General features: G+C 32.2%; 9 protein-coding genes across 12 annotated transcripts; 4 read left to right on the top strand and 5 right to left on the bottom strand.

The window, feature by feature from the left end:
* Positions 1 to 64470: 64470 nt before the first annotated feature.
* On the bottom strand, positions 64471 to 114576 carry LOC148301542 (uncharacterized). Its single transcript, XM_088273095.1, has 3 exons — positions 114546 to 114576; positions 112699 to 113028; positions 64471 to 64623 (listed from the first exon to the last, which is right to left on the bottom strand). Exons 1-3 carry the CDS (start codon positions 114574 to 114576, stop codon positions 64607 to 64609), a joined length of 378 nt encoding a protein of 125 aa, XP_088129221.1. The 3' UTR covers positions 64471 to 64606.
* Positions 114577 to 117159: 2583 nt separating this feature from the next.
* LOC148301541 (uncharacterized) lies at positions 117160 to 129868 on the top strand. The gene is made up of 15 exons (XM_088273101.1): positions 117160 to 117218; positions 117907 to 117959; positions 118710 to 118878; positions 119417 to 119599; positions 119781 to 120033; positions 120805 to 120945; positions 121756 to 121967; positions 122490 to 122737; positions 123450 to 123630; positions 124336 to 124593; positions 125395 to 125602; positions 126171 to 126348; positions 126824 to 127073; positions 127690 to 127890; positions 128842 to 129868. The coding sequence occupies exons 1-15, from the start codon at positions 117186 to 117188 to the stop codon at positions 129046 to 129048; spliced, it is 2775 nt and encodes a 924-aa protein (XP_088129227.1). The 5' UTR covers positions 117160 to 117185; the 3' UTR covers positions 129049 to 129868.
* A 5820-nt stretch (positions 129869 to 135688) lies between these two features.
* LOC148301540 (uncharacterized) lies at positions 135689 to 144561 on the top strand. The gene is made up of 8 exons (XM_088273107.1): positions 135689 to 135785; positions 135865 to 136108; positions 136194 to 136272; positions 136367 to 136492; positions 137710 to 137938; positions 139420 to 139669; positions 140994 to 141202; positions 142278 to 144561. Exons 1-8 carry the CDS (start codon positions 135709 to 135711, stop codon positions 142384 to 142386), a joined length of 1323 nt encoding a protein of 440 aa, XP_088129233.1. The 5' UTR covers positions 135689 to 135708; the 3' UTR covers positions 142387 to 144561.
* Positions 144562 to 145366: 805 nt separating this feature from the next.
* Miro (mitochondrial Rho GTPase) lies at positions 145367 to 167597 on the top strand. Of its 4 annotated transcripts, none has more exons than XM_088273098.1 (13): positions 145367 to 145503; positions 145825 to 146026; positions 147756 to 147964; positions 154851 to 155003; positions 155195 to 155326; positions 156117 to 156313; positions 157241 to 157430; positions 158175 to 158310; positions 158467 to 158597; positions 160155 to 160376; positions 160908 to 161101; positions 163499 to 163570; positions 166279 to 166540. In XM_088273098.1, exons 1-13 carry the CDS (start codon positions 145501 to 145503, stop codon positions 166403 to 166405), a joined length of 1968 nt encoding a protein of 655 aa, XP_088129224.1. In that variant the 5' UTR covers positions 145367 to 145500; the 3' UTR covers positions 166406 to 166540. The 4 variants fall into 4 exon arrangements, with proteins under 4 accessions (XP_088129224.1, XP_088129223.1, XP_088129226.1 ...); XM_088273097.1 differs by having other exon boundaries at positions 145367 to 145714; XM_088273100.1 differs by lacking the exon at positions 163499 to 163570 and having other exon boundaries at positions 166279 to 167597.
* A 1303-nt stretch (positions 167598 to 168900) lies between these two features.
* Positions 168901 to 176541, bottom strand: Polr3B (RNA polymerase III subunit RpIII128). The gene is made up of 12 exons (XM_088273091.1): positions 176337 to 176541; positions 175837 to 176168; positions 174984 to 175096; positions 174721 to 174896; positions 174456 to 174643; positions 173389 to 173773; positions 172621 to 172984; positions 171690 to 172148; positions 170817 to 171611; positions 170597 to 170733; positions 170026 to 170189; positions 168901 to 169181 (listed from the first exon to the last, which is right to left on the bottom strand). The coding sequence occupies exons 1-12, from the start codon at positions 176421 to 176423 to the stop codon at positions 168962 to 168964; spliced, it is 3420 nt and encodes a 1139-aa protein (XP_088129217.1). The 5' UTR covers positions 176424 to 176541; the 3' UTR covers positions 168901 to 168961.
* An 827-nt stretch (positions 176542 to 177368) lies between these two features.
* LOC148301537 (sphingomyelin phosphodiesterase 4) lies at positions 177369 to 188249 on the bottom strand. Its single transcript, XM_088273109.1, has 13 exons — positions 188140 to 188249; positions 187774 to 188073; positions 187585 to 187687; positions 186103 to 186319; positions 185345 to 185549; positions 184379 to 184647; positions 182385 to 182574; positions 181330 to 181517; positions 180174 to 180403; positions 179155 to 179285; positions 178563 to 178697; positions 178282 to 178404; positions 177369 to 177969 (listed from the first exon to the last, which is right to left on the bottom strand). Exons 1-13 carry the CDS (start codon positions 188170 to 188172, stop codon positions 177544 to 177546), a joined length of 2550 nt encoding a protein of 849 aa, XP_088129235.1. The 5' UTR covers positions 188173 to 188249; the 3' UTR covers positions 177369 to 177543.
* Positions 188242 to 192415, top strand: LOC148301536 (uncharacterized). Its single transcript, XM_088273111.1, has 3 exons — positions 188242 to 188788; positions 188914 to 189247; positions 189499 to 192415. The coding sequence occupies exons 1-3, from the start codon at positions 188657 to 188659 to the stop codon at positions 190749 to 190751; spliced, it is 1719 nt and encodes a 572-aa protein (XP_088129237.1). The 5' UTR covers positions 188242 to 188656; the 3' UTR covers positions 190752 to 192415.
* A 1989-nt stretch (positions 192416 to 194404) lies between these two features.
* Positions 194405 to 201789, bottom strand: LOC148301535 (glyoxalase domain-containing protein 4). The gene is made up of 5 exons (XM_088273112.1): positions 201355 to 201789; positions 200267 to 200316; positions 197560 to 197825; positions 196440 to 196595; positions 194405 to 195261 (listed from the first exon to the last, which is right to left on the bottom strand). Exons 1-5 carry the CDS (start codon positions 201442 to 201444, stop codon positions 194969 to 194971), a joined length of 855 nt encoding a protein of 284 aa, XP_088129238.1. The 5' UTR covers positions 201445 to 201789; the 3' UTR covers positions 194405 to 194968.
* Positions 201790 to 204539: 2750 nt separating this feature from the next.
* IA-2 (tyrosine phosphatase IA-2) lies at positions 204540 to 261713 on the bottom strand. Its single transcript, XM_088273108.1, has 22 exons — positions 261562 to 261713; positions 252763 to 252867; positions 223490 to 223543; positions 222944 to 223004; positions 222727 to 222858; positions 222091 to 222281; positions 221204 to 222013; positions 219499 to 219675; positions 218166 to 218348; positions 216599 to 216734; positions 211549 to 211635; positions 210462 to 210541; positions 210042 to 210109; positions 209745 to 209960; positions 209126 to 209277; positions 208984 to 209038; positions 208325 to 208546; positions 207527 to 207724; positions 206515 to 206681; positions 206089 to 206142; positions 205352 to 205529; positions 204540 to 205004 (listed from the first exon to the last, which is right to left on the bottom strand). The coding sequence occupies exons 2-22, from the start codon at positions 252860 to 252862 to the stop codon at positions 204894 to 204896; spliced, it is 3432 nt and encodes a 1143-aa protein (XP_088129234.1). The 5' UTR covers positions 252863 to 252867; positions 261562 to 261713; the 3' UTR covers positions 204540 to 204893.
* Positions 261714 to 271547: the final 9834 nt, after the last annotated feature.

The following is a 271547-nucleotide window of genomic DNA, read 5'->3' as shown; positions in this document are numbered from 1 at the left end:
GTCTGCTTCTATTTCCAACTATATTCGCATTATAAATGTGTTTTACTGTTATTTCTTCATTCATTCGATTCACATGCCAAAACCACCTCAATTCACTTTCTTAATTTTATCGATAATGATTATCACAGCCTTGCATTCTTTTCTTATATCACCATTCGAACATCTATCATACATCGTTTTGACGCACTTTACTTTTACTTTCATACAAATAATTTAAGTATATTTTTATAACAGCTCGGATTTTCGATATCCCCATCTCAATAAATATCTTTGCCGATATATAATATTAGTCAAAATCTTGATACAGCCAATTTCTAAAAATGAAATATTGTTCACACATAAAAAATTAATGGTCGTATTTTGCGCTGAAAATAAAATAAAACATTATGATAATTCAAAATAATAAAATTTATGAAGTCAGATCAAAAAAAATAAAATAAAAATGTTATTTTCTTTTTTATGTATCCACTCAGCATTTTTAAGGGATCATAACACAAGAAATATTATACTTTATGTCTGAAAATGGTACTTCAAAGGATCGCGATAAAAAATAATCTCAATACGGTATATATTTGTAATATGGACATTGCGTCTTTAATTTTCAAAAACAGCCAAGTCCGCAAATAGGGTGGAGCAATCACCCTATCAGAAGACTTTTAAATTTTTGCAAATGATGTCGTACGTAAATCATATTTCACATTTCGCTCACTCCTTTCAACAACGTCATATATATAAAAAAAACTTGATTTTTCAGGAGATCGTTTTTTAATTTTAAAAATTGAATGTATTTAAAATATATATCAAGCCACTTATTGAACTTTTTACAATGCAACAGATCTTTTTAGGCAAAACCTGATGTTTTTTCTCCATATAAAAAATATTTAGTTTATTTAAAAAAATTATTGAACAATACCATTTTTTCAAAATACAACACTTTTTGCCCTATAGCGGGTAAATATTAAGTTAAAAACATGCCACTTTTGCTGGGATATAGTACATTTTCAGGGTATTCCGAAAACATGCACAACTGAAAATTGTCGATTTTTGACATATGACGTTGTTGAAAGGAGTGAGCGATTTGTGAACTAGACAGCTGAACCAAAACTCTTTTATTTTTCAATAAATCTTTTCTTTTTAAAACCATATAATTCTTTCGAAAAAAAAATTTTCAATGCAAAAATAGTGTTTTAAGAAAAAAAATTTATTACGTAAAATATCATCTGGATTTAGAGAAAATTAAGTTGCGACATAACGAGTGCTGGGCCTTAAGCCACCCAAATGACAGGTCGAAAGCTCTTAAGTGCTCAGACTTCCACCTTTCTTCGTATAAAAAGAGCGATAGATATTATTTTTTACATAAATGAAGAAGAATATGGAAGTCTGGGCATTTACGGGGCTTTCGAGCGTCATAGGCTGGTATAAGTGATCACTTTACACACGTGTAATATTCATAAATTCTACCCATGATTGACAACCACACCACTCAAATTCTTGGAAGTTCTATATATATATATTATATATATATATATATATATATATATATATATATATATATATATATATATATATATATATATATATATATATATATATATATATATGATCCCATTTCGAAACATTGTACTTGAATCACTAGAATTTTCACTAGAGACATCTATTGGTGAGATGAATAAGATTTTTGTTGGTGTTTTTTTTTGATGTTGTAAATAGAACGCTAGATGTTTCATATCAAGTTGGGATACCAATAATATCCAATAAAAAAGGTTTAAACGCGTTTCTGAAGTTAAAAAAGCGCAAATTAATTATTCACTTATTAGCCAAATGCGAGAGTAGAAAATGATCTTCCTTTCAAACTGAAGGTTTGATCATTGTTCCCGCCCTTTTGTGATAAAAGAATAATGGAAAGGCATTTCTTTGTTCGGTCGCACGGTTAATTAATGGGTATTTTCGTTTTTACTGCCGACAGAGAGAACGAGATAAGGCTATACACTTCCCAAAAGGTAGGAGAGAGAGCGCACTGTAGCAGTCGAAACATTTCAATGAAATACGTTGTTTATATTGACATCTCAACATGGATGAAGAAGAATGAGGAATTCTGGGTTATCACAGGGTTTACGACCTGTCTTAGGTTGGTTTGTGTAATCACTTTATACACGTTTAACATTCACCATTCTACCCATGCTTGATAACTACATTGCTCAATTTTTTAGAACCTGTGTATATATTTTACAATTGATATGTTTTTTTATATGTGAGTTTTCAGTAGTATCTACGATTGATTTGAGTAAGTTTTATTAAGCTGAAACCCTGTTTAAACGATCCGTCATAGACTGGTTTGAGTAATCACTTTATACACGTGTAACATTAACCATTCTACTCATGATGGACTACCACAGTATGTACAATTTTGAACTTAAACATATGTCGTAAAATGTTCATATCGCTTTATGTGTGAGTTTGCGGCAGTATCTATGGTTGATTTGAGTAAGCTTTATTTAGTAGAGACCCTTGTAAAATGTATTTTTTTTATACCAATGTTTGACAACCATATCAGTAATACTTTGGAACTCAATTTTGGAAATATTTATATTTATATCATATGATTGACACGTTCTTTCATGTGTAGGTTATTGGCACCACCTATGGTTGAATTGAGTAAGTTTTTCATCAAGCACCCTTTTGAAATGTATGGAAGATTCTTCCCGAATTATTTTACATTCTAGGATACGTCTGAAAGTATGATTTCAAAGTTTAATAAAACTTTCAATTTTATCAGTTATTATATTCACTAAAACCAGCCTATGACAGGAATTAAGCCCTTAAAATACCCAGATATTGATATTGTTCTTCATCTATGTTGAGATGTCAACAAAAAATAAATCCTAAGTGAAGAAACCCAGATGATTTTGACATACTCAAAATATTGTAAATACTAAAAATAAAATAAAACGTAATAAGAAAATAATAAATTATATCACTCACAAACATAAACCATAAATAAGTTAAAGTTCATCTCCAAGTACAAGAGCTTAATATCTTTATTGGAGAGAATAGCGTAATTAATTTTCTATAATTTTTAGACATCTCATCAAAGATGAAGAAGAATGAATGATCTGATGAGATGTCTAAAAATAATATGAAAATAACTCATGTAATTAGAGATAATCGAGATTTTGTGAACAAGTATTTGGACACACTCAAAATGTTATAATTAATTTTAAGACAATAAAATATAAATATCTAGAAAATTAATTAAATTATTGAAATTAAAAAACCTTTGCATCAATTGTTTCGGCAGTCACTTTGTAGTAATATCTATACATTGTCGAGGAAGGTTTTACGTGCTAAATACCACTATTTCAGTGATATTTACCAAGTAAAACACTGTGAAAAGGTTTTTTTTATCTGGTCTTGAAATTGAATGACAAATAAGGATATTAAAGTTTATCTTTTGTGACTCGTAAAACCTCGGCCAATAAAATACCTCTGGCGTAAAGCATGGTCTAAAAAATAACGAGGTGGGGGTTGGTGTCATATTTTATGTTAACGTCAGACTTAATGGCTGGTCCCAAATTGGTGATGTCAAGGGAGCAAACACGTTACATGTTCAACAAATTGCAACTATTACCATTATCGTATTTACAAGTGTGTAACGATGAATAAAGATTTTTTTAAATAACTCAACTCAACCGTAGATGGTGCCGGGAACTCACATGTGAAAGATGGTGTCTTCATCTTTTTCTTATTGGTGTAGGTCTTGTGGTAGGCCAGGTTTTTGAGAGGGATTAGCATCCTGCAATGTCGATTCCAGATGGTGTCAGTAAAAGGATATATGTGTTGCCTATTTTCAAAATTCGCCACATCCATGTAATTCGATTTTACAAAAAATGCTAAATTCTCCGGCAACATTTATGTTTAAAAGATATGTCTATCTTTAGATAAAATATTATGAAATACAGAATTTTAAATTTTTTTTAGAACTTTTTTGAGTATTTAAAAAAAACACGAGACACACAATGACGTCATTTTAATTTTTGACCTATCCTCGCTCTCTGATTGGCCGATATGGGTCAGAAGGCAAGTTCCATGAATAAAGCGGAATTTGAAATACAACGCTGTTTTTAAGTATTTTTTAGCAGGGTTTTCAAGTAAATAAATATTTTAAACAATAAAACCCATAATTGGCATTCCGATGGAGTATTTCTTTTAAAATCTTATAAAATTGGATCTGGCGGATTTTGAAAGTAAGCGACACATATACTTTTCTAACTAACTACCTAACCATCACACTGCTTCCGCGCAGGTGTACGCAAAAAGAATGGAACGCCACACCACTATGTCTTTACAAATAATCCTTGCCGCTTCCACGTAGGGGTAGTCAGATTTAATAGAACGCCACAACAAACGGTTTTTGCAAATAATCTTCGGCCCTACTCCTTATTCATATCCGTCAATTATTCTGACTCCTGACCTTACCGCCTTCAAGTATTTCACATACTCAATCAAAACTTACTAACTAACAAACCATCACGTCGCTTCCCCGCAGGGGTAGGCAGAGATAATAGAACGCCACAACACTCTGTCTTTGCAAACATTCTTCGCCTCATCCACGTTCATGCATCTCCTCATATGTTCATACCCGCCGATTGTTTCGACTCCTAACCTGACCGCTTTCAAGTATTTGGCATACCTGATCGTGCCTAGTTAAAAAAAAAAATTATTACAAATTGATTTTATTTAAAAAGTAAAATAAAATCAATTTGTGGCAAAACATTTTTTAATATTATACCACAACGTATGTGATACAAATACTTGAAAGTGGTCAGGTTAGGATTCGTAACAATCGGCGGGTGTGTATGAGGAGATGCATGAACGTGGAAGAGGCGAAGATATTTGCAAAGACAGAGTGATGTGGCGTTCTATTCTCTCTGCCTACCCTTGCGAGGAAGCGGCGTGTTGGTTAGTTAGTTTTTTAGTAAGTGATACAGATTGAAAAATCGAAAAAATATTTTCATTGATCAAATTAGATTGAAAATTACAAAAGAATCCGTTATCTGAAGATAAATCGTGTGAAGATGTGTAATTCAATCAGCGAGGCTCTGGTCTCGGGGTGGTTTAATGAGAATACGTCCCTTTCAAGGGTTGCTAGTCCCCAGAGGGCTGATGGCTTAGAGCGAAAAGTGATTTATCCGGCGAGGACCCTTTCGAACATCGTAAGAAAATCTCGGCGACCTGATGTCGACCAAGCCCCTTTGCGTAAACTGAGATTTGATATCGAAGTATAAAATCCATTACAAAAATCAATACCAAACCAGAATTACCCTTACAATGATTAAAGAAAACACTTCGTTTTTTACCACTTTTTTTTACAATAAATAAAATAGAATTACCCTTCATTGAAAAATAATTATATTTTAAAATTACTTTTCATTAGAACTAACTTACTAACCATAATTATGTACAGATTTGGCGATTAATTTGTAGAACTCCATTTTAATTTATATTGTATATTAAATGTTCGCCTCCGTAGTGTCAGTGGTCAGCACGCTCGGCTACCTTACTGGAGGTCCCGGGTTCGATTCCCAGGGGGGGGAGGTCAGTTAAATATAAGTGATTTTTTCACTCTTATATTTATTCAATATTACCTCGGACTGGTACCGGAAGCGGAGGGCTGATCACGTTTCCTTATTGTATTGACGATCAAGATAACACTGCGTTTATATGATGCAGTGCCCTATGCACCATTGGGGTGCGGATAAGGGTTTCAATGAAAATGTTAAAATCGAACACTGATTTTTTGAGTCAACTAAGTTGTGTTTTATCGATGTCATGGCATTCGTTTGAAAATGCCGTATTTAGGCGAAACAATTGTCACAAAATTTATTTTTTTACGTCTTTTTAACAATAAAATACATATTTTTAATATACCATATTTTCTGGCGTTTTTTATGTATGTGATTATAATCCAGGATTCGGACCTCACATACTAATAAAAGAGTTTCTGCTCAGTAAAAAAGCTTATTTTATCTTACCAATAGATGTCTCTAGTGAAGTTCTAGTGATTCAAGAACATTGTTTCAAAAATGAGTTCATATATATATATAGAAATTCCATTTTTTTTAGATTAACTCTTTCTTTTTGACATCTCATCAAAGATGAAGAAGAATATAGAAGTTTAAGCATTTACGGAGCTTACGACCGTCATAGGCTGGTTTAAGTGATCACTTTACACACGTGTAAAATTCACCAATTCTACCCGTGATTGACAACCGCACTATTCAAATTCTCGGAAGTTCTATATATATATGATTCAATTTTGAAACATTGTGCTTGAATCACTAGAATTTCACTAGAGACGTCTATTGGTGAGATAAAAGAAGAAATGAACTGTCAAAATGATGTAAATAAATAAATAAACACAAAAGTGTTTCATTTTGATATTTAAATCATCATGTGCCGATGATAGTCAATGCCAAATCAGTCAAATGATTCATTGTGTTGTCTTTTGTATTTTATAAAGCTCTGATGGTAGATCCATAGTACACGGAATTAACTCGAGGCCTCTACAATATTAAAGTTTCTTCAAAAGATATGTTTTGTTTTCATAACGGATTTATATTGTAATAATTAATACTACAAATAAGGACGTGGAAGACATTACTAAGTTTCTTAATCTCTGTGCGCTGAATTGTTTACTATAACAGAGAAAATGTTATTCTTAAAGCAAACGTGATAATAAAGTTATTGAGAAATTAACATAGAAATCTGGTTCAAAGGCCATTCTATAAGGTTTGAGTTAAGTATCAAATTTAGTAAATTTACGCAACTGGGCTACTAATATAAAATTCATAATCACGTTTGGCTAAGAAAATAATTCCAATTCTTTTTACATTTTGGGTAAATATTTTAAATTAAAAATGGGAAGAAAATTAAATTTTATCTAAGGAGTTATTTACTTTGAGATGAGAGGAAGAAGTACATAGAATAAATAAGGGTCGGACAGTAAGTCGTGAAATTAAGTCCTTTTTTTTAAAGTAGAAAACAGACGAATGCAATTCTAAGATAAGCAGTATCGATGAAATAAAGAAATAAAAGTGTGTTGAGATGGTTTAGACATGTTGAAAAAATGAGTGTGAAAATAACGTTAAAATCAAAATAAGGTGAATGTAGTTAAAACCAGAAATAAAGGAAGACCGAGGAAAACTTGGCATGATCAAGTACTTCGAATGTTAAAAAGTGGACGAGTTAAAAATCGAAATAATCAGCGGGTATACTAGTATATGAGGAAAGGAATGAATGTGGATGGGGCGAAGAATGTTTACGAAGATGATATGGCGTTTTATTGTGGAATATTCTTTGCCTACCCTTGCGGAGAAGCTGGGTGATGAAAAGTAAAATATTGAACGTAATTTTAAAATATATTATTAGATTAAAACCAATACTTTTAGCTTTTCCACTTTATTTTTATTTGACCAGCGACCGGGTTTCGTCGTTACCGACATCATCAGACCAGTCTGATGATGCATATATTAAAATGCAATTCCATCACGAAGTGTCAGTGGATAGTGTAATTTAAAAAGTTTACTGATTTCAAAAGAAAAAGAACAATAAATGATAATAAGAGTGTTATAACACATTCCTTATAATTCATCGTTAACTTTGTGCAATTACTTAATTTGTGTAATTTTAAGTGTTATTATACAAAGTTAACGATGAATGATAAGGAGTGTTAATATAATAAGTTCATTTGACCTGATTTGATATAAGATATTTTCAACTGGTTACGTTGCCAGCATCCGATATGAATCAGACGCAAAAATGTGCCCCGTTTCTCCGAAGTTTGCTCTCGGGAACAAAATGTGTCCAAAGTTTTTAGTTTTCTCAGTTTTGTCGCCGGAAACTTATCATTATTCCAAAGTTTCATTCTAAACCGGGTGAAATCTGCCGGCGAACATTTCAGGACATTACGTCGGGTACAAGGAGGAGTATTTTTCTCGGCGCAGTCGATTATTCCCAAACTCACGGATGCAAGTTTTCGAACTAGGGAGGAAGGCGGCGTTGAAATTCAAGAGACAGTTGAAATCTCTACAAAGGAAACTAAGTGAACATGTGAATATTTCAAAAACCTATTTTAACCTATAACAAGAAAAATATCATATTTACTCTTATTTTAAAATATACCTACTACTTTTTGTTGCGAAATTCAATACAATATGCCTAATGTTTTTATATTGTAATTTTTGTATGCATTATAAGTATACAGGAACATTATTTGTAAGTAAATACAATTGTATAGAATAAAATAATTGGTCAAATTATTCTTTTAACTCTTATTCGTACCCAATGGTGCATAGGAAACTGGATCATTTAAACGCAGTGTTATATTGATCGTTAACACATGACGGAAAGGTGACCACTTCAGGTCCAGGGTAATATTGAGTGAATATTACAGTGAAAAATCACACACAGGAATCGAACTCGGGACCTCCAGAACGGTAACCGAGCGTGCTGACCATTACATACGGAGGCGGACTGTATAATATATATATATATATATATATATATATATATATATATATATATATATATATATATATATATATATATATATATATATATATATATATATATATATATATATATATATATATATATATATATATATATATATATATATATATATATATATATATATATATATATATATATATATATATATATATATATATATATATATATATATATATATATATATATATATATATATATATATATATATATATATATATATATATATATATATTTATTTATTTTATATTTTTTTCCAGGGAACATAAAATAACTAGTATAATCATAAGCTGCATAACATTGAAATTCATGTTTTCAGGCGTTTCCTAGTATAAAAAAATATAAAATATAAAATTATAATATTACATATATATAAAATTATATATATAAAATTATAATGTTAGGATCTTCCATATATCCAAATATAAAGGTATATGCTAAATAAAAAATTTCTCAATCAAAATATAGATGGCTCTTGTAAACTCATTTGTACTCGTTACAGCATTATAAGATAAATGATATGTGTAGGAGTAGAAAAAATTAGAGTAGTGTGGTTGTCAATCATGGGTAGAATGATGAATGTGTAAAGTGATCACTTAACCAGCCAGATATGTTAAAAGCATATTCAGACTTCATATATTCTTTTTCACCTATGTTGATGTAAAAAAATGTTTATATACTCAAAATATTGTTACAAAATTTTCTTAATTTTTGTTAATATTTCAATAAAAAATGTATTTCACACGACTTTACTTTTCCAGTCGCTTTTTTATATCTGCCAAATCCCAGGAATTTAGGAATGAATAGTTCGGTACGTATACATACATAGTAGGCATATCTACGTTATTTTACGTGCACCAGAGAAATCCATTTTGAATCCATTTCATTGTTTTAAGGCGAACACTCGCCCCATTTTAGTAAATCCATAAAACTATCGATTCGCCATGAGTAATTGGCGCCGAGAGGGTTCTGTGGAGGGGTAAGGGTTGGAGCTGGTGAGGTGGAAGGGTGTTTGGGGGTCAGGGGGTTGGGAAGTTGGAAGGTTGGGAGTTGCATCTGAATAAATAACTCCTAGAGCGATACTTTATCCTTTATTCGGTGGTACCGGTTTGCGCTGCAGTGCTCCTGTATATCACAGTGCTATAGGTCAGGAAAATTCAACCGCTGTATATTTCTGAATCTTTAAATATATTGTTAGAACATATCATTAAAATTTCTCGCAAATAGACGAGTGTATGTAAGTTGGGAGTCGAATCCCTTTCAGGTCAAACATTTCTCATAACTATTTACTATACTAGTAATAGTAGTAGTAGGCTCGTGACTGGGTGCTATGACAAATGTTCTTTATGACATTTGGTTTGAAATTCCAGATGTCAAAAAATAATATGAAAAATAACTACTGTAATTGGAGATAATCCAGATTTGGACACACTCAAAAATTTGTAAATATAAATAAATTTCCTAAGAGTTCCTGTTGAATTAACCTTATTCAAAACAACCAAAGATACTGCCGAAAACTCATATATGAAAGAAGGTGTCAATTACAAAATATTTTTACACGTTCCAAAATCTTGAGTAGTGCGGTTATCAGTCATGGATAGAATAATGATCACTTAAACCAGGTTATAACAGGTCGTGAGCCCTGAAAATACCCAGACTTCAAAATTTTTTCTCATCTATGTTGAGACGTAAATTATAAGAAAAAGTTTAAAACTGAATCCATCGATTTGAAGTGCGCTTAAAATATTTTCAAAAAGTTTAAATTTCATTTTGAAATATGACACACTTCGCCATGTCGTATTTGATTGCATGGCACAATCAACTTTCATTCATATAATTTTATAAACAAATATTGTAAAATGTCCTCTGCACGAGAAAACTTAGTGAGGGCGCGTTATTCAAATTTGTAATTTGTAATTATGTATGATGAATTTAAACAGTTTCAAGCGGCCAAAAACATGACTACCCAACAAAAAAAAATCGTATTGTGTTTTGTAATTCATTTATTTTTTCATTCTTTTTCGCACCAAATGGTGTTTAATGCACTGTACTTTACAAATTGATTTTATTTAAAAAATTAAATAATATCGATTTGTGGCAAAACATTTTTTAGTATTATACCACAACGTAAATGATACAAATACTTGAAAGTGGTCAGGTTAGGAGTCGTAACAATCGGCGGGTATGTATGAGGAGATGCATGAACGTGGAAGAGGCGAAGAATGTTTGCAAAGACAGAGTGATGTGGGGTTCTATTATCTCTGCCTACCCTTGCGGGGAAGCGGCGTGTTGGTTAGTTAGTTTTTTAGCAAGTGATACAGATTGAAAAATCGAATCGAAAAATGGTGTTTAATGCACTGTACTCGATTGATGCATTGTGATCTTAACAGGTCAAAGCAAGATAATATTACACCACATATAATAAATACTGGCATATAATAGTTGGTTATACTGTTAAATCTAGTTAAATAGGTCAGCTTTCAGACCAACATTTCTTTCATTGCATGTGATTCGTTCAACTGTTGTAAACCAGTAATGGGGGTTTTAAATGCTTTTAAAACATTACTTGGTTTTAAATCACAAAGCTTGAAAACGTTTTAGATTGCCTTTACATCTATAATCGTTACCATTGAATCATTTGACTCCCCTCCATTGACCCTTGGAATCTGCAATAGGGGTTTTTGGAGTGCTTTTTTACATTTTGACATCTCAATATAGATGAAGAAAAATATGGAAGTCTGAGTATTTACAGGGCTTATGACTTATCATATACTGGTAAGTAAAAAAAGTATATTAAAAAACTGGAATACGCTGCTTAAAACAAAAAAAAATACCGAATAAAAATAAAAGGGTCTCTGTTAAATAAAAAAATTCTAAATCCAATCAAAGATGGCTATTGTGAACTCAATCATGGAACGTCATGATATTCATCATATGTATATATCTAGGAGTTTTTTTTAGTAATATGGTGTCGATTATGGGTAGAATGGTGAATGTTACACGTGTGGAAAGTGATCATTTAACTAACCGATTATAGGTCGTAAACCCTATATTTACCCAGACTTCCATATTTTCTATGTTGAGGTGTCAAAAATTGTAAAATTCTTAATTTTACAATTTTTGACACCTAAACATAGATCTTCTTAAAACTACACAATAAGTGAAGAAATCCAAATTTGTGAACAAGTATTTAGATAAGATAAAGAAAATTTTTATGGTAGAACGTCATAAACAGATTGATGATTTGCTTAAAAGAAAATCACCAACGATTTCTTCCATTTCAAAAATGAAGCTAATTTAAACTCTTTGAATGCATAATCGAAGTATTAAAATATTAAAGCAAATCCTTTCAATGTATCTTTACACACTGAGAGAATAATATATGTATGATTTGGAAGCAGTGGCGTACGAAAAAGTTTATAACGAATTTCGGTGTGCCTTGTGTACTTTGTACATTCATGAGAAAAGTTTGTTATTTCGTTCATTTCTACTTTTCTCTGTTGTTACCATACCGACAAAATTAACAATTTTAAAATTTAAAGCATCAGAATCAATCAAACGTAAAATTATTTTCGATTTTTCTCGTAATTGTTAGAGAAAAATCAAAAATAATTTTACCGTATTGACGTTATATACAGTTTAATTTTGTAACAACTTACTGAATAACTAACTTACTAACCATCACGCCGCTTCCCCGCAGGGGTAGGCAGAGAGAATAGAGCGCCACACCGTCGTTGCAAACATTCTTCGCCTCTTCCACGTTCATGCATCTCCTCATACATACCCGCCGATTGTTCCGACTCCTAACCTGACCACTTTCAAGTATTTAGCACACTTGATCGTGCTATGTTTTTCTCGGTCTTCCTTTGCTTCTTTTCCCAATAACATTCGCCTCATAAATTTGTTTTACCGTTCTTTTCTCACTCATTCGTTCTACATGTCCAAACCATCTCAACACACCTTTCTTAATTTTATCGATAATGCTAATCTCAGCTTTGCATTCCTTCCTTATTTCACTATTCGCACATCTATCATACATCGTTTTGTCGCACATTCTTCTGAGAGATCGCATTTTGACTGCATTCAGTCTACTTTCATTCTTCTTTTGCCAGCTCCATGTTTCACTTCCAAGTTTGTAACAAGTTTCCAATTTTGTAACAAGAAAACTATTTTTTTTAATTTTTTTATCTGGTGTACCTTGTACATTCAAAAGAAATGTTTGTTTTTTAATTCATTTGTACTTTTCTCTATTCCTTTGCGATTAAACGAATTTACGATTTTATAATGACGATTTGAAAATTTATAGTACACACTGTATACACAACGTTATACGAATGGTGAAAGCATTTTTTTGCAACAATAAAAATAAAACATCAACACAAGTATGTTTTTAAATACATTTTTTTTTCAATACCAGATGTACCCAACCACTCGTTGCTGTAGCACAGTCTGGCGGTATAGAAAATAAAGAAAATAGACAGCACATATTTCTATTATGTTAAATTTACAATGCTTGTGGGTTGACAATATTTTAGCACTCTTAAAAGTTAGCATGTTTTTACCAACACAAGTAATGCAATCGTAAAACATTCAAAGTGACAGCAGCTGTTTAGAAGCACGCTATCCGTCATATGCAAAAATTTAGCATTGCGTGTGTTACGTTCAAAAGGTGGCTCAGCCTTTTTAAAATAGCTGATTTGAAAAGTTTTTACTTGTTCCCGCGCAAATTTGAATGCAGCGAGTGATACAATTTCAAAGCGATCCATGAGTTACTTAAGGGAGATCGGAGATTTTGAACAAACGAACTTTCATATTTTATTAAATAGATTACATAAAATTACGCGCATATTCGAATTCAACGTTAAATGAATACTTAAAGCAATCAATAAATAACTTCAGGAGATTTTAGATTCTGAACAAACTTAATTTTCAATTTTATTAATATAAGGCTGTTTCGATTCTAAACAGAACACTATTCAACATCGAATAAGGGCAAGAAGAAGAAGAAGTTATAAAATAAGCAAGTTTTTTTAATAAGCAAAACGTTGATTTATTTTTTCAAACTTACGAGTACGGATTTCGCTAGATTTTCCACATCCAAACCATATTACATTGATTGAGTCGACGCTCATTGAGACCCTATGGTATTTTTTTGTCTTCCGATATAAAAAGTAGAATACGTGTTTATTTTTAACATAAAACATGGCGGCTACTGGATAGAGAGACAAAAACGGGAGGAAAAGAGGCTCCGGGTTTTACGGATGTTCTCGTAAAAAAAGTAACCGAAGAAAAAACATTTTCATCAGAAGGAAAACCCCGGTTGATTAAAGTGGGCATGTATCACGCAGAGAGTGGTATGTCAGAAGGGCCTATCGTAATATAAAATAGTAAATTTACAACATTTTGAGTGTATCCAAATACTTGTTCACAAATCTGGATTATCTAATGTTGTAAATAAATTATCTGGTCAAATTATAAACTAAAATAATAAAAATAAAAATAATATTTTCTGGCTTTTCTGATGATCCAGGATCCGGACCTCACATACAAATATAATATTTCTGCTCAATAAAAAAAGCTTCTTTTCATCTCACCAACAGTTGTCTCTAATGAAATTCTAGTGATTCAAGAACAAAGTTTCTGAATTGGTTCATATATTTAGAACTTCCAAGAATTTGAGTAGTGTGGTTGTCAATAATGGGTAGAATTGGTGAATGTTACAATGTGTAAAGTGATCACTAAAACCAGCCTATGACGGTCGTCAGCCCCAATGCCCAGACTTCCATGTCCTTCTTCATCTTTGATGAGATGTCAAAAAATATTTGAAAATAGTAATTGTATTTATACGTATAAAGGTTAAATTTTTAAGATGTTTTGTGATTAAATTTCTTCTTCTTACCCTCATTTGCTTTCAATGGTGCAAATGAGGGTAACATGAAGAATTTTAAGGCGCCGCATCAAATTGATGCAATTTTAATTATAATATAAACACAAAATTTCATCAAATAAAACTTAAGCAATGTTTTTAACCACTTTTATTTTTAGTATTTTTTCCAAAATGTTTCGACAAGCATCTTGTCATCTTCACGTATGAATACGTGCTTGTCAAAACTGGTTGGAAAAAGTATCAAAAATAATAGTGGCTATAAATAAAATTTGATTTTTATTTCATATGTTTATAAAATGTGCCACAAAACATCAGCAAATAACATTTAAGAAAATAAATGAAAAACACTATCTGACCACGTTATTCTTATAGCCAAATTAGAGTATTTCGTATTATAATACTAAAAACTTAACATTTTAAAGTCATGTCAATTTCCAGTTTTTAAATTTAATGGTAATTAGAATTTTTAAAACCCCAAATCGTTTAAGTCTTCTTCATTATCAGAAACACAATGGATATCGAGTTTACGTTATCGCATAGGGTCAATGTAATCTACCCCAAATTACTCAGCCCTAATAAGTCTCGAACTAAAGTACCCACAAATTTCAGATTAAATTAGGAATAATTACTGGAGTTTCCAATACCACCCGATTACCCGAATAAACACCAAGGCTCTAATTACTCATTTCGCCATAAAGATTTCACGATAACTGTATCGTAAAAGTGGTTTTACTCGCAACTGTGAAACCACTTTTTGCGTTTAAATTTGGCGAGAAAACTACGATTTGATAACTAATAAACGAGTAGGTACATATGTTTTGTGATACGTTTTTGGAATTCTGTACTAAGCATGAAATGCATGGCATATTTAATAATTAATGAAGTACATTATACATATAGTTTCGTCCATACTCAAAATTGATAATTATTGTAAAATTATTTTTATTCTTTTTATTTTATTTATTTATTATCCGCCTCCATAGTGTAATGGTCAGCATGCTCGCCTACCATTCTGGAGGTCCCGGGTTCGATTCCCAGGGGGGTTTAATAAATATGTAAGTGATTTTTTCACTCTAATATTTATTCAATATTACACTGGACTGGTACCTGAAGTGGAGGGCTGATCACCTTTCCTTCATGTGTAAACGATCGAGATAACACTGCGTTTATATGAAGCAGTGCCCTATGCACCATTGGGGTGCGGTAAGGGATTTATTATTATTATTTACAAAAATATAACATACAATAATCTCAAAAGTAAGCAGTAAATACGGAAGTAGAACACTTTAATACATAGTTCCTTCTATTTATAATTTGTAGCCGGCGGAGGGGAGTGGGGAAAAATATGTGCATAGTATATAAAATGTACGGCCAATTTACATCGTCAATATTCACCCCATCCTCGAAGTCTCTAAGGGAACAATATTCGATATGTCAATTTTCAATCTGAACTGAGATTACGTTATATTGAAGAAATTTCCCCACTGAGCTTGAATTTGAAATTTGTTATTACTTTTGGACGAAAAATTGTATTTTTCCTTCATCCACAAAGTATGCGGATTTATTGGGTACATTATTCCTCGGCTTCGAAGCATTACAGTATGAATTCCATCCCCCAGCTACCCTCCCGTTCCCTAATACGAATTACGCCTTAAAAAGTTTGATCGACAAGCAGTTATTAAGCTACTAAGCAGGCATATGCCTAAAACGATATTTTACTGAAGCAAATTTAAATTAAAACTAGCACATTTGATTATCATATTAGGTCTGTTTTAAATTTTGATAATCTTTTGTTCAAAATCTAACTTTGCATTAATCGTATTTTTACCCCATTTTTGCTGCATTTTTTTCTACACTCGATTGATGCGTTTAATGTTTTTATTTTTTGTTTTAATGGCACTAAAATAAAATGATTTTACTTTATGTTTATTTTTACCCTAGTAAGATATATGTTTAACTCAAATATGAGAGAGGATCAATCATTGGTAGAATAATGAATTTTACGAAGTAGTCTTATAGGTCAAATGCCTTATTTTTATTTTTAAATTAGATACCATGTTATTCCACGCAGTTAATGCCAAGTCATTAAAAAATAAAACTTAAATTTAAATGATATCATCATTATCATCATCATCCTTTTATTATTATTATTATCCATGTCCTTTATAAGCGCCCTTGAGGTAGTATTTTACGAAAATGGCGCTATACAAATTATCCAAATTATTATTATTATTATTAATTATGAGCATATCTGTAATCCAGATTGAGAATCCATAATAATTTTATATTCCAGACTTCACATTTCCAATTAATATATTATTCGTCTCTAGATATTTTTCCCACCATTATCCGCACCCAATTGTGCATAGGGCACTGCATAGAGACGTAAAATTATATTGATCATGAAGGAAAGATAATAACTCTTTCGCTTCAGTTAGCAATCCAACGTGATGGCAAAAAAATATTAGTGAAAAAAAAATTATAATTTTATCAATCGTCATAGTTACGATGTCAATAAAAATATTGTTAAAACTCCTTTCGGTGTTGAATATATTGTAGTATTTAAGTACAAAAAATTGAAAAATGATTAACATATTTATTTTTTAAATATCACGGCCAATTATTAAAATATTAAAAATGATATAACATATAAAGGTAATGGATTTGGGGTAAAAAAATTTCGCTTACGCAGCGACTCATTGTGCGAAACCAATGACTGTCATTTGAACAAAAATGATCCCTACCCTTTCGCAAAAATTGACAAAGATACATTTTGCACTTAATCCGTGACGCGTTGATCACATTTCTCCATATGGCATTAGCTCTGAAATATAATACATATATCCTGAAATTCTACGAAGCGAGGTTCGGAAAACTGCTCCATTTCCATTAGCACGGATGTCACATTCGGCTGAAATATGGCCAAAGGCGTTCTACATACTTCCAGATATATTTGCTAGTATCTCTATATTTTAATATCGTCTCGCAACTGACTTTATGCACCAGAGATTTCGAGGTGCTAAAGCATATAGATATCTACAAGGTGGCACAAAATTAATCACCCATAAAAATTATAACATCTTCTGATGGTTTATTTATTGTTTCGGCATTCACTTTGTGGCAAGACATGATGAAATTGTAAAAGAAAAACCCTTTTATTTACAACATGAGTTAATTTTATTGTTACGAATATTTACATCTTCAAGTGTAAATATAAACTCAGTTTAAATTTAGACCTGAAGATGGAAGCATAGCTTCCGAAATTAGTCGTCATAATAAAATAAACACAAGTGGTAAAAACAAGAGTTTTTCTTTACAATTTCATCATGTCATACCACAAAATGAATGCTGAAACCATAAATAAACTATCAAAAGATGTTATAATAAATTTTTGCAAATGGCGTCGTACGTCAATCATATTGTGTCGGGTTGTGGTACCGTGGTTGATGTCACGGACTCTTGAGTCGAAGTTTCTCGGTTCAAACCCACTCTACCACAATTTTAATATCTGTTTCAAAATTGGGCCGCTTAGGCTCACAGAAATAGTATGAAATAGAAGGATTTTCGTAAATAATAAAAACGTAAATATTTCACTTTTTAATTTAAAAAAATAATAAATATATCTAATTTTTTTAACAAGACGGCTGCATAATACAAAAAAATGATAAATCGGGCACAAATATGTATCAACACTGGCGGGAGCCACTTGACGGATATCATCTTTTCAACTTGACAGAAAAAATGTATAGGTCCAAATAAAGATTTCCATTCTCAAAATATTTTTTAATAAGTGAAAAAAATATTTATAAACAAAATTGAATGATTAATTTTGCACCACCCGGAATCTGTTTGTATGACGATGTAAAATATGATTGACGTACGACGCCATTCGCAAAAATTATAAATTAGATAGGGTGACTAATTTTCTGTCATCCTGTATACAAAATATATATATTATATGACCCGGGATTCGCAGAGAGTTGTGCACATGTGTACGCAATATACCGTTTTCACACACAGAGCTAGTTGAACCCTCGCAAATCAGCTATATGTGACACGGAGTCGTGTGCAAATCTGCCATGCCATATGAGACATGAATGGTGTGCATATTGAGCGCGAATCAACTTGTATCTATAATATTGTGCATGCACGTCGAAAATATGAAACCAGGATGTTATATAATCAACTTCAATTCATGTTCAAAGTTTAAAAGTATCAAATTAATGTTTTTTTAGATGGAAGCTCATTTTTTTTACTGTAATATGAATGATAAGCCTTTAATCATAATTATGGAAGGTCTGTTTCCTAATTGCAATTGTAACCGGTAAGATAATAACTTAATCAAAATTCATTAATGATATGATAAATATTAATAATGATAATAATAATAATTGATTTTAATAATTTGTATAGCGCCATTTTCGTAAAACATTTTCTCAAGGGCGCAATATTATATGCAATCATACACGGTAATGATTGTACTAAATTTATTTATTTATATGAAAGCTATTCTGCCTCGTAATGGTATTGTCAAACTGTCAAATTCTAAGCATCACGTTTGGCTATCCCGCTAAAGGTCCAGGGTTTGATACCCAGGAGGGTGTAAATGATTGTAAGTATTTTTTGTTATAACAATTATTTAATATGTATATAGAAGTTCAGGGCTGACCACCTTTCCGTCATGTATTTGATGAGCAAGATAACGATGCTTCTTTATGATGCAGTGCCCTATGCACCATTGAGTGCGAAAAAATGACTATAAATATATTAATTATTACTTCGTTTCTGTTGAGATATCTACAATACATTGATAAAGATACTAGAAGTTTATTTCGGTTTTCATTAAGAGTTTTTTAAATAGTTAAAAAATAAAAAGACCAATAATAAGTATTTAAATTTTAAAATATTTAGGCATCGTACAACATTCAGGAAAGAATGTTACCCACATTTGAGTTTTTTCCTACACTACTTCATAAAAATTTCAACAGATAGCGGTTGAAAGTAGCATAAGGTATTGATTGTCAGAAGTTTTTGAATAAAAACGAAGTATTAAAAAATTAATGGTGAATGATACACATTTATCACTTAAACCACCCAATAAAAGAGTCTAAAACCTTTAAATGCTTAGACTTACACATCAACTTCTCAAATATAAATATATCTATATTATCTGCAAAAATGAATCGTAGAGTTTTCTCCACCCTGAAGGAGCGACCTCTTGCTACCTGTATGCATCGCACCGTATGTACTGCACACTAACCTACCCCACCCAAATCTACCCCTAGTTTAGTATTCAGAGCCTTCGAGACTTGAATTTCTGAAAGTTCTCGCTAACACCTGTTTCAATACGAGAAATACTCACGAATAATGCATGTGTACTGGGTATACGTACTGGGTATATGTATAACGGTTCAAAATGTGTGTGAATTATTTATATTATTTTTTATTATACAGGTATATAAACACAATATATCGGCAAAACGGTGTTTGTGGCTAATTTGACGGGCCTAAATAGTATTATAAAAAAAATATTTTGGGATTTTTTAGAAGACAATATATATTGCTCACTCCTTTCAACGTCCTATATCGAAAAATTCGATTTTTCAGGAGATCGTTTTTAAAGTTTAAAAATATTATAAAATGTATTAAAAATAAATATCAAGCCACTTATTGAACTTTTTACCGTGCAACAGATCTTTTTAGGTAAAACCTGATGTTTTTTCTCCATATAAAAAATATTTAGTTTATTTAAAAAAATAATTAAACAATACCTTTTCTTCAAAATGCAACACTTTTTGCACTATAGCGGGTAAATATTAAGTTAAAAATATGCCACTTTTGCTGGGATATAGTACATTTTCAGGGCATTTCAAAAACATGAACAACTGAAAATCGACGATTTTTGACATATGACGTTGTTGAAAGGAGTGAGCGTTATATGAAATAAATGCAAGGCTGAGATGAGCATTATCGATGAAATAAAGAAAGGTGTGTTGAGATGCTTTGGATACATAAATCGAATTAGTGAAGAAAAAACAGTGGAACAAATTTATCAGGCAAATGTATTTGGAAATAGAAGCGGAGGAAGACTTTTTGTGATCAAGTATTTTAAAATATTGAAAGTGATCAGGTCAGGAGTCGGAATAATTGACGGGTGTGTATGAGGAGATCCATGAATGTGGAAGAGACGAAAATCATTTGCAAAGGCAGATTGGTGTGGCGTTCTATTCTCTCTTCCTACCCTTGCGGGGAATTGGTATTATATCATCAATTAAATAAATAAAATATAAAATCAGAAGACGTCTATATCCAAGCACAAGTGCTTAGACTCTGAGGTGTTATAAAAAATTGTAACAATATTAAAACATTAAAATAATATTGATAAATTTAAGGAATTGGATAGTAAAAGTATTATTATTTATTTAAAATTATAAATATTTTTAAACGTGTAAAGCAGTCAGATTTAACTCGACATTGGCAAAAGCAATATATTTTACATGCAACGCCATTATTTATTTTAAAAAAAACAGTTAGATAATATCAGCAACAAACCCACCCAAATGCATACAGGACATAAATTGGAAGATGTTTTCTCAGCTTGTGGTGAACTCGTGGCGATTTTCCAGGTAAAGGTGTTCTTCTCTCCCCGAGGATATCGATTTAAAGTGAGTAATGTATTGGAAAGGGAGTGCTAAGTTAATCTTAAATAAATTACGCCAGCTTTTTATGGGGAAATCTTAGAAAATGTAAATACAGGGTGGTTAAAAAAAAAAGTAATAAGCAAAACTTCATCAGAAATTTAAGTTGATGGTTTGATGCATGGGTCGGCAACTTTTTGTTGGCAGTGATACCTACAATATTAGTTTACAAATATTTTAGTACAAGCGTTTAAAATATATTTTTACGACATTTATTGTAATCTATAGAATCTATAAAATTTTTGCGGTTGCATTTCACTTGCAAGTATTATTATTAATTACAGTTTTACTTAGTAAATACTATTATTTCTTGAAATCTACTGTGACACGTGTTCTCACGCATTCCGCATCATTTTCAAACACCGTAATGATGCAGAATGCATCGAAAAATAGATATATTGTATCACAAAGTGACTACCGAATCAATAATGAAATGCAACTATTATATTAGCTTGTATTTTTGAAGTAGATACGCGTAGAATTGCGTCTTAATGTGGATCCGATAATTGCGAACACTGTTTGTTTTTTGTATAATCCAGAATTGAAAAAGTTTACTTACAAATATATGTACTATCAAATATAGTAATTACTTGCTGAGTAAACTTTTTTTACTCCTTATAGTTTTCAAAAGGCTAACTCCCATAGAAATCCACCAAGGCGAGAATCTTGCGGGCCCACCTAGACCAATTAAAAATAAATATTTCTTGAATTCATTTTGCAATCGGCGGGACTCAAACTCGCGATGCCTGGTTCGCAGTTGTGTGTACATGTATACATAAATACTACAAGGCCATTAAATTTTAATTTTGCAGCCGATTTTCATGTCAGGGTTTTTCCATATTGAAGTTTTCAAGTGTCTTGCGATAACTGCTTTTATTTTAAGATATTTAATTTATTATTTTATCTTTGTTTCATATTTATTATCTATATATTTTTCTGATTTAATAAAGAATAAGTACGATCGATAAACAAGAACGTGTAGTATTATTCGTATTCAGCATTCAGGTCATCAACCCCTACGGCTTATATTTAATATGAAGAGGGATTTCTTCTGTCAAGGAAGGGAATCTCCAGCCAACTTGAACATAAGAGGGTTGAAGCACTTTCGAAATATATATTCTGTCTTCGTAAATTATTTTCGACCTTTTTCAATTTCAATAATACAGGCCAAATTACGACCACGGGATATGTAATCGACAGGATATTTGATTATTTCCTACATATTGTTCAAACATACCCTTAAAAAAATCTGAAGCCTAAGGATTGATATCTGATACTTGATTTTTGGGGTAAAGGAAACGTTATCTTTATAAGAAGAGACATAAATATTCGTTTTTTCAAAAGCTTCAAACATTAATTCCTCTCCTTTCCTTCTCCTTCCTGCAAAATCTATTTTTTTTATACCATACCCTTTTTTATCTCTTAATGACATTAAAAGTTATTATAACATAAATGTGGAATTGTTTAATTGGCTTAATTTTTATTCATGTAACTTTTTTTGTTGTTAATGAATTGTAATGTTTATTTTTGTGAATGTTACTTTTGTTCATTATATACTTTTTAAAATGTAAAGCTGAACATTTCCCGAACAAATGAAAAAATACAAAAAAATCTCCTAAAGGTATTCAACGATTGCTTTGAAATAAACGACACATAAATGATACAACGTTGCGCCCAAGTGCGTGGATATTTTACTTTTATTTAAAATAAAATTGTTAATTTACATATTTTTAATTTTCCAAAAAAATATGAAATTATGTCACAATACTATCAAAAGAGTATTGAGGGGTTCTATTCTCTCTGCCTATACCTGCGGTGAAGCGGTAAAACATTTTGTTTAATTATTTTAACTACTTTCAAGTATGTGAATTACTTGATCGTGCCAAGTTTTCCTAAGTCTTCCTCTTCTTTTATTTCCAACTTCATTCGCCTCATGAATTTGTTTTACCGTTCTTTCTTCACTCGTTCGTTCTAAATATCTGAACCATCTCAACACACGTTTCTTCACCATTCGAACATCTATCATACATTGTTTCGTCGCACATTCATCTGGGACATCGCATTTTCACTGCATTCAGTCATCTTTTATGCTTCTTTTGCCAATTCTGCGCTTCACTTCCAAACATAAGGGTTGGTATTAGGACTCCGTTGTATACTGCCAATTTAGCTTACGCTTTTAGGATTTTATTTGCTATAACTAATTTTATTGCACCATTTATTTTGTTCATACTATTCACTATCCTTTCTATATCTTTGTAGATCTTTCTATCCCTAGAAAACAAACTTCCCAAATATACGAAATATGGCATGAAAAAATGGTGTATAGGTGGTACTTATTTAATGATTTTAGTATCGTATTTTAAAAATTACGCTTATTCAGTGTCTTTTTTTTACGATTTTTAAAAGATATTCATTATTTAATATTTGTATCACCGTAAATCGTCAATCACAGTGGTTTTTTCGAAAACGTACACGTATTTCTTTATTTTCCCGGGAAATAATGAAATGTCTTTCAGGCTTGAAATGTTTTCAGCAGACTTTCAGCGTACCCTCCTCCCCGGTTGACTCCGTGAATGAATTTTTGAAAGAAAACGCCAACTTCAAACGAGATTTGTGCCAGAAATATTAATAATAATATACGAAAATATTACATTCGCCGGGATAATTTTAATAACGCCGCTAAAATGTATTTATTTTCAAATTCCGCTCCCGGATCGTTGAACCCGGGAGGTATGAAAAATTCTACTTATTTGGATCTTGGTAATGAAATCGCTTTTCAATAGTACCTACTACCTAACTCAAATTATTATTTTCTTGGAGGTTTTTGATGATACTTTGGGGAACAATTTATAAAGTAATACCTAAACCTTGTTTTAAAGGCCCAGATCTCAAGCGTTCAAATCAAAATGCGCAGAGCCGCACTCAGGGCTCGACGTGTCCTTACGCTCGATTTAAAAAAAAGATTATATTGGATACTTTTTTTTTAAGAAAATATATACATATAGAAAAAAATATTTTTTAATATATTTTTAAATTCCTTACTTTTTCATTAATATTTTCTTTTCTAAACCATATAATTATTTCGTAAAAAACAATTTATGTAAAATGTTTTCTGGATTTAGAGAAAGTAAAGTACGTAACGAACGTAGTAAGTAACGAATACTTGGCATTAACCACTTTTATTTTTGGTACTTTTTGCCGACCGGTTTTGAGCTTGTCATCTTCAGGGATGGATATGTACTCCATTTCCAAAGATGAAAAGTGGCTTGTCTAAACCGGTTGAAAAAAAATTGCCAAAAATAAATGTGGTTAAAAATAATTGACTTTTATGTCAAAAATATATTGTAATGTATATAAACTTCGCATTTTTTCCAATACTGTCGCTGTATCAATTAATTAATAATCAATTGGCTTTGATTATTTAATGATGTGCGTATTTTGTTGCGGAATAAGGTGTATACATAGTAATTAATCAATATTTAATTGATTTCTAAAAAATATACATATTTTTCATCGAATTGCAATATTTTGAAATATGAATATCATATTAACATTAGTATATTATAACTAAGTCACAAATGATACTTTGCCTAAATCTTAATGTAATATTCAGACTTATACACTTACCATTACATTTAATTTCTTAGTGCAAAATTTTGAGGGTTTAAAGAAAGTAGACATATGTTACCTGAAACAAAGAAAAAGATATTCCTTAGGTACAAATATATATAACATCCATCTCTTTACTTTCTTCTTTCCTATTATCCTATATCTTTCCATCTTTCCTTTATCTCTCCCTCTCTGTCAACAAAAAGTGTGTATGTGTATATATGTATGTGTTTAATCCACTGAATATTTTTTTTATTTGTCTCTCTTCTTTATGAGTCTCATCATTTGGTGCAATACCACTGGTGATCTGAAAAAAGTCACGCACTGAGTGATTGCTGACATCTGATGCTTCCTGTGACCCGAAAAAATTGAACAAACCGCACAGAAATGCATAAAAAGTCATTCTAGAAAAAGCTCTTGAAGAATATTTCCAGTGCTTTTTTCGTTTGTGTGAGAAAAGAAAATGTGTGAAAAGAGAATATGCAAAATTTTAGTTTTGTACTGATATTTCTTGGTGGAACTGCATTTTATAGAATAAAATAACAAGTATGTAATTTTATTCTTTATTGATTCGGCATTAACTTTGTGGAATGAAATGTTGATTATTTTTAAAAAAAGGAAACACTTGAATATACCACATTAATAAGTTTTATTTATATATACGACTAGTTTCGGAAACTTACAGATGTTTTCGAAACCAGTCGTATATATAAATAAAACTCATTAAAGTGGTTAATTTTTTTAAATAACAATTTTTTTCCGCGTGAATTTTATTTGACCAGCAACCGGGTTTCATCGTAACGACATCATCAGAATAGTGTGAGGCTAGATAAAATTCTCATAAAGTTTAAATATGTTATATTCACAACAAGGCAGGAGTAGAAAACCATGATTTTTTTATTTTTTTTTGACAAAATGAATTAAAATTGAATGAGATTAAGTATTGTATTATAATTACATGTAAGTTTTGATAAAGGTTTTAGGCATGATTTATAATTATATGTTAGAATTGGATTTTGTATATAACAAAGAATTTTGTCTAGCCTCACACCAGTCTGATGATGTCGGTTACGACGAAACCCGGTTGCTGATGAAAAAAAATCATATGAAAAAAAATTGCATAGTTACTATTTTATTCCAGAATATGCAAAAGTTTAAGAAACGTACTTTTCCAAAACTTGTGTTTCCATTTTTCAAGGTTCGCAGCCGTGTTCATGAAATATGAATAAAATATAAGCTTTTTGTACCTGTTTTCAAATTCATGTTGTGTAGCATTTTCAGGGTAAACTCTCCTAAAGTTTATCATACTCTGCCAGCTTGATTTATTTAGTAAAACAAAGCTTCCGAGTTTGTTAATTTCAAGTACCTACCTGTTTATTTTACATTCATTTGGTAACTTGTAACTGACTGTGTTTTTTTATTCCGCTTAGTCTTAAAAATTTTATTAGAAGAAAAGCTTATATCGTGTTTATATTTGTATTAGTTATTTTTTTGTTGTTTTTTTTTGCATTTCACAGTAAATTATAATTACAAGTACATTATTATTATTTTGATACAAAAAACATTCCACAAAGGCATAACCTATGTGTGGGAAAACATTTTATTTTAGGTTATAATAAAGGGTTTCATTAATTGATTCGGCAGTCACTTTGTGGTAAAATCTACCCATTTTTAATTAATGTTTTACTTAGTAAAAACCACTATTTCTTAAAATCTACTGTGACACGTGTTTCGATGCATTCCGCAGTTTGAAAATGATGCGGAATGCATCGAAACACGTGTCACAGTAGAATTTAAGAAATAGTGGTATTTACTAAGTAAAACATTAATTAAAAATGTATTAAAGGGCACTGGAAAGAAAACAATAAATATAAGAAATATAAAAAGATTAAAAGTGGTAATGTAAATAAGAAAATTTGATTTTAACAGAAAACCGCAAATCAAAAAGATAAAAATGAAAAATGTTAACAAATAAGTATGTTCTATAAGAGTTACAAGTTTAAAAGAAGAAGCTACATAAATCAGTTTTTTTTTAAATAAATAATTTAACCAAAATTTTAAATCGAAACAAATTAAGATAATCAGTGTCTATGAAAAAGTATTTGTGGAATGAATTCAAAAATTGTATCATATTTTTTCTAGTTATAAAACGATATACATATGTACCCAACACATCATATATGAATATCGTTTTATTACCGGAAAAAACATTATACGAAAAAAAATTGTAAACAATTGTCTTTTTTGATTAAATAATGTAATAAAGTAAATCTTGATGTGCTTTTAGCTCTTATTGTCTATGAAATGTGTTTTATTTATTGATTTGGCATTCATTTTATGCAATAACATGATAATTAAAATATAAAAATTAAAAGATCATACAACATCAGTCTTTTGAGGTTATTAATTTCATTATAGAACACCGCTTTTTTGAGGTTATTGATTTAAATACGACTAGTTTTGAGTTATTTCATTTCACAATAACTTACACACAAAACAATGTGTCATTTATTTGACAATTACATTTTATTATACGAGAAATACGACACTCAAGGTGGACGAAATTTCAGTACCACAAATAAAGCGAGTTGAATTTTCTGGGTCCAATTTGAAAGGGTCAACCGCTGTATTGTTGTGGCACAGGTTATATATACATATATATATGTTTAAAGTATATGTAATATCAGAGGTTCTTATATCGTGTTCCGCAAGGCCTATGCTAGGGACTCGCAGTGACAAGCAGGAATCCTAAGATCAATAACTTTAAGGCTCCCAGCTGTCTTGGAAAGACAGTTAAGAGTCAACGTCCCAAGAGCTACAAGCGAAGCCACAAACAGATCCTTAGGATCTAGAAAAAGAACAAGAAGATGAAGAATAACTTTAAGCAACACAATTTACCTTGTGCGAGTAGGTAGGTTAGGAGTCAAAACAATCGGCGGATATGTATGAGGAGATGCATGAATGCGGAAGAGGCGAAGAATGTTTGCAAAGACATGGTGGTTTGGCATTCCATTCTCTCTGCGTAAAGTGGCGTGATGGTAATTTAGTTAGTAAGTTAGGTATTGTTTTATTGATGGTGTCGTCCTGCATACTGTAATTGACGTCGGTTGTTTATTCTGTACCTACCATTTTTTAATGATTTTCATGAAATAATAAACATAAAACAAGGTTTTGATTATTTTAGAGCTCCGTAAAATATTTAAAGTTTCAAAAGGTTCAATTGCCAAAACAAATTGAGAACTGCTGGTATTTTGAAACTCTGAGTGCGTAATTGTTATTAGAAATATACCTGCCTCGCTTCACACATTACCCAAAACCGACATATAGGGTTTCCATATTACTGGTTTGAGAAAAGTGCCCCAACAATTTTTATTTTCCAAGAAACATCCTTGTCAAACATAGTAATAATAACAGTACATTAAATACTATTGATTTTCGTATCTTGACTTTAATTTACGACGTAGATGGATTCCAAGAAACAGTGTTAATTTGATATGAAACATATAAAATTGTGTAAATGGTGCTATGGTGGTGAAGGGTAGTATTGTTTGCATGCTTTGTTAGTGATTGTCCTGACGAAGAGACGGGTACGTCTCGAAACCGGGAGACGTAAAAATCTCGGTGAGCGGTTACATACTAATTTTATTAACATTTTTGAAAAAAAAATAAGTAAAAATGACTAACCACAAATTAAATGCTTTAAATATTAATAATATTGAGAATAATATAAAATTCTGTTAAAAACCATTAATGCGTTACAAAATAATTACTTTGACATCTCAAATAAGATGAAAAGGAATATGGAAGTCTGGGTATCAACAGGGCTTGTGGCCTGTCATAGGTTAGTTACGTGATCACGTGCAACATTTACCATTCTACCCATGATACTCAAAATTTTGAAACCCACATTTATTATAAATCTCATGACGCTTTATGTATGTGTTCACTGGAGTCATCTGTGGTTGGTTGGAGAAAGCTATTTATTTAGCAGAAACCCCTTTATATAGATGTATGCAAAATCTTAACATGAATATTTTACATACCGAGAGACGCTTGAAAACATTATTAAAATTTTCATGCAGTTTATAATTTAAACTGATTATTTAATTCATAAACTTTTTGGGCTATATCAAAATTCTTATTTACATCTGGGTTTCTCCACCTAGGAGTTATTTTTAAATTTTGATATCTCAAATTCCATATTTTCTTCATCTTTGTTGAATACATGAGATGGCAATATGTAAAAATAAATCCCAAGAAGAGAAACCCAAATATGTGAGCAACGATTTGGACACACTCAAAAATAAATATAGTAAATAAAATAACCATCAAAATCAAAATACAAGTGAAAATAATAAGCGATATTTGAAAACAAGAAGTTCAGTGCTCCCTTGTTTATAAGCTATATATAGAAAAAATGCTTCTATAAATTAATAAGTTCCAACATATAACGGTCAACCTTTTGACTCCAAACGCGCATTTAAAAAATGACACTTTTACATATGTAATATGTATTTATATGACCTATATTGACTGCTTTTAATGAAAATTGATTTTAAATACTTCTTTGGATTTTTTATACAGTGTCATAAAGCACTCTCAAGGCAAAACAGCTTTTAAAAATTGATTTATTAATTTAGTACAATCAAAAATTGTGTTTTGATTATAACATGTGAAGTTCAACAAAGCAAATGCTAATTCAATATCAATCATTTCATTAATTGATTTGACAGTAACTTTGCGGTTATAATATCTTTCCATTTTTAATTAAGGTTTTACTCAGTAAATATAACTATTTCAGTTATAAATAGTGGTATTTACCATGGGAAAGTTTAGCAATATCAATCAGCAACAAACTATTTCTTCTCCCTCCTAACTAAATGTCTCAGATTTTTAATATCTCGTTAATTGGTGAATGTTACAATGAAATAAAAAATAAATTCCCAGTATTATTATCAAATTTTTAATTAATGTTTTACTTAGTAAATACCACTATTTCAATACAAATAGTGGCATTTACTAAGTAAAAAATTAATTAAAAATGGATAGATTTTACCACAAAGTGACTGCCGAATCAATTAATGAAATTATTATCTAATATTTAAAGCATTTACTTTGTGGTTAGTCATTTTCCCTTTTATATTTTTTTACATTTTTTTTCATTCAAGCTCCACTCCATTTCATTCACCGTTGAGCGGTTATATTAAAATATTACTCACATTTTTGTGAAATAATATAAAAGTAAAAATTAAGAATACTTTGAGTATCCGGTAAGAAAGTAGCAACCCTGCCAGAGTCGCGCGCCTATTCCCCAGAAGAAAACTTCAGAAAATCCTCACCAACTAAATGAGAATTTTTGCTAAACTTTGCATCCCGGATATAAAAGTTCCGAAAGCGAAAAAGGTATTAGGGAAAATGCTAAAATAATTCTGAAAGGCTTACTTTAAAAGTTCTCAGCGTTAATCATTTCTCGGCGAAATCTGCTTTATGTGATGTAAATCACAAAAAATATATTTCATATCATATTATGATTTAATTCTTTCACTTATGATAAACATGATTTAAAATCTTTTTTGAACAAAATATTTAAAAAATAAATAAATAAACTAACTTAATAACCATCACGTCGCTTCCGTAAAGGGGTAAGCAAAGAGAATAGAACGTCACATCACTCCGATTTTGCAAAAATTCTTGGCCTTTTAATTATTATTTCGATTATTTCGACTCCTTTACCATTCTGCACATACAGATTATTAATTGTTAATTTTTGAAAGATCAATACTTGGATTGTTAGTGGATTCCTTTCATATGCGAGAAATTGTTAGATTTTGAATGTATGTCTGATAGTGGTTCTAGTGGAAAAAATTCTGAAGTTTATAGCTTACTCCAATTAAAGTTTCGAGCTGACACAATGTATAAAATCGTGCGGTTAAGAGAACGCGCTTATTTTACGACTTAACCACGTGGATCACAGTCTAGGATACAATACTCTTAGCAGTATGAAAGAAGAAGATAAAGTAAGAATGTAAGGGGAAGAAATGATATTAACACGTTGGGGATGGCGTACGCGCCAGGCGCGTGAATCTGATATTTAATTTATTAATATTTCGTAAAACGCGCTTGACGCAAATGGCTAATAACAATGAGTCTGGATTTAAAACATCATTGCGTAATTGAAAGTATACACATATAGTCTTTACACAATGTTTTAAGACAATGTGTAATGAATAATAAAAAAAAGAATAAATAATTAAATTTGATTTCTAGAATGTTTTCCGGAGATAATTTGTGACACATTTTATAAACTTTATAAAATTAATTAACTTTGTTTTCACCACTTTTTTTATTAATACAATTTAACCTACCGGTTTCGACAAAAACCTTGTCATCATTAGGGTTTATTTTAATTGAAAAACATTAAAAAACTCTCACTAAAAAATTCCACACGCTCAGTAAAAATACCTACTTATAAAATTAAATTTGAGCTTTAGTCCCCACGAAAACTCATATTTATACTCGCTTGTCTCAAAGTGAGTATAAAAATTACCGCATGTGAATGCCACACACAATGATAACAGTGTGTACAAAAGTGAAGTAATCTACAAAAATAAATTTACGTTATTTTATATTTTTAATATAGTTTAAGCTTTTAAAAAGATGTTATTTTATCAGCATTTCGTTACATGTTGAACGCAGTGAACGTGTTAATCCACCAACTTAATTCTTGAAAGCTTAATTCTTGAAGAACCAAAGTCAAATACGTTGTAACTGTAAGTGATTTTATTATTGACAGGTTTTATTTTTTGCGATCGTCATTTTATACTTCTAATACGCTGAATTTATAAATCTTTTTTAACATTGAATAATGAATGCTATCAGAATGAGAACAATCTCAAAGCACCCAACCCTCCCCCCTCGCGTTTGTTTGAAGATAAAGTGATGAGGCTAATTGTTTTCTGGAAATGGTTGAAATTTAATGCTACATCATTTCATTGTTTCGAGAATGTTCGGAATTAACAAGTAAGAGGCTTAGAAATGGAAAACGAAATATCTTGTTTCTTTGAGTCTTTAAACACGTGGATTCAAGTGTGGATAATTAAAAATATTGTATTTAATTATAAATTATTTTGGAAAAACAGAAACTAACTAACCATCACGCCGCTTCTCTACAGGGTTAGGTAGAGAGAATAGAACGCCACACCACTCTGTCTTTGCAAACATTCTTCGCCTCTTCCACGTTCATGCATACCCGCCGATTGTTTCGACTCCTAACCTGACCGCTTTCAAGTATTTGGCATCCTGATCATGCCAAGTTTTTATCGGTCTTCCTCTGATTCTTTTTCCAATTACATTCACCTCATAAATTTGTTTTACCGGTCTTTCCTCACTCATTCGTTATACATACCCAAACCATCTCAACACACCTTTTTTAATTTGATCGATAATGCTTATCTCAGCTTTGCATTCCTTCCTTATTTTACTATTCAAACATCTACTCTACATCGTTTTGTCGCACATTCTTCCGAGAGATCGCATTTCGACTGCATTCAGTATACTTTCATCCTTCTTTTGCCAACTTCGCATTTCTTTTCCATACGTAATTTTCGCTGTTAGGCCTTATAACATACATACACACACATATAAAAATATATAGATTAAAAAATATTTTTAAAAAATCATTATTTTTTCATTAAAGATATTATGCGTTTAAAAGAAAAACTTATTATTTAAAATTAGGTGAGAGTGAATGAACTTTGTAAAATATTTTCTTTGTCTGTTTAATGCGTCTTATATTTCTTTATCCCTCACATCCTTTGGAATAATCCAGAAGCTGGAAATATTCGAATAAAATACTCGGTTAATTTCCAAACTTCAAAGGTTAACATGAGTTGTATGCTAAAATTGTATTTAATTCCTCTAAGACTCCAGATAACACAATTAACTAAGAATGTTTCATTACGAAATGAACACATCCTTTGAATGAATATTGTTTCAAAAATGTAAAATAATTCATAAGTTGTTATGACTGAATTACGGAATAATATGGTACCTCGGTATACGTCCTTAATCCGTTTCAGATCATGAGACTTATACCAAATAGGACGTATACCAAACGTATTTTTCCCATAATAAATAAAGGGAAAATTATAAATCCGTTCCATTATACATTGTGGTTGAATAAAATAATTTAAACACTGCTTAGTACTAAAAAAGATAAATATGGAATTTAGATTAAAACGTAATGCCAGAATGAGATGTTATTCTTTGGAAGGAGAGTTTGCTTCCAGTAAAACTTTAGGAATTTGACATTCTGTTGTTTTTTCTCTTTTCTGTCTCTTTTCCCTAGATGACTCTGGTTGAAGCTCACCAAGTTTGACTTTTACTAAAAATCTTTCGAAAGAACTTAGCTTTTTCCTTCTTCTCAGGATGTTTAAAAAATGTGACAATGTCTGGTCTACCCATACAATGATATTACTACATGTTAGGACCTTGTTATAGTGGTACTTCTCTGCAAAGTTTTTGACATCCATCCATTTAGCAATGATTTCCTTGATTAATGAAGTTGGAGCTTCCTCTATCTCCTCCCCCTCAGAGCCTGAAGAAAATGTATCGTTCCTGGTCTTGCAATACTGACGCACATGAAAAATCACAAGAGTATCGCGCGGTGCTGTGACTCATTTTTAACTAAAAAGTTCTTGTACGCAAGCAAGTCGGATTCCAAACGAAGGTCGTAAACCAAGCAAAATGTTTCGCGTCCAAACATGACGTATACTAAGCTGAACTTATTCCAAAGTAGACGTATACCGAGGTTCCACTGTATTTACAAAATAATGTATGTAATTTAAAATAATTTCATCATTTTATAACAGGAAAAGTACATTAAAATGCTATTAAAATAGCGTTTAACTTCTTAAAGCAATATAATATTTGAATTAAATTGACAACAGAAGTTTGTTCGTGTGTGTGTGTGTATCTTTGTTTTTTTTACGTATGTATACGTCCTTCAAAAATTAATATGTAAACGTTAAATAATGGTGAGAATATTAAACGTTACATAAGTGCATAAAATGATCAATTAAGTCAGTCAAATTTCAGGTTTTAACCCCTGGAATGCTTAGATATCTACCTTCTTTTATATAAAAACGATTAGTGTTTCGTATCAGTTGAGATACTTATAAAATATAAAGATGTATTAGCCGTAGAGGGAATAATCCAGTGATACATAATAATAAAGGTTGGAAATTCAAGCTTTTAATAACTAACGTTCAGTCGAAAAGTTTCATCCCTTTTGCACATAAGATTGTTAAAAGTACCGATAATTTTTTTATCACTTAGATATAATAAATACCCATACGTGTAATTTTAGAAAATTTTAAACCAAAGTTTTATCCGTTTAAAAATACACTTCATGTTACACGTCTATATTTTCGGCGGACCCGAATTCTTATATTCCTTGATGCAACACAACAATAACAAAACGCAAGCTGCGAGTTAAAAAAGAGAAAACCTGATAAACAATATAATCAAACGCTTAAAATTGTAAGACATCCAATACTAACATTGTGTTTAAAGTCGATAAATATTTCAGATGCATTTTCCATTGGTGTGGTTATTGAACCAAATCAAAATATATTATACAAGTCATTAAATTTGAGTCAGACATAATATATATTGAAACACTTTATTAAATGGTGTGTAATGAAGAGGAGATTAATTTTAATTAATTTCCAAAAAGCAATTAGGCGAAGTTTGTGATATAGCGAATTCCTACTAAAATTTAATCAATTTGAACGTTTTCAAATAATCTGTCAGCATGTTAATATTCAGCGTTTAATGAGTTTAAAAGCAGTTGCTTTTTTTATTCGCATACTTTGAACGTTGATCAATGTAATGCCGTATTTAAGTGATAAAATAATTAAGTTAAAATATCATAAATTGACTAAAAATATGTAAAAAAACTAATTTCAAATATATGCAGATTTTTTTTATTTATTTAAATATTTTCGATTTATCTATACAACGAATGTTAAGTGGACATATGAACAAATACTAAGAGAATAATATACGAGCATAATTGAAGTATGATTCGATTATTTTTAGTTTGATTGAAAACATCTTAATTGTTAATTACTGTTCCATCTATTGTCCTATTAAGTGTTCGCTCTGAATTTGTGATTATTCGCTGGATATTTTTATTTATTTATTCAGATTTTCTAAGGGAGAACTACAAGTTCTGAAAATTGATTGTAGCTCGTGTTTTGATGGGTTCTGCATCATTATTAAAAATTGAATGATGCCAAATGCATCGAAGCGTGTGTTTTAAAATGTGTATGTTTTTAAATAATGATATATACCGAGCAAAGTTTAAAATATGAATTATTAGATATTACCACATGCATTACCTGACAATTTGAACTTATTTTTAGGTTAATTGCGTTTCAGGCAACCAACGTACTCATATAATAATAACGAAACTGTATCTTCCTGTTAAACATGTATACAGGTTTACCAATTTGATTGTGGCTTGTTTAACTTTCCAATGTATTCAAATACAGATTAAACGATGTTAAATTTAGATACTGAACAATTAATTTGATAATAAAGCACTTCCAAAGTGACCAATGGTGGCAAATGGGGCTGTTGAATGCCTAGCGAGCGCAAAATTAATTACATAAAGTTGAGAGAAGTTGGTAGACGGAAAATATGTTGTATGAAATAAAATCAATAACACACCCTATATATTTTATTTGAAAAAAAAAATATATCGAAATAAAACTGTTGAGATAAACATGTGATTATACTGTGATAAACCCGTGATCAAACACTCTCGCTAGTGGTTCACTCGTACTCCAAGCCGTGATTAGAATTACAAACCTACGACCGAATTATTAAGTGAGCGTGATTAGACCATGATATACCTGTGATCGTATGATCGTATGTTTCCAATCGAACCCAAAATAATAATAATAATAATAAAACAAAGAAATCACCTTAATTCAAGAATACATTGTATTTAAACTTTCCAACCACAAGAGCTCAGTCTCTGTTTTGGAGAGAACTGTGTTTTTAATTTTAAGATTGTTAGAAATGTTTGGAAAATAAATTGAAATTGTAAAAGAAACATTGTAACCTTATTAAATAAATAAAAAGTAAAAAACCAATTTGTATAAAAAAAAATATATTTTTGAATACTGGCGCTGTTCACGATTTTAAAATAAATTGTATTTAAAATATACGCAAAAAATATATTAAACGAGACACACTCCGGTTTAAAGAAAAAATATTTTACTTTTTTTTTGGAAATAATTTAAAGTCCTAGTTAAAAAAAATAGTTTACTAGCACAATCCTATTTTATAAATAATTACATAATATATATTTAGTTTCTTTTTCGCATATTTGTAATGTATTAAAAGCGGATTCGATGGCCATGCGACCCTTATGGTTCTAATCTGAAGCTGTATCTAAAGGAAAGTAAATCTATGACTCAATCTTTATTATTGTATTTTTCATGAATTATATATAATATTGAATAATTTCGCAGCAAAGTGGTATTTTACGAAAATGGCGCTCTTTAAATATCCAAAAGTTATCAGTTTTATAAGATTTTAAATGAGGAATTCTAATAACAGTGGTGTATAATATTATTTAATTAAAAGTAGGACATTCTGAAAAGATCGATTTGGGCCGGGCATTAAAAATAGTATTTTTTTTACATACTTATACGAAGAAATATTAGGTATATCAAATTTCTAAAACTGTTATTTCAAATCACTCGTAAACGAGTGGAGGCTCAGTAAATAAATGTTCCTATAAAAACACTGTGTTACTATAAAACACTTCCTAAAAATATAGACACTTTGGACAAGAAGTGTAGTTTGTTGAGTTTATCCGTGTAAAAGTACCTACGTGTACGGCGCGCGACGTACGAGTTAATATGTTAGTAAAATACTGCTCTTGACTTTATACTGTGCTGAACTACGTGTAGCTACTAACTTTTGCTACAGTATGTAAAATTTATTAATATGTTCAGTGTTTGTATGAACTGAAGTACTCTTGGCATGAACAATGCGATTTCGTAAATAATAATATAAGTCAATTTAATTCTAATGTAACAATACATATGCGTTGGTCCTAATTGTATAAGTATATATTTAAAAAAATGTTTTTTTGTCCGAGTTTCTTAATGTAAGATACTGTTTTATTAATTGATCCGGCAGTCACTGCGTAGTAACATCTATTCCACTTTATTTTATTTTTCAAAACATATTACATACATAAGTCATATATATAATATTCCCGATAAGTAATTTCTTTTTCTCATTTTGGGACATGGGATTGAGGTTAACGAGACTGGAACACAAATAATAAAATTACAAAAAAGATTTTTTTTCAATAACCAAAACTAATACATGGCAAAATATAAAAACAATAAACAGGTATAATAAATAGGCATAAGAAGCATATTTAAAATAAAATGAGAAAATATAAGAAAAGAGAAAATATAAGAAATATATCATTTAAATATATATAAGATATTGTACAACAAGAAATGCAGAGAATTTCAAATGCACACTGCGATACACGGAAAAATCCATTCTTAGTATAAGCCAAAGAGACAAAATAAAAACAGAGAAAAGAGAGTAGAACCAGAATAGCGGATATCATGGATCATATAGCAAGATTAAAGTGCCAATGAGCAGAACATGTTGTGAGATAAAACACCAAAAGATGGATCTCTATCATTTTAAGATGAAGACTTTGGGTGAATAAAAGAGGCATCGGACCACAAAAAGATGGTTCGACGACATAGCTGCTGTGGGGGGTAAAAACTGTCTGCAAGCGGCAACCTACTGAAAAAATGAAGGATGACGGAAGAGGCTTATATCCAGCAGTGGAGGACAGAAAGCTTAAGAAGAAGAGAAGCTATATTAAATACTTAAAATATAGTAACGTTTATTAATATTTTTTAAATGGAGTTACCACCCTCTTGATAAGGGCAGTAGACCAACAGTAGCCCCTAGAAGGGTCGGGGATAAGGTTGCGGAATTCGCTCGTTTTTATTCCCAGATAAGCAATAAAACGGGGCACTAAACGGTTTAACTGCAAAATAGCCTTTACTGTTAACGAGATTAGGACGAAAATGCTTTACGCATGTTGATTTTCTGGATTTGGAATCCGACTTGCGTGCGTTTGCGTGCGACTTAACCAAGTTCGATGGTTAAGATTTTACGGTATTTCATTATTTATCAGGGTCAATTTGTACGGTTTTTTATATCGATTTTGTACGATGGAATAAACTTTATTTTGATTGTGAAAAAAGTAGATTCTTTGTTCAGTGAAAAAACGGCCGGGAAGTAATTAATTTGATAGCTAGGGATATGAAAAAGTTTTTTTAAGGTCAAATAAAAAGTAAACGAGAGTTTTATTAAATTAAATAGATAATACTGCAATCTTAACTTGGTTCAATACAGACTGGTACAATACAGTCTAAATAAAACTAAACTATTATTTTTTGTATTATTTTCTCATGAAAGATGAAGAAGAATATGGAATTCATGGAACTTGCCTTCTGACCCATATCGGCCAATCAGAGAGCGGAGATAGGTCAAAAATTAAGATGACGTCATTATCGGTTTGTGTCTCGTGTTTTTTTTGTAAATACTGAAAAAAAATCTTTGAAAATGATGAAATTCTCTATTTCATAATATTTTATCTAAAGATAGACAAATCTTTTAAACATAAATGTTACTTGGAAAATTTTACATTTTTTTTTTGAAAATCGACTTATATGGATCTGGCGGATTTTGAAAGTAACACATATGTTCATTTGCATATTCTGAAAAAAGTCGAATTCTAATAAATATTATTTTTTAAATTGTGCGCCAAAATACGTCCAATCTCTAGCGAGGTCGTCAGCGTTATGAATTTCAATGTTTGAGATCTAAGCTTAAATGTAAAACCCTGTCTTCAAGGACAGTATTTTAAAAATAATTTTACGAAAACTAGGAAGGCATTCATAAACATCTGGAAATGGTGCTTGCTCCTTGAACTAATTGTGTTTCCCTGTCGCGATAATTGTGACAAATGAAAATGATGAAGAAAGTGGAGCATTCCCCTGAATTATTGCAGCACATTAGCGTTTATAATTTGGACATATCGCTCACTCCTTTCAACAACGTAATATATTTTAAAAACTTGATTTTACATGAGAGTTTTTAAAGTTGAACAATAAAATAAAATGTATTAAAAATAAATATCAAGCAACTTATTGAACTTTTTACTTTGTAACAGATCTTTTCAGGAAAAAACTGCATGTTTTTTTCTACATTTGAAAAGTATTAAGTATGTTTAAAAAAAAATTAAACAGTAAAAAAATGTATTAAAAATAATATCAAGCTACTTGAACTTTTTACCGTACAACAGATCTTTTTATGTTAAACCAGAAGGTTTTTTCTACATTTGAAAAATATTTAGTATATTTAAAAAAAAAAAATTAAACAATACCCTTTCTTCCAAATGCAAAAACAACACTTTCTGTCCTGTAGTGGGTAAATATGAACTTAAAAATATGCCACTTTTGCTGGGATATAGTACATTTTCTGGGCATTCCGAAAACATGCAAAACTGAAAATTGAAGATTTTTTATATATGATGCCGTTGAAGAGAGTGAGCGATATATAGCCCGACTGGGTTACAATTAAACGAATAAAAGGTGCCGTGCATATTGCCGCATATTCGCGGGAAACGGAGTCACGTGACACCGGCTGTGCAGCCATTACGGACGGGTGACATTCATTTTCCCACCAGCTGACAAGTTTTAATTAGTGGAGTGAAAAGTGCTTTAAGCTGTCGCAATAAATATTTAGTTCAGTGCTCGATAAATAATCCTCTAAGTGGAGAGTCCTCAAGTCAAATCGTATGGCTTCGACTTATATATTTTGAACTATTTATCAATATAAATTTTTCTAAATCTCAACATAGATGAAGAGAAACACGAATGTCTGGGTATTTACAGTGCTTATGACCTGTCATGGGCTGGTTAACTAGACCATGACAGGTCATAACCCCTGTAAATTCTAAAATAAATTCTTATATAAAAATAACACCTAAATGGAGAATTCAAGATTTGTAAACATTATAAGTGTGTCCAAATACTGGTTCATAAATATGGATTATCTCCACTAAGGGGTAATTCTAATATTTTTGACATCATAACATATCGCTCACTCCTTTCAACAACGTCATTTATCAAAAAAACTTGATTTTTCGGGAGATCGTTTTCAAAGTTAAAAAATATAATTAAATGTATTAAAAATAAATATCAAGCCACTTATTGAACGTTTTATTGTGCAACAGATCTTTTTAGGTAAAACCTGAATGTTTTTTCTCCATTTGTAAAATATTTAGTTAATTTTAAAAAAAATCCTTTTCTTCAAAATGCAAAAACAACACCTTCTGCCCTGTAGCAGGTAAATATAAAGTTTAAAAAATGCCACTTTTACTGGGATATACTACATTTTCTGGGTATTCCGAAAACACACACAACTGAAATTTGTCGATTTTAGATATATGACGTTGTTGAAAGGAGTAAACGATATATGAAATAGACAATATTGTAAATAAAATTACTGCTTAAATAATAAGGTCAACAAAAAAATGTTTTCAGGCGTTTTTCCGTGTTTAAAAATAATCCGGGATTCAGATCTTGCAAACGCATAAAAGGGTCTCTGCGAAATAAAAGCTTTCCTCAGTCCAACATACATGGCTGTTGTGAACTCATATGTATTCTGTTATGACCAATATATCTAGGAATTCCAATTTTTTTAGAAGTATGGGTGTCAATTATGGGTAGAATGGTGAATGCTGTACATTTATAAAGTGATCACTTAACCAGCTTATGAAAGGTCATAAACCCTGTTACCGAGAATTCCATATTTTACTTCATCTATACTTTTTAAACTTTCATTTCTGGCATTTTCAGCCCCGTAAATGCCCAGACATCCATATTCTTCTTCATCTTTGATGAGATGTCAAAAAATAATATGATAATAACTCCTGTAATTGGAGATAATCCAGATTTTGTGAACAAGTATTTGGACACACTCAAAATGTTGATTTAAGATTTGTGAAATTTTGTAATTGGAATGTTACAATTACCTGTTTTATTTATTATTCACTATTGTAAATGTATTTAGGTTAATGTTCTGTTAAATTTCTAAATAAATAAAAATAAATAAATCTATGTTGAGATGTTAAAATGCAAAAAGAAATATTATTTCTGTGTTGGAAAATAATTGTTATAAAATCAAGCACGTGCGAGAATAACAATCATTTGAATTGTATATTTGGGACATTTTTAACTTTTGAATACTACAATATAAAATGATTGAATGAAGTATTCTTCAACGCCTTTAAAATTCGTAAATCAATTATTCGTCTTTAAAGAGCATTTCTGAACAATTTTCTTGTGATTGAATCGCCAGAGGAAGGAATATCAATTAGTTTTTATTTATAGGACGATGACGTCAATCGCTTTTGCCTCTCTCCTTTGACAATTACAAAACTGCCGTATCTACTGATCGAATCTTAAGATTCAAGGCCAATTTTCCCACAAAAACTTCCGAGTAGATCGCTCATGGCTTACAGCGTGTTTCTTGACAGCTGCTAAAAATCAACGAGCATTGTGAAAAACATGTTTGAAATAAGTGCTTCCTTTATTTTCTTTTCCGTTTATCTAGACAGAGAAAAGCTAGTTTATAATACCTTTTTTTAAATCTCTGAATGTTTTTAAATAGTTATTGTAACATAAATGTGGAATTGTTTAATAGGCTTTATTTTTATAATTGTTACTATTTTTTGTAAATGTAATGTAATGTTTACTTCTGTTAATGTAACTATTGATTATTATATATTTTTTTTATTTTTAAAGCATTGTACAATTCCCGAACAAATAAAATAAAATAAAATAAATAAATAATAAGACAGGTACTGTGCCGTAATTGGGAAGACGTTCATCTGCAAAACTGGCGTCGCGAGTTCAATTCTGGTCAATTGCAAAATTGATTTGAAAAATTTACGTGCAGGAAGCTAGGAGTGTATGTCAAGACAGATGAGTGTGGCGTTCCATCTTCTCTGTCTACCCCTACAGGAAAATAAAAGGGTCTCTGCTAAATAAAAGCTGTCAATTCAACAAAGATGGATGTGAACTCATGTGTACCTACCTACCTACGAATTTTTTTACCTGTGTGATTGTCAATCATGGGTAGAATGGTAAATGTTACACGTGTGTAAAATAAACACTTAAACAGCCAATGGAAGGTTATTGGCCCTGTAAATACCAAAACTTCCTTATTATTTTTCATCTACGTTGACATGTCCAAAAAAATCATGTACATTTTCAATTGATCTGGGTGTTTGTGATATATTTTTAACATCTATGATATCTGCGCTACCCTTGCCTGCCTACTTCTACCCACGGACAAGCGTCTAAAAATAGAGACTTTGAGGATTATTACTTTAAATAAAAAAGTACCATAAATTTATAAAAAAAACATCTTCTACCTTGTTTGTTTAAAAGTTTAACCAAGTTTTATTCAAGAGGAACAGCAGGATGTTTTTAAATTCCCATCCTGATGTTGTGAGTTTAAGGACCCTTCCTTTAAATGGCAAACAGCGAAGAAAAGGCGGGGGATGAAGACTTACTTTTTAATGGAGAAAAACATTTCTCGACTGTATCAGGGGAATATTAAGAAGTAAACCTATAAATGGAAGTGTTTGCTCAGCCAGGTGTTCAGCATTTCGCTCGAGTGGCTTCAGCTTTATAGCCCAAGTTCTCAGCCCAACATTCAGGCCGGACGAATATTTCTAACGAGACAATCAAAAATGTTTGGAGTGTATCCAAATACTTATTCACAAATCTAAATTATCTCCAATTATATGAGTTGTTAAAAACTAGGAGTTATTAATAACTCCCATAATTGGAGATAATCCGGATTTGTGAACAAGTCTTTGGACACACTCAATGTTGTAAATAAATTAACTGGTTGAAACATTTCAATTTAAAAGCTATAACACCTTTTCCTGATGATGACAAGGTTCTTGTCGAAACCGGTTGGATAAAGTTTTATTATATAAAGTTTATAAAATGTGCCACAAAGTATCTACGAAAAACATTCAAGAAATATAAGTTCTTTGTTTTTGCATAGATTTAGTATTCAACTGCGCAGATTTTTTAAATGATCCATCCCATGTGCATTAAAAATGGTTTTATTTATGTCATTTATCATTCTTCAGTTATTAAATATACTTTTTATAAACATGATTAAATTAACCAAATTGGATTGGGGGTTAAGAGTCGGGTTGTGGTCCCGTGGTTAGTGTCACGGACTCTTAAGTCAGAGTTATTACCTATTTCTGATAATGAGCCGCTTAGGCATAGAAATAGTAGGAAATTGAAATATTTGGGTAAATAATAAAAACACAATTATTTCTTTAAAAAAAAAAACTACGGAACTAACAACTTTAAAAGGCGAATGAAGTTGGAAACAGGAGCAGAAGAAGGTCGAGGAAAATATGATGATCATGTTTGTCAAATACTTGAAGCAATCAGGTCAGATTAAAAAAAAAATAATAACAAACAAGGATAGATGTTCGAATGGTAATTTAAGTAAAGAATCTTCTTTATTTTCACCGGATCCGAGAGGTACCCGTCTCTTCATCAGGACAGTCACTACACCATCATGCAAACAATACTTACTATACGTCGTTGTTCCGCAAAGTGTGTGCCGCGGCACACTGGTGTACCGTGGTGATTAGTTGGCGTGCCGCGGAAAAAAGTCTAATTTTGTGAAAATAACCCAATTGCTTCAAATTTTGATTGCCCGTGCTCAGTTAAGTAGGCTCACATTTCGCATTAAATATAATATGTTAGGCATGTTACCATAATATGGTATATATGCACCTCTGAAATTTCTTAATTTGGTAGGTGTACCTTGAGCAGAAAAGTTTGCGGAACACTGCTTTTCGTCACTACCAAAGTATACTCATACTTCCTGAAAACCGGCAGCGAAATATCTTAAAAATCGCTTTTGTATCCCTCCTGAATACTTGGCGTTTTTTATTTACCTCGTACCTATTAATATATTCTCTAACCTCTATAAATCTTCATCAATTTAAAAGACTTATCACAGGTTATAAAATAAAGTAAAGATGTCATACAAAGTTCAATGAAAGCGGTAATTTATTTTGAATGTAAATCAATTTAATATAATACTCTTAGATCTTCATAATATATCATAAAAAGAAAAGTTCTGAATTGGTGGGTACACAGATTAATCATTTTATTATTTCTTAATATATTATCAAAGTCGTTGATATCCGTATAATGTCGTAGATCTTCTCACCCTCGTAATAAAAGGGCGGGATAATCTGTGTCACACGACGGGGTAGGTGATTCCTATAATAAATCAGACATTACGCAACAAACTTTTCCCGTCGTTCTTTATTGTGATTTTGCCAACATTCTCCATTGGAAATTTTTACATTTTCGCCGCGTTCCGTTCCGGAAGAGCCTGAATATAAACAGTAGATAATGTTGATATTAATATGAATCCACGGGGTGGAAAGGGGTTGGCTTTGAATTATTTCACATCCGTTTTTTCCCGGTTCCAAACCGAAAATAACTTCAACGGAGAATACTCCAATAAAACACAACCTAAATTTTATTATAAATTTGGATACGAGAGACGTTCGAACGATTTTGGATATTTGGTAACTTGCAATAAGCATGAATATCGGTTTGTGATATAAATTTTCAGCAGTTTTTTTTGTTACACGAATACGCAGATTTTTAATTTCTGCGTAATAAGTGAACGTTGTCAACACGAATTATAAACTTGAAAAAATATATTTTTTGAATTAAAACAACAACAAAAAAATACTTTTATTTCTTCTTCTGGTTAAGATAATTACCTGTTAAGATAAATACTGTTCATCCTGCAATATCCGAAATCAAGTATCAATCCATTCCTGAAGAAGAAAAGGTATTTGTCAGAACCAGTTAACAAGGACAAAGTTTGCAGTTTATTTATTTTTATGAAGTCAATAAAATACGACACATAGTGATAGTTTTTTTAGCTTGAAATGTTAATTAAAATTAAATATTTAAATTTATACTTTTATATTGTATTAAACTAAGTATTAAAAAAATCCTAATGTGAATAGGCACGTGTTGAAATATAAGAAAAATGATGCGAAAGAAAATGTAGACACTTTACCGTATGTTATAATATCATTTAATGGAGATTTATACAAGGATTAAAATAAAAAATGGGTATAAATTTCATTTTTGAAATACATCGCAGGCATTAAGTACACCATAAACTCTCCTGCAAAATGGAAACGTTCTGCTGTTGATTTATTTCAGAGTTTAAACCTGCCCAAGTTTCTCCTCCATATACTCGGCTTAAAATGAAATTTAGTGTAAATAATCATCGTATAAGTACGTAGATAGGTGTATATTGAACATCAGCATACACCTTACGAGATAATAATAATAATAATTAAACCCTTATCCGCACCCCAATGGTGCATAGGGCACTGCGTCATATAAACGCAGTGTTATCTTGATCGTTTTACACATGACGGAAAGGTGATCAGCCCTCCGCTTCAGGTACCAGTCCAGGGTAATATTGAATAAATATTACAGTAAAAAATCACTCATATTTATTTTACCCCCCTTGGGAATCGAACCCGGGACCTCTAGAACGGTAGCCGAGCGTGCTGACCATTACACTACGGAGGTGGACATACACCTACGAGATACTTTAATTTAAAACTTAAATAAGAATTTTTAATATCTAAATGCATTAAATACATGTATTTGATATGATCCACATTTAATAGTTACAATTAAGGTAACAATATTTTTTATTGGCCACATTTTAATATGATTTAATAAATGTATTTATTCTAACCCTTATCCGCACCCAATGGTGGTGCATAGGGCACTGCATCGTTATTGACGCAGTTTTATCTCGATAGTTACTTACACGACGGCAAGGTGATCACTTCTGCGCATCAGGGACCAGTTCAGAATGATATTAAATAAATATTACAATGTGAAATCACTGATGTTTATTTTCACCATCTGGAAATCGAGTGAAGGACCTCCGTAACTGTAGTTAAACGCGCTAACCGTTACACCACGGAGGCGGACTTTGATTAATGCAGATCGAAAAATTTGCAACACATTTTCTTAAATTTTAGTTAATGTTTGTATTTGATTTTTTATTTTCTAAATCTCCTCTTGCATCTTTTTACTAACTAACTAACTAACCATCACGCCGCTTCCCGCTGGGGTAGGCAGAGAGAATAGAGCGCCACACCACTCTGTCCTTGCAAACATTCTTCGCCTCTTCCACGTTCATGCATCTCCTCATACATACCCGCCGATTGTTACGACTCCTAACCTGACCACTTTCAAGTATTTGGCGTACCTGATCGTGCCATGTTTTTCTCGGTCTTCCTCTGCTTCTTTTCCCACTAACATTCGCCTCATAAATTTGTTTTACCGTTCTTTCGTCACTCATTCGTTCCACATGTCCAAACCATCTCAACACACCTTTCTTAATTTTATCGATAATGCTTATCTCAGCTTTGCATTCCTTCCTTATTTCACTATTCGCACATCTATCATACATCGTTATTATCGCACATTCTTCTGAGAGATCGCATTTCGACTGCATTCAGTCTACTTTCATCCTTCTTTTGCCAACTCCATGTTTCACTTCCATACATTAGAGTTGGAACCAGGACTCCGTTGTGCTTTTATTTATTTTTATAATGAAATTTGTTTGTAAGAGCCAAAATCACTCGTAAACAAGTGAGGACTTATAAAAAAATGCCATTTGAGTAATGTGGTTATCAACCATAGGTAGAATAGTAAATGCTCCACAGTGAACAAAGTTATCATTTAATCAAAAACAATGACGAGTTGTAAGCTTTGTGAATACCCATACTCCCATATATTTCAGATAATTAATCTACTCAATGACTATGTGGTCAGACTTGAAGTCATATTGTATTCTCCAACTACTAGCAATATCAACAATAGCGCCATAAAATAAAAATCTTTTGAACCTTGTGTAAAATTCTGGTAGAAGTGTTAAAATTTACCTAGCTTTAATTTATAAGAATATTGCTTTACGTTTTTGTCGGTAGATAGCAGACGTGTTACAATTGGCAGTCAAGGATTACGATAAACCTCGTCTTATCTGAAGAAACCCCCTTTGATATAACACGGAGTTTCAGTAATGAGGTTTTTTGATGCGTCGTCTCACCACGATTGACGTGACGCCATTGGGAGGAAATGACGTCACGTTTCGCGGTGTTAACTAGAGAGGTGATCATTTAAAGGAAGGAGAACATATTCGCTAGTGAGTCTAGCGAGGCCGCCTGGCTTGAATATAAATTATACGAACACTCTCACCCCTTTTAGAAATTATTATTTCAATAATAAAAATTCAAGTTTTTTTGATGGAATTTAAACTCCACTTTCTGTGATCGTATCAACCCTTTCAAAATATATGTGTACTATAACTAATTAGAGAAAAATCTCTGAAACATTGGATAAAACGATAAGGATGAAAATTGGGTGAAAGATTTTTAAAAGATTTTGAAGTTTTTAACATATTAAGTATTTTGTTCCAAAAAATTACTTCATATTAAAATTCACCAGATCGTGAATTTCACCTACCACCTACCTACGTAAACAAACGTTCTAATTTTTTGAGCAAGAATGATACATTTTTTCCTTTTTTGAGTTTATTATTGTAAACATGACAAGTTACGAATACTATTGATGTTTTTATCGATAGGTGAAAACACAAAACAGCTTTGTAATATGACCCGCTGATGAGAACATATACACGTAACGACTAGTCGTGTTACATAAATAAACTAAAAAAAGTGGTCTTATACAAGTGTTTAATTTTTATATTCAAATCATCGTGTTATTTCACAAACCCAATGCCGCCGAATCAATAAAAGATAAATTTATACAAAACCATATTTTGCTATTAATAAAGCTTTTCATCAATTTTTTATGGAATTTTTGATTGCGGGAAATTAATTACGTATGAAAGAAAATCTCACTGCAGTTAATACCTCTGAATACAAAATGGTTCCTTTTGGATGAAGTTGATCGTGAATGAAATTAATGGGAATGAACACCCACACTAAGCGATTACCAATATGTCTGTTAAACACAAACTATTTTAAGAGGGGAAGAACAAAAAGATTATGGGTGTGAGGTTTCCATTCAAATTTCCTGATTTCTCCCATCGAACACTTAACCGATCCACATAATGCTTAAATAGACTCCTACCAGGGTTTTATTAAGCAGAACCCTTTTAAAAGCTTTCTCAAATCAACCATAGATGGTGCCGCGAACTCAAACATGAAACAACATGCGATTCTTAACCCCCCCTCTATTTATTACCTCACCTAACTCTACATTCACCTAAATAATTTATTGCTCGTTAGTCCTTATAATCATCTGTAGATGAAAACATCTGTATTTTTCGAAACATCTTCATTCAAACTTAAATCGAATTTCAATGGTTTATAGGGCACTTTATCATATAAATGCAGTGTTATTTTGATCGTTAACACATGAAAGAAAGGTGAGCAGCCCTCCGCTTCGAAACTAGTCGTATGTAATGAAATAAAACTCATATTAGTTTTCTCATCTCATCAAAGATGAGGAAGAATTTGGAAATCTGGGTTATCTCCAGTCACAGGAGTTATTTTCATATTATATTTATAGGTATAGGTATAGGTGTGTAAAGTGATCATTTAAACCAGCCTATGACGGTCGTCAGCCCTGTAAATGCCCAGACTTCCATATTCTTCTTCATCTCTGATGAGATGTCAAAAAATTATATAAAAATAACTACTGTAATTGGAGATAATTCAGATTTTGTGAACAAGTATTTAGACACACTCAAAATGTTGTAAATAAAACTCAATTAGTGGTAAATATTATAAATGTACAAGCGTTAATTTTTAAAATCTGGATGTGAATACGTTAATTACGTAGAAAAGATGATGTCGATTTGTTTTTTTTTAAGGAAGAAAAAGTAACAATAAAAAAAATGAATGCTTGATTCTTTCATCGAATAAAGTCAAGTCAAAGTTATCTACACTGCGTAGTTAATGCGTTATCTTTCGATCGTGATTCCAATCCCAGTCTGTACGGAATAAAGTTAGAGTTAATTTAGGACACCCCCTTATATCTTAGATTGCGATCTGCCAAAGTTTGCGAATCCGGAATATTTTCTTTTGTGAACTCACCAAAATATCCAGACGTATGTACACCCCCGGTAACATAAATAGCCGAACTCGTAAAGAATAGAACAAAGATATTTATTTTTCATTTAAAAAAAAATAATAAAAAAATAAATAAAAAAAATAAAAATAATAATAATAATAATAATAATAATAATAAAATGAAAATGGTATTTTCTGGCGTCTCTCATGTGTGTGATTATAATCCAGGATTCGGACCTCACATACTAATATAAGAGTTTCTGTTTGGTAAAAAGCTTCTTTACATCTCACCAATAGATGTCTCCAGTGAGGTTCTAGTGATTCAAGAACAAGGTTTCTAAATTGGTTCATAATAATAGAACTTCCAAAAATTTGAGTAGTATGGTTGTCAATAATGGGTAGAATTGGTGAATGTGTAAACACGTGTGTAAAGTGATCACTTAAACCAGCCTATGACGGTCGTCAGCCCCGTAAATGCCCAGACATCCAAATTCTTTTTCATCTTTGATGATATGTCAAAAAATAACATTTTTTATGTTCATTCTAACAGATTTTACAGTTTAATGCTTTATACATAAAGCTATATGTATTATACTTTACATCAATAAATCGTACGTTGATATTTAAGAAGCAATGAGGGTTTTTCTATTCTTAGTGACTTGTTCACAAAATCTGGATTATCTCCAATTACTGAGTTATTTTCATATTATTTTTTAACATCTCATCAAAGATGAAGAAGAACATGGAAGTCTGAGCATTTACGGGGCTGACGACCGTCAAAGGCTGGTTTAAGTGATCACTTTACACACGTGTAACATTCACCAATTCTACCCATTATTGATAACCACACTACTCAAATTCTTGGAAGTTCTATATATATGAACCAATTTAGAAACCTTGTTCTTGAATCACTAGAACTTCACTAGAGACATCTATTGGTGAATGCCAATAAATGCCCAGACTTCCATATTCTTCTTCATCTTTTCAATCCTGTGCCTACTTTTTTATTTGGTGCTCCACTTTCTTTAATTCTTTTTCAGAAATCTCATCAAAGTTGATTCATTGCAATGTATTTGCCTTGCTTTATCATAATTAGAAAAGTTTTTTTGGATTCCGCAACGATAACTAAAAAAAATTCTAACGAATGTTGAAGTCTCGTAGACATTTTGCTTGAATAAAATACGGACATTCCAATAAAACGACTCATCACTACCAAAATAGGTATTTATCTGATTTAATTTTGGACTTTTCAGGTTCATAAGTATTTATTTATTTTATTATTTTTTGACATCTCATCAAAGATAAAGAAGAATATGAAAGTCTGGGACGACCGTCATAGGCTGGTTTAAGTGATCACTTTACACACGTGTAACATTCACCGATTCTACCCAATATTGTCAACCACGCTTCTCAAAGTCTTGGAAGTTCTATATATTTGAACCAATTTAAATTTTAAATCATTATTCTTGGATCACTAGAATTTGACTAGAGACATCTATTGGTGAGATGAAAAGAAGCTTTTTATTGAGCAGAAACTCTTTTTATTAGTATGAACAAGTATTTCGACGCACTCAAAATGTTGTAAAGTTATTTATTGTTCTTAGAAGTGATAAAACCATGACTCAAACTTAGGTTTTATTATTTTAAGCACGAATCGGGAATTTTCGTATTAATTAGTCGTTCAGCTATTTATGTTGCCGGGGGTGTATGTATATATTATTGTAAACGAATCAGATTTATATTAGAAAAAGGTAAATCGATTTCGATATCATGATTTCACTGTTTGCCGTTACTTTTCGTACTCCTGCTGAATCATTATACATCAGGGGCATGACGAGAATTTATTTTAACCTATTTTATTATTATTCTTCTTCTTTTTCCTGGCGTTAAGCGGTGATCATACGGGATATTTACCACATGCTCCCTTTTTTAAAAAAAAGGCATTCTTATGTACAATACTGTACGCTATTTTTCTAATTAAAAAATATATATTTTTGCGTTATTTTTTTCTCTGATTTATTAAATCAGTGAATTAAGAAATATGATAAATTTTAATAATTATTTTTTGACATCTCATCAAAGATGAAGAAGAATATGGAAGTCTGGGCATTTACGGGGCTTACGACCGTCATAGGCTGGTTTGAGTGATCACTTTACACACGTGTAACATTCACCATTTCTACCCATTATTGACAACCACACTACTCAAATTCTTGGAAGTTCTATATATATGAACCAATTTACAATAGAAACCTTGTTCATGAATCACTAAAACTTCACTAGAGACATCTATTGGTGAGATGTAAAGAATACATATATTTACATCTCACCAATAGATGTCTCTAGTGAAGTTTTAGTGATTCATGAACAAGGTTTCTAAATTGGTTCATATATATAGAACTTCCAAGAATTTGAGTAGTGTGGTTGTCAATAATGGGTAAAATTGGTGAATGTTACACGTGTGTAAAGTGATCACTCAAACCAGCCTATGACGGTCGTAAGCCCCGTAAATGCCCAGACTTCCATATTCTTCTTCATCTTTGATGAGATGTCAAAAAATAATATGAAAATAACTCCTGTAATTGGAGATAATCCAGATTTTGTGAACAAGTATTTGGACACACTCAAAATGTTGTAAATTTTAATAAGTTTTGTATATTGATTTGTTTAATGCTTTAAATAAAAAAATAAAACACTTGTATCAAATCATATTCGAATTTATTATTGTAAACACGAATAGTTTCGAGAACTTTAGATATTCTCATCAACAATGTTGATTGGAGTAAGCAGAGACTCTTTTAAATATATGCCAGATCCTTACCGAATTATTTAACATACTGGGAGATGCCTGAAAATATGATCTTAATTTTTAATGACGCTCATAATTTGTCAAGTGATTTGGGTATTACTAGTTATTTTTGATATAACTAATCATTAAAAAAAGATAAAAGGTGTGTCCAAATCCTTGTATACAAATCTGGGTTTCTTCACTAAGAAGTTATTATTACAACTTGACATAAAAACATCGATGAATCATTAATATATTATTAGATTAAAACCAATATTTTTAGCTTTTCCACTTTATTTTTATTTGACCAGCGACCGGGTTTCGTCGTTACCGACATCATCAGACTGGTGGTGACATTGTTACCGACATCATCAGACAGAATAGATGAATCATATATAACTCATATATAAATATGTAAATGTGTTCCACAAATTTGATTAGTGTGATTATCAAAGATGGGTTGAACGGCGAACGTATCTCCAGTATAAAGTGATCACTTAAACTAGCCTATGATATGTGTAAGCACTATAAATAACCAGACTCCGTGTTCTTCTTCATCGTATCCCAGATTTATTAAATTCACCGGTCATCCTCATTTAAGAATTATGAGTACATTGGAAGGAACTTTTAATTTGATTTATTTCACGAAAATCCCTTAACTTTTGCCCAACAAGGTGGAAGCCATTTTTCATTCACGGATATATTTATTTATAGAACGTGGAGTCTGTATTCCGGTCTCCGGCCGTAAAGCGTGGGCACACAAATGCGCGCATTTAATCCTTAAAGTTGGAAAAGCCGGTGACGTCAGAATAATGGTCCAAATTGTTTTGAATCGGTGATGCCAACCCTAAAGCACAAAGCGAAAAAGTAATACTTGGGAAGAATGAGATTCACATTGGGGTGAATCTCAGAAAATGAATAATTGAGGTTATCGAACATCTCAAAAGATAATCGGTGGATTCAGAAGTTCTATTTTGATATAAAATTCTTCTTCTTCTAACCCTTATCCGCACCCCAATGGTGCATAGGGCACTGCATCGTATAGAAGCAATGATATCTTGATCGTTAAATACACGAAGGAAAGGTGATTTTTCCGCTTTCCGCTTCAGGTACCAGTCCAGGGTCATATTAAATAAATATTAGACTGAAAAATCACTAATATTTATTTTGACTCTATTGAATCGAACCCGGGACCTCCAGCATGGTGGACAAGGCGGATAATATAAAAAAAAAACAAACTAACTAAGCATCATGCTGCTTATGCGCAGGGGTGGGTAGAGAGAATAGAACGCCACACCAATCTGTCTTTGGTTCTCATACATAGTCCGTCTGTTTCGATTATTCCGACTCCTGATCTTGACCTGACCACGCCCAAGTATTTGATATATTTGATCTTGCTTAGTTTTCCTCGATCATCTTCTGCTCCTATTTCCAATTATATTCGCCTTATAAATTTGTTTTAATTTTCCTTCTTTATTAATTTATTCCACACGCCCAAGCCATCTCAGACATATTTTAGTTTTATCGATAATACTTATCTCATTGCCTTGGATTATTTTCTTGCATCACTTATATTAGAACATTTATCGTAGTTAGTCTTTGCCTTACATTCGTCTGAGAAAACGTATTTCTACTCCATTCAGTCTACTCTTATCCTTAAAATAATAATAATAATTATAAACTTCCATGTTTTTGTAAATATTTTTATTTATTTTAATTTTACTTTACATACCACTATTTCATAAAATCTATTGTGACTCGTGTTTCGATGCATTCCGCATCATTTTCAAACACGGATGCGGAATACGTTGAGACACGTATTATAATAGATTTTAAGAAATTCTTCAAACCCTTATCCGCACCTCAATGGTGCATAGGGCACTGTATCATATAAATACAGTGTTATCTTGATCGTTAACATGAAGGAAAGGTGATCAGCCCTCCGCTTCAGGTACCAGTCCAGGGTAATATTGAAAAAATATTACCGTGAAAAAAATCACTTGTATGTATTTGACCCCCCTGGGAATCGAACCCGGGACCTCCAGTACGGTAGGCGAGCTTGCTGACCATTACACTATGGAGGCGGACAGATTTTAAGAAATAGTGGTATTTATCAAATAAAACTTAAATTGAAAATATTACCGCAATGTGAATGCCGAATCAATAAATGAAATTATTTTTCTTTCTTTATCTTTAATTACAAATAACGTGTGATGACTTATATTATCGACATAACATCACGCAGTTGAATAATATGGTATACTAGTACTCGTACCACACAAAAGATTAAGACACCACGTACTGGAATAGCTTTGGCTGGAGATATTGAATTCCTCGCAGGCTATACTTCTATAAAGGCGGTATATAAGGGTTAAGCGGAAGCCGAATGGCGGACCAATCCAGGGGTAACTAATTTTAGTTTCGTCCAACCCTTATCGCTTGGTGAATGCACCCAAAATAGACGACAAATTCACTCAAAGGACTGAATTCGGAATATATTTTGACTAAAATTTAAATCGACATTGAGGTGGAAAAATGTACATATTATATTCGATATTCTATAACAGTTTTATTGTAACTGCAGACAGTTGGTGGAATTCCATATTGAATTGTTGGGAAATATATCCAAAATAAAACAAGGTTTTTTTATTGAATTCTACATTTATTTATGTATAACTTAATACGTGACGCGTTTCGTCAGTGTTTGATTGTTTGATAATGTCCTTAGACGAAACGCGTCACGTATTAAGATATACATAAATAAATGTAGACAACAAAAACCTTGGATATATTACCCAACAATTCTATAACAGTGTTCCGCAAACTTTTTCTGTTCCAAGTACACCTGACAAATAAAAGAAATTTTAGAGGAAAAAAAATAAAAGTAATTTAATATTTATTTATTACTAAAAATGTGAACCTGCTTAACCGTTTTACTACGGACCGTCGATATATCGACCCTTTATTACTGCGCGAAAACTGCGTACCGTCGAAATATCGACTATTGCTCAGTTTGATTTTAGATATCAAACTGTATAGATAAGTTCATTTGAATTAGTCAATAATAATATTAAATAAACTTTTAAAAAGTACATATTTGGCGGTGAAAATAATATTAATATTGTATGTATAATAATTCAAAGTCGTCAGATAAAAACGAAGAGATTAATACATATATTATTATAATTCACATACAAAATCCGTTTCTAACACATAATTATATCAAATCATGGCTAAAACCTTTACCATAACTTACATGTAGTTATTATTATAACACATATAAGTTATGTAAATTATTATTTGTCAGAAAAAGTATATAAAATGATGGTTTTCAACTTCTGCCTTGTTGTGTATAGAACATTCAAATTAATTTAATTAAAATAAAATTCATGTGGGAAAAATAAAATATTGTTATTTTATTCTACATATTGAAGCGGTCTCAAATCAGGTTCAGTTTTCTCCATTTTCCATCCAATTTTATAGTGAATTGAACCGCAGTTCAAATAGCCCAGATGTGTATCCAGAGCAGAGTAAACTGGGGTGCATGATGCGGTGTCGTCCGCTGTCTCCCTCTGTCCTGTGGAGGCTGTGGGGGAGTTTTGTATTCACTTTGATGTGAATTTCATGTTTGCACTCGAGCAAGGGAAGGGTTGCGGACTGACCGATGTGGGCAAGCTTACTAGCTTATTTTCAAAGCTTAAAGCCGAGAATCCACCACGTCAGCGGAACAAGTACCAAAAAGTACTTACTTAAGTTGATATGTAGTTGGCAATTATATATGTACATTTTTTTGACATATCAACAAAGATGAAGAAGATTTTATTATATATATATTGGAATTGCATTTATTATTTACCTTGCTTATTATGTACAAGGTTTATAGATCATTTAGTGGATTTTTGTTTCTTCTAGCTAATGAAATATGTTTTTATTTGAATCTGTGTTGGGAACAGGAGGGATAATCTAGTGTGGGCCAAACAGGAACTTCTCAGCATTTGCTCATTGCTGGGAGGAAACCACGTAAAACTCCTCAGGAGAAAACGGACTGTTGACTGTCATCAGCAGACCTTCCGTTCCACTAGAAGAGGGTTCAGCACGTTATGTCCTACTTTGGAAGAAGAAGAATAGAGACATCTATTGGTGAGATGAAGAAGCTTTTTTTATCGAGCAGAAACTCTTTCATTTGCATGCGAGGTCCAAATCCTGGATTATAATCACATACATGAGAAACGCCAGAAAATATCATTTTCATTTTATTATTTCAGCTTATCATTTGACCGGCTAATTTGGGAAATATAGTCCGTGGGAAATACTGGTATCACCAAAATTGAAAGTCCAATTTATTCCAATACAAAGGGAAATGATTTTGAAAGTCCAGAGTTGACATGTTTCTCATTATATTATAGCACATTAAATAGTATTTCATTGTTTTCCATTAATCTCAAAGTATTATATACATTAGCAAAAAAAAACTACGGTTATTGGTACATTTTTACGCGGGTTTAATGTAGAATCCAGCGCGCGCATCATTTAGTACAGACGGTAGTTTTAACAGTTTCTTTGCTTTTACCGGGTAAAGAAAAGCCACAATGCTTTCCCACAAAGTCTATTGACTACCCACCAATAAAATATGTAAGGTAGATAATGGACAGAGTAAAAGCTAGCAAAGGAAATACAAACATCATCGTTATGAAAGCTTGTGTGTAATACATAGTTCAGCGGGTAACCCTAATATATTTTATTCATATTATTATTCATGAAATATCTAAAACGGTGGTTCCCGATTAATTTTTCATGCGTACCGTTTCAAAACAGACCTTAAACTCGCGTACACCTTATTGCAAGAATAATAAATAAAAACTAAATCAGTATTTTTTTTCGAAAATGAATTCACCAAATTGGCAATACAGAGCTTACGATCTATCAATATCATTTTGTGTAATATTTACTTAGAACCACATCCTAAACAATTCGATTCAACCCTTGTTTTTTTTGGTAAACTTTATAGAAGAATTTTATAAATGACACTTCCTTTTTTCGTGAAAGGAAAACATAATTGAAATCAACAAAATTTTTAGTATTATGAGATTACACATGTATATCATCGTTAAGAAATGAGCTGGCAGCGTGCACTTTTGCTTATGGGAGAGCGTGATGAAGAGCTCCAACATTGCATCGATTTGATGCAGTACCCTGTGCACCATTAGATACGTATTAGGGTCAGTAGTAGTATTAGGGATGCCTGAAAGATTTTTTGTATTTTGTAAAAAGTGCAGAACGAGCCATTTGAAATTAACTCGTTGAGAAACGTCCTTTGTGATTTACTCTAGTTTCACAGCGTTGAGAAGTTGGTAAACATTATTTGCCTTCATAAAACAAACCATCAATTTGATACAATGCCCTATGATAAGGGTGAGTATGATTAATATTACTTTTAGGTTATTTATGTTGAACAAAAATGTCATTAAATCTGAAATTCATCCACACTTCATGTACAAAAAAAACATGTAACGTCCAATTTCTTGTCATGTTTGCCTTGCTGTATTAGTGATAATGTGTCACTTTAATACAAAAATATTGTCGATTATTTTCTGTCTTCGTTCTTCTGCAATCTAATATCGCCAGCTTCAAATTACATTTCTTTAACAAACTTCACCTTAACCGATGTATTATTACCTTAGTTACAATAATTTTGCACGAATCCGGCCAAATCCAAACCCAGTACAAGATTATCTACAAACCATTCCACGTATCCCTCGTTTGTTGGTACATGGCAGATGAGATTAGTGGTGTTTCCGCAATTGTTTGTGACAATACATCTGGTGGCGACATGTCATTAGACATGTCTGCAAACGCAGCCGACCCCACTCGCCTGCAGTCGGATAAGCTCAAAATGATCTAATGACGTCAGGGAAACCGGAGGCTCTGCTACTGGCTGTTCGATCCCTTTTTATGCAGGATGATATTTGCAACAGACCGTATAAAATATCGTGGAACCTTATTTTCGCTATGGTTCTCGAGCTTTTTGGTTTCGAGACAATATTTTTTTCATAAAAGATTTGAATTTTATTTACAACATTTTGAGTGTATCCAAATACTTGTTCACAAATCTGGATTATCTTCAATTAAAGGAGCTTTTTTTAAAAAATATATTTATAAGTTAATTTTGCCAAAAATAAGACTTTACACAACCTATCGATTTATGTTTCATATTATTTTTTGACATTTTAATATAGATGAAGAAAAATATGGTAGTCTGGGCATTTACGGTGGTAAGCCCCGTAAATGCCCGTAACTTCCATATTCTTCTTCATCTATGTTAAGATGTGAAAATAATATGAATCTCTTTCATCAGTTTAGCATTTCAGGTATGTTAAATACTTGACAGCGGTCAGATCAGGGGGTATGTATGACGTGATGCATGAATGTGGATAAGGCGAAAATTATTTGCAAAGATATATCTTTTCACCGTAATTATGATACCATAAATGATGACTTTGCACATATACGAGTATTTACACGTTTTAAGGTCGAGAATTTTAATATAATATATATTATTATATATATATATACACCCCTGGACAAAAAAATTTACGAGTCCTCAAAAAAACTAAAATTGACACATAATGAATTATTCTTGATATTTAATTAGTTTTTTTTGTATTGTTTGACATATGTGATGACTACTCGTTACTTCAAGGTTAAAATAAAAGATCCTACTCATGAATTGTACTTGGAAATTGCCATTATATACCAGGTATCAGATTACCCGAACCTTAGAGACCCATAACGGTTCATTTATGGTCGAGTGTTTGTGATGAAATAATAAGAGACATGTTTTTTTTCAATTCATATTTAAGAAGTAGGTTCTAATCGCTTTATTTTAAATTAAGGTATTTTACATTAAAACATATTTATAACATTTAAAAATATTTAATACTTAGTGAATTCACCTTTATTTTTTTTAACATGTAAAATTCTATTATTTAACGAAGCGTAAAGCGAATTTAAAATTTCTGAAGTTATTTCTTCTTCCCAAACTTGAATCAAGTTTTTTTTTAATTCCTCAATGTTTTTTTATTTTTTTTCCGACTTTTTTCTTCATAATAGCCCATAAATTTTCTATCGGGTTCAAATCAGGACTATTCCCGGGCCACGTCATCGATTTTAAGCCAATTTTATCCTTGAATTCATTGATCTGTAAAAAAAAACAATAAATTATTTATCAAGTGGTCACAAAATGCATTAAAAAAATAAATATTTGTACTCACAGTGCGGGCTCTATGGCACGGCGCAGAATCGTCCTGAAAAATCGGGTCCGCGGTATACTGCGTAATGTCCTCGATTGTTGGAATAAGATGGTTTTTCAACACTTTTTCGTACTGGATGGCATTCATCGTACCTTGTACAAAATTTAGAGGTCCCAAACCGTACGCTGTCATGCACCCCCAAATCATGACGTAGGGTGAATGTTTAACGGTTCGAGTGACGCACGACGGATGATATCTTTCCCCAGGTTTTCGTCGAACTATCTTTATGCCGTCTGGACCAAAAAGGTTGAATTTTGATTCATCGGAGAAAATAACATTTTGCCAATCCTCCAAGGTCCAATTCTGGTGCTCCTTCGCCCAATCCAGTCTAGCCTTCAGCATTTTGTTCGTCAGTAATGGTTTCTTTGCGGGTCTTCGTGCTTGGAAACCATGCTCCAACAGCCGCTTGGACACTGTTTTTACTGAAAATGTTGATGTGCTGGTAGAATGCACCTCTGCGTGTATTTCAAATGCCGTTAAAAATCGATCGCGCATAACAATTTTTTTTTTAAGCGATCATCTCGGGCAGATGTCACGCGCCCCCGTCCGCTTCCTTTTTTCCGTTCTATGGATCCAGTTTCTTGGAATTTTTTTAATAAAAAACCTCACTGCACCTTCTGAATACCCAACTTGACGAGATATTTCACAATTAGATATGTTTTGTTGCGACAATGTGATTATTTTGGATTTTATCGCAATCGACATTTTCTTTGCACTTTTCATGATTGTTGTGTTATGTTCACTCAAACGCGGGTAAAACAAGACTGTTTGAGACATTTTTAAATATTAATATTGTAGAAAGGTGACACATAGTGTCCTTAATTTATCGAACAAAAGAAAGAGGTATCGAAAAAGGATTTCTTAGAAAAAGAGTTAAGTAAAGTCAAGGCGTGCGGTAGCAGGTAAACTCGTAATTTTTTTTGTCCTGCGGTGTATATATATATATATATTATATATATATATATATATATATATATATATATATATATATATATATATATATATATATATATTATTATATATATATATATATAAATATATATATATATATATATATATATATATATATATATATATATATATATATATATATTTATTTATATATATATATATATATTTTATTTTTTTTGTCCGCCTCCGTAGTGTAATGGTCAGCACATTCGGCTACCGTTCTGGAGGTCCCGGGTTCAATTCCCAAGGGGGGTAAAATAAATATAAGTGATTTTTTCACTCTAATATTTATTCAATATTACCCTGGACTGGTACCTGAAGCGGAGGGCTGATCACCTTTCCTTCATGTGTAAACGATCAAGATAACACTGCGTTAATATGACACAGTGCCCTATGCACCATTGAGGTGCGGATAAGGGTTTTATTATTATTATATTTTCAATTTCACAAATTCGTAAGAACAACCAAATATTTTCTCGATGTGTATGAGGGTGATTATTTGCAATACAACTTTCTCGCCGAGGGGTAAGATAAAACCCTCAAATCAACCCCCTGCTGTTACAGTTAATGACTTGGAGATATTACTTCATTTGAATAAACGTACATGTTACGAAATGCAATGACCAAAGATACAGCCACAAATATTTATTCATTATGGAACTCAAGACGCGAAATTTAAGTTAAGATTAAAAAAAGTGATATATACGATATAGGTGAGTCAGATAATCATGCACACCTTTCTCTCTAAACTGTGACGTAAAGTAAAACTTAAAAAATCATTTTTACGAGATGCTACATGAATAATTTTTTGGTGATCTTATTCAATATAAACCGAAACAATATATATCGTAGTCGTACAGGAGAAAGTGACCAACAAACAAAACGTAAAATGTTCAGGAGGGCCATTTAAGTCACTTTTTCTTAGCAAAAAAATAAATATCAATGCAGTTAGACATTTTTAACAAGTCAAAATATTAAACTCTAAGTTTTAAATCGCTTTGGGATATGTTTCAGGGCAATATTAAGCCAGTAAGATATCAAATAGTCAATAATCACGTTTTTGTAAAAAATGCACTTGGTCACTTTCTCTTGTATGACTACGATATGACTGGAGCTGTCCTAATCGGTGTCGTGTTTTTATTGCTCCAAAAAAAGAGAAGCTCTGAAGCTATTTATAAATATTTTTATTAGTAACTTTAACCTCAGTTTAAATGAAAAAATCCTTAGTCTTGCTTGTAAAATCCTGCGTTATTAATAATAACGTAGAATATTAACTTACTACGTTAATATTTTTTTTTTATGTGTTGACAGTGCGTTCGATGCCTTTGTTATCCTTGCGGACCCGAGCAAGATGTGCCAAATTTGACTAGGCAATCTGACGCTATACCCAAAAGAAAGTAAACTTCGACTTAACGCAAAGCAGGAAAAAATACATAAAAAAACAGTTTTTCCACTAACTAACTAACTTACCATCACGCCGCTTCTCCATAAAGGTAGGTAGAAAGAATAGAACGCCACACGCGACACCACTCTGTCCTTCCAAACATTCTTCGCCTCTTCCACGTTCATGCATCTTCTCATACATACCCGCCGATTGTTTTGACTCCTAACCAGACCACATTCAAGTATTTGGCATACTTGATCGTTCCAAGTTTTTCTCGGTCTTCCTCTGCTCTTTTTTCCAATTACATTCGCCTCATAAATTTGTTTTACCGTTCTTTTCTCACTCATTCGTTCTACATGTCCAAACCATCTCAATACACCTTTCTTAATTTCATCGATAATGCTTGTCTCAGATTTGCATTCCTTCCTTATTTCACTATTCGAACATCTAACGTACATCGTTTTGTCAAACATTCTTCTGAGAATTCTTCTGAAATTACATTTCGACTGCATTCAGTCTAATTGTTTTTTACCACTCGAGTATTAGATATTACCACAAAATATGGTAACTGTCGAATCAATTAATGAAACTTGCAAACCCTTACGTTCTTAGTCTACATCGTTCAGCCGTCTGAAATAATACCGGTAATAATTTGCGTTAGACATTTTCGGCGTTAAAATAATTTGATATCATTGTTGCCGAGATACTCGGAGCATAGTTCCCGCATTTGGTGTCCCGATTGCCCTTTACGAGTCGTCCCGGGCGAGCATTCTCCTTTAAACTGTTCCCCTCGCAGCACACTGTAATATTCCAGATATCCCCCAGGAATTCCCATTCGGGGAATCTATTTACAATTTACATATTCACATCAACCAAATATTGTAATGTTATTGTGATATGGAAACACAGCGTGAATGAACGGTAATGCGATATTCCAGTGTATCTTTTGATGCGTAATGCAATATACTCCCGTTACAAACACAAATGTGGTGTTTTTATTATAATAAAATAAGAGAATAATACTAGTAATTTCATATTTTTATTATTTTCGCTTTCAATGTTTCAAATATCATCTAAATATTAAGATTTTTATTGACATCTCAATATTTTCAATTCGAACCCTTATCCGCTCCCCAATGGTGCATAGGGCACTGCATTATATAAATACAGTGTTATCTTGATCGTTAACACACGAAGGAAAGGTGATCAGCCCTCCGCTTTAGGTACCAGTCCAGGGTAATATTGAGTAAATATTAGAGTGAAAAAATCACTTATATTTATTTTACCCCCCCTGGGAATCGAACCCGGGACCTCCAGAATGGTAGCCGACCGTCCTGACCATTACACTACGGATTTCAATATAGATATCTATTTACTACTACTACTACTACTATCACGCCGTTTCCCCGCAGGGGTAGGTAGAGAGGATGAAACGCCACACTCTTCTGTCCTGACATACACTCCTCGACTCCTTCACATCCATACATCTAGACACACATGCCCTCTGATTACGCAGACTTTTGACACCGCCAGATTTTAGGTTCTGATTGATAGATATCTATTTAAGGTAGGAATATGGAATTCTGGGCGATTACTAGTATCAAGCCTCAAGTATGGAAGTGAAGTATGGAGTTGGTAAAAGAAGGATAAAAGTATACTTAATGCGATCGAAATGCAATCTCTCGTACGAATGTGCGGGATAGATGTTTGAATAGTAAACTAAGAAAATAATATAAGTCTGAGATAAGCATTACTGATAAAGTTGAAAGGTATGTTGAGATAATTGGGACGGGAGCGAGTGAGGACAGAACAGTAAAACGGTGGTAATTGTAAATAGAAGGAGAGGAAGACGTAGGAAAACTTGTCATTATTAAGTATTTCATTGAGCGTGGCCAGGTCAAGAGTCGAAATAATCAGCGGTTATATATGAGAAATTGCATAAATGCGGAATGGCGAAGAATATATATATATATATATATATATATATATATATATATATATATATATATTTATATATATATATATATATATATATATATATATATATATATATATATATATATATATATATATATATATATATATATGTGTGTGTATATATATATACATATGTATATAGTCACATTATCTATTCCAAACAGCTTACTAAAGTAGAGCGCCGTGACAAAATTCTAAACTTGTAAGTACGCCGCGGGCTGAAAAAGATTGGGAATCCCCGTCCTATACGACTACGATATTCAATTCAATTCTATTTATTCAATAATAAATATATATATTACAAACTAACATTTAAGGCGTATACATTAAAAAAAAAAAACAAGTTAAAAAGTAACCAAGAAGACTCTTGTTAAATGTGTAGAAGAATCTCGCTTCGGAAAACTCCTTCTGACACATGGAACAGATCAATATTTAATGTGATATTGTTCAACATGGTAGCTCTTCCTACAGGCATAACCATCGGCAGGTTGGTCCTGTGTATAGGAATGTGAAACAATCTATGCCGACGCTGTCTTAGGTAACTATCGGGAACATACAGACCAATGCTCCGGATAATTTCAGGATTATCGATCATACCGCGCAACAATCGAAAAAAATGCGTAATCAAATACGCATTCTTTCTAGTCTCTAAACTATTGTAGCCAAGCATACCCTGGAGAAACTCGGTCGGGTAGAGCCAAGGGTAATAGCCGTACTCTCTCATGTAGAAATACCTCAAAAACTTATTTTGGACTTTCTCTACCATAAGAGAGTACTTAAGCTTGTGTGGCCCCCAAATCATCGAACCACTCTCGAGTCTACTTCGTACTAAGGGGTTATAAAGAGTTCTCAGCACGCGGGTACTTTCGAAAACCCTGTCAGTACGCAGAACAAATATATAAGTTTATAACAATATGTAAGATATATAAGTTTTAGGGGTAGATGGGTTGGCTTGGCTTACCTTGCCGAAAGCGAGCGGCCTGTGGCGTACTACATCGTGGACGTCCATGGCTGCGCGCGGGGAGCGGGAGGGGCGGCGGGGGCGCGGCGCCTCTAGCCCAGCTCGCGCGGGCTCCGCCCGGGCCGCCCCATGCTGCCCGCTCTCACCCCCGCATGGAACCTGCCGACAGAAGCCGTCCCGTTTATTCAAAAATCTATATAGCGTCGTTTTCCTGAAAAATCACAACATACTTATAATATAATGACAAAACATATCGCTCACTCCTTTCAACAACGTCATATATCAAAAATCGTCAATTTTACCATAAATTGACTAAAAAACCATTAAAAAACCAATGTCAAATATATGCAGTTTTTTTTATTTATTTTAATATTTACGATTTATTTATGCGACGAGTGTTAAGTGGACATATCGCTCACTCCTTTCAACAACGCCATATATCAAAAATCGTCAATTTTACCATAAATTGACTAAAAAACAATTAAATAACCAATGTCAAATATATGCAGATTTTTTATTTTTATTTTAATATTTTCGATTTATTTATGCAACGAAATTTAAGTGGACATATCGCTCACTCTTTTCAACAACGTCATTTATGAAAAATCCTAAATTTTCAGCTGTGCATGTTTTCGGAATGCCCTGAAAATGTAATATATCCCTGAAAAAGCGGCATATTTTAAACTTAATATTTACCCGCTACAGGGCAGATAGTATTGTTTTTGCATTTTGAAGAAAAGATATTGTTTAATTATTTTTTAAAATATCCTAAATATTTTTCAAATGGAATAAAAAACATTCAGGTTAAAAAGATCTGTTGCACAGTAGAAAGTTCAAAAAGTGGCTTGATATTTATTTGTAATACATTTCATTATATTTTTAAACTTTAAAAACGATCACCTGAAAAATGAAGTTTTTTTTATATATGACGTTGTTGATAGGAGTGAGCGTTATGTGGAACATATAAACTAAACTAGTCTTGTTTATTCATACACAAATATATTTATACACATAGGATAGATAGACTGAAAAATTGCTTGACTGGAGGCCTAGAACAAGATGCAGAAGCGTAGGTAGGCCCCAGACAAGATGGGTCGATGACATTAAAAAAGGCGGGTCTGCACTGGAAAAGAGTCGCGTCTAATAGGCAAAAGAATGAGACTGAAGTTAGTGTATATATATATATATATATATATATATATATATATATATATATATATATATATATATATATATATATATATATATATATATATATATATATATATATATATATATATATATATATATATATATATATATATATATATATATATATATATATATATATCTATATATATATATATATATATATATATATGTATATAATATATTTCATTTATTTATTCGCCCGTCACTGAGGTAAAATCAATCCATTTTGAATTAAAGTACCACTATTATAGTGTTAATGATATTGGTAATAAATAGTGGTATTTACTATATATGTGTGTGTGTATCGTAAACAAGCTAAGTTTTAATTTGGTGGAAAGGATAGAGATGTTCAAATTATTTTGATTCATAAAAAATGTTTACATTTTTGTTACAAGGCGCACTTTAGTATGTCTTTTAACAGTGTCCACAGTTCGATGACATGAGAGAAACATATTGCCTACACAAGTGTTTACACATTTTTATAGATATCGCTCACTACTTTCAAGAACGTCATAAATCAAAAAACTTGATTCTTCAGGAGAACGTTTTTAAAGTATGAAAATATAACACAATGTATTAAAAATAAATATTATCCACTTATTGAACATTTTACTGTGCAACAGATTTTTTAGGTAAAACCTGAAGGTTTTTTCTCCATTTGAAAAATATTAAGTTTATTTAAGAAAATAATTAAACAATACATTTTCTTAAAAATGCAAAAACAACATTTTTTGCCCTGTACCCGGTAAATATTAAGTTAAAAATATGCCTGTTTTGCTGGGATATAGTATATTTTCTAGGCATTCCGAAAACATGCACAACTGAAAATTGACGAATTTCGATTTATGACGTTCTTGAAAGGAGTGAGCGATATGTCGTCTCATTTTTGGAAATGTGTAATAATTTCTATTAAACGTATGATATGTCAAACACAAAACATGTTCTTACCTGTCACATACATAAAAACACGCGTTTCCAAATGCAACGTTGTGTAAAAATTTCAAAGCAATCACGGTTAATAAATGCATCACCCAATTTCAGGTGCTTTGCCAAAAAAACGGTGAATAACTTAAGAAATTTGGGATTTTTAATAAACGAATATTTTTATTTTTATTTTTATATAATTTTAATTATTTTTACTTAATTTTTAATATTTCCTGTGATTTTATTAAATTTAACGATAAATACTTATGAAACGTGTAAAAAATCGGAATATCTCCATGGTGAATAAATTGGATTCGATCCGCAGGATTCGAAATCCCGGATATCATCTTCCAAACGAATATCGGCAAAACACTTTCGTTTTATTCAAGTTGTTTTTCGTCTAATCGCGATCAGCACGTGTTTCCACTTTCCACAGCGAAATCCTTTCACAGATATAATAGGCAGTACAAAATAAATAAACCAAGACGGAAGATACAAGACGGCATTACTCGAAATTGAAAACATGTTGACAAGATGGCGGAGGGTAGAATTCTATTGACCTAAATAGCGAATTAACATAATGGCCCCTTATTATTTTGAGAGGTACTTTTTGTACCGGCTTGCTAAATTATAACGAAATAACACTAATGACACGATAATAAAATGGGGAGAAAATATTTATAATTCTTCCCCTTCTTTTTCTGGCCCTTATGCGCACACAATGGTGCAAAGGGCACTGCATAAGATCGTTGCAATGTTAAGTTGATCGTTAATTACCATGTATTAACGCAAGGCGATGAGTCCTGCGGTCCGGAGCAATATTTTTTTAAACACGTGTCACAATAGATTTAAGAAATAGTGGTATTTACCAAGTAAAACTTAAATTAAAAATGGATGGACAGGTAATACACAAATATACCGCAATGTGATTGCCGAATCAATTTATATTTTTAAAAAAATCATACATTTATTTTGGCTTCCAAGGGGTTTGGATCTTGTACCTCTAGCATGGTGCCCAAACGTAATAACCACCTATGGACATTTGTAATAAGACTAATAAATTCCAGTGATTTTTTCAGCATTTTGGGTAAAATTATCATTATTATTATTATTATCAAATTTGTAGCCATATTCATGATTCATACGACAGATTAAATTGTTTTCTACGTATAGGGGAAAAAAGCAATACATTATTAAATATGATCTGACAGTTATCGACAAGTAGTTGTTGAGTAGGGGTTCTTTAAGGTTTATGAATTTGCCTGAATATTTGATATTTGTTCATTTATTCTGTATAAGGAGACTTTTGATATATACTGGCGTTTTTTTGATATACATAATCCATACACGAGTTTAGTTGGGAAATGATTTAAACATTGTAAGTTGATTTTTTTAAATATAAATGAAATAAAGTTTTATTAAAAATAATTTTAAAGGAATCGTCCTTAGTTTAATTATCTAGAAATATATTTTTTTAAATAATCGAGTATTTATTTTTATTATAAATGTATTATCCCCTTTGTTTTATCATAATATGACAAAATCGTATATTTTTCATACTAATGAGTTAATTAAGGATAGAAATATTGCGAAATAATGTGTAATTGTACGTTTTTCTACATACTATATACTCCATACTAAACGAAATACGACTTGAAAATTCGTAATTAAAAATTTTATATCAATTTTTTTTTACGTTATATTCTAAGAACAGTATTATTCAATTGATTCTATAAACACGTGTATCGAGTGTGCAATTTATGTTTTGCTCGGTAAAATCCATTACAATAGTGATATTTACCAAGTAAAACTTAAATAAAAATGGATAGATACAACCACAAAGTGACTGCCGAATCAATTAATAAAAGGTGTATCGAGATTTGTAAGACTATATATATAGTTATAGTTTGTCCGCCTCTGTAGTGTAATGGTCAGCACGCTCGGCTACCGTTCTGGAGGTCCCGGGTTCGATTCCCAGGGGGGTCAAATAAATATAAGTGATTTTTTCACTGCAATATTTATTCAATATTACCCTGGACTGGTACCTGAAGCGGAGGGCTGATCACCTTTCCTTCGTGTGTAAACGATCAAGATAACACTTTGTTCATATGAAGCAGTGCCCTATGCACCATTGGGGTGCGAATAAGGGTTTTATTATTATTTATTATTATATATATATAGTACATTTGAAAAAAGAGTATCTATCAGTACTCAGTACATTTTTATTGTCAAACACTTCATACTCGTACAGCAACAAAAAATAATAATTTTTAATGTAAATTACATGTGGTGAATACCAATTTTGTTGTTATTTATTGCGTGTATTTGCATCATTTTCAAATACCATTTAAGAAGCTAAGTGTAAATTTTAAAGTTGTGTCCTTGGAAAGTCGAAGGATGAAAAGGGGGAGCAGTTGTTATTTTATACTCTAATTAGAAAAAGAATGGATAAATTTTACCACAAAGTGACTGTCGAATCAATTATTAGAATTATAATTCTTTTCTTAGAGATAAGAGGTAGTCTGTAGGAACCAAGGGTAGGGATTTTTTCGGCTTCCGGGCCACATTATAGATAAAATATTTATGTTTTAAAGTGTGTCAATTAAGTATTTTAGAGTGTACAATGAATATTTTTATCAAATATCAATCACAAATCGAAAAAAAACAGTTATTTAGAAAAATATTTATCAAACTGAAGTTACATGAACGATTGAAATCGTAGAGAAAATAAAAGATGCTCATTTATTCCATGACTTGCCGTCTTTTAACTTGTAACGTGACTTTTGCAAAAATACTAAAATATTCTTGATTAAACGCAATTTTATTATATTTTGAACAGAATAATATTGAATACCCTTCATTATTGGTTATATCATGTAGGTATTGAATCTGTTCTAGGGGATGTTTCACTGCACAATTTCATGTCCGGATGCCAGGCGAGCAACAGGCCGAATCAGCATTCAGGTCGGGGTCTGCGTATTAGTCTCCTATTTACAACCCTTCCAGCATTTTATTTAAGGCGAACATTCAGAGACAATAAGTTAACAGTATGCGTCAGGCGTGAGGGAAATACAGAAGGATTTTCACCAAAAATAGGACACGCTCGAGGCAGGGTAAACAAATAAATTCAACCACAAAGCATACAGGGCTTTAAAAATACGAAATATTATAAAATAATTCAGGAATCCTTCGACATGTATTATTTATTGATTTGGAAACTTTCTGGAATAACTTGATGAATTAAATAAAATAATAGAACGCTTGTACAAGACCACTTTTTGAGTTACTTAATATTATATTTATTAACAGTGCGCTCGGCTGCCGTACTGGAGGTCCCGGGTTCGATTCCCAGGGATGGCTCAAATATATATATAAGTGATTTTTTCACTCCAATATTGATTCAATATTACCCTGGAATGGTCCCTGAAGTGGAGGGCACCACCTTTCCTTCATGTGTTAACAAAGATCAAGATAACACTGCGTTTATATGGTGCAGTGCCCTATGCGCCATCGGGTGCTGATGAGGGTTTAAAGATGAAGATGGCATCAATAAATAAAAACTGATGATGAGAACATCTATAGTTCTCGAAACTAGTCGTGTTTACATTTATAAACTCAAAAAGTGGTCTTGTACAAGCGTTTTATTTTTATAATATATTTCAATCCTTCGATATTAGCAAATAAAGAAACCATTTTATCTTCAAATACCTTATTTCAAATTATTCATTCGTCTTGAGATAAAAAAAGTGTTTGCTTTAGAACTAGTCGACATTATAATGAAGTTTTAATAAAATATATTTTGATTTTTAATAGAGCGATTTTAGACTTTATAACGTGGAAAATCGCAAAGTTAGTGCTCAAATATTGAAACACGAGAACAAACGTGTTTGCAAATATTTGTCTTTGGAGTATAACACGTTTAAATATTGTATTCGGAATTCCCCCGAACAAAGGGCCTAATAAGAGTCTGCGGTCACATAAAAAAGAACAATGTCAAGACGTCTAATGGCTTTGTTCAAAAGTAGGTACTTGGTCCATAGATAATGTTGTATAAGGTTCATTTCACAAAAAAGGCAGGAAAGGACGTCATAATTTGGGTCCAAGAACCATAGATAAAACAACAGATTTGTGAAGTCCTTTGTCTATGATGATTATAAAATCATTAGCATCTTCCCATAAAATGACGACCTTTTGAATTTTACCATAAATTAATAAATAATATTTCATAATAAATACAAAAAAATTAACATAATGCAATATTAACAAATAAAAAATTCGTGAGCAGTCACTTTTGACCTTTATGTCGCTCTCTAAGGATTTAATATTTTTTTAGTAAAAAAAAACTAAATAAATAATCAACTGGACATTTTTTTTTAATTAAAAAAATATAAAATATTGCATTTAAGGGTTAAAATAAGAGTGGTCGAAAACAAAGTTCTAGTTTTATTTTACAAAGTTTTGTTGAGACAGGTTCGGGAAATAGAATAACGATGAGTACATTTTTTTCCTTTATTATAAATTCTTTTGCATTTCACAACATAATATAAATACAATTACAAAAAATAATATAAGTACAAAAAAAGATCCCACAAAGGCATGGCCTGTGTGTGAGTATACATAATATTTGAGGTCATAGTAAAGGGCACTGGCAAGAACACAATAGATATTATAAGAAGTAAAATTAGATTGAAAGTGTTAATATAAACTAAAAACACTTGACTTTAACAGAAAACAAAAAAAATATAAAATATGAAAATAAAAAATGTTTGCAAACATGCACTACACGAGTGAAACGTCTAAAAGTAAAAAGAACTTAGATCTGTTTTTTCAATAAATAAATTAAGCAAATTTAAGCAACCATCTCTATTATATAATACAATATGGATCTAATATACTCGGTCTATTCAGCTAAAAGGATACAGGCCAAAGCGCCTAACGTTCTCTCAACTTGAATTAACGAGCTGTAGTGCTTTTTGCCTAGTCGCGGAATTTCAGACGCTTAAAGTAAGCGGTCGTTTTCCAACGAAAAGGTTGCGTGCTTACTTTGAGACTTACTCTAAATATAAAATGATCCAAGTCAAATACGGAGCGACTCTTTTATTATTTTAATACTGTCAACCATATGGCTTCCACGATTTTTTTCAGAAATTGAGCAATAACTCAATTCGCATTTATTCAAATCAATCTATGTATGTTTTTATATTTATACAGAGACGAAGAAGTTATGAACAGTGCCAGATTAAAACTGGTGATTCTAGTGTTTCTCATGTATTTTTTTTGACATCTCATCAAAGATAAGAAGAATATGGAAGACTGGGCATTTACGGGGCCGACAACCGTCATAGGCTGGTTTAAGTGATCACTTTAGACACGCGTAACATTCACCAATTCTACCTTTATTGACAACCACACTACTCAAATGCTTGGAAGTTCTATATACATGAAACAATTCGGAAACATTGTTCTTGAATCACTAGAAATTTACTAGAGACATCTATTGGTGAGATGAAAAGCAGCTTTTTATTGAGCAGAAACTCCTACATCAGTATGTGAGGTCCGAATCCTGGATTATTTCTCATGTATGTGAATAAAATCTAGGATTCGGACCTCACATTTACAAATGAAAGATTTTCTGCGCAATAAAAAGATTCTCTCGTCCTACCATAGATATCTCTCGTGAAATTCTAGTGACTTCAAACACAACGTTCCTATTTTATGTATTAAATGTTAAATTGATCAAACACTGATTTTATATATGTCGTTTCCTCACATTCATTCGAAAATGCCATAACTATACGAAATAATTGTCACAAAATTGATTTTTATGGGTTTATTTAACAATAAAATACAACTCAGTAGACCCGAAAATTCAGTGTTTGATTTGACATTTAAAGCATAAATTATTATGGAGTTCTTAAAATTAAACATCAAATCTATAAATAAATAAATAAAATACAATGTTTTGAGTTTAATCAATATAACTAGAAATTACAAGAGTTTGAGTAGTGTGGTTGTCAATCATGGGTGAATGTTACACGTGTGCAAAGTGATTACTTAAACCAGCATATGACGGTTGTAAATGCCCAGACTTCTATATTCTTCTTCACATATGTTGAGATGTGAAAAAATAATGTGAAAGATGAATGTTAATGTCGAAACCTTGTGGATGTTAGAAGGGCTGGATTAAACCCTCACGCTAGAAAGGATTAGCTTACCCTCCGTATAAGATAAAGGCGAAGGCCACTTCATATTTATGATGTAGAGTTTGATGGATTTTTCAGGTTACTTCTTATAAAATATTATTTTTTATTATAAAGTGACCCTTATCATAAAAACAAGGATTGCGGTAGAAAAGTTTTTTTAGGCGTGCGGTGGTTTAACTTCACGAAGTACAAGGAAATACGGCTTAGGATGCAGCAACCCATGGTCACAACTGTTTTCAAGAAAAAGGCATTCAGCGTTGAACAACAAACTAGACAAAAATATCGAAATCTTCTAGTACACAACCATGATACCCGGTTTACACACAACGAAGGTCTGAAAGTCCCAAGAATTAACAATAAATATGGGAATCGAACACTGCAATATATCGTTCCGAACAGTTTTAATTTGTTCCCGACGGATGTTAGAGGTTAAAATAAAATATGGAACAAAGCAAAATAAAGGAATGTGTAAATAAATAGTTATTTTTATGAAAATTGTAAAATAGTTTATATTCTTCATTTTTCTCTCTTTTTTATGTGTATATTGGGTTAAAATGTTTAAAAACAATAAAAAATGTATGCAAAAAGAACTCCACCGACAAGACACACAAGGTTGCTTGGTTTAAAATTGTTCTTTAACCTTTCCAGGAGTATGGTCCTATATATACGGCGAATACAAAACATGATTTATGACGTGATTTATATCAAAACATGCTTATAGCATCGACTACGATATAAATTATAAAGAGTAAAAAAATATTCATTAAAAAACTCACTCCTGGACAGGTTAAATAAATGTATACAATTTGATTTTATTTTAATGACCTGATGATGGAGAGATTTTTCGAAACCGGTAGTCACGAATAAGTGTTTATAAAAGTGGTATTACACAAAGTGAACAATGGGTGATAAGGAAAGTGTTTTACTTTTTTCTTATCATATATGTATGTATTTTCTAAAACCGGTGCAAGCTTAGCAAAGAGTATATTTATAGAAATTCCACTTTATCAAAAGCTGGTTGGGTCCGTAATAAATTCCCAATCAGTGAATACCGACACTTCAGACCATGAATATTAATGGTAAAGGGATCCTCCATCCCCCGGCCCCTGGGTGGGGGGTGGAAGTAGACCCCACCTGAGAGGGGGTCGGGCTGGAGACTCATGAAACATGCACAGCCTTAATAGTTGAGGCAATAAGTTGATACGTAAGAAGACTTGAATTCACGGAAGTATATACCCTTTACAGTAAGTAAATTAATATGATTTTCATTTGCTTGGAACAAATGCGTTTTATTTGTAAACGTACGTGGAAATTTAATACATATTTTTTTTTTAAATATGGTACGTATGATCCACCCAAAGAAGCGTCACATAGAAAATCATTTTTTATAAAATGTTTATTATTTACTTCAGAATCTAAACCTACCGATTTTCCAAGGACAAGAACATTTTTTTCATATATTAATTTATTTCATTATACACATAATAACAAATTGCAATACCGCGCCCTCACTGAGTTTTTCCGTGCCGAGGGCACATTTTACAGTATTTATTTAATGAATTTTTGTCCGCCTCCGTAGAGCTACCGTTCTGGAGGTCCTGGGTTCAATTCCCAGGGGGGGTAAAATAAATATAAGTGATTTTTTCGCTGTGATATTTATTTAATACTACCCTCGACTGGTACCTGAAGCGGAGGGCTGATCACCTTTCCTTCATGTGTAAACGATCAAGATAACACTGCGTTTATATGAAGCAGTGCCCTATGCACCATTTGGTGCGGATAAGGGTTTTTATTATTATTATATATTTAATGAAAAAAATTGTTTACACAATCAAATACGACATGGCTGAATGATACGATTTATTTCAGATCTACCAACTGAAATGTATAAAGTATTAAACAAGAAGAAACGTACAAATGTAAGTGGTATTTTAGTCTCGCGAAAAATTTTATAGTTATTTTCAGATTAATTTTACTTTAGAAACTTTATTTTTAACCACTTTTATTTTTTATTTTATTTTCCAACTTGTTTAGTAGAATGTAGGTAGAAGAGGCGAAGATTATTTGCAAAGACAGATTTGTGTGGCATTATATTCTCTCTGCCTACCCCTATGGTGAAGCAGCGTGATGGTTTAATAGTTAGTTACAATTTAGAATGTGCCCCAACTGGGAGTTGAGCGCACATTTTACAAAACTTAACTATAGAATTAAATGAAAAGTAAATTATTTATGACAAGTATTCAAATTAGACATAACCGAATAATACGATCTAATTCATTTCAGATCTACGCTCCTCCATTTTCTATTTATAACATAACAATGGCTGTAGAAAGATAGCCCGAAGGGTTTTCTTTTCAAAAATCATTATTTTTTATGTTTCTATAACTTTTCAATGTTCAAAATAGAAGTTGATGATTATTATTCCCGTATAATAAAAATAAATATCCATCGAAAAAAACTATATATTGTGATCGTTGATTACATATCTAAGTAACACACATATACGACAAAAAAGGTTAGATCAGCTTTTTTAATAAACTCTGAAATACATCATATTTCAAGTTATAAATAATTAATTTATTAATTCTAATAATTAATTAATTCTGTCCGCCTCCGTAGTGTAATGGTCAGCACGCTCGGCTACCGTTCTGGAGGTCCTGGGTTCGATTCCCAGGGGGGGGTAAAATAAATATAAGTGATTTTTTCACTGTAATATTTATTTAATATTACCCTGGACTGGTACCTGAAGCGGAGGGCTGATCACCTTTCCTTCATGTGTATACGATCAAGATAACACTGCGTTTATATGAAGCAGTGCCCTATGCACCATTTGGTGCGGATAAGGGTTTTTATTATTATTATTATTAAATAATTAATTTAAATTTAATATAAACTGCTAAAAATATTTTTTCAAATTATATATTATTGCCCATTTGACTCTTCTTTTCCGAAGCCAGTAATTTCCCACCAACATTCTTTCATCGCCCGCAAGTGGGCAATATTGCCCAGTTTGGGAACTTATACTGTAAACTAATGCCATCTATCTCATAGTTGGCAGTAATGTGGAATAGGTTAGTTTGCCGAGGGTAGAACATCCCCTTCAGAATGGCTCGCTCAGATAAACGCAAGTACATTTGAGTCTCACAATGATCGAATAATTGCTTACCCGAAGGTTTGTTTACCGCGTATCAATATTTAAACACACCCCAAACACTACTCGCGCTAAGAAACGGACCCAGTTTCCATTAATTCAGCGTTATAATGTGATCTTACAATTGTGTTAAATTTATGTACATACGAGTACATGTGGATGTACGAAATCGTACCCTTTTAGACAACAATCACTTATAAACTGAATAATACCCATACATCTAACATAACTCTTAAGCGGAAAAACCCAAATTTGGACATTCTCAAAATATTTTGAACAATCATTCAATTAAAAAATTAATCAACATAATTTTTTGGGATACTTTTATCTGAAGAAGTATCCACCTAGATGAATTCTACGAAAACAAGCTTCATTGATTTTCGGTTGATAACAAAATATACATGTCGCTCACTCCTTTCAAAAACGTCACATATCGAAAATCGTCAATTTTCTATATGTGACGTTTTTGTAGTACATCCCAAAGAAAATGTACTTTATCCCAGCAAAAGTGGCATAATTTTAACTTAATATTCACCCGCTACAGGGCAGAAAGTGTTGTTTTTGCATTTTGAAGAAAAGGTATTGTTTAATTTTTTTTAAATATAAGTACCAAATATTTTTCAAATGGAGAAAAAACCTTCAGGTTTTACCGTAAAAGATCTGTTGCACAGTAAAAAGTTCAATAAGTGGCTTGACATTTATTTTTAATACATTGTATTATATTTTTAAACTTTAAAAACGATCTCCTGACTGGAGACTTGACGTTGTTGAAAGGAGTGAGCGATTTGTATATCACACTTTACTGTATAAAGTTAAGATTTTTTTGTTAAAGTTGTCTCTAAAGGTACAAAAGTACTAACATAATTGTTTAAAGTTCTCTTCCAAAAGATAGCACAAAACTTGCTTTTTGTACTAAAAAAAATACAAGATAAGTATTTATTACGGATGATAAAATTTTTCAGTCGGTTAAAGACCATTTTTTACTTTATTTCGTATTTTCAGTATAAAAGGGCATTATGACCTCTTTGGTTCAGATTTCGAATGTTTATGAAAATTACACCCCATAACATGCAATGATTTTTTACTACATAGGATGTGGAGTCTATGGTCTACTTATTTTATATTATCCACGAATATTTCTTTTATCCACGATTATTGAACAATTGAATAACATTTTTTAAGTATGAATTTTACGTCTCGAATGTTACGTTTTCGTATTGTTGAATTTCAACAAACGACAAAAAATAATAATCGTAAATTATCTTGTAAAATATCGAACTGAATATTATTTAGTACTGGGGTGGGTTTGCGCCTCAAGGGTGGATTATTAACTGAAGTATGACTGAAGCTCCATTCTCAGATAAGATTGCATGTTTTCAATAGATTTTTTAAGCAAAAATGTTAATCAGTGAAAATCCATCTTAATCTGGATGAAAAGATTATTTTGATGATAATAATAATAATCATAACAAAAATCTTAGTAAATAAAAATGTTTTGTCCAAAATCTTAAATCTCCTCAAGTAATTCAACTGTCGCATCTAAATTTAAACACAACGTTGCGTTTAAATATGCCATCTGTTGAACGAATCAGCAACACACTAGCTATTCTAAATATTGTTCATGGCGGATAGCGAGCTTATTGGCAGCTGCTGACACTTGGCATTTTCAATGTTTTCTTTTGCATATTTTTTTTTAAGTTTTATTGCGTACATGCTACTTTTGTGGTATTTTCTAAGTAAAACATAATTTAAAAAAATGGATAAATTTTACAACAAAATGACTGCCTACTCAATTAATGAAAAAAATGCATTTATAAAATCTTATTTTTTGTTATGAATTACCCTTTTTCTTAAAATCAAATAAAACAAATGGGTCACAGTTACTTTTTTAGGCTACTCGATTTCGATGGTATTCGTTAATTTTGCTTTTTATTTTTTTAAGGCTTTTTTGAGGTTTATATCAAAATGTCAAATTCATTAGTAGTAAATTTATTAAAAATACTTAAAACAAACCATCTTTGGGACCAGAAATCAAATTCAGAAACGATTTCCTGTAAAAGTCGTTATTTAATACATATTGTTTCAATTGGGCCACCCCTGTATTATCCAAATCAAATTAAAAGGTTCATTAAAATTGTTGATCAATCCAATTAGCGCTTTAACTCCTTAATGAGGATCTTCCAACTGGCTTATTAATAAAAAATAAGAGAAAAGTAATACGTACTTATAACGTAAAAATATTTATGAAAGCAGATACGACAAAATAAAATTCATAATTTTATACAATGTTTTGACATCAAAGATGAAGAAGAATATCAAAGTCTGATCATTTACGGGGCTAACGACCGTCAAAGGCTGGTTTAAGTAATCACTTTACACACGTGTAACATTCACCAATTCTACCCATTATTTACAACTCAAATTCTTGGAAGTTCTATAAATAGTATATGAACCTATTTAGAAACTTGTTCTTGAATCACTTGAACTTCCAAACGCAAACCGTTTACTGTAATTCTCAGTTTCATGTGAAATTATATGGGATATGTATAATGCAGGCAAACCATTAAAATTTTGAAAGAAAACCATACAATAAATAATAAAATATAACGTAATATTGATATCCTAAACCCCAAGGTAGAACAAATCCATTATTTAAAAACAAAAATTTATATTGTGAATGAAAGAATAAAAATTAATAAGAACGCGGTTAAAAAGTGTATTTTAAAAGATAAAAATCCATCATTTTAATACAAATTTTATATTTTCTTTCATATACTAATCGAACGTAGTGATATAACATATAAAAATTGTGGCGTCCACACTGTACGGCGCGTCTTTGTATACCACTCACAACTAAAAATTGATAAATACAATTTTATAAAAATATTACGCATTAAAATATAAAAAGTGTGTGGGTTTCTTGCTAAAATGATTATACTTAAAAATTAAATAACTGTTATTAAGTCAAAAAAAGTAAAAAAGTTTTTTCTATGAAGCCTGGGCTTAAATATAAAATTATATCTCCATCACATAGCGGACACATTTCCTGAAATATTCAGCAGAACTGCTGAAAATAGTCAATCCCGCGCTCAGACAGTCATTAAAATATCATCAAAGTTGTTTTAATGTCAGTTTTATTACAGGCTCAGGATTCTGTATGAAGTTTTAAGTTACCTACCATTGGTTTGATGTGATATCATTATACTGAAGAAGATTTATTATATGCCATTTTCCTGAGATTCGGTCCCTAAATTTGTTATAGAGTTCTTATTAGATATAGAGGATTACAGAGTAATTTAACTAAATTAATTTCATATAAACGGATTACGTTTCTTTGAGATTTAAAATTTTATACAAGTGATGTCGTAATACAACGAGAGTACCTCGCAATCGAGGTATTACCTTTTTTATATCAATATTTATTTATTTATTTTATTTTATTTATTCAAACTTCATGTAGAGAAAATAAATAAGTACATTGGCGGGCTTATTGCTAAAAAGCAATATCTTCCAACCAACCAAAAACAGACTAGTGATATTGATCCAATTTGATTATTATATGTAAGTATAAAGGGAGCTGGCGGTCGAAAAGCCTGGAAGCAGTTTGCGGAATCTATATGCTCCACATAGGGTAAGAATATGAAAAAAAATAAAAGCAAGCAGCATTTTAAAAATAAAATTAAGATACAATGAGCAAATGAATTGAAAAAAATTGATATCATGAATTGATTTTTATTAAGATTTTTTTTACTTAATATATTTTTTACACGGTAGTGCATGAAACGCATCTACAATATTAATAAGGAGTTCAGCGTATTATGTTCTCCTTCTTCTTCTTCTTTTTCTTACATTAGATCTGAAGATCTGTTTTTAAGTCACGAAAGTGACTCTTGTGATGTTGACGCCCAGCTATCCTTCAATATCTTTGGTAGTCTTCCGGAATGGCCGGTGGTATCTCACTAGCCGCAATGTGGGATCTTTGATTCATCCATCCTGTTGCCATGGTCTCTCTAGAATCTTCTTCTTTCCATCTCCATCGTACGACATCTTCGGTTTCACAATTCTGCCTTACAACATTTCTTGATTCCGAATTCTGTATTATGTTCGTGTGACACAAATATTTAATGGTGATTAAAAGAATATTCGAGTTTAGTAGAATGCGGATCGATCCTAAAGCCTCGAAGAGTCGGCAACACTAACCACGAGCCCACAACCCGACTCTAAATATATTCCGTTGTACATAAATTAAATCAGTTATAGCCTCAAACATTTCAGGGTAATAAAAATCATTCCTTTCAGGATTTCACTAGTTTCGGCAAATGCCAGAAATTCTCTACCGACTGAAAATTATATTATTCCGACAGACGCAAACAGATTTAAAGTGAAAATTTTCCTCTTCACGCAATTTATAACGGGAGTACTTTAATTATAAAGCCTTTTACTGGTTGTTGTTTTCTTATAATATAGTCATGGCGTAATTATAAAATAAAATCAGAGGCAAAAGTGAGAGAAGAGTGGGGGTGGAACGTACAAAGATGTTTAGCCCTCGCTAAAAGTTCATTTATGAAATGGGAAATGCGACCGGTTTTATTGGAAATACTCGCGCACAATACACGTTATGCTTTAAAACTTTTAATCGAAAAAATATGTTATTTTCGCCTTTAGAGCACAATACAAGTATGGCGACGTTAAAATGTACCCTAATGTAGCATTGCGCCTTCTTTTGTTCGATTATTTGTAAAGAAAAAAAACCTACGACACATTATGCCGTTTTTCTCATTAATTTTGGTTACTAAAAAATATCTCTTCTTTTTATGTATCTATTATACTTTGCATCATTATTTTGTCAGATACTGGGTTATCCACCCTAAGGATGACAAATTAATATTTTTGAAGTAAGCTTCATAACTGGTTAAATTGTAAGCTGTGTAAAAATTTAAAACATGTTTTCATGCTTTCTTTCAGTATGTAAAATAATCCGGGTTCAGATCTTGCATACATCTAAATAAAAGGGTCTGGACTAAATAAAAGCTTTCTTAATCCAATCGTAGATGGCATAATTATAAGGCAATTGTAAAATACTGAGAAGCTACTAATAAATCATATATATATATATATATATATATATATATATATATATATATATATATATATATATATATATATATATATATATATATATATATATATATATATATATATATATATATATATATATATATATATATATATATATATATATATATATATATATTTATATATACATGATTTTTATAATTATTAGATCTCCTTCTTCATCTTCTTCTTGGTGTATGCTTAGTGGCTTGTTTTAAAGAGGGATTAGCCTCCTACGAGGTCGATTCCTAGCTGTCATATTTAGAATTATTAGGTGATTTTCTTTTCTTAACTTAATTAGAACGCTATTATGAATACATTTTATTGAGTAAGCTTGCATTTGACATTATTTATGTTGCAGTATCCTCTCCTTTTAAGAACTTAGAACAAGTTCGTGTTAAATTAAAACATTAAAAACGCTAACGCAACCTAGATTTATAGATTCCACGATTTTCCGATATCAGAGATATAAACTCGTCGATTAATTTGTGAGTATAATATCCGTTCCGAGATTCTCCGGTTGCGAGAGCCAGCTCCGGTCGAGAAATCAGTATTTTATTGTATTTATTATCCACCTGAATGCGGCTACCCTTACCGTAAGTCGAAAGATCAAAGATGAAAAAATAACAATATTCCGTCTTTGAAGGAAAATGACCTTTGGTGTTTGAGATTACACGGCACATTGCACAGATATGTTCAAAGCATAAACTCGATAACTGCTTCACATTTTGAAACTACTTCACATTTGAACATACGAGTACGTAACTAGGTACTGTTTTAACTACAACAGTTAAGAGCACGTATTTAGAATATTCGTAAATAAGTGGGTTTTTTTCGTTTATAACTAAATAGCATAAGAATTGTATGATTGAAGATATTATTAACTTTGTGGTAAAGTAATATCTTCTTTTTTTTCTTTGTCAGCTGTCACTCCACTGCTGGATGTAGGCCTCTAATATTTTCAACACTTCTTCTCGTTCTCTCCCACGACGGGGACAATGACATGGGCCCATATTTTTTGGGGACGGCCTATTCCTCTCTTCGTGTACCATGGTCTCTACCGCTGAACTCTTGATGGCCCATCTGACCATTATATACACATATCATTCATCGTTCACTTTGTATAATACCACGAGTAAGACGACGGATAAGAAAAGTATTGTAGCATACATATTTAAATAAAAAGTAGATGTAGGCATATATATATATATATATATATATATATATATATATATATATATATATATATATATATATATATATATATATATATATATATATATAAGTATATATATTTATATATATATATATATATATATATATATATATATATATATATATATATATATATATATATATATATATATATATATATATATATGTATATATAGTTTCATTTTCTCAAAATTTACTGAAAAACAAGTTTTTATTCTAAATACAGGCTATAAACGGTTACAAAAAACTCAAAACTACGACAAAAACTACATATATTTCAAGTATTAATAACGATCAGCGTTGTTTTTCTTTTTTTTTCAAATATCTCTGAAAATAACACTTACACAGTTATTAAGTTTTTCGTTGAAATTCTTTGATCAATATCGATTTACTAAATCACTAACGGTAATCAGTGATTATACCCGGGAATCTCATTATACCGGTGTGCCTAATTCATCTCAAGTACCTATTCATCTCAAGCAACACGACAGTCAAAGTTCATAACACAGTAACCGACATCTAAAAAAATTATATGGCTAGTCATTTTTCATGTGAATAACATTTTTTGTCTGCGATGAGATTTAAAATAAAATTTGTTTCATCTTCTTAATTCGTTTTTTTTATTTAAGTATTGATATTTCAGCATAGATGAAGAATAAAATGGAAGACTGGGTATTCACAGCCCTTACGAATTGTTTTAAACTGATTTGAGAGATCACTTTATACACTTGTATCATTCACCATTCTATTCACGATCGGAAACCACACTTCTCAGATTTTGACAATTTATGCTTTAATTGACATATTTTTTCACATGCAAGTTTTTTTCAATCAGCAGAGACCTTTATGAATTGTATGAAGGAAAGATTGTTTCCAGATTATTTTGCATACTAACAGACGCCTGAACATGTGATTTTAATTTTTCATTATATCTTATATTTTGATCGGTAATTTATCATAATAATAGTTTTATGTGTCTAAATCTTTGTTTCCGTATTTTGGGTTTATGGCCACTTTTAACTTATTCTTATTGATAAACCTTCATGACTTGCAAACAAGGATTTTGACATATTGCTCACTCCTTTCAACAACGTCAAATATAAAAAAACTTGATTTTCCAAGAGATCGTTTTTAAAGTTTAAAAATATAATAAAATGTATTAAAAATAAATATCAAGCCACTTATTGAACTTTTTACTGTGCAACAGATCTTTTTATGTGAAACCTGAATGTTTTTTCTCCATTTGAAACATATTTAGTTTATTTAAAAAAATATTTAAACAAAACCATTTCATCAAAATGCAAAAACAACACTTTCTGCCCTGTAGCGGGTAAATAATAATTTAAAATATGCCGCTTTTGCTGGGATATAGTACATTTTCTGGGCATTCCGAAAACATGCACAACTAAAAATTGACGATTTTTGATATTTGACGTTGTTGAAAGGAGTGAGCGATATTAAAAATATTGTTATTTTTGAAATATTTTTTTTATGAATTTATTTGTTTTTTACTATATTTTGTGTGTAAACGACCGAGTCCCAAGGCAACCCTTATGTAATACAGGGAATTACGAAGGCTGTATTCTCCACAGGGTTGCTACTTCACGTCAATAGTGTAATGAAGATGAAGACACTTAATTGATGATTTTCTCTGTTGGTGCTTAGTACCGAACGCTATGTAAATTATTCAATCTATCCTTTATACATCGCTGACTCCTTTCAACAACGTCATATTTAAAAAATCGTTAATTTTCAACTGTGCATGTTTTTGAGAATGCCTAGAAAATTTACAATATCCCAGCAAAAACAACATATTTTTAATTTAATATTTATCCGCTACAGGACAGAAAGTGCTGTTTTTGCATTTTGAAGAAAAGGTATTGTTTAATTTTTTTTTATACAATAAATATTTTTCAAACGAAGACAGAACCTTCAGGTTTTACCTTAAAGGATCGGTTGCACAGTAAAAAAATCAATAAGTGGCTTGATATTTATTTTTGATACATTTTATTATATTCTTAAACTTTAAAAACGATCTCCTGAAAAATAAAGTTTTTTGATATATGACGTTGTTGAAAGGAGTGAGGGACATGTATATTTTCATTTGAATTTGGCAAGGCAGAAAAATCTTTATTTCATCTCGGATGTTTTTCATTAAATCTCAAGCACCTCGTTAGAATTTGAATCTTTCAATATTATGCGCAATTTTATATAAAGAATGCTTCAAATAAAGGAAAATTCCCAGATTTTTTTCCTACAATTTAATTCAATTCGATTTCTTACTTTAAATAATAAAAATGTCTAATATTATTTTGTGTGTTTGTATATAAATGCTGAAAGTTATTTTTTTCTCGTTTATCTATATTTATAAAAATGTTCGCTTGGTGTTAAATTTTGACACAACGTAGCATTGAAATACGCGCGTGTTTTAATATACACTTGTGACGGGTGTTCTTACCTACGACAGGTGAAAAATATTTTTTTTTCTTGATTGTTTTATGAATGCATCGAAATATGCGCCACAATAGATTTTTTTAATGTGGTATTTATCCGAGTGAAATTTAATTTAAAAAATTGTATTTGTTGACCATAATTTATGACATTTTCCACTTATTTTTATAAAACCTGCTTTCATTTCTCTCGGCACCTTATTTAATTTATAGTAATTGTACAACCTAACCGAACGAAAGCTATCCAGTTTATTTGTTTGTTAGATATGTGATAAATTGTTTTAATGTAATATATCTCTTTTAATCTGTATGTAATGTATAAATATTACATACAGAATATAAGAGATATACTTCTAGTATTATACACAATGCTCGGACGATGTAATATTTTTTACATGATTTATCATTACATCATATCTCTTGGTACACTTCGATTTGTCTAGGTATTATAAATGTTTCATAATGATTTGCGTTGCCCGTAACATATATTTAAATTTTGCCCCTTTTTTTGAAAAAAACATATAATTACAGAAATAAAGAACAATGATTCATTCATATCGTTCAAAAGATAGGATCAAAGTGTTAATCTTTTTCTAACTAATCGAAAACGCTTAAAACACACATGAAAATTTGATATTCGGTTATGACTACTGATCGCCACCGATTACGAACACGAAAGGGTAGAATAATATTTACCCCTTGTTCATATAAAATATTTTTTAATTAAAACTAACTTGCAAAAATAACAGTTTTGAGTTATGAGTTGTACGAATTATGTCTTCTTCTTTTTCCTGGCTCGACCTCAACTTTTGGTCTAAGTAGTGTCTTCCAACGACGAGACGACTTGTTGTCTTGGACGAACTTGTTTCCTCTGCTTTTCTTTGCTTTTTCCTGTATATATAAATATATATGTATATATATATATATATATATATATATATATATATATATATATATATATATATATATATATATATATATATATATATATATATATATATATATATATATATGTATATATATATATATATATATATATATATATATATATATATATATATATATATATATATATATATATATAAAAAAATTCTGTTTTTACACTTAGCGGCTTTTGCCTAGATGTAGTCAAACGTTTCATACGCTTTCGGTTTGCGTAACAATTTAGTGAACTTATCCCAACTAAGTATTTTCCGCGTAAAATAACACGCTCACCCTTTTTACTTTACGACTGATATTCAACTCCCCCCGCCAGAAGGGGGCCCGGCCATCAAACTTGAGGGGCTGTGAGTGAAAAGGAGAGGCCCAGTTACTCACCCTAGCTTAGATCGATCACCCGCCCCGCGGCCCGCCACTGCCAGCGAGGCCCGCGGCGATACGACATGATCACGAGTGCAATAAAACGTAAAAACTGGGTCAACATTTCTGGTTTAACCATTAATTGGAGGCGCAAAACGAACTTACCTGCTGATTATCGAAATTACTAAAAAAAATAACCGATATATCTTGCCGACTATTATTATATATTCCGCTGTTGAATATACTTTCAATTGATTCATAAATACCATAATCATAATAAAATATAATTTGTTATTATTTTTTCCCTTTCTCGGATTTAATTTCATTTGACAACATTTACGTGTAGCTTAAATGCAACATAATCGTCAATCCACTTGAAATAAATTAAATCATAATCTAAAATGAGCCGAGATTATTCGAAGTAGGATGTATCAAAGGTATAGAAAAGTTATAGAAAGGTGTGTTTAAAGTAAAGTGTGGTGTACATAATATAAAGTAAGACGTATACAAGATGTAGTGTGATGTATATAAGGTGTAGTAGCATGATTTATATAAGGTATAGTATGAGGTGTACGATGTAAACAAGGTACAGTATGATGTATTTTGGATGAATTATGATGTATAAAAGGTATAGTATGATGTATTTAAGGTAAAGTGTGATTTTATATATATGTATATGGTTTAAAATACATACATACAAAAGGAAATTACTTGCAATTGCCTATAAAAATACAATACATACAGATTTTTGTTATGGAAAATATATTTTACAACAAAGTCGAATTGCGTCTATACATTTAATTTGACAGAATGAAAAATTAGTTCATTACGCCCATAGACTTAAACTCCAGCTTAGTGGTTTAATGGCTTCTTGTATAAAGTGTATGAATTAAATAAATTAAGTTTCTAACGAGAAAATTCTCAATAATTCCACAGCATAAAAATACTTGATAATATTTAGCAGCGCTAAATTTTCCAAATAAATATTCATGTGCAAAATAATATGAACACTTTACCAAATATTTCTTAGAAATATTTCGATCCAGTAATTTTTAGTTAAGCTTAAATTAGAGCATTTTAAGCGTTTACTGCTTAAGTATCCACACTATAGAATAACCCTTTAATTTGATCGTGTTTTTTAGTAATGTTATGTTTGTGTCATTTTATTTAGTATAAGGTTTAAGTATAATATACTTTGTATGGATCATGAATCGATGATGCCTTTTTATATGTAAATATATATTTTTTTAGGATATGAAAAAGTTTATTAAAAAATGTCCTAACAGATTATATTTACACAATTATTAAAAACGTTATAAAGATTTAAGTTTTGCATTGACATTAGTGATACTGCACTTTATATATAACCTGGTTTCGTCGTTACTGATATCATCAACTGGTGGGAGGTTAGGCAAAATTATATTTTAGAAATGCTACTTTAAATCTTTACCATATCTTAAATGTAATCCATTTAAATTCCAATGATTTAAATTTATTTTATAAGAAAAATTATAAAAAGTCATTGTTTTCAACCCCTGACTTATTGTGTAAATAACATTTGTAATACAATTTTGTTTAGCCTCTCACCAGTCTGATGATATCTTTAACGTTGCAACCCAATCACTGGTCAAATAAAATAAATGAGGAAGAACAATAATTTTTAAACGTAAATGATGGATTTAAAGAAGTCCATTAGTTTTTCTTGTTCAGATTATAGCGGGTTAAACTTAAACAGCCTTCATCTGAAGGCCTCATCACCCTCGGGTCAGGATCCGAGAAAGATATGGGACGTTTATTGAGAGAAGTGGATTACATTATAAGTGCTCTATTGTAGGATGTACGAGGGCTGTTTCTCAAAGATGAAAATCTTAAACTAAGCAAAAGATACTTCAGTTTGAAATATGAGATTTTACTAATATTTTCTTACAGATTCCTGATTCTATAAACTATATTCCTGAATCTATAAACATTCGTGTGATGATTGTTCCGCTTTCCATGAAGATAGCGCGTAATTTAAACATATGAATAACAGAAAGAACATATCGCTCACTCTTTTCAGCAACGTCATTTATCAAAAATCGTCAATTTTCAGTTGTGCGTGTTTTCAGAATGCCCGGAAAAAAATTTATATCCCAGCAAAAGCAGCATATTTTTAGTGTTGTTTTTTCATTTTGAACAAAAATTAAATATATTTTTTTTTAATAAACTAAATATTTTTCAAATTGAGAAAAAACATTCAAGTTTTACCTAAAGAGATCTGTTGCACGGTAAAAAGTTCAAAAAGTGGCTTGATATTAATTTTTAAAACATTTTATTATATTCTTAAACATTAAAAACGATCTCCTGAAAAGTCAAGTTTTTTTTTATAAATGATGTTGTTGAAATGTTTGAGCGATATGAGATATCTCAAACCAATATTATTTCCCAAATTAGCCGAACACATTTTAAACGATAATCATTCGTTTAATATTAAATTGGTATTAAAATATTATCCTTATATAAAAAAAGGTGAATTAATTATGGCATTAAAACAAAATTAAGACATTAATAACCAAGTAAATTTAAGTACATATTAGTGCTATTTTAAATATTTTCATTATTCCCATAAATAATAATAATAATAACTCCACATCTCCATCCTCCCTCACTTACTTGCCCATTCATTATCCCACCTACGCACTAAACTACGAATATTTCTCAATTTTAAGTTTAGTACATATCTATCCCTGATGATGACAAGGTGCTTGCAAAAATACAATAAAGCATAATTTTCTCCTTCTGTCTTATGAACGATAAAAAAATAGTTTCCTTAAATTTTATTTCAACGTTAAAATTACATTTATCTAAGTGAAAGGCAGTTTAAAGTAGAACGGCTTATGTATCTATAGTAATGACGCTTGCGCTCGCCGCGCGGTAATAAATTGGCGTCGCGACGCCTGCTCATAAAATTAAATTTATGCAACCGTAAGATGTATGAAGGCGCCTGACAACGGACACCATACTTCGCCTATGATGGCCTTCTGGGACACATTAAAGCAAAAAACCGAGGGAACTATCCTTTATACAGCTAATAAAACTTATAAATTAATAGTTCGCTTGAAAAATGGCCCCATTTTATTACAGATAAAGCTTAATTCAACATACTTTAGCCTCCTTTAAAAGCAATAAATAATTTTGAAAAGAATTTTAGGCAGAAGGTTAAGCTTACGTATCGTGTATATGTATCGCACCGACACTTGTTTTAATATAAAACTAACGAACTAACTAACCATTAAGCCACTTCTCCGCAGGAGTAGACAGAGAGAATAGAACGCCACAAAAATCTGTCTTTGCACACACTCTTCGCCTCTTCCACATTCATACATATTTTCATATATACACGTCGATTGTTCGGAATCCTGACCTGACCGCATTTAAGTATTTGGAATACTTAATAACGCCAAGTCTTTATCGGTCGTTGTTTTAATATAGTTGCAAAAATTAATATACTTTACTCTACTTTAACTAGATATTTTTACTATTTAATATATCATATCTTATTCTTGCTACGCTGCGCCTCTCAAAAAAATTAACCAACATATTGTACTAGGAGAAGGAACGCAAAAAAATCTTAATTATTTGATTGCACGTCATATTCAATTTACTTTTCATAAAATTTCAGGAGTAAGTATTGGAAAATGTGCCCTCGGCACGGAAATTCCCAATGAGTCCATTTTATTGTAAATTGTAATTATGTTACTAACTGACCATCACGTCGTACTCCGCAGGGTTAAGTAGAGAAAAAAGAGCGTCATAGAACTCTGTGTTTGCAAACATTCAAACGTTCAATTCTTAGAAAACATTATTTTCCGTGATAAAAATGTGATGAAAATTGTAATTGTGTATGATGAATGTGTGTGACGTGTATGATGAAAATAAGTAGTAAATAATATTAATAATAATAAATAAGTTACAAACTTTATTTATTGATTCGGCAGTCTATGGTAAAATCTATCATTTAATTTTTAATTTCATTAATTGATTTGGCAGTCACTTTGTGGTAAAATCTATCCATTTTTAATTAATGTTTTACTTAGTAAATACCACTTTTTCTTAAAATCTACTGTGACACGTGTTTCGATGCATTCCGCATCATTTTCAAACACCGTATTTGAAAATGTGTTTGTTTGAAGGTTGTTGAAATGTGTTTGTTTGAAGGTGGTTGTTGAAGGTTGTTGAAAGGTATTTGAAAATGATGCGGAATGCATCGAAACACGTGTCACAGTAGATTTTAAGAAATAGTGGTATTTACTAAGTAAAACATTAATTAAAAATGTAATTTTTACTTGGTGAACACCACCATTTCATAAAATCTATTGTGATACGTGTTTAGTTGCATTCCACATCATTTTCAAACACTGTATCACAATACATTTTAAGAAATAGTGGCAAAACGCTTTAAACTTATTTTAAATTCACATTGTACCCGTCACACGTCACAATCTTTATTCAGAGTACCTGTCCTTCGAACTAATTATGTGCGGAGTTCACCTATATTTCGTATGGCTAGTGATTACAACTCATATTTTAGCCAAGTTGACATTTTCAATTGCGGAAAATCTGCGCTATAAAGTCGAATGGTGAGCATATTGTCCTCTCAGGATCTTTAAAAACTATGCTTCTCTGCACTGTATGTATGTTCTTACTGAATCAACATCACACACATACACACACACCCTCTTACACACATTTTCTCACAAAAATACGTGTTTATTTGCTAGATCTACACTAAATATTTTGTACTAATTATTTTTCTGTGGTTAGCCATAATTGGCTTCTTTAATGTACAATATATCTTTTAATGTTTTGTTTTACATATGTTGCTGTTGTTAACAACAACAGAAACATTAATTTAAAATAAGTTTAGGTAAAACGTTGATGTTATCAGTCGAAAATCTGAATACAGAAAATGACTTGTTTACTTTTATATTTATCAATTTTGTACTGAAAGTGGCTCTAGCGACTAATTTTATTACGATTTTTTTTAAATTCTGCGACAAAAACTCAAATGGTAAACTGTTAAAATTTGGCAAATTGTTCGCTGCATAAACGAAGCGCACAGCTGCGTTTTTTTCAAATAAACAGCATTCACTTCATTTGTTTTAATCCTCTCAGAATTATATCAACTTTTGCGCAACATTTTCCAGAAAATAAATATTTTTCAACGGAAATATTTCACTCTTATTTTTGTCGTTACCTCGGCTTATTTTATATTGTTTCATTCCTTTTGTGATGCTGTAAATGGACGATGTGAATGTCACAAACAATAAAAAAAATATTTCGGTCGCCTAAAAATATTTCCTGGTACCCATTGTTCACATCGTATTAATCTTTAAATCTTGTAAAATTTCATTATTTCCTTTGTTTAATAGAACTGTTTTTTCTCCGTTGTCTGCCGAAGAAATACCACACACCTTAAAGCCAGAGAACATGATTTTTTTAATGTTTTGTATTTCATAATGTAAAAATAATATCATAAAGTCTATATTTGTCATATTGTCGTCGTACAGGAGAAAGTGACCAACTAATAAAACGTAAAATGTTCAGGAGGGCCATTTAAGTCACTTTTGCTTGGCAAGAAAATAAACATCAATGCAGTTAGTCATTTTTAACAAGTCAATATATGTATTATACTTCCAAGTTTAAAATCCTTTGGGACTTTTTTCAGGGCAATATTAAGCTAGTAAGATATCAAATAGTCAATGATCACGTTTTTGTAAAAAATGCACCTAGTCACTTTCTTCTGTATGATTACGATATAATTTATTCTCAATATGTTGAGTGTACACATCATTGTTTATTAGTCGTTTATCTAATTAGGAGTTAATTTATATAGACATCTCAACAAGGATGAAGAAAACAATGAAATTCTGTGTTTTTAAAGGCTTGGGATCTGCCATAGGCTAGTAAGTGATCGCTGTAAAATCACTATTTTCACTAAACTCAACCGTAGATACAAGAAGTAGCATACGAAAGATAGTGTCAATTGAAGTCTAAATACAACTGCTGAAATTTGAGTAGTGTAATTGACATCATGGGTAGAATGGTGAATAATACACTTGTAAAAAGTGATCGCATAAACTAGCCTATGACAGGTCGTTGACTATGTAAATACCCAGACTTCCATAGTCCTTTTTTCGATTTTGAGATATAAATATAATTTATGTACATTGCAATGCAATATCCAAATAAACTGTCTTGTGAACATTCTAGTCTTGCTACGCAATTCATGATATCCGCTATTCAGGTTCTGTTCCTTATTTCTTCAGAGGAAATTTTTATTTTACCAGAAAATTATTCCGATATTTTTTTAGTATTGTCACAAGAATAAATTTCTTTGGAAAAATATCTCTAGTTTACCGATGACGTCATACTGGAAACTTAACGTCACATTTTGTTACGAGGGTAAAAGTAGGCCCATATTTTTTGTTATCTTTGACTATTAGCTATCGGTAAAAAAAAAACTAAAAGTTTCGCGTGCTCTCTTAACTGTGCTGTAGGTTCATCCAAATCAACCCTATCAAATAAAGCAATCATTTATGTATTTTTTCTTTATCAGGGCGTACCATTCCCCGCTTTTGACCCAGAAATATTCCACATTTATGTGTGTAATTTACTGAATAAATTTCAGGGCGGATTCCTATGACATCTATATGTCTTTTTATTCGAGAGATTCATGAATAAAACATAGAAAAGGTTAACACGCATTATATCATGGATTTTTCAACATAAGTATAACTGAAATTGTTTTGTCTTTTTGAATATATTACTTAAATTGCAAATCATTTTCCTGTTTTATATTTTTGAAATGATATTATTTATTCTGACCCTTATTCGCGCAAAATGGTTCATAGGGCACTGCATGAAATTGATGCAATGTCCACGTGTTTATATGGCTCGGTTTGGCTAAATTAAAATAAATCAAATTAAAAGCACACATATCTAATAACACATATAAAATACAAAAAAAATCTATGAAAGAACAATGCAATAAAAAACATTGAAAATGAAAAGAGACTGCAGCTATCAAGAAGCACACTATCCGCCGTGAGCCGTGTTATAAGCCAAAGCGTATTGTTGACACTATCAACAGATGGCGCTGCCATTGGGGGTAGAAAAAAAAATATTGAAAAAACGCACATTTTGAAGTACAAATTTAATTTAATTTAAGAGCAAAGCATATTTTATTTCGGCAACAGTACAAACAAAATTACTTTTAATTTTGCTGAAGGTACCTACTTGGTTATGCGTTTAAATTATTTAAAATGTTTGTTTTCACGATATGTTTGTTCTTAGAAGAAATTGAACAAAAATTAAACAACAAAAAAACAGAAATAAAATTATATAGTTTTACTAAGAGAGGTATTTATTAAGCTTATAAGTTTACTACAGATCATAAGATCAGAAAGATCCATTTTCGTGTGAATTTATTCTTCATCCGACTTTCAAAGCACATGAAAGGAATTCAAGAATAGAACGAAAAAGATTTTTCCAAACAAAAGAAATCGTTTGCTTCACAAGTTCATATTATTTTTTTTTATTAAACTTCTAGCCGGTTTAATGAAAAGCGCTAATTTTCCTTACTAAATCTCCCAGTGCGAACTGAGGAGCGATAAAGCCAGTCGTTTAGCTGTATTCCATATCCCATATAACCGACTAACCTCAGTATAAGCAGTGGCGTGGAAAAAGTTTTTAATTAAGGTAGACAATAGGGAAACAGCGTATTAATTAAATTAAAACTAGGAACTGGTATTTTTCTTATGATACCGATATATTACAGTATGTCACATATAATAATAAATAATAAAACCCTTATCCGCACCCCAATGGTGCATAGGGCACTGTTTCATATAAACGCAGTGTTATCTCGATCGTTTACACATGAAGGAAAGGTGATCAGCCCTCCACTTCAGGTACCAGTCCAGGGTGATATTGAATAAATATTAGAGTGAAAAAATCACTTATATTTATTTGACCCCCCCTGGGAATCGAACCCGGGACCTCCAGAACGGTAGCCGAGCATGCTGACCATTACACTACTGAGGCGGTATGTCACATACTAAAGATAATAAATCTTAACTAACCATCACGCTGCTTCTCCGCAGGGATAGGATATAATGCCTCACTAATATGTTTTTTTTTTTTGCACACAATCTTCGCCTCTTCCACATTCATACGTCTTCTCTTACTTTGACTCCTGAATAAGATACTAAAATAAATACTCTATCGGAATGCCAATTGTGGGCTTTGTTGTTTAAAATATTTATTTACTTGAAAACTTTGCTAAAAAAATTCTTAAAAACAGCGTTGTGTTTCAAATTCCGCTATATACATTATACATGGAACTTGCCTTCTGACCCATATCGGCCAATCAGAGAGCGGGGATAGGTACAAAATTATGATTACGTCATTATCGGTTTGTGTGTCATGTTTTTTTAAAGTACTGAATAATTTTCTAAAAAATATAATGGGAAAATCACCTATTTTATATTATTCATAAGACAGACAAATCTTTTGAACATAAATGTTACCCGGAGAATTCTTAATTTTTTGTAAAATCGACTTAAATGTATCGATTATATATATATATATATATATATATATATATATATATATATATATATATATATATATATATATATATATATATATATATATATATATATATATATTATATATATATATATATATGTATATGTATATATATATATATATATATATATATATATATATATGTATATGTATATATATATATATATGTATATATATATATGTATATATATATATATATATATATATATATATATATATATATATATGTAATTTTATACTATGTAATTTTTCATAATGTAACTATCTTTTAATATTATTCTACATGATTTTTAATTACTAACAATCACATGTCAGAAATAAGGACTCTAAGGAGCATACCCGGCAAAAGTCTACGAGATAGAACAAGGAACAGTAGGATAAGATAAATATGCGAGATCAAAGATGTCATTAGATGGGAAGGCAACGAATAAGACAATGGTATGCACATGTGAGGAGAATGGAACCATCCATACTCCCCCACATTGCACTGCACGGGTTACCCCAAGGCAGACCACCAAAGAGATGGATTCGGAGGTGAAGCATATATTATTTTAAACGAAATAATATGAAATTCTGAGATATTTTAAAACGATAGACGTTTTGTCTTAAGTAGAAACACCTAAAATATACAAAATATTTCCATTTCGATCAATAATTTGTTGATTAATCGATCAAGAGGATGAATTTGCTATGTTGAAATTTTTTTTGACATCTCAGCATAGACTAAGAAGAATATGAAAGTCTGGGCATTTTTACGGGGCTTACGGCCGTCATATGCTGGTTTAAGTGATCACTTTACACACATGTAACATTCACCAATTCTACCCATGATTGACAACCACACAACTCCAATTCTCGGAAGTTCTAAATATATACCATATTTATGATTCAATTTTGAATCATAGTGCTTGAATACCTTGAATTTCACTAGAGACTTCTATTGGTGAGATGAAAGAAACTTTTTATTGAGCAGAAACTCTTATGTAGTATGTGAGGTTCTGGATTATAATCTCATACACGGGAAACGCTAGAAAATATCGTTTCATTTTAATAATTTAGCTTATAATTTGACCAGTTAATTTATTTACAACATTTTAAGTGTGTCCAAATACTTGTTTACAAATATGGGTTATCTCCAATAATAGGAGTTAGTTTTTAATATCATTTTTTGACATCTCAACAAAGATGAAGAAGTATATGGAAATATGTACATTATTTTTCCATATTCTTCTTATATATAAGTACTTGGACACTCTCGAAATGTTGCAAATGTTGATATTTTACCATTTTAGGATATTCTGCCACGTGTACGCTTGTAAGTAGAATATTCACTCCCTTTGTGGGCTTTAAAGGATTATGGATGGGAGCTTACAAATTGATACGGTTATAACCGAATTGATGCAATAATCCCTGGAGATTTGTTTCCATTGGAAATGGATCGTTCAGTACATTCACTACCAATATTAAATATACTTGCAGATATTATCTACTTACGAGTACATAATTGGTATGTACGTTAGTACGTTGGCGTCTGTTCAGCCCTATTTTACCCCAAGCCGATTTAGGGGAGCTCTAAATTAATCCTTCAGTACATATTTTTTTACCATAAGCAATAATTTACTTGCGAAAACTGTGTATAAATTTTTACTAACGTTGTACTTCTAAAAGTCCATTATTTTTACTCTTACGTTTATTTCAATAAATTTACAATACGACTAATTTTTAAAGAAATCCTAATGAAATTTGATTCACGATGATAATTTTTACATATTTTCTGATTTTATAAATATGTCGTTCGTAAGTAAAAGGCTCGATGCCCTCAATTAAAATAACAAATATGTGTCATGTTGCAATTATAAGTAGATTTGTTTTATTAAATTAAAAAGAGGTTTATTTTTGTAATTTTTTGTGTAAACCTTATCACCATGCAATGGTGCATAGGGCACTGCATCATATCGAGGAAGTGTTATCTTGATCCTTAATTGCATGAAGCAATGTGATTAGTCCTGCACTTCGTGTGCCATTCCAGGTTGATGTTAAAACAGTAAAATCATTCAAATTTATTTTGGCCCCCCTGGAAATCGAACCCAGGACCTTCAGCATGGTAGACAAATGTTCTAGTCTATGTGGGCTGACAATCTACAAATATAACCAAGGGTGGGGTTTGAATTTAAAATGAAATTTCGTAAAATAAATGCCATCCCGATCAATAATTTGCTCCATTTCACAAACAAATTAATCGGTATCGATGAATCTCGCTTGTACACGATAAAATAATGCACATTTTAAAAATACAATATGTAAATTCCTGTTAAGTTTAGTATTTACAACAGTTTGCAAATTTAATTTTTTGTTTGTGTCACACAGCTAATTGCTGCTCACTTTTTAACAAAGCTCAGCAAAAACGTATGAATTTATATTCAAATAGCATGTTCGCAATAGTTAAAAAGCAAACACATTTAAAAGTGAAAATAAATAAACCATTTTCTCATATTAGGCGGACATTTATTGAATGAAAAACGCTCGGGTTACACAATAATTAATCTGTAATTTATAGAATTACTAAGTTGGTATTTATTTTATTGGAGATTTATTAACGAGCGTGATAATTAAAAAGAGTGAAATTTTTATGTTGGATTTATTATGTGTAAATATGCCTTATCAAGTTTGCCATTTCAACAAGGCATTTTTGGCCTCTGTAACGTAGTGATCAGCGCGTTTGGCTACCGTGGTGGAGGTCCCGGGTTCGATTCCAAAAGAGTTAAAAATATATAAAATCTACATAATACTTAGTGTTGCATCAATTTGGTACTATGCCCTGTGCACTATTAGCTGCATATATCGTATATATATATATATATATATATATATATATATATATATATATATATATATATATATATATATATATATATATATATATATATATATATATATATATATATATATATATATATATATATATATATATATATATATATATATATATATATATATATATATATATATATATATATTTATTGAGGTAAAAAATTATTATTTACGGATATCGCTAAAATTACTAAAAATTGTAAAGTGCATAAAAAAAGAAGAACAACATTCACTTATCCATATTCGCTCCCTATGCAGAGCATATGGAGTCCAATAAGTATTAAAAAATGATAATACGTAAACATGAAATTAAGTTTTAAACAAAATATAATACGTTAAGTGGGCAAACAAAAGATCAGCGATTTTTTCAATTAGATTATGGAATTCTATAAAGTAAATGCCAGTTTGATAAAGAAAATACTGTATTTATGAATTGATTCGGTAGACACTTTGTGGTAATATGTATTTATTTTTAATTTAATTTTCACATGGTAAATACAATTTTTTCTCAAAATCTATTGTGATACCCAAGTATTTCGATGCATCCCGCATCATTCCAACCCATACAGTGTTTGAAAATGATGCGGAATGCATGGAGACACGTGACAATTTTTTTCACTTGGTAAAAACGATATTGAGAAAAAGTGGTATTTACCAAGTGAAATTTAACTTTTCTTACAAAAAACAAATAAGAAAATTGTGTCCACCTCCGCAGTGTAATGGACAGCATGCTCGGCTACCGTACGAGAGGTCCCGGGTTCAATTTTTAGAAGGGGGGTCATTTATTTAATATTATCCTGCACTGGTACCTGAAGTGGAGGGCTGATCACCTTTCCTTCATGTATTAAATTATCAAAGCAGGGTTATCTGCTTGTATATGATGCAGTGCCCTATGCACCATTGAGTGCGAATAAAGGTTAAAAGAAGAAAGAAAATTACACCAACAGTCCAGCCGCTTTACTAGTTGTTTTTAGTTGCCACAATACAGTTGCCAAATACCTTTCCTTCATGTGTTAACGATCAAGATAACTACGTTTATATGATGCAGTACCCTATGCACCATCGAGTGTGGATAAGGCTTTGAAGAATTATATTTGTAATGGAACTTTGTTGTGACTACCCTGTAGCGGCGCGGGGTAGGAAGGTTCCTCGACGTCATAATAATTATGGTTTTACTCCGCAGAACAAACTTGTTGTGACAGTATGGCCACGTGATTTACATAGAAAATAGATGCAGATTTGTGTATTTGCATACGTCAGAGCGCGCTGATGAGTCTTAAGTGAGGACGTGAGAATACATAAATAAATATATGAATAATAAATTTGAGAACAGAAAATGAGCGAAAACACCACGGGTACCTTTTGTTTTTGTCGAGTACAGCGTGAACACAAAGCGAATGGAAAGCACTCTTCAATGTATTTAGAAATATTGACATAGTACAGAAGACCTGTAGGCGCTGGTATCAAAGGTGTGTGACGTGTGCAAAGAAATTAATTTGCTGATGAATGTTGGCTAATCCAAAGTCATGGTTTTTGAAAGAGCAAATGAAGATCTTTTTTTTTTTTAAATATACTTTGTAATTTTTTATATGTAAATTGTATACATTTATTTGAAGTACAATTTTGGACATATTTAACAGCCCTACACATACGAACGTACGTGATACGCGCGGTTTTTCTTCACCGTTCCACGCTAATCCGTATGACCTAAAATATATATGTTTCAAAAATATTTAATGCGTACCGGATACACTGACAAATCTTTTGTCAGGTTTCATACCTGACTATATTTTGTGACAACAAACGTAGTGATTTTTTGCTTGTTTATAAAAAATATGTCTGAAAATAACCCGAAGGTAGGTGGTTAAAATATTTTTTGCAGAGACCCACCAAGCCACCTTGTCGGTGGAGTTTTTTTTACATTTTTTATTGTTTTTATCCATTTGAACGTAGTATACATACAAAGAGAAAAAAAGAATATAAACTATTTTATATTTTTTTTTAATTAACTCTTAATCATACCCATTCCGTCTCATCTGAGTGTAAAATAGCAGAAAATAGGGAAATTTTAGGACAAGTAGATGATTTCGTATATTTTAGACGTATGTTTTCTAGAATATGATAAAGTAAGGAGGGTGAATGCTGGGAACAGGGGTGAACGATGCACTGAATTCAGTTATAGCCAATAAAAACCCATCAGCGAAAGCTTAACAAACAGTACACAACGGAGTCCTGGTTCCACCCCTTATTTATGAATATGAAGCATGAAGTTGGCAAAAGAAGGATGAAAGTAGACTGAATGCGGTCGAAATGCCATCTCTTAGATATATATGCGGTAAAATGTTTGAAAATTTTTACGATGCTTATAATTTGACCAGTTATTTTATTCACATTTTTTGTTGTTGTTTTTTTGTAATTAATTTTCCCGATCTATTTTTTATGATGCCAATGTATAATTTATAGCTAAGGAGTTTACGGTGATTTCGATGAAAGTACCACGTTACGATTCCCTTTAAAGGCAGAGGTAAGGGTGATTTTAATTTTTAGCCAATAAATATTAATGAAGTATGAATATTCAACGCTGGTAGGAAGATTACTCTCGTCCTAATTACAGGAAATTCAGATGAAAACATCTAAAGATAGAGTCTGTATTTAATTTAATACAAGTTAATTTAATTTATTGGAAATTCAGAGTTTTACTAAAAAAATAGACAAAAGAGATTTGATTATTAAATTCGGCAGTCACTTTGTGGTAATATATCTATTTAAAATTCAAGTTTTACCTGGTAAATGCGACAATTTCTTAAAAGCTATTGTGTCACTAGTTTCCATGCATTTCGCATCATTTTCAAACACCGCATGTAAAAATTATTAATACGAAAAGTCATAAACCACGAAATTTTGAAACAAAAATTATACAAATATGAAAAATCATAAAGCCATAATTAACAATAAGACAATGATTAAAGCCTCTCCCTAATGTTCCCTCTGACAAAAAGGAATAAATAAAATAAAAATAAGAAATAGCTCCCACATCCTACTTATCCTTCAATGTTCCAAGGACACGACTCTAAATTTTAGACTTAACTTCACATACGGTGTTTAAAAATGAAGCGGAATGCATCGAATCACGTGTCACGATAGATTTTAAGTAAAACTTAAAAGAAAATATTGAATGAGTATAATTCTAACAAAATGGCCTTTAGGAGAATTTTGCACGAAGAAATTTCATCAAAACTAACACTTGTTTTCAAGAAACTCCTTTAAAGAGCCGTAAGTTTATCCGGAGCCAGCGTAAAATTTTTATGTTCCTGAATTTCTAACATTACTTGGAATGAAGTTTCGCTGCCTGAAAACTGAAAACTCGCCCGGCGCTGTATACTCTACACGATGGACACAATAATACTTTTAAACAACCTCGTTGTTGATTTCCCAAATGCCATATTACACATTTTTCAGTAAAACTGAAAAGTTTAAAAAATAAACGATAAAATAATCATGAACCATAAATCACTCCGTTGACAAAAATATAAAAAAAATAAACCTTAAGAGGTGAGACGTATTTTATGGTGAGAATATTTAAAGGTATAATAACAACGTTTTATTTATTTACATATCCAATGAGCATTTTATTTCCACTCGGGAGTAAAATCATATTTAATATCCATACTATGTATTTTTTTAAACTATTCTATTTGTGGCGTTTGTAATAATTTGAGTACGTCCAAATCCTTGTACTTATTTACTAGATGTAATTCCTGAGAGATTATTATTTTGGCGTTCATAAATTTGCTTTTAATTATGAAACGCATTGCGCATTTTTATAATCTTGGTTAGTTGCAACCAATGCCATATCTATCAACTAGTGCTGAAAAGATTATACTCCCGTCAGCTCCCGCTCCCGGCATTCAATACTTGGAACAAGGTCCGCTAACTCCGTGGTTACAGTATAGTACATAGAATGTAGACTACAAGTCAACCAGTAAATCAGTCGCACAGCATCGTTTCGATTTTGGTGTAAAGCCGAGAACGAAAATGACAAAAATTAAAAAAATATATATCTTTCATATTTCACTACAGATTTTTATTAGAATAGTGCTTTTTCCTGTTTTTTAATTTGTTTATTTATTTTCTAATAAAAATGTATACCCTACAATCAATAACAAACTCCAACATATTGACAAGCAGAAGGTCTGTCAAAATTATATGCATATAATACATTGTTTCATATTTAATATTTACGAGTATCTATAACGACAACCGTTTGAATAACCAAACAGACGTAGGTACTTTTATCTATAGTTCCAAAGTTTTCTTTATGGTCACCCTTGGGAGCATTTTAAATGCGGCCTGGGTCGGTTTTCTTCGGCATCTTACAAAAATAGAACAATGAAACCTGCTAAAGTCCGGTTAAAAATTTAAATCGGATATTTTCCTTTCCTTTTTTATTTTCTATGCCGAATACTATACAAGGTGTTGTAAATTGATCTTGCATTGTCATGTTTGTAAAATATGTATTTTAGTTTGTGACTTTTGCGTGGATTAGTTTTTTGTTATCAACAAGGGTTTACAACGCTACATTTAAAAATGAACTCATCAAAAATTCTACTGATTTTGACTTACACTACAAAATATAGTAATGCGAATTTGTCCCAAAATAATTAAAATTCAAACCAATCAAAATTCCAAGAATTATATCAAGGGACGAATAACCATGTTCTACATGGAGACATCTGTCTTTCTGTCATCTATACATCTATAGTGTAGTAGTTGGCACATTGGTTCACCGTGCTGGCAGTTTCGGGTTCGATTCCCAGGGGGATCAAAATATAAATAAATGTTTTTTCACTGTAATATTTATTTAATATTATCCTGAAATGGTACCTGAAGCGCAGGGCCGATCACCTTGCATTTACACAATAAACGATCAAATTAACATTGCACCAATTTGATGCAATGCCCTTTGCACTATTGAGTGCGGTTAAGGGACACCTGACTTCACTTAATATAAAGACGTCAATAAAATGTTTTCTCATCCTAGTTTCATATCAAGTTTTTGTTACCATTACACAAAATAAACAATAATAATAAAATGCTCTAATTTCAGTATCTAGTACATCAATTAAGCACCTACCATTACAAAGTACTTTTTCTCAAGTACAATTTCACTCTGGCAATAATTTTCCCTCTAAAATAAAAGAACAAAATGGTTTCCGTTTTCCGCCAATTTCTTATCTCGTCTGTGGATTTAGCACACACGATATAAGCAACGTGTATTCCCTGTAAGTCCATCTTGATTTGTTGTTCGTAATTTGAATCCTCACATCGCTGTGTTCCATTTGTCTATGGAAGTTGGAAAGCCGTAAAAGGGGAAATGGCCTTTAGTAAGTTGGGCGTAAGATCCAATATTCAACATTCCCAAACTTGGCCCCCAGGCGCCTGGAACGTAATGTGTGTCAAGGAACGGAAGAGGCGATTTGGAATACGACACTGAAATAACCTTTATTCGTGGCACACATGCGGCGAAAACATAATAAATAATCTTACAACTAACAAACAAAAAACACCGGATATTTGTCACTAACATCATCAATACATGTCATCACTAATATCGTAACGATAATAATACCCAGTTATTTTAAATTTCAACTTTATTAATTAATACTATACGTATCTTAAGTTGAGAAGAAGTAGTCCAAATATTTAAAATACATAATCATGACAAGTTTTATTGGGTATTCTCCTGCTCTTATTTCCAACTACATTCGCCTCATTAATTTGTTTTTTGGTTGTTTCTTCACCCAATCGTCAGTCCTCATTCACATCTATCTTAATTTTATCGATAATGTTTTTCTCAGCCTTGTATTTTTTCCTTATATCACCATTTGAACATCTATCATACGTCGTTTTGCCGCATATTTGCGTCTGAGAGATTGCATTTCGATTGCAATCAGTCTACTTTTATACTTCTTTCGACAACTTCATACTTTAGTTCCATACGTTAGGGTTGGTACAGGGACTCCAGTGTGTACTGCCAGTTTAGCTTTCGCCGTAAGACTTTTATTTGATGACTGTTTTCAGTACACCGTTCACTTTGTCCCTAGCATTCTCTCTCCTTTCAATCAATCTTGATTAGTCTTTCCATCCTTAGAAAAAGCATTTTCCAAATATATGAAATCTTCTACCTGTTCTAAAATTTTCAAATTTACTAATATTTTGCACCCAGATCTACGTAGTTCATTGATCTCTTTCAAAAATCATAAGTTAAGATTTGTCAACATTTATCAGCAAATCACTTTCCTTGCACACATTATACACTTTTGTCACCAGCGCCTGCAGACTTCTCTACTATCGGCAAGAAGAACAGCATCCTCAGCATACAAAAGACAAGATACTGTAAAACTGTTTATTTTAGCTTCAATAGTACTATGGTATTACACAATCATTCGTATTATATTGTCTCTTCTTGATTCATGTTTATTGCGCGTTAATCAAATTAATTAAAACTATTAATTACTAGGGTGCATTATGCAACCCTGTCACTAATACACACAATGGCTCCACTGCTCCGAATTGCATGGTGTGTGGTAGATCCCTACCAATACAATCGTGTGCTTCCCAAAATGTGGGATTGAAATAATATTTCGTCATTTATTGCAAAAAAATTACTAATGTGTGAACAAGAAAAGTTATATTTATATGTAAATACAATTCAAATATAAAATCGGGACGGCGAAAAACACGCGAATATTTCAAAGACCTGACATATTTGAATATAAAAATAAAACACTTTGACATTATAAATGTAAAAGGGCTAGTTTTGAACATCGAGATGTTCTCGAAACTAGTCGTGTTGACATTATTGAACTAAAAAAGGGATCTTACACATTCTTTTCATATTTATATCTAAATTATAATATTATTTTTTGATATCTCAACATTAATGAAGAAGAATATGGAAGTCTGGGCATTAACGGCACTCACGACCATCATAGGCTAGTTTAAGTGATCACTTTACACACGTGTAACATTCACCAATTCTACCCATGATTGTTAACCACACTACTCAAATTCCTGGAAGTTCTATATATATGATCCAATTTCGAAACATTGTACTCGAATTACTAGAGAGATCTTTTGGTGAGATGAAGATGTTTTATTTTATTTAACAGATTTTTTTATTTGTATGTGAGGTCCGAATCCTGGATTATAATCATATAATGTCAAACGCCAGAAATCTCAAAGTGTTAGACACACTCAAAATGTTGTATTTAAATTATTATATTATTCCACAAAATTATTTATATTCAAATCATTCTTTTAATCCATCAAGTTGATTCCAAATCAATAAATAATAACGAGTAATTAAGCAAACAAATCATTAGTGCTAATAGGCTAATCGTTCATGTGAAATGCGCACCAAAGTTTCGATTGTTGAAAATTTAAGTGGGTCGGGCTGAATAAAAGTTTGAGGAGCCTTGCTCTAGTACCCTTTCTGGGTATGAATGTATGCGCATAATGGTGTGTAGTAGGTGCTTCAATTTAGTGTAAGTTGGCAGTGTTCCTGATAAATGACATGTGTTTAGCGATAGTCGAGGAAATGCATAAATTAGAAGTCTCAGGCGGAATTGTCACGAGTTTGTGCACTTTATACACTGTACAAGTAGTGTCAATATGTATGTATAAACTCACTGTTTGAAATCTGGAAGGTTAACATCTAATTTACTGCTGTTTCTAATTTAAATTCGTACTTTTATGGTTTAAAGTGTGAGCAATTTTCTCACAGTTTTTTTCCCGTGTTGTAATATTTTTAATGTTACCTGAACCCGATATGTTATCTGATTACTTTGCCTTTACGTCATTTACTATCGAAATAACGTAGAATTATTTTTATGAAATATTTTGTGCTAAAAGGGGTGTGAACTTGGAGCAAGGGGGTGGATTGATAAAACGTATTAGCATATTTTTACCGGTATTCAGATATTATGTTTATATTTGTCCTTTTAACGAAAAATATATTTACAAAAAAAGTCTAGGCCGATCCTCGCCCCTATATTGGATTTTCATTCAGTTACGACAATAAGTAGAAATTTAAAATAACTCTTTTACTGTATATCTTGCACATTCGCTAAGAAAGAAACGTCAGCTAAAAAGTTTGGTTTTGTTATGAGCGTAAATATTAATTGATATTTTTGTAACTTTTTTTTCCTGACGAATATTACATTTAAATATATCATTTTACTCGCCGAAAATGTCAAACACATGCGATAACTACGGTAAAAATTCCAGTAATTAATGGCACGTTGATATGTAGATTGAAAACTAATGACATAACAGGGTTGATCGATGGTTTTTAAATTTTTTGAAAAATTTCGTAGATAGAAAAGACCTTTAGTAAACCTAGCATATACTTTGATGATTCAAATTAGTGAATTCCATCGTTACATCTTTGCATTTTCTCAATTTGTCCCGACAAGTTAGTGACGCAGTCAAGTGCAGTGTGTATGATACTTCATACATATTAGAGGATTCAGGTTGTTTAATATAAAATTATCTGAATTGAAGATTATATTTTAAACATAATAATTACTTTTCATTGGAATTATTGCACAATTAACAAAGAAATAGACTAAGCTCAATAATTTAACCGTGGTTTTCTAAATAAATATAAAAAACTAATGCCGTGTTGGCCTGTATCATTCTCAGAATCTCAAATTTAAAATAAATTAACATGCAGATCACGACTTAAGAATACTGGTTTGAAACAAAGATTTCATAATTGAGTTCAGAATTTTCAGTGTCTATACATCAAGAATACCAAGAAGGATAAGACAGAAATGGGAAAACCTGAATTGCCATATTCTAATTATTCAGACTACCAGATAAGAAGCTAAATTGCGTTTTCTGAGAGAAAATTATGTTTTATTTCAAATTAAAAAAAATTGCAGTTGAAATGAAAATATAAAAGCGACACAGAATGTCTTATTTTACTCGTAAATAAGCCAAGATAGTGCACTCAGTACTGTTTCGAATCGCTGCTTCATTACTTACATGAACACAAATTCCAAAATACACTAATGGAATATAAGGGCTAAGAAAAGAACATCGAACATACATATTGCACGGCGATATAAACTCAATAACTTAATAAAAAGAATTCAATTTTTGGTATCATTAATTTCCTGACAGTAATATTCGTTTCAAATCAGTTCAATTTCAAAATGCCAACATCATTAGAAATAAAAGTCCAGAAGTAATGTTAAAGTTATCTAGACTACGTAGTTAATGCGTTATCTATTCACTGTAATTCCAGCCCGGGTTATCTGTTTGTTTATCTTTCAACTTACCGTTTGAACTTTACGTTTATTAGGTATAATACTCTTTGAGTTTTGTATAAATTAAGGTAATTCAATAAACACGGCACGTGATCATAAACGCAGCATCTTACCTGTTTGAATTTACCTCGCGAGCCGTGCGATGGCGGATCTATTTTAAAATGGCGCCGAACTGGCTTGTTTGATCTTTTCATACATATCTCAGTAATTTAACCAAATGACACACAAAGATGGCGCCGTATTTACATTTGCAATAAAAGATTTAACGACGCCTGTCGCAAGGCTAAACGCACCGTTATGAGTTGGGTAAACAGATGTACGAACAATATATTTATCAAGTACCTACATAACGTGTCGGGTTGTGGTTCCGTGGTTAGTGTCGCGGACTCTTAAATCAGAGTTTCTCGGTTCGAACTCACTCTACAACAATTTGATACCATTTTTAAATAATGAGCCGCTTAGGCTCACATAAAACGTACGAAATTGAAATATTTGTGTAAATATAATAATAAAAACACAAATATTTCTGTTTTTATAAAAAAAATAATAATAATGCGCAGTTGGGTACCTACTGCTGAAACGGAAAATATATTCGGGGATAACATTCAGAAAAGACGAATCGTATATAAGAAGTTACTAGAAGCTATAAATATTATTTATTGAATTAACCTAGAAATCTCCGTCTCCGTGGTGTAATAGTCAGGGCGTTTGTCCACTACACGGAATTACACGTCATGACGATCCATGATTGAGTTCACAACAGCCACCTATGATTGGATTTAGAAAAACCCAGACTTCCAAATTCTTCTTCATCTATGTTGAGATGTCTAATCTTCTTGAAATTAGAATGCCTTTAAGCCCAGTATTAGTTAAGTCGCAACTTACTTGTCTCTTAATCCAGGTAACATTTTACTTAATTGATTTTTTTCTTAAAACACCATTTTTGCATTGAAAAAGTAAGTTTTTCTTCAAAATAATTAAATGGTTTTGAAAAGAAAAGCGTATTTGAAAGATAAGGAGTTAAAAATAATTTAAAAAAATAAATTTCTATGTATATTCTAAAAAACAAAAAAATATCCATTACACACTCTTTAAAAAAATCGGGCGTGAACAGACATGTCGCATAATATATCCCAGCAAAAGCGGCATACTTTTAACTTAATATTTACCCGCTACGGGGCAGAAGTATTGTTTTTGCATTTTGAAGAAAAGGCATTGTTTAATTACTTTTTTAGACATACTTAATATTTTTCAAATGGAGAAAAAACATTCGGTTTTACCTCAGGTTCAATAAGGAAATAAGGATTCAAATAAGGCTTGATATTTTTTTTTTATTCATTTTATTATATTTTTAAACTTTGAAAACGATCTCCTGAAAAATCAAGTTTTTTGGTATTTGACGTTGTTGAAAGGAGTGAGCGATGTGACCTCTCCGGTGGACTCCGGTGAAATGAATTCTGTGTTAGCGAATATCCCCTCAATCTACGAGCGATGAAACATGTATTGTTCGTTGAAATCTAACAGTCGATAACTGGGCAATAATAGCGTGTTGTTTAATTTAATAGTTATAGTAATGATAACCAGAAACCAGTCATAAACAGAACAGTCGAGCTGGTTGCGGGTTTGTACGGTAAAAATAGAAAACACGGTCGGTCATCTGCCGACAAACTAAACGACGCGCGGTGGCGGCCGACCTTTATTGGAGATTTGAGAATAAGCGTACATATTGTACACTTGTACAAAAGGGGAATGTTTTATATCTAACAACAGTCATTGTAACACGTTTTCTAAACTAACGGAACCCGTTTGTAATAATCGTTTTGATATTACCCTGGACTGATACCCGAAGCGCTGGACTTATCACCTTTCCTTCGTGTATTTAAGTATCAAGATAACAATGTTATACGATACAGTGCCCTATGCACCATTGGATATGCGATTAAAGAAAATCAAGCAATTAAAGAAAAACAAAGAAAAGTAAAACAAATTTATGTGGCGAATGTGGTTGGTAATAGTAGCAGAGGAAGATTGAGAAAAACTTAGCATGTTCAAATATCGGAATAATCGTTGAGTTTGTATAAGGAGATGCATGAATGCGAAAGAGGCGAAGATTGTTTGCAAAGACAGGTTGGTTATTCTTACTATATCCTCAGGAGGAAGCGGCGTGATGGTCAGTTGGTTAGCTAGTTAGTATGCTAAGTTTGAAAATATTATCATAAAGCGAAACATCTATCTCTAGCAAATAAACCAGTGTTAAAATTATACGTAATACTGCTTAAATTTTCTATATTTAATTTACAAGGATTTCTCCAAAGATTGTTATCAAAGACAGGTTGTTGTGGCGTTCTATTCCCTTTGCCTACCCCTGCGGGGAAGCAGCGTGATGGTTAGTTAGTATGTTAAGTTTGAAAATATTATCATAAAGTGAAACATCTGTCTCTAGCATTTAAACCAGAATTAAAATCATACGTAATAGTGCTTAAAATTTCTCTATTTAATTTCCAAGGATTTCTCCAAAGTAAATACGCCGCTAAATTTTATCTCAACTAAGGGTAAATTGAAAATTGCCCGAGGATAGGGTTCTGAGAGAAAACTAAGACCCAACAATTTATGTGATCTTGTGAAAGACTTGCTCCAAGTAGTCGGTATTTGTTAATTAGTTTTTAGAGCCATGTATTATCGTTTTTCAACTAGTTAATTAAAAACGGTCGGTATTATTGTCTATGTTATAATTTCAATATTTATTTAGTACAACACGGTTTGTAGATTAGTCAAATTGGTATTACATTCATTCGTAATCTAAAATGATTCATTATGGCATATAATTATACACAATTATAAATATCAATAGGATTTTGTCACGCGTGCTATTATTTTAACTATTGATTTGGCGTTTAATTTGTAGAACTCCGTAATATATATACATATGTGTTTATATATTTTTTCCCTTCATTAATGGCCGTAGACAATTTGTGCATAATATATACCGTGTTGTATACTTTATGATACAAAATAAAGAATAAAGGATAAATAATTGTATATGTATTAAAATCAAACACTGATTTTTAGGTCCTACTAAATTGGATATAAAAAAACAGTAGTTTGACAATGCCCTAACAAGGCGAAACAATTGTCACGAATTTTTATTTATATGTTTTATAAAAATTAAATATAAATTTAGCAGACCCTAAAAACCAGTTTGTAATTTTAATACTTAAAATATGTTTTTATTTTGTAAAAAAAACATTTTTTTTGAAAAATGACAATAATAAAAGTATATATTTTTTCTTTAATTTTCTTACGACGTTAAATGAATATTCCGAACTCGACTAAAATATTTCCTTACCCTTTTCCGCATCCAACGGTGCATAGAACACTTGTTAGTATTTAAGTAGTATTATCTTGGTCGTTGAATACATCAACGAAAGATGATCAACCCTGCGCTTCAGATATCAATCCAGAGTTAATACTCGTATTAAATAAATTAAGTGAAAAATCGTTTATATTTATTTTAACCCCCCTGGGAATCGAACTCGTGACCTCCAGCACGGTAGTCAAATAAGCTGACAACTAACCACGGAGCCGGACAAAATATATTGGAAATTACCTACAAAATGATATTTTCGCGCTCTACAAATTCCGCGACGTAGCAGTCGTTTCGTTTTATTTACAATACTCAATCCAATTGTATATACCATGTTATACCCACAACCTAAAAATTATGCCTAAGGAAGAGGAGAACTGACCCCAACAGTCTACAAAGACGATAAGTTGGGATGGAGCCAGAAAGAAGAGGACACCAGTTATATCCACACGATTTTTAGGCGAATCTAACCGTCTTTTTTAGTTTCATAGTTTCAATACAGGGTTACTAATGATTATTTCGTGAATTTCTTTCAGTGGTTACGACATTTAAAAAACGTCCATGAATTTCTTAACAAAGTCGTAATTTATAATAAAATAACAACTATGTAATATTTTCCACATGAATTTTATTTGACCAGCAACCGGGTTTCGTCGTAACCGACATCATCAGACTGGTGTGAGGCTTTACAAAATTCTAAGTTATATACACAACAAGGCAGGTGTTGAAAACCATGATTTCATATAATTTTCTGATTTAATTAATCTATTTAAATAAAATTCACGTAGAAAAAATTACATAGTCGTTATTATATAATATAAAATGCAGTTCCACCAAGAAATATCAGTACAAAACTTAAATCCAATAAAAAGTCTTCTTCTTCTTCTTTTTAATGGCTTTTCATCCACCTACCATAAAAAAGTCGTGATTATTGATAACAATCCTTTGAAATGAAAAACATTAGTTTCCGCCAGTTACGTGGCAGAATAATATAAGACGGACATGTCTTTTTGATAAATAACAATTATTATATTAATTTATTTATTGATTTGGCGTTCAATTTGTAGGTAGACTCAAAAAATCTGTGTTTGATTTAAAATTAATACATTATTATATTCCTTCGAAATCATAACCGGAAAATATAATAGTTTATTTAATTCAGTTATACCTCTGCAAAATAAAAGAAATTGCGATTGGTTAACCGGATGTTTATTTGGTAGAACTAAAAAGAACTGGAAATTTTGCTGAAACTATTTATTTAAAAATATATCTAAGTAGCTTCTTCTTTTAAACTTATAACTCACATAGTACATACTTATCGTTAATTTTTTTCATTTTCTGATTTTTTCGTTTGGTGTTAAAATCAAATATTTGTAGTTTGTTGAAGCACTTTTAATCTATTTATATTTGTGATCTATTGTATGCTTTCCAGTTCCCGTTAGTATAACCCCAAATAAAATGTATACCTGCACACAGGCCATGCCTTTGTGGGATTATTTTTTGTATTAATTTAATATAATATTTTGGAATCTGTAATTACATCATATTGTGAAATGCGAAAAAAAAGAAAAAGTATCTTTGTTAATATGAGGAATATCCTCGATTAATTTCGTAACAAAACAAAAGTATAAATGATTGTTTGTGTATCTCGCTGTGTTTTTAGTAGGTAAATGTCTCGTGATAAGTCACCAGCGATAGTTATGGAGTACAGAGCCTTATCAGCTCCGTAATACGGGCACCTACCTGCGGCCGTGTCAACACTGGAAGGCTCTTGTAGACACAAAATATAATCAGATCGAGTGTGTTCTCGCAATAACTACCGGCAACTGGACTAAGCTAAACTGTTTGCTGAATCCAAAATAATTTGGTCGAGCTGAGAATATTTCGTATTGATTGGTAATTGCAGAAAAAGAACGGATTTCGTAGAAAAATATCGTGGAATAGAAGTTAAAAAATAAAATAAGGAAAATGAAAAGCTAGACTGCCGTTTAAAAAATTTAAAATTACCTAAATCCACGAAAATTGGAACAGATATTTTTTAAGAAAAGAAAAAAATTAGTAAAATGAAACATGTGAACATTATACTCGTAATTTGTATTCTATTCAAAGGTATATTACAGTATTTTATTTATTTAGGTAAAAATTGATTTAGTGTTATTAAATAAATAATAAAAAATTATTCCCGTAATATCGGAGCGCACAAAGCTCTTATCGTGAAATGAGACGCAAATTTATGAATCAATGTGTGCAAACCTTATCAGGGTAACGAAAGCAAATCAAAATAAAGGGAAAATGTACGTTGATAATGGAAAATTATAAAATACCACAATAATGCTCGAACTTTCAGCTGAAAGCGTGCTGAAGAACGAACTGAAAGAAAGAACGGCTTCGGGGGAACGGGTACCTAGAACGTAAAGGGATGAGGGAGAGAAGACAAGTGATTGAAAGGAATAAAAGTAATAAATGCGAATTAAATAAATGTTACCAGTGACGGAGTCGCTGCTATCCGCACAACAAAGGTTTGATCGTTTCATCCGAGGCCACTGCTGCTCAAACCATACACCACTCGGATACGGAGCACTGGAGCCCGGTAAGTCCCGAATCGGCGGCTGACGTCGCTCGGCCCGCAGCAGCTTCGATTCGCCCGGCGGCCGATCGATGGGGTCGATTATTGTTGCGCGGTCTCGCTGACAGGTGGCGACGTGCGCGGCCGGTGCGGATGGCCGCTGGACCAGCTGTCGCGGCGGACTCCCGCGGCGGAATGGCCCGCCGGAGGGAAGGGGCGGCGCACGCGCGCCTCCTCCCTCCGGCCGAGCTGGCGCGCACGCGCACGCGCGCCGCCTTCAGCTTTCCGTGGAACGACGATTATTCAAATTTTCCCCTTTCGAATTATCCATTAAGGGATTTTATAAGAAAATCATTTTAATGGTCGAAAAGCCTTGTATCATTTTTCCGTGTCCTCAAATCCAAAAATAAACCCCCTTTTGATCCGCGATGCGTGAATTTTCTTTAGCATTAATGATCGAAAGTCAAAAGATTAAAAAACACGATTTACTTTATCACACGATAATGTGTTAGGTCGAAGGTATAAAGATAGCATGGGAAAGATTTAGAGCTAAAAAGCCTTTTACCTCAGTTGAGAAATTAATCAAACTTTTCCTTTCAAGTAAAATCATTTCACGATCTCCATGACCAAACTGTAACAACCACCTTTATTTAATTTGATACATGAATCCTTCACCGTGCCCGTAGACGGAAACCGAACTTTTAACTTGTTAATTTTTTTTGTTGGTAATTTTTAAAACTGCAATTATTTCAAAATATTTTTTTTAGCATATTCATATGTAAATAAAGCAATAGTTAAAATGTCAATCATTTTACATACAGAAAAAATACAAAAAAATATTGCTACAATTTTCATTTGGGAAAAAAACTACCCACACACATGTTATACGTTTTTAACTATTGCTCTATTCGCAAATTATATATAAATATATAAATATATATATATATATATATATATATATATATATATATATATATATATATATATATATATATATATATATATATATATATATATATATATATATATATATATATATATATATATATATATATATATATATATATATATAAAAATATAAATAATAAAACCCTTATCCGCACCCTAATGGTGCATAGGGCACTGCGTCATATGAACGCAGTGCCCTATCCTGACTTGATCAATAAATTCAAAAAAGTTGGTTAAACAGCCCTAAGTCCACGATTCTTGGTTAAGGGGTGAAATATATTAGATGGGATAAATATGAAGTAAGTGAAAGAGCTCAGGGTAAAAGATATTACTCTTATATGGAAAAAGAAATGGAGGCTAAATAGTGGGTAGGAAAATGAAAATTGCATCAATCGTTAGATTACTTAAAGTTGGATACCCGTATTCGTACTACCTTGTGTGCTGATTAATAAACACCCTTATCCTTAAAAGAAGAAGAAAAATATATCTGGAGCAAAGAATATCGGTTGCTGTTGATGCTGCATTTTATTCTAATGATGCTGAATTGGATGGTTCTTCTCATATCTGTAGTGTAAAGGCAAAGGCGCATATCTGTCTCAGACCAAATTTTACAGGAGAGCAAAAACAAACTAGTGAAATTAAATATCTCATTTGTTTATGTATTTTTATATGTACATATCTTAATAAAACTAAATAATTATTGCAACTAAAGCTATATCCTATTGCCAGATTATGGAATACATTATTTTAGACATTTAGAAAATGAAACATTTAACAGATATACCCCTTTGCCATTACACTACCGAAATTAGCAATACTGCTTCGAATGCTGACAATGAATCTTGACATGTTGACAATGCCTTTGTTGCTTTAATCATCATCCTTGTCATTATTTTGTTGTTGTTGTTGTTATTCATATTCTCACTCTTGTTTATGATGAATGCGGCTTGCTGATGATATTTGTAATAATGGTGCTGATGACGACAATGATCTTTCGTTACTCATTTGTTATTGGTTATTACGGCTTTGTAGTGGTTTGATAATTAATGGTTTGATGGTTTTATACTAGTTAATTAATTTGAAAAATAAAATGTTTACTTTACTGCATGTTATAAATGTATTTATATGCATTGAATATATTTCTTTAAAATTTTCTTGTTCATGCTAAATTTTGATCTTTATTCAATACGATGTTTGCCTCCTCTTCATGCTTCTTCCTTCTATTCCCTTCTATTTCCATCTCTGTTGTGGTAGTGATAAGGTTGTCGTGTTGTCCTATCATACTATGTGCAGCGATATATCATTTTATCTCGTTTATTTTTTTAAATTATTATTATGTATTATTCTAATAAAAATGTGTATAAAAGGGGAAATACTTATTTATTTTTGGATTAACTATTGTCGTCTCTTTAACGACTGCATCCTAATTGTTCAAAGACGTTAAAGACGCTTAAAAGCATCTTACATACTTTTCGTAAAGAGCAGAAGACGCTTATAAGCGTACTATTTGCTTACTTTTGTAGAGCGCGAGAGACGGCAAGTACTATTGTATAGATCACAATTGGGTTTGTGGTTACTTATGATTATTATACTGATAGTCAGATGGCAGACTGTCAGAATAATTAGTGAGTATAATTAGGGTCATATCTTTAACGCCTGCATCCTAACAGTGCTGCTGTACGGATGTGAGTCGTGCCACCTCACCAAAGCTCAAAGCAAGAAACTAGTAAGTTTTGAAAATAGGTGCCTGAGGCGAATACTGGGTATAAAGTGGCAGGACTTCGTTAGGAATGACGATATGAGAAGAAGAACTCAACAGCCCCTCATACTGGAAGTCCCGAAGAGGAGAAGGTGGACATGGTTGGGACGTTAGAATGCCACCTGAGAGCATCAACCCCTCATGTCTCTTCTTCCAACCCCGAGGATTCCGGCGCCCCGGAAGGCCACTGACGACCATTCGCCGACTATACTTAGCCCTATATTTCCCCATTCCTTTATTTTTCCTTTGGTGAATATTTTACTTTGACCTCTTACCTCCTCGCTACAAAATAAAAATGCTTGGAAATGTATATACAGGTATACTTATATATTTTTATTGAATATAGTTACGTTTTTTAGTACAATTTAGTACAATTTTTGTACATTTATGCACATGGCAAACTTATAATTTTAGTTTCGTTGTGCCTCTCTGAAAACGAGACTAAGCTCTTGTGCTTGAAGAAGGACTTACACTCAAGGTTTATTGTTTTATTTGAGTAATGATAAATTAGTATTTTCTTTTCTTTTATACATATTTTTTAAATTTGCTTATTTGTAATAGGCATTAATTTTTTTCTTAAGAATTTTTATATCTTCTATTTTGTTATTTCTTTAGGGAGTTTATTATAAAAATTAAATATACTTATACGACTTAGTAAGCCTGCAAATAAATAGGTGTTTTCCCCAAGAGTTTTCAGCTTTCGTTTTTCGATTTCAGAAACCCATATGAAAATTCCGATCTTTAGTAATCTTCCGATCTTCCCGACTAATTTCCATTGGGAAAACAACAACTGTGTGCTTCGTGCATTATTTTTGGAGGCGATTTATAAATTCAGAAATCTGAAAGAGGAAAACGTCAAGAGTAAGTGCTGATGGAAAATTTAAGTGTGTTATCTTAACAACAAAAAAATCACCCGGCTATTTTTATAGATTCACATAAAATCAAATTGTAACTCCTGTAGAAAATATATATATATATATATATATATATATATATATATATATATATATATATATATATATATATATATATACATATATATTTATATATATATATATATATATATATATATATATATATATATATATATATAAATATATATGTTTATATATATATATATATATATATATATATATATATATATATATATATATATATATATATATATATATATATATGTATATATATATATATATATGTATATACACACACATATATAAACTTTCGGGTTTCGATGTAAACAACATTTCTAGTGCTGTTTTCACCTCCTCCGTTGTTTTATTTTTCTTTGCCATTTTAATCATTTTGTAAATATATAAAAATGTCAAAATCAGAAGGAGCGAATTCCCCTCTAGAATATATATTATAATTCCCTTCTAAAAATACGAGAAATATTAAGATTATTATTTATTCAAGAATTTAAACACAAGTTTGAAATGAAAATAAGGATCGACAATGGCAAGCGTTGGTGTTACCAACCATATAATCTTACATTATATAATCTTTGACGCAATTTTTGTTGACCGACATTGAATGTGGCGCCATTAGTTCTGTTATTTTTCGTTCTACACGTAAATTTGTCGGACTGTAGGTAACTACTTTGAGCGCTTAAGTTTGACATCCTGGGAAAATCTGTGTACGGATGAGCCCGAATAGCCTACGTTTTCATAAAAGAAAATGGAATGAACGAATCGCAAACATGGCAGCACGGTGCTTCGTCGGAACTTGGGAAGTTAGTAAAACTATATTTAATATCTTATTTTAAGCTTTCAACGATGATTTAATTCACACATATAATATAAATTATTTTTCTTCTAAAAGAATATTGAAGGAGAGCTTAAAACTTTGGTAAAACGTACTTTTGCATTTGACAGATGACATTCATCTGACAGTTGATTTTCGTAGCATGTTAACATTTTCTTTATTTTACCGTGGTTACTGCAAATTTTAACAATTTCGAACATAATTTACGGTTATTTCCTACAAGTATACGTAAACACAAATAATTTTTTGTGCAAAAACTGTGATAGGAATTTTCACATTGGTTTATTTTGTTTTGGACGCCCACATAAAAATTCCAAAAGTACGTTAAATTTTCTCTGTCAAATTTTACTTTCAATTTTGTTTTGAATAGTTTGTATTCAAATAAAACGTAATGCTTAGCAAAACCTTGACGTTTTATTACATAATTTGACTGCAGTATTATTTTTTACAGTAATTTTCTCGACTGATGTGCCCTTAATAAAAAATACGCACTTTAACATTTCGAATTATTATTATAATTTCTCTTAATTTTTTATGAGTTTCAAATATAAAATATCTTGAACAATATGTGAACCATTATTTGTTGCCATGTGCAATTTTTGCGTAGGCATTTTGCTTTGTTTGCAGTTTTCTAATGCCATGGTTGTTTTTTTAAGGTGGAGACATGCATAATTCATGGAAACTGTGGTGTGAAATCTGGTTTAGAAGGGTAAGTTTTGTATTTCACAACAATATACCTTCTTTGTAAATTTTTGTATGTGCGTTTATAAAAATACAAGAGGAATATTTTATTTCACAGCAGATATTGCTTAGTGCTATGTGCGGTTAAACTCCAGACATGCCTCAAACTTGTTTTAGTCGCCTTTTTGGACTTCTGTCTTATAATTTCTGACCACACTACATTCCCAGTAATTGTTACTTTTGGACTTCCATCTTGCACTCTCCATCTGAACTATATTCCCAATTATTATTACATTCAGACTTCCATCTTGTACTCTTTGTCTTCTTTACATTCCCAATAATCATTACTTTTTACTTCTATCTTATACTCTCTGTCCATACTACATTCCTAGTAACCATTACTTTTGGACTTCTATCTTATACTCTCTGTCCGCACTACATTCCTAGTAATCATTACTTTTTTTAGAGTTATCTCCCTAACTTTTACATCACTAAGAGAGCGACAGAAGAAATCGGACTTGATAGAGATTTATAAAATCCTATATTGTTACTAGAATGCTGCAGGAGATGTATCAAATAAATTCAAACACCAATTAGTGTGGTCATCACTGGAACCTTAAATATATTGTTGAAAAAACATTAAGTGTTCAAGGTTTTATGCACAAAACCATTATCTTCAAACTCTGTAATAATAATATTATAACATTGTTTTTAGATAAATTTTCCAATTTTTTAAAGATAAAATTGCTTTAATCTCATTTTTTTTGTTTTCTTGTAGCACGAAATTTGTTTTGGATGACGCTGGTGACGTGACATGGTGTCCCGAAAATGAAGATTATTCCGCTATTCCTTTGTTTTCTTGTGAAACGTATGAAATCTACAGCACTAACATTCACGGATCGGTAATTAGGTTTGGAGCGTACGCTGAGCACATCATAGAATTTAGAGTAAGTCCATTACAAAATCAAAAAACACTTTACAAACATAAAGCTAATACATCATACTCTAAAGAATAATTTAAATCACCCATTTTGGGGCAGTGTTATTATATAAGGTAGGTAACTACAAACGTAACAAGTGACATAATACAGAAAAAATAAAGTAAAAGTATAAATAAAAGAATAGGGTATAAAGTACGATTGAAGCAATGTTTATACATAAAAATAATAGAACAGGGTTAGAAAATAAAAATAAAACAAATACAAATAGAATAAGAAAACTTAATGGGACAATGAGAATAAAAAATTAATGGGACATGTTAAAAAAGAATATCCGAAATAACAATTAACGTAACCCAATCATTAGATATCTACAGTAATAAAGAAAAATAGTAAAATTTTAAACTCAAAACACAGTAAAATGTATAATTTTAACCGAGAAAAAAGTATACCATTTTTACATCCATTTTTGTATTTACTTTATTTTTTGTGTGGCATCCATATCTATCTGTTATTATTTTTCTTATACTGGTGTAAAATATTGTAGGCTGAACCTTCAGAACCTATGGACAGTTTGATTCTATCATGCGACGGATGGTGTGTACTCCACTGCATCAGGATCGCGAGTGACGACTCCGACTGTGTTCCCATTGAAGAATTCAGTTTGCTTCCCGCCGTTGAAGATGGTTTCTTCTCTGACATGGTTATTGAGGCCCAGGATCATAAACAGGTAAACTTTAAGTTCTAGCACTTATAAAAAAAAACTCCATTAAAGAATCTATGGCATTCAGAGAAAGATACAGTAGATGCTCTGTTTAACCGGCCCGTCCCGCTAAGCATATAAAGATCTTCCCATCCCTAGTATGTTAATTAAAAATTTGATACTAATTACATATTTAATTGTTGTCCAGTTCCACGTCCACTCGAGCGTCCTAGGCCTCCTGGGGACGGACATGTCCTGGATGACGGACCCCCCGCCCTTCTCGGGGCTGCCCGAGGGGGTGGTGGGCTCCATCCTGCACTGGCTGTATGCCGAGTGTCTGCCCAACGCCATGACAGAAGACTTGGCCCTCCAGGTCATCGAGGCAGTCAAGGAGTACCCGTGCATGGCAAAACTTGTTGATGACTGTAAAGAATACCTTAAAAATATGGCCTTAAAACAACGTAGGTTCAATCTAATAAATTTCCTATAAATAACCGCTCTTTCCTCTTAAAAAAAATATGTTTCTTTATTTTTTTATTGATATACTTTTACATAAGTCACACATAGTGTAGCACCTAAATCATATGAGAAACATGACCATGGGTGTAAGTGTGACCACTTTTACTTTTCCTTTTACCACTTCAAAGCAAAAGCAAATCACACACACAGTCATGTCACTTATGTGGGTTAGGTGCTACAAACCAGCTAATTACAAATAAAGACAGCTAAAGTGCAATTTTTTATTATGAGAAACCATTTTCAATCACAATGCATTTTAGTACAATCATGCCTCTGAGCAATGGCTCAGAAAATAAGTTTTATTGCACACAGTAATTTTTAAGTCAAAGCGTTGGTAAATTTCAAGTCTGTTTTTAAGTCATCTTTGGTATAATTAACGTCCGCCTCTGTAGTGTAATGGTCAGCACGCTCGGCTACCATTCTGGAGGTCCCGGGTTTGATTCCCAGGGGGGGTTCAAATAAATATAAGTGATTTTTTCACTCTAATATTTATTCAATATTAACCTGGACTGGTACTTAAAGCAGAGGGCTGATCACCTTTCTGTCATGAGTTAACGATCAAGATAACACTGCGATTATATGATACAGTGCCCTATGTACCATTGGGGTGCATAGGGCACTGTATCATATAACACTATCAGATAAGGGGTTTGAAAAAAAAATGGTATAATTATATTTGTGATTTGTTTTTAAATCTTTTTTATTGTTTTCAGAAATAGTTGAATTAGTAAGTGATATGCACGCATGTGCTAACCAAATTATAGAGTATTTTAACACTCCGAGTGAATGCTTGGGGTGCCATCCTGCTAAACTCTGTCTGGTTGTCAAGCAATCCGTTAGAGAGACTGCCGTAGGTAAGAAGAAACTGCACTCTGCTACATAATGAAATATATATTTCTTTTTATAATTATTATTTCATATTATTTCAGTCTTACCACTTTTATATTATCATTAAAATATATATAAAGCTGTATTATAAAAAGAATAAGCATACCCTGCCTACCTCAGAACAGGTATCTCCAAATACCTAGTGAGGATAGACAGTGTCCAATAATAAAAAAATAATAAAAAAATATATGTTTATATATAAATATGTATAACTTAAGTACAAAATTATATTAAATAATAAACGCTGTTCTGCAGCACTGAACCTGAACCTGAACCTGATATACATATTATAAACTTACATAATTTTAAAAAGTAATATTATGGTTTAATTTTTAGTAGTATTTATAAGTAGATATTAATTTGTTTCTTATTGATCAATATTACCTTAAAGTATCAGCCGAATAAAAACGAATACAAAAACTATTGTGAATAAAATAATCTTAAATTCATTTTGCAATTGGCGGGAATTGAACCAGCAACACCAGTTTCCCAGTCGAGTGTCTACCTAAATGCGCCACGGCGCCTGTCAATTAATATAACGGAATTTTAGCAGTTGGTTTTAGTATCACCTTAAATTTTTTATTACTGACCATATTAGATTTTTTAAAATAACATTTTACTCTTCGAAAATATCAAGCTTACGCAATACATATGCTAAAAATTGTGAAATTTAATTGCCGATTGCATTTTTTTGACAGTATAAATATGTAATTACTAATCACTTTTATTGAATACACATCACTTTTTTATGACAGTTTGTTTTTTTCTATCCGCAGCTATTATAAAACTCTTGCTTCTTTGTGAACTGTTCACAAAACGTAAGGGTGAACTATCGAGAGAAGAGAGGCATGAGATAATAAGATATGCGTGTTCCCGGCTACCAATATTTATGTCTCAACTTCGAAGACTATTGGAGTATTTAAACATAACGTTTAATTCGATGACACATGCCCAGAGGCATGAAGTAGCAACATACATTGTTCCTGAGGTGAATTATATATTTTTTTAAATAACTAATATATAAATCTTATCAACTGCCATTCAATTTTGTTTATTAACCCGAGCTTTTCATAGTACGTCCGCCTCCGTAGTGTAATGGTCAGCACGCTCTGCTACCGTTCTGTAGGTCCCGGGTTCGATTCCCAAGGGGGGTAAAATAAATATAAGTGATTTTTTTCACTGTTACCCTGGACTGGTACCTGAAGCGGAGGGCTGATCACCTTTCCTTCATGCGTAAACGATCAAGATAATACTGCGTTTATATGACGCAGTGCCCTGTGTACCATTAGGGTGCGGATAAGGGTTTTATTCTTTTCGTAGTAAAAACATTTTTTTAAACATTTGTATCATATTTAATTGTCATTGAATTTATTGCTTAACTATATGAATGGATAAACCAATGTCCTATTCAGATGCATATCCTTTTTACATTAAAGCTTAACCTCATGTAATAAGTATCTACAAATAAGAATAATTTTACACATGTAACCATATTTTTTCCTCATTACAGATAGAAGTGATACTCAGTACAGTATGCACAATAGTATTTGAAGTGAAGATTGCCCTGGAACAAATAATGCAGGCGCTTTCCCCACCCGACGGGGGGGAAACATCCCAGGATAGTAGAAAAGAAACTTCCGCCAATGATGATGCCTTAGGAAAATCACTTAGAGATGTATTTAGGATAAGGGAACTCTCTAAACTGAAGAACTTCCATAAGAAAGTTGCATTCAGTCTCTCTCACTTGCAATATAAAAAGTACGTTGTTCTTTAAATTTTTATGAGCTTTAAAATCATTTATCTTTACACATTTTGGACGGGTGTTTTTTTACGCCTGTGGACCGCTGGCGATGGGATTTGATAATCGTGTATATATAATTTAGACCTTAACAAAAAGATTGGGTACATAATATTCCTATAAAAACATTAAATAATTCCTTCTTTTCTACTTTGAAATGAGGCCCGTGCAGAAAGTAAAAATACCCTTACCGTTCCTTAAGCATCCATTGACCGAACGGGTAGAAATACCTTTCCCATCCTAAGTGTGTTCATATTGATTTTTTGTTCTTTGTGAGCTAAATTGATTATTACAACTTGGTATTTATTTAACATTGAAATGGGATATTTTCTACAAATGCTTGGAAAATCATTGTATGACAGAATTAGAAAATGAATACATTAGAAAGGAATATAAGAGAAGAAGGAGTTAGGGATAATTCAAACAATTAATAAATGTTGTTTGTGGTGGTTTATTTGGAATGACGAGAGAATAACTAAGAGAGTATATATTTAACAAATGTGAATGGGAGAACAGAAGGAAGATGGCCAAGAAAGATTTAGCATAACTAAGTCAATCACCTAAAACCTATTTGCGTCAAAAGTCTATGTAACAGGAGGAAATGGCTTGATGGTAGCAATAGTGTATATATTACAGTAGTAATATTTGACGTTCTTTTTTTTTCTTTTGCAGGGAAAGCTTTTCTGGTATGACAGACAGTAACAGAATACGTTCTGTATCTCGAAACTTAGATCAGCTTATTGAAGAGCTACCAATATTTTTCCATAGGCTCGAAGAAGTAACTTTAGCAATGGACGACAGACTCCACTGGAGGGATTTTAAGTTTTTTTTTAGGGTTGCCACAAGCAAAGTTGTAAGTTTAAATAAATATTTTTTTCTATTAATATTCACCTTACGGATGATATGCCAAGAAACATCTTTAGTATATATTAAAATCAATAGTTTAAATTTGTAAATATTGAATGGCTGCCTTTGGACGTAAATGCTGTACCGCCAGTGGCGTGCACAGAGTTTTAATCAGGGTTGGCAGTAGGGTTGGGTAAGGATAAGGCATAGTAGGCACTGGTCGTGTTTCTATATGGAACACAAGTAATCCAAGGTAGGTACTGCTTTTCTGTCTATAAAGAATGCACGCTTCTGTGTACCGCGTGGATAGTTTTGTCTGTGAGAGACAGAAAGGCAAATTACTCCTTATTTTGCTGTAAATCAAAAAATGTTGTACACATCTTGCCTTGCCTTACACTTTAATATTTATTTAATATTACCCTGGTTTGGTCCCTGAAGTGCAGGAGCCATCACCTTGCCTTCATAAGTAACGATCAAGATAACACTGAGTCAATACGATGCAGTGCCTTATGCACCATTGGGTGCGGATAAGGGTTAGAAGAAGAAGAAGAATTTACAAGGCTCTGGCCACCATAACTTTTACATTATTTGTAATAATTTTTATCATGAAAACTGTTGATGGTTGCGTAATAGAGGTTTATGCAACCTTTTTTTACCTTTAATTACTTCTTGGGACATGCCTGCAACATTCTCATCCCGTGCAATATTACAGTCTGGAATCCTGAATAAGCTGATCGCGCACCGTGACACTTTGCAAGGAGTAGTGGCGCGGCTGTGCGGGCTGGTGCAGCGAGAGGCTTTCACCCTCGGCCTGGTCAGCATGGGACTGCTCACCTCTGCAGCGCAGGTGCAGGCCGCCACTGAGGGCGAAGACGAGGACGAGGACGAGGACACCCCGGGGCAGGCTGTCGACCCTACCCAGCCCAGACAAGAGAAGCAGAAGAATCAACATAAACCACATGGTTTTAAGGTAAGAAATTCGAATTTGAACTAGGAGACAACATCTTAGTTTAGGTTAGTTTACTGATATTTACAATGTGTGTGTGCAATCATGTATTCATGGCCAATGAACATTTTATTTTAATTCTTACCTACCTCATTATTAATCTATTGATAGCGCTATAATAACTAGTTTAGTTATTTAATAACTTTATAGACAATAGAAGCTGGTTGTGGAGCTTTATAGAGTTAAATCCTCCATATTTACTTATAACTTGATACCATACTGAATTTTGGTAAATGTTTGATTTGTTTATTTGTTTTTGAATAGTCCTTAATATTTATGGTGTTACAAATCATTTTAGAGACAAACATAAGCTTTTTGAGTATTTTTTTGAATTGTCACTTTGCACATTCCATTTTAATTTTTTTTTAAGTTTGATAATTTAGACTCCTTATTTGTTTGTTCGCTCTATCCATTCTGCATGTTTTTCTCATTCTATTTGGACCCCCTACCTACCTTCAATTATTCCTTATTTAAAATTTAGAAATACATTCCTTTTTATATATTCAGAGAGTAGATAACATTACGCTCTAGTATCTACCTACTGGAGACTATGGCGGGGAGGAAAGTGCAATTTTTATTTTTATTTATTTGCTCCGTATTGCCAGTTCTAATTTTCTAGTTTATTCTAATCTTGCTTCTAATTGGCAATAATATTAACAATATTTATTGCGTGTACTGCAATTTACATGTAAATTAATACACATATATTCCCATAATCTTAGATTTATTTATAAATTTAATGATATACAATTGATTGGTTTCCAGCTAAATTTAGTAAACACACTGATGAAGCCTCCGGTCATTAATAAAAGCAACATTTCCAAGGCAGCAGGAAGGCTGCTAAAGTCAGAGAGATTTGCAGACATGGTTTTTGAAATCCCCATCCAAACACCCGTCCAGACTGTGGTGACTAATAACTGTACAAAGGGTGAAAATATAGCCACCCCAAAGTTTCTTCCCTCCAAACTGTTTCGTAAGTAGTCAATTTTATATTGTCTTAATATCTGTATGTTTAAACAGACATTTATAGAGTACAAATTATAAAGATATTATTATTTTATAACCGTATAAAGGGACTAATCTAGAATACTATCTATTGGTTCTATGATATTTGGAGTAATTCATCAGATAAAATATATTTTACGAAGTAGAAATTTATCATTTGGATATGAAAACTTGTATGCTGTGATTGTGAAAAGTGCTGTAAATGTTAATTTGTTCAAACTTAATATGAGTTTTTCAAACAGCCTTTTATATACATATTTTTCTGTTTTGTCTAAACTTTTGGCTGTGCTATCCAAACTATTTCAACTGACACTAGATAATAATTGATGAATGACCAGACAATGACAAATTAAAGTGTCATACTAAAGTCCGCATGTCTTACTGTACCCCTTGATACCTTAATGCCTCTTACCTCTAGACCTCTTATCTATATATTTTATTGATATATTAATTAAATCATCTCATTATTAATATGTACTTGATTTTTTTTTATAATTCAATGTTTTTTTTACAATAAAACATATTGTTAATTTCAGCTATGCAAGCTACATCAACAGGAAATACGAGTGACAGTGCACCTGTTAAGGAAGTGTCTTGCGGTACTGTAGCGGAGAATGGGAGTGTTATAATGAAAGCACATAGAGTTATAGTAGCAGCTCGCTGTGATTGGTTTAGGAGAGCTCTGCAGTCGGGAATGAAGGAGGCTATTCATAGGTATACATTTTTTTATAAATATATCAGGCGTTTTACCAAGTAGTCCCTCCAACTTATGTGTTTTTTCTTCCTTCTTCTTCTGTTCGTATCATGCCAGGTGCCCCTGACGTCCAATATTACTTGTGAATAATTGTACTTGTCTTGGGGAGCCCTAAACAGCGCCTGGACGGTTCTGATCCCTGTTCAATCTCATATTCTGGAGACAGGAGATCTGTCTTCTCCCCACACCTTGTCGACCCTCTATTTTACCTTTTATGATTAGGTGCAATAGCTCATACTTTTTTTTAACAATCTTATCTATTTGCAATAGCTCATACTTTTTTCTTTAAACTCGGAAATGGACTGTAGCGAACCTACCACCAATGCAGTTTATTGCAACATAGGTCAGATTCGAAAGACTCTCACAAATATAGCTCCAGGATCTAAGCAGTCTTATCTATTTTTTATTCAATTTTACGATTATTACTTATTCCAGGCGAATAGTTATTTACGATACGACCCCCGCACTTTTCCGGAAACTTCTGGCCTACTTATACACTGGGAAGTTGGATACCAGAATCGCCACGGGAGAACAACTGGTTGAATTGGTGCTACTTGGAGATAGATACGAGCTGGACGCCATGAAGCAAGCGTGTGAGAAAGCGATTGCCACGAGGCATTTGGATAGAGATTCTACTTTCTATTATCTCAACATCGCTGATCAATACAATGCGGGACATCTAAGGGTAAGTTTTTTTTTGTTAAAAGTTTTGTTTAATAATTTTAACATGTATCTTTCCATAATCTTTTCTGCACCCAATGGTGCATAGGGTACTGCGTAGGATCACCACGGTGCTTACTTGATTAGCTTAATTTTATGACAATGTGTAAATGTACTGAGAGTAAAGAAAATTACTGGAAATCAATACATAATATTGATGTACTAATTTGATATGAGAAATATTGGAAAAAAATTAAAACAATAACTTCTTCTTCTTCAAACCCTTAACCACACCCGATGGTGCATAGGGCACTGCATCATATAAACGCATTTTTGTCTTGATTGTTAAAACGTGAAGAAAAGGTGATCAGCCCTCCGCTTCAGGTACAAATCGAGGGTAATATGTATTGGAAAAATAATAGAGTGAAAAATCATTTATATTTATTTTATCCCCCCTTGGAAATCGAACCCAGGACCTCAAGTACGGTAGCCGCGCGTGCTGACCTATGGAGGCAAACTAGGAATAATAACTTGATAACCTAAAAAAATCAGTTTCTGTAGTATTTTAGCAGGATGTAGAATGTATCTTATATTTTATTATTCTATGAGGCTCATTCTAATATTTTTTTTTTATGATTCAGGAGGCTTGCATCAGATACATAATATCCCGCTCTGGAATGATGAGCTGCCCGCAGTTCTCAGAGCTCCCCCGGCAACTGCAGACGGAGATCGTGACCACGGCTGCAGCATCAGCTCCGGCGGCCTACCGACCCCGGCTCTGGGAGGACGGACTGGACCATGAGGCTCTCCAGGCTCTGCTGGAGACCACTGTCATAGATGATGTCAGTAATGTGCTTCTTATCATGTGTTTTATTATTTTGCTAGGGCAATAAGTAAACAAGTTTATTAACCGGCTCTCTGCCTTAAGTGCATTCATGTGCTCTCCAATGCCAAGCTCCTCAGGCTGACCATACAAAATGAGTGTGTATACACGCTCATGTTTGCGCTTGTTTCTAGCCAATATCAACCACTTATTTTAATTAATTTAAATAGAAACATATATGCACATATTGAATATCATGCGGTGTACATATTTGGTAAATATTCGTAATATCCATTGAATATACTGTGGGTATACTGGCAAAAACGTTAACTCTAAAATCCCTGTTTGAATAATCTCTATTATTTAAAGCTTTTTAAGCCTGAATATAATATTTATTGTAACTGCAGACAGTTGGTAGAATTCCATATTGAATTGTTGGGTAATATATCCAAAATCACAAACGGACATTATCAAAACTGACAGGTCAGTGTTTGATAATGTCCTAAACAGACGAAGTGCATCACGTATTAAGATATACATAAATAAATGTAGAATTCAATCCAACAAAAAACCTTGTTTTATTTTGGATATATTACCCAACAACTGAATATAATACCCCCTATCAAACTTAAAGTTGAATTTACTTTAAAAACCACATATATATGACATTTCAAACCACTTACTGTATTTTGCCAGATTATAGAACGTTGAAAACTTTATAATATGCATCATTAAGCTACAAATTCATATTTTCGAGTTAACGTTTTTTGCAAGTACACCCACAGTATAATATTAACAAACAAACAAAAATTGTTCGGTTATACTCCTCTAGAAATATTACAGCCTACCGGGAACGGCCTTACTAATATCTCCTGGCACATTACAATTTTTATATTCAATATGATGTTAATAATTTCCTTGTAGCAAGTGATAATGTGTTTATACTATTGACTGTATATATTTCTTATAGGGGTCGAACTCGGAATGTAGCAGCGTGGAAGAGATATCCGTCGACCGGTCTCGCCTCAACGACTGTCTGGCTCGTCTCCGGGACGTCCTCGGGCCGAACGTGTCTCTCGATGAGCTGAACCGGATAGCGCTCGCTGCAGATTGTGACGCAAACCGAGCGGTCAACTTTTACTACTCGCAAACGCAAAGCCCTCAAGACGACTCATGAGTGGATTTTCTAACTTTCTAAACTATTCATTTATTCGGTAAACAAACAACTGCTCGCCATTGTTCTAATATAATCAGCCTATATTTTGTTATTATGTCCTCATCTGTAAAAAAAAGGGAGAGAAGTCACAGGTAATAAATTTACACTCTCCAGATAGATGGCCACGCCATGTCAAGATCTTTAAAGTAACTTTCTAAAAATCCGTAGCTACCAGGAATAACAGAATTTAAATACATTTTATTATCATTCTCTATTGCTACCCTCATTTTTTTAAATATATGAATAAGGTTTTTTTTCTATGCAGTTTGACAATGCCATAGACAAAATAGCTGTCACAAAAAAAAACAGTAGAATCATGAATTATGTTTTGATTAATATTATTAATTGTAGAATACTTCAAAGAAAACTATAAAAAAAAAATTAAAAATTGATTTATTTTGTTGAACTAACAAGTTCATTTTATTCTTGTTGAAAAGTCTTCCTTCCAATTGTTATATTTTTGTATTTTTTAAAAATCTTTTATACTTAATAATTTCTTTTTAATGTGATGATTTTAAACCCCGTATGTACCTGCATAATATGTATAAGCTTTTCACTCAACAGATTTGATCTCTCGGTATCTAAATTTTGGTTTTTATTATGATAGGGACTGACCGAAACCATTTCGTTGTAACGTAACACGTTACGATGCGAGCATTGGTATAGTCAGTCCAGTGAGCCGAGCGCTCCATGCATAGTCTCGGATGCTCGCCGCGAGCGATGAAATCCTCCGGTCAGTCCCCACCGTTACAAGAACAAGAACTACAATAAAAAATAAAAATTACATGTTCATCAGTATTATTGGTATCAAATAAGTATACTTGTGAAATATGTATGGAAAAGATATTGATATAAACCGTTTTCAATAATTTAAGAGATATTCGAAACATAATAAATAATATTGACACTGGGCGATAGAGTCCATACACACAGCTCATAAAATAATACAGTAAAATTATTTTGAGCTATTTCTACTCCAGGGTGCCCGTACCAGGTAGGGTCAAATCCGCAAAGGCCAATTTTTTTGCCCGTATGTGGTACAAGCAAAGGGTCAAATACCAAATCATAGTAAGAAATCAATACAAATGTATATCATTATAAGCTATACATTTGTATTAATTTCTGAAAATCACAATTCTCTTATCATCAAACATCTCGCCCATCATTGTTGCTGCCGTGCTCCTGGTGTTGTCCTCAAAGTAATGAGATATCCAAATAGCTAATTGGCACTTCTACTTATTACATTGATACTTATAAACATTTATTTTATTTTATTTTGTTATTGAATAAAAATTGCTGTTATTGTTGTGCCACCCTATGAAACAGTATGTACTGTGTTTTAAAAAGTTTTTTTTTCAGAAGTGAAACATTATTTTGACTGACTTGTAATAACAGTGCCGTAGATATTATTTTCCCCTTCAATATTCCACCAAATTCCATGTATAACCATACCAAAACTACCATCACTCATACCAGCGAAAAATCTAGGCTTCCTTTTAAGTTGTATACCGCATTTCATTATTAGTACTACACATACAGTATTACTTCCATTTTATAATATGTATTTGCTAGCTGAAATACATTGACAAACCTTATTATACTATATATATAGAAATCAAAGAACATTTTTGATTCCATTGTGATGTATTTTTAGTTTTTAGTATCAGTTGTTGACTTCAATCTCAAGTCTGAAAAATGTTTACGATCCAAATATAAAATATTCACGTAATGTAATTAACACCAAATAGTATTATTTATTGTGCAAATGAAACTAGTTACATTTTGCGCTTTTATATGTATTTATTTAAAATATAAAAATATTTACTAATGTCTAGAATTAAGCTTTAACATTTATATTGATCTCTCTTTTCCAATTTAGATATTAATGTCTTTACAATTTTACTTCTATCTAATTACTCTTATTTTATAAAATTTGAGAGAGGAATCTAATATCATGACTTGGGCAGTTTTTACTAAGACTTTACCTAACAATGCTGTGAGAAATTCTAGTTTTTACTTTTATTCAAACAAATTGTCAAATGTCGAAGCAAAATAATTATTGTACTTGGGGGAAATATCTCGGTTAGAAGCTCCCTGATTCAACTACTAACTCTTATCTCATTGACACAGTGTTATCTTGATTATTAATTACCTAAAGGTAAGGTATTACCCCTGAGCTTTCGGTACTATTCTAGGGTGATATCGTACACAGATTTTAACCAGAATAGACTGTAATAAAAACATTCATATTTATGGGTACCAAAAAAACCTTCCACACTTGACTCCTTTTGTTCAAATCTTAAATTATGATTATGCGTACTTTGTTGCCGAAAGATAACCGAGAATTTTTACTAAACATAATTAAACGACTTGTCCTTCATTATCACTTTTTTTTATTTATTTCACATTATTTCAATTTAAATACGTTATTTCCAGTCCGCCTCCGTAGTGTAATGGTCAGCACGCTCGGCTACCGTTCTGGAGGTCCCGGGTTCGATTCCCAAGGGGGGTAAAATAAATATAAGTGATATTTTCACTGTAATATTTATTCAATATTACCCTGGACTGGTATCTGAAGCGGAAGGCTGATCACCTTTCCTTCATGTGTAAACGATCAAGATAACACTGCGTTTATATGACGCAGTGCCCTATGCACCATTGGGTGCGGATAAGGGTTTTTTTTATTTTATTTTATTTCCAGTAACGTAGGTTAGGCACTGCTTATGTACCTATATGGAACATGTACCACTGACATGGCTCGTGAATTATTCCAGTAATGTTGCCATTGATTGCATTTACCCTTGTCATGATAAAATTTTCTCAAATGTAATTTATTGTTAACGTCATGTTGATTAATGATTTAGATGTAAAATAGGCTAAGTGATCATTCAATTGATAACACAAACACACTATACAACATTATTAACATAAAATGTACTCAATTTGGAGGACATTTAGTAATTTTATTGATCTTTTAATATAATAAATTTAAACGCCTATTAACTCAAATAAGCATATAATAATATAGTAAATATGTGCCTGTATTATAATTATAAAGCAGCAGAAAGGAGAAAAATTGATGCCTTCGAAATGTGGTGTTGGAGGCGCATGCTCCGAATTCCATGGACAGCTAGACGCACCAATGAGTCCATTCGCCAGGAACTACGCTTGGATGGCTTGTCTCTGACCAATATCTGTACCCGATGGATTCTCCAGTTCTTTGGACACGTTGCGCGTGGCAACGAGGATAGCCTGGAACGACTAGTTGTGATCGGTAGCCTGGAGGGAAAGAGAGGGAGAGGAAGATCCCCCACACGATGGACCGATCAAATTAAGGCAGCAGCAGGCACCTCAGTGGTTGGAGCGCTACGTGCAGCGCAGTCAAGGGATAACTGGAAAAGAGTCATTGCTTCTGCAAGGGTCACAACCCTCAGCAATGAGGATTAAGACGGAGAAGAAGTATTATAATTTATATAGTATCATTTTAACTAACATTTTAAATTAGCTAACCATCTAACTAATGTTTTATTTCAGTAACATTAATTCAAATGTAAACGTCAACAACAAATATAGGAGATGTATCGAAAACTGCTTTCATTTGAATTATAAATATTTTTCTATCAAATATGGAACGATGACATTTCACAGTTATATGTTGATGATGAAAATACCAGCTAGTCATTCAACCGGCATTTGTGTGTTTGTACGAGACATCACATTATTGTGTACATCATTTAGATCTATCATTATCAAAAAGAACTACATATAAAAAATCTTAAATTAAGTTTATGTGATGTTCAAATATGTTTCTGCGTGTGTATCTCCTATATTTCTAAATGTGCTATTTAGTTTAACACGTTCAGTGCGTGTAAAATAATGTCAAAGTTTGCTAATTTTTGAAAACCCATGACTTTGTTCAAAATCAAATTCTTCTTTCTATTTAAACATTAATAAATGGATTTCTTTGTGTTTTCAAAACATATAAAACTGGCTACGAATCCTTATTTTTATTCAACTACTACTACTACTACTACCATCACGCCGTTTCTCCGCAGGGGTAGGCAGAGAGGATGGAACGCCACACTCTTCTGTCCTGACATACACTCCTCGCCTCCTTCACATCCATACATCTAGTCATACATGCCCTCCGATTATGTAGACTTTTGACTTTTTTTATATTCAATATGAAATAATATTGTTGTAGAAAGTGAAATGGTTAACACATTCTGTATTCTGAACGCCACCAGGTTGATGGGAATCAACCCGTGGCTGTAATATTTGTGTGGATACGGGAGTCATATTCAGCACACAGAATATGTTAACCATTTCACTTTCTACATACAACAATACATATGAATTTTTATGGTAAAATATGTACCTTGAAAATATAAATAAGATTTTCTATAATTATCGAAAATTCTTATTAAACTCATTGATATACATTTACATGTCTCTCTTTTACATACATTTGCAATATGTTTGGTAGTGTGTCAATAGAATTAGTTCCCTTATTTCACTGTTACAATGCATTTCATCGTTATAAGAGTTGTTAACTTGTTACTAATGTTTGAAATTTATAGATTTACCTAATGTAATGAAACCTTAAAATGATTCTGTATTTCCCTAAAATATAGCTTACATTACTTACAGCACATACTCGTGTGTAATTTATAATTAATGTTATATTATTGCACCAATAAGGCCTATAAAATGGGTATATTTAAATTTTCTAAGTCAATAGTTTTTATCATACAAAAAATATTCAATAAAATTTACGGTTTGATTTCATGAGAAGTCAATTTCATCTCTTCTGTGCACTTTTTGCCAAACTAGTCACATTTTTAAATACATAATATGTAAAATGTTAAAATATTAATTTAGTAAGTGATTAATAAATAAAAAGCAACTTTTCAGAGGAATAAGTTATAATTTAGTCGTTTTGAACAGCGAGTGATTTTATTTTTAGATATTTTTTTATTATTTCCATACCACATTTTTTTGACTGCAATAACTTATATAAGGAGGTTCCAACTGTTTATTTTACTTCTGTATTGTACGACTAAATAATATTTATTCCATTACTTTTGTGCTTCTATTAAGTAACTAAGTTATTAATTACTGAATAAAAGTTTTATCAGTCATTTAAAATAAGATGTTTTTGGCTGTATTGAAATATGTATACAATTGTTTTTAAATATGTATGTTATATTTAGTAAATAGCACATTTTTTTGCTTTTTCAAAATAAAACAATATTTCACCTTTGCAGAGTCTTTCATTTATTTATTTTTACATTGGTAAGTAATAAATGATAATATATGTGGGTCTCAACTCTTTTTTAAACTCTAATATTTATTCAATATACCCTGAACTGGTACCTGAAGCGGAGGGCTGATCACCTTTCCTTAATGTGTAAATAATATAACACTGCGTTTATATAATGCTGCGGCTTATGCACCATTGGGTGTGTATGAGACATTAAAATTGGACAGTAAAATTGAACATACCATAAGTTTTGAAAATGCCTTGGTATACAGTGAAGCCTCTCATATCGAGTAATTCGCATAACAAGCAAAAAATGTTGCTCCTTTAACGAGCGATGTTTCGCATAACGAGTAACAAAAGAAGGGCAAGTCTCTTTCTCACGACATTCACTTGTGAACCGGGACTTTCGTGGCTTGGACAGGAGTTACCAAAAGGACCCTCACTTCTGCTTGGAAAAAAACTTTGGCCAGAGAGTGTTGTCAAATGTGATTTTGAAACAGTAACTGTGGAGTCTACAATCAACGAGATTGTGTCATTAGCTAATATCATGGGACTCGAGGTGGATAACAACGATATTGAAGAGCTTTTGGAAGAGTAAAGCCAAGAGCTGACCACTGAAGAGCTTATGGAGTTGCATCGTGTTTCACAGCAATAGATTATAGAGAGGAGTTTGTTAATGGAGGAGGAGGAAGTAGCAGAGCAATAATCTTCTAGCACAATAAGAAAAATGCTGAAAGCATGGGAAACTGTTGCATCGTACATTAAAAAGCATCGTCCTAATAATTACGGAGGTGTCTATTCCTGCTACAAATTTATTCAATGATAATGCTGACACATTTTCGAAAAAAAGTGCCGGCTAAAACAAATGTATAAAACAGTTTTCTAGTTAAAAGGGAAAAATTATTTGACATAAATTCATATTTTTATTTTCGTTTTTTCCAAATCTTAATTATATTCCAAATTTAACACTCCTCAACAGTTAAAAAGTAATTTTATTTGAATAAATGTTTTAAAAAATTCAGTTTTCTTTCGGCCTGGAACGCATTAACGTATTTTCCATTGATTAGTACGGGAAAAATGTTTCGCTCAACGAGTGTTTCGCATAACGAGTAAGATGCTGGAACGAATCAAACTCGTTATGGGAGGTTCCACTGTATTTTTTACCATGTTCTTCTTCTTCTTCTTTTTGATGGCTTTTTACCCTTCTTGGGTGTTATAGCCAGTGTCGAGTTATTTTTTTACTATGTTGTAGATTAACCTTTACAATGCTGAACAGCTGATAATATGGTTATGATTTGTTTATGCTAAAGTTTGGCGTTTGTATTTTGTCTATGGTCATTTATCAAATTTTGACAAGCATGGCGTCTACTGAACTAAGTTTGGACGATATAATTCGCAAAACACGAATTCCTCCAGCTCGCCGGGGGAGAGGAGGGTAAATGACTTAAATCGGATCGAGAGGTTGAATACATTTAAAATTATTATTCCAATAATAAATCACTATTTAATCGTAGGATTCGTCAAGCTGGTTTGACAAGGCAACAGTTCAAACCGATCGTGTCACCGATAAATAAGAAGATTTTACCTTCTAAACGGGGAGGTTTTGTGAATACGCAAAGGAAATTGGTATCGGGCGATGCACGGAATAATATCATTCTTAAAAACAGAACCAAAATTACCGATGCTAGGGACAAACTGGCAGAAATGGCGAAGCAAAAAGACGCCAGGTTCAAATTGGAATCACTTAGAATGAGTAGGGTAAGTGTCTAAAATATAAATTTGGTCAAATAAGATACGAAAATCTGCAAATACTAACTCTGGATGTTTTTGGGTATATGTATAGGGTGGAAACAACAGAAATCTTATGACGCACAATAATAGGAATCCAGCCGGATTGAAGCAGAAAAGAATGCCTAACAGAGGTATGTGTGCATAAATGATATTGATCCAAGATATATAATGAAGCTGCTACTCTAAAAGTATTGTTGCTATAATAAATTGTGTTCAATCTTTTAGGATTCACAGATTTGTCAAGACAAGTGCATTCAGCCCCACTGTATGCCTCCCGCCCTCAACACAATATGCATTTGACTTCGCCCATACCGTTGACAGGTTATGCTATGGATATATCTATGGAAGAAGGTGAGACATTGGATTGATTCAATTAGTGTTTATTGTGCAAAAAGCCATCAAATCAATGAATTGTGCTTTAAAACATCTTTCATTTTTCTTCCTGTGCAATGCTGACCGTCGTGGTCATCTGGGATGGCAAACTCAGCGCAATTCATCTCTATTTCTCCTGGTCTTGGGGCCAAGGTGAAGACAGTGTTTAAAAAGAACTGAGTATTTTCTTCATTCAGTCCATCTCGTAGGAAATGACCCTTTTGCTTGTTTATTCCAAATTGTTTCTGTTAATACCCGCTTCTAGAGACTTTGTTCATTAACCTTCCAGCGTTGTCTCAAAAATTTTGACAAATGCACCTTATCGCTTCCTCCACCCTTACCACTTAATTGCAAGCATCAAGCTTCGAGCTATTCGAGGGTCAGTGTCTCTGTACAGACTACAGATGTACCTAGTGTGCTAGGAAGTTTTTGTTTTTCATTGAAGTTTGGAGATTTCTTTTGAGTGTAAATTTAAAAAATCGATCCTTGAGTAAGTATATGGAAATAAACTAATTTTCGTATTTATTTTTCATTTAAATCGTTTCTTTTATAGTTAAATGTATTTTTAATTTATTTTAGACGTGTTTTAACAGGAAAAATGTTAGAACAACTGAAGAGAGGAGAAAACAATGGAAGAATTTTTATAATTGAAATGTAACTTTGTTTTAAAATCATTATAAATATTTTATTATAACTTAATTATAATGTCTACCGGTTTCAAAGCTAACCGCTTCTTTATCAAGACTGATTAATACTAAACAACAATTTCATAACATAAAGAAAACCCAATTTTTACATACAGAAAACTTGATGACATAAAATTTACTATACAAATTTATGACCCGCTCAAGGGAAATTTCTCAACGCGCCTGATGGAAGGTTAATGAGTTTTAACACATTGTTTCCGGAAACGCTTAAAAGCATCTTTTGGTAGAGAGCAGAAGACGCATATAGGCGTTCTATTTGCTTACTTTTGTAGAGCGCGAGAGACGCCAAGTACTATTGTACAGATCAGAATTGGGTTTGCGGTTACTTATGATTAGTATACTGATAGTCAGACGGCAGACTGTCAGTATAATTAGTGAGTATAAACAGGATTGATAAAAAAACGGCCCGACAACAATGTGTTAAAATAGATCCTTGACATATTTAAAATCATTGCAGATGTTTTATCTGATGTTTTGTTTTTGTTACAGAGTATATTCCTTCACCTTTGAAACCGTTAATAAGATCGATAAATAATAATGCAAATCACTATCTACCTCCGCCTCCTAACTTTCCACTGATTGCTCGAACGAGACCCCCCAAACCTCTGAGGGATAAGACAGTACTGAGTAACAGACAAAGTGGCTTCAATCTCACAATCGTCACTAAGAATAACGAGGCCCGCAAACCATCGTCGGCAAGTGCTGGGATACTAAAAAGGTAACGCAAACATATTTCTGCTTCCATACCTATAGTTTGTACTTTATATCTGGTAATTTCACCATGTTCTTCTGGTAGTAAGAGGTTTTTCATTCTAATTTATATATTGCTTTCTGGATACTGCTTTGTACAGAAAAACTTGCTTGTTAGTCTTATTGTTTCATGGCTTTTTTCAGTATTTAGGGATAGAATTATTATTGACGTTATTAGCTCATATTTTTACAGAATTAACCCTAGATGACTAAACAAATGTATTGACCATAGCAAAAACCCCCGTAATTAGAATGAGTACAAACCAAACTACATCACGTTGTGCACTAGCGTATAGATTTAGGAAATGTGAGAAGCATACAGACCTTTCAAAAATATTTTTTAGTTAAGCATTCTATGCGCTTTGGCAGCAGTTTGAAAAGCGCAAATTTTCCGCAAATGCTCTTTTCTGGCTTGAAATATGGCTCAATAAAAAGCTTCTTTTCATCTCGCCAATAGATGTTTCTAGTGAAATTTCAGTGACGCAAGAACAATGTTTCGAAATTAGATCATATATATATAAAACTTCCAAGAATTTGAGTAGTATGGTTGTCAATTATGTGTAGAATTGGTGAATGTTATACGTGTGTAATGTGATGTCGTAAGCCACGTCAATGCCCAGACTTCCATATTCTTCTTCATCTTTGTTGAGATATTAAAAAGTAATGTGAAAAATAACTCCTATAATTGGAGATAATCCAGATTTGTGAATTAGTGTTTGGACACACTCAAAATGTTATAAATACTTTGAATATATTTATTGATTTGGCGTTTATTTGTAGAACTCCATTTTAATTTGTGTATTAATTTTTAAATCAAACACAAATTATTTGAGTCTACTAAGTTGTATTTTATTAAAAATCTCAAAAAAATTAATATTGTGACAATTTTTTCGCCTAGTTATGGCATTTTCAAACAAATGCTCATTTGAAAATGCCATAACTAAGCGAGCGAGCATTCGTTTGAAAACGCCATAACTAGGCGAAACAATTGTCACAATATTAATTTTTATATGTTTTTTTAATAAAATACAACTTAGTAGACTCATAAAATCTGTGTTTGATTTAAAAATTAATACATACTTTGAATATGTTGAAGCTGCAAACTAACGACTTATGCGTTTGACAGCTGATATACAAGAGCATTAAGCAATGCGTTGCCAACTTTAAGTATGCACACATGCAAAAACTAGCCTCATCTATCGGCAAACGGCGGTTTTATATGCATACACCTAATAATTGAAGAGTCAAAATGTTTTTTCCTACAATTAATTTTTTTCCGACTTAAAGAACCTATATTTTGTAAGGTTACTTTGACATGGTTGTAATTTCATTGGTTGAATCTTTAATAAGTTAGAACTTTTTCCATCTTCAGTATGCAATCAAAGATAATTTTAAATCCTTGCAGTATATCATTTCCAATAGTAATTGTAATTTTTTTTTGCTATCCAGAACATTCCGCCAAGAAGAGCCCTCCTATGTACGCGAGCACAGCCCGGGAGAGCCCGTGTCCATACTGAAGAAGCGGCCGTCCGCCTCGCTCCACAACCGGCTCGAGAGCCTGGTGGGCTCCTCCGCATCCCACCGCGCCCCCCGACGGCCCCCCTCACCACCCCCGCGACACCCCTCGCCGCCGCAGCCCTCGGGATACAGGATTGTGGTCAGCAACCTACAAAGCAGCGTCACGGCATCTGATATTCATGTAAGTGTCTTTTAAAATACAATGAGGTGAAAAAATACAAATAACAAATGTAAATACCTACCTATTACCTATCTATCTTCTTTTTCTGCCCTCTATCCGCACCCAATGGTGCTCTGACCCTGAATCAGATTGATGCAATGTTAAGTTTACTGTTCACTCTTCCCTCTTCTTCTTGGTGTAGGCCTTGTGGCCTGTTTTTAAGAGGGATTTGCCTCCTGCGATGTCGATTCCCAGCTGTCGATCCATCTCTTTGGTGGTCTGCCCGAGAGACGCTACCTTGGGGTTAGCCGTACAGTGCAATGAGGGGGAGTCTGGATGGTTCCATTCTCCTCACATGCACATACCATTGTCTCCTTTTTTGCCTTCCCCAACTAATGACATCTTCGATCTCGCATATTTCCCTTATCCTGGCGTTTCTTATTCTGTCTCGTAGGTTCAAGTTTATTGTTAATAATATGAAACCATGATGAACGCAAGATGATCAAGATGAAAGTAAGATGATCAATCCTGTACTTCAGGCACATGTCCAGAGTAATATTAACACATTGTTGTTGGTTGGTTTTCTCATCAACCCCGACCCTAATTATACTTATGACAGTTCACCCAACCCTCAGTATACTAATCACAAGTAACCGCAAACCCAATTCCGATCTATTCAATGTTTTTTGGCGTCTCTCGCGCTCTAACAGAATTAAGAAAATAGAGCATCTCCCGCTCTCTACCAACAGTATGTAAAAAAACTTTTTTAAGCGTTTCCCGCAAACAATGTATTAAAATACATGTCATGCATGTCTTATCCTGTGTAGTATTTTTATTATTTATTTTAATCATTTACATCTTTATCTCAAGGATGGTAGTTAACCTCCATTGTATTATTACTGGCTCATATTAATTTTTTTAAAGACTAGTGTGATTGGAAATTTTTTAACATCCTGGTTAAAATATCGACAATAAATTTTCAGTCTAATAATAGACTATAAATGCATATGTTTATGCATAATCGTTTATCAAATGTTTTATGTCACAGTTTTAATGACAGGTGTTTTATATGTCACTTTATATTTTGTTAGAATATATTTCTATCAGTAAATTTTATGATTGTTGCAATGTTTTTTGCTTCTACATTGAGTTTTAACAATATATGTATGTAATTTATAGCATATATTATTTAAAATGAATCTATTATTCCCGTATAAAACTGTCTTTGCTATGTTATTATCTCACAAAAGCTGACAAACCAATTTTAAAGATTGATAATATGTCAGTTTCGATAATTTTAATGAGGCCGTTTTATAATTTTTTTCATACATAAATGATATTACAGGAACTGTTTGGAGACATTGGCGATCTCCTAGAATCTCGTCTAGTTAGGCCAGGCACGGCAGAAGTGATCTACAAGACCCTGAAGGATGCTCAGAAGGCGGTGGACGTGTACCACAACAGACAGTTGGACGGACAGCCCATGAACTGCTTCCTCGTAAACCCTCGGAACCCCCCTCCGAGCATTCGCCCTACGACAACTTCCAAATCCAGGTAATAATCGCTTACCTATTCAGTACGATTTTGGTTTTAATGGATTGCTTTTGCCCAATAATTTAATTTTGTATATTATTGCGAAGCATAACATTTTGTCTGTGGTATTTAATATATTTTGCAAATGTTTGAAACTAAGCATCTTCTCGACATTGCTTTATCTTTGGTAAAGTCAGATTGTCCACATAGTATGTGACCATCACATGTCTGTTGCGCAACAGATAAACGTCTCAGCCGAACATTTTCTCTTCTAACCCTTATCCGCACCCAATAGTGCATAAGGTATTAAACACTGTGTTATATTGATCTTTAATAACTTGATAGGAAAGTGATCAGTCCTGTGCGTCAGGCACCAGTCCAGGATGATATTAAAATAGAGCAAAAGACCACAAATAATTATTTTTAACCACCTTGGAATCTAACCTGAAACCTCCAGGGATCAAACCCGAGGTTTGGTAGCCAAATGGTTTTGTACTAACCACATCTGAACACCCAATGGCAATTCCGTGCATCTCATGACGTCACCTAAATGTGCATTTACAACTATGTAGCCTATTATTTTTCATTCATGTCATTCTGTTGTCACTAAAGGTTAGTTTCCATGTTCTAATAATGATTTTGAAAGTTTGTTAATTTATATTCACACACACATATACATATATAAATTAAACTTTATTTCTGTGACAACATTGAAAGCTGTCCCACCGCATTCCCAGATCTGATACAGAAGCATCTAGGTAGGCTTCCTGACAGACCTTCTCTTCCAAAGCAATTTAAAAAAAAAACTAAGTTGCAGAATTTAGTGAAAATGTGAAACAAAAGTGGGTCGGAATCGGATCTAGCTGACTAACTGAACTAACTAAATACTAATCCCTTTCACTGCCTACACCAGGGTACTTCTAGAAAATTTGGTGGTGGATTTACTAACTTGTATTTACTTTAATTTGCAGTCACAGGGATATTGAAAGCTTTTAAATGTAAATTTACAGTAAAATTGGGATACAATTTTGTTTCTTTGACAACATTGTTTTTTGAAGCACACATGTTTTTAACTTATTCTTTTTCTCTTTGCCAGCACGTCCCGTGGAGCTGCAGTCCCAGCACTACCAGCCAGTAGTAACTCAAGTGTAGTCCCGGATATTTCTACATTCTACAAAGTCTTATTTGGGAAGGATCAGTATTAATTTACTACGGCGGTTATATTTTATATAAATTTAATGCAAAAAATAAAAATAAAATAAAAATGTAGTAAAGTAACACTATCTTTTAATATCAATTAAATGGTTTTTATTATTCAACATGATACAGATTATGCTTGATGCTTACCGATGATTTATTTATTTTTATTATTGTTATCATGCATTGAAGTGGGGATAAAATACACTGTCGTACAGAGGCTAAACCGCAAGGCTAAAGCGCATACTCTACATATTTGAGAAAGGTACGCAAATGATTCTATTAATCAATATTTATGATTTATTACCATAATTTTTTTTTTGGTGGGGGGGAAATCCATCATGGATAACTAATTATGTAAATAGTCAAGTAATGCCGGACTTCTACCGGATTCAACTCTGCCTCACCCGGTTTTTACAGCCCGGTTCCCTCCTTGTGGCCTTGTGAGCCTGTGTGAGGTTGTAAAATTTGTCTATCTATGTTCAAGAATGTTCGTCCTCCTCTTTCGTCCTAATTTCCTAATCACCTTCTCCTTCAACATATGGTCAACCATCGTATTTGTGATTATCTCACTACCTAAGGGTGTGACTAGCTCACCTAGTTCCTGGTTCTATCTTCCACATTCAAATACACTGCTCAGCGTCATCTATGTGCCATAAAACCTGGAAATTAATGTTAATATCATCATTACTATGTATATGCTTGTTGATAGTCTTTTCCACTCCCAAATACATACCTAATTTACGCTTTTACTGCTCTGTATGTGCTATACGGCAAAGCAATATCACAAAGGGTGGGCCTAGCAATTTAAATAAATACAAGTACCGGATTCAACTCCTCAATCTTCAGCTTGCTTACTAATATCATAGTCATACAGGGAAAAGTAACCATGTGCATTTTTTTTACAAAAACGTGATCATTGACTATTTGATATCTCACTAGCTTAATATTGCCCTTGAAAAAATCCCAAAGGTGTTTAAACTTGGAAGTATAATATATTGAGTTGTTAAAAATGACTAACTGCATTGATGCTTATTTTCTTGCCAAGCAAAAGTGACTTAAATGGCCCTCCTGAACAATACGTTTTGTTAGTTGGTCACTTTCTCCTCTACGACTACGATATGTGGTATGATATGTGTGTATTTGGTGACTTTCAAATTTCCATCTTAATATGTCGATTCTCTGATGTTATTAATTTTTCCGGGTCATTATGCATTTGCTGATTTCAGTAGCTAAGAATATAAGATATTAAATTTTAAAAATAAATCTAATACAGCAATACATCGAAACGTAATATTATGTAAGATTAAGAAGAGTTCTTTAAGGCGGTATGGACTTGTGGAGCGAATGGATAACGAGAGAATGACAATATATGTGCGGAAGAAGAATGTGAGCGGAAGAACAGAACTAGGATGGCCAAAAAAGACTTGGCACGGTCAGATCAATCAGAACCAAATTCTGGTGGTGTCAAAAGTCTGTGTAATCGGATAGCATGTATGACCAGATGTATGGATGTGAACGAAGCGAGAAGTGTATGTCAGGGCAGAAGACTGTGGCTTTCCATCCTCTCTGCCAACCCCTGCGGCGAAACAGCGTGATGGTAGTAGTAGTAGTAGTATATTATGTATGAATATTTTTGTCTGCCTCCATAGTGTAGTAGTTAGCACGTTTGGTTTTGGGTTTGATTTCCTAGAGGGTCAAAATGAATGTCGGTGATCTTTCACTCTAATATTTACATAATAAATAACCCCGAACTGGTACCTACACCACAGGATTGATCACCGTGCCTTCATGTAATTAACAAACAAGAAAATACTGCGTCGATATGATACAGTAACCTTTGCATCATTGGGTGTGAAAATTAGGAGATATATTTCCAATAAACTTAACGGTTTGACGATGTAGAAAATATAAGAATAATAGCTCAAAAAAATTTACTTTTAAGTTATTGTCTAAAAAGAATCTTTTAGAAACCAAAAAAATATATTGTATATTAATAGCTTTTTTTCAAATTGTAGTCTCTCTCTCTTTAATACATACCTTTATTTCAACATGTTATAAATACTCCAATTTTATTTATTATTTGATATTTTTTACTACAATGTTATTTGTTTTATTTTCATTTGTATAAATATTTGATTTGTAACCCAGCTGTTTCTAGTATAATAAAATTTTCAAATACGTGTTTTGTTATAATTTTTTTGTACTCACCCATTATTTTATTTTTTGCTTATGGCATTATTTACACATGTGCTATATTGTATAGATACATACAGCAGTTTAGAACTCCAGTGTGTTTATCCTGTTTTTTTTTTTAAATTGTATATACCCTTAGGATGCACAGCACCCCAAAATTGAAGGATTTTTTAAAAATAAAATGAATATGAATAAATTTATTAAACATAGTACATATTGTGTATATGTTATACAAAAAAATTGTTGTATACCTAGCATTTTATTTTAATAGTTTACTTTTTAGTAAGTTTTTTTTCCATACCTTTGGCATTTTTTTAAAAACAATTTGCTAACTGCTTATTTTTTTTTATTCAAACTTGAATTGAATACTAAACTTTTTTTTTAAATATATGACTATAATACCTTTTTCTCTTCTCACTATCTTTGGTGTAAAAGTGTTGGTACCTTAGTTTCTTTACTTAGCTCTACCAAAATTTCCACACAGTGAAAATTTATTTTAGTAATGTTTTAAATACACTTGAATCCAATTTGTTTACGTGCTTCAATCGCGATTGATTAGGAGATGGCTAGATAGGTTACTTCCTAGGTAACGAATACCCAATTAAACGAATCGTAGTATTATTTATTATAATGGATATTTTCCAAGGGGTATTCTACCAACAAGATCGGTGTTGATTCTACTCACATTATTCTTTTTTTTTTAAGTTTCCCGCCGTTTTGATGTACCTGTGTTGTTTGTGGTAGTTGTTTATGGGAAGAAAATACAGATAAAAATTTATTACGAGGAAATTCAGTTTAATTTCTATGGTATCCGTTCCCGGTGGGGGTTGACTTTTGTAGTGTTTTTATATCACATTACTATTAGACAACAAATCGGCCGTCAATATTTTGTAATGGTGTGCTAGTTATTTGCGAAACCGCACGGAATGGTAATTGTGATATAATGCTATGCATCCATCTTACTTTATTTTCAAGCGTGTTATATTAGTACTTATTTTGTACTCCAGATAATCATTCAATACTTTCAAGGCCAAATTTGAAGTTTCGTTATTATGTACTTTTAAAATACGGTATTCGCTGTGTTTAATTAATAAATGCATTTCTAAGCTATAATAAGTGTGTTGCATAATGTGTTTTAAGGTAGTTTGTTCACTTTGTCACAGTTTGACATTATGTCATTGGAATATACCAACCTTTTGTTGTCCTACAGAAATCGTTCCATTTTACATTAGAAGACGATTTTCTTTTAGAAAATGGTGACCGGGAGCTCGAGTTCCCGCCGTCAGGTTAGGATATTGCTGGTGGGAGATCCAGGAGTTGGTAAAACTTCTCTTATCCTATCTCTAGTAAGTGAAGAGTTTGCTGAAGATGTTCCACCAAAAGCCGAAGAAATAACTATTCCAGCCGACGTAACACCAGAACAGGTCCCCACTAATATTGTGGACTATTCAGGTACTTATCTATTAAATATATTTATCTTTTTTTCCCCCTAAATTGGTAATAATCGCAATACAGATTTACCATAAAATAGCAATAGTGATTAAAACATAAATTCGTGTAAAAAATCTCTTTGCTCCCATTTTTAAAAACCTTATTGCCAAAGCAGGCCTAAAGAATATTACCGAACATCACATTTTCACCCACATGACCTAATTTATACATAAATCATTTGATTTTTGTATAAATTAGGTCATGAAGGTATCTTCAAAAAGGTGTACACAGGTTTGTACAATTACTTAAACAGCTTCAAAAACCATAAATCCCATGCACATTATCAATAAATATCTTAGGTAGCGCGTGTCCCTAGTTTAGGCTAACCACAGATATTTTGTTACTACTTTAGTCTTCATTTATACTTTATTCCTCATTCTCCAGCTTCCCAAGGGCAAAACCTAAATTTACTCTAAATTTCACACATAGTATCGGATATCGTATCAAGGAACACATATTACAAATGATTTTAATAAAGTGTTGTATTTTCCAAGTAAAAGTTAAATTTTAAAGTGTTTTATAAATATTACCAAAGAGAATCCCACATCAATTTATTTATTTATTTATTAATTACTTAAATATTTTGGTATGGATTGACACGGGAGGCTTACTACTGTCCTGCCTATTTTCATGTTATATATAATATGATTATGATTAAACTCCTAAACTTGTTTTTCCATATCGAATAGAGGTTTACATGCTAACAAGTTTCAATGGACATGTTCAGTGTTAATTAAGTTAGCTGCTCATAGTTGTTTTTGCAGAGAACAATAGCTGCACCAATGTGAGAATATTAGAAATTCATTGTTTAGAGTCTAGTAGACCATTTTCAACTTTTTTTTTAAACAATGGATAATGATTTTATCTTCTCTTTCTTGAGAAGAAATACTAACTGCTATTGTAATAAAATAGTGGGATGTTATCTACTTAATTTTAATTTATTCATAAGATCATCTATGTAAATGTACAAAAATAAATATGGATGGTATTTTATGTGCAAAAAAAGTGTTACATTTTTTTTTCAAAAAGCCCATCTTCACTAATGTCTCTTCTCTAACTTTCTAATGGAACTACACTCTCTTTAACATTTTCGAAATAATACTGCAAATAAAAAGTAAATTTAATGCATAATTATTAATATACTTTTTTCAATGTAAAGTTCATTATTTTAAAAACAGTTGCTTAGATTTTCATAGACATTTATTCGCAAATAATTATTATGTTGTATGTCATTAGAAACATTAGCAAACAGTGCTAGTGTTTTAGACCGCATAGCAGTATACCTGTCATTAGTCCAAATATACAATAATGATGCTGTAAATGTAGTTCAAAGTGCAAGAAAAGTGCTAACTAATAAATGGTAACATCTCGGAAAAATACTGACAACTCAAGCTCATTCAGACGTTTTTTTTCTTTCTTTTTTTTTATAAATACATGCATTACTCTTATTATTTCTACATCACTGACTCAAGAAATTGTATTTTTTCAAATAAAATGTGTTGCTTTTTAAATTAAATTGTCTTTTTATAAAACATGTAAACAGGAAATGCTTATATGTATTCTAGTATCAAGGTTGATAAAGCTAAATTCCAATTAAATACTACCGTTTTTTTACAATCTGGATATGGCATTGAATCGCGAAATCTATTGTAATTAAATGATTTTAACTTTTGTTATGATATTCTTTTAGCTTCCGAACAGACGTCAGATCACCTCGCTGATGAGATCCAAAAGTGCCACGTGGTGTGTGTGGTATACGCCGTGGATGATGAGGAGTCCCTGAGCAAGGTCAGCTCCTACTGGCTTCCTCTCATAAGGGATGCCTGCCCCGAAGAGCAGAGGAAGCCGGTAGTTCTAGTCGGAAATAAAATCGATCTCGTTGAGTACTCCACAATACATGTAAGTATTTTAACCCTTAATAAATTACCAGTAAGGTAGATTGACTTCTAATATAGGTAACTTTTTATAGATTACCGGTAAGGTAGATTTACTGCTGATATATCATAGGTAACCTTTTATGGTAAGGTTGATTAACTGCTAATGTAGGTATCCTTTTATGGTTTACCAGTAAGGTAGATTGACTTCTAATATAGGTAACTTTTTATAGATTACCGGTAAGGTAGATTTACTGCTAATATATCATAGGTAACCTTTTATGGTAAGGTTGATTAACTGCTAATGTAGGTATCCTTTTATGGTTTACCAGTAAGGTAGATTGACTTCTAATATAGGTAACTTTTTATAGATTACCGGTAAGGTAGATTTACTGCTAATATATCATAGGTAACCTTTTATGGTAAGGTTGATTAACTGCTAATGTAGGTATCCTTTTATGGTTTACCAGTAAGGTAGATTGACTTCTAATATAGGTAACTTTTTATAGATTACCGGTAAGGTAGATTTACTGCTAATATATCATAGGTAACCTTTTATGGTAAGGTTGATTAACTGCTAATGTAGGTATCCTTTTATGGATTACCAGTAAGGTAGATTGACTGCTAATATAGGTAACTTTTTATAGATTACTAGTAAGGTAGATTAAATGCTAATATTGTTACTGCTGAAAAATCAACATCTCACACAAAAAAAGATAATTCTTTGACAACTGCCACTGTGAAATACACAATACGTAATAAAACATCTTCATTAATTGATTCGACAGTCACTTTGTAGTAATATCCATGCATTTTTAATTTAAACTTTAATTGGTAAACACCATTATTTCTTCAAATCTATTGTGACACACTTTTCTTCGGTATTATTACAAAACGGCGTTTGTGTTTGAAAATGAATGACCGAAACACGTGTCACAATAGATTTGAAGAAATAGTGGTATTTATAGTATTTATAGGTATTATAGGTATTTATAGAAATAGTGGCAAGTAAAATTTAAATTTAAAATACTGTTTTTATCTATGAATTTCACTAATTTATGCACTTGTCATTAGCGCAGTTGTTTGAATGCCAACGAGTCATATCTACAAAATGGGTTATTTTTTGGAGAGCAATTTGAAAATTCACTTTTATATACAAAATTGTTTAGGAAATCAGTCACATACAATAACTGTTATTATTTAATGGATTTGAATTTTACCGTTTTCTAAATATTATGGTTTCTAGTTGAATACCACTTTAATTTATCAGAAGGGAAGCAAGATGAAAGCGGATTACTTTTAACACAAATTTATTTAGTTCTATTAAATTACAATCAAGCAAATACTTAAGGATAATCGCGTGACTCTAATATGAGAACAGTTGAAGTACGTGTCGATCTGTGGACGGGTGGCGACGAAGTGTGGCGGGTTCGCTTGATCCGTTCTTTTCTGGCGGTGAAGGTAGCTCGCTACGTTGAGCTGGTGTTGCCATATTCGATGTGTGTGGGTTGCCACACGGCCCTCCTCCAGTGTCTTTGAACAGAAGACATGATACTGTAATCAGAAATTTTAAAACATATGGGTGAATTGTACATATGTAATTTAAATTGTTTTCTTGTTGTTGACCGTAGTTTGTTTTTCTTTTTGTTGACTGTAGTTTGTTTTTCTTGTTGTTGACTGTAGTTTGTTTTTCTTGTTGTTGACTGTAGTTTGTTTTTCTTGTTATTGATTGTAATTTGTTTTTCTTGGTAAAATAAAAGTTTTTATTTTTACAATTGGCTTTTGTTTTTTTTTTTTTTTTTTTTTTTTATTGTTCAGGCGTTCATGGTCGAAATCTGTCTGGAAAATGAACTTTTCTTCCTGCTCTGGTTTTTCTTTCTTGCAGGTTTCCTTCTGTCGGCTTGTTTGAGTCCGTTTCCGGGGTTGGCGTACGGATTTCTGTCGCTCTCTGTTGTGTGTCGATTTTTTCGTCCATTGTCGTTGTGAACGCGGGTTTCAATCTATCTATTGAAATGTGTTTTAGTTTTCCTTTGATATCGACTACAAATGTTTTTTCTGTTCGCGATTCGACTCGATAGGGGCCCTCGTACGTATTTTGTATGGGCTTTCTGTGTGAGTCGGTTCGGATGAATACATGGGTGGCTGTCGGTAGTTCCTTTGGTATGAATACTTTCTTTGATGAGTGGTGGATGCCGGGCGTCGGCCTGACGTCCGTGAATCTGTCACGTAGTTTGCTCACGAATATTCCTGGGTCGGTGCTTATGGTGTTTGTGAAGAAGTCGCTTGGGAGTCGTAATGTTTTTCCATAAGTTAGTTCTGCGGGTGAGCATCTAAGCTCGTCTCTCACCGTAGTTCTAAGTCCGAGTAGGACTATTGGTAGCGTGTCCAACCAGGTGTCGTCGTTTTTTGCTGTTAGTGCGGTTTTTAATGCGCGATGCCATCTCTCTATCATTCCGTTTGTTTGTGGATGATAAGCTGATGTTCTGCTGTGTTTTATTCCCAGTATTTCCGATAGTGCCTTGAAAAGTTTCAATTCGAACTGTGTTCCTTGGTCCGTGGTTACTGTTTGTGGTACGCCGTAGCGGGCGATCCACGTGTCTAGTAATGTTTTGGCTATTGTTTCAGCAGTGATGTCTTTGATTGGTACTGCTTCGGGCCATCGGGTATATCTATCGATCATTGTCAATAAATACGAATATTCTCGGCAGGTTGGTAGGGGTCCTACGATGTCTATGTTGATGTGCTGGAATCTGTCTTCTGGTACGTTGAATGTGTTAATCGGTGCTGAGGTATGTCGGTTTATTTTCGCTTTTTGGCATGGTATACAGTTTTTGACGAATTCTTTAATGTCTTTTGTCATGTGTGGCCATACGAATCTCTGTTGTATACTTTTTTTAGTACCGTTTATTCCTGGGTGACATATATTGTGTACTTTCGCTATGACTTGGTTTCTCATTTGTTGAGGGACGAAAGGTCGTATGTTATTATTTGACGTATCACACCATATGGGGTTGTTCATGCCTGGGATGTTTTTCTGTTGAAGGGTTAGTGACGAATTTTGAAGGGAGTTTGCTAAATCTTCATCTTCTTTTTGCTGCTCGTGCATCTCGTCGTAATCTATCGTTGCGGGTATTGTTAATTCTTCGATCCGTGATAGTGTGTCGGCGACTGTGTTTTTTGATCCAGTAATATGTTTTATGTTCGTGCAGAATTGTCCTATGTAGTCTAGCTGTCTTTCCTGTCTTGGAGAGTTCGTAGCTGTTTTTTTTGTAAATGCGAATGTGATCGGTTTGTGATCTGTATATATTATAAAATTGCGTCCTTCGACATTCTGTCTGAAATATTTTACGGCTTCGTAGACTGCTGTCAGTTCTCTGTCATACGTGCTGTATTTCTTCTGTGCTGGGGTGAGTTTCCTTGAGAAGAATCCTAGTGGTTGCCATGTTCCGTTGTTTTCCTGCTGTAGGGACGCTCCCATTGCGTTGTCTGAGGCGTCGACCATTATAGCGAGGTGGGCATCGATGGTTTGGTGCGCTAGTAGCGTTGCTGTCGCCAGGTCGTCTTTACATTTATTAAATGCGGCTGTCGACGTTTGTGTCCATATTAATTCTCTCCGGTCGTTTTTTACATAGCCCTGAAGCATGTCAAATAGTATAGCTTGTGTCTCTATTGCATTTGGTAAAAATTTTCTATAGAAGTTTATCATTCCGAGGAAACGTCGGAGTCCTTTCGCGGTTTTTGGTGTCTCGAATTGTGTTATTGCTTGTACCTTTTCTTGCAGTGGTGTGATGCCGTTCGCTGTTATAGTGTATCCGAGGAAACTGACGTCCGGTTTTCCGAAACTGCACTTGTCTGCGTTTATTATTAAACCGTTTTCTGAAAGGGTTAAAAATACTTCTTCGAGATGTCTTTTATGTTCTTCTTCGCTCGTTGATGCTATGAGTCATCTATGTATACGAAACAATAGTCTAGATTCTTTGTTACATTGTTCATGTATCGTTGGAATGTCTGAGCTGCGTTGCATAGTCCGAATTGCATGGCGGTGAATTCGAAAAGTCCAAATGGCGTGATTATGGCTGTCTTTTGGATGTCTTCGCTTTCCATTGGTATTTGGTGATACGCTCTCTTCAGATCTATTGTCGAGAATATTTTCGCTGTGTTGAGTTTATGTGCGAAGTCCTGGAGTTGAGGTATCGGGTACCTGTCTGGTAGCGTCTGGGCGTTTAAACGTCGGTAATCGCCGCAGGGTCTCCATTCTCCGTTGGGTTTCTTCACCATATGTAGCGGGCTTGCCCAATTACTCTTTGAGGGGCGGCAAATTCCTTGTTCCATCAGCAGTTTGAATTCTTTCTTTGCTGCGATAAGCTGGTTTGGTGCGAGGCGTCTGGCCCTTGCACTAACTGGTTGTCCTTTTGTTTCTATTATGTGTTTCACTTCATGTTTCTTTTTATGTCCGATGTCCATTTTTGGTTTAAGTATGTCGGGGTATTTAGCCATGATTTTGTGATATTCACAGTTGTTATTGATTAGTGAAATTTTTGAAGACGGACTTTTGCAAGTGTTTCCGTCTACTTTTAATCCAGTTACGTTGTCAGTTAACGTTGCGTTTTTCAAGTTTACGCTTAAGTTATAATTGTGTAGGAAATCGGCTCCTAGTATCGCTCTTGACACGTCGGCGATTATGAATCTCCATTTCAATGGTCGTCTTAAATTTAAGTTTAATTCGAGTGTTCTTGTACCGTATGTTTTTATTTGGTTTCCATCGGCGCCGTAGAGTGTTGTTGTTGTATCGTCGGAGGCGAGTGAATTCTCTATGTTGTTGTATGACCTCGGTAACACGGATACGTCGGCTCCAGTGTCGATTAGAAATTTCATGTTGGTTCTTCGATCGTAAACAAAGAGGCGGAATGTATCATGAGGGGGGTTACAGGCCTCTAGTTTGGCCCCCCGTTGGCGTTTTCCGGCTGGAAGCTGCATGGTTTTCTACATTTGAATGCTTTGTTTTTGAACTTGTTGTGGTAAAAACATATGCCGTTTGAATTTTCTCTAGACATGCTTCGGTATGGGGATCTGCTTTTATTTCTATATCGGCCGTTTTCTTGTCGTCTGTTGTCGTAGCGGCTCATGCGTCCTTGCCAGTTGTCGTTTTCGTGTTTCGCTTTTAGTTGTTTAACTTCCTCCGTTAGTAGTTCTATTTGTTTTAGCAGGCTCGACATTATGAGGTTACTAAAAATTTTGTTTCTTGATTGATCGCAAGTTGTATTATATTCCGGATATTTTTGTAGTTGCGGTTGTACTTGCTGCGGTTCTTGATATTCATGTTCGTCGTTGATTGCCATCGTTGTGCGATATTTAAAAAAATTATTTTATTTTATTTTTTTTTTGTAAAAAAAATTATTTAAATATTTTGGATTTTGCTGTGTTTGGATGTTACGGATTGGTATTTTTCGCGTTGTTAGAAAAAATAAATGGTGGGGTTAATGACTCGGGTTTGTTTATCGCTTATCGGCCGCGGTATGAAGTACGCTCGGGAATTTGTTTCGTGTTATTGTTACGTGCTGTTTTTAAGCGAGAATTTATATAGACGAATTAATGTAATGGGATTATTTTTCGATGTTATATAGTTATGACAATGCTGAAAGAAATTTGATTATTAGGATAATTTTTGACGTAATATTAAAGAAAAATTTTTTTTTTTTTTTATATATATATAAATGACAATAATTTATTGATTCTACATTTACAGCGGCGTTTTTTGCCTTGTTTTATTTGTGAATTATTTACGATTTGATTTTATTTATGAAACAGGATAGGTGACGTTTACTATGAGAGCTAATTATTGAATTTTTGCATATATTTTTTGGCAAATAAATGATTTTAAATTATGTTTATTTAGGTTGACTTAGCTTTTTCGTTGTTCGTTTCCTCTTCGTTGTTGACGGCTTCCGTATCTGAAGTATGTGTTCGCGCACGTTCTTCCTGTGTGGATTTCCGATGTCTGCGTCAGCCTTAAGATGACCGAGACGATGTCGTCTTAGCTGAAATCAGTGTTACAATAGCGGCGAGTATTCTGTCGGTACAATTAATTTTCTATTCTCCCACATCTCCCACATGGTTTCATCGGATTAGATATAGGTAGATATATCGGATATAGATAGGATTCAAAAAATTGTTAATAATTGACTTTTATTTTACCAGGGAAAAGATTCTAAATTGGGTAGTGCAAATATAAAAGGTTTAATTTCGAGATTATTATTTTTAATGAAAAGATTTTACGTTAGATATGTGAGAATACTAAAATATTGACTTACGTTTTATCCCTGGGACGCTCGTCGCCACGCTTCCTGTGATCGATGTTTATTACGCGTTGTTTTTTTCGGTTTTTATTTAAAAAATGCTTCTAAAATTCCGAATTTTGTAAAACGTGTTTCGGGATCACGTCGGGGGGTCACCAATTATGGTTTCTAGTTGAATACCACTTTAATTTATCAGAAGGGAAGCAAGATGAAAGCGGATTACTTTTAACACAAATTTATTTAGTTCTATTAAATTACAATCAAGCAAATACTTAAGGATAATCGCGTGACTCTAATATGAGAACAGTTGAAGTACGTGTCGATCTGTGGACGGGTGGCGACGAAGTGTGGCGGGTTCGCTTGATCCGTTCTTTTCTGGCGGTGAAGGTAGCTCGCTACGTTGAGCTGGTGTTGCCATATTCGATGTGTGTGGGTTGCCACAATATATAACTAATATTTGAAATATTGTTCCCGGGGGTTTCGAATTAAACAGCTTCTTCCTTCATATGAAACGCGTTCTACTCAACAATTTCGACTATTGGGAGAGTTTAGGTCACAAACTGAAGTGGTTATTTTTTGTATGTTACCAATTTAAAAATAAAATGTTTATTTTAGTCCATTTTGGAAATAGCCGAAGACTTCCCTGAGATAGACAGCTGTATTGAATGTTCGGCCAAAACATTGAATAATATTTCTGAGATGTTTTACTACGCACAAAAAGCTGTCCTGCACCCAACATCACCCCTCTATGTTATGGAACAACAAGACGTAAGCTTATCCAATATGTCAACTAACAATATAAGAACAAGATGATAATCAGTATCTCGACTAACAAGAATGATAAAATGTCTTTATTTTTATATAATTTGACCACATTTTAGTAGATCCAAAATATGTGTGTGTGGATTGTCACACATTCTAATCCCTCTTTTGTCTAATTTTTTTGTGTTTTTTTTTAGTTAACTGAAAACTGTAGGCGAGCTCTTACAAGAATATTTAAAGTATGCGATATAGATGGAGACGGATTACTTAATGATTATGAACTGAATCATTTTCAAAGGCGATGTTTTGATAGCCCTCTACAGCCACAGGTAATAAGCAAAATTATTATTAAACCATATCCGCTCCCTAGGTGGAGCATATGGAGTCCACAAACCGTCTCCAGGCTTTTCTGTCGGCTGCCATCTCCCTTGCATCCTCCCAAGTCAGATACGCATCCCGAAGTTCTGACGAGAACTGCCAACGAATTGTCAGCAGTGGTCGTCCTGGGCGGTGTGAACCTGATGCCTTGTAAAAGAGGCAAGCTTGATTAAGGCTTTCAGGAGGCATGTGGAGTACATGGCCAAGCCAACTGAATCGCCTTTTCTTGACGACAGTTGTGACCAAGATTTGCTGCGTCCAAGCAAAAATAAGCAAAAATCAAATGATATGCTAGTTAGGAAATCTTACGCACTTTATGTAACATTTACATAGTTTGTATACTCATTCTTATTTGATCCTTGTTTGCAAAAATAAGGATGAGTTTCACGTGGTTGATATTAGATAATTTTAAAAATTCACTCCGAAATAGGTATTTTTTGTTTTAATAAGTGTTGTTTGTATAACTTACGAATTAAAGTACCTAAATAGAAATCAGAGGATTCGGGATCTAATCCTGATGTGGAAAATTCTTCTTTTTTCTGTGATAATGAATACATATTGTCATACTAATTTTTCTCTCTCTTTTATTTAATTTAATATTTAGCATTTAATTCGTAGACAAATTAAAGAAATATATATTGAATATTATAAAGGATAGCTTTTTTTCTTTGAATAATATATTATTTGTTGAAAAATACTTGTAAATTGATTTTTCATACTAAAATGTTTGTATGCTGATAGGTATTAGATGAAGTAAAAGCTGTGTTGGCTCAGAACGTCCCTGATGGAATAGAACGAGACTCGGTTACACTTAAGGGATTCCTATTCCTGCATTGCCTGTTTATACAGAGAGGTCGGAACGAAACCACATGGACAGTCCTCAGGAAGTTCGGCTACAACGAGAGTCTGCAAATGTGCACGGAATATCTCTACCCAGTGTGAGTTGTGTGATTCCAGATAAATACACTTTTTAGTTTCAAATGTTCTTTGAGACTATAAATAATTCATTGGCTTCTAGGTAACATCATTAGCTGTGCCGAAAATGGTTACCGGAAACCTAAGTTTCAGCATTTTCTATAGTTATTGTAAAAACTCAAATCATTTACCATATATATATTAACTAATATATCTGTACTTCTATATTAACTAATATGTTGATATTTTCTGGCGTTTCTCATGTGTGTGATTATAATCCAGGATTCGGACCTTACACTAATAAAAGAGTTTCTGCTCAATAAAAAGCTTCTTTTCATCTCACTAGTAGATGTCTGTAGTGAAGTTCTAGTGATTCAAGAACAATGTTTCAAAATGGATTCATATATATATAGAACTTCCAAGAATTTGAGTAATATGGTTGTCAATAATGGGTAGAATTGATGAATATTACACGTGTGTAAAATCATTTAAACCAGCCTATGACGGTCGTCAGCCCCGTAAATGCCCAGACTTCCATATTCTTCTTCATCTTTGATGAGATGTCAAAAAATAATACGAAATGGACTGAAAATATGTAAATAACTAATACTTGGCAGTGTTTTGAAAGCAACGAACCTATACATTTTTTGATGAAATAATAAACCAATGAAATTGGAAATTTAAATCAACCGAAGAAAAACTTAAATTCAAAGTTGTTGGAGACTAAAATTTCCAATTATTATTACATTTATATAATATTATCACATTTAAATTAACAAGTTTTGACTGTACAATTAATTAATTATACATATATTTTTGGTCGTAAAATAGTTACTATAAAGTTAAATAATAGTTGACAAAACTTACCACAATGTTGTTGCTAAAACAATGAACAAAACTACTGTCACATTCACGGCAAGGCGGTTGAACTATGTGTATTTTGGTTACAGCGTAAAGATACCATCGGGCTGCTCTACGGAGCTGTCGCACAGGGGCCAGCAGTTCCTCACGCAGCTGTTTGAGAGGTACGACAAGGACAGGGACGGAGCTCTGAACACGGCGGAGCTCAGGAACGTGTTCTCCTGCTGCCCCCAGGTCCCCTGGCACCACTTGCGCCAGACCGTCCCCACAAATGAAAAGGTATTCAATACTTCTTCTAACCCTTATCTGCACCCAATAGTGCATAGGGCACAGCATCATATAGAAGCAGTGCTATCTCGATTGTCAAATACACGAAAGAAAGGTGATCAGCCTTCCGCTTCCGGTACCAGTCCAGGGCTTTCACATGATTAACAGTCAATATGGTGCATTATCCTATTCACCATTCGGTGCGAGTGAATGTAAGAGGAAGAAGTATTTTTCATTGGTGTTGCAATATTTCTCAGTATCACTCAAGAAGTGGACATATAAAAGATAATCTCGACCGTTTTGGATGATTTGTATTGATTTGTCCGCCTCCATAGTGTAGTGGTTAGCGCTCTAGGCTACCATGCTCGAGGTCCCGGGTTCGATTCCCAAGAGGGTCAAACTAAATATTAGTGATTTTTCAGTCTAATATCCATTTATGAATTTCTTACATAGTGCAACTGCTAATTTGATAATGAATTATTTTAATTTTGCATTGATTTTTTCATGGTATTTGTCTTTGGACTGTATTGTGAATTTTATGTTTTTAAATTAAGCAAAAATTTTATTAAAAGATTGTATAAGAAGAGTTTTTTTTTTACAAGTAATGTTGAATTTTGAAAAATATTATCCTCAATCGTAATACTCGGATGTGTTAAAACATGAAAATCTATTAAATGTAGCATTTTATGCTTCTAAAGTGTACCATAGTGTCATATAAATTTTGTAAAAATTTTAAATCCATTGTTAAATTTGTAGGGACATTTGACATTGCAAGGATGGCTCTGTCGCTGGGCTCTCATGACACTAACAGAACTTCCAAAGACCCTGGAATACTTGGCATACCTCGGGTTCAATGTCCACGAAAATGAATCTCAAGCTGCAGCTATTCAAGGTACCTTCAAAAATATATACATTTAATTATTTTATTTATGCTAACCTTACAATATGACACTTCTTTGTAAAGAGAAAGGAAGATTTTGTTTATTCAAATATTACAATATGACATGGAAAAAATAATGGAAATATTTAATAATTATTGTGTTTTTAGTTACACGTGAAAAAAGATTGGACCTGGCAAAAAAGCAGTCAAGTCGTAATGTCTACCAGTGTCACGTTATTGGACCGAGGAATTCCGGAAAGACCACTTTTTGTAGGATGTTTATTGGAGCCGGTACAAAGGTAATTTAGAACTAACGTATCTTAGTATAGCTGCCACGGACAGCAATTGAAATATCTTGATGCAAGTATATGAATTTATTTATTTTTAACAAGTAATATATTGTTATCGTTTATTTTGGTATGTAAGGTAGTCCTGAGCTACATCTGCCTATGCCCAACCAATACTAAATGTTGTAAAGTGGAGATTAATGGTCATTGGATTTTTAAATAAATACAAGAATTTAGGCAGAGGAAGACCGAGAAACATGGCACGATCAGGTATGCCAAATACTTGAAAGTGGTCAGGTTAGGAGTCGTAACAATCGGCGGGTATGTATGAGGAGATGCATGAACGTGGAAGAGGCGAAGAATGTTTGCAAGGACAGAGTGGTGTGGCGCTCTATTCTCTCTGCCTACCCCTGCGGGGAAGCGGCGTGATGGTTAGTTAGTTAGTTAGGAAGAACAAAATAACAAGAAATACAAAATCTTGACTCACGAGGTGCTTGCTCTTTACATATATCGCTCACTCCTTTCAACAACAATGTTTTTTCTCCATTTGAAAAATATTTAATATATTCAAAAAAAATAATTAAACAACACCTCTTCTTCAAAATGCAAAAATAACACTTTCTGCCCTGTAGAGGGTAAATATTAAGTCAAAAATATGCCGCTTTTGCTGGAATATAGTACATTTTCTGGGCATTCCGATAACATGCACAACTGAAAATTGACGATTTTTGATGTATGACGTTGTTGAAAGGAGTGAGCTTTATAGATAAAAAGTCATCAGTGTCAGAAAAAAAATTCAATTTTACATATTTATAAAAATGTAATTGATTAAAATTACTAATTTCATTTACAATAACTAAAAAATACAAATCATCAATTTAAAATCAGTCAATATATCGCTCACTCCTTTCAAGAACGTCATAAATCAAAAATCGTCAATTTTCAGTTGTTGATCATGTTTTCGGAATGCCCTATATGTACTATATCCCAGCAAAAGTGGCATATTTTTAACTTAATATTTACCCGCTATAGGGCAGAAAGTGTTGTTTTTGCATTTTGAAGAAAAGGTATTGTTTAATTATTTTTTTAAACATACTAAATATTTTTCAAATGGAGAAAAAATCTTCAGGTTTTACCTAAAAAGATCTGTTGCACAGTAAAAACTTCAATAAGTGGCTTGATATTTATTTTTAATAGATTGTATTATATTTTTAAACTTAAAAAACGCTCTCCTGAAAAATCAAGTTTTTTGATTCATGACGTTCTTGAAAGGAAGTGAGCGATATGTAAAATATGTGATTTAAAAATTTTAAAAAACAATTTGATATGTAGTATGCTTTCAATATAAAATTAACAATCGTTTATTTTATTTAGAAAAAAGGCTATATTTAGATAAATGATTTATTTAGGTTTGGTGGGTATTACTAAAATTTAAATATTCTTTAACATTACAAAAAAAAATGTTTCATTTATGAGTAAATGAAACAAAGTTAACAGTAAGCTCTTGAAAATAATTTGCTGACATTTCAATTGCTGGTAATGATTAAATAGCGTTTTTTTGCGTTTCAGAAGTCCAAGAGCCCGGCCGGAGACAGCGACAGTGATGCCATCCACGCATGCATAAATACGGTGCAAGTGTATGCTCAGGAAAAGTACCTGATCCTGAAGGACATAGAAGTCAGTCGAGTGTCAGATCCCTTGCAGCCCTCGGAAGTCAACTGCGATGTCGCTTGCCTCGTATACGATACCACTCATGCCAAATCTTTTGAATACCTTGCCAGAATATTTATTGTAAGTATATTCAGTTTTGGTGCTATTCGCAATATGATGCATAAATATGTAACGTGAAACACTAAATCTGGTGAATTTTTGGTGGGATTCATTCAAACCTGTCTTTGTGGTCATCTCGGCACCTCTACAATCTAACTATAGATGTTTTCTACTACCTTTGTTTAGTAATATGATTTGTAGTAAATTAATTACATTTAATATATATTTTTCACTCTAATATTTATTTAATATTACCTCCGACTGGTGCCTGAAGCACAAGGCTGATAATCTTGTCTTTATATAATTGATGATTAAATTACCATTGAGTTGATCTGATCCTATGTACTGTTGGGTGCAGATAAAGGTCAGAATAACTTATTTTTACTTTCTATAGTTGGATGTATTTGTTTGATATTTCCAAAGTTTTTTTTACCAAAAACACCCAAAAAACCTTGTTATTTTCCTTTTTAAAATAAATGAAAAACTTTGTTATTTTAAAACTTTGTTATTTTCCATTTTATAACCATGTTTCCATAATTTTAATCTTTCCAGAAATACTTTGCCGAAAGCAAAATTCCCGTTTTAGTTGTTGGAACTAAGTCAGACTTAGATTCTGTCCGACAAGAATACTTATTACAACCTGATGAATTTTGTTCCAAGTACAAAATCCTTCCCCCGCAATATTTCACCATGAAGGACAAGAAGAAGGACATATTCGTTAAACTAGCAACCATGGCCGCCTTCCCGTGAGTATCCTGACAGATTAATAATTATTATCTGAAATATGTCACTAAACAATGCCCAAACCATTTAAACCAACGATGTCTATTAAAATTGCATTTTCTATTATATATATTTACTATCCTTTTTATTCATCTAACCTGGCGTTTTAGGGATTGCGCATTTTTATAAATTTATCTGAAGGGTGATAGGCTAAAAAATCTCAGCAGCCATTGATCAAACTTGCTTTATAAATAGAGATCACATCTTTTACTGCAAACCAAATAGGTTCCAAGATACACAAGAGTTCTAAGTTGTAAGATGAGCATTGAAATAAAAACTTTAACCCTTTGCCCAATTTTCCTGTACCACATATAGATACAAAAATAGTCCTTCACGGATTTACCTGTATCTAATACTGGCACAAAAAATGGGCCTCTGTGGATTTGCCCGTACCTGGTATGGAAACCCCAGCGAGGGAATAGCTCTAATTGATTTTACCTTAGTAAGGGTGGTAGTAGTAGATTATAATGGAGTTAATGGGCTAGAAATACTAGATGGAAAACTTTTGTATACCTAAGATCAGTTTTAAAAGGAGTTGAAAATTCTCTTACTTTAAATGTTTAATTAAAACTTAAAAATATTGTTATTAAAATTAGCCTTGCAATAGTGCATTATTTCATCATCAGAAATAAAAAAAAACTGCCATTTTGCAAACAAAATCTTCATCAAAACTCATCATCCAAAGGGTTAGATCTTGTTTTGTCAGCTCCAACTTTGTTTGGAAGACAAGCATGGAAATAAACAGCACTGGTGTAAGATTCTCTATAAGCTGATGGAGGTTTGGTTGAGAGCAGCTATTTCTATACCAGTTTACCAGTTTGCCCATTGTTCGACATTCAATATTACGAATGTAACCTATTGACACATAGTGGTCTCTTTTCATTGTCAGTATCGGACATCGTCTGATGATATGTTAGTATTTAGTTATTGTGTACCCTGATGGAAATAAACTTATATGTATGTTTTTGTCAGTCGTTTTCAAGCTGCCTGGATTTTGTTTTACAAGCACAGGTTGGTAGAAATTTGTCGTCGGACAATGTAAGTTATTCATGTTAAGTCCTAGCTATCTCGATTCCAGTTGGATATTTGTTTTTCTCACCTAAATACAACGCAGCCACTGCCTTAGATGTTGCTTATATTCTAAGTAAGGGAATGAATATTATTTTTTACTCCAAGTACAGTAATATCTCACTTTGAATATCTCGTAATGACATTTTCGTTCAGTAATAAATCTGGAAAATAAACAACAAATTACTTATTTCATTTACTTCAATGTTAAAAGGGTGAATCTTGAAAACATTTGCAAATGCATTTGCGTTTCACAACCTTGAAATCTTGCCATTATTTGAGCGATATTTCGATATTGCAGTTGGATTTTCCTAGATGATTTTTATTTTATTTTAATCATAAAAATATGTATTTTATATCAAAAATTCTTAAATTTGTCCTATTATAATTTCTGATATTTTATGTATATATAAATAAAAAGTAATGATTTTAGTAGATTAATTTTTTCAAGCTTCGTTTCTAAAGAAATTAAAATGAGGTATTACTGTATAAAATATAGTATAAAACAATGTTTTGCACGATTTTCTCAGTGAGAAAGTAAATACAAATTACACACTCAAATACATACATTTCTCTCCGTAATAAATGGTGATTGCAAGTATTATACATACAGTAGGGATACTATAATCTTTCTAGAACACCAATTTGTATACATTTTACGAAGCATACACATTACGAAAACCATTTCAAAACATGCCTGTAATATAAATGTTGTAGAAAATAAGTTGTGTATGTTCAGTGCCTTCTATTTTTATAATACAAGCCATTTTATAATAGACAAAACTATAATAGACAAAATTATAATAAACAAAATGTACAAGCTGTTATTGGTAAACTTGTTACATTAAATTTTGCTTCAAAAGTTTTTATTTTATTACTAAATTTAATGTTTTAAATTTCCTGTAAATGTGTAATTATTATCTTTAAAGTAAGCCCACATATGGTTATCTATGTTTTGTGGATTTTATGAAAAAAAGTAATTTTGTAGGAAACATACCAAAATTTTACTAGGCATGATTTATACTTTGCATGTATTGAATGACTTTTTGAAATAATTATAATAATATATTAAAGGTTGAAAAAATAAGCACATTTTTCTAGATTTCCATAGTATGTATCAGATTAATGTAACAACATCAGACTTGTCAGATATATTCTGAAAAAAGGCATTGTATTTATCTAGAAGGCACTGGTATCTGGCATATAAAAATATTTTCAAATTGATAATGTATGGGATACATAAGGAGGAATGAAGATCACACTGTATTATGATAAGATTGTTTTATTTGCAGTCCACTTCGTCGCTTGATTCACATGTTGTACCTCCGACCGATAAACTCGGATTGGTTCAATTCCTACACAAGGTTATATATTGACCACCTCTCCCTAAAACTAGGTGTTTGTGTTAGGCCTGGCACTAATCTTTACTGCTTCATCAAACAAATTCCATCATCAACTTCTCGCCGTATTTAGTTCACATGTCAAGAGTTGTGCTAACTCCGGATTCAATCATTTAGTTGATGAAATAAACCGTCTTTTCTCAGTTTTATATCTTCATCATCTTTTTTGCATGACACAGTAGTATTGGATTCAGCTACATTATTAGGTAAACCATTATGGTACATAGAATATTACCTTTAATAAATTGATAAAGCACAATATTTGGGAATATTATGTTTACAATCAAAGTTAGTGTAATAGCTAACACACTGACAGTTGATGACTAATTAAAGGCAGGCAGAGAAAAATCCAATACCATAATGATAATAAAATGATGCTCTTTTATTAACTCACTAGATGGCACTCACATTTTGCATGTGACTGTTCAAACCGTACTTGTATGAAATTACGGTACATTTTTTAAATACTCAACAACAGGCCAAATTTTTGTTTATGCTTAATTTTTTTAGGAATTTAATCCAATCAATGGTTTTGTAAAGAAATGTGGTTTTGAAGATGAAAATTAAATAATGCTAAAAAGAGTTGAATTGAATTAGTGAGCGCTTTTACTGTATTTAAAATTGCAATTTTTCTCTTGTATTCATTCATAAACAAGTATCGGGGGGGGGGGAGTTGTTATTCAGTAATCTAGTATGTAACTACATATGTACACATATATTCGCATTTTGTTTCAGCCAACACTGAAAATGACAATCCCGGTTACATCCTTTTACATGATTTGTATTTTATTGAATGAATTAACCACCCTACCCTCGGGTTATTTTCAGGCATATTTTTTATAAACAACCAAAAAATCACAACGTTTGTTGTCACAAAATATTGTCAGGCATAAAACCTGATAAAAAATTGTCAGTGTATCCGGTACGCATAAAATATTTTTGGAACAGATATCTTATCCGCATAGGTTATAGGTGTTAGTGCGGAATGGTGAAGAAAAACCGTATCACGTACATTCGTGTAGGGCGGTTAATACTACTATAAAATTATTTTAATAATTGATAAAATATAGTAAAATAGCAATCTTAATATATTTAATTGTAAAGAATTTTTTTTTAAATACTGCAAAGTAAAAAAATTAGGTTTACAAAAAGTAAAATAGCGCATTGTCTTTGTGATAATTTTTATAGTATATGATATTGTAAATAGAACCTGTATAGATACGGCCAAACTTCCACATTCCAAAGTCTGTAAATTACAGCAATAAATTTAATCATACACAAAATTTATAATACAAAATGTCTCATTTTAATGTTTAATGGAGTTACATACGTATATACATATTAGGAAAACATTCTTAGATGTTTTGTTGCACTGCATGCTTGAATGTTTTTTTGGTTTTTGTAAAAAATATTTGACAATCACAATCAAAATGCATGAAATGTTTACATACACATCTCGAATCGGTAAACCTCTAACATAATCAGGCACAGCTTGCACCATGTTCCCGGGTATCAATTGTTTGTTAGGTACATATTGCTTCCATATCGCACACAAATATTTGATTGCATGCTATTCGGTGAAATTCTAAATTGGCACTATAGAAGACGAATCTTAAGAAGAAAAACACATAGCATATTCTTAAAGTTGTAGGTTCAATAAAAATATTAGTTTTTGACTATAATAATAATGTAGGTTTGTTTTATAGAATTCAACTACATTTAAGATTTTGTTGGTAAACCGTTAATATAAGTTAGTTACAAGTCATTTTAAAATTGAAATTAAAAAAATATGCATTGATGAAGTGTTAAATAATATTAATTTAAGTTTACGAATTGTAATTTAGTCACAGTCCATCCTTCTGGTGTTTTACTGGTTCATGTTTGAAGTCGCAGGCTCGATTCCCAATTGCACCAACATAAAAAATAGTGTATTTTGGACTATAATAATTAAATATTTTACCCTGAAACAGCTCTTGAAGATCTTACTTTTTTGTACCTTATTAATCATAAATATAACAATGTAATGCAATAATGAGAAAAGTAATATTGTTTAAAAAATAATCTGATTCAATCATTAATCGAGTTTTTTTTTATTATGCTAAAAATATTTCAAAACCTTTTATCAATATTGCGGTAACACTCAGATTTACATAACTTGCAAATTCTGCAATTTCAGGTACTTTAGTATGATAGAAAGTAAAAAATAAACCAAATTATATCAAAGTTGGCTGATACCAAAACATTATTTTCATTTTTTTTAATTTATATGAATGTTCCATTTAAACATTTCTTGTAAATTTACACTCGGATATTTTCTAAAACCCACAAAAATGTGAGTTACGTAGCTCATGTAACAGATTGAAAAATGAAATTGGTATGTAAATAAGTGTGTTACTGTAAAGGTGGAGACTGACCGGAGCATTTCGTCGTAACATAACGACGTAACATCGCTCGCGGCGAGCATCCGAAACTATGGATGGAGCGCTCAGCTCGCTGTACTGACTGCTTGAATGCTCGCATCATAAAGTGTTACGTTACGACAAAATGCTCCGGTCAGTCTCCACTTTAATATGTGTTGATTTGCGCTATCTTTCCTTAATTACTGAATGGCTTTAGGTGTTAGGTTAGTTACCTCTAAATCCGGATATTTTCATTTCACTTTGTTTTTGTAGACACCTGAAGCAGTTTGGTTTGATTCCCGGAGAGCACACCAACTGGTGGAAGGCCGGCATCGGAATAGCGGCCGCCACCATCGTCGGATTCTTCGTAGTCAGAATTCTGAACACGTCGGATCGATAAAATACAACAGAAAAATAATTTCCCCTACCAAATATATGTGCGTGTATTACAAACCAGGGCCAGAGGGTCTCTAGTAAATTTTGCTGTTTCATTAGAAGTAGGAATATTTTTAAATCATGATTTCATAATTATTGCAAAATATATAAGTAAATATTTTCAGATATTAATCAATATTCAAATGTACTATTTTTTCATTTTGAGAATATTGGAAGTAAATAGAATAATCTCCTAAAATGATTTAACTCCGAAATACAAATACAGTAGACTCCCGATTATCCATGATGTTTTGTATTTCAATAATCACTGAAAAAGTGAGTGCCAAAATGATTGAAAACGAAAATATCGTTTTTTTTTTCAACTATGTATATAATTTGGTAAATTGAAAGTCTACTGTATAAAAGATTGGTTTATTTAAGTCATAATGTAGAAGAAGAACACAAAATATTTATAAAAAAGGATTTAATATTTGCATTTCACAATGCTCTTCTTCTTTTAACGAATATGTTCTTATGTTTCAAATTATGTAAGAAATATGTCACTCCGCATATTTCTTTACATACTACACAAAAAACAAAATTACTCTACACAATTTATAATTTTTATATTTCACATTTCGTTTCAAGATAACTGTTTGCTTTCAATATCCTCATATATGTACAAGTTTTTGAAAAAAACAATTAATTTAAAAAAATATAAAATATATTTTACTCAATTATTGTGTTGTTAGATTTAGTTAATGTTTAATTTATTTATTAAATGAGGCTTAGGTTGTTTTAAATGTCGGCAGATGGAGCCCTGGTTCTAATGGCCCTCCTTTTTAATTGTAGGTTAGTTTAAAAGAACAAAATGTCTCTCGTTATTTTTTTAAAGCTTTTATTAATATTAGTCGGGATCAGGTTACCCTAGTCAGGTACCGAGACTTGCTTGCGGACTGAATGGCAACATAAAAAAGGTTGAAAACTTAATTTTTGTAAAAATTGTAAAACGATTAGACGGAGGTGATTTTCATTTTGTATAAATTGCATAGATAAAGCATGAAAACATGCATTTCCGATTTTTAAAAACTGACAGTTGCATTTTACAACATACATAAATTTTATGATTTTTGACTGTCCCAATATATTTTCTATTTGTTATTTACCAAGTAAACCGGAAAAAGCACATAGAATTATCTCTATATGTAAAAAAAAAACAAGAGGTAAAAGTTAAACGAACCCATAAAACATATTTTAAAACATCAACCATTATGCGATTGTTGTTCAAAGTAATGTTTTTTTTTTCAAGAATAAATTATTGATAAAAACATTGATTGCTAAGAATTTCACAAGAACATATTGCATTTAAAAATATTTATATATAATGTACAGTACGTTAAAAACAGATACATTTTCTTAGGTAGCAATATACCCTAATCTAATGTAATCTCTAAAGATTGAATATTGAAAATAAAAGAACAATAGAAAAATGCGTAGTTTCAGCAGAGCAGTATTTAAATATATTAATAATGATTTTATTTTGTGATTCATTTGCTTTTAGTACAAACATATTATTTATTTTGAAATAGGCTGACTATATAATATTTTGTCAATAAATAATTGTTTATTTTATCATGCATTCGTATAATGTGTTAAGTCAAATAAATGTACATATACAAAATTTTGCATTCACTTTCTTTTGCATTTTGACCCTATTTGGTTTGAAATACAAAAACTCAACACGGTTAAGGCACTAATTTTCTCAATATGTATTCCTGTATGGAGGAGAATCATGGACTATAAAAGCCCGTGAAAGGCAAAGAATCGATGGCTTCGAGACGTGTTGGAGACGTATGCTCCGAGTTCTCTGGACCGTGAGAAAGACAAATATATATATCCATAAATATAATTTATATTTGAAGCAATAACTTTGTGATTTTCCATTTTATAATTAAAATATAACTTTGTTTTAAAATCACTATAAATATTTTATTATAACTTGATATAATGTCCACTGGTTTCCGTGCTAACCGCTTCTTTTTCACGACTGATTAATACTATAACACGTGTTTTAGTATTAATCAGTCTTGAAAAAGAAGGGGTTAGCTTCGAAATCGGTAGATTAATGTCTATCGGTTTCGAATTTTAAATCACTATAAATATTTTATTACAACTTAATTATAATTAATTAAGTTATAATAAAATATTAATAGTGATTTAAAATTAATAAAAATAAAAATCCATTTTAAAAGATTTTAATGCAGATGGCAGATTTTCCTGAGATGAGTCCCTGAGTTTTTCGGACACACCGCTAGAAGAAACAATGACAGCCTTGAAAAGTTAATGCTCAGAGGGGTCGAAGGTAATAGACAAAGAGGTGATTGGAGTGATGCTGGCTGAGGAGTGTCAAGAGAGATGTACAACAGCTACAAAAAATGTATCGAGGATAAGGAGAGAGGATGGTCACAACCCTCAGTAATGAGGACAGTGACACAAGAAAAAGAAGAATAAAAAAAGATCTTTCAACTTAGTTGATTAAAATTAAATGAACAAATAGGTCATTAATTTCATAAAAATATATTTATTCACAGTACTTTTTAAGGGTAAGTCTAGGTACAATATTCATGGCAGTGAGTTCCTGGAACAGTAGCTTGCACGCGTACGGCATTTCTATAGTACTCACTGATGCGGAACTGCTGCAGGCGTGGCACCAGCCATCGTATGCGAGGCGGCCACAAGCGTTACAGATATCGGTACTGAACGCGTCCGAAGCGATCATCAGGCGTTCAATGAGCAACATACTGAAAGAAGAAAAGAAGTAGCTATCGTCATGCTTATGGTAATATGTATGTATGTCATAGGTGTTTGTAAGAAGAGCAAATCAACCAGATCTCAAATTTAAAAGAAGGCATAGGAAGGCTTATAACTTTTTTTTAACAATTCATAAAATAGATAATCCTCTTTTGCACTTCCATAGAATAAATACTTAAGTAATGTTTTATGCAAGTAATCATTTTTACGGTATATACTATTTCTGCAAATCAATAAATTTTAGAAAAAACAAAATATTTGGATAATAATTTATTATTAGATTAAAACCAATATTTTTAGCTTTTCCACTTTTTTATTTGACCAGCGACCGGGTTTCGTCGTTACCGACATCATCAGACTGGTGATGTCGGTAACGACGAAACCCGGTCGATGATGTCGGTAACGACGATTAGATCCACCGTCGGTAACCAGTCTGATGATGTCGGTAACGACGAAACCCGGTCGCTGGTCAAATAAAAAAGTGGAAAAGCTAAAAATATTGGTTTTAATCTAATAATAAATTAAAAATGCAATTCCATCACGAAGTGTCAGTGGATAATATAAATCTATTATTTGGATAATATTTTGAGTCACACAATTATTAATTTTGGATCATAAATAGCCGGACTATATTGAGATATTTATTCAATCTCAACATAGACAAAAATATTATCAAGGTGGGAATATGGAAGTTTTGGTGGTATTATTTACAGGGCTTACAACCCTCATTGGCTGATTTACGTGATCATGATTACCACTTGAGTACTTGAGTGATCGTGTTTTACCACAAAAATAATGCCGAAACAATCAATAATATAATTATTCTTATATTACCTCGCTCCATAGCCTATGAGACAGTCCCTCTCCATCTCTCCTAAACGCAGCCCCCCCTCCCGAGACCTTCCTTCTGTGGGCTGTCGGGTGAGTACGGCCCTCGGGCCACGCGCACGGGCGTGCATCTTGTCCTGCACCATGTGCTTCAGCTTTTGATAGTACACCTAGAATAAGTATATGGCTAGAAAGCTGCGATGACTGCTTAGCACTATACAGGACAAGATATGCATGACAAGTATTTTAACACATTGTTAGCGGGAAACGCCTAAAAGTGTCATTTATACATATACTGTTGGTAGAGAGCAGGAGATGCTTATAAGCATTATATTTGCTTATTTTTGGTAGAGTGTGAGGAATGCCAAAAAAGATTGTACAGATGGGAATTGGGTTTGCGGTTACTTGTAATTAGTATACTAAGGGTCGGGCAGCAGACTGTCTGTGTATAATTAGGGTCGGGGTTGATGAAAAAACCACCCAACAACAATGTGTTAAGTATGTATTTAGTTATCTTCGTGGTTGAAGTACTATGATTCAAAATAAATAAAAATCATGAGTGCGTAAGTGTACTTACTGGTCCGGAATAAATGTACGCCTCCAAAGGCTCTCCTGTTATTCCGGAATAGAAAATATCCTTGCCGTGGTAATTGAACCCGTGCTTTGCTAATTCATCACAAATATCAGACACCTTAGATCCACCAAATGCAGTACCTAAAATTAAATTATGAAATAGAAGTATTTTTCAATCATTTAATTAAAAACTTTATATATTATTTGTATATAAATGTACCAACCATAGTGGAATTTGCCTTCCATCAGTCCGGCTTTTCCGCCAATCAATTCTATAGTTTTTCCAACTGTCATTCGAGATGGGAACCCATGAGGATTCATGATCATATCGGGGCAAATGCCGTAATCATTGAATGGCATATCTTCTTGATCGACAATAAGTCCAGTCACACCTTTCTGGCCGTGCCTGGAGCTGAATTTATCTCCTATTTCTGGTCGACGAGTTTGTCTCAGTAAACATTTGATCAGGAAAGCTTCTTCGGCATTAGAAGACACCATCACCTTTTCGACGTACGCTGGGACGGGACACTTATAGCACACGGGAACATCTTTGAAGTCTATTTGCTGTGGTTGTCCGGCAACAATAGGGTTGAGAGTGACTAATGGCATCTGTTTATTAATAAGAACTTGTCTATTCTCGACTAGTTCACCGGGAGCTGCGATTCCATCAGCATCCAAAATGTCGTGCGATTTAATCACTTTATTTGTAGCTGCATCTCTCGATGGACCGAGGATACGATCTGATGTTTGGTTAGCGTAACGTTTCATAGTCGTTTTAACGCTTTTGTAAACCAAACAACGACCGTAACCTCTGTCGATTGACGCTTTATTTAAAATTAAAGCATCTTCAATATCATAACCGCTGTAACTCATCACTGCAACTGTCGCATTCTGTCCAGCAGGGAGTTTGTCGAAATTGGTCAGCTCTATTGTTTTGGTTTTTACCATGGGACATTGCGGGTAAACTAAATTATACATAAGAGTATCTATTCTGTTTCGTTGATTATAGCCAATGGTGCCTGAAAAATAAACCAAAATCAGCATCAAATGAAGTTGAAACAATATTAATTTTTAATTATAATCATGAATATACATACCCATAGCTTGTTTGCCCATAGCGCATTGGTAAGTATTCCTAGGGCTTTGATTATTATGCGGATATGGAACGAGTCCCGCACACACTCCAAGTAATGTAAAAGGTTCCACTTCTAAATGAGTAGTCAATTCAGGATCAATTTCATGTTCTCTGCAAGCTATATAGCTATCGTTCTCTTCATTTACATCGAGGTATTCTATAAGTCCATCATTTAGAAAATCCTGGAATTTTCTAATGCCCCTGTCCAGTTCAGAGATGTGGTGTTGCTCGACTAAGGGTCTCCCATTTTTTACAATGATGTAAGGTCGGCAGAGTCGGCCTCCGTCGCTGCAGATGTAGACAGTGCGTTGGTTGTGATTAGGATAGATGGAGACAAAGGCAGAAATTAGCCCTCGCCGCCTGAACATCCTAAACACGTCAATTAGTCTATTATAGTTTTTTATAACTCCCAAAATGTTACCTGAAAATGCGAAAAATAACTATCATATAAAAGTAAAGGCAAGTAATTATAAGGTTTAAGCAAAATGCACCACACATATTATGGTTATTAATTCTGCAAATAAATAATATAGCTTTTTTAAAGATTTTCTCGGAGAACTGTGATTGAAGTTACAAAGCACACTAATACTATTGTGAATTAATTGAATACTATTGTGAATTATTACTGACTTATAAGGCTTTATTTCAGTGTTTTTGTGTTTATTTTGTTGTTAATAAGCTTCCACTCGTTCAGTGTCTAGTGATTTTATTTTAGTGTTGTTAATGAATTGCTTTTACGATAATGATTTAAGAGCACTTCAACATTAGAAGCAAGTTTTGTTTTGTGAACACATACTTATTTTTTACTATTTTTACTATAAACAAAATATAAGTAACATAGTAGTATATAAGTAAATAAAATTTAAGATAAATAATATAGTAGTAGAAATTACCATTAAGAAACACTAGATACACGTCAGGATGGTTGATTTCCTCGCCCCCCAGGAGCCGGATATCCTCAACGCCGGCGTTGCAGGCCAACCTGGTGATAGGCAGCTGGTTGCACTCCGTAGTGATGTGGGTCATGAGGGCCAGGTTCTTGACCAGCCCGCAGGCCTCTCCCTCCGGAGTGTCGGAGGGACACAGCATGCCCCACTGCGAGGGCTGCAGGGACCTCGGGCCCGACACCTTGCGAGTCTTCTCAAACTGAGAATTGACCCTCGTCATCATTCCCAAAGCGGAGATGTAACTCAGACGACTCAGTATTTGAGTCACGCCGTGACGCTCCATCTTGAATCTTTTAATGGTCCAATTTCCCTAAAATGAGAAAATTATTACATTAATCTACCATCACACGTTTTTACGGAACAATACACAGAAATAATCTTTAAATTCAGAAAAAATTTGTTTAATACAAAAATATCTAGACACAGGAGGTAAAGACAGACCTAACAGATTTTTTTTACTACATATTGAATTTTCTTAATGAGATAAAACTTTAACAATTTATTATATCAAACATTTCAACCTTCGGATGATATATCAATATTATAGGTCTCTCAACATGAAATTAAATATCTTTGGTTTTTTTATATGAAAGAAGATGGAAGTCTGAGTATTTATCAAGAATTAAAATTTCAAATATGCTTATTTAGAAATGCCATTTTTCGAGTTGTAACAGACTAAAACTAGGAATGTGGTAAGATTCATTCTTTACTTACGCTGGATATAGCCACAAATAGCCCATTTGCAATAACATCAGGTCTCATGTGTTTGACAATATCGAATTGAGCCGCTTTTATCTTAGGTATTATTTTATCAGCTATCATTTTCAACTCCCAGTTGAATCTTTTAAAGAGATCTTCAAACATGAGAGCCAGCATGGATCCTGCCAGTTCCAAACGTTTGTTTCCGTAGTAGTCCGGATCGTCAATAGTAACTTTATTAGTTTCCGCTTCGATTACTCTTCTGACCATAAGGGAGACATAGACGGCTTTGACATAGAAATTGAAATTTTCTACAGGGACATGAGCTATGATAGTGGTGGCCAGTAAATCCCTCGCTTCATCGGCAGGAGTCCTTGTTTTGCTTGCAGCTGTTACATATCTGAAAAGACCAGCAAAATATGGACACATTAAATTTCTTAGATTCTCTATTGTTCTGTTCCAGTCTACACTGAAAGCCCTCTCTCATATTCGGGTTTGATTTAAAGACTTTTGATATTTTTCAAATACACTTTTTCAAAAGAAAAGAAAAATAAGGTTAATAAACTGCTGTTAGTTTTAAATACTAACATTTACAATAGCTCTTTAATTTAAATTTACCGCTTTCAATATCTTTGCAATCATTGCAAAACTTTGATAACTATGTTGTAATGTTCATCACTTTAGCACATTTTTCCAAATTTGAATAATGATTAAAATTTAGTAATATGTGATAATATTGGTTAGTAAACTTAATTTTGATAAGCATGGTCTAAAGCCACGCCCCATCGGAAAACATGGCCCTAGATTACAAGCGGTTAATATCATTCTATAATTTTTTTGAACAATTTGCATATCACTTTTAAATCACATTAATAATAAATAAATAGTTATTTAACTGACAAAAAATTCTGCTTACGAGTGATTTTTTATTAAAATATTTATTTAACATAATTTCTGATTGATATTTGAAATGCAGGACTGAACACCTTCCCTTCATCTAATTAATAATTAAGATAATAATGCGATGATATAATACACCATTGGTAAGGGTAAGGGTTAAAATAATAAAACAATAAACAAACCTTTTCACTTTTAATTTAGACCCCATATACTCTAAAGCCTTTTGCTGAGTGAAAATTTTTAGATTGTGACATTCCATGAGACACGGCGCCATCTTTTTCAATGTATTGGAATCTGTCCCCACCAGTTGGATTATTTCTTGATCGCTGCAAATCCCCATCGCTTTGAAAATGACAGCAATAGGAATATCCTGCAATTAAAAATAACATAATTTTTCCAGGAGCATAAACAAATTACAATAATTATTTTTACTATTGAAACACTTACATCAGCAAGGGCGTTGTGTCTGAGCACATATTTTCCATTTTTTACAATAACGTTGGTTCGGGATTTCTTCTCGTGCGTAGAGCTGGTCACTTGACACTGAATAGCACCTTTGAACTCATCTACAATCATTCTGTTTGTAGAGAGCTGTTCTTGGATGAGAATGACTTTTTCTTGACCTATAATAAATATTAAAAATTAATACACAGTACAATTTTCAGAAAATTACACAACAATCATTATTGTATTTTAAAACAATATTATACCTCTCACAATGAAATAACCACCGGGATCATGGGGACACTCGTTTAGTTTGGATAACTCAAAATGGGATTTATTAGTGAGGACACAGTTGGAAGATCGCAGCATGAGAGGCATTCTGAAAGAAATATTATTTTATTTATCGTGAGGTGATATTCTATGTGTGGTGTGGTGCACGAATACCTAGCTCTCTTAGACAGACTCATCCGGTCTAAAAAGCCAATTGAATTTAATCATATTATATTATTAACAACTCTAATAATATTTTATTTATTGTTTCGGCATTAACTTTGTGGTAAGACATGTTACAATGATTAAAGAAAACACTTGTTTTTTCCAGTTATTTTTTCTGTTTTTCAGTTATTAGATATTTAGACCTGAATGATGGAAGTTTAGATTCTGAAACTAGTAGTCTTTAATAAAACTCAAGTGGTATAAAAACAGGTGTTTTCTTTAACCATTCTAACTCTAATTATGGTACTTAATTATATTTTCTGTTCATTTATTAATAAATTTTCTATTCATGTAAACCAGCATTAATTTTTGTTTTTTCCCAGAAGCCATCTATCCATATTAGCACTGATATACTACGAATCATATCGTAACTGCATGAATACGGCAAGAAAACACAGTAAACAACTCAAATTATAGTACAAAATTATATTTTCTGTTCATTTGTTAATAAATTTTCTGTTGCCAGCATTGATTTTTGTTTTTTTCCAGAAACCATCTATCCATATTAGCACTGATATACTACGAATTGTATGGTAGCTATACGAATATGGCAAGTAAACACAGTACGAGACAACTCATAGTCGGCGTCCTGGCAAAGAACTTAGTTGGTACGTGTTAAATTACCTTCCAATGATGAGATTATTTCTTATCACTCTCTGGTTTCCTCTTGTGTACTCAATATCAACTGTAATAGGAGCCGAGTAGGTCATATCCCTCAGTCTGCATTCGTGTGGAGTCGTCGCCTTTATTATGTTGAACCCTTCCTCAACATCCGGAGTACCGACATAAGCATTCAAGTATTTTACATAAAACAAGGGGTCTGCATCGCTCAATACTTTTTCATTTGCCTGCACGATTTTCTTTATTTCAACGTTAATGAAATAATTAAAGGAATCAATGTGCTGTTTAACTAGGCCTTTAACTTGAAGAAACGCGGGCACCAGTTTGTATTTGTCCTATTAAACATGTAATTTAAGGTTAAATAATAAATCAAATCACAATTTTTTAATTAATAATCATTCTTATAAATAAATTATTATAATACTGTGCTATTTATTCAATTTTAAAATAATATTCACGAAAACGTTAATTATATGTTTACTTGAATAACATAATAAATATACCTCCAAAGCTTTGATAGGCTTTCGTAAAAGCTTGGGATCTGAACACCAATCATCGTTTATTTTATCATTACAATCTCCTCGAGTCATTTTGAATATTTATAGTACGATAACATATATTCTTCGTATAAGTCATTTACCACTTATATTTGTAAAAATACAATATTAAAATAAACCGGCCGACCTGACATTTGCTTTTTATTTTGACAGTTGTCGAGCCATGTGGGGTTTGTCTATGTAATGATTGCTAATACCAAAGACAATTATTTTATGTCTCTGTAAGTACTTACCTAAATTGACCATTTTTTTTTGTGAACAAAGGTGAGCCCACCACTAGATCGACATACAGTGGAACCTCTGATAACGAGGATAATTCGTTTCAGTATCTTACTCGTTCAGCAAAACGTTTTTTTCCTTTAGAAATCAATGTAAAATACTATAATGCGTTGCATGCCGAAAGAATACTCATTTTTTTTATTAACGTTTTTTAAAATAAATTTACTTTTAAATTGTTAAGGAGTGTAAAAACTTGGAATAAAATTAAATAAAAAAAAAAACAATTAAAAACAATAATTCATGCCAAATAATTCATCCTTTTTAACTAGACAACTGTCTACAGACATTTGTTTTTGATAACGCTTCAAAATTTGGCGAAAATGTGTCACAATATTATCATTGAATAAATTTGCAGTACGAATAGCCACCCTATTAATAGGGTGATGTTTCTTAATGTACGATGCAACAGTTTCCCATGCTTTCAGCATTTATCTTATTGTGTCAGAAGATTGTTTCTTTGCTACTTACTTCTCCCATTAGCAAGCTTTCCTCCATGATTTCTTGCTGTGAAACATGATGCAACTCCATAAGCTCTTCGATGGACAGCTCTTGGCTATGCTCTTTCACAAGCTCTTCAATATCGTTGTTATCCACCTCGAGTCCAATGACACAATCTTGTTGACTGTAGACTCACAGGTACTGTTGACAACACTGTCTAGCCAATTTTTTTTTCCAAGTATTATAAATTTAAAAAAAACATTAAAAATCTTAACACTATTTATTGAATACAAAAATGAGGAACAATACATGGAAAATATTTCATATATATAGAAAACAATAAATTTTCAAAAATATAAAACATGTTGTACATACATAACTTTATAAAGACTTATATAAAAATATTTGAATTATTAAAGAACAAAAACAATAATTATTACGTAGCTTGTTCTCGATTTATAAACCTAAAACTGTCATCAGTATTATCAAAAGAATTATTAACAGTATCCATAGCGTCCACCCTAGGGTTTGTATCTCTCCTTGACCCAGTCAAGTAGTGGACAGTTCCTCTAAATATAATTGTGATAATCCATAAAGTAGCCCAAAGTGAAATATAAAAAGGAACTCCGTAGCCTATCAGGTAAGATATGAGGCCGAATATTGAAAACCAAAATAAGTAAGCATAAGAGGCGAGGGGTCGTAAGCAGAGACGTGGAGGCAAAATTTCTGTGACTTCTAATGCTCCGTAGTTTGGTCCGCTTTTACAAAACTTGCGCACTTGAAAAGGTGGCTCCAGGATTTCTTTACTTAGCACACCGACATAGTCCTCTCTGCTCCAAAGAGATTGCATTTTTTGACAATACTGTTAAATAAATGAAAAACATAATAAAGAAATTGTTAGAAATATATATTTTTATATGTCCCAGATATGATCGCTATAAACGACACAAATCTAATTAAAAATATTATTAATTGTGAACTTCTCATTTAAAATTAAACAAGTTCATTAAAAAGGCAAACTGTGTAAATATCAACTCAGTCATGGCAAGTATAGTGAGACATCAACACGGGGACAGTGATTAAAGACATTACACTAAGTAGAGCCAATAATGCCTCAATAGAAAGTTGATTGCAAATTTTGTGCTGCAAATAATGAAATGCAATCAATAATTACCATTTCATTGATCCGAAGTGTAATTTGGTTGAATAAATGCACTAAAAATCCATTTTCATACGATCTTACTGGCTGAATATCAGGATTTCCCATGTATTTTAGATTTTTCGCTCGTTCTCTGGCCTATTCCAAAAGAAAATAAAAAAAGATGTACATAGATATAATATATGTATTTTATTGCATACCTACATTTGTTCAACTGGTCAATTCATATAACAAAATATCACAAGGCCATCATTCCATATTTTATTTTATAATAAACATTAAAAAAATATACTAACGTCTTTTGGAGAGAGTGTGAGCATATATTTGGCAGCATTCCTTCTAGTGACTTGATTAGTGCTCTCATAAAGGGAATCGGAAGAATTTGATGAATTCCTAAATGATTGAGGATTATTCGGAGAACTTGTATCCAACTGCAAAAAAGTGTAAAGTAGAATTTTTTTTTAATGACGAGGTCCTGTCCTTAACCATTCCAGGAGTACAATAATTGATGTCTGACTTTCTCTAGGAAGTGGTTTTTTTTTAAAATTAAATATGTATTTTTTTAAAATAAAATCTTTGTATTATGAAAATAGAAATTATGTAAAAACAATTTAAATAAAAAAATATTTCTCACATCTCTAGGTTTTATTTTATGACAAAGTTAAATACAAATATCCACAGTTGTCATTACTATACAAATTACATCATACCAACTGACGGATAGACTTCGACGTTCATTAACGTCGATACTCGTTTGAGGAAAGTTCGCACCGACGTTCATTTACGTTTATACTCCCGGAAAGGTTAAATGTTTAAGATTTCACAGAACAATATATAAAGATGCAGTATTTTAATGTCAGGAAATAGTGTAAACTATCTGAAACTTACTGAAAACATGGCAGCTAATTGGTTGATGGAAGCGTTTAGATATCCTGGAACTTTGACCAATTCTTGCAAAGGTACTTCGTCATCGGTCTCTGAATCTCCCATAAGCCAGTATGTTATAGCGCCCAAGAAACCTAAAAAGATTATTAAAAAAGTACATAATCATTTCTGCGTCATGAGAATGGTAATTCATACTGATGCCGTCATGTGGCGTTTGGTTGTGTATAATAATAATAAAATATATTTTTTAATTTTTTTAAATCAATTATTTTATCGTTACGCTTTGTTTTATATTTTTTTATTACTATGTTTGAATATTTTAAGTGCTTCTGCTAATAATTTGCTTTCATATTTATAATTGAAATTGTATTTATTGATTTGGCGTTTAAGTTGTAGAACTCCATTTTAATTTATGTACAATTAATTTTTAAATCAAACACAGATTTGAAAATGCCATTACAAAGCGAAACGATTGTCACAATATTAATTTTTTATGTGTTTTTGTTAATAAAATACAATTTAGTAGACTCAAAAAATCTGTGTTTGATTTAAAAATTAATACATAAATTAAAATTGTAAATAAAAACACTTATGTATTACCACTTGAGTACCACTTTACCACTCAAGTGGTAAAAAAAAACAAGTGTTTTCATTTAAAATTTCATCATGTCTTAACCACAAAGTGAATGCCAAAACAATAAATATTTAGAATTATATTTTAATAAACATTGAATTTTTTAAAATTGTTTTCAATTAAGGCAGGAATTTTTTTTTAATAATTCTTTTAATGAATTCAAATCATGATTTCATTCACTGCTTTTGTTATTTCATCAATAACAAAAAATATTGGAAACATAACATCCCGCAGAAAATAGTTGAAAAAAAAAACATTTTAAAATTTTTGAATTTCTTATTTATAGTATATACATATTTTGTTTTTCAAATCTTTCAATTTGTAATTAACGACCATTTAATGTACAAAACTTGCTTACTGTACTATTCACTGCAAAAAAGCGGTTTACCTTTCCGTTGAGCCTTTAGCCTCTCCTGACAAGCTTGTATGTTGCAGTTGACCTGGGTGTGCGCCTGCTGGGCGTGGAACATGAGGTCCCGGGCCGTGGGACGGAAGGCTCCCAGGAAGAGGGGGCGGTAGGGGGCGCCGCCCGCCTCGTTGTACCCCGTCACGGAGCCAGGACCGGGCGTGAAGGACTGGGGCGGCAGGTGAGACGTTTGCTGGATACTGGTGTTAAAACTAAACAGAGAAATAAGTCACTTGAACTTTCAAACTTTCAAACACAGGCTTGGAATAAAGTTTCAGATTTCTCTAACCCAGTGGTCGGCAAACTTATTAGCCAAAGAGCCAAATTACAACATTAAAATTTTTTCTCGAGAGCAAATCATCTCAATTTATTCAATAAAATATAAACAAAATAAACTAACATTTAAGGAATATATATTAAAAACATAAATAACTAAGTATGTAAAAAGATTCTTGTTAAAGTTGCAGAGAATCCCGCTTTGAAACACTCCTTTTAGACACATGGAACAGATCAATATCTGGCGTGATAATGCCAAGGATAATACCCGTAATTTTATCATGCAGAGATACCTCATCCGCTTGCAACTCTAGTACACCTTTATTATAATTTTAGACCATTATTAAGAATATGTTCTTGATTTCACCCATAATAAGGATTTTATTCATTGATAAAAAATAATAAGCATACTACTTATTGCGAATAATGTCCTTGCATCTCCTTTAAAAACTTGAGAAAAATAATATTACATTCAAATCTCATTATTTCGAAATGGAATATTTTTCAAAATCATTTTCCACGTATGTATGTATATACTTATGCACAATATCTAAAAGTTTCATAAGAAATTCGTAGCAGGGTCCAGATATGTATAGTATAATAGTTTTCTTTAAAATTTTAAAAAATTATATCAAAATAAACTATACTATTTTTAACTATTTTATTTTTAACACAACATTTACTACATCAAAAAATTTTTTAGCACATTGCCCTGATAATATCCCCTACAATGGCAGATTAAAGGACGGTAGTTAAAAGTATATAACATCTTAAAAGCAAATTACATACAATATAAACGAGCATTAAATCAATTTAATAAAAAAAATATTGAAATTTAATATGAGAGTATAATATCATTTACCTGTTGTCCATAACATTAGAGGATAGATCGAGTAATCCAGGGTTAGTGGCTTGCAGGAAGGATTGCGAGAATGTCGAGTACTGGTTGAGATAAGAGGTGTTGTTATTGGCTAGCATGGGTTCTCCTTCTAGTGCTACAGATTTCTCTATGTCGGTTAGTATCGCCACAAGATTGGTCTGTGAGAAAACCTAAAAGAACAAAAACACGCATTTGAATAAGCTGGTCCATTTACGTAGTCAATGAAAATTGATAAACTGTTTTTTATACACTTATTTTGTACGTAAAACTGGTGACAATAAGGAGACTACAACGGGCATACAAATGTTTCATTTTTTATTAATTTATTTTATTGGTTACAAAAAACATTGCAAAATAAACTAAAATACCCTTGGGTCTGTTTTTATGCGATTTTGAAGTTATGCAATTTTTAAATATCTAATGAAACCTATCCCTCATTTTTATATGTCGTCCAAGTCTTTTTTTATGCAAATTTGCATTAAAAAAATCTAAAATTTAGACTAGTGCAGGTTACAACCGTTAAAGTGTGATTGTGTCACTGGCACAAAGTTAAGCTCAAATTTTACATTGTATGTAAGAGATACTTTATTGGAAAAAACAGAAAAAGCACTTGTTATTTGGATTGAAGACGTATCTCAAAAACGATTTCCCATACGTGGATATTTAATTAAGGAAAAAGCTCTTCTGTTTTTATTTTTATGATTTTTTTGTAAAATTCTTTTATGCGATTTTTGGTACATTCTATCATATTGATTTGAAGTTATGCGGTTTTTAAAAATAATGGAACCTATCCCTCAGTTTTGTATGTAGTTCATGTTTTTTTAAGTGAATTTTTTTTTATGCGACTCCCCACGGAACCATCTATCGCATAAAAGGAGACCCAAGTGTAGTTTAAAATGAACTGGAAATTTATATGGCAGAAAACAATTACATTGATAGGATATGATAAATGATTTAGTTGTAAATCAATATTGACTGCACAAATCTGCTTCAATAGACAATAAGCGGGGTCTTTACCCTATATTGTAATGTGTTACCTTTGTTAATCGAAACAGCATAATGGCGTTCTTGGAAGCCATAAGGTCCAAGCGAAGGAATCTTGGTACGATCAATTGGAAGATTTCAGTGTAAGCAAGCAAATTCTCTGACATGAAGGGTACAAACGAAGAGTCTATCATAACAGGCCGCGTTACTTCTTCAGTTGATGTATCTATCTTTTCTTGTTGTCTAAACATAAAATAAATATACAATTATTTACAAAAATAGCATAGAAATCTGACAATCTTTTAAACTCTGTGGTTTTAAAAAAAAAATTTTTTCTTTACCAACAAATGTTGCCATAAACAGTCTTTCTTTGAAATTTTTCTTTTGACCTTCTAAAACAGCAAAGTGGATAATAGGGCACCTATATATCATTTGCATTCAACTAAACATTTAAACTCCCTTTTCCAAGAATCTGGAATGCAGGATTTAACACTCTACCTTCAACAGACAATGATTGAGTTGACAGTGCATCAGTCTAGTGGTATGCCGTATGCAGCATTACAATATAGATAGTACATATCATGTTCACTTCTTAAAAACTCGTAGGAAAAAAAAAAAAATTTGATGAACATTTGACATTATGGATATACGCTACACTTAAACTGTATCTTCTTCTTCTTCTTATTATTGTAGGCCTTACGGCCTGTTTTTAAGAGGGATTAGCCTCCTGCGACGTCGATTCCCAGCTATCGGCCCATCTCTTTGGTGGTCTGCCCGGGAGTCGTCTACCATGGGGTTGGCCGTACAATGCGATGTGAGGGAGTCTGGATGGTTCCATTCTCCTCACATGCGCATACCATTGCCTTCTTCGTTGCCTTCCCCACCTAACGACATCTTCGATCTCGCATATTTCCCTGATCTTGGCATTTCTCAGTCTATCTCGAAGACTCTTGCCTGTTATGCTTCTCAGAGTCTTCATTTCTGACACTCTAAGCGTGTTTTTTGTGGCAGCGGTGTCTGCTCTGCTTTCGATTCCATATGCCACTTAAACTGTATGTATATACTATTTTGTGTTTGTATTTATTATAATATTTATTCAATATTAACCTGGACCGGTACCTGAAGCGGAGGGCTGATCACCCTTCCTTCATGTGTTAACGATCAAGATAGCACTGCGTTTATATGATGCAGTGCCCCATGCACCATTGGGGTGAGGATAATGGTTTGAAGAAGAATTTTGTATTCGACAAATGAAGAGAGAAAAATCACAATGACAATATGAATTCATCATTTCAAGAAGAAAAAAAACTGCTTCGTGGTAAGCATTCGAACCTCAGTTGTCTAATTGCTGATCAGGTGCCTACACGGGCACTTATGTCATGTTCTCAATATTATTAATATTTAAAGCATTTATATTGTGGATAGGCATTTTTACTTTGATATTTTTTTACAAAAATGTTAGTAATATTAGTATATAACCACTCATCGAAATTTTTATATCTACCGGTTTAGATATGTTTATCACATACGATTTTGTGTGTGAATAGTGCTATGGTGGTGACGGGTAGTGTTGTTTGCATGCTGTGGTAGTGATTGTCGTGACGAAGTGACGGGTCTCGAAACCGGTAGAAATAAAAATCTCGGTGAGTGATTATATACTAATATTTACAGAAAAAATAACTTTAATACATATTGAATAATAATGTTCGTAATAACGAACATTGAATTAATCCTAAAATAAGTTAAAATGATTTCAAGCTATCAGATTTATTATTACCCTAGAAAAGTAAAATGGTCATGTTTAAAAGTGTTATTACTTTTCAATTTATAGTTATCACTTCAAAAACATACGAGTTCATATCCTGTTCAATTATAATATTATGTATTTAGTTGTTATGTAAGAAAAGACTCATTTGGACCAATCATAACTGATACGTCATGACGCCGATAATTTATAAGATTTTATTTTAAATTGAAATATTACTTACATTTTCGTAAAAAAAATATAAAAGTACTTATGTCACGCTAAATAAAGAGTCTCACTCACTCGGCCTTGTCGTCCCTGAGGCTGGCGTACCTCCAGGGCTGGACGAAGCTGAACCAGAGCTCCATGACGAGGCGGAAGGAGGCGTCCAGCGGCCAGGAGCGCATGAGGCGGCGGATGTGCGCCAGCGCCCGCGGGGCCAGCAGCGCCACGGCCGCGCGCCGCAGCTCGCCCAGGCTCGTGGGGTCCGCGCCGCCCGACAGAGAGAACGCGTGGCACTGCTTGATGAGGGAGCGCGCTATGCGGACCTGCTCGCTCCCCGGGTACGTGCTCTGAAATCACAACACACATAAGAGCGCTGAAGTCAATGTCCAAATGAAGATTTAGTGAAATCACCAAAATCGCATGTGATAAATATAGTGTTGAAGTCACCAATTATGGCTGTTTGGCTTTGTAGCTATTGGTTTCGGGAACAGCTATTTTGGGGGCGGCGTGTTGCCACGTGTTGTGATCACGTGTTGGTAATGCAAAAGAGTGGTGCGCAGAATGAAATCGAAGTGATGTACTTACAGTTAGTTCCTTTATTGAAATAAATGCGATTGTATACTGAATACTGAAATCAAATAGTTACAAATAATTTACAATGTAGTTAAAGAAGTGAAGTGAAAATCGAAATAAAACGTCTGTTCGCGTCAACGACCCAAGTAGTTCTCCCCGTTTTTGAGTTCTCTCGCTTCAGAGTCGTGTCCGCTCGGAACGGAAATCTTCTCGAAACGTCCGTTCTGTTCACGTCAGCGCTGTAACTCGACGGTGTGGCTACATAGCCTACATAAACATTTTGTGTAGTTTTAAGTGTGTGAATAGTGCTATGGTAGTGAAGGGTAGTATTGTTTGCATGCTGTGGTAGTGATTGTTCTGACAAAGAGACAGGTACGTCTCGAAACCAGTAGACATAAAAATCTCGGTGAGTGGTTATATACTAATATTACTAACATTATTGTAAAAAAATATAAAAGTACAAGTATTCACATTTATCATTGTGGATTGAGTCTGCGGGTTGGCACTGGCCGTCTGATTGGGACATTGCGTGAGCCAGGTGTCGATGAAGACCTGCAGGACGGTCTCGGAGCGCCACACCTCGCCGCGCGGGTGGAGTTGCGAGGAGCTGCTGCCGGAGCTGGCGCACACTCCCGGAGACTCCTGGTGCACCAGCAAAGAGGGGAACGGGGAGTGCCTGGAAAGAAGGACATTTGTGAGACAAGGCGTACAATGTTGTGACACCATCAAGTCACCAAGAGATGTTTCTTCCTTTTTTAATATAAAATAAATCAATTTGACTTATCTATTCCATTATACATCTTCGAACATCAATATGCTGATTGTTTGGAATGAAAAATCTATATTTATTCTCATTTTTATTTAGACAAAAATTGTGCTATATAAGATTTTTAGATCATATAGCAATAACAAATGATCTAAAAATAATTGTTATACCCTGTTCTACTGATTCAAGTACACTGGAACCTGTCATAACGAGCATAATTCGTTCCAGAATCTACTTGTTAAGCGAAACATTTTTTGCTTTTACTGGCGCGGAAGTCCCGGCTCACAAATGAATGTCGTAAAAAGGGGACTTGCCCTTTCTCTGTAGCTCATGCGGAATTTCGCTTGTTAAATTGAGAAACTTTTTTACATTTTTTTTTACTTGTTATGCAAATTACTTGTTATGCTCTGTTGTATTGAGAGGTTCCACTGTCATTGAATAGCAATTCGTAGCCCAAACTCACCGGTTGGCAGTCTGCATGGGTGATATGGCGGGGGTCTTGCCGGTGAAGTAGGCGATGTGGGGCATTACGGGGGTGCTGGGGTCGGAGGGCAGGAAGTGTATCAGGTACTCGCAGCACAGGCTGTAGTACACCGTGTTCCAGCTGTCCCAGGCGCCCGAGGAGCTCGGAGCATAGTGCATGTACGAGGCAAAATGGAATATGAAATAGTCAAATGGGTCTGGATATATTGTTAAGGATTATACTCTTAATAAAATATTAAGGTGGGGACTGACCTCCACATTTCGTCGTAACGTAACATTTGCGGCGAGCATCCGACTTCGGATGGAGCACTCGGAACGAGCGGCGGGCAGCTCGGCTTGCTGAACTGACTACAAATGCTCGAAACGAAATGACTCCAGTCAGACCCCACCTTTAATTAAACACATTCTTCCTCTTCTTCTAACCCTTATTTGTTCCGTGTCTGTCTGCTGTGCTGGTCAGGGTTGTGGGGGTCTGTGTAACGGCCAACGTCGAGTCGGAATCGAATCTAGCTGATTGAACTAAACATTAATCTCTTTCACTTCCTACACCAAACTTCTACTTCTACAAAGTTTGTATTTATTTAGACTGACAGTGACAGGTATATTGAAAGCTTTCAAATGTAAATTCACAGTAAAATCCGGATACAATTTTATATTGTTTCACATTTTCAATAAATTTCGCTACTTAGTTAAAAAAAAAATAAATTCTTAGCAAGAGCAGATCTGTCAGGAAGCCTAGATGCTTCTGTATCAGATCTGGGCATGGAGTGTGACGGCTTTCAATAGCAATAACCCTTATTTGCACCCAATAGGGCACTCTGCATTATATGATGTAATTGAAGAATCTTCAAATCCTTATCCGCACCCGATGGTGCATAGGGCACTGCATCATATAAACGCAGTGTTATCTTGATTGTTAACACATGAAGGAAAGTTGATCAGCCTTCCGATTCAGGCACCAGTCCAGGGTAATATTGAATAAATATCAGAGTGAAAAATCACTTTTTTTTACAATTTATTTGACACCTCCCTGGGAATCGAACCCGGGACTTCCAATGCGGTAGCTGAGCGTGCTGACCATTACACTACAGAGGCGGACAAAAAAATAGTGAAAGTATTTTTAATATCATTTTAAATACGATCACAAAGTTCCTGGGCACGATTTTACAACTTATCGCCAGATAAAGAAAATTATAGATTTTTCAGATTCTTATTAATACAAAGAGAATGCAAAGAACCTTCCCAAGTAATAAAACCCTAATTTTTCTACCCTTTGTCCGCACCCAAAGGTAAATAGGGCATTGCATCGTTGTATAGAAGCAGTGTCATATTGATTGTCAAGTAGGCGAAGGAAAAGTGATTAGTCCTGCGCTTCGTGTACCAGTCTATCAAATATATATTATAGTAAAAAATTACCTGCTTTATTTTGGTAAATTAGTTACTTTTAATTTGAAAAGGATACTCAAGTTTAAGGAGATGATTTGTCTTGTATGTGGATCTACATTTAATAGATCTAAGTAGAACTGGGGCATCCTCCCGCTCTCTAACATTTGAAATACTTCCAACTGTGACAAGAAATAATAGTAAAAATATACAAATGCTTTAATTTAAATTAAGTTTAAATTGTAACCAGTCTTAGAATATCACTTACCGGTAATAGTCTACTCGGGAAAACATATTTTAACTGAGGGTCTCCGATAAGTTTATAACAAATCCTGAACAGAGGTCCTGTGGGAAGCAGGAAATTATACAAAACTTCGAAATTGGCACTGTCTTGAGCTGTGATTCTTCGGAGCCCCCAATCTTCGGATGAACCTCCATTACCAAAAATACTTCCAACGATTTGGGGAAATATTGTTTGTAAATCTTTGAAAGGAATTTGTTCAACAAGTTGACTTATTTCGTAGACTCTGGTATGTAGCGGTGCCCTCAATATGGGGTAAATGCGAGACTGAAATGAATAAAAAAATTAGTACCAAATTGTAACAAGTATAACATTTTCCAATTATTTAATTACCGAAATATCAAGCATGCCGGTCATTTTATTCATTTGAAAAACGATTCCAGTTGTTTATGCTGATTTTTTTAATGAACGTCTTGTCATTTTTGTCTCGCATATGTCTATGGTCTGTGTTACCAGGATAATAAAGTTAAATAAATATAAAAAACACAAATATCTAAGAAATTTTTTCGACTAATTTACTGTAGAACGTTTTTCGGAACGTCATTTCGTCCTTCATTATGTACGTACGTTTGTTATAAGTAAATCATACAGTTTTGTAAATTTTTGTGTGATCAAAATATTTTTTTTATCTAAAATGGGATACCGACTTCCTCCAGGAGTTTGATGAAGTGTAGATGTGCCATTATAATTAAGAATTCTTGTCTTTGGATTTATATATTTTGTAAGTATCTGTGGCTTATGTCTGCTTGCAAGAAATTTGACAAACGCGAACTCCGGCGGAATCCAAGCTGTGTTGTTGCGAGGGCTAATAATAATTACTGTATCAGTTTGGATATAATTCAACTCCAACATGTCTGACATTGAAATGGCAGACCTTGATAGCGATGACGACTTAGACATAACCGATACCAAAGGCATTTTGAGTGAATCCGAGGATGGTGAACTGAGCGACAGTGATACTGATGTTATTCCGGTCAAAAAGGTATATTTACTATTACACATTACTTTTACTACGAGCCCTGAATTTTACTGTTCCCATAAGACCATTAACATTTATTTGATCTAATGTATTATTTAACTAAACGTGCATCACCTTTACTATTTTAGGAAACCAATGTCAGTGACACTATCAAGAAGTATTCCTTCCAAACTGAAGGAAATGAAAGTATTAATCGCTCTATATTTGACGATGTCGACTTGGCTAAAATGGAAGAAAGAGCAAATAGATTTGGATTTGACAATAAAAGCGACGCTAAGACACTGGAAAGGGAAAAAATAGATCTCTATGAGAGTTTATCAATTAGTACACAGGAAGACATAAGGCACGCGAGACTAGATACTATTCACGTACATGGCACCAATAAAATGAAAACAAACGATATTTTTGAATATTTTTTCGCCCATAAGCCACTGTTTTTAGAATGGGTCGATGAAAACAGCTGTAAGTTTTGTTTTAAAGTCTTACTATCAAATACAGCAGGTGACTGCCTGAGGATTTTTGTTAGATTATTCTTAAATATCTATCACCCCTACATCTTTCTGACACAACACCCTTACACTTGCTTGAACATCAGTTGAACATACAATTTACTTATATTGACAACAAATACAAAACTTATCAAAAACTATCTCAGACTTTTGCTTGTGTTGTTTTAAGAACTATTAATATAAACTTTTCAACCAATTTTTCAGGTAATGTTGTTTGGCAAGATGATATTTCGGCTGCAAAAGCTATGGTATTCTATTCCAAGGGAATTTCGTCAGATGATGATGATGCCATGAACGTAGATGTTTCTATGAACGGAATTGAAACCAAATCGGGAGACACGGTTCGACGAGCCGATATTAAAGCCCCAATTCCTCCGGGAAAATGGAGGGCTGGAGCTCCCCACCCTCTGGCAGAATTCATATTTTTACGATTTGCTAATAAAAGTGACAAAAAAGCAAGCGGTAAAGAGAAATTAAAAGTTATATCCAAGAAATATAAAGATGGCATAGATACTGAAAATATTCAATGCGGTCTTATATCCGAATCTATGAAAAATAAAATAAAACTGATGAAAGAAAATGATTACGCATCTGATGAAGAGAAAAGTAAAAACCCATGGGGAGAGCTGTGCCAGACCTGGGGAATCAACGATTCTCAGGAAGCGTTCGGAGTACCCAATCAGAGAATCAGCCAGACGGTCGCACCTCCACTTCGCAGTAAAGTCAGAGATCGAATCGGTAACCTCGGCCCTGTGACAAGTAATTTCCCCGTAAAAGAACGACTCTCCGACACCTCCAGAAGCAGCCGCGGCAACGTCAAAACTAGATTAGGTAAAAGAACTCAACAAGTAATAGATATAGAGGATAGCTCAGAGAATGAAGAGGAATCGCAAAGCAGCGATGAAGAGTGGACTTTCAAATTAAAGGTTCCCCGGATGAGGATGCACGCAGATGATGAACAAGAAAAAATGAGCAAGAAGAGAAACAGCAACGACCCTGTCGCTGTACAGTGGGAAGATGATGTGAACATAACCAATATTATGGTAGAAGTGAATAATGAAGTGGCGGAACAAGCTTACAACTCTGTTGATAATGAAAGGAGAAGAAGCAATACTAAATCTAAGAGCAATAGTGATTTAAGATCTAGAATAGGAAGAAGAAAAAACTCTCACTATTCCGATAGTGATGAGTCCCCTAATTCACCTCACCAACTTAAAAGCAATGTCTGGTCCAGATTGGACATTTCTAAATCTAATAAACGGGCAGAATCTAAATCTGATTCAGATTCCGAAAGCCGAGATTTAAGGCGCACGTTAACTAAAACGGGCGCTAATAATAGACCCGGATTCAATAGTACAGATCTGCGATCACGCCTCGGCAAAAAAACGGAATTTCGAGCTAGTCCTTTAAGAATTGAAGTAGATAATGAACTGTATGGTCAATCGGACGATGAATGATATCAGTGTTTAAGTGATTTAGTTTCAATTATTACTAAATTTTGTTTCTTTTAAAATTTTCTGGATCTGAAAATTTAGACTGAGAAGATTCCTTTGAAATAATTATAATAGGATGTGAAATATTAAGTAACTGCTGCTGAATTTTTTACATTTCAATTTGACGATGCCAGTAAAACTACAATGATCATAGTGTAACCGTTTTAAGTGCCGAGATTTTTTTATTTTATGTATGCTAAAATTGCCGAAGACCTTTTTGCAAAAATGGTTGATTTTAAATTTAGTGGACATTGGTAAGAACGAGAATAATGGGTTTTTAATGGAGAATGTATTTTTATTTTTCACTAAGAATTAATTAAATTTGTTTATATGTAAATATTATTGACGAATCGGAACATTAGAACGCGCACGCTGCGATACAACCTCCTAGCTCGACTGCCAAAATACACTGGCGCCTTGTCAACAGCTGCACTTTTGGCAAAGTATACCAAAGTCAATATATCAATTCTATGCATTCACGGTTAGTGGAAATCCCTAGGGCTGTAGACCCACCCTCTTTTCCATTTGCCAAGGTATCTGGTACCTGTTTTTATAGCGATTCTTTATCTCTATTATATATTTTGGACCAACATAATGTAAGATTTAATTAACATTTTTTTTTTGCGGTTTTACAAATATACAGTAAAAGCTCATTAATTTGATATTGACGGGACTAAAATTTGGAAAATAATTTAAATTGTCAATTTGTAATTTTGTCCATTTTCTACATACAAACTGATGCACAGCAATGTTCCAATGGTAAACTTATTTTTGTTGACAAAACGATCATTTTGGCAATTATTATCAATTTTACAAATGAAAATCTATTGTTTTAAAATTGCGATTTTTTAAAAATAAAAATCCTGACTTCTATTAAAATGTAAAAACCGATTTTTTTTTAACTATCCCAAAAAATGCATAAATGTCTCTGAAGGTGTAAGATTGTTTTTTAAAGTTAATAAAATTATGTAAATTCTAGATATAAATAAATTTATTATCAGTTTTTCAAATGTTTAGTTCAGCTAATTTTTTTTTTATGCAGAGCATAGCAGAGTTTGAAAATATAAAAAGAAAATTAAATCACAATAAAAAGTTTAAAAAATGTTGGAAGAATTGTAGAGGATCAGAGCGTTACAAATATTTCATATGGTGGATACCTACAACTAAAAGATTAGCAGTTAACACTTGAAACACTTAAAAGCTTCTTCTACAAACTGTCGGTAGAAAGCGGGAAAAGCATATAAGCATTCTATTTGCTCACTTTTTTTTTCGTTTTTCATTTTGATTTTAAGTTGCAAAAAAAAAACAATTTTATTATTGTTTTATTTCGAATTTAGGGCAAAATATTATTTCAAATTACGAATTAAAAGTTTTGTATAGAAACAGTGTTGAAGGGACCAAAATGACATATTACAGTGGAACCACTCAACCAGTTTAATTCATTCCAGCATCTTACTTGTTACGTGAAACATTTTTTCCCGCAGAAATCAATGTAAAATACGATAATGCGTTCCGGGCCGAAAGAAAACTCAATTTTTTATAAGTTTTTTTAACGTTTATTCTAATAAAATTAAATATAAATTGTTAAGGAGTGTAAAAATATGTAGAATATAATTTAGATTTGAAAAAAAAAAGTTAATAAAAATGTGAATTTATGACAAATAATGAATCCTTTTTAACTAGAAAACTGTTCAAAAAAGCCCCGGTTCACGAGTGAAAAAGAGATTTGCCCTTCCTCTGTTATTCATTATGCGAAACATCACTCGTTAAGGGATCAAGTTTTTCGGATTTATTTTTTCTCGTTATGAGAGGTTCCACTGTATTTTTAAGTTTTTGCAAAATTCTAATTAACTTGCTTTTACTGTATACTGTATACACAAGCATTTTAATTTCCCTCAATTAGTGCTTCAGACAAACCTCTAGCAGTATATCGATATGTGAGTAGAGGACTAGCTGAAAACATAAATTGTAAATATATTTTATCCATCATAATTTGACTGGTAAATTATTCTAAATAGTGTATTTTGTTAACCTTATGTTTTAAAAATGCGAGAATAAGAAATAAATAAACTTATTTTAAATGAAAGGAAATATTTTTGTGTTTTCAAGAAAACAATTGTTTGTAATCATGTCGTACAAAGCAATATTAATTTTTATCAAAAGATTTGATATTAATATGTGGTTTTATAGATGAACTTTAAAAAAAAAAAATTATTCCCTGCTACTAGGAATAGTTTTCACCCCTGTAGATGACGGAATATCAATTGCATAAATAGAAAAGGCTCCTTGCCTTATTTTGTTTTGAAGAGCGTGATTAGAATTACTTTTTTCTAGCAGAATAAATATATGTAAATATAGCACGTAATTTAAATATATGTAAATACAGATCCTTTCATTATTCATGTGTAAAAAAATACATAATCATACATGTAATGATTTTTCATACTTAAAAAAAATATATATTTACATACTATAAAACATGACTAGTCTTACGCTTCCTTTATTTCAAATGAATTTTTTAATATCCTTATTAAATCAGTGTTTACTTTTTACAATTCCATGTCTTGATTAAGTTAATAATACTCTAGATTGTATTTTTAAAAATTAAAATTTCTTACACTATGTATAATATATGTACATATGAATCAATTACCAATCATTATTTTTTGACATCTCATCAAAGATGAAGAATATGGAAGTCTGAGCATTTACGGGGCTAACGACCGTCATAAGCTGGTTTAAGTGATCACTTTACACACGTGTAACGTTCTCCAATTCTACTCATTATTGACAACCACAATACTCAAAAGTTTAGAAGTTCTATATCTATGAACCAATTTTGAAACATTGTTCTTGAATCACTAGAACTTCACTAGACATCTATTGATGAGATGAAAAATATTCTTCTTCATCTTTGATGATGTCAAAAAATAATATGAAAATAACTCCTGTAATTGCAGATAATCCAGATTTTGTGAACAAGTATTTGGACACAATCAAAATGTTGTAATTACCAATCGTTCATCACATTATGTATTTTATTTAGTAGACGTTTAAGATACTTTTTACTGTGGTCCGTACGACATTTCTGCTTAGCTGACATGGTCACAAAACACATTTTTGACAAACCGTATAAGCTAGAAATGTTATGTGTGGCGTTTATTTTTCTTGAAAATAAAAATCAATTCAGATACATAATCAATTTTTACCTTGTTAAAAATACTTGTAAGACAATAATTTACATATTAAGTGACAAATTTGAAATTTTGCAGCACTTAAATATAAGTTGTTTTGCATAGATATCAAAACCTTTCATGTACATTTATGAATTTTTACTTAATAAAATATATTTTTGAATATATGTAACTGTTTTTACCAAAACTTTCTTCCTGCATGGATAGCAAAGCTTTCTGCATGTTTTTTTTCATATTTTTTTTATATGATAATCCCTAAATACAGTAGAGCTGTCTACACTGTTAAAAATGTAATGACGCTATTTTAAGATTGGAAGTATGTATATAGAACTTGTTGCTGGATGAAAATAAAACAAGGGGTTTGATTATATTGGAAAGAAAATAGCACTCGATTCAACTAAAACTAAAATAAATAAAATAATATTGTTAAAATATATATTTGATGATTATAATCATTAGTCTACATACATTTTTTAAAATATTACTTGTTCCCTTTTTATTTAGTTAATATACCTGAAAATTTACTATGTATTTAAGAATGAATTACTAACAAAAGCTGCAAAATATATATATTTAAAAAAATAGTTTGAGTATTGTTATCACATTTAAATAACAGCAATGTTAAAAAATATATGACAAATATAAGTAATACCCAAGTCATTAATAGTAACAATAATGAGATTTTTTGTTTTAGTAATAACATCATGATCGTAGTACAATGCGGATGTGCAAAATGTGGAATTTACTTTTTTGCATGTTTAAAAAAATATATTTAAAAAGAGCATTTTTCTTTCGTTAATTTTGAAAATGCAAATAACAATAGTTTTGGTTGACGGGAATGGTAAAAGAACTTTATGCCGCTCTTCTGTAAACTTATATGAATCACGTGTGATTTTTTTACGATCATGAAGATAAGATTTAGCCCCTTATAATAATACATAATGTTATATCGCTATGAAGATTCTTTATATCACATTCGAGGGTAAGTTATGCCCTGGATTTATCCAATTTGATGTATCGGGTCAGCAGTTTTTCTCCTTCAGGATCAAACTGAGAAAGCTGCGAGAATCCCTCTTCATCCACAAAGCAGATCTCGTGGCCGTCTGGATCAGCCAGGATGATGACCCTCACGGAGGCCTTTCCCGGAGTGTCCAATTTAATCAGCGGAGTGAGGATCTTCTGGTTGGCTTCTTGGATCCTCTTGTCGATTTCTGGTTGCTGATCCATCGGGCAAGCAAAGGCAATTCTGCCATAAGCTTTGGCATGATTAACTGCCTCACCTGGTTAAGAAAACTCAGATTTTGAAAAAAAAAATCAAATAAAAGACAGATTTAGAATTAAATTTATTTTTCTAAAAATTAGAGATGTGCGTAATGAGTAATTGTAATGAGTAACGAAACGCCAATCCACATTCTCTACAATTGTGACACACTCGCTCGCAAACGAAGTCACATCCTTGGAGGACCTCTGCTGGACTCCGAGAAGGTGAAGCTCCTACCACCAAGACAGGTCATGAGTTACATGACTCACGTAGGTCTTGGCAGTGAGCTGTAATACAGAGGGAGGTTACAATAGACCTAATATGGTCGCAGTGACATAAGGGATGCAAGATCCCTCAAGGTCAACCTCAAAAAAAATAAAAAATAAAATGAGTAATTGTTACTTTTTCAGTTAGCTGATTGAGATGGTATTTGTTACTTTTTCTTAGTTTATATTTCTTTCCAGCTTACGTTTTTAATGTTAAATTTTCAAATATATTAAAGCTAGAAATACGCAATGTATTACCAAATATCGCTCACTCCTTTCAAGAACGTCATAAATCAAAAAGCTAGATTTTTCAAGAGAACGTTTTTAAAGTTTAAAAATATAATACAATGTATTAAAAATAAATATCAAGCCACTCATTGAACTTTTTACTGTGCAACAGATCTTTTTAGGTAAAACCTGAAGGTTTTTTCTCCGTTTGAAAAATATTTAATATATTTCAAAAAATAATTAAACAAAACTTTTCTTCAAAATGCAAAAACAACACTTTCTGCCCTGTAGCAGGTAAATATTAAGTTAAAAACATGCTTCTTTTGCTGGGATATAGTAAATTTTCTGGGCATTCTGAAAACATGTACAACTGAAAATTGACGATTTTTGATTTATGACGTTCTTGAAAGGAGCGATATGTGCACTGATTGGTATACTTAACTTTAAGTGATTGAATCCAATAACTGAATTACGAATAAAACAATGACACATTTTAAAGGAGTCATTATTTATTCCGACTTTTTAATCCACTGGTAAAGAATCACCTTTAATTCAAGAAATCGATGCAGGATATTACGAATCTCCAGCACCAAGCAAGTTAAACAATCCTATCGGTTACGATTTCATAGTAATTTTCATATTAAACAATTTTCAGAAATTTTTCTTCACTATGTTTTAGAATAAATTAACATTGAATTCTTACCAATATCTCGTAGCTCAAGTTTTGCTTGAGTCGCCCCAAACCCGAATACGGCAGATTTGGGTTTCTTTTCATAAACATCTAACCCGAGGAGACAATTCCAATATGCCATAGACTGTTGGATGTTTGAGCTTGCGAGAATAACTTTTTGAATAGGGTCTACAAAAAAAAGTTTATTATCAGTGTGTATTGAGGTTTATTATAGTGAAATATATGCACACTGTCTGCAGCAGTGTTGTTTCTTATCTAATTATTTTTTAAACCGGTCATAAATCTGTGCGATAACATTGATAACTTTTATTTTTTCAGTAAACTGCTACTGTACATAAATATCAAAAAATATATATTTCTGCTCATATTACATAAACAGCAAAAGTATGTATAAGGGTTTGAGAATGTATGATGAGATGCCTGAATGTGTAAAAAATAAAAAGAGAGAGAATTTAAAAATAAATATTTTGTAACTGTAAGATGATGTAAATACTTATAAGATGTAAATTAAGTATAAAAAATTGTTTGTATTGAATGTAATACAACTAAAGAACTAAAAATAAATTTAAAAAACTCAATCTGCTTTAAACCTGACCCTAATTATACTGTCAGTATACCAAAATAGTACAGTCTGCCTTTTGACCCTCAGTATACCAATCATAGGCAACCGCAAACCCAATTTCAATCTGTACAATGTTTTTTGGCATCTCTTGCGCTCTTCCGATAGTGAGCAAATAGAACACTTATAAGCGTCTCTCGCTCTCTACAAAGAATGTGTAAAAGACGCTTTTAACTTTGTATTAAATGTAATAAAAGCTAACTAAAGAAATAAAATAAACAGATATTTCATACTATAAACATAGGCCTAAGAAGACAAATATTAAAAATAGAAGTCAAGTTTTGCTACAGTAGGACCGAACCTAGGAACTCCGACTCAGAGTCTGCGACAATAGCCATGGGATCGCGCACCGGCTCCAATAATTTAATCATAATTGTGGAGATTGCCTTTGTTATGTTTCTCCACATGATTCTATTAAAATGGATAGAATATGTTTAGTGTCATTCAATATATTTCACACAAGACAATATGTTTATAATTTTATAAATACTGGGAATAATTTAAAAATGGTACCTGTGTCAGTCGGCTGAGGCTCATCTATGAGGTAGAACTTGTACCCTCCCGGACTCTCCACAAATTTAGTTCCGTTTTCTTCCGCCACTGGCCATCCTTCAGATTCTGCTCTCTGAAGAGCCTCCCTCGATTTGATGGCGATTCCGATAAAGTCATTTCCTTTCTCATACGAAGTGATCCCGTAGTTGTAGGTCAGTTCTACAACAAAGTGGGATTCCTCGGGCCCATAACCGACCATCGTTTTACTCCATCGGTTGTCGTAAGGCCTGAAACATAAATAATGTCCAATTAACATTCTATATTCATCATGAACATCAATTTACATGACAAAAAATAAATTACAATTATATGATGAATGGTTTATACGTATATTAATAGTGATTGAACTAAGTGTAAAAAACGTGTTCATTACTCTAGATTTTTTTTTAAAATTGTAGGTATGTTACGAAAAAAAAATCGCCAATATTTTGTTTGAAATAACATGACCTAATATAGAACAAATTGATATGCCGTAAATATTGCATAATAAACATTGAGAAATGTTGTATTCCCACTTATTTTGTCATGTTAAGTCATCCATTAAAATTGCACAACCAAACATTAGCTTCATACAAAAATAATATATTCTTTACACAATTTTTTTATAATATCTTTTGTGTGACATGACTATCATTATTTTTGCATTCCATGGGCACACAGCAAAATGAATAGTCTAAATTTATGATTTCTCTAATGTTTTTCGCAGATACTTTGAGGCACATTTTATCAACTTTATAAAAATAAAACAACTTTGTTTTTAACCACTTTTTTATTGATACATTTTTTCTCCAACCGGTCACAACAAGAACCTTGCATCATCAGGGTTAAACATGAACTAAATGAGAGTACATGTTTAACCCTGATGATGAAAGGTTCTTGTCGAAACCGGTTGGAGATAAAATGTATCAATAAAAAATTATAAAAAACAAAGTTGTTTCGTTTTATAAAGTAAATTTTATGATTTTGATATTTATCTACCATCTAATTTTTCTAAGTGTTGTCTAAAAATCTAAGCCAACTGATTACTGATACCTCTTAGAGATCTAAAAGATAAAAAATATGCTTTTAAAAAAGTAATGAATTTCAAATAAAGAATTTGAAAACAGCTGAAATTGTAATTTATAATTTTGGTCCACACATTTGACTCCTATCCTTGACTTGGTTTCAATTCACACTTAAATTTAATATAATTCTATCTTGTCATAATAATGAAAGGCATTGTACTATAAAATATGAAACACATCAAATATCCATAACAAGGTAAATATACATATAATATTCTACAGTGATATCAACCTACTAGCAAAGTTATATGACTTTGATTATATGCCGTTGATAATTATGCAACTCAAGGTCAAGTAGAATGAAGTAAGTTAATTTCTTGGAATCGCTAGAACAATAATTGGAATATGAAGTGGGTTTGAATGAAGTAATTTTTATAAAAAAAATTTCCTACTTTGGCTTGGATTTCCATATAACATGATGTTTATTATTTTATATAACAGCCTAACAATAAGTTGATTTTAAATTTAGCACTGGTTATTCGATACGGTGCCATATGCACTTTCTGGGTGCAGATAGGGGTCAACGACGAAGAAGAAGGTAAGGAAATTACATAAGTGTGTGATTCTTATGAGAATCTAGTTAGCAGCTTGGCTTGACACCCAATGCTACACGGCACTGGGTTGAAATAATCGAGAGTTATCATTAGAGATAAACCGATAACTAGTCCAGTAAAAGTTGCCCGACTACCAGCAAGTCGGCTTAACCGACTTTTTTAAAAAGACTTCTCAGAAGTGTGCAATATTTATGAATTGAAAATTGTCTTCTAACAGCATTGAGCAGAAAGTAAAAATGTTGAGTAAATATAAATAAAGCAAAGACAAGGTAAAAATGAAAATAAGAAATAACTATACTTAGAATACTAAGAAGCAAATATGACAAAATAAAGTAAAAATAAAAATTGTTGAAGAGGTAAACTTCACGCACTACTGAATGCAGTAAAAGTAACTCAAACACAGTGAGAAAATAATATTAAATGAACAAGACGGAAAAAATGTTAAAGTAACATAAAAAGTTTAAGAGGGCATATAAAATGGAAGTTAGATTATAATCTACCATTGACTTCAAAATCAAATTTTTTATTTGCCTTCTGTGATAATTGCGATAAATTTGATAATTAATATTTTTGATAAATAATATTGTTTTGTCTTTGAATGGAATCAATTTGTTTTTTTGTTTAGGTATTTAGCCTATTTTTTGCTACCAGTTGCCGACTAAGAACTATTTGGCTAAGTAGCAGATTAGTCCGCTAAGCCGGAGTCAGTACATCTCTAGTTTTTATAGACTACTAAGCAGTAAAAATATAGGTTGTTCTGAAAATTATGTAAAAAAAAAATTTCTTATAAAATTATAAGTTGTTCTGAGTGCAGGACCAAATACATGGGTAGTTCCATGCGTCAATTACTACATTTCAGAGGCAGATAAACACATCAACAACAACAAAAATATTGGGTTAGTGATATTGGATTGATAGTGTCAACATTATAGGATCAATAACTTAATTTAGCACATTTCTGGGCATTTTTTCTGAATTTTTAACAAATTTTTCTCAGTGATTGACGGATAAAATATAAACTAAAAATAGACATTCAATAAAGGTGCTTACCCATTGCAAGCGGCTTCGCAACCTTCGGAGAATTCTTCATGACGCAGAACCTATTAATATATCACTTGGGTTAAATACATATCAATATTTTTATTCAAAATACTCATTGGTACTTACTTCATTGACACGTGAAAATTTATCACACATTACTATCAATTGTAAAGCGTATACCTTATCAATAAGTATTTTTATCTTATCGAGAAATAATAATGTGATTTATTTATATAATATGTTCGCAATAAAAGATTACGCATTATTTTTTTTAATGATATTTATAATTAAAAAATATGTCTACGCAAACTGGGAGACGCTTACTCTAGCATTTTTCACAATATCAATGTTGATTTAATTATTGGTCAGTTTCAAACATTCATTTGGGCAAAAGAAAATCATTTAATTTAAGTCATTACTTATGTAATCTAATATCTATTGTCATGTAAATCAATATAAACTTTAAACTACTCTTCTGTAAACTTGATGTCACATGTGTGATTGTTATATGATCATGGCGGAATATAAACAGATAACAACATTAGTAAAATGTGTTATGAAACAAAAATACTAGTTGAAAATTATAAGTAAAATAACATTTATGCAATTTAAGTCGCTGTCCATAGCATTTGAAATACTAAACTTTATTATATTTATTTACTGGTTATTTTATGCATAACGCCAGCCAAATATTAATCACTCCAAATGAAATGTGCTAGCTCCAACCGACGTTGACCATGTTTAATGTTCTGAAGAGTTCATCGTAGACAATATACAATCAGTTTTTAAATTTCAAATTTAATATATTTACCAAGCCTTTTTTATTCAAATTTGATTTATAAATTATTCAAGAGAAGAAATTACCTATCAAAAGGTCACTTTTCATTGGCTGAATAGTTTTGAGTCTATGAACAATTTGGATTTATTCTAACATTATGCAGGTATTTCATAACGGTTCATAAAGTATGTAACTACAAAACGAGATAATTATGTTGGCATCATATTTATTAGTAGGATGGGTGCTCATTTTATATTGACCATTTAAAAATAAAAATAAAATTACTTAAAAGAGTGATAATTGATTATCAAAGACACACCTTCATTCCAAGAACATCTCTGTAGAATTTCGCCGTAGCCGTTCTATCGGCTACTTTGAAAACGAAGTGTAAAATGCGTCCCCGAATCATAGTAGCAAATTACGGAACTGCCGCGATCACGCACTATTATATACTGACGAAAATGTAAAATTAGCCAGATAATAGACGTAAATATTATCGCATGTGCGATTGACAGATACTTCTTGCGCCCGGCACTGAACAAAGTAATATAAGAATTGTGATTGAATTTGGCCAACGGTTTTAGACTATGACGAATGTCAACGCGCGAAACCTTCTCGTAGTAATGAGAAATAGTCATGCAATAATGACTGTAATACCTAATAGAAAGGTAATCGCGATAAAAATGATATAAAAAGTACGCCCCACACTTAAAAAAAAAACAAGTCAGAATGGAAACTGGAAACCACAAACCACAGAGAAACCGACAAGAAACGTCAGATTAACAAATACCCAATTATCATAGACAATAAACAAAAAAAAATCGATATTATATAGAGGGCAATTGATTTTTTTTTGTAAAACGAACGACGTTCTGGTTTGAGAGGTAAAAATAATTGTTACTCAGGACAACTTAGGCATATATGTTTTAAAAGTATTCACGATTTGGCAGCTTTAAAAAGAAAAGTTGCATAAACCATAAATTAATAATTTATTATTTCAAATATTGGAGCTATTTGTAAATCTAGACTAATAAAAATAATTACTACTGAATGTACTTGTCTTTACTTGTCAATCACGATTTTTTTTGACTATCCGGATTTCTTCTTATTCGGACTACATCCATCCCCAATTACTCCTGATAATGAATGTTCTAATGTACCTATATGCATATCAATGCATATAATATTAGCTTACCTAAAAACAAGTTTTAAAAAACAACATTATAAAACACAAAAAGTCTTAAAACAATCACAATCGCTATCAGATCAGCCGGTTAGGCTTATAATGTATCGAACCTAAAAACTTTGACCCACAATCTGCGACGCAATGTAGAAATCTAATAAAGGACAATGATATTTAAAAAAATAAATCAAATGTTTTTATTTATCACTAAATATAAAGTATTGTTTTGATAAAAGCAAATTATCACTGGAATTTGGGATGGGAGTATATATATCAAATATCGATAATGATTTTCTCCTATTTTTATTATTGTTGAAGCTATTTATAACCAATACATTTTATATATTTTTTAAACTACATAAAATTCTGTGTGTTCGATTTATTTTTTTAGAAATATATCACCGCATATTATTATTAAACCATATCCGCACCCTAAGTGGAGCATATGGATTCCACAAACTGTATCCAGGCTTTTCTGTCGTCTGCCAGCTCCCTTGCATCCCCCCAAGTCATATCCGCATCCGGAAGTTCGACGAGAACTGCCGACGAATTGTCAGCAGTGGTCGTCCTGGGCGGCGCGAACCTGATGCCTTGTAAAAGAGGCAAGCTTGATTAAGCCTCTCAGGAGGCATGCGGAGTACATGGCCAAGCCAACTGAATATTATAGACATATTTTATGTGTAAAACTGTGTATAATGTAATATTATTTCGTACCAACGTCACGGCTACCCTAAGGGACTTCTTCAAATGTATATTAATCCACAAAATAACTAAATAAATACTTAAAAATAATGTATAATAAATAAATAATTTTATGTTATGATTCCATCTATTTATTCAGTTAAAATACTTGATACAACACAAATCTTGACAGTTAACTATAATCTAAAAATACAATTACAGATTTTGGTTACACATGTGTCCAAACTCTTTATCTATTATATATAATTTACCAATTATAGTATGCTTAGATATTATATTTTGGGTAAAACATATAAGACATTTATTCTGACTGATTAAGAGACATTTATTCGTATAAGTTAATAATTCTGTTGATGCATTGATATAGACAATATAAAAGTAGGTATAATAATTATAATCCTTCGAGAATAAAAATATATAAATAAAATTCTTTGAGAATTCGTATTTCATGATATAGATTTATATTTGTTTTTCCAAAATATGTAGGTACATAGATATCTCATATGTATGTTTCTGGAAGTTATTATTTTAGAGTGACAGAAAAATCGTTTAACGAGATGATAGAAGACGTTTTAACACGGCAATAAAAATAGAATAATATATTATTTTTAAGTGGGGCTAGTTTAGAGCGAAAATGGTCTGCACTGCGAGGCTGGATGCAGTACAGAACATTCCCGCAAAATACGTTAAAAATATATGATTTGTTATCCTTAAGTCATGTATAAATATGTTTCATGCAACTTGTAAATATTTGATTATAATTTCAATGCTATATAAGTATGTATTAAAACTTACAATAGATTCATTATAGCCACTGGCTCAATTGACCTCCTGTACCTTTTTATAAAACAAGAATATAATTATTATGATTATGTTTGTTTTTATAAAGTAAATTATGGAAATGCAATTCATTGGCAACATTGATAAGTATCATATTGTACTCCGAGGCCTTGAATCTATAAACTATATAAATATATCTGTCACAATTAATATTTTGTGCTATAAAAATAAAATAATGTGTATTTAATACTCGCCGATAATATGACATGTAATTATACTTTCAAAAAGCTTTTCTGATACACGTAATAAAAACAATAAAAGCTTAATCTCCTTTAATAGACATTTATATTACTAACGTTTATATATCTTATATTGTATAAATAAATAAAAAGATTATACATATTTTAGTGGTTTTTAACCGACATAAAGAAGCTTTTCAAATAAATAAAGCAATAGCATTTTTGCATGCGACATTCAATAAATACTTTTATTGATATTAATATAAATAGATATTTAAATATGTTTCATTATAGCTGCCACATTATGGATGCGCGAACATCGACATAACACCCCACAAATATTTCTCCATCATATTTACATCAAGACAGTAAAACAACTACAAAATACAATATAATATATATGCATAGTATATATCATAATCAATTTCGTGTTTTTCTTCTTCATGAATTCAATTCTCAATGTCACATGCAAACAGAGGCGTAACAGATTTACCTGAACAAAACATAAATTCTTACACTCATAAACATTTTTTTTTGTTTTTTTTTAAATAATGAGTCACAATCTACTCAATGCTTTCGATTATGAACAAGATGTTTAAATTTTGTTAATCTTATAGTCGTAGGTACCGTGTCCATTGTGAGTGTTCCTTTGAAAGAAGCGAGAGGTCAGTTTTGACATTCCACCCAACACGCGCTGCCACTGGTCTGATGTGATGGACATGATAGTCTGTTGGACCTGAGTGTGGTGGACCTATGAATCTGTGGGACCGGTCTGGTGGACCTGAGCCAGGTGGACCCATGAGTCTCGTGGACAGAGTGGGTCGGGCGGACCAGCTGTCTCTCGCGGACACGGTGGTGACTGTAGACCAGGTGCGTCGCGTGTTGTGTGGAAGTCGTCCGTTTGGATCCACCGGTATGAATAGCCTGGCTAGGAAGTTGTGGCGCTGGCTCGCCTTACTTCTCCTTTTCCTTGTCTTGCTTTTCCTTTTCGGCAGCTAGCTCCTTCTCCCTCTTCTCATGCTGTTGTTGAAGCTGGGCGGGAAGGGCCTTCAAGATGGCGTGGACCTGAAATAAAAACACCCAATAGGATATTATCACAGTTTAATTAGCAAATATGCCAACAGGACCGCAAAACGAATGAAGTCACTGCGCTTATAATGATACAATATATGGCTATCTTACTAAAATGCTATTTTCCGACAAGTGAATTTGTAAATGAAAACCAGGAGTAAATTATATATTATTTGGAATATTGCACATGCAAAGATCCATTTTTATTTAGAGTATGTTAATTTCGAAACCTTTCGGAATCATAATACCTACTGCAGTATTGTACCAGAGTGCTGCTACTTTTATTTTAAGCCGAGATGTTAGTTTATTTGTGTGAGAGATAGCTTGTGTCTCCAACCCACCTCTTCCGCGACGGCCATCAGCACGAACTCGAACTGCTGCTTGGTGGTGACCATGTGAGGGCGCTGGTCCCTGATGTGCTCCAGAGTGGCGGCGATGTCGATCTCCTTAGCGCCCTTAGCCATGCGATTGAGGACCATGTCTATCAGGCAGTAGGTTCCCGTGCGGCCTGCGCCATCGCTAGAAATATGACGAAAGAAATTAATAAATCTACTGTCTTATTCCATGCTTCTATGTTTTGTCAGGTCCCTCTGACGTCGACGATCACCCTGATCCCCGACCAATCTCGTATATTCCAGAGCCAGAAGATGTCTTCTGCCCACACCTCATCAACCCTCTATTTTGCCTTTTATGATTAAGTGCAATAGCTCGTACTTCTCTCTTCTTAGTACATGCCCCAGATAAGAAACCTTCCAGACCTTGATATCTGTCAGCCACTGTTTTCCTGCTCTTGCTCTTTGGAGCACATTTATGTTACTGACCATATTGGTCCATAGGATGGAGCATTTTACGACATAGCAACATTTCAAATACCTCTAATCGGTTCATGAAGCTGATCTGGAGGATGAATATACCTACTACTTATTTGAATCGAAAACGAATACAATGGTATTAAATCTGCGACTACTGTATCCCTAACGATTTTATTTTTTGCAGGTTCAAAGGAAAGGGCCATACTAAAACAAAATATGGCCATAAAGGTCTCCTTCCTATTTTTAAAAAATATAATAATATTTACCTGCAGTGGACTACAATGGGGCAAGAGCGTCCGCGATAGGATTTGTTGACTTTGCTGGAAAAAATAATAATTTATTAACAACAAAAAAAAAACAATATTTTGAAATATATTTCAAATAAATCAAATTCTCAATGTATACTACAGATATAAAAAATAGAAGATATGAAAATTCTTTAAAAAAACTGTTATTGCACTGAAAAAATTATACAAAGAAAAAAGAGCAGTAAAATTATCATAGTAAAAAATTAAATACAAACAATAAACATTGAGTGAAAGTCCATCTCCAAGCACAAGAACTTAGTTTCTTTTTTGTAGAGGCACAGTGTAAGAAGTATAAGATATAATATAAGTAGAAATGTCCAATGAGAAATAAATAAGTATTCTACTAGTATTTTACAATAAAATTGTTATTTGAATGATTCTTACCGTCGGAATTCCAGAAGTGCCTTGGTGGAAGATGGCACGCCGCGGTCAGGCCAAGACAAGAAGTGGAACTGGGTGACAGTCCTGGTCTCTCCGGTCTTCAGGTTCTTCAGATAGAAGCTGCGCACTAGGTAGTCATCGCACCAGATATGCTCGCTCACCAGGTGGACCTGGAACAATCCGGTTCAATTCATTGTCACACAAATCACCAATCAGACCTGACTAAGGAGGATACAAAGGAGCTGGTGGCCGTCAGAGGAGTTTAGAAGTGGAAGCCTTAGAGGACTCCATATGCTGCATAGTAGTAGTATGTAGAAATCCTTTTCTTCAAGGGACTTGTACAAATTTGTAATGTCCAAACTACAAAGTTTGTTCCCTGGCAATTGAAATAAAAAAATTGTTGGACATTGTTCTTTTTTCCCTCTCCTATTGTACCTACTATTCGTCCTCTGTTTTTATTCCACATATTTCTGTATGGCAGTAATTTCCTTCACCTTGAAATTCTTCACTTACGTCATCTGTATCCTATCAAACATTCCATAAATCTCAAAAGCCCAGAATATATTGTCTCATCTTCATGTAATTGACGACCAAGTTAACATCGCAAGGATCAGATGAGGTGAGATCATTTGTCCATGATCATGACCATGATCATTTTTTCATAATTATAATTTTGTAATACTACATGTTTATTTTTTATCACTAAAACGATCGTATTTCATGATACGAATTCATTATCAATACGCCCACATATTGGCATACATTGAAATCACACAACCACATTCCCGGATATGATACAAAAGCTCTAGGCTTTCTGGCAGACCCTCTATTGCAAACCAATTTTTTGTTTGTTTTATGAACTATGTTACGAAATTCACAGAAAATGTGAAACAAAACTATATCCTAATTTACCGTGAATTTACATTTAAAAGCTGTCAATATCCTTGTCACTGCCAATCTAAATAAATACATGTTAGTAAATCCACCACCAAATTTATATTGGTATAATGCATACCTCATAGATGTGGTAGAGTTGCGAGCCCTCCTCCGGCCAGTAGCGGTGACACAGCGCGGCGCCGCCCTCCGTGAGGCGCGTCAGCAGCACCAGCACCACGGAGCCCTGCTCCCAGACGAGCTGCCACCAGTCCGCCGCCGTGTCGGCCAGGGGGCCCTGAGCTGCTATGTAAGCCGGGTTGCGCGGGTCGTGATCCGTCTTCAACAGAAATAAGCAAACCTAATCAGTAAATTGCTTCAACAGAAATGCATTCAACCAGTCATTTAAACCAGCCTTCCACGTATTGCCCTTCAAGGAAACCCCGAAGACCGCCAGGCAGACCCCGAAGGATGGAGAGGTAGCTGAAAATCGATATCCTAAGAGCAACAACCGGTGGTACAGATAGATCCCCACGATCGATAGAAAGATGATGAAGAAGAACAAGAGCTTTAATCAGCTTATGACTATATACCAGTCTAAATACACTTCTAAATCCAGACTTCCATATTCTTCTTTATCTATGTTGAGATGCCATTATTTATAAATTCTGAAGTGGACAACTTTGGTATTGTCCGCTCTTTTGGATCCCAAAAAAACCGTTCGTAAATTCGTAAAAACAATCGACCGCTTAGAATTATGAAATACCATAAGCAAAAAATTTCAAACTTAAATATATCATCACTAAACAATATCTCAACATTTTTTTTACTCACATCACATTTGAGTATCAAATATGAAATTTGAATGAGTAAAAAAGTAGCAAGATCAAGAGAGAGCAACACAGAGAACATTTATTGGAACAGTAGTGCCAAAACTCACAATGGTGGAGGCGTTGATGTAGTCCGAGTTGCTGAGGTTGGTGACTTCGTTGAGGACGAGACGAGCGTGGTCGTAGGGCAGCACCTCGGTGCTTCTGTTCTTAGCTATGTTCTCGGGCTTCTCGGCTGCGGTGGTGGCGCAGGGCTCCGCCTCGTATGCGCACAGCGCGCGCCACTCTTGCTCCAGGCGGTCCTTGTTCTTCAGGTGGTCTTCCATGTAAGTCTACAATGAAAAAAGGATTCAATTTAGAAATTAGCCACGATAGCTTTAGGTGTTCTTCTCTTTGATACTGTCCTGTCTATCAACCCTAGATTACGGGACGTTCGTAAAATTTACGACGGACATCCAATTTGTGGGGAGCGCTAAGGTAGCACATGTAAAGAATATAGTGACAACCGGCATGTATCTTAATTTTTTTACCGATATTTTATGTTCATCTTTAGTATTCGTATAATAATCGTTTTTTTAAAACATTATATGACATTATAAAGTTTGCAAAAAAACTAATTGTCATTATTTAAAAAATATTTTTAGTAATTGTTTTTGATAAAATGTGAGTTTTTCTTTTTATGATAGTCTCGTATTAAGATACCTACATTAAAACATTTCCCGTCATCTAGAGTTAAATGTAAAAAATATCAATTCAATGCAAGACATACCAACACCATGTGTCCAGTAGAGATATCCATATTTGTCAGCGCTGGTTCTTCACTCCTGGGCAAAAAATGTGGCAGTTAATAACACAATTAAATTTGGTACCTAGTTCATCAAAATATGTAAAGGCACATTGAAATGTCTTACCAAGATGACGTGCTAGATCTGGTAGATGGAGAGTTCCCGTCGGACTCTCTGGAAAGAGAGGTGATCCTCTGTGCTCCAGAATCGGTTTTTCCATCAGCTCCAGTCTTCTCGTTGGATGGCCACTTTCCAGACATACGAGCTCGACAGAGGTCCTGAAAAAACGTGAAGCAGTTGATAATTTTGCTTCATATACCTTATTTCATTTTACCAATTTAGTTGATTTTTTTTATGAAATCAGTTTCAAAACTCGTGGGTTTTTAACCAAACACTCGATCGTTGTTCTTCAACACTAATCTTACTCACCTAATCTCGCTCAATTCTAACTTATTCTCGTTCCCCAAACTCAAAAGACCCTTGAAAGGAAGAAGCTTTGAGACGATTCCCGAGATTAAGGAAAATGCGACGAAGGAGCTAAAGTACATAACAAACGAAACGTTCCAGGTCTGTTTCTAAAAGTGGAAACACTCTTGGGATGAGTGTGTGCGTCGGAGAGGTGAATACTTTGAAGAAGACCCAGACATGTAACCCCTAAATAAAACACATTTTGTTTTATGACGTCTGTCTACGTATCAATAGAACAGGTCACATATTATACAATAAAGAAAGAAAAAGTATTAACCTGATAGTCCTGACTGGCCTCTGTATCTCCAGTAGCTAGGTCACGCAGTTTTGATTCCCTGTTTCCCATGACCTTAGAATAGCAGATGAAGGCGATGACCAGGGCAACAGATACAGTGGAGATACCAATCCCCACCAAGAAAGTCAGGATGCTGTAGCGACCCTTGGTCCAATCCCACATCGGGATCTCTTCCAATTTTACGGCTGGAAACTTGGCCTAGAAAAAAACAGACATGAACGAAAAGTTCATGGATATCCTCAAATCTAAAAGTTTCATATCACGTTTGAATCTACAAACCTTATCGCCTACCCCGGCTAGTGTAACTTCAACCCCTAGTTTGCGCTTTAGATCGTCTTTTATCTCATCTGTAATTATAAAAACAAAAAGTTAAGTGTCAGTATACACTTTTACTGATATTATTTAGAATACTATCCAAATGAAACAGTACTCTGAAATCTCCCGCCATACTCCCAGATCCAGTATAGAAACTTTTGGTTTCCATTCGGACCATCCGTTAAAAACAAAAAAACTTTTCTTTTTTTGAATCTTATATGCAGGTATTTAATTTTTGTACGAAAATAAAACATTTGAGCATTTATTATGTATTTAGATATTTACACAAACGCATTAAAAAAAGTACATGTATGTATATGTTTGCATAAAATGACAGAAATACACAAATTTATACATAATAATATTCAAATGAAAAAAGATCACCTATGCGGCTGGCTACGTCTGACGCATTATATGACTTGCTGTTTTCCTCTACACGGAATGTCACCTCATTACGGTCCACCCTGTAAATAATTGTAATTTGTATTACATTCATTTAAAAAAATATATTTCAAATGTTTATAGCAATGATGGATTTCATATTACTAATAAAAAAAACTTTAATGAATACATCGAAAGCACACGTCTGGTATAGCGAAGTTAAGAAATTTTGAATGCTTAACGTACTCGTATATCTTTGTATCATTTTAAGTGTAATATTTTCATTTATGTATTAATTTTAAATCAAACACAGATTTATTGAGTCTACTAAGTTTTATTTTATTAACAAAAACACATAAGAAATTATATTGTGACAATTGTTTCGCCTTGTTAGGGCTTTATCAAACGAATGTGAAGATCAAATGGACTACGGTCCTTATGTAGCTATACAATTCTAAGTGACAGTTTTAACACGTGCAGCAATAATTTATGGGAGACAACAGTAGCTAATGGGGGATGTAGGTATGTACCCTTATATTTATTTCTGCTACATCCCCCATTAGCTACTGTTGTCTCCCATAAATTATTGCTGCACGTGTTAAAACTGTCACTTAGAATTGTATAGCTACATAAGGACCGTAGTCCATTTGACCTTCACATTCGTTTGATAATGCCCTAACAAGGCGAAACAATGTCACAATATAATTTTTTATGTGTTTTTGTTAATAAAATACAATTTAGTAGACTCAATAAATCTGTGTTTGATTTAAAATTAATACATAAATTAAAATGGAGTTCTACAAATTAAACGCCAAATCAATAAATATGTAATATTTTCTTTCCCCCGAATAATTTTACGATGGAAATATATCTCACCGAAAATAATGCGTACTTTAAACGTTTCATGCGACATGTTTTCCTCATAATCTTTCCCTTATTTCGACAATGAATGATTTATTTTGATATTTTCGATTTTTATATGGGTTCTCCGGTGAACTTTTAAATGGTCATGGAAAGAATGATAATTTATGACTAGAAACACGCGTTAACACGATTTGAACATTTGAAAGGGTTATTATATATAACACACCTTGGATAGCTAAAAGCAGAAGGTTCCAAGTGAAGCAATTCTCTGATGCTTCGGACGACGACATCTCCTTCCTTCCATGTGCGAATGCTGAAAACATAATAATACTTTAAAAAATCCATACAACATATTTTTAAAAAAAGTACAATTTATTCATGACTGCGCGCTATAATATGTCGCTCACTCCTTTCAATAACGTCATAAATCAAAAATCGACAATTTTCAGTTGTACATGTTTTCGGAATACCCAGAAAATGTACTATATCCCAGCAAAAGAGGCATATTTTTAACTTAATATTTACCCGCCTCAGGGCAGAAAATGTTGTTTTTTGCATTTTGAAGAAAAGGTATTGTTTAATTATATTTTTAAATATACTAAATATCTTTCAAATGGAGAAAAAACCTTCAGGTTTTACCTAAAAAGATCTGTTGCACAGTAAAAAGTTCAATAAGTGGCTTGATATTTATTTTTCATACATTGTAATACATTTTTAAACTTTAAAAACGTTCTTCTGCAAAATCAAGTTTTTTGATTTATGACGTTCTTGAAAGGAGTGAGCGATGTCTGCCTCTCTAGTATTATATTAGAAAGCGCATTCGACTATTATATTAGAAAGTGCTAGAGGGTTCAATTCCCTGAGGGTTTGTAAAATACTGACGTTGAAAATAGGCGACAAGTCCAATAGGTTTGAACCAATGATCTTGAAAAGTGGTTCCCAAATTATTTTTGCTTAATAATTCATAGTCAAAACTTGCCTACGGACCCTGGGTGAAAAACTACATAAATGCATAATAGAAAAATAACAAATTTAATTTTGATGTCTTGAATGGTGACGTAAAAGTTAAATGTAAATAAAATATTTCGTTCTAGTATTTTCTGCGCGTTCGGTATCTTACTCCAGATTTAAAATAATTTGAAGAGAGAGAGAACGATGGCATTATTACCGTCGACGAAATTCGTTTTTAAAATTAGCTTATAATTTACTCATTGTTATTTATTTTAATTTCCAAATTAGTAAAAATGTGTCTAATTTTTACTTTACTTTATATCAAACCTTGCTTGGAACCCCCTGACGTTATTCAGTGACTCGAAAATCAATTTTAATTTTCCACGGTCCCCCTGAAATATCCCGGAGGTACCTGGGGGTCCGTAAGGTCCACTTTGGGAACCACTGATCTAGAAGGTATACACACTCTATCATTGATTTTTTTCTTGTAGGATTGAACTATCTTTGAAAAAAATAATAACCTATTCTGAACAAAATATTGTTGTTTTGTTCTTAAAATATAAAAAAAATATTTACAAATTTTGAGTGTGTCCAAATACTGGATTATCTCCAATTACAGGAGTTTTTTTTTGACTTCTCAACAAAGATGAAGAAGCATATGAAAGTATGGGCATTTACGGGGCTTACGACCGTCATAGGTTGGTCTAAGTGATCACTTTACACACGTGTAACATTCACCAATTCTATCCATGATTGACAACCACACCACTCAAATTCTTGGAAGTTCTAAATATATAATCCAATTTTGAAATATTGTTCTTGAATATTTTTTTTTGTCCGAGTCCTTCAGTTTTAATTTTTACCAGAAGATGAAAACATCTGTAAGTTTTCGAAACTAGTCGTATATATAAATAAAATTCATCAAGTGGTATATTCAAGTGTTTAATAAAAAATAAAAAATCAACATGTCATTCCACAAAGTTAATGCCGAATCAATAAAAAATATATTGTTCTTGAATCACTTGAATTTCAGTAGAGACATCTATTGGTGAGATGAAATACATTTACTGAAATACATTTAATGAATACATTTACTGTGCACATAATTGTTAATTTAATAATAGTTATTAAACGAAGCATACGTAATAAAGAACGTGTGTTTCGTTCATTATCTCAGAAGCACCTTGTTTGTAGATATGGCACTTGTGAAGGGATGTTACGTGACGGTATTATGATTGTGAGTGTCTGTGGCGACTTATACTAAATTGAACGTGACTGAACTTAGAACGTGCAATGTGAAATGTGTTGATGAAATTTCTATGATATTTTCCTGACGGAAATAATCTTGGGTTTTATAAAACAGTAAACATCTCACGCGTTAACAAGGTACTTGCAAATAAACAATTCACAACGCTGCCAGCCGTGTCCCAGCGCAATTTTTTTGGAATATATATTGGAATTTGATTTATTTTTACAACATAAGAATGTTGAAAATATATTTTTATCATTTTTTTAACTCCTTGCTTTTCAATAACTATTTTTTTTCAAAACCATATATTTATTTCGAAGTAAACCTTATTTTTTTCATTACAAAAACGGTGTTATAAGCAAAAAATTGAATTACGATAAATGTTATATATTGAAAATTGTTTTTTTTCTTATTTTTTTTAAACACCTTACCTTTCAACAACTCTCTTCTTTTCAAAACCATATTTTTACTTCTAAGTAAAACTTATTTTTTCAATACGAAAACAATGTTAGAACCAAAAATGTCAATTTCGTTAAATATCACCTAGGTTTAAAGATAATTATGTTGCGGGCTATCGAATCTCCCGCCATAAGGCGTATTTTTTCAAAATATATTCTTAAAAAACGCCAATTCCAATAAATAATCTAAAAAAATATTTTGCCCAAACAACATGTCTGTCTTCTCGCGCAGCCGGACGCGTACTGAATTTTTACGTTTGAGATTTTACCCTTAAGGGGATATCGCAGTGTAGTATTTTCAAACACATTTATTTGACTACTAGCTGCACTCGGATGCGCGTTGCTGTGGCTCTGTCTCGTTAAATGGAAAATAAAGAAAAAAGAAAGCACGTATGTTTAATTTTACAAAACTTGTGGGTGTTAAGTATTTTAGCAGCTGTTCATAAACACCCAAAGTTAGTACTCAGTAGTGAGGTTGTCAATCATGGGTAGTATAGTGAATGTTACACGTGTGTAAAATGATCACTTACCCATCCTATGACAGGTCATAAGCCGTGTAAATATCCAGACTACAATATTCTTTTTCATCTGTGTTTATATGTCAAAATTTTTATATTTTTCAATGCTTTTACATATTAAATGTTAAGATCAAACATTAATTTTAAGAGTCTACAAAATTGTATTTTATTGTTAAAAACACATATAAATAAAATTTGTGAAATTGGAACACTATAAATTAAACGCCAAATCTATAAATAAATAAAAGCTTGATTTATTTAAAAAAGTGATTTACTTATTTAAATGTATATTGTATTTTGCCAAACCATGAGGCGGAATTTACAAGTCATGAATGTTCATGTGACCTGTATACTCGTATAAACAATATAAAGATATAGTGAATTGATAAATGGATGAATAGAATTAACAATAATTCAAAAACAAGATAATAATTCTAGATATGGTCGTATTCATAAGTTCCTTGATAATGTTTGCTTTCGTCACTTATGATATAATAATGCCATCTGTGTCACGTTCAATTTCATATTTTATAAGATGATAATAAAATCAATGTCATCATTATCTACTGTAGACGATAAAAAATTGGAATCGAAATTAAAAATAATTAACTATTACTGTTTTACTTATCGAATATGACAATTGGAAAACTATTACTGATACGAGTCATGATACGATCTCAATTCATAAAATTTATGAATTGAGATCGTGATTTTAATAGTTATATATAAAAAAAAAAGTATAATTAATATCGTAGTGTAATTGTGGAAACATACAAATAACCGTTAGCACAGAATCTTTTTTCCAACCCTTATCCCAACCCTATGGTTCATAGGGCACTAGATCGTATAGAAGCAGTGTAATCTTGATCGCGAAATATACGTAGGAAAGGTGACCGCCTTGCGCTTGAGGTACCAGTCCAGGGTGATATTAAATAAATATTAGAGTGAAAAATCACGAATATTTATTTTGACCCTCTTGGGAATCAAACCCGGGATATCCAGCACTGTAGTAGCCTCGCGCTCTAACCACAACACCTTATACATAGAGTTGATTTTTTTTTAATTATTTTTTTCATCTTCACATATTTAAAAGGCGTCAAAAAAACATAACAGAGAAGGAGAACTTTCTAAATAGCTTAACACGGGCAGGAATCCAACTCCCCACCCAAGTATCCACCCTTTTTTTTAACCTGATTCTAGAATTGCGGGCATAATTTCTAAAATGATAAAGCATTTAAACTATGAATTTTTGTATTAATTGTTACATTATTTTCTAATTTTTTTGTTTGTTTGTAAATAAAAATAATACTTGACACTGGCAGAAACATCTTTTCACTGGGTGACTGCCAAACAAATAATAAAAAAAAACTTTAAAAAAAATTTACAATAAAGTTGTACAACCTGATTCCATTCTCCACAAAGATATCAAATAAGAAAATATGAATAAAAGTATATTATTTCGAGAAATAAAAATACTTTGTGTTCTGATCCACTCACATTTGTGAGTGGATCAGAACACAAAGTGAATGAAAGAAGTGTGAAGAGTGAACAAAAGAATGTGAGTGGATCAGAACACAAAGTATTTTTATTTCTCGAAATAATATATCAATATGATCCACAAAGTTAATGCTTTCAATATTCAAAACATATGAATAAAAAACCTATTTAAATATGGATAAGTGGGTAGACCTGAAGTATATTGCATAATTCGGCCATGTTGTATTTGATTGTATGTCATAAACAATTTTCTTTCCTAAGTAAAATGTGCCCTTTTACCGGAAAACTCAATGAGGGCTCATTATTGTATTTTGTAATTTATAAATATGTGAAAAAAACAAATAAAATCGCTTTTTTAATTAATATTTTACATAGTAAATACCAGTATTTCTTAAAATCTACTGTAACACGTATTTCGATGCATTCCGCATCATTTTCAAACACGGTGTTTGAAAATGATACGGAATGCATCGAAACACGTGTCACAGTAGATTTTAAGGAATAGTGGTATTTACTAAGTAAAACATTAATTAAAAATGGATAGTTTTTACCACTAAGTGACTGCCGAATCAATTAATGAAATAAAATCGCTATACGGCGTACCTGTCTTTGAATTGTACGTAGGCGTAGGAACTATCCACATCATAAGAATCATGATCGTGACTTTCTTTACTCTTCTCTGCATGCTCATACACTTCTTTCTTCACCATCATTGGGGCCGCTACTGGTTCATCTTCAACTTTAAAATAGAAAAATTGATTTTAGACAAATAATAATTTTTACATGAAAAACTGAAAGGTTGAGATATATTTTTATAGAGTTAAAATGATCGATTTGACTGTGTGTTGCCTTTGGTATATGCTGACGATGCTGTGTTGATAGTGGAGAAGACCTGTAAGCGTTGGTATCGAAGGTATATAATATATAAAATTAAGAAAGATGTATTGATATGGTTTGGGTATATAATCGAAAGAGTAAAAAAAGAACGGTAAAACAAATTTATGATACGAATGTATGTAGTTGCACTGAGAAAACTTGACATGATTTCAAGTATTTCAATTATGTACTTGATAATAGTCAGGTCAGGAGTCGGAATCATCAACGGGTATGTATAAAGAGTTGCATAAATACGGAAGATGCGAAGATTGTTTGCAAAGACAGATTGGTTTGGCGTTCTATTCTCTCTATCTACCCCTGCAGAGAAGCGGCGTGATGGTTAATTAGTTACTTAATTTTCCTTACTTTCGATTCACATATCGCTCACTCCTTTCAAGAACGTCATAAATCAAAAATCGTGAATTTTGAGTTGGGCATGTTTTCGGAATGCCCAGAAAATGTATTATATTCCAGCAAAAGAGGCATATTTTAAACTTGTACTTTATTTTAAACTTACCCGCTACAGGGCAGAAAATGTTGTTTTTGCATTTTGATGAAAAGGTATTGTTTATTTTTTTTTTAAATATAATAAATATTTTTCAAATGGAGAAAAAACCTTCAGGTTTTACCTAAAAAGATCTGTTGCATAGTAAAAAGTTCAGTAAGCGGCTTCATATTAATTTTTAATACATTGTATTATATTTTTCAACTTTAAAAACGTTCTCCTGAAAAATCAAGTTTTATTTTATTTATGACGTTCTTGAAAGGAGTGAGCGATATAGCATCTAAGTAAAGGAGAATACAGTATCACTCTAACACTCATACCTTTTTTTCTATAAAATAAATTATCTGGTCAAATTATAAGTTTAAATAATAAAAATGAAAATGATATTTTCTGGCGTTTCTCATGTATGTGATTATAATCCAGGATTCGGACCTCACATACTAATAAAAGAGTTTCTGCTCAATAAAAAGCTTATTTTCATCTCACCAACTTATACCTATAGGTACTCATTCAAACTTGAGTGAATTGGATATAGTAATACAATATGTCATGTATGAGTCCCTTGAAAATAAAGGTTAATGATAAGGTTTATACTGCTCGCAGGTAAAACAAATGTACGATTTAAAAAAAAAAACAAATGTTTTTTTAATTAATTAAATCGGATAAAGGTAATTAACTATCCATCAGTAATAATTTAATTATCTACCTAGAATCGCCGCTACTCTAACAATTGCGAGAAACTCTACCTTTGTTGATTAGTCTTTTGTTTAACATAATTAACCAATTTACCTGGTTTCTTTGTATCGTTCTGCTCGGGAACATGATTGAATTGGTGGTTGTGCTTGTCGAACGGAGGTCCCGGTTTCTTGACGTCCAGACGCTCTCGGCGCCTGAAGCCCCACTCGTAGTCCGCCAGGAGAGCGCCCAGCTCTGGGCTCAGGAGATGAGATGACATTCCGTTCTCGGGGCGGCCTATTGAAATCAAAAGTGGAACAAAATGAATATTGTAATATATCTTCTGTGCCTTTCATGTCAGGTCCCCCTGACGTCTACTGTTACTTGAGAAAGTAGTTGCTCTTATCTTGGGCAGCTCTAAACAGCGCCTCGACGGTCCTGATCCCCGACCATTCTCGTATATTTTATTTTTATTTTAGTTATTTTGTTTGTTCGGGAATTGTACAGCTTAACACATAAAAAATATATAATATACAATAGTTACATTAACAATAATAACAAAAAACTCCCAAACTAACTTATTGAAAATAACTCCTGTAATTGGAGATAATCCAGATTTTGTGAACAAGTATTTGGACACACTCAAAATGTTGTAACTAAATTATCTAGTCAAAATATAAGCTTAAGTAATAAAAATGAAAATGATGTTTTCTGGCGTTTCTCATAATTTATAATCCAGGATTCAGACCTCACATACTAATAAAAGAGTTTCTGCTTAGTAAATAGCTTCTTTTCATCTTACCAATAGATGTCTCTAGTGAAGTTCTAGTGATTCAAGAATAATGTTTCAAAATTGGTTCATATATATATATTTATATATATATGTATATATATATATATATATATATATATATATATATATATATATATATATATATATATATATATATACATATATATATATACATATATACATATATATGTATATATATATATATATATATATATATATATATATATATATATATATATATATATATATATATATATATATATATATATATATATATATATATACATATATATATATACATATATACATATATATGTATATATATATATATATATATATATATATATATATATATATATATATATATATATATATATATATATATATATATATATATATATATATATATATATATATATATATATATATATATATATATATATATATATATATAGAACTTCCAAGAATTTGAGTAGTGTGGTTGTCAATAATGGGTAGAATTGGTGAATGTTACACGTGTGTAAAGTGATCACAGCCTATGATGGTCGTCAGCCCCGTAAATACCAAGACTTCCATATTCTTCTTCATCTTTGATGATATGTCAAAAAATAATACAAATAATTGCATTTAAGTTGAATTATGTATTTAAATTACTTGTCGGTGTGGCATCTCCAACATAAACACGACCTCCTTCGGTGTAAACGGGAGATCCCCGCCTTTCCGATGTCCTCCAGGTGTTGATGAGACGAGATAACAAGGCTGCCTGCCTCCCACCGTCACTAGTTTCTTCTCCATCATACGCAACGTTCGGACCCTCGTAGCGCGAGTAATCTAGGGAACACAAAATCAACGACGTATTTTTAACAAGTGCCTCAACTTTAGATGAAACATCTATGTATTGCTTTTTATGAAGAAAGGTAGTTCCTTCATAAAAAATATAGAAGTTGAGATACCTATAATATTGAAATTTTATCTGTAGGGTGAATAAAGCAGTGTCTGATGGGATAAATAATAATATGTAAATTGTTGATTATAATCAACTGGTTAAAGTATCAAAAAAATTATATGTAATTTCAGTCTCTCTTTCTCCTTATAAATATATGCGAACTAATTCGGTACGAATTTCACCTAGTTCAAATAGAGTATGGATATATATACATACTCAAGTATGTTGCACATTGGGAACATCACCAAAATATCCTTTTAGGTGGGGGTATGTCAAGCATCCGTATTCAGCCCACTACTGTTCAAATTGGTTGTAGACTATTTAACAAAAAAAGAAATGAGTAGCCCGCTAAAGAACTTACTATTCGCAGACGTTCTTGTTCTTAAAGTGATAAACACGAAGCTTTGTAAAATGGTTTGAAAAGTTGGAGAAGGATCTGGGAGGACAATGGATTTAGACTGAGTAGAAAGAAGACCGAGTGTACCTACCGTTCCAGAATACAAATAATGCCATCCTCCCAATTCAGTTAAACGGAGAAACAATACCGAATTGCGACTCATTTAAATATCTAGGGTCACTAATACATAAGGATGGAGGGTATGCAGCAGATGTATTGCATAAAATTTGTGTGGCGCGGATGAAGAACCGATCCGTTACGGAGTCTTTTGTGACCCAAAAATGCCAGCCAAGCTTAAATGAAAAGTCTACCAAACAATTGTCTAACAAATAGACTCGCACTCCTCTATGGCTCCGAATTTTGGACGATGTATAAAACCTACTATATGCAACTAAAAACTGTTAAAATGCGAATGCTTATATGGTCAACTGCAGTGTCCCTTAGAGACAAAATAAAGAGTACACGCATACGTGGAAGCCTGGGTGTAAAAGACATCAATAATAAGGTAGAGGAGAGGCAATTGAGATGGTATCAGCACATAGGACGTAGAGAACCTGAATATATTGTAAACCAGGCGATTCAATGGATCATATGCGTCTTCCTCGAAAGACATCTAGAGGAAGACCAAAAAATTAATCAACCATACTTCCAAATCTGTGAATCAAGAACAAGAAAAATAGTGAAAGGAATCTACAAGCATTGCCCTTCAAAAATTAATGCAATATGGTTGTTCAATAATGGACAGAAGGGTAAACGTTACACAAGTGTGCAAAATGATCACTGATGTCAACCAAATACCAGGCCGTTAGCCATGGCATGCTCAGAGTTCTATCTTCTTTCATGACAAAACGATAGATGTTTCATTTTAAGTTGAGGTACCTATAATATTGATATGCTATCTATATGGGGAATAAACCAGTATCTGATGAAATAATAGTAAAATTAATGATTTTTATAAAACAAACATATCTCTCATATCGATTCATCGTGATGTCAATGAACTCGTAGTTACTTACCCTGCAGAGCTACTTCGTTGTTCGTCAGATATTCTTTCTCTCTCTGTCTCCCTGAATACCCTTCATGCTCACCACTTCCACTCTCTTCCCTGTGGTGATCCACGTCCTCCTCGTCAATGTAAATTCTCGGCTCTAGAATTTCACCTTCAACATTTTCCCTATCGTCCACGACTCCATCCTTACTCTCGTATCCTTGCCTGAACCTATCAGGAGTATTGTAGTGCTGGTTGAATCTGTCAGGCTTGAGACGATTCTTAGTTAAAAATTCACTCGTAGAAACGTAATACGGATCCATCGGGTCGTCGATGGGCTGTTTCAGTTCAGCCAAAGCAGCTCTCAACTGATCCAAATCTTGATTTTCGAGCCATTTATTGACCAGATCTTTTTCACCCATTTTTACGAAATCTATTTCAGGATTTTCTGGTTCTTCGTTGTATTGAGGAAAGTAAGCTCGAAGCTGTTCCTCATTTCCCGGTTGCAACAAATACAGAATATCGTCGGTTGAGAGTTGCGCACTAGGCATGTATCCGTTTTCGGCTTGTTCATTTTCTACAACTTGATCACGGTCATTTGAAGAATATTCTTCGTTATTTCCGAATATGGATTCCAGTTTTTCCATATTCAGATCTCTGGTCTCGTGGCCTTCGCGAAAGTCTCCGGGTGTGTTGTAAATCCTAGAAAACACTTGGTAATCGCGTTGAGGAGATCGATCGTAGTCTTTAGATCGTTTGTTTTTCCTTAGGTAAGACCTCTTAACTTGTTCTTCCCAAGAATCATAGGCTTGTGGGGTTTCTTGAATATCTATCGGCACTGAAATGACAAAAACAATTAATTATTTTTGTATGCAATATAAATTGAGAACCCTTAAGATTCGTAAGTTTACTTACTTTCAGCTTCAGGTAGCATTGGTAAGTTTTCGATGAATTCTCTTTCATTTGGCGGGAAGTAAACTTCGTCAGCGAAATCGGATTCAGTATTGGGGGTGTATCTAACAAAAGCAACAGATTGGGGGTCCACTTCATCCCCAGTGAAGTCCTGGTCCGCAAGATGGTCGCAGACGGCCGGTTCGTAATGTAGCCTGAAAATGAACAAAATACACTCAAATTTAACTAACTAATTACAGCGTTTAATTTCGCCCATAATAAATTACCTCCATACTCGTATTTCAGTGAAATTAAAATGAGTGAGCAATTTTGCGTGGTTTTACATTACCGTGAAACGTCACATTTATTTTATAGAATCGCTTAAAGCTCGTACACACACTAAGGTGCGTACTGTTTATTTGAAAATAAAGGATTAGGGATATAAAGTTCATGAAACATAACCTTTCATCATTTTAACCATAATCGTGCATCGTAAAAGTTTATGTGCTACGCATATATTACATGTGAATATGTGAAGCCTTCATATTTGTGAATCGAGACTAGTACATGTGTATTATATGGATCACGTAGCATGTAATATTAGAATTCATACTGGGTTTCGTATTTGTGAAAAGTCGGCTTTGTGTCACACGATCTCACCTGTTTCTGATGGAATACAGCATGGCTTGCAGAATGCATTGGGTATAGGCGTGACTCCACCTATAGCCAAGCAGTAGGAGTCTCTGCAACTCATGCTCGAAGCCACGTAATTCTTCAGTACTCAATTCATGCCTAGAAACGAATTATTCTTAAAACATCTGCAGAAAAAAATTAAAAATTTCGATTTGTAAAAAAAATTATGTTTTTGTATATTTACCTAGCTAAATCTTCTTCCTCCACATTTCCGAATACTTGAAGACATTTCCCGAAAGCATAATCTGAAATTCGAAAACCCAAAATATTTGATTAAATGAATTTAGGTACATTTAATACTTTTAACAAGAATAAACAATATTGATAATAATGAATTCAGTTTTGGGTCAAAGCCGTACATTTATTTAAGAACTATCAATTTTGCAAGTGCTGTGATAGACAAAATAATACAGAATGTAACCTCACCAGCACAAAATCCAAAATACTACAGTTAAAAAAGATGGCGACAAAAAAGCTTTTAGACAAAATATAAAAAAAAGTTAAAGTAACAAAACATTCACTTCTAAGAATAAAAACCAAGTTTCTCTGCAAACATTTTCATGGAAATTTAAATTTAATTTAGGAAAAAGACTGTTATCTCTCCCTTAGGGGTATTTATCGTAGAAAGTGCTCGGTTAGTAAAGTTGAATTTTGTTGAGTTGTTGCTGACATTTTAGGGGTGGGGCAATATTCGGTCACAACGGAGTTCGGTCAAAATTGTTACACTTACCATCATAGCACCACTCAATTTTTTCAGTGCACAAGGACTCGCTAAATAAGCAGCCTGAAACAAAGCAAAAAAGTTTAATGAGTAAAGACACAATATTATTGTTTTAAAAAAAAATCAATAAAAATAATTATCACTGGTTTCTTTCAGTATCTTTTACCAAGTTTGCCAGTCGCGTAATAAAAAGTATCGTAAATTAAAATTAAAAAATAAAATGAAAATACTTGAATAAGGATGTATTGTTTTTTAATGATGTTTTATTTCATAGGTATCATCTATCTGTCGCAATCACGGTGACCTATTTGTTCGCAATTATAGTGCCTACACATATTTTCTTTCATAGCTTTTTTAAAATTATTTATTCGTAAAAGTAAATTTAATATCAAAACGCTAAAAGGGCAAAGGTTTATTTAAAATACTCCAGAGTATTAATATTACTTTTGAATTCAGTGTTTCGTTAATTGGTGTGAAATTGAAACTTTATACGTTCAAATCGGGATAAGAAAGGTTCCTACCTGAATTTCCCAGGAAAGAACTTTAGATGGTTTTCTTTACATCTGTGAAACCCTTAGAGAGTTCTTGGGAGAATTGAAATTCAATATTTTAACAAATTGAAAGAGACACCAGCTATTGTGAAATGTGGACACTTTTTATTTTTGAACTGGTTGTAAAAGTATTGAATTTAATACATTAAGTTATTAGTCAAATGAGTTATATGAGGTACATAAATAAACATCTTGAAGAAATTCAAATACATTTAAATTGGTAATTTTCTCTTGATTGAATTTTCGTCATTGAGTTTCAACATTTATTTTTTACATGACAATTTCTTCTTTCACATAGTTTCCCTATTATTTCTTATGTATTTACCATTAATCTTGTTTTTTCTACCTTTTTTAGGGTTCAAAATATTTCTAATTAGCTTAGACACTTTAGTATATTTATATGGATAAACACAACTTTTCAAAATTTCAGTAGACTAGTCGTCAATCATGGGTATAATGGTGTATGTCACACGTGTATAAAATGATCACTCAAACCAGCCTAGGACAGGTCGCAACCCCAGAAAATACCCAGACTTTCATATTCTTCATTTATGTTGACGTGTCAAAAATGTAAAAAAAAACTCCTTAGTGGGGAATCCCTTGCTTGACTATGCCTGTGAAAATATTATTAATCTGAAATATCTGAATACGTTTAAATTAAAAATACAATTTCTATCCAGTAATTCAAATAGCCTTTTAATTCATTGCGCATACCGTAAATTTCCGCTCAATCAATTATGCACATTCCATTAAGCAATTTGCATTCCCGTACAAAAATGATAAATCATTTTTCGTGCCAGTTGTAAAATTTCTTGCGGAGGATTTTTCCGAAGATAACATAAAAATGGATTTGAATTCACCGCCTTTTTATATTATACGAGGTGGCGCAAAATTAATCACCCTATAGGAAGATGTTATAAATTTTCCAAATGGCGTCGCACGTCAGTCAAATTGGACATTTCGCTCATTCCTTTCAAGAACGTCATAAATCAAGAATCGTCAATTTTCAGTTGTGAATGTTTTCGGAATGCCCAGAAAATGTACTATATCCCAGCAAAAGAGGCATATTTTTATCTTAATATTTAACCGCTACAGGGCAGAAAGTGTTGTTTTTGCATTTTTAAGAAAAGGTATCGTTTAATAATTTTTTTAAATATACTACATATTTTTCAAATGGAGAAAAAACATTCATGTTTTAAAGATGTGTTGCACAGTAAAAAGTTCAGTAAGTGGCTTGATATTTATTTTTAATATATTTTTTAAATTTTAAAAACGATCTCCTGAAAAATCAAGTATTTTGATTTATGACGTTCTTGAAAGGAGTGAGCGATTTGTGAAAAGCTGCAGTATACAAACTGATTTATAAAACGGGCACAAATGTGTATCAACACTGGCGGCAGCCACATGACAGGTATCATCTTTTCCACTTTACAGAAAAATTGTAAAGATCCAAATAAAGATTTTTATTTCTCTTTTTTTTTTTTATTTAGTAAAAAAAGTTATTTAAAAACTAAATTGGTTGTTTAATTTCGCGCCACCCTAACCCTTATATACCGCAGCTCTCCAGTTCACAAATGTCAAATATGATTGACGTACGACGCCATTTGCAAAAAATATAACATCTTCCGATAGGGTGATTACTTTTGCGCCACCCTGTATATTCATAAATGAGGATATTTTTGGTCGTGGGCGTTTGATCGTTAATCATAAACGTTCTCCTTGACGGCAACAGATGAACGACAAGCAAAGGTTTGCTTGTATAACATGATCCGGTAATTCAAAATATCCCGAAAATTTAATATAGGCCACGGAGACCCTATTTTAAGTATCAAACTTTTCCTTAACGAGTCCTTCAAACGATCACATCGCTCACTCGTTTCAAGAACGTCATAAATCAAAAATCGTCAATTTTCAGTTGTGCATCTTTTCGGAATGCCCAGAAAATGTACCATATCCCAGCAAAAGTGGCATATTTTTAACTTAATATTTACCCGCTATGGGGCAGAAAGTGTTGTTTTTGCATTTTGAAGAAACATAACATCTGTTGCACAGTAAAAACTTCAATAAGTGGCTTGATATTTATTTTTAATACATTGTAGTATATTTTTAAACTTTAAAAACGCTCTCCTGAAAAATCAAGTTTTTTTTATGACGTTCTTGAAAGTTCTTGAAATGCCTTTTTCGCTTATTTTGATTTCCACCATCGATGATATGAATTGCCCGTTATTATGTTACTCGATGTCTTATAATAATATAATATATGTTTGTCATTTTATTATTTTTATGACGGTCGTCAGCCCCGTAAGTGCCCAGACTTTTCTTCCCATATTCTTCTTCATCTTTGATGAGATGTCAAAAAATAATATGAAAAATAACTCCTATAATTGGAGATAATTCAGATTTGTGAACAAGTATTTGGACACACTCAAAATGTTGTATGTTTATGTCGTTAATGGATATGTTGCTGACGTCATTTTATGCACTAAATAATCCACAATCATAATACTGCAAGTGTCGAAGTTTGCCAATCTCGCACATCCGCGTGATGTATATGTCGGAAAACTATCATAAAATATGAAATATGTACTAATCGAAAAACTAGCATATTAAATGATGATGAATGCTTTTATGACCGAGTATATCCTATTTCATGCTATTCGCGTCCCACAGGGTGGGTTTCAAATATAATATTACACGAGAACGTTGAAACCGATATTAAAATATGAATGTAATCATTGTTACATTCCAACTACTGTCGCACGTCTAAAGCCTTGGTGATATAAACATAAATATAACCGATGTTACTAAAATTTTGTTTTTCGGTAACATCACTATTAGACAAGAAATTATTCTCATAAAATATAATTTTTTTGCTCTAACGTCATATTTGGATGATTCCATTTCAGAAAACAGAGTCAATTAGACAATTTATTAATTAACGTGATGCTATTTTTAAACACTTATATTATATTTAAAAAAATATATTTTTGTTTATATAAATTAGGTTTTTATAATTTTTTTAGAAAAATACGATACATATATAAAACATCAAACAAAACCTAACACATACCGATTTCGGCCAGAAAAAACTTTGATTTTTATATTGTACGACCTGCTTCCATTATTTTTAAAGTTATTTAAAAAAACAACTTTGTATAAAAGAGCTATTTATAAATGGATAATGTATCAAGGTAGATCTGAAATAGATCGCATCATTTGGCATGTCGTATTTGATTGCATGTTATAAGCAATTTTCATTCATAGTTTTATAAATAATTAATGTAAAATGTGCCTTTGGCACGGAAAAACTCAGTGAGGGCACATTATTGTTTTATATATTTTTTTAAATATACTGTATTTTGTTGTAGCCTTTTTCTGGAATGACCCATTTTGTATTTTATCAGGTTGAAGTTTTAAATACAGTTATTATAATATATCAAAGAAAAGTTGATAGACTATACGCCCACATAAGATTTAATAACAAAAAGACAATACATAACGTGGGAAGTCAGTATGAAAGATAAAAGATTAATTACTCGTATAGTAATTATAGAAATTACTCGTATAGTAATTTAATAGAAAATTAACCCTCAAAGGAAAATACGATTGTTTTGAAGACAAAGAGCTGTCTTGGCCAGGTTTGTGAACGCAGAAAATGCTATAAATAAATTTTGCATCGATTTTCTGAATACAGAAGTGTGTTAACCCGTTTTGAAAGCAACTACACCGTAACAAATCAACTGTTTTAGTGTTTTGTGACTTTGAGTTTCGTATTTGTTTACGAAATCAAATATTCTCCTTCTTCTTCATCCTTCAAAGATCCTCAGATCTGTTTGTTCCGTTTTCCGTCTCATATGTGGACGCTAGTTATCACACTAAGTCTTCCAGGTGGTCTTTTTCCGTTTGGTTTCCCTTGAAAACAAATTCGAGTCTTCCCCATCCGACTATAGCCTCCGTTCTATACATTTTACGAATATTCGTGTTCCTTATTCGGTCTCGTAACGTGTTTCCGGTTATGAGCCTCGATGTGGCTCATTTCTGGAGTTCTTACAAAATATTTGGTTCTCGCTGTGTCAGCTCTGGTCTCAATCCCAAATGTAACAATCGGTCTTACACATGTCGTAAATATTTTTACTCTGCTTCTTGCTAACCAAAAATATAAACATTTATGATACGTACACTCATATATTTTTTTTTACTCAAATATTTTTTCATTATTACCCTGAACTGGTACCTGAAGCGGAGGGCTGATCACCTTTCCTTCGTGTGTAACGATCAAGATAACACTGCGTTTATATGATGCAGTGCCCTATACACCATTGGGGTGCGGATAAGGGTTCGAATGAATATATATATATATATATATATATATATATATATATATATATATATATATATATATATATATATATGTATATGTATATATATATATATATATATATATATATATATACACATATATATATATACATATATGTATATATACATATATATATATGTATATATATATATATATATATATATATATATATATATATATATATATATATATATATATATATATATATATATATATATATAATATATATAATATGTGGAGTTTTCTGTATCTTATAACTATACATATATTGATTTATTCCAGTTTCTATGTGTGTGTGCGTGTTATAAATGTTTCATCTCGAATTGAAATACCTATAATAATATCTATTATATTGCTGGTCAATCACACGAAGACAAGGTGATCAGCCCTACGCTTCAATATCAGTGAAAAATCACTTTTATTTATTTCGAACCTCCTGGGAATCAAACCCGGGACCTCCAGCATGGTAACGTAACGCGGACAAGCCAGCAGGCGGACAAGAATACAAGAGTATTATTAGGCAGAAGCAATATATACTCTGGGATTTTATGCGTATGATGTCCCCTGTATGTAAGACAAAGGAAAAGTTCTATTTATATCCTCGATAAATATTAAAACGAGTCGTTCATTTCAGGGGTACCGTGCCCGCTCTGCTCCTAGCGCGTGGGCGTAGAGTAGTAACGATTTTGCCTCTTCGCCCGCGCGATAACAGAGCCGCTCGGGACGCCCACGCGGGCTCCTGCCTCCTGCGTCACGGCCGGGCCGGGGCGGAGGGGGCGGGGCGGGTGGCAGAGACAAGGAGGGAAAGGGAGAAATCTAGGTAGGCAACCCCTCGCCAAGACTGTGGTCAGACGGAAAATAGATTGCCGTTTTTGTCTATGGACTTTTAAACTGAGGAATATATTTATTGATCAAGTATTCTGGTCAGGTCAGTAGTCGGAATAATGAGATGTTTTGATCTTTTTTATTGCTTTTGTACAATGCTCAATGAAGCGTCAATATGTGTCGTGTGGTGGTCCCGTGGTTAGTGTTCGCGGACTCTTGAGTCAGACTTTCTCGTTTCGATCCCACTCTACCACAATTTGATACCTATTTCTAAAATGAGCCGCTTAGGTTCACAGAAATAGTTTTTGTTTAAGTAATTCATATACTCGAAAGTGGTCAATAAGGAGTTGAAAATCAGCGGGTGTTTTTGAAGAGGTACATTAATGTGGAAGAGGCGAAGATTGCTTGCCAAGACGGATTGGTATGAAGTTCATTTCTCTCTGCCTACTCCTGTGGAGAAGCGGCGTGATTGTTAATTAGATTATACGTAATATATATTTATTCGTTTTAACTTCCAAAACGACTGTATTTTATAAGGTTTTTGTTAAATCTTCTGTCAAAAATTAAGGTATTTATACGATTGATTTTAGAAAACATTGTTATTATTTTCTATCTTCAACCCTGCCCTCACTCAGATGGTGCATAGGGGACTACATCTGATCAACGCAGAGTTGAATTTATTGATAATTAAATAAAGGTGTCGATTAAAGGATAAATACAACTGCTGAATTTTTAGAAGTCAAGTCAATCACGGGTAGAATAATAAATGTTACACGTTTGTAAAGTAATTACTTTATCCAGCCTGTAACATATGTTTAGTCCTGTAAATACCCAGACATCCGTATTCTTCTTCATCTTCGATGAAATATTAATGGAAAATCTGAATATAATTTGGTATAAAAAAATATACTAAATTTACCAATTTTTATTTTCCTTACTGCGAAAATGTGTAAATAATACTCTTTCAGCGCCTGCACGATATATTTTTTGCAAAAATAAATGGAAATAATAAACACCCATAAACATTGGAAATGTTTTCTAACTGAAAGTTATATTTGGAAGTAATACGACCTTCATAAAAAATGAGTAAACAGTCAATATCAATCTTCATAGTTCGTAAACTCAAAAAAACCTTACAAAATTCATATTTTTCCTTATCGACACTGAAACTCGATTGCAAAGTTTTGGGACTACATTGTTGAGCGTGGATAACGCGCGTTACATTAGAGAGCAGACTTCTAGCTATATTTAATTTAGTACTAGATGTATAATTAACTATCAATTAATTTGAAAAAATCTAGCTGTACCCGGCCACGCTATGCTGTGGCTCAATCAGGTTAAATGGAAAATAAATTAAATAAAAAGCATAATACGTTTGATTTCACAATGCTTGCAACTATTAAAAATCTATGAAATAACAATGTAATCGGAAGAATCGAAAATGATAGGTGAAAGCAGCTGTCAAGAAGCACGCTGTCCACAATGAGCAATGCTTGATATTGCGTGTGTTTCTGTTATGTTTAACAGATGGCGCTGCCATAGCGGTAAAAAAACTGTTTTTTTTTAATACCTACTACGGCTTCTTCTTGAAGAGTAAATGCTACGAATTCTTAAAATAAGAGGTTCGCAGTACTACTTCCTTCGTGACTTGATGACGTCAGAGTACTTTTTTTTTACTTAGTACTAAAATATTTTGGGTAGCTTGAACCCTAATAAATGGCCTGTCTATGGTATATTTACATTAAACGCTATGGGTATTGTTTAAATGATTACCCTTATTATATGGTGGATTCTGGAGAAAAATACACCAACGGCTTGCCTGTGGTGTAAGACCGAATAGGTAGATACCTCATTATTTTTTTAGATAAAAAATATATTTTAATGAAATACTTCACTCACCAAAATTAAGCCCATTGCAAAGCTCAATTTAATTTCTCGAATTTAATAACGTTAACTACAGGTACAATAAAAAGGCGCAACATAATATCTTCTAAATAATGTAAAAAAATATTGAAAAGTTTATTCTTTTTAAATCCACATAAAAAACATCGTATAAAAAGGGATTAATTTCTTGAAAAAAAGGGGCAGATCGTACTTCTTCTGAGAACACAAAAAGCTTATTTTAAGCCTCTTAAATTTCAATATGACAAGGGTTGGTGGGGATTATTTGTTAGTTTGAACATAATCTTTATTTTTTTCTAAGCTTGAAAAACCTCTCTATTTTAATTTGCATTCAGAACATAAATATCACATTTTATAAAACGTAAGATTTATCTTAATAAAATATGATTATTTTCTGACATGAGTATATATATAATCTTTTAAGTATTTTTAAAATTATTTTGAGTTTTTCAAATTTTGACGTTTGAAATGTTGGTAATGCATAGCAAAAAGACAGCTGTCACCGAAATCAAAAAGCCTTATAGAAGTAAGAGTTATTTTATTGTACTTATTGGGAATAATAATAAAGAATTATGAAAAACTGTTAATTCATTTTATTCCAACGTGTTAAGGAAAATAAAACAAAAATACAAATAGATATAAGTATTAGATGTTTAACAGAAACAAAGAGAAGTTTTAAGACGAAGGGAATGTGGAAAGTTTGGGCATTTAAAGGGCTAATGACCTTTTATAAGCTGGGTTAAGGAACCACTTTATACACTGATGGAATTTCATTTGTATGGATAGGATTTCATACAGGAGTAAGAATATTCGGCGGGTATACCATGTATATAAGGAGTGGCGTGTGTGTGGAAGAGGCGAAGATTGTTTGATTGCTCTCTGACTACCCCTGCGTGGAAGCGGCGTGATGATTAGTTAATTAGTTTAGCATTTTATTGTACATTTATTATAAATTTGTTGATATGTTATATGTGTAATAAAGATGTAAATTTAATGTCCTTTATTCTTTTTTGTTTTTCTCAAACAAGTTTCAATTTTGTTTAAGTGTGATGATAAGATTATATGTAATTAATACTTTAATGTAAAACACTCTATTTTAAACAACCAAGGATTTACAAAACAAAATATCACAATCAAATAAAAACGACCTAACAATAACATTCTAACCTAACATTCAAGACATAAGTTAAATAAAAAAATTCAATAATATTTTCAGTATCTCCTAGTAAATTAATTATTTAAAAAAGAATTTCACATACTTTCCATGAAGGTATGAAAATTACTAAATTCTTACTTACTTAATTCGACCATAGATGGTTCCGAAGAAGTAGCATGCACGAAATTATTTGAAGTATAAATTTAAATTCAGAAATTAGTGTATGTACTGTGGTTGTCAATCCACGGGTAGAATGGTGAATGTTATTCGAGTATAAAGTGATCACTCAAACTAGCCTATAATAGGTCGTTATCTCTGTTATTGGCCAGACTTCCATATTCTACTTTATGTATGTTGATATATCAATGTAAATAATTAAATATTTTCTAACGAAGAAATATACGTAAAATGTATGAATACGAACAATGAACGTTAGTGCTACAAACATTCAAAAGAAAAAATGTTTTGAAAGGAAATACGTACGTTACTAGAACTCTCCTGAATTCTGTGCGGAAAATCTCTCAGGGTTGAGAATAGAATAATAACTGGGATTATGCTAAAAATAGCAGCGAGCGGACTATTCTCTAGTACTTTCCTCGTGTATAAAAACCTAAAACTGAAATTAGTTGGTATATGACTTTAAAAGCTATTTCCGTCATGAAACTTGAAATGATCTGTGGGGTGGGAAACATCACAACGTAAATCAAAACCGTATCGTTCAATTGGGTACCGTGAAAACGTACGAAAACCTTTTCAATTTAATGGCCGACATACTATATTTTATAACCATGCGGTTAGAATTGAGGAAATTGAGTTTTTAATTTTAAATATATCTACGGTAATATTTAAATTGAAAGTAATAAATCTACAACTGAATATAAAAAAATCAATATCATTTTACAAGTAAACGAATTTAACATTATTTTCAAGGGATTTTTTTGGTATGTGAATGTAAATGATTGCGTTATTTTTTAAAATCCATTTTAGAAAGTGTTTCAATAAAAAATGTAACAAAATAAAAATATTACCATACCTTATATATAAAAATATAAACAAAATCAATCAAATCTTTCTGCATTCTTAACTAAACTGTTCGAGTGTCGTCATATAAGGGAAGAATTGTGAAAAAGGAAAATCGTGTGAATCGTATAAATGACGCTTTTTTTTGGTGAGCATATAAATAACAATACCATAAAAAATACACGTGATAGAAATGAAACTTTGAATCCGTTTTATGATTTTAACACATGATTTTAATTTGTCATTTCAATTATTGAAAGTTAAATCCTAATCTCGCTACGCGGAAAATTTGTAGGAGTTTCAGATTGAATTGATTTAATCCGCCATTAAGAACAATCACAAAATACCGTTTATCAGGAGTCACTTCCAGACGCTTAATAACGTTAATTTATAATGATTAGAATTCCGATAATCCAATGAATTAATATTTAATCTTGATGAATAGATTCATCTTAGTGTGAAATAATGTTTATTATCCGAGATTTCTTTGATTGAGATGACTAAGTAAGGGATTTAAAAAATATTCGATATCACGGTCCTGTGATAGCTTCGCGGATTTCGTTTCGGAAGTTCTGGGTTCGATCCCAAACATTCATGAATAAATTATGTCTAGCAACAACATAATAACAAAACGTCCATGATTACACCTCTTTAAACAGACGTTTTTTACGGTGAATATTTAAAATTTAATGCTGGCCGTACCTTGCCACTCACTGCTGTCTCTCAGTCTTGTTAAATGAAAAAAAGAGAAAGGACACATGTATAATATGACATTTCTAAATTATAATGCTTGTGGGTATATATAATTTTAACAGCTGTCATAAAGCATGATGTCCGTCTTGAGCAATGTTTGGTTTATAAAGCTGTTGCGTTTAACAGATGGCGCTGCCATTTCGGTAAAAAGTTTTATTTATATATTTTTACCTGTATTCAAAAACGCACGTATTCGAATCCAACGCTGTGTTGAAAAATTTGAGAAATCTGTAAATTACTTTTAAAATTTTTGAACCAATAATCATTTATTTACGTTTTAATTTATAGTACTTAGATATCGATTTGCACTATACAATAAATAGATATACGCAAATCCATCGTCATAACAATGCTCCTACAAACAAAAAAAAGCGTATGTGTGTGTGTGTGTGTGTTCCGTATGTTTAATACATGTTTAACAATTATATTCCGTGTATTAAATTACGGACCCTTTTAAATTCTATTTATTGTTATTTGACAATGCAAATTTCGACGTAAGACTAAATTATAAGATAAAATATCTACGCTCGTGTCTGCCTTTGAAATAATATTCGGAGAAGTCGTTTGATATTTTTAGATGATTTTAATTTCAAATATTGGTTTTTCAATTTAAAATACGGAGAATCATCAAGAGTGTAAATATTTAGCACGAATATCATCAGCGAGTTTTGAAGTCTTATAATTATGAATTTTAATTACAACAGGCCAATCCTTTAGCCTTATAATGAACTTATTAATAGAAAAATTCTGACTTTTAAAATTGAAATGCTTCTTAAATTAGATTTGACTATTATTATGAAAATATTTTACGCGTTTAAATGAAAAGAGAAAAGACGTATTTGATCAAAAATATCAAATTAACTTAAGTTTTTAAAATAAAAAAAATCTCTCGCTTCTCTCGTTTAAGGAAAGAATACCTTCCCAAATATATTTGAAAACATTTTCGACCTCTTTCACGTTTCGATCGCATTCCGTTTATCCATTTTTCACCTATTAATAAAATTTCAGAACTGCTCGTTTTCAAGTATTTAAAATAGATTGACTTGATAATGCCATATCTTTATTTTCACTGCTTCATCGTAATACCGGATTATTATTCAGTCAATAACGGTCACGCTATAATAACACTGCATCAATACGATGCAGTGCCCTTTGCACAGTTGGGTGTGGAAAAGGGTAAGATTGGGGAAAATTAATATCGTATTTTTCGCTTTATTTCAATGCTTTGTAAGAATTGTAATTTAAGTTTCAATAAATGTTAAGTCTGATACAATATATCGCTCACTCCTTTCAAGAACGTCATAAATCAAAAATCGTCAATTTTAAGTTGTGCATGTTTTCGGAATGCCCAAAAAATGTACTATATCCCAGTAAAAGAGGCATATTTTTTACTTAATATTTACCCGCTACAGGGCAACAAGTGTTGTTTATGCATTTTGAAGATAAGGTATTTTTTATAATTTTTTTAAATTTACTAAATATTTTTCAAATGGAGAAAAAATCTTCAGGTTTTACCTAAAAAGATCTGTTGCACAGTAAAAAGTTCAATAAGTGGGTTGATATTTATTTTTAATACATTGTATTATATTTTTAAACTATAAAAACGTTCTCCTGAAAAATCAAGTATTTTGATTTATGACGATCTTGAAAGGAGTGTTTAGATTAAATAAAACGTTTTTTAAGTGGAGAGCTTTTTCTCTTGGGAAAACACGTTTTGTCTGGTTTTGACACACTCAAACACATCACCGTAGCGCTTACATAACTATTCAATGGAATATGATTAAATCATCTTCAACAGATAATGGAATGCGATTATTCGTTACACAAAATATTTATGTAACTTGTCGGGAGTTTATGACGTAGATGCTGACATTCATTCTGACGAGGGTTTTTAATAATCAAAAACATGTCAAGAAAATGAAACACTGGGTAAATAGAAAATTACCTAACAAAAATAATTTAATTACGTCAACACGCCTGGTGAATAAAATCAGATCTGCAGAATCTCATTTTTACAAGAGACATCTCATGACAGTCCAATAATAATCTTCTAAAACAATCCTTACCTTTGCATTTAAGAATTACTTCTTACTAAAGAGAAAAAAAAATCCTCCCGGAAAAAAACATAAAAATCACAAATTGCACTTTTATGAAAACAAACATAAAATCACAAGATCAAAAACACAACGAAATCTAACACGTACCTCGTTTGGTTAAAGGAACTGAGAATATTATGCAATAAAGCTATATAGCCTGCTTCCTAACTAACTAACTAACTAACTAACCATCACGCCGCTTCCCCGCAGGGGTAGGCAGAGAGAATCAAACGCCACACCACTCTGTCTTTGCAAACATTCTTTGCCTCTTCTACATTCATGCATCTCCTCATACATACCCGACGATTATTACGACTCCTGACCCGGCCGCTTTCAAGTATTTGACATACCTGATTGTGCCAAGTTTTCCTCGGTCGTCCTCTGCTTCTTTTTCCAACTACATTCGCTCCATAAATTTGTTTATCTGCTTCCACTATCCATAAAGTCATTTAATGATGGAACTAAGTACAAAAAGATTTATTCATAATTAGATAACGAATGTGGGTAGATTTGAAATATATACCATCAATCGTCCTCGGCATATATGGTTGCATGGCATAGACAAATAACTATTCACATAATTTTATAAATATGTAATTATTAACTGTAATTCTGTGTATGATGAAAATAAACGACTTATCAATATATCCGACAAATTGTTAAAGTTCAGTAAAAAACATTTAAGCAACAATCTTAATTTGAAAAATTCCATCGACAGCTTTTTCAGTAACTCTCTTTTTCAGAAATTTTAAGTTTCATAAATTGTACTGTATTCTTTTATTCTTATCGTGCCATTCTACAATCATCACGTCAATTTCGACTTTGTCTGCACCCTCTACCATAAATAGCTGTTTAGTTCTACAGTGGAGCCTCTCTCTCAAGTTTTTAAACCAGGATAAACATCTTCTAAAAAGAAGAAATAGAAATGCTGCGTTTACTTTCGACTTCGCCTTACATAAAATAATACGTGTACTATATATATAGTTTAATTATGAGTGAAAAAAATTATAAACTAAAATAACACAGAAATATTTTGGAATAGGCATCAAAAGAAATTTCTCTCGCTAATTAACTCCATGCCAAGATAAATTAGTCAACTGATTAAAATGCGAAAGCACGCAATTAGTGCTATAAATATTTTCAAATTTGATTTACAAGCTTAATTTCAATTAATTGTGTTTCCGTTCAATTTCGCGTTCGATTGTTTTTATGATGCCATTTTAATAATTGACAATTCAATCTAAATAATTATGCTAAATTGAAATAACTGAGTCTACGATTCTATTAAGAAAGATAAAATTGATTCAATTTTCTTAGATTTAAAAAGATAATATTGATAACTAATTAATTAGTTAATCAGTTAATATCGAAGATTATTTTTACAGATTATAATATTACGTGACTATGCCTTTTGTCGTTCTAGACAAAACTGGAGTATCTACTTGTATTTTTGATCCATTTACCGATCCATATTTTATTTATTGGATTCAATAAAATCAGAAATCAAAGTGATATTTCATCATACACAAATTAACAATTTTAATTTACAAGAATGTCTCCTCACTGGGTTTTCCCGCGCTGAGTGTAAATTTTACAATACTTTTATAAAAATATATGAATAGTTATTGTCTTTGATGAGTCATGTAATTATGGCCAAATAACACGATCTATTTTATATCTACTCACCTCCAATATCATATTTTTAAAATCTTTTTTTATATTTAGTGTCGTTTCGATACAGGTTAGAAGAAGAAAAGACTGACATAAAATGTAGTAATTTCTCACTAATTTTACATTTATAATTTTGTATTTAGGATGTTACGTAAGTTGAAACTCATATTTGTGAACAAGTACTAGGATACACTCAAAATGTTGTGAATGAAAACAATCTGGCTAAATTATAAGCTGCGTTAATTAAATTAAAATCATGGAATTTTCAGGCATTTCCCGTTAAAAATAATACGGTGAGGATCTTGTATACATCCAAATAAAGGGTCTCTGCTAAATAAAAGCTTTCCCAACCCAAGCATAGCTGGCTCTAGTGACCCCACATGTACAGTTTTATAAGAATGAAATATGTAGGAGTTCAAAAAAAAATAGTAGTGCAGTATTAATCATGGATAGAATGGTGAATGTTGCACGAGTGTTAAGTTATCATTAACCAACCTATGATAGGTAGGTCAAAAACCCTGTAAATACCCAGACATCCATGTTTTTCTTCATCTACGTTGATTCATCAAAATATTAGTATTATGTTCACTATTGATTTAACATATAACTCCATTTATTAAAAAAATATATAAATAAATTAGGAGCGTTAAATTTCAGTATACCTATTTTATATTAAACTCGTATTGTAAACAGTATGTAACTGTTTAATTTTATAAATTTGGGGGTTAGTAACATATTCAATAAACAAATTCTAATTTATGAAATTAAGTATACATTAAAGTTTTACCTAATTGGTGATCATATTTCATTATTATAATATATCGTGACATTCAGGCAATGACACGGAAACTCTTCCTACGCCTGTCCTCCTTGACCTTTCAATCCAATCAGACTAAACCGCTACACGCTTGTTACGGTAAGAATAGAACATTCTGGCATATATCATTATTTCACGTAAACAAAGCTCTTGTTCGTGCGGTTAATCTGAAATCGAGACACAATACTATTTTCAAAAATACTCGAAGTTGAGTTGTTCGTAAAAGCTCGCTCTAATTTACGGGCATGTTTAATTAAACAACAATATAGTATTTTCAAATCAATTTCTCAACTAATTTTCCTTAATTTGCAATAATTGATTCAACAGTCACTTAGCGGGCAGTAGCTATCTATTCGTTATTTCATGGATTCAATAAACTTTAACATTTTGAAACAAAGTAAATTCATAAAAATAAAAATAAAAATAAATCCATAATAAACAATACGATATTGACTAAAGCCTCCCCGATATTGTCCATGTTCCCACTGATAAAAAAATAATAAAAAGGTTCGCTTCATCCTTCAACGTCCAAGGGCACATAACTCTAACATTTAAACTAACACATAAGATGTAAATGTAATAGATGCAGAATGCATCGAAACACGTGTCACAATACATTTTAAGAAATAGTGGTATTTACTTAGTAATTTTCTAATCTTAAAGATACACCCGAATAATAATTATGAACTTTAATTATTATTAGGGTGGATCCTTAAGATAAGAAAATTACTTTTCTCTTATCTTCCAAAAACTTTAACCTTTTGAAGCGAAGGCTTACTTTTTGAATGATCAAAATGTGTAAACGAATAAATCATTCGATTTAAGAATAAACTACCCGCAAACAGGTGGTGTACATAGGTGTACATAGGTAGCTACAGCATTGGATATTTACTTGAGTTTTAATTACATGAAAATAATGTGATCAGTCCTACATTCCAGATCCTTGGATACAGAAGTAAAATATATTAGGTGGAATCAGATGACGCAGGTGAAGGAGCTCAAGATGAACACCACAACTCTGTACCAAAATAAACGCGGAAGGATTTGAAATAAAGGATGAGAGGTTTGAATTTCCATATTTGTATTAGCTTGTGTTACTTGGACGATGCCAGTCGATATACTATAGAAATAAAAAGATTGCCAATTGAAAATTTTGCACTTTTTTCGGTAAATACGAATCGGTCAATTACTAAGTTGCCACTGACTTCACAATAACAAACGTCAATGTTCACAAATATAGTGATGCCACAACTCACTAACGCTATCTATTGTTAAATTCTAAAAACATAAAAGGCAACCCACTATTGTGAAATAAAACACGTTTTCAAAACGTTTTTTTAACAAAATCGTTTCACTGAAACCCTTAAAGAAAAAAAATTTTGTTATATCGAAATATTTATATACTTTTAGAAGCATTCTTTTGAAGTTATCATGTTTACTGTTACGTAAAAATACATTAACTACCCTGCGCCCGCGGCTACGCGATCAAAGCTTAGATTCATCTTACCATCGTGAAATTTAATACAGAGAATAAACTTTTATTAAATATTTCTTTCAGGAGCTGCGTTACGAAGGATGTTTATTGAACATGTACCGAGAATAAACGCGTGGGTATGAAAGTACTCTTCATTTTTAATGGACGATAAATTATTTCGAAAGGATATCCCAGTGAAATAGGAGTAGGGAGTGAATATAGACATGGGTCGTTCGTAAACGACCGGTTCTTAAAAATCCGCTCAAATATGAGTATGTTTTGAGTGGAGTTGAACGTCTCCCTGATTCACAGATCTATCGGTTCACCGAATCATTGTTCACGGATATTATTGGATCATTGTTTCAAATTTCATAAACTGTGTAGCAAAGAGATATAGGTTTTATGTTACTAAAATCGATTCACCGAATATTGTTGGTTATTATCATAAAAATAAACTCTGCTGGCAACTTAAAAAAAAAGTCATCGATATGATTTACAAACAAAATTCTTCTCCTTCACAAAGGTGGAAAAAAATTATGAATCCGGAGTAGAAAGTAACGCTTCATGAGATCTTATCACAAAACTCATCATAGAACTTAAGTCGTATGATCTTCTTCCCCTTTTGCCGGCGTCTTTGATTTGTCCGAGGATCCATCTTTTAATTGATCCGGTCTTAATGAACAGATCACTTACGTGATGCAGATACACTGATACGAATCTTTTAGATGATCTTATCCACCTCTAGTTCCGTTACACTGCACTAGTTTATGAAACACTTATTCTTATTTATTATTATCATAAAAATATTATTTTTTTAAAGAAAATTGTCCGTGGGTCAAAATAAATATTAGCTGATTTTTCACTCTAATATTTATATCGTATTACCTTAAACAGATTCTTCTTCCGCTTCAGGTACCAGTCCAGGGTAATATTGAATAAATATAAGAGTGAAAAAAAATCACTTTCGTTTATTTGACCCCCCCCCTCTGGGAATCGAGCCCGGGACCTCCAAAACGGTAGCCGAGCGTGCTGACTACGGAGGCGGACAGTATACAATAATTTTAAAAAATGAAAGGTCAGTGCAGTAGGTAGGGTGGAATTAATCGAGTACTAAAATAATCATCTCCTTTTTATTGGGTTCTTAAACCTCATATCGCTCACTCCTTTCAAGAACGTCATAAATCAAAAATTGACAATTTTCAGTTGTGCATGTTTTCGGAATGCCCAGAAAATGTACTATATCCCAGCAAAAGCGGCATATTTTTAATATAATATTTACCTGCTACAGGTCAGAAAGTGTTGTTTTTGCATTTTGAAGAAAAGGTTTTGTTTAATTATTTTTTAAAATATACTAAATATTTTTCAAATGGAGAAAAAACCTTCAGGTTTTAACTAAAAAGATCTGTGGCACAGTAAAAAGTTCAATAAGTGGTTTGATATTTATTTTTAATGCATTGTATAATATTTTTAAACTTTAAAAACGTTCTCCTGAAAAATCAAGTTTTTTTATTATTTATGACGTTCTTAAAAGGAGTGAGCGATATATACATCAAAAGCTGTAAGTGAGTTCGTAATACTAATAATAATAATGCGTAAATCCTATAAGTATGTATAGTTTCCGTTATAATGGTTGACGTCTGATTATAGAATAATACGAGTAGTATATACATATACTCGTATTATAGGAGTTGGACATTATATTAAATATTCACAAATGGGTTAGAACCTAATAATATTCTAGTATGTCTCATATCATTTCAAAGCAAAGGTCGAAGGTTAGATTATCGACAAAATTGACTATGATATTATCTATGTGAGTATTTTTCCTCAGAGGTCTCGTACATAGTCCAATATATGTACATATATACAGGGTGGTGCAAAATTGACCATCCTATCAGAAGATGTTCCAATTTTTGCAAATAAAGTCGTACGTCAATTATATTTGACATCTGTGAACAAGAAAGCTTAAGTATATAAAAAAATAAGGTGGGGCAAAATTAATAAACTGGTTGGTTGGAGGATATTTCTTTTTTAGCAATAAGCCCGCCAATGTACTTATTTATTTTCTGTATATGAATTTTAAATATGTACATAAATAATTATACAATTTTCTTTTAAACAACTTTTTTACTAAATAATAAAAAAACATCTATGATGCAAATCTTAACTTGGACCTTTATTTTTTCTATAAGGTGGAAAAGATATTCACCAAGCGGCTGCCGCCAGTGTTGTTACACGTTTGTGCCCATTTTATGATTTTTTGGTATACTGCAGCTGTCTAATTCATAAATGCCAAATGTGATTGACGTACAACGCCATTTGCAAAAATTATAACATCTTCCGATAGGGTGATTAATTTTGCGCCATCCCGCACAAACGCTTGTAGGAGTACAGGTATCCAACTCCTTCACTTACGTCATCGGCATCCTATTAAAGTATACCATTCCCAAATTCAGAAAGACGTGAGAAAATGCGTAGTTTAGTAAGTCCCTTATAAAACTTCTTTCGCAGCGATTCGATAATCGATAATTGCATGATAATTGGGAGTAAAATTATAAGGACACGTCACGTTTACTAAGCACATTTCGTAACACGAGAGAGAAGAAAGATATAATGTAGAGAGAAGGAGAAAGATAATTTTAAATTTCAAATGCTTTGGGTCGACCATGAAAAAATGTGAAAAGAAGCTTATAGCTATTACAGATAATTAAAAAATATATCGACACTAACGCCATATGTCATTTTATTGTGCAAGACCATAAAAGTTTTATGATCGTTACTCAAATGTATTATAAGAACACTTCGCAAATAAGCAAATAAATACGTAAGAGGATTTCAGTTGCGGATTTTAGATAATTCTATGTAAGATAACGTACAAATGCAAGAGAGAAAACAGATATTTACCTGCTAGTAATACATATGTTTAACTTCTTACCTTTATACACGTGAATAGGAATTGATATAAAACTCTTTGGTAAAGCCTTTTCAACGACACAAAGGTTTTGCTGAAACGCGCTCTATTTGTAGATGGATAATGGCTTTTCCAAGGTAGGCATGTTTATTAAATGGATTCAGGAAAGTACTTTATTTGCGATCCTAGTATTACCTCTATCAAAAAAGAGATTGAAATTGTATTCAACCATACTATTATTAGAAATTTCCTCAAGTACTTATTTGTACTATTTAAATAAAATATAAGATACATCGCCTCCTCGCATTAAAACTGTATAATCTTAAACGAACTAATTTTAAGTTTTTTTTAACGTGTAATATTTTTAATAATAATGATATTATCAGCATTTTTATTTTTTCTAGATACATTATATCTCTTTTAAAGTAAGATAAAATTATAAATTAATTTTGTTAGAAAAGTAGCCAAAATGTAGTTAAAAAAAAACGTTAAGTTTTAACACTTTGTTTAAAAAAAGGCGCTAAGAGTGTCAGAAATGAAAACTCTAAGAAGCATATCCGGCAAGAGTCTAGGAGATAGAATAAGCAACAACAGGATAAGGGAAAATGCGAGATGGGAGATGTCGTTAGGTGGAGAAGGCAACGAAGGTGACAATGGAACGGGCATGTGAGGAGAGTGGAACCATCCAGACATTGAACTCCGCGGCCAACTCCAAGGTAGACAACTCCTGGGCAGACCAGAGAGACAAGAGATGGATTGATAGCTGGGAATCGACATCGCAGGAGGCTAATCCCTCTTAAAAACAGGCCACAAGGCCTATGCCACGTAGAAGAAGAGGAGAATAATAGATTTATATTATCCACTGACACTTCGTGATGGAATTGCATTTTTAATTTATTATTAGATTAAAACCAATATTTTTAGCTTTTCCACTTTTTTATTTGACCAGCGACCGGGTTTCGTCGTTACCGACATCATCAGACTGGGTGATGACCCAGTCTGATGATGTCGGTAACGATGACCCAGCGACCGGGTTTCGTCGTTACCGACATCATCAGACTGGGTGATGACCCAGTCTGATGATGTCGGTAACGATGACCCAGTCTGATGATGTCGGTAACGACGAAACCCGGTCGCTGGTCAAATAAAAAAGTGGAAAAGCTAAAAATATTGGTTTTAATCTAATAAGAGGAGAATAAGAATATTATTTTTTTAATCCACTGTAAGAGATAACACCATGGAAAAATCTTACAATGTATAATTTTTATGTATTTTAAGATTGCAACAATGCCTGTACGTGCGTCATAAAACTGCATAATACCTCTACTGAGTACTGCCAAGTTTGCGACTCGTAAACACCATCACATAATTAGATTTTCAGTACGCGCCATGCTTCATTATAAAAGCTACATCGTGTTGGAAGCGTATTGATCTTGTTTTCCCGTTATCTAAATCAAATCAGGAGAAAACTGGTTACTGAAGCTTTGTAGAGGATATTAGATTGTCAGTCTTCTCACTATACAAATTGATACAAGGGGTCCTCAACGTTCGTACTTTATTGGATTTGAAAATTTGAAAAGTCAAAATGCTGTAGGTACACATTATAAAAATAAATTAATATAAAAACTTTAATGTGGTATGGACATGTGGAACGAATGGATAACAAGAGAATGACTAAGAAAGCATATATGGCGGATGTAAGCGAGAGAACAGAACGTGGACGTGATGGATGTGAAAGAAGCTAGGAGCGTATGTCAGGACAGAAGAGTGTGGCGTTCCATCCTCTCTATTACCCCTACGGGGAAACAACGTGATGGTAGTATTAGTAAGTTTTAAAAAATATATATTATGCAAACAAAATTGCACTAACGTATTTATTATTTAATTATTTATTTATTAGTTTGTGGCGTTTTCTCTATGGCGTGTTCTCAAAAATATTTTTATCCTACCATGTATTATAATTTTTACAAAATTGTTTAATTTATGATCTAGTGAGGAAATCTCCGTACAAAGGAAATATTAGGGTGGTTCTCACCCCATGTTTAATCCCTCATCCAATTAAATCCGAAAATTCAACGTTCGCTATTGGTTTTTGATACAAAGCGCTGGTATTTTTCTGAAGAATTGGTGATTTTAGCTGGATGAGGGTAGCATAACTGTCTGTATCTTTTTCTATGGTTTTTCGTATGTGTATATTATAAAATACCGCGACACTTTTCTTGCCATATACGGCTTGTATTCGTTTGGTAGGCAACATCACGTAAACATAGATACATGATGCAGAATTTAACCCCAGGAGTACTAAAAGTATACTATTATTTTTACATGAATGCTCAAGAGATTGCCTACCAAAAGGCGTACATGGCAAGAAAAGTGTTGCAACATTAACATTTTTTAAGTAAAAAAAATACATATTATTTTTTGACATCTCATCAAAGATGAAGAAGAATATGGAAGTCAGGGCATTTACGGGGCTTACGACTGTCATAGGCTGGTTTGAGTGATCACTTTACACACGTGTAACATTCACCAATTCTACCCATTATTGACAACCACACTACTCAAATTCTTGGAAGTTCTATATATATATGAACCAATTTAGAAACCTTATTCATGAATCACTAAAACTTCACTAGAGACATCTATTGGTGAGATGTAAAGAAGCTTTTTATTAAGCAGAAACTCTTATATTAGTATGTGAGATCCGAATCCCGGATTATAATCACACACATGAGAAACGCCAGAAAATACCATTTTCATTTTTATTATTAAGCTTATAATTTGACCAGATAATTTATTTACAACATTTTGAGTGTGTCCAAATACTTGTTCACAAAATCTGGATTATCTCCAATTACAGGAGTTATTTTCATATTATTTTTTGACATCTCATCAAAGATGAAGAAGAATATGGAATAATTATAAGCTTAATAATAAAAATGAAAATGGTATTTTCTGGCGTTTCTCATGTGTGTGATTATAATCCGGGATTCGGATCTCACATACTAATATAAGAGTTTCTGCTTAATAAAAAGCTTCTTTACATCTCACCAATAGATGTCTCTAGTGAAGTTTTAGTGATTCATGAATAAGGTTTCTAAATTGGTTCATATATATATAGAACTTCCAAGAATTTGAGTAGTGTGGTTGTCAATAATGGGTAGAATTGGTGAATGTTACACGTGTGTAAAGTGATCACTCAAACCAGCCTATGACGGTCGTAAGCCCCGTAAATGCCCTGACTTCCATATTCTTCTTCATCTTTGATGAGATGTCAAAAAATAATATGAAAATAACTCCTGTAATTGGAGATAATCCAGATTTTGTGAACAAGTATTTGGACACACTCAAAATGTTGTAAAAAAAATACATTTGTAATAAACACGAAAATGGTACAATAATTAAGATAATGTTGGCTTATTCCGCAAAGCGGTTTTTTCTATCGGGTATATTTTACAAGACTAAAACACGTAATTATTTGATCGTCGTATTCCTAAAAATACACTTTTTATATTAACTTTAAAAAGAGATTCCATAAGTATCTAAATCAAAACTATACATTTCGATATATCAACATGACAGATGAAGAAAAATATGGTAGTCTGGGTATTTACAGGGTGTATACCCTACCATAGGCTGGATAAGTGATCACTTTACACATCGCTCACTCCTTTCAAGAACGTCATAAAACAAAAATCGAAAATTTTGAGTTGTGCATGTTTTCGTAATGCCCAGAAAATGTACTATATCCCAGCAAAAGAGGCATATTTTTATCTTAATATTTACCCGCTACAGGGCAGAAATTGTTGTTTTTGCATTTTGAAGAAAAGGTATTGTTTAATTATTTTTTTAAATACATAAAAAAAATTTCAAATGGAAAAAAATATTCAGGTTTTAACTAAAAAGATCTGTTGCACAGTAAAAACTTAAATAAGTGGCTTGATATTTATTTTTAATACATTGTATTTTATGTTTGAACTTTAAAAACGTTCTCCTGAAAAATCAAGTTTTTTTATTTATGACGTTCTTGAAAGGAGTGAGAGACATGTGCAACATTCAAAATTCTAATCATGATTCAAAATCACACTACTCAAATTTTTGGAGCTCCCTAGATTTATGGTTCAATTTCAAAACAGTGCTTGAATCACCAGAATTTCGTTAGAGATCATGAGTTCATCGCAGCAATGAATACTGTATCGGGAAAGCTTTTATTGAGCAGAGACCCTTTTATTTTTTTATTCTCCTAAGTGGAGAAACCCAGATTTGGACACGCCCAAAAATGTTGTGAATTTCAATTAAAGTTTAAGTTGAGTTTCAATGAAAGTTTGAAAAATAAAAATAATAAAAGTCTTAAACCCAATTTATTCTATGTCATCCCGATTTTCGTTCAACCAAATGAAATAGAAGTCAACTTTTTGCTTGTCTGACAGCGGGGGTAGACGTTTGTCTATAAATCTCAATTAATATTCGTTTTCGTAAATCCTTTGTTTAACCCTCAGCGCGTCAACTAAGATTTTTAACATTAAGAAAAAGTAATGCAGACAAATGTGAACATTAATCTCCATTTTTATTTCAAAACAATATATTTAATTTATGTATTAATTTTAAATCAAACACAGATTTTTTGAGTCTACTAAGTTGTATTTTATTAACAAAAAACACATAAAAAATTATATTGTGACAATTGTTTCGCCTTGTTAGGGCATTATCAAACGAAACATTCGTTTGATAATGCCCTAACAAGGCGAAACAATTGTCACAATATAATTTTTTATGTGTTTTTTGTTAATAAAATACAACTTAGTAGACTCAAAAAATCTGTGTTTGATTTAAAATTAATACATAAATTAAAATGGAGTTCTACAAATTAAACGCCAAGTCAATAAACAATATATTTAAATAAATGTTATCAGTATTTTGTTTGTAAATATATTGAATGTCACATGTACAAACAAAATACTAATCAGATTAATTTTATGGATGATATATTTTTTTTCTAACTCTTATCCGCACACAATGGTGCATAGGGCACTGCATCGTATAGAAGCAGTGTTATCTTGATCGTTAAATATACGAAGGAAAGGTGATCAGCCTTGCGCTTAGGTACCAGTTTTTCCCAGATGAAATGAAGCCTCTTTTCATCTCACCAATCTCTAGTGAAATTCTAGTGATTCAAGAACAATGTTTCGAAATTGAATCATATATATATATAGCTTCCAAAAATTTAAGTACTGTGGTATCAATCATGCGTAGAATTGGTGGATGTTACACGTGTGCAAAGTGATCACTTAAACCAGACTATGACGGCCCCGTAAAAGCCCAGACTTCCATATTCTTCTTCATCTATGTTGAGATGTCAAAAATAATGTGTAAATAATTCCTATAATTGTAGATAATCCATATTTCTGAACAAGTATTTGACATACTCAAAATAGGCTCACAGAAAAAGTATGAAATAAATACAAATACTTCTCTTTTTTATAAAAAAAAGAAAATAAAAAGGGGATTCTTAAGTATGTGTACCTCAAACAGAAAAAGGAATTCTAATATTTTAAATATACATATTAGAACGCAATACTACCAACACTTAAAAACTACGTTAATACTTTAGGGATTTTAGAGATTAGATTAGAGATTTTATCTATACACACAATTCCAATAAATAAATGTAAAATAATAAATAACCTGCGTTGTAATCGAATCCTTCTTTCACGTAAAATTTTCATCTGAATGTATGTTGTCTATTTCCAAGAATTGATTACGAGACGTATTTTTTGTTGTTTCATCCAATATCAAGTATTTTTTCCATCTAATGGAGTTATATTAGACTAAAACTAATTTAAGTTCTACAAAACAACATCGAAAGTAAAGGCGAGTTGAGAAGATCAATGAAAATGAAGATTGAAGTATAATTTACTCTTAAGTAAGAGTTCGCTGAAATGTAAAATCAGTCAACGTTAAAATAAAAGTTGAGCATGAAAATAATCACTTAAAAACGTAGTCATCTTTTTACAGAGATTTCTGCGAAGCTAAGAAAAGTAAGTTATTGAACAAATAAAAAAGAGGTCTGTATTGATATTTTTTTTAAAGCGTCACCTTTTAAGTTTTCACTTTTATCAATAAAACCTAGTCTGTACAGAAAATGCCTGAAAGCATAAATATGACTTCTGTAAATTATTTTCATGCGATTGTTATGTTTTTGTTGAGGTTTTAAAATTGTGAAATATAAGCTTAATCAGGCCTCGACATAACATATTTATGTCAGGTGGCCCCCTCATCTACCCCTAATGGTGCATTGGAGAGAAAAAACCTTGTATTTATATGAACTCCCTGGGAATCGAACCCAAAATCTCCAGAATGGTTGCGTCATATAATATGTTTATATTTTCATTCAATTCAAACACTTATCCGCACCCCAATGGTGCATAGGGCACTTTATTATTTATATATATATATATATATATATATATATATATATATATATATATATATATATATATATATATATATATATATATATATATATATATATATATATATATATATATATATATATATGTATATGTATATATTTATAGTCATACCACTTTGTATTTGAATTCCAGATAGAAAACACACGTAGCTTCCTACATTTTGATTCAAATAGCGTGGGTTTATTACGGGCTGCTTCATTTGCTGGGAGCTAAGTTGGGTTTATGGAGAGGAGAAACGCCCTTTTCCGAGAAGGCGCCGGGAAATGGGAGAGACGGTTTATTGATCTCACATTATATTAACCTGGTAAGTTTTTTTCATAATTTTATTAGATAATAATTATTTATTTTCATGACGTTAGTCGCCGTTCTGTATTTTTTTAATAAAGTGGCGAAATTGAAACGATAACTTTTAATGAGCGCTAAAACCGGCGGCATAACGGCCTATTAAAAGAAAGAAAAAAGACAGATACCTAACCAGAGTACTATCTATCATTAGAACCCTAACTATCCATCAAACCTCCTACCTTAGTTTTTCTCTCTACCTCCTTCCCTAAACTCCCTTTTTCCTTTGCCTCCTTAGTATCATCAATTTGTAATTTATGTTTTTTTTAATGTTCAAGCACTATCTACCCTCTAATTGCAAACAGCTATATATAGTATCAAACGTTTTGAGCAATAGCACTAGTCTGTTTATGGTTGGTTGGAAGATATTGCTTTTTAACAATGAGTCCACCAATGTACTACTTTCTTTTCTGTACATGAAGTTTAAATAAATAAATAAGTATGGCTACAGTCTCAAAACTGAAGCTAGTTATAAATACAATGATAATTATGACAATGACATGCAAAATTTGACAAACAAACAAAGAAATTATTTTATTTCAATAATATTTATGTATTAATTTTTGATCATATAAAAATTACCAATTTACAACACCCCTTGCTGGGTTTTCCTGTCCTAAAGGCACATTTAACAACACTTATTTGTAAAATTATATAAAAATTAAATCGTTTATGTCATTCAATCAAATTTAGACATGGTCAAATGATACGATATATTGTATTTCAAATCTAACAGCCTCTTTTATCCTTTACACATCATTATTTATTGACTTTATGAATAATAGAAGCAAACTTTAAATATTATACAAAAAAGCTGTACACTTTACTGTATAATATATAAAGTTTCTTTTACCAAAATAAGTATGTGTTAGATTTTGTTTGATATAATTGGTCAAAGTGAGTACTTAGTTGCTCTATTAGTGTATTTTCTGAATATGTCAAAAATTTTAAAGTATGGTTTTCTCTCTCTCAAACATTCTCTCTCTCTCTCTCTTTTCCTGTATTAATTATGTTAAAAAACCATATAAACGTTACTTTATTTATTTTCATTAAAGACACTTTCAAAGACGATAAGAAAAAAAATGGTAACTCTGTGAATATCATTCATTCTCTAAGATTTCGGTCGTTCGAGAAACGTTAGTTTAACCTTTTTTTAGACCAAATATTTGTTTTTTTTTATAAATGCATATTATTATTTTTTTAAATACTTAGTTTTAATAAATATTTAGTAAATATTTAATAAATATTTAATAAATATTTAGTTTTAAATACCAATACGAAAATTAAAAAAAAATAAGATCACATTAACAGACTTAGGGCGATATATATTACAAAGATGTGTTTCTTGGGTGTTTAACATTGTTTTCATAAAACTCTTTTGTAGAATAGATTCTCAAAACTTTTTTTTAAAAACCATTTTTCAAGTATTTATTTTTGTAAATTTATTCTCATATACCAAAAATATTTAAATGTTCAAAATAAATACTACATGTATACACATCCATAACGTTTCAAATTTCTTTTAACAAGTTGTTACATAAAGTTCTTTACGTTAAATTTATATACTTTGAACATTATCTGCTCTAGGCGATAAAAATATTTTGCTTACCTCTGTTATGCTTGTTAAAAAGTTTTTTCCGTGTTTAAAAAAATACGATAGGTATATGCTCCTCAAACAAGAATGTGAGTATGTAAGTAACTTTTAAGTGGAAAGGATTTTAAATAAAAACAAAAATCTGAAAACATAACATTATAAAATAAAATATTCTTACAAGGCCTCGGTGTGTTAAAAATTTTCAACACGTTATTTCCAAATGTTGAAGTTTGTTTGAGAGGTCGATTGAATAAAATATTTAAAATATTCCATTTTTCTGTACGCGTCAATAATATTTGCTTTCGCAAAGAGTATTCTCCCAACTTTTTTTATTTGTGGGATATTTTCTTTGAAATTTTTGGGTAAATCATGAAGAATTCAAATTGTTTTTTATTCAACATTAATGTCCATCAACCTATATAAACATCAAAGCATTCAATTTTGCGAGGATACAGTTCTGTTTGATTTTAAACTATCGATAAAGTATGTAAATATCTTGGCGAAAATACGCTATTTCAATAAAATGAAAGGCGGTTATAATGTAGTACATAATTATCTGACTAAATAATAAATAAAATAAAGGAAATTTATCGTTTCTCGTAAATCATGTAGTATCTTTTTAATGTTTAACTTATAAAAGTTTTGTAAACATTAAAATGCTTTTAAATGACATTATCATAATCAGAACTATTTAAACCAGTTTTTTTTACACGTTGACGTCATACTATTAGCTAAAAAATATGGTACTTAGAAGAAATGATGTGAAAATACTCAGAATAACATTTTGTTCGGGACATTACACTCAGAAAATTTTGTGTAAAAGATTATTAGGTAAGTTTTTACTTACTTTTACCTCAAGGGAGTCAGTCGTACAGATAAGCAGTTTATAAGTTACACAAGCAATTTACCTTAAGAGACTCGTACAAATAAGCAGTGTAAAAACTACACAAGCTATTACGAGTGACGGTTTGCAACCCCGAGTGCCCTACGCATTACTGATATTCTTCTTATCATATGGCAGTAAAGTCCTTTATCTGTATCCCCTCAAATATATTTCACTCTTTAATCTAAGAATCTGGAACCCAGGACCTTGCTTTTATACAATCAATGATTAAGTTTACATCTCAGTGATCTGATTCAGTGCCCTATGCACCATTGGTGTAAGGATAGAAGTCAAAGAAGACAAATAATATTATACTTACTTTAGTATACAGGTAGAATAAACCTTATCTTCCATTTGTACTAATCATATTCCAAAAATAGAAGTATTATTATGTATTTTAGTTCGTAAGAAGGTATCAGGGAAGTATAACACGAAAGGAGTATGTTTTACTTACCGACGTTCCCGTCTGCCTGGGATGGCAGTGCGCCCCAGCCGCTGTAGGCGGCCAGGAGCAGCAGGAGCGCCCGCGGAGACAGCGCAGCGCTCAGCCGCATGCCACCTGAAAACAAAATGTAATGTTACCTCTTCAACTTTCATGATCTCCTGGTTGTTAACAGGAGATAGAAAATTTAAATTTTTAAATATTTTTACTAACTGAATTAAGAAAATCACATTGCCTTCGTGTATGTAATGATCAAGATACCACAGCGTCAATAATATGCAGGTCCCTATGTACCATTGGATACGGATAAAGGTTAGAAGAAGAAGAAGAGGTGAAATTACGAAACTCAAACATTGTTTTTTTTTTAATTCAATTAGTCTACCATTTCCTGTCCTACAAACCAGTCATTTCCTTCATTTTACGCTCCTTCACTTACGTCATCTATTTCCTATAAAGAAATCAAACTCCTTGATTCGGGCAATCTAGAGCGCACGACTTATTACCTCGCCATCTTCTAATGATTATCGAGTTACACCGTGTCGTCTGCATGCGGTGCTCTATGCACCATTGGGGTTTAGAGGTCAGAATAGCTTTCAACACCATTTTAAGGGGGAACTCACAAACATCCAATTCATCAAGCAACTGACCGCGCGAGGGCCCCGCAATATTTTTTTTTTAACACAACATAATATATATATTGAAAAAAAAACTATTTTTACTCTTCACCTTTCGATAACTGTTTTCTTTTCAAAGCCATTTATTTATTTCACAGAAAACTTTATTTTTAAATATATTTTTTATTTTATTTTTCGATACAAAAACGGCGATTTAAGCAAAAAAAATCAATTACGTCAAATATTACTTAGGTTTAAAGAAAACCTTGATTATTGGGCCTTACGGAAAAGTATCAGTTAATTTTGCGTCTCAATTTTTAGGTCTCACGAAAGTAGAATACCAAAATAATTATATTAAAAAAATTATCCAGTACCACTCAATTCCATATCATTTTCATATCGATTTCACGCAACAGATTATCTCTCCTCTGTCCCGGTTTTTATCTACCCTCTCTTCCTAGTAATTATTCTGTACAAGTGAGGTGATTATGATCCAAAACCTACTGCAGTTACCTAGTGATAACCCGTACCTACATATTCCTTTACTATCAGTATTGGAATACAAACAATTATGATAAGAGCACTTTGCGGGCTTTGCGGTTAAAATATAATACATTTATTAATATTTTCACCAAGCTTTATTAGAAATATTTCGTTTACCTGCGTTATTTTTGCCGTTATTACTAGCTATAATGGATCATTTGTCCCTTGCCTTCTGTTCTCCTAATCGTATTTCATTGCACATCTTCACAATTGCCTTTAAATTTGACATTTAACTAAAAAGTAACTTTTAAATTGTAACTTTAAAATAAAATATAAAAAATAAAAAAGACAGATAAGGTTCATTACAGTCGAACCCCTCTCGTCCACCCTTGGTTGATCCGACTATTAACAAAAAAATATTGTATTGATCTTCTGTATCAATAATAATAACAGCTTTTGTGCGGTTTATTCCAATGTTTTTTTTCAATGTAGAGAACAAACAATACATATATTTTTTTTTATATTCTCAATATTATTCAAATTTAAAGCATTTACATTATGGTTAGATATTTTTACTTATTTTTTTTTTTAAATGTTAATAATATTAGTATATACTTAACCACTCACCGATATTTTTTTTATTTGTTCAGGAATAATATTCTCAATATTAACAAAATGTAAAGCATTTACGGTGAGTGGTTGTATACTAAAATTATTAAAACATTTAAGTAAAAAAAAATATGTAATTATTTTGAGTTTAGATATTGTTTATTTTGCTGAAAACCCGTATTTATCTGATAATAAACCCCAAGTGACGGATTAGCGAGGTTCAACCGTAGTTTGAAAGCTCTTTTCAAGTGAATTTTGAAATAGTATTCGAGATCTAACAAAAAATAAAAGCATGCCATTTCTACAAAAAGTTTACACTGCCTTTGAAGTTATAAAACAACAAGAGAGATAATATTTTCCTGTAAAATTGTAAAAATGTGGTGTATATTTTCTGAACCAATATTATTTCTACGCTATTATTTACTCTTATAAAGGTTACAAGTCACTGGAACTTTCATCCCTTTTCTTTGTATCTGACGTCTTTGTTTTAGTACAAAGACATGTCTTGTATGAGATGATAACTGATGAGAGAGCGTTTTACAATATTGACGAGTCGACAATAGACGGACATGTACAGTACATAATATGGGGTCTCATCCACAACATGACAACAACATGTTTGCTTTGTGATATAAATTCTTTTTATAACAATATAAAAACCTGATCATTAGATTCTATCGAAAATATTACAACATATGACCTTTAAGATAAGTATACTTACATGTATTATAATATATATTGTACATAACTACGTTCGTTGTCTTACCAAAAATACAATATATATTCATTTTCATTTTTAATTCATATAAATATATATTCATTTTTATTTTACTTGGTAAATACCACTATTTTTATTAATCTATTGTAAGGCGTATTTAGATGCATCCGGCGTCATTATCAAACATTATAATGATACTGAATAGTATATTAAAATTCATCAGATAGAAAAAATATAATATTCTGAACTGTCAGAATCAGATAGATAGATAGATAGAAAAATATTGTAAGGATTAATTAAGAATAAACTTCAATTACAAACTTTAATAACAAAGCAACACATTGTTTATTTTATTATTATACACCCACTTTACGTATTTTTTACACCCAATTTACAAAGAAAAATATTAACACGTTATATATATATATATATATATATATATATATATATATATATATATATATATATATATATATATATATATATATATATATATATATAATAACAAAGCAACACATTGTTTATTTTATTATTATACACCCACTTTACGTATTTTTTACACCCAATTTACAAAGAAAAATATTAACACGTTATATATATATATATATATATATATATATATATATATATATATATATATATATATATATATATATATATATATATATATATATATATATACATATATATATATATATATATATATATATATATATATATATATATATATATATATACATATATATATACATATATATATATATATATATATATACATATATATATATATATATATATATATATATATATATATATATATATATATATATATATATATATATATATATACATATATATATATATGTATATATACATATATATATATATATATGTATATATACATATATATATATATATATATATATATATATATATATATATATATATATATATATATATATATATATATATATATATATATATATATATATGTATATATATATATATTAAACCAGCATAAATAAGGTATACTATTATTCGTAATGGTGTAGGAGGAAACTGATGTGTCAAAATTCGGGACGGGGCGTGACAAATTGACTAGCCGCATATAAATCGTACATACAAACATGTACCGATGTTCTTTAAGCAAAACCCGCATAATTACAATGAAGGTTCTTATCTCTTATCTACAAAATAACGGCATTTTATCGAGACCTGATTGAAATTAATTACAAGTTTCATTCATTAATTTCCTTTTTTGAATACTTACACAAATCATTCCGAAATAAATGAACTAACTGTGTCATATTTCGCAAATCCAATTTAATAATTATTACTACACAGGGATAAATTTAATATAATTACTTTTATGTGAACATTACTCAGATTATTGGGTTTTGTGGAACCTTGACAGAACGATTTAATTAAGTCCCAGTTATCCTTGAGGTTCCAATAATGAAAATGGCAGAATCCCTAAATTACAACAATTTAACGAGATAATATGGAATGAAGATCATAATAATAAAAAAATACCCTCCTTCATACTCGTATATCGCTCACTCCTTTCAACAACGTCATATGTCAAAAATTGTCAATTTTCAGTTGTGCATATTTTCGAAATGCCCAGAAAATGTACTATATACAGCGAAAGCAGCATATTTTTAACTTAATATTTACCCGCTAGAGGGCAGAAAGTGTTGTTATTGCATTTTGAAGAAAAGGTATTGTTCATTTTTTTAAATATAAGTACTTAATATTTTTCAAATGTAGAAAAAACCTTCAGGTTTTACCTAAAAAAATCTGTTGCACAGTAAAAAGTTTAATAAGTGGCTTGATATTTATTTTTAAAACATTTGATTATATTCCTTAACTTTAAAAACGATCTCCTGAAATATCATTTTTTTATTTATGGCGCTGTTGAAAAGAGTGAGCGATATGTATATAAACTAGTATAAAGTTATGATTATGATGAGACATTCGTTAAATAAAATTTGCACTAAAACCTAAAATCGTACTAAAACCTCTTCTTCCTTGTAAATCTCTTCTCCTTTTTACGCTTTTCTTATGTGGTCGTGCTTTTATGAATCGAAAACAATCACCCCATCCGAAATTTTGAAGAAAAAAAATGAGATCTCGGGTTCGATTCCCAGTTGGATCAAAACTTGCAATATTTTTTTTCACTCTAAAACTTTATGTATCTGAAACAACTGATCACCGATCGAGTTGACATTGCGTTTATTCTACTTAAAAGATGTTATGAGGACCGAAAAGTCTAGATCCAGTGCTGTACTGATTCAAATCATGATGAAGATAATAAGGTTGTTTTGGGAATTTTTAATCATATTTTGACTTATATATCTACATATTTACCTTTTTATCGCATTACTCATAAAATTGCATTTTTCCTCTCACCCTTATCCACAAACAATATTGCATAAAACAATTTTGTTCAATTTTATACATCAAGGGAAAGTGATCAGTTTTCCACTTCAGGTGTGTAGGGTAAAATTATATGAATATTAATTAATTCATTAATGATGTATGATGTATGATAGATGTGCGAATAGTGAAATAAGGAAGGAATGCAAAGCTGAGATAAGCATTATCGAAAAAATTAAGACAGGTATGTTGAGATGGTTTGGACATGTAGAACGAATGAGTGAGGAAAGAGCGGTAAAACAAAATTATGAGGCGAATGTAAGTGGAAAAAGGACTAGAGAAAAACCGAGAAAAACATGGCACGATCAGGTATGCCAAATACTTGAAAGTGGTCAGGTTAGGAGTCGTAACAATCGGCGGGTATGTATGAGGAGATGCATGAACGTGGAAGAGGCGAAGTATGTATGCAAAGACAGAGTGGTGTGGCGTTCTATTCTTTCTGCCTTACCTCTGCGGTAAAATGGCGTGATGGTTAGTTAGTTAGTTAGTTAAATTCATTAATATTTCTTTTGGCTCCTTCAGAATCAAACCCGAGATCTACTGAGCGTTAGACACACGCTATACTACTACTACACTACCGAGGCGATCATTAATAAACTACGTAAGCCAAATTAAACTTATTACGATGACCCCAAATCCGATACGGCACCAATTAGCCTTATGTACATAAATAATATACCCTTGATATAAGTAGAATAACACTCGGTTCAAATAACGTCTTGGCGTGTATAGAAAATATTTTCGCGATGAAAAATAACAAAATCGTTAGACTACCGCCGAGGGCTGTTATGTTAAGGTAGAGTAGTAATTCTACCCGTATACGTGTAGAATTACTACCTTACTTGACCGCTGGCTGAGGTTTCTACGTTGCAACTAGTAAACTACCCTCGAGGCTTAGGTACCGTTAGACAAAAGGGTAGCGTTATAATTATAACGGAATAAATCAATCATACATAATAAATAAATAAGTCATAAATCAAAAAACTTGATTTTTCAGGAAAACGTTTTTAAAATTTGAAAATATAATACAATGTATTAAAAAAAATATCAAGCCGCTTACTGAACTTTTAACTGTGCAACAGATCTTTTTAGGTAAAACCTGAAGGTTTTATCTCCATTAGAAAAATATTTAGTATATTTAAAAATATAATTAAGCAATCCTTTTCTTCAAAATGCAAAAACAACACTTTCTGCCCTGTAGCGGGTAAATATTAAGTTAAAAATATGCCGCTTTTGCTGGGATATAGTACATTTTCTGGGCATTCCAAAAACATGCACAACTGAAAATTGACAATTTTTGATTTATGACGTTCTTGAAAGGAGTGAGCGATATTTTATACATTTTTTCTTATTATTTAAAAAAAATGGTGAGCACGATCAGGTATACCAAACACTTGAAAGCGGTCAGGTTAGGAGTCGAAATAATCGGCGGGTATGTATGAGGAGATGCATGAACGTGGAAGAAGCGAAGAATGTTTGCAAAGACAGAGTGGTGTGGCGTTCTATTCTCTCTGCCTACCCCTACGGGGAAGCGGCGTGATGGTTAGTTTATTAGTTAGATTTACTAGTTTTAATTATGTAAAGTGGGAGAAGCTTACCATCGAATATTTGAAACAATGAGGATATTTTAAATTTGGATGCTTCATTTTCAAAAATAAAAATATATGGCAGGCACCGTGGCGTAGTTGGGTAGACGCTTGACTACGAAACTGGCGTCGCGGGCACGATTCAAGCCAATTACAAAATGAATTCAGGAAAGACTTATTTTCAATTGGTCTGGATGTTGGGTGATGTGTTTCCTCACGTTTACCTTCCCTATCCTACTTGCAGAAAAGCCTTTTAATATAATTATGTTTCATCAGTTTGGATGCTTCATTTTATTGAATAGTAAGAATAATTCATATTTAAAAATAAAAAATTAAAATTCTTCGTAATTTCAAGAAAAGGAACTACAGAATACCATGGTTAATTAAGTTCGCGAGTAATTGAGTCTAAGTTGAACGAAGATTTACTGGCCACCTTGTACTTAAGCAGCGGCTCTCAAAGTTTTTTTAGCGACGGAGCCCCTTCGAACTTAAAACAGGGTTTTATGTTCATTTTCTCATCACAGGTTTTTCACTTCAAGTTGAACGTTTTATAAACCAAATTGGACGCCTTACAAATCAAATTGGATTAATATGGTATTTTATAAAAAATATTTTTTTATTTTATTTTCAAATTAGTTTTCGGAGAATATTTTTAACACTACTTTCAATCATGAGTACTACTTTGAATAAATCTTTTTTTTTAATTCTACCTTTTTTATAAAATACAATAAAACTTCCGATTTGATTTGTAAGGCGTCTAATTTGGTTTGTTGAACGTGTAATTTGAAGTAAAAAACTTGTAAAATCATAAAAATGATAATCGGTCAAAAAAGGTAAATTATAAACTACAAAGTAAAGAGGTGCATTATAAATACAAAACTAAACACAATAATATAGTACAATACACAAAATAATTCCGCTATAAATTGATAAAATCAATTATAGCGGAGGTATCAAGCTGTTTCTTTTGACCAACTATTTAACTGACCCCTCTCAGAGGTATTGCGGAGTCCCAGGGCTCCGCTTAGCACACTTTGAGAAACACTGTATTATAGATGGAGTGGTTTGATTTTTGATCTGTAGTTCTAGTATGTAAAACCTTAACTTTTTTTAAATTCGTCTTTGTTACTAACTACCTACAAACTAAATTACAATAAATTGACTTAAAGTATTAAAATAAACACGTGAATTATAAAAAAGTTTTGCGTTTATGGGTTGTTGTTTTTGTCCGCCTCCATTGTGTAGTGGTTATCACACTTTACTACCATGTTGGAGTTCCCGGGTTCAATCCTCACGGGGACAAAATAAAAAAAAGTATTTTTTTCACTCCAATATGTATTGAATATTACCCTGGACTGGTATCTGAAGCGGAGGGCTGATCACCTTCCCTTCATGTGTTAACGATCAAAATAATACTGCGTTGCATTAACCCTATGCACCATTGGGGTTTAAAAAATATTTATTTAATATTACCCTCGACTGGTACCTGATAACCTTCGTAAAATTAACGATCAAGTTAACATTGCATCAATCTGATGCAGTGGCTTATGCACCATTGTCAAAAGAATAAGAATCATTACTCTTTCCGAGAAATGCGCAAAATCTTATCAGGTATATCCGGTATATAGCAGATATTCAAAACAGAAATACGGAAATACGTTATCGCAAAATATAACGTTTTTTATTTATATAATTGGCAACGGTATAAAATAATTCGTATTCCATTTTAAATATATGACGCCATGAAGTTACAACTGGATGGAATGGGGGAAGAAACACCTGTTTGTATGTAGTGTGCCTAGGCTATTATTGTTGTATGAATGTGCTGGTTCTATGGCGTGAGTGCTTCTTATCACTGCGTCATTACGTAGTTTGCTCTTTTAACACGATATAACGTTGTTTTTCTACATCAGAAGATACAGGAAAAATATTCGTGCATGTACGTGTACACACGCCCACGATAAAAGGCATTCAAGGTTAAAGGTATCCGTTACAAAACATCAATATAATTTATCTTCCATCTTGAAAACGTTTAAAAAATATAGTACATTTTAAAAGAAAGCCTCTTTGCAAAGACGCTTCAAATCGCCCACCAGAATCTATTTATAAACGGAGCCATTATTTTTTTTTACCGAGTGTTTGGGTTGTTAAAATACTCGTAAAGTAAAGTTTAATGAGTTGTCTTGACGATTTATCGTTTACGTAATGTTTATAATATTAGAAAGAGGTGTCAAGAAGCGGGATACTTGTAAAAACATAAAACATATGTCACGCGTTTGACGTGACCTTTTGCGTAACAGGTACCTCCCAATGATAACAGGAGCACAGTCGGAACAGGAGTACAAGAAAATTAAATATTTACCTCTTTCGGGATTACCATGCGCCTTCCCACTGCATGGTAAGTAATAACAAAGCGTTGCACTCGACTTCGCTGACCGGTAACTTTGTATGGAAAATAATTATTCGAAGGACTGGTTCCCGACGTGAGCTCTTTCAGCTGTTGTTAAAGCGACTGAGCCGAGGTAGCTAAGGACCTGCGCAATCGGGCGCCATCGATTTTCCACTCTGGACTAAAGGATGCGCCGAAACAGGCGTCGGAACCAAATTCAATCGTTTGTTTTGCTTAGATTCACGTAGATTTAGTAATCAGATAGAGACTGATTGACCTGACAGGTCTGTTAATCTCTGTCTTTGCGGTCTCCTCCCTTTCTAAGTAAGGGACATACACAAAACTGTGCACATACATAGGTAATAGGCCCCCGCCCCAACCTTCACTTATGAATCCACCCCTGAGGCGCGATTCTCACGTCTTGTCTGCAAATAAAGATCAAATAAACGAGTTGGAAAGCTGGCACTCACATTTATATGAGAACTATTGACGAGTCGGGCATTACAATAAAAATGTCACTTATCAATTTAATATTCATAAATTAAATTGACAAATTATATATGTCGTGTGAACGCAGGACATCTGTTCTTCATCTACCTACGTACATATTACATATATAGAAATGTAATATTTCCTTTTACGTACAACTTAGTTTACCCGGCAATATATCTCAAATAATATAATGTCATGGCCTACATAGAAACTAGAAGATTGTACGTGTCGTATGGAATAAATACTTCCCCATGCCAACAAATTCCAGTTTTAGCTGGTATTATAATATAGGTTTTAGGCGGTGAAATGGAATTTCTGGTTCCACGAGTTGTCGCTAAGTGGTATATTTTATTCTTCAAACATTTATATATAAATAAGTTAAATCTTAAGAAACGTTTGATACACTTTTAAAACTCTTACTAAAGGAAATAATCGTAGCGTAGTTGGGTATATACACTACGAATCTGGGGTCGTTGGTTCGATTCCCACCAGTTGCAAAATGAGTTTAATAAAACTATATTATAAATTGGTCTGGGTATTTGTATTATATTTTTCATATCTACCTTCCCTATACTGATTACATAATCAAAATTAAAATGTTAAAAAATTAAAACAATATGAGCCATATCATTGAAAAAATAAAAATGCCCATTCTAGGTCTCGAAGATGAAATGTTAGCTGTTCGAGCTAACGATCTACTACTTGGATAAGCATTGTATACGTACCTACCTTTATGTTAGAATTGGATTGTGGTGGCGTGGTTATTCTCGCGAACATTGAAGAGACTCCGGGTTCGATCTCAACTCTGAAACAAATTATTTCCTTTATTCAAATACAAACCATTTAGATTTATTTGAAAACAGAATTGAATTATAATATTTCATTTTGTCATAAAAACACGAGAGCATTTTTTTATTATTAGGGGGTTGAATTAGTTCTTGCCGTTTATAAAAAATTAATATTTCTCTGTGATTTAAATATATTCCTTTCGTTTTTTTTTGTTTTCCTGTCCCCCGCTACCTCGAACACCCACGTGGCACTTTCAACAGCCTCGAGCCGCCTCAAAATTAAGGCTATGGGCCTTGTTCATCGGCAGGGAAACTGGGTCCCGTATGCTTTGAAGGAGAGAGATATGGAAAGTCGACTTTGCATGTGTGATTCACTCTTGCAACGGCATCACAGAAAAGGTTTTTTGCATCGCGTCATCACCAGCGATGAGAAGTGGATCTTCTTCGTCATCTGCCAGCCAGATCAACCACTGCAAACCACTGCCAGCATTGCAAAACGCAACATTCACGGCTCAAAAACGATGCTTTGCATTTGGTGGGATCAGCAGGGAGTAATTTTTTTCGAGCTTCTCAAAGCAGGCCAAACAGTCACAGCAGAGGTTTACAAGCAGCAAATGATCAAACTGAAAACAGCAATAGAAGAAAAACGTCCAGAATACGCAGCCAGGGACGAGTCGATTCTCATTCTGCACGATAACGCGCGCCCGCATGTTGCCAAAGTGGTAAAAGAACAGATAAACTCCTTCGGCTGGAAGGTTCTGTCACACCCGCCCTACTCCCCTGACGTCGCACCATCCGATTATCATCTGTTTCGGTCCATGCAGTATGGATTATCGGGAGAAATTTTCAAAAGTTATCGAGAAGTCGAGTTATGGGTTGAAAATTAGATTGCCTCAAAAGACAAGGTTTTCGTTTATAGGGGAATACGACTTCTTCCTGAAAGATGGGCCAAAGTAGTCGAGAAAGAAGGGCAATACTTTGAATAAATTCTTACTTTAAATAAAAAAAATATTTTCAATTCAAAATACTACAAAAAACGGCGAGAATTAATTCAACCCTCTATTATTTAGTAATTATATAAGAAACAAAAAATAACGTTCAGCTATTATGTGGGGTTCCCGTACATTCTGTACGTTTAATTAAAATGAATTCTCCCACTTTATTATTTATGTATATTTTTAGACATGTTTATTTTACAAACTCCTAACTGACGAATGATATTTGAATTTATGATATTTTTTTATACAAGAATAAGAATATTTGTAATAAAAAATACCACCAATAAAATATATGCCTTTGGCATTCAAAGTTCTTCGTATTGAAAATATAAATAACTTAAAATTTCTAGGTTTTTTTCAAATATGGACATGGTACGTACGAAAAAGACTTGGCACGATCAGATCAATCAGAACCTAAAATCTGGCGGTGTCAAAAGTCTGCATAATCGGAGGGATGTATGGATGTGAAGGAGGCGAGGAGTGTATGTCAGGACAGAAGAGTGTGGCGTTCCATCCTCTCTGCCTACCCCTGCGGGGAAACGGCGTGATGGTAGTAGTAGCAGTAGTAGTACGTAAGTTCATTTTGATTCAAAATCCGTTTTCTTAACATATTTTTAGATCTTTTTTTATAAATACCTACACCTTTCGTGAGTAAAAAAAAATATGTTGAAGAAATATGTATCAAAATACTTAAGGTGGAATTAAGAATATAAAATATATTCGTATGTCGTCGATTTAAAATTAACATTCTGACCGTATTGTTGCAAAACGAATTTAGATTTTAAGTTCTAAATTTTACTATCGGTAAACATGAATGTAGAATTATTACAATATAACTAATTTGGACGAAATACTATTTCAATTTGAATTTTTAAATGTCATATTTTAACTAACGTATTATGACAAATTTTCAAATATCTCTAGGTAGTTTGTGTGTGTTGCGGTTAACCAAGTAATTGATTACAAAAAAATGCTAATATCCTAGCGATTAAAATATTTTTAACCACAAATTTCGTCATCCGCAAACACGTCAATTAAAAGTATTTAATAAAATTCTTGTACCTGCCTATTCAAGTACATGCTCATAAGTATTTTCATAAACGCGAAGAATATTTTTAGGAAAATTTACCAATTTAATTCGACACGTGGTTCCAATAGAAATTTTTAACATACACATTTAACATGCACATTTTAACATACAAAAGAGAGAAGATAACAATAATTAACCGATTAACTAAAATGAAGGAAAATATAAAATAAATTCAATCATAATACAAGTACGAGTATGCAACTCCGAGTGCCCTAGACATTGCTGTATTCTCTTTTTCTCAACGACAGTTCCTTCTCTATTTCCTTTCCCATATAGCAATAATGTTCAACCTGAAATCCTTCACTTACGTTGTTATCTGTATCTCTCAATATATACATATTACACTTCTCTCATATTCGGAACACAAGACTGATCATAATTAATGATTAAATTTACACCGCGTCAATCCGATACGGTGCACTATGCACCAACGGTATCGGATGGGTATCAAAAAATATCTGTGGCGAGGTAAAAATAATATAAGAACTAACAAAAAAATAAACTTATCTAAAATTCAATACCGTATTTTACGAACTATAAAGATGGGGACTGACCGGAGCATTTCGTCGTAACGTAACGTCGTAACGTCGCTCGCGGCGAGCGCTGCTACTATGGATGGAGCGCTCGGCTCGCTGTACTGACTATGCGAATGCTCGCATCGTAACGTGTTACGTTACATTGTTGGGTAATATATCCAAAATAAAACAAGCTTTTGTTGGATTGAATTCTACATTTATTTATAATACGTGACGCGTTTCGTCTTCTTAGGACATTATCAAACACACCGTTACGTTACGACGAAATGATTCCGAACAGTCCCCACCTTGAGACGAACCATAATTTAAAAAAAAAATAATAAGTCCTTACTTGCAAATGCAGAACTCAATCACCAGCCGACCACCGGAAAGGTCACACATCTCTTCAAGAATGTATATTTGATATTTTTGTTTGTTTTTTAGATTAAATATTGAAAAATATTTTTAAATGTATTTTTTTAACTTCTTACCTTTCAATAACTCTTTTCCTTTCAAAACTATAAAATTAGCTTAGGGAAAAACTTGATTTATGCAAAACGGTGTAAATTTAATCGCGACTAAACGAATACTGGGCCTTAAATACATTTTTATTAAAATGTTGTTACCGCGGAATTTCAGGGGTCTTGTGAAATCCTTGTCGGAGTGGGGGGGGGGGTGTTAGCTTCAGAAAACATCGCATTTCACAATTTAAGTGTTTTTGTATGCAACAAATGCACGTGTGGTGTTTTGTGGAGGACTACATTTTTATTGTACGATTCCCATCACTACAATGTTGCCAGATAGATAGGTTTCCTACGGCATCGAATATACGGCCATTTTTAAGACTGGCGGGAATTTTAATAAAAACACTGGATATTTTAATATTAATTTCGAGTAAAAACGCACCTGAATTTTAAAGGTGATTTTTTTCAAAAGAAAAAATTGCGTCTAATAGTCCGAAAAAAACATTCTAATATTTATTACCTATTTGCGCCTGTTTTCACGCAATATGCGTAGCATTAATGCCTGAATGCTTGCGCTTGAATTATGTACATATAGTAGACGCCCTCTCAACCGGCATTGACGGGATTAAGCGCTTGTCCACTACCCGGAATTTTACCGTCCGGCAGTCCGGTTTTGAAAAATGAAAGCGTTTACGACAGTTTAGCGTGATCGAATTTACGTGCAACATGTTCACGCGCCGATCCGAAAAAAGATGGACAAAAGCACCAGCCAATCCAAGCCAATCGTCGTTTTAAAAGGCTAACTGACTTGCCGGACGGTGAAATTCCGTGTAGTGGACAAACGCCCATTAACGATAACGAAAAAGCCGTTATAAAACAACACTTTTGCAAGAAAAAAACATAATTTTTTAACACTGAAACACATCAAAACACTGAAACAGAACTTTTTTTCTGTATTACACTGTACTACTTTTTTATGTATTACTGAAACAACAGAACTATTTTTCTGTATTAGAAATTCACATATTAAAAATTCACAAAACATTTCAAACAAAAAACATTTCACAATCTGTAAAAAATATGTACAGGAAAAAGCCACACATTACTCCAATTTTTTTTATAAATAAGGCCAACTTAAAAATAGCCAGTGGCTACGCTTTTAATAAGTAAATTCAACACAAGAAGCGGCAGAAAATAACAGAATTTTTTAATTCATTCAGGCCAATTTATTTACAAAATAAATCGAGCCACGCCCTTTTTTTACGAACATTACATCTATTCAAGTATAAAACTTCTGCTGCTGAATGTACATCGTGGCCACCTGTAGAGCCTCTTTTCCTTCGTTGTGGCCTACTTCGTACTCCTCACAATCAACTTCCTCTTACTTCCTTCGTTGATACTACTTGCTTCGTTGATAGCAGTCTGAACTATCTCGTCATCATTCAACATTTAATTTTCAAGAGGGTCATCACCTTCAAGAATCCTGAATTCAAGGAATCTGAACATCTTGATGTTGAAAATCTCTCATTTCCGGAAGTATTCTGTGTGTATTTTGGGTGCGAGGCATTCTAGAAGAAGTCGGTTAAAGCCACGGGACGTTTAAATTGACGTCGGATAAGAGAGTGTCTACCGTATTACGTTTGATCCATGATTATTTTATTTACTATCTATTGGCTTCAGGTGAATTTGGATAGTGAGTGTTGGTAAACTCCTCTACCCATATGATCAGGATAGCATTCATGGCAGCAGTTTGAGATTATTATTTTCATTTGGTCATTCGAGAGAGGTAACGGCGATGAGAATGCCAATTTCATCTCACCAATAGATGTCTCTAGTGATGTTTTAGTGATTCAAGAATAATGTTTCAAAAATTGGTTCATATATATAGAACTTCCAAGAATTTGAGTAGTGTGGTTGTCAATAATGGGTAGAATTGGTGAATGTTATTGTGTGTAGTAATCACTTAAACCAGCCTATGACGGTCGTCAGCCCCGTAAATGTCCAGACTTCCATATTCTTCTTCTTCTTTGATGAGATGTCAAAAAATAGAATGCCAATAAGATTATAAAATAACATAAAATAAAAACTTGTTTAAAAATTGTATTATTATTTATTTATTAAAATAATAACATACTAGTACAAAATATCATGTACAGAAATAATAAAAAAAATCATATAAAGGTGTACAAAATAAAAATACATGTTATACAGTAATTTGTAATAATATTAGTCATATTATGTTTGGTAATTATATTTTTATACGCTTGTCTGTCTCCGCGTGTAGTGGTTAGCGCATTTGGCTAGCATGCTGGAGATCCCGGGTTTGATTGACGGGGGGTTAAAATAAATATAAGTGATACTCATCTCTGGTCTCAATCCTGCGGATTGGTCTGCAGCAACAGACGACCTCTCCTTCGCCATTCTCGTCTATTTTTTTTTACTCATATATTTATATAACTGTATGTATCTGAAGCGCATGACTATCACCTTGCCTTCACATAATTAACAATCAAGATAACACTATGTCGGTGTGATGTAGTGCTCTATGCGTCATTGGATGCTAATGAGGGTTAGAAGAAGGCTTATAGTATGACGATAGATAAATACATGTGGAAATCCCAACCCAGTCAGTAAATATTTTTATTGGTGGGGTAAAAGTAGATTATGTATACGATATTAAGATTAAATAATTATTATTAACGGTATGCTACATAATAAATATATTTCATAACCATTAACCACTTGGCAGCGTGATATATCACATTGACTACAACATTCCTCTGATGAATGAATGAATATTTCAATGAATCTGTTTTTGAGATTTCACGTAGCAACATTTAATTTTTGGTTAAAATATCATATAACACTCCTATAGTTGATTCACGTGAAATAATCTAACACGATGGCCACAGTGCATAGGAAATATATTGAAATTCCTCATCGTGCTAATTCATATCCTAATATGTAATATGATGTATTATGGTGTCAAATACAATCAATTTAAATAATCACAGAATTTTGTCATGAAAAAAATACTTTTTTACCAGAAAGTTCAATCGTGGATAGATGAAATCCGCAAAAATGGCTAGTTAGCTCATTACATCTATGTACGTAAACCGCAGCTAAGTGGTTAAAAGGTTCTATAGCAGATGATTTTCACACAAACTTACGATATGAAATCATAGAAACAATGAAAAAAATGTTAATTACCAAAGACACTTTGTTCTGATTTTTGTTGTTGTTGTATTAAGAAGTTACAATAAACATGTTAGAAAATAATATAAAAACAAAAAATCTACATATGAAAAAAAGAACATTATTTAATTATTGCTTATTGCCTTTGGAAGACTATAATAATTGACTGATTATATCTAAGAAAAAAATGTTTTTATTGAATTTATCATACATATAATGAAAAAGATATATGTATTATGTAACCAAAGAGTCTCTTAATTAAATTTACATATTTATATGTAAATAACTTTATAGATTAAATGCACAAAATGATCTGTTAAAAAATTATAGTAATTTGAATTGAATGAGTGTTTGTTCTCACCTAATTTAGAGGCGCTGATCAGCAATCTGAAGTTGGTTTAGAATAATCATCACATTAAGATTTATATATTGCTGAAAATCAGAGGTTGTTAGAAAAAATATTCAATTATTAAAAATTATTATTATCATATCCATGTTAAAAATTAAGAAAAAAAATGTAATTGAAAAACATTGGACATTTGTTATTTTTGGCCATGTCTTCAATTTTAAACGTTTATAAAAAAAAAGTAATATGGTGATTTCAAAGTGTTGGCAAGAAAACTAAACTATGTGTAGTCTTTTTAGAATATCGAAAACCTTTGATATGGATGTGATGTTCTTAATACTAGTGATTGTGAAACAACAAAAGATTTATATAATTTTTTAATTATTGTCATTTCTTTTCTTCAATACAATAATTAACTCAACATTATAAACAAAATGGGAGAATATTAACATAAAAAAGTATGTTGATTATTTCAGGTACATAGTAAAGTAATATCATATATTGTACTGGTTGATGTGATGAAATTAGTGATCGATCCTTATCAATAAAAAAGCATTGACAAAACAATGAAAAGGTGATGTGCGTAATACAAGTAGAAACATACCATAATGCAAGCGAAAGATCAGCAAATAAATTAAACATACGATATCAATACAGGTATTTTTCACTTAAAGACCTACTTATTTAATGACCACTCAGACTTATGACCAGCTTTCCAGTAGACACGCACTGTACCGGTCCATAAAACACAATCAATCATTGCATTCATATGCCTAAGGTTTGCAATTTTTTACACACATCCGTAGCTAACCTCATATAGTACAACTGTGTAATGAGGCTAGTTGCATCTAATGTATTGTATTTATATAACTGAGTCTTGTGGACTTCTGACGTACAAATGTGGACTTTGATTGTATCAAGCTACACTGAAATATTAAAATTTACACAATTATTAAAATGTAAACTTAATACAATTCTTTTTACACAAGATTTTGATCATTTAGCTGATTGTATTTTTATGTCTGTAATTAATTTTGTTTATCTTTATTCCAAGTAAACAAAAACATATCAGCTGTTCGCTTGTAAACAATTTGTTCAATAGGCATGAATAAAACTCGATCAAATGAGGAATAACTGTATGATATATATGTATAAGGTTTATTTGAAAAATCTTACACTTAAAATAATAAAATACTTTAACTAAGCTTTGTAAATAAATGTTTTCATATTGTAGTATACTTAAAAGTGACAGATTTCACAATAAATCACATTATGATGATTATAATGCAACCTTTTATACGTACATAAAATATTACATAGGTCAAAAGATAAAAAAAATAGAATGTCATAGACTAATTTTTACAGGCGAAATCCAAAATGCCACAAGCACCAAAGTATCTAAATTATTACTTTTCATCTCAAAATCTTCTATATTAAAGCAATTTACTTCGTTTAACGTGAAAATTTTTGTGTTAAAAGAAATCACAATTTATTATGGAAAAAAATAAATCCTAGCTCTTACCAAAATGAATATCAAAAACAAAGTCTTCATCCATTGACAAAAAAAGGCCTTTTTAATGAATTATTTGCTATTTCTTGTGAACCGTGCGACAAAGTGAGAATGAGTTTAAAACACAGTTTTACATTATCACAATATGTGTGTATTAAAAAATAATTTCATAATTGAAAAAGCTTAAAATTCAACTAATTAAAATACATTAGGCAGAATAAACTGCTAACAGAGTGTTTCACAATAAGTGTCAAACTTTAAAACGCCTAATTAAATTGTCAATTTTATATCACTGATGCGACCAATTAAGTGTTCACAAAGGCAATTGAAGCGATTGTCATTTGCGACATCTCACTGATGGTAAATGGTGACATTTTGAGTGATTTGAGCAATTTTATTGACTGTCCCGAGCGTCTTGCTAATTACAAGACATTAATACTGACTTCTAAAAAATGTTTTAATATTTCACAGCAAAACATAATATGTGGTAAGTAAACCTTAACAATTAACAGTGGGTCAAACCACAGTATTAGAACTATGCTACGTATTATTGCTTTCATA

This window comes from Brachycentrus maculatus, unplaced genomic scaffold, assembly GCF_059751285.1.
Source record: "Brachycentrus maculatus isolate JH-2025_06_01 unplaced genomic scaffold, ASM5975128v1 h1tg000548l, whole genome shotgun sequence".
Taxonomy (NCBI): domain Eukaryota; kingdom Metazoa; phylum Arthropoda; class Insecta; order Trichoptera; family Brachycentridae; genus Brachycentrus; species Brachycentrus maculatus.
This window is presented reverse-complemented; position numbering and strand designations above follow the sequence as displayed.

Excerpts from the sequence above, each read along its gene's own strand:
- LOC148301542 (XM_088273095.1), bottom strand. The coding sequence starts at position 114,576 with ATGTCAAGATTCATTGTCAGCATTCGAAGCA. Across the intron at positions 113,029-114,545 it reads CATTGTCAGCATTCGAAGCA|CTCGGCCGGAGGGAGGAGGC; the intron begins GTATTGCTAATT and ends CGTGCGCGCCAG.
- LOC148301541 (XM_088273101.1), top strand. The coding sequence starts at position 117,186 with ATGGCAGCACGGTGCTTCGTCGGAACTTGGGAA. Across the intron at positions 118,879-119,416 it reads AGCACATCATAGAATTTAGA|GCTGAACCTTCAGAACCTAT; the intron begins GTAAGTCCATTA and ends AAAATATTGTAG. Across the intron at positions 123,631-124,335 it reads GGGTTGCCACAAGCAAAGTT|TCTGGAATCCTGAATAAGCT; the intron begins GTAAGTTTAAAT and ends GCAATATTACAG.
- LOC148301540 (XM_088273107.1), top strand. The coding sequence starts at position 135,709 with ATGGCGTCTACTGAACTAAGTTTGGACGATATAATTCGCAAAACACGA. Across the intron at positions 136,109-136,193 it reads AATCACTTAGAATGAGTAGG|GGTGGAAACAACAGAAATCT; the intron begins GTAAGTGTCTAA and ends GTATATGTATAG. Across the intron at positions 139,670-140,993 it reads TCACGGCATCTGATATTCAT|GAACTGTTTGGAGACATTGG; the intron begins GTAAGTGTCTTT and ends ATGATATTACAG.
- Miro (XM_088273097.1), top strand. Across the intron at positions 147,965-154,850 it reads TTGAGTACTCCACAATACAT|TCCATTTTGGAAATAGCCGA; the intron begins GTAAGTATTTTA and ends TGTTTATTTTAG. Across the intron at positions 160,377-160,907 it reads ACCTTGCCAGAATATTTATT|AAATACTTTGCCGAAAGCAA; the intron begins GTAAGTATATTC and ends TAATCTTTCCAG.
- Polr3B (XM_088273091.1), bottom strand. The coding sequence starts at position 176,423 with ATGACTCGAGGAGATTGTAATGATAAAATAAACGATGATTGGTGTTCA. Across the intron at positions 170,190-170,596 it reads CGTACATTTATTCCGGACCA|GTGTACTATCAAAAGCTGAA; the intron begins GTAAGTACACTT and ends TACTTATTCTAG. Across the intron at positions 169,182-170,025 it reads CTCATAGGCTATGGAGCGAG|TATGTTGCTCATTGAACGCC; the intron begins GTAATATAAGAA and ends TTCTTCTTTCAG.
- LOC148301537 (XM_088273109.1), bottom strand. The coding sequence starts at position 188,172 with ATGAATAAAATGACCGGCATGCTTGATATTTCG. Across the intron at positions 188,074-188,139 it reads CCGGCATGCTTGATATTTCG|TCTCGCATTTACCCCATATT; the intron begins GTAATTAAATAA and ends TATTCATTTCAG. Across the intron at positions 187,688-187,773 it reads TCCCGAGTAGACTATTACCG|TTGGAAGTATTTCAAATGTT; the intron begins GTAAGTGATATT and ends TTCTTGTCACAG.
- LOC148301536 (XM_088273111.1), top strand. The coding sequence starts at position 188,657 with ATGTCTGACATTGAAATGGCAGACCTTGATAGCGATGACGACTTAGAC. Across the intron at positions 188,789-188,913 it reads ATGTTATTCCGGTCAAAAAG|GAAACCAATGTCAGTGACAC; the intron begins GTATATTTACTA and ends TTACTATTTTAG. Across the intron at positions 189,248-189,498 it reads ATGGGTCGATGAAAACAGCT|GTAATGTTGTTTGGCAAGAT; the intron begins GTAAGTTTTGTT and ends CCAATTTTTCAG.
- LOC148301535 (XM_088273112.1), bottom strand. The coding sequence starts at position 201,444 with ATGATTCGGGGACGCATTTTACACTTCGTTTTCAAAGTAGCCGATAGA. Across the intron at positions 200,317-201,354 it reads GAGATGTTCTTGGAATGAAG|GTTCTGCGTCATGAAGAATT; the intron begins GTGTGTCTTTGA and ends ATATATTAATAG. Across the intron at positions 196,596-197,559 it reads GCCTCAGCCGACTGACACAG|ACCCTATTCAAAAAGTTATT; the intron begins GTACCATTTTTA and ends TTTTTTTTGTAG.
- IA-2 (XM_088273108.1), bottom strand. The coding sequence starts at position 252,862 with ATGCGGCTGAGCGCTGCGCTGTCTCCGCGGGCGCTCCTGCTGCTCCTG. Across the intron at positions 223,005-223,489 it reads AATTGAGTGGTGCTATGATG|ATTATGCTTTCGGGAAATGT; the intron begins GTAAGTGTAACA and ends TTCGAATTTCAG. Across the intron at positions 216,735-218,165 it reads GAACGATACAAAGAAACCAG|TTGAAGATGAACCAGTAGCG; the intron begins GTAAATTGGTTA and ends TCTATTTTAAAG.